The sequence below is a fragment of the Thamnophis sirtalis genome, unplaced genomic scaffold (genome assembly GCF_051295495.1).
Source record: "Thamnophis sirtalis isolate CommonGarterSnake01/CBP01778 unplaced genomic scaffold, rThaSir2_p1.2 scaffold_12, whole genome shotgun sequence".
NCBI lineage: Eukaryota > Metazoa > Chordata > Lepidosauria > Squamata > Natricidae > Thamnophis > Thamnophis sirtalis.
This window is the reverse complement of record NW_028261392.1, coordinates 29,151,173-29,439,530: the sequence shown is the minus strand read 5'-3', so window position 1 is coordinate 29,439,530 and position 288,358 is coordinate 29,151,173. Positions and strand designations below refer to the sequence as shown.

General features: G+C 38.7%; 1 protein-coding gene across 7 annotated transcripts; it reads right to left on the bottom strand.

Annotated features, from left to right (window-relative positions):
- Positions 1 to 57,358: 57,358 nt before the first annotated feature.
- Positions 57,359 to 179,075, bottom strand: SOX1 (SRY-box transcription factor 1). 7 transcript variants are annotated; one of them, XM_087726275.1, is made up of 4 exons: positions 109,177 to 113,400; positions 107,560 to 107,878; positions 101,967 to 102,092; positions 57,359 to 59,158 (listed from the first exon to the last, which is right to left on the bottom strand). In XM_087726275.1, exon 1 carries the CDS (start codon positions 112,410 to 112,412, stop codon positions 111,249 to 111,251), a length of 1,164 nt encoding a protein of 387 aa, XP_087582401.1. In that variant the 5' UTR covers positions 112,413 to 113,400; the 3' UTR covers positions 57,359 to 59,158; positions 101,967 to 102,092; positions 107,560 to 107,878; positions 109,177 to 111,248. The 7 variants fall into 7 exon arrangements, 3 of the variants coding, with proteins under 3 accessions (XP_087582401.1, XP_087582402.1, XP_087582400.1); XM_087726276.1 differs by lacking the exon at positions 57,359 to 59,158 and adding an exon at positions 84,523 to 84,725; XR_015698185.1 differs by lacking the exons at positions 57,359 to 59,158; positions 107,560 to 107,878; positions 109,177 to 113,400 and adding exons at positions 95,242 to 95,598; positions 178,829 to 178,906; positions 179,024 to 179,073.
- Positions 179,076 to 288,358: the final 109,283 nt, after the last annotated feature.

The window sequence follows — 288,358 nt, the reverse complement described above, 5'->3', positions numbered from 1 at the left end:
GTCCTTCAATATCAGTTGAAGCATCTGGATACTTTTCAAGGGTAGCCCTGTGTAGGACACATTGCAGTAGTCCAATTGGGAGATGACCAGGGCATGTGTGCATGAACAGAAGGCCTTCCTGTCCAGGAAGGAGTGTAACAGGTACACACTGTGGAGTTAAGAAAAGGCCTTTCTGGCTACAGCTTCCACCTGCACTTCAAACAGGAGTTGTGATTCCACAAGGATCTTCAAGTTACGGCCCAGATGTGTCTGGGATAGTGCAACTGCATCCAGAATCAAAGATGATAAACTCCTGGATATAGAACCATTCTATCTTACGGGGATTCAGTTAAAGCCTGTTTTTCTCCATCCAGACCCTCACAGCCTCCACATCTACTCCATCCCTCACTTTACTCAGTATGCAGATATATAGCTGGGTATAATCAGAATATTTGGGATACCAGTCCTGTGATGATGAATGATCTTGCCCAGTGGTTTCATGTAAATCAGGGGTGTCAAATTCAATTTAATTGAGGTTACATCAAGGTTATATTTGACCTCGGGGAGATGGGGGGGCATGGCTTGGGTGGCATGGCCAGCTCGATGTCAGTCATTTCAGGGGCGCTTGTGGTGGCCTGCTCTGCCAGTGAAAATGGGCTCCTGAGCTCCATATTCGGCTGCAAGGTGTGTGCATATGTGTGTATAATATATGTATGCATATATGTATGATGTATATATGAATATACTGTATATGTGTGTATGATGTATGTATGTGTGTGATGTGTGTGAATACATGTGTGTGTGCAATGTATGTATATATCTGTGTATCATGTATGTGTATGATGTACAGTATGTATGTATATATGTATGTGTATTATGTATGTATGCATGTATGTATGTATATACGATATATGTGTGTTTGTGTGTGTGTGATGTACATATGTATATATATAAGAGCCAAGGTGGCGCAGTGGTTAAATGCAGCACTGCAGGCTACTGCTAGATCAGCAGGTCAGCGGTTCAAATCTCACCGGCTCAGGGTTGACTCAGCCTTCCATCCTTCCGAGGTGGGTAAAATGAGGACCCAGATTGTTGGGGGCAATATGCTGACTCTCTGTAAACCGCTTAGAGAGGTCTGAAAGGCCTATGAAGCGGTATATAAGTCTACTGCTATTGCTATTGCAACGGCCTCCTGCAACCTTCTGTCAGTGAAAATGGAGCTCAAGAGGGCAGCCCTCCTGAGCGTTGTTTTTGTTGGCAGACGCAGAGGCTGGTCCTTTGCTGTTTCCAGGGCAGCCCTGTGGGCCAGATTTAAGCCTCCTGCGGGCCTGATCCAGCCCCTGGGCCTTGAGTTTGACATATCTGATGTAGATTTTATAAGGGAGCAGAAAGAACCCTCAGCCCTGTGGCACCCCTCAAAGTAGGGGCCATGAGCTGGACCTCTTGCTCTCTCTTCACACCAATTTGGACCAGTCTTGGAGAAGGAAGGAATGAGCACAAAACTGTGCTGCCCACCCCCAACTCCCTAAATCGCCCCAAAAAGATATCATTGTTGACTGTATTGAAAGCCACTGAGAGATCAAGAAGAACAACGATGGATACACCACCTCCATCCTGTTCCTGCCAGAGATCGTCCATGAGTGCAACCAATGCAGATTTTGTCCCATATCTGGGTCTGAAATCTGACTGAAAGGGGTCCAGATAATCCGTTTCCTCCAGGGCTAATGCTGTATTCTCAGCTTCTTACTTACAAATGCTCCAGAGCTGCCAGATTAACAGATTAACAGAATAACAGAGTTGGATGGGACTTTAGAGGTTTTCTAGTCCAACCTCCTCCCCAAGGCAGAGATCCTTATTATAGATTAATGCAAATGCAATGAATATACATAGATGACTAGCAGGATCCAACAAATCATTTGGAGCACAAAAGGAGAAAAATCAATTGTTTTTTTTAAATGTTCGTTAAAAAGAAAGGACTAAGAAAAAAGAGCTTACACTTCCCCATCATGTCTGGAAATATTTAAATTAAAATGATTCCAATAAGAAGGAATATATTCGACAATTAAAAGAAGGTCATATTTAATCCAGAAAATAATGGCATTGCCACATTCAGAAAGCTGAAAGAGAAAGAAGTGCATAAACATTGGCAGAAAACATTCATGTTGCTGTTCAAGGAGAATTTTGAAATTGCAGAGAAAAGTCTTCACATCTAAATTTACTACAGAAATGTAGCCTCACAGTGGGAAATATTCAGGAGAATGGCATTGTTTTTCTTTTAGGTACACCTTCATAGAGCATCTTTTCTGCAGAAGTAGAAATCAGCCAAAGAGCTGATTTGATTTTTTATTGTTCCCTTTTTGATTTTAAAGAAGATAAGGATTCCACACCTATCGAGCCATTACTTTTGCTACCTGTTTGCCTCTAACTTGACTATGTACCTAGATTCAAGCTCTATTCAAAGAAGATTTTACCTTGTATCTTTTTTTCAAGGAAGTGTACTGGAGAGATCCACTTTTTCTCTGCACACATTAAGATGCATACCGTACACCTTTCTTAGAAAGGGTTACTCAACTGACTTCACAACACATTGAAAGAGTATTTAATTACCCTTGATTTTGAGCTCTTTATCTACTGTATATTATCTAACTGGTAAAAATTACTTAGCAAGCTTTCCAACTTGTATGTAATCATTCTTTCATTTGAGCTTTATATCTCAATTGCCACTTGTAACAAGGACATGAATTCCACATCCAAGATCTGCAGAAGAGAGTTTTTAGAAACTGTCTCTCTCTCTTAAAATAGTTTTGGCAGTAGTTCAATTCTCCAAGTTATGGCCAAGAAACTTATAGCAAGTGCCACCAAGCTGTCCATTGGAGTTTTGTATGTTTATAATCCCTCTCTTTTGAAATCATATTAAACAGTGGCAGTAAAAAGCAAGGCATTTTGAACCTTGACGTAGGGCTGAGGACCAGAGAAGGTGCTATTCAGCAGCCAGGCAGATACAGGGACTCCATATGCTGTCATTTCATGGGTTTTTGACAAACTGAAGGGATGCAGTCTGGTACATTTATTTACTTATATAAATAATTTACATGGCCAGCTGTCTCAGAACAGTGATTCTGGATGGTACATAAAGATTAGGTAAAGGTAAAGGTTCCCCTCGCACATATGTGCTAGTCGTTCCCGATTCTAGAGGGTGGTGCTCATATCCATTTCAAAGCCGAAGAGCCAGCACTGTCCAAAGATAGCTCCGTGGTCCTGTGGCCATCATGACTAAACGCCAAAGGCACATGGAACGTTGTTACCTTCCCATCAAATGTGGTTCCTATTTTTCTACTTGCATTTTTATATGCTTTTGAACTGCTAGGTTGGCAGAAGCTGGGACAAGTAATGGGAGCTCATTCTGTTATGTGGCACCGCCAAACTGCTAAACCTTTCTGATCAACAAGCTCAGCGTCTTAGCCACTGAGCCACCGCATCCCTTTACATAAAGATTAAAACAATAAAACAATAAAACAATTAAAACAATAATCACTTTTCCTCTGTAAATTCTCTTAGTTTCTTATTTCATTTCTTAATTAAACTTTTTTGACGTTCACTATGGTTTGAGCCATTGTCTTTGAATCTCAGAACCTGGTTGGACATCAATCCCCCAACCCAAGGTATAGGATAGACACTTGAGTCTGTATTGGTTTTCTCAGGGAGGGAATTGCACCATTAAGCCAAACTGCGGTATCAAAACAAAATATTCTGGGACATTATAATGATGATAGGCAAGAGTATATAGAATCTTATGGTTGCTTCTTGCTGCTTGCAGGTCTATTCAAAGTCTGCCCACAGCAGGAATCTTGATTCCACCTAAGATAAATCTCTACCTAAACTGTGTCTTAAAACCTCCAATTATGGAGCGCCCATAACTCCCAAAGGCAGACTGTTCCATTGCTTTATAGCACTGAAGTCAGGAAATTACTCTTTATTTCAAGTTTCAATCTTCTTCACTTCTAGTATTGGAAGATTGCTATCATGTATCCCCTTACCTTTCTCTTCTTTAAGCTAAATGAACCCAGTTTTCTTTACCAATTTTTCATAGAATTTAATTTCCATGCTCTTAATATCTTTCCCATTTTCCTTGTGCTCTTTCCAGTTTCTCAGTATGCTTCTTGCATTGGATGCATTATTTCAGTAAGTTTGTAAGTCAACCCCATCCCCTAGGTAAAGAATGGAAACTGATTGTGCAGCTTCAGTGTGGAGATTATTTGCTGGTTCTTCAAGTTATGTGGTGTCAGCCCTCCTTCTCTCATTGTACTGGAAAAATTAGTCTTCCTTCCTGTGTTCCTTCTGAAATCCTTTTGTCTTCCTATAAATCAGTCCCTGTGCCAGAGTAGTAGAAGATAGCTGATGTTACCTTTAAAAAAAGGTTTCAAGGGACGATCCAGGAAATTATAAGCAAGCCAGTTTAATCTCTGTTATAGGCAAAGTGATAGAAAAACATCATTAAATAAAAAGTAAGCTCACAAAAGAACAAACAGTAGCTTGAAAAATCAGTATGGATTCTACAAAAGTAAATTCTACCTCATCCGTCTTCTAGAACTCGAAGAGGTTATTGGCTATTGTGGCAGATGCTGATTGTCAGCATTGAAACTTGGATTTTCAACAGTTGACAGCATTCCTCGCTAAAGCCTTTTGAGTAAATTTAACAGTCATAGGATAAAAGGACCCATTATTGAATCCATTACTTAATGGAGTGCTATCCAGTTAAATGCAGAAAGTAAAGTATAAGCAGAAATGGACAGTGTTTGCAATGAAGGGAATAAGAAGTGGAATCCTTCAAGGATTTGTATAGTTTACACATTTTAATTTGTTCACAGGTGACCTGGCCCAATTGAGTGGGTCTATTTTTATTTGATATAATATAATCTTTATAATTTGAACGGGAAAAAATGATGACATCTCCTTTAAATAGAGCTTGAATCTAGACACATTTATGTGGTAAGAAAACAGCTTTATATCTCCCATTGAAAGGAATTGTGGAAGCCACAACTCACCAGCAGAAAGCAAGCTGGGAAATGGAGGAAGAGAGCCTATGCTAGTATCCTCCAGGTATGTCGCTGCATTCATGAGTCAAAGAATTGGGCTTGATATTTATAGCAGGAAATATAGCATGAGACAGTCGATCAATACCTTAACAAACAATGTCTTTTGTTAACAATCTTGCCTGAATAATTCAACAAAGGCAGCAAAGGTTGTTAGTATTAGTGTTCTTCTTTATCAAAAAACCTATTTGGCAAAATATTCCTTAAATAATGAATGGGAAAATGGTAACATGCTTAGAAATGAGTGATATCTATATGTATATGCACCTTTGTCTCTCTCTGTGTGTATGTGTGTGTGTGTGTGTGTGTGTGCGCGTGCAGAGGGGCAAAGAGAATACATTTCTGAAGCTCAAAAGGACATGCTCTGTGGAGCTATCGATAGGCAATATATCCTCTTTTCAAGTCTTATCTTCAGGGGGCCAGGACTCAAATGTGCCAGATAGTTCCAATGTTCAACATAGATTTCATCTGTGCAATTTTCTCTGAGATTTATGTGTCTTCCAGTCTTTTTGTCCCATTATATTTAACAGATTTGTTAGGCTGATTCCTTACATGCTTCTGTTTTTTCTTCTTTTTTGGGAGAAACCTTATCACACACCAGTGCAAAAAAAAAAATTCACTCATCAACAAAAGGAGGCTAGCTGAATATGTTCTTCTGTCATCTTCTTGATACCCAACTTTAATGTGAATTGCTTACAACTGTTGCACTTGAAACACTAAAGCGCTTCATGTTTGCATTTATTTTCTAGATTGGGGGGGGGGCTTAAAAAAATAAGTTGTACAAAATCATTCTAGGGTCCTTTAATAAGATGGGTGGAAACACTTATAAACAACCTTGCAATTTGATTTTTCGCAATGTATTTTGAATTACCTTTGCAGAAAGGAATGAAATGTTAGCAATAAAAACACCAGGAAACTGGGAACCCCTTCAGAAATCACTGATGAAGTTAGAACAAAATAAGTTTTGTATAGAGGTAGTCCTGGACTTACAACAGCTTCTTTAGTGACCATTCAAAGTTGTAACGGCATTGAAAAATGTGACTTATGACCATTTTTCAGTTATGACCTTTGTCACATCCCCATGATCATGTGATCAAAATTCAGATGTTTGACAACTGGTTCATATTTATGGCCGTTGCTGTGTCCCAGGGTTGTGTGATCATCTTTTATGATGTTCTGATGGGCAAAGTCAAGTGGGAAGCCATATTCACTTAACAGCCAAGTTACTGACTTATCAACTGCAGTGATTCACTTGACAACTGTGGCAAGAAAGGTAATAAAATAGGACAAAGCTCACTAACAAATGTCTCACTGAACAACATAAAGTTTGGGCTCAATTTTGGTCTTAAGTCGAGGACTACTTGCAGTTTGTGCACTGTGATCCTGCCCTGCTGGTATTATTGTTACACTAACTTTGTGTTGCTGATGGAATGGTTCCTTTGTCTATCAAGATGGACCACTTATGCAATGACTTTGTTGTGGTTTTCTTCATTTTGCCTAAGCAAACCTATTAATTTATTAATTATACAAGTTCAATTAAAGAAAAACAAAGAATGAATAAAACATATAAAAGGAGAGAGTGACAAAGAAATGTGCAAGTATTATTAATTTAACACAGAAGCTTTCAAGTGAGATTAATAACATTTGTATATTACATGTTTTATATCAATTTTGAAGTTTTAGCTCAATACTAATATAAATTTAAATTTAAATCAGACTATGGTGCAATAATTTACTACTGTAATCAATTTAACTCAAAGTTTTAAAGAATTTGCAAGAATTTCTGCTTAATCTTGGAAATTTTGCAGTTTTAAGAGATTGTCTTTAAAATGAATACTATAATCTTAGATTAAGGGATAGCCAAACGTTCAGTATAGCGTGAACCTATTTATAAGATTATTATTCAAAATTATTTCATTGGTTTTGATTTATGTCTGAATCAGAACATTCAGGTAAAGATGTTAACATTAGCCAACAAATAAACTCAATGACATGCTCTTCTTTAGGGCTAGTCTAGTGGTTGAATTTTTGTCTACTATTTTTCCTATTATTCATGTTGATTGTGTTTTTTATATAACTCATTCTGAATTCATTTTATGCAGTGTAGGCAACATTGAAATTTAGACATGGATTCTTAAGAACAGAAAGGTATAAAAGGATCCTTTTCTCTTCTGCAGCTATCTATATTCTCCTGAAAAAAAATCCCAACAGCTGGAGGATGTCTCGGTACATCCTGAATAAAGTAAAATAGGAGATGTAAGAAGAGAGAGGAATTTCCAAAGTTGATTGATGGCAGTTGAAGCAACCCACCATTCTTTCAGAAGACTCTGCAGCTTTACACTATAATCCAGGGGGATTTGGATGTGGAAAGGTCAAGTGGATACACAAGGGTTTTTTGAAGCTTTTTGGCTCAAGGTATCTATGGATCCAAGCCCGAGGAAGCCAATAAATTCATGAACCAATGTAGTGGAATGTTTACAGTATTCAGCTGAGATTTGGGAAACTCAAGTTCAAGTTTCATCTTAGTTGTCAAAGCTCCAGGGCCAATTATCACCTCTCAGCCAGCCAGGGCAATAGTTGTGAAGAAAAGTTGAAGGTAGGAATGCTATGTACATCTCCTTACACTTAGGGCAGAAAGAGAGACAAATCAAGTTTTATTTACTGTTTTTAAAAAAATCTTGAAAATCTTGAAAATCACTTTGGAAGTAAAAGTATAGAAGAAATAAGCCAGTAAATAAAGGTTCCTGGTAAAATATTATTTTAACAGATATTGGCAAGAAAAAAATAATTTTAATCAAAAGATGAATTACTATTTTTTAATCTGCTTATCTAAATAATTTCGCCTTTTGAACTTAACAGGACTGAACTGAACAGCATTGAAGTAAGTTTACTTCAAACTATGACTTGGATGTTATATTCATAATTAACGAGCATGCATTAAATATATAATACATATATATTGGTTTCAGCTCTCTTATAGTCATATTTTCGTCATATCCTACAATGAAGAAAAGTGGACTAAAATAATGAGCTCAGTTAAGAAAGCAAAGTGATCAAAACAAAAAAGTCTCTACTATGCTTGTTCAAGAATTCAGTATTTGTTCTCAGAAGGGGGTGCTGTTACCTCATTTAATTTTCTGTATGTGGTATGTTAAATTATTTGGAAATCCACCATCATTTTTTTCTTTATTAGCTTTTATGCTCTGGTGTTTAACTTGAATCACTAGAACCCAACACAATTCAAATTTATTGAGAAAAAGATCCCACTGAATTCACTGATACTTGATTCTAAGTAAGTTTGCCTAAGATTGTGACAACTGTTCTTTTGTTTTTAGACTGGAGTGTATCTTTTCCTTCAGCAATTCCACCATTTAGCTGACATCTATTGATGAAAAAAAATATATTGAATTCAGAATATTTTCTAAGCAATGAGAGACATTGAAATGTAATAACAATAACAACAATAACAATAATAAATGAAGCTTATAGCTAATGAAGAAGTACTGGGTGAAGTTGAAATTAAATGAGGCATTTTCCAGGGCGATTCCCTTTCACCCCTACTTTCTATACTTTCAATGCTACCACTGACAATCATTTTGAAGAAGATGAACTATGGATACGAACTTGCAAAGAAAGGACTGAAAATTTCGCCCTTGGTGTACATGGATGATTTGAAGCTGTTTGGTAAAACAAAAGCTGAACTGAATTTATTAATTGAAAGCACAAAAGAATTTAGCCAAGACATTGGTATGCTGTTTGGAATTGACAAATGTGCAACAATGGCAACCAAAGCAAGATGATGGAATAGAACTTGACAATGAAGAAATGATAAAGGCAGTAAAACCAGAAGAAGGCTACAAGTACTTGGGGATTTTAGAGGTCTCTGACTTAATGCATAATAAAGTCAAGGAATTAACTTCAGCCAAGTACATTTGATGAATTCATAAGATATTAAAGCCCAAATTGAGTGGAGGAAACATCATAAAAGCCATAAATACCTGGGCTATTCCTGTGGTTTGATACTCTGCAGGAATAATTGACTGGACCCAGATGGAGTTGGACAATTTGGACAGAAAAACAAGGAAGCTTATGACAATGAATCATGCTTTGCACCCTAAAAGTGATGTTGACTGATTATATCTACCAAGAGCAAAGGGTGGTCGAGGACTCCTACAAGTAAAACAGACTGTGGAAGAAGAAAAACACAGCTTGAATGATTACATCCAGAAAAGTGAAGAACCAATAATTAAGGAAGTAAATAAAGGAGGCCTTTTGAAAACAACTAAATCAAAAGCTGAATATAAAAAAGAGGTAATTGAGAAGCGAGCTGAAAATTGGAAATACAAAGCTATACATAGCCAATACTTGAAAAGTATTGAAGGCAAAGCTGACCAAAAGCTAACTTGGAACTGGTTAAGATCAGGACCACTGAAAAAAGAAACAGAAGGCTTTATTTTGGCAGCTCAAGAACAAGCCTTAGCCACAAACTGCATGAAGGCAAAAATTCAACATACTACCACCAACAGCAAATGTCACCTCTATAATGAGAAAGACAAGTCAGTTGACCACTTGATCAGTGGGTGCAGCAAAATTTCACACACTGACTACCTACAACACCATGACTGCGTTGCTAAGATCATTCACTGGAATTGTGCCAAAAGTTTGGATTTGATTACAGCAAAACCACTGGGAACATCAGGTTCAGAAGGTTTTAGAGAATGAGAAAGTCAAGATCTTGTGGGATTTCAGAATTCAGACTGACAGGCACTTGGCCCACAACACACCTGACATAACAATAGTTGAAAAGAAAAAAGTATGGTTCATTGACTTTGCAATACCTGGAGATGCACGAATTGAAGATAAACAGCAAGAAAAAATCACAAAGTACCGGGACTTGCAAATTGAAGTTGAGCAACTGTGGAAAAAGAAATTGTATGTTGTCCTGATTGTAATTGGAGCCCTTGGAGCAATACCTAAAGGGCTACCTCGCTATTGGAAATTTTAAACATCAGACTTGAACATTCTGATTCTACAAAAAACCAGCCTACCTGGAACAGCTTATATCCTCCGATGTTACCTTAACAGTTCCTAAGTCCTTGGTTAAGGCTCGAGCTATTGAGCTACCAACCAGCTCCAAAGGTTGTGAATCTCACCAAAGATTAACATTATCATCATCATCATCATCGTCATCGTCATCGTCATCGTCATCGTCATCGTCATCGTCATCGTCATCGTCATCGTCATCGTCATCATCATCATCATCATCATTATCATCACAACAATATATATGACTGTATTGTAAAACTCAAATACAGTAGACCCTTCATTGTTAGTGTTTTGTCAAATTTTGTATGCCACAGTTTAAGCATTATACAAAAATACAGGTAGAAAACTTAGTCAGAAGCAGTAGATGGTATTAAAAATTGGGAACAGGGGAAACACAGAAGAAACTGCAAGTTTTTTCCTAAGATTGCTAAAAAAAAACAATAAGAAGAGAAGAACAGATTTTTCAAGGCAATTTGAAAATATATCACATTATTTCTATAAAGGGTATCTTTCAGAAATCGTATACAAAGATTTGTAGAAAGTAGCACTGAAAACAGTTTATAGTATTAAATAGCCCTGGTTGGTATCTACAGACCTTTCTCCTCTACAGGTACTTATAGTATTTTATTTAATTTTTTAATAAATGTTTATGCCACCCATCTCCCCTATAAAGTGACTCTGGATGATTTACAGATTATAAAAACATAAATAGAAAAGTAATTGACCTATTAAAATTATGTAAATTAAATAATTTAAAATTATATAAAACAGTAGGCCAGCTAAGTAGAGAGCTCCTGCTTTCATAGAATGACATTCAAAAACATTGCTGATGATAAAACTGTTTCTGTCAGAAAAACTGGGACTATCAAAATCTACCCCACAGAACCTCATAATTTTAGATTTTAGAGATATGCAAGAAGCTGTTGGAACTGGGGAGGAGAGCAAATCCACTCCACTTATGCCTGGAAGCGTCAAATGTGCACAATGTGTCTTGCAATTTCAGACTGGATTATAGTACTGACTAATTAGCATCTTCCTTTTTCTACTCTCTGTTAAATGTGCAGTAACGTGGCTTTGTTTTCTCTCGCAGACCATCTTTTCTGAAACTATGCAGATCAGTCAAACAGCTGATTTGATTTTTTTTTTAAATTTCCCTTTTGATTTTTCAAAACATAAGGAAACTGTCTATCAAGTTTGGCTATTTATATGACTTTTTATTTCAATATTATTTCTCTCCCCCCCCCCCCATTTTCCTTTCTTGCACAGCCTAGGTACTTAATGTAGTAATGGGACTCTAATCCCTGACAGATATCTTTATAACAAGTTGTTATCTGCCATTGTACAATATTGATTTGATTTATTTAAGTCTGATTATGCAACTCCCTAAAATACTGGCACCATGGAGTACTTCAAATTCATTTTTATCCAGGTTCAGGCCATACAAGAACAAGTATATAGCAATTGTCTGCAACTCTTTAAGGCAGCTGCATCTTTTCCTGGGACTATTCTGTTGGGGGAAAGTGTGGCTGCTTTACATCTTGCAATCTGATGTAAATTTTGAGGAGGACAAAACAACTTTCATGGCTCTGAAGCATCTTTTTCCAATCAAACAGTTCTTCCCAGCCATACAAAATATCCCATGAAACATAACATGAAAGGATTTGGCCTGGTACTGGAGTATAATTAATCACAAATAAAAATCTTAAACCACAGATAATTACAGTTAAGCAACTTGAAAAATATATATGAAAAATATCTGCTTTTATCCTTTGGATATCTAAAGATCTAAAGGTTTCTCTTGTATATTCATGTCCAACTCTAGGAGGTGATGCTTATCTCTTTATTAGCCCAGGGGCTTAGCGGTGTCTGAAGACACTTCTGTGGTCATGTGGCCAGCATAATTGTATGCGAAAGTGCCCAAAACACCATTACTTCCCACCAAAGTGGTACCTATGGTATTTATCTATTCGCATTTGCATGTTTTCAAACTGCTAGGTTGGCAGGAGCTGGGGCAAGTAATGAGAGCTCATACCATCGCACAGTACTGGGGTCTCAAACCCAAGCTGTCAGCTTTTTGGTTGACAAGCTTAAGGCCTTAACCACTGAGTCAGTACACTCGGATCAAACTGCAGGCAATGTTTTTAGAATAGTAGATTATGTGAAAATTGTGCCTCTATGATGGTAGTTTTTAAAAATTGACTACTACTTTGCGTAGTGTGTCAGTAGATCATATAATGAAGTATAGATCAGTGTTTATAAAGTAGATTTTTGCCATTAATTGCAAAAATTGCATTTCAAAACAGAATAAAACCAGAAAAATGGCAAAAAAGTTTAAATATGCCTGCACTTAAAATTAGTCTCCAGTCCATCAGATAGACATTTTATGCAGACATTTGTGGATATGTAATGAAACAGAGGGTGAATTTATTTTTCTAATGTCATTTGTTGCTGCTTCCAAGACTTATATTCTTATATAACAAAAAAAAATTAGGTAGAAGAAAAACGAACTCTGGCTTTTTAAAGTGTGAAAGACGACAGGTCAGAAAAGCATTTCAGAATAATTTTACACCTTTTAACCTTAAAAAAATACTTCGCTGACAATTGAGAAAAGGCCTTAAAAGAAGTGCTGATCGGCATTCTCACAGCAGGGTTGCCATGTCCCATCATATAGCAGAGAGTTTCTGCATAATGTATCCTGTAATAAGAAGTGCGCTGCTGTAAATTTCAAGACTTGAGAAGCAGCCTTGGAAAAGTAGTCCTTGGCATGAACGGTGATTAGAGATGACACTGAAAGTTTGTCTTTTAAACCTCCTTTGTGCTCTATTTACAGTTGGCTTCAGCCTTGGGAGAAAATTTTCTCTATAATCACCATTTACCTGCATGTACACCTAGTATTATTTCTCAGTTTTTCTCTGCTTGGTTTTTATGCATGAATAGTCTTTGTCAATGAACAAAGCTCAATCTAATTAAATGAATATTTTCTCTTTCTTCCGATTACTTAAAGTATTTGTTGTTTGGCAAATACATATCTTAACCGTATTCCGCATTAAGAACCCAGATCTCAACCTTCTTAAAAGAGCTACTAGAATTTAAATCACTTTCATGATAAAATCACCCTGAAATGAATAAACAGATATGAGCTCATAGAGACTGCAATAAAGCCATGATTCAACTCTGTCAAGCTAGTTGTTTTTCTATGTTGGGAAACACATTTCTACCACCAGCCTGTCCTTGTCATTGCTACCATCAGGAAGGGAGGAAAATCCAGAAGTTGGATCCCTGTTATGGGTTTTACATAAGCAGTGCTTCTCAACTTTGACTACTATAAGAGGCTTCAATTCCCAGAATTTCTTAGCCAGCTTAGGAAATAGCTGATGCAGATAGATGTCTGGTGCTAGCTTTACAAAATGTACCGAGATACACTTTAGATGTTATATTAATTGGACAATATCAGGTTTCAGCTAACAGCTTCCCTTCCCCTCTTATTTGCAGTAGAATTACCTAAATCGTACATAAATTTAGGTACATTAAACACATTAAATAAAGTCATTCTCTCTCTCTCTCTTCTCTCCAGCTTCAATCACCGAAGGCTGGTTAGAATTCTTATTCCTCTCCCACCTGTCCATTTCATACTTAGCCAATGGAGGACTGAAATCTCTTTGGCAACTAAAAAAAAATCAGTTACTACAAGCTGCATAATATGCTGGCCTCCTATCACAAAGTGTCTTGCAAGAATTAGAAGAGGTGGAGGGTTGCAACACTTGATCTGCCTAGGCTTAATGTCAGTATCTAGTGTGATGGCCCTCTTGGGAGTTTTGGGAACTAAGAAGAACAGGAAAAAATTGACCAAGTTGGCTAGCTAACACTCCTACTGTAGTTATATCTATTTTAAACAATTAGTGTTAATGCTCATACACAGAATGGTTTCTTTCTGTGTATGAGACTAAAATGGGAAGAGAATAGATATTTTAATATACTTTATGTTCTCTTGAAACACTTACTATATTACTGTTTACAACCAAAACCTGGTCATATTGTCCTGCCAAATGGTAAGTTCTCTGGAACCTGAATTGCTTTGAGAGTTCCACAAAAAGAAGTTATCACATTGTGTGGTCTTTAATTACCATGCCAGTTTGCCTTCCACAACGTAGAATTTCTGCACTTCTGGAGACCACTTGTAGGAGAAGTCCAAGCAATTTCCTGAAGGAAACCTGCAGTGCTGGATCAGCAGCAGAACTCATAGCTTCACATTGTGATTCTCGCCTTCACCCTCATCTTATCTTAGATATTTCTTTGCCAGGCCTTGCAAATGATGGGAAGAATATTTATTTGTAGGCTCCTGGAATCGAAGACCCTCATTTTGAAACCTCAACAAAATATGTCTTCTTTGTATCTGTATATGTGCTATTACAGATATAGGTGGTCACCATTACCATAATTATTACCAAATAGGTTATTATCAGACAATTGTCTCATGCCAAACATGGAAGCTAAGGAAAACCAAGTTGCTGATGGCATAACCAGACCTGTCTTGGTTTATCTGTTTGCAACCTTCCTTAAAATTGTACATTACTATGAACAGTATATAACTTCTCAAGCACAATAGAAAGAAGCTTTGCTTTAAACTTAGTTAAACTAAACTAAGATAAGCAATGAAGATAGAATGAGCAAGTCTGGAACCTTCTACCTTATGTGGTGGATGTGCCATATCACAAGGAAATACTGGTGTAAAATTCAGAAATGTTTGGAAGAAATTACGGAGCAAAAAATAGAACTAAAACCAGAAACATTCTTATTAGGACTATTAAATCAAAAAATGGCTAAACAACTTCAATACATAATAATACATATACTCACTGCAGCTAGGATGCTTTCACACAAAACTGGAAAAAATCAATACAACCGCAGATGAAACAATAATCAGAAAAGTACTCGAATGTGCAGAGATGGACAAAATGACAATATAACTAAAAGAAAGACAAGAATCGGATTTCTATAAAACTTGGAATAGAATTTATAAGTGGCTAGAAAACAGAAGCCAAAACAGAAAATAGAGAATGTAAATATAATGGTGATATAAATAATTAATATTATTATAAGTGTTACTACTGCTGTTGTTATTATAGGACAAAGTAAAAGCAATAGGAAGGCAATGCAAAATGGAGAACTAGAAAGGCTAAATATGAAAGCCAATACAAAAGGCTGTATAATTGCTTTTCGTTATTATGTATGTTTTGTGTTTTGTTTTTTCTTGTGTTTTTCTTTCTGTTTTTAAAGTTTAAAATGTTCAATAAAAAAGAAGATGGAATGAGCTGTAAGCAAGCTGACTAACAATACTCTTATTGGTAAATTTAGGGCCTCAGGTCACTAATGGCCTTACTATACTTCAAAATGTGCACAATATAACTGGTATATAACCTTTTTACATTTGTCTGCCTAGAAGGAGCCTACAGTGCAGTCAAGGTAGATAAACTGTTAAGGTCAGTAATTGGTTAAAGTTATAGAGTACCTACCTTAAGTAAGTAGTATTAAGAATGGAGAGAAACATGACATTTAACTAATACATACTAAAGGAGTAAAAAATGTGAAAACATCATTCTTCAATGTTGTCACACAGATGCTATAAGGCAGTTTTTCAGACCCTGAGCATATTTATTTGATCTAATGGAAGGGCCAAAAAAAGTTAAATAATGTTAAGATTTCAACAATTAAACATTCAGTTCTTAGAAGACTAAGGTTTTGGATAACCGCTTGACAGATTTTAATGTTCTTGTGTCATGTCTTGGAGTTCTTGCTTGAGAATCCTGAAATCTTGAAATAAACTATCATTCAAAAATATTTTTATCTTAATTTATGTTTGAAAGGTATAGACTTCATTACATGGTACGCAGTAACCCCTTTGCTAATGGCTGTGTTTTTGCTCTTGGTAAGTGAGATTAAAAACACATTACATGCAGCAATTAATTTAATCTGAAATGGTGGTCTGAGGGGAATGGCTGAAAACCTCTTCCCAAAAACATATGATTTTTTTAAAAAATGTTGATATTGATTTTTTAAAAAATTAATTAATTTTAGAGATTGCCTAACTCTACTCAGGAACTTACTTTATAGGTAATAGCCAATAATAAAAACTGAAACAGTTATTTTTTCTTTGATTCTTGATCTTTCTTGGCTTAAGATAAAAGTGACCCAAATAGATAATGGGTTGCTTTCTTCTGAAGACTTCTTTCTTTTCAACTCAAGCTTGCAATCCTGGAATTTCCCAATGGCTACAATCTGGCCTTGGCTAAGATCATATTTTTCCTTTATTCCACATTGTTCGTTAAATGTCTACCAATCATCAGTTTAAGGGTTTTGTGCTTAGTTTCAAATGTACTGTGGTTATAAATGTATATTTACAATTCTATTCTATGCTTTCAATACTTGGTCCTGTTGGAATTGCTTGGTGGAGCTGAATTGCTAATTAAACACAAGATGACCTCAATGCTTGAATTATTTGGTGGAGAAAGTTAATGAGTTCCTTCATGAAAACCATTGTAACCATTGTAACCAGTTTGCCAATCACTTCACATGCCCATTTTTCTAGTTTACTAGAAACATGCAATAAAAGGGCGTTAAGGAACAAATATAGTAGTATCTGACTAGGAAACATCCTTGAAATAAAGTTACACTTGATAACTGGTTGCTCTGTTTTTCTGACCTTCTCTTTCATTCTTCTTCCTTCCTGTTTTTTTTATTTTTAATGTCACTTTTTTTTCATCCCCTACTGTTTTTGGACAACATAAATAATCAGAATCATAAGCATTTCTAGGTTGTAGTAATGTTTAAGCTTTATGTCATAGCTTCTGTCTGCCTAGTATCATCTGCCTTGGAAGTTAGTTATAATCTAATGCAGAGATTAGATTTCAGATACAGAATTACATAGTGGTACCTTAAAATATGTACAGTTTCTGGGTCTAAGGTGATATGATAGGAAATAACAATAAATTTTATATGTGTAAACTATGCAAATCTGGTCCAAGGATCCTAAATAAACAATGATAGTAGGCCACTGTATAAACCTGTTAAAGTGTAACTGGGCAGGGAAGAATTACAGTGAAATATTAAAATGAAAATTCAGAAGTGTCCAGTCTTGTGGTAGGTTCTTCTTATAGATATTCTTCATATATCATGTTGCTAAGCGACACTTGGCAATGTGATTCTTTTTCCTCCTGCTATTCAGGTACATCTTCAATGTACTTTCCTTTTGTCTTCACAATGTGGCATTATCATTTGAAGCTTTAAAGGTGTCAGACCTGGCTGGAGGGAAATAATGGGAAATGTGTATAAGTCCTGCAGCATATAAATTGCAGGCACTGGTCAAAAAACCTTTTATGTCAAGGTTAAATTGGGGTGGAGAACGAGGACGAGAATCTGTACTACGTATTGTCATGTTGGAGTCTCCTGATTTACATGGTTTGTAATCATGACAATGCTGGTTTTAGTCTTGATGTTTTTATAAGCAGGTGGTGAGAATAGCTTAAAATATGGATAGTATTTGCTATGAAATAGCAAAATGCTATTTTTACTTTTAAGAAGCTGTCATCTTACATGGTTTCATCTCACACTGTAACAATTGTTGCTGGGGGAAAAGCACTATATACCCAGAAGGTAACTCCTTCATGTATAACTAAACACAATTTAAACTCGTATTGTTCTTTATGGAGCAAACATTTGTTATTCTTCTATATAGAGAGTAATGGAAAAACCTGAATATTTTAGAATGATTGGCTCAAAGAATTGGGCAGCACAACCTACATTTAAAGGTTCAGTCTCTTAATTGATCATGGCTAGTCAGATTTTAAAACTGTAATATTTACAAGTGGGTGGTGACCAAGTTAGTTACCTAGAAAGAGAAAGCTGTTGAGATAATGGTAAGGGATCAACTATTAAGCTTCCTAGAGGAAACAGACTTTTGAAATCTTTGCCAGTCAGGATGGACAACTAGTCGTCAAAGAGAGACATTGATCACAGTAGCAAAGTCCTCTCACCCAGATAGGATCACAGCTGATAGACTAGCTAATGTGATAAGTCCAGGAGGACTCCAAGTTGTGGAACTGCTCCTTAAAGGGAGTTTTTTTTCATCAAGTGACATCATAGGAGCATACAGAAAACCTTGATGGACAAAGATAACTCTGTCTTTCTAGGATTCAATGTAAAGCTGTCTAATATCGGAATTCTGATGGTACCAAACCTCAAATTGTTAGATAAGTTCTCCCACTAATTCCAAGTCGATATTAAGCATTAGGGAGGCGAAAACTGTGGCTCCTGTGATACCCCACAGGGAAGCATCCATTGAGTTGACTTTTTCTTTTGTCTCCCCCCAGTTGGAACCATCTAATGGGAAAGGAGTTTAACCATTGCCTGAAATACTCAACCCATGAAGATGATCCAAAATGATACCATGGTTGATGATACTGAAACCCACTGTAAAGTCTAAATGAATCATAACAGGCTCTTTCCTCCCTTTGCGATCAGTGTCTCCCTTCAGTGCCCAACTGTGCATCCTGACTGGCAAGGGTTTGGATAATCTGTTTCCTCTGGGGTGCTTAGTAGATAATTACCACTATCACAATAATCTTCTCTTTCTAGACTGTTAACCAACAATTCTGGATCCATGTGGTTCCACTTTAAAAATAGATGCACCATGGTCTGTTTGAGCTTTTCTTGCACTGAAACATTAACAATCTCCCCATATTCAGAAAATTACTCCCACCTCGGGCTACCCAAAAGAGTTGGGAGAGGCAAAGATCCTCTGTCCAAAATGATAGAGGACATCCTTCCTAAGATGTCATAGGCTGAAATGAATCCCAGAATTGCAAATGACACCCCAGTGGATACTCTAGGTCAAGCCAGTATGGAGCCAAGATACAAGCACATCTGAGCAATTTCAAATGTTGTGTTTAATGGTCGAAGTGATCTTTTCAATACAAGTTCCACCAATATTGTATGTATGTATGTGTGTGTGTGTGTGTGTGTGTGTGTGTGTGTATGTTACACATCATGTACAATGAAGTGGAGCTTACACTGCAAGGTGCAAGGTTGTTTTCATAATTTCTTCCTCTCCCTTCCCTGGCTTTTCCTGCAAATGCTTCTGTCTAGACTTTGAAAAGGGACTAAACCAGTGTTCCTCAATCTTGGTTTAGTCCATGTTAGTTGGACTTCAACTCCCAGAATTTCCTAGCCAGCTAAGCCAGGTTGCACTCACTTTAACATGCCAAGGTTAAGAAATACTGGATTAAATACACAAACATCACAAATTCTGCTATGCCATCATGTGTTTTACTTGCTTTGGGCCAACGATTTGCCTTCTTTAATCACCTTTTAGAATAGTCCACAGTATGGTCATTTCTGTTCAGCTTTTGATTGTCATTGAAATATGATCCTAAACTAAGTCTTAATTGCTGCATAGAACTCAGTATAAAAGAGTTGGTATTGCCTAAAAAATGTTCATATAGTATCTTGATCAACCTTTGGAGAGAGACAGTTTCAGAGTAAAGGAGCTACTTATATGGCATCTCTTTTTCTTCTGTTGATGTTTGATGTCAGAGAAGGAATATTATTAGATCGTGAGGGTGTACATAACAGGCATTTTATCTCGGCAGATTCAACAGTTTATCAGCATATTAGTGGTCATTATTGCACATAGGACTCCTCAGGACAGAGGGTAGGTGATCTGTACATAGCTGTATCATTATTTATATGCCATCAGAGTACCAGTGACTCTGGGTGGTGTACTCTTCTAGGTGTATGTAGAATGTTTGGTCCTCGAGGTTTGTGGAACCTTGCCTTTCATTATCTTTCACAATTGATGATATGGCAGTCTTATTAGGTATTGTACTTTTCATTTATGGCAGAACATATCAGTCTTTTATCAGACACACCAAAATATCAGTGGTGAAATTCAATTTTTTTTACTACCGGTTCTATGGGCGTGGCTTGGTGGGCGTGGCAGGGGAAGGATACTGCAAAATCTCCATTCCCACCCCACTCCTGGGGGAAGGATATTGCAAAATCTCCATTCCCATCCCACTCTGGGGCCAGCCAGAGATGCTATTTGCCGGTTCTCTTAACTACTCAAAATTTCCGCTACCGGTTCTCCAGAACCTGTCAGAACCTGCTGAATTTCACCCTTGCAAAATATGGTGTTTTTTAACCAGGACTTTTTTATGTGGATCGTATTTCTGCCTTGTTTAGATTTTTTCCCCCCAAAGAAAAGTTAATTATTCAAGCCAAATGTGTGTCAAATAAAATATATTCAAAGTAAACAAATTAGTTAATATTAGGCTGTTTGAAAAACAGATGAGTTGACAAAACAAGCAATCCCTTACTAGCAAAAACAAAACCGCAGAGCTGAAAATGTGTAAGTTCTGCTGAAAATAGCAAGTTGGGTGAAAGATTTCCCTGTTCTCCTTTTACATCTCTGCCATGCCCTAAGATCTATTGTTTTTCCCTTGTCAAGCATAAAAGAGCCAGCGAATGGACTGTTGAGGAGGTATGAGTGGGATGATGTCAGACTATTTCCAGCCAAAGAATGTCAACTGCTCTCTGGCCAGTAACAGGAGCTGCCACTTAAATGCTTTTTAACTCCGCCCCAACATTCTTCTTGTCCAGTTCCCACAGACATGGAGTGGCATTAGAGGTCAGAGTGGACGAATACAAAAGACACCCCCTGCTGCCAGACCATCGTGCTGGGCTGTCACTTTGACTAATTCATGACTTCACCTTTAATCTTGCAGATCCATTATGGGTTAAAAAGAGACCCATTTTACAGCTGACAAGATTGAAGGGTGCACAGGGCAGGGACCAAAAAAAGAGGAAAAAAAGATGGGGGTTGGGAAGGGAAAATCTTCATCAAGTGTACATAATTGCAGCCACCTGTTAAAAATAAACTTTCTTCTCTTGGGTGGTGGTTTTTCTTTGGGTGTGTTGCTTGGTGCTAGAATAAATTATGTATTGGTCATATATATATGACCAATACATAATTTAAGCCAAGGAGGAGAAAGTCTTCTGGTTCCAAATCTAATGGATATTTTGGTAAAGCAAAACATTAAAAGAATAAAGAGATGTGGGGAGGATGTCAAAGAAGAACTTTAAATTCTTCACCCTTGAGAATTTGTAGTCTTCAGCCACATCATCATTGGGAAACAACATTAAGATTAGTTCGAAGGTTAAAACACTTGTATCAAGTCAAGTGTTCGCTAATTGAATCTATATGATAAAATCAGGGCAATAAAACACTTTTAAACCCAATTTCTCTCTGTGTGTGTGCATGGGAATAAATGTAGCAATATGGCTATTTATTTTTAAAAACATTCATAATGTCAGATCTTTTCTATTCCTTTTTAAAATTCCTAATTATGCTTAATTTTTTTGTCTGCCTCAGAAATACTGAATATGTTCTAAGAAATAATTAGGCATTCTTTGTGGTGGTTGATGGACGGTGTCTTCAAATATAATTCTACCTTACAATTATTTTTTGTTAATAGGGCAATCATTTCAAATATGTATTTACTAAAGGTTTTTGTAAAACTGCTTTAAGTGAACCAAAAGATACTTTATAGTGTTAAACAGTAGAAGAAATGATATTTGTAGAAGTAAAAAAGAGCAAAAGGAAAAGAAGCAAATAATTCAGTGCAGCTGATACTTCACACACTGTACCTATTCATCTCAGGAGCTGAGCATACGTTGATCCTACACACACACACACACACACACACACACACACACACACACACACACACCCCTTTTAAATAACAAAATTATATTAGTTTTGCATAAATTATTTGTACAAACAGGATCAGAATCATACTTCTTGACTGATAACATTTACTTAATTTTAAGTAGTTAGCGATTATGAGTAAAGTCACACAACTTTTTAAAAGTCCAAGATAAGGCACTATAAAATGCCATATAGGAATTAAGTTTGTGTGCTGGGAATTAAGAACAATTTTTTAAAGATTTGGATTAGTCTCTAAGATTAAGGATTAGTCACTATTATTTTCAGTTAAATTGTCTTTCTTCCATTGTTGGAAACTAAGGACCAGCTCTCCCTTGCCTTGCCTCGCACCTTGCCTTGCTGGGTCCTGGATTTTTGACACATTCTTTAAATTACTCATTTAAGGGACCTTGGTTTAAAAATTTGTGCCCTATGATGCACCGTTTCACCCTGTTAGGGGTTATAGACACAAGATTTGTTAGTAGTATATAGAGAAACCAAGGCAGGTCTATTAAAAAAATAAGGCATCCAAGCCTAACTGCCTTCATAGGAGACAGTTGGACCTCTGGGAAGAAGGTGATCTATAAAGCCCTTCCAGATTGTTCTTCTGGGGGCAAAGGTACAAGGAAAAAGCACTATGTTTGTTGCTTTGAGCTCTTGAACAAAAATCAGAATATAAATCCAGTTTATTAATTAAATTAACATTCCCCCAAGCTTTCTCCATGATTTCCAGCCACATCAAGCTCTACTTTCTGCCTGTCTCCCAAATGGATCCATGCCATAAATAGTGTCTTAGAGTAAGGATGTACAACTTCTCTGTCTACAGGCTGGGCTTTGGATGCATGCCAAAGGCTGCATTTCAGAAGGAGGCAAGGTCATAATAGGTTTTGGGAAGGGACTTTAGGAGTTTTAAGGTTAAAATGAAATGGAAACTTTAATTAAGGCCCATAGTATTCCTCTTGTCCCCTGGCGCCATTCAAAATTTACCCATGTTTTCTACAGTCTTGTCCTGAGCTTCTAGCTATGATTCAGGTCTTCCATTTTACAACCCAGTATGGCTACTTTTTACATCAGATCAAATAACTCAATGATCATCCAGTTGGGATAAGAATCGACACAGAACTGCCTTCTGTATATATCTGCGATGCCTCTCTTTTTAGATTCAGCAAGTTCCATCCTTCTAGCCTTCTGGAAAGTGGTAAAAATCTGGCTGCCATATTGAGTAAAGATGGAGCCTGGAGATTATAACTGGACTGTTCATTGAGGTATCAGATTCTAGTTTTACTGGTGGGTTTTGGGGAGGGATTCAGTATTATTGCTGTAAACTACCTAGAATTGTAGCACATAAGATTGGCGCTGGCCATATAAAGCAAATTTGGGACAAGTCCTGTGGGATTATAAATTTGATCATATTATTCCTTATATCATAACTGGCATACTGGACCGGTAAAGCTTTGAGACAAGGGTATCCCTTACTACTGTGCTATTTCTGACATTTGTACTAAAGCTTCAATGTTGGCTTCCAGAAGGCCTTAATTCTGCTGATCTGTTTTGATCTACTGGTACCAATCTCTCAAATTGGTACATTTTAGAGGAATGTATAGTGGGAGAGTGCTTTGTTTATTAATAAGGAGTTGCGTCATATTTTGGAAAATGATATTTCAGTTTCATTCCACCTGCGTTCAACTTCTTTCCTATTTTATTGTGTCTGAAGAGTACACATTGAAGGTTACCATATTGGCCTACAAAAATTCAGACGACCATGAGATAACAAGAAATATTATTTTAATTATTTTTTTAAAAAAAATCTGGATATTAATACCTCCAATATTGTATTCATTTTGGAAACATTCTAGGGAATACAGTTTGTTCTAGTGATTAAGACATCAGATTATAAAGTGGAAGACCATGAGTTCTAGTGCTGTCTTAGCCATGAAAGCCCACTAGGTGACCTTCAGCCAATCACTCTCTTTTGGCCAACTTACTTCACAGGGTTGTTGTGGTAGTGAGAATAGGAGGGATAAGATGTGTTGGATATGATCACAGCCTTGAATTATTTGTAAAAATAATAAAGGAGAGATATAAATAAACAAAATTCAAATGAATATCTGAAGCTGTCTTTTGTTTATATATTTGTTTTCTCAAGAAACAAATAGGATGTCTTCATATTTTTCATCCATTTTTGCTTTTCTTTTTATAGATTCAGGTAAATATGATGCATTAGACTTAGTACCATAATCTACTTTAAAATGTAATTAACAAAGCCCTTTTTTCTTCATTTACTCTTGCCCAGGTACGGTAGCATATAAAATTCCATTCTACTCTATCATATGCTTTTCTGAAGATCATATTCTGTTCAAAACCATAAACCCTTTTGTCTACTTTAAATTTTCTATAGGATTAAATTCTGTAATTTAAACTGTAGCCCAGATAAACATTGATATCTGTATTTTATTATTAAATTTACTTATTATTAAATGTATTTGATGCCGATCTCACTGTGGGGCTACTTTGGGTGGCTATATCCTAGAAAGATAGATGATAGATAGATAGATAGATAGATAGATAGATAGATGATAGATAGATAGATAGATAGATAGATAGATAGATAGATAGATAGATAGATATAGCAATAGCAATAGCAGTTAGACTTATATACCGCTTCATAGGGCTTTCAGCCCTCTCTAAGCAGTTTACAGAGTCAGCATATTGCCCCACAGTCTGGGTCCTCTTTCACCCACCTTGGAAGGATGGAAGGCTGAGTCAACCTTGAGCCGGTGAGATTTGAACTGCTGAACTGCAGATAGCAGTCAGCTGAAGTGGCCTGCAGTACTGCACTCTAACCACTGCACCACCTCGGCTCTAGATAGATAGATAGATAGATAGATAGATAGATAGATAGATAGATAGATAGATAGATAGATAGATAGATAGATGATAGATGATAGATAGATAGATAGATAGATAGATAGATAGATAGATAGATAGATAGATAGATAGATAGATGTCAACTAGCCAATTAGCTTTTATGCTTTATTTTAATAAATAATACAATACTACAATAGCAGGGTTGGACGGGACCTTGGAGGTCTTCTAGTCCAACCCCCTGCCTAGGCAGGAAACCCAATACTGTTTCAGACAAATGGCTATCCAACATCTTTTTAAAGACTTCCAGTGTTGGGGCATTCACAACTTCTGTAGACAAGCTGTTCCACTGATTAATTGTTATAACTGTCAGGAAATTTCTCCTCAGTTCTCCTCATTTTGTTTAAAGTGAGTTTAAAATGATTAGAACAGTTGACAAACTTTGAATTTTTTTTTTTACAAAATACAGTAGAATATTTCAGTAATAAGGAAAACCACAACCTAGAAAGATCAGCTTTCATATTTATCAAACTTCCTTTAATATTAATACTAATAATAGTAAATTTGTACATTTCTTCAGTTGTTTATTTATCTGAATGACTATCTACAATAATGTTTACAGATATATTTCAACATATGATTCTAAGAGAAATTGATAAATTATGAGTTCCTAATATTTCATGTTAATTATCCTAGTAAGTTTTTTGCAATAGAATTCTCTCTCTTTCCCTCACTCCCCGCTCTCTCTTTTGCAGTTTTATGCCATAACTTCATAAGGAGACAGAAGTATATTTGGGAAACATTTTATTTTATTGATTGATTGATTGAAATGAATTACCGTAGCTATACCACTCTGGTGTAGTCTGGACTGAATGCATGCCTATTTTTAAATTATTTTCTTCAACCTTTTCCTCCATTAAGAATACTTTCTTTACCCAGAAATGGCCAAATTTTCTTCACCATAAATAATTGGATGTTCCTTCTAATTCAGTTCAGTTAGTACTGGGGCATATTCCATGAAAATTTCCCCTTATACATAGAAAGTACATAAAACACACACTTCCTTTTTTCTAATGAAAAATTAATCTTCAAAATTCTAATCATAGGCAATTTTATATACTTCTCTAAGCTTTACATTTTTATAGATTGGCTCCAAATTCATTTGTGATTAACAGAGTTAAACTGAAACTAATGGAACAATTAGTTATGACAATTTATTCCTATTGATTTCATTGGATTCATTCTAAGCATGCCTTGCTGTGTAGCAGCCCATTATTTTAAAAATTATTTAGACCAACCCAATTGTTCTTTTTAATATGGAAAAAAACAAACAAACAATTGAACTACAACTAGAATAAGTTGATAGCATAGAGATGCATAGTGTTTAATACTTACAATCTTTACAGAGCCTTCTAGTATAATCCCACATCTTTTTACACGATAAGAATACAAGTAATTTTTTATGATACTATTTTTAAATAATATTACATTTCTCTAGAGATTCTCAGTCGTTCAGGTCATGATTGTCCTAAAGATGCTTTCCCGCACAAAAAAGGTGCTTTTCCCATGGTTGTCCCAAAACCTTCCTTCCATTCCCCACCATCCAGTCAGAGCTGAAGAAGCTTCTTGGATGAGAAGCAGTGGTGGGTTTCAAAATTTTTTAGAACCTCTTCTGTAGGTGTGGCCTGCTTTGTGGGAGTGGCTTGCCAGCCATGTGACTGGGTGGGAGTGGCTTGCCAGCCATGTGACTGGGTGGGCACGGCCAACTTGTAAAATGTGGTGAAACTCACTTAACAACGCTCTTGCTTAGCAACCAAAATGTTGGCTCAGAAACTCTGGCATTTGAAGCATGCAAGTCTTAAAACGGTAAAGTTACAAGACTCTTGCACCTCTAACCCTTTAGAAAAAAAACCCCAGGGGTGTTCAAACTGTTTTAAGACTTGTGGACTTCAACTCCAAGAATTCCTCCTCTCGCTCTTCATCTTGATGATGTGGGGATGGGCAGGGGGAGGGAGCTGGAATCGGTTCTAAACGGAACTGTAGATTTGTGGAACCTCTTCTATAGAAGAGGTTAGAACCGGCAGGAACCCACCCTTGATGAGAAGTGAAACATTTTCAAAGAAGAAAAACCAGAAAGTCCAGCTGCCTCTTGAAAAAGCACCTTTGAGATAACAAAGTACATGTTCTTTTGTACTTGTTTTTTTTAAAGATCACTTCATGTTGTTTTGAGAATATTTTTCCTGATGATTTCCATAGTCATCCTATAATATCCTTCACAAATTGACATGCACCATTGTACAAGATTTTTAATGAAACACAATGCATGTGCCTCCAAAAGTTAAGTTATAAATGGTTGAATTCTAGAAAAGTGTGCAAAAGGTTGCACCCATAATTACTTGGGTCAATGAACAGATCCATTGTTCTGGAGATGTGCATTTCTATGAGATGTTTGTCCTCTAGATAAGTTTGCTCCTTATGTAATGTTTCATCTCCTTTAGAGTGTGTTCCTCATTGAACACACATATCTGCTGCTCTGTCAAGCAGGAATTTCCAACCCAGCATTTGGCAACAAGACATCTTCTAAAAGCAGTTGTCATCTTGGAGACCTGCTGCCAGCTTTTGTTTGTAGTTGAGTTGATGATGAGCCTTAGGTGACTTAGCAAAATGATTCTCTTTGACTGAATTTACTCCCAGGTCCCAAAGTAGGAGAGATTTGAGGAAGTGTTCTCAAAATAATCTCTTTTAACTCTTCGTGAGATTTCTCCATGTACTATATACTCTTTCCAGAGAAATAGCCGAGATCTCCTAATGCTCATACAATGTGGGCTTTGTGTTCTATGGAAGCATCCAGGATGGTTGTGCAGGGGTACCTTCAGATTTTATTTGCTTCAATAGATTAGTTTATAGCTTTATTGATTAGCCTATAGGCCATATCAAGGCACAAGATTCAAACATGTATCACCAATAATACAAACAATTTAAAACAAGAGTAGGGTAAAATACAATAATTATAGGATAAGTTACAATATAATTTAATACATAAATATGTAAAATAGAATAAAATGACATAAAATTATATTTCAATATCATCCTTACAATCTACCCCACATTTGCTTCAATAATTATGTGTTGTTTTTTAATTTTGTTTGTACAAACTTCACATCTTTGCAACACATTACGTTTTTTTACATATCTGTTGTAATTCTTTTATCTATACAAATAAATATTTTATAACTATAACTTTATATATATGTGCATTTATATTATTTCATACATTTTTTCATTCTATATATAATATTCTATATATTCTATGTATAACAGTCTTTACTACATTTAAGTTGTTTTGCATAATATTTATTTGCTACAGCCTATTTCATATTTCTATCTTTTAATCATTTTCTGGTTTTGTAGTTGTCTAGTGATTTGTTGACCTTTCTTCCTTTCTTTTTTGCTTTCTGCTCTCCCCACTTTCCTCTAGCCAATTATACAATAAATCCCATACAGAGTAATATTCAGATTCTTCTTTCTCTTTTAGGTCTTTCGTGAGCCTATCCATCTCTGCACATTCCAATATGTTTTTATTACATTTTCTTCTGTTGGTGTATAATTATTTTTCTAGTTTTGTGCAACTGTAATTCTCGCTGCCATAATTATGTGTAGAATGAGGTATCTAATATTTTTTTCATAATTTCCTTTTATAATACCTAACAAAAATAATTCAGGTTTTAGTGCAATTTGGTGTGTAGCAATCTCCTCTAGCCAATCTTTTATATTTTTTTTTCCAATATTTTTTCACAGATGACATAATGACATAAAATTATATTTCGGTATCACCCTTACCATCTACCCCACATTAGCTTCAATAATTATGTGTATTTTTCATTGATCTGTTAATTTGTATTGAACTATGTACTAAAACATTTTTTCTACCTCTGGACGCTCTTCAATGGTCAACATAATATCTCCTTTTTTTAAAAAGAAACTGTTCATGAATATAAGCTACTTCTGAGTAAAAGAGATCATAGTGCCTGGAGGTATTATAAATCACCAAATTGGTCCTTGAATAGTGTGTGTGTGTGTGTGTGTGTGTGTGTGTGTGTGTGTGAGAGAGAGAGAGAGAGAGAGAGAGAGAGAGAGAGAGAGAGAGAGAGAGAGAGAAAACGAGAGAGAGAGAGAGAGAGAGAGAGAGAGAGAGAGAGAGAGAGAGAGAGAGAGAGAGAGAGGAGAGAGAGAGAGAATGTACTGTATAACATTAAAAGCCCAGACATGCAAATATATCATACTCAGGATTGAACCAATTGCTGTATTTGTTCTAATGCTTTGTGTAATAAAAATAAACATGCAACTAACATTGTGAGGTTTCATACAGGTGAAAGTGCCTGAAAAGCTTTCACAAGCTTTTCTTTCTTTCTTTTAGGGGAAATCTAGAACATACCATTCATTAATGTTTATATCTCAGCAGTCTGCTAGTCAAACCAATACAGAGGATTCCAAACTAGAAAAAGTCCTCAGTTTTTTTCAGGAAAACAAGAGAAGTGTTTTTAGTTATTCCTATTGCAGTGCAAGGTATGCTTGAAGGATTCCAATATTAGAAAGTTTTATTTGAAGGAAGTTGTGCACAGCCTGGAGGGGGAGGGGGCAAAGAACCATTGGTGGGAAGAAAAGAAGCTCTGAATGGGAGCGATTAGGCATAAAGTAGTAAAGATGAGGACCTAGTGGGGAGGGAAGGATAAGAGGGAGGGAGGAGACAAAAGAGAGGAACAAAATTTCTCTTAAAGAAAGGAGAAATTCTGTCAATCAGTGCAATCCCTGAAATAGAGAAAGGAAATTTAGAAATAACGCGTCTCCCCACTCCCCCAAAATCAATCTTTGCTTTCCAAATTGCTATTGGCTTGAAGTCTGATAGTAACGCCTATTCTAAAATATATATCCGCCTCTGCATGTTTGTTCCAAATGTTGTTTTGTCCCGTCCCCCCCCAATTAACCAATTCTCGCTGAGACACAAAATGGAAGAAAATGTGCAGCAGATTCTTAGGGTTAAATTCATCAAGTCTGAAAGTTGTCAGCAATCTTTAAAATAATTCTTTTATTTGCCTATTCCTTATCATGATGTTTACTTTTTGACTTTGCCATAATAGAGCATGCTATCTTCCAGTCCTTAAACAGGAAGCAGCCGTCTTCTAATCCTATTATCAAAAGAAGGGTCTATGGGAGGAGTGAAAGAAGATGCTTCATTATGGCACATAATAGACTTGGGTAAATAAGTCAAAATCAGGTATACACACAGTATATAATGAAGTCCTGTGAATAACTGTTTTGTGAAAGGCCACAAAAAACTCAAATTCATTCTTGAACAAGCACATAAAAAAATCTTTTTTATAAAAGTTGTGGCAACACTGCAGGGATCACAACTAAAGTACAATATGTAGGTCTCTTAAGCCAGATGCAGGAAATAAAGAGTGGTTCTTGTCTTCCTTCAGGATATTGGCCAGAGAAGTTACTGTAAAGGAGATTCTATGTACATGTTAGAGATTGGTAGGGCTCCTGTATCTATTTATTAGGTATAATATCTGCACTAAAATATTTACAAAACAGATTTCTGACTCACAAAAGTGCTATTGTAAAACTTTGAAGCCAAAGTACATATGTTTTTGGAGTTAGGATTAGCTGTCGAAGTCTTAGCAATTTAATGTAATTAAACTTTTGCAGTACTAATGCAGTTCTTATCGGTTTCATGTTGCAATATGAACATGGATCTAATATATTCATAGTAATAATATACATACAGAGTTTATGAGAAAAATAGTTCAAATGACAACTGTAGAGTTAAACAGTATCACTGAATGTAAATATTAATATATTTTAAATTGCTAGGGGGAATAAAAGATAAAAATGCATTGATATATACTAAAGGACATGTTACCATACCCTATTTGTGGATTTCTGGCTGGAATTTGCTTTGATTCATCATAACAAATATCAGCTTACATTATCAGCTTCATAACCCATATGCTATCTCTGTGGAGTCAATGCAACAGATTATTATACGTGTTGAAAAATCAATATTGGTATAAGAATGAATACCTGCCACTCAACTGATAGCAAATAGCCTGGGTATCTGCTATAATACCATTAAGGCACAGCAGTAACCTAGCTGATTGTCATTGAATAGTAATATATGTAGTAGGATTCAAATAATTTAACAACTGGTTCTCTGCCCTAATTATTTCTTCCAACAACCAGTTCACCAAACTGCTCAGAAGGTTAACAACAGCTTTTCCCAAAATGGTGCAAACTGTCTGAATCCCACCACTGGTTTTCCTGATGGGTATTCTGTCTCTCCTCCTCTCCTAACTTCCCTGTAGGTCAGATGTGTCAAACATGCAGCTTGCGGGCCGGATGTGGCCTGCAAAAGGCCCAGAGTTGTCCCACGGGGCCATCCCGGCAAGGGACTGGCCCGTATCACCCTGGCCCTGGTCCACTCTGGCCATACCTACCCAGTCAGCCATGATGATCAGGCCCAGTAGTGGGTTTCAAAAATTTTTAGAACCTCTTCTGTAAGTGTGGCCTGCTTTGTGGAAGTGGCTTGCTGGCCATGTGACCAGGTGGGAGTGGCTTGCCAGTCATGTGACTGAGTGGGACTGGCTTGGCAGTCATGTGACTGGGTGGGTGTGGTCAACTTGTAGAATGTGGTTAAACTCACTTAACAATGGTCTTGCTTAGTGACCAAAATGTTGGCTCAGAAACTCTGGCATTTGAAGCACGCAAGTCTTAAAGCTGTCAAGTTACAAGACCCTTGCATCCCTAACCCTTTAGAAAAAAACCTCAGGGATGTTCAAACTTGACAGCTTTAAGACTTTAAGGTTTAGATAGGACTCTTAAAGGTGGGCAGGGTGATTGGTGAGCCAGCCAATCAGTGAGTGGCAGGCGGCGAAAGCGTGGTGTGGACGGGTGGTGTGAGGGAGCTGGAACCGGTTCTAAATGGCACGGTATATTTGTGGAACCTCTTCTATAGAAGAGGTTAGAACTGGCAGGAACCCACCCTTGATCGGGCCACACCCACCCCATCCCCCAAATGGCAAACAAAACCCTGATATGGCCCACAATGGGATCAAGTTTGACACCCCTGCTGTCTATAAAGTAGCATAAAGGCAGAATATTTTATAAAATTCTGTCCTTAGTGGACTGTACTTGATTTGACTAATCGTGACTTGTTCAGCTTTATCAACCCTTGCTTTATACTATATTCAACAAAATTTGGGTCAGAGCTACTTCTTATATCAAGCTGCAGCCAGCTATCATTAATCGGAAAACAATCAGAAGATTTACTCCCTTTCTTGGTGAGAAGTCTAATAGAACAACTTGCTCTGCTCTTCACTCTTCTCCCAGCCCCCACTCACTGTGGGGGCTGGGAGGCCTGATGTCACCAAAATCAACTGACTGCTCTCATTTCTCCTGTGTTTGAGTTTGAGATGATTCTTGGCTTTGTGTCTCCTGAGTCTGAAATTCCATAGGTTCTACATGAGCCTCTTTCTCAATGTCTGAGCCATCTGAGTCCTGGGCTACTACAGATATTGGTAAGTAATAGAAATCAACTGAGAGACATGAGTGATGAGACTTTGATTTTCAGCTGTGACAGCTGCATTGAGATCACCGTGGTGCATGCTCAAAAGAATGTATGCATGCTTATGTAGGTATCACTTGTGACTTTGTCTTCCCCACTGATCATGAATGGACATACGAAGGGGAGGAGAGAAAAAAATAGGGATGGTGGATATTGCAGTACCTGGAGACAGGAGAAGAGAAGAGAAAGAACTGGAGAAAAATCATAAAATACAAATACCTGCAAATAGAATTAGAAAGACTGTGGTACTACCTTGTAAGCAAAGATAATACCTATAGTAATAGGTGTCTTGGCTATAATCCCAAAGCATCTGAAGCACCTCTTGAACACCATCAGTATTGACAAAAAATCATCAGTCAATTGCAAAAGACAGATTTACTTGGAACAGCTTACAGGCTGCAAGGATGCCTTTAACACCATCAAACAACAGCATCTGCCTATCTCAGGAAGACTTGATAGGTGGATAAAAATGCCTTAACATCTGGCTGAATGTGCAACTAACTATAATAATAATGGCATAAACTGAGAGTGGTGGCCCCAATGGTTATTAGCACAATGGCTGCTATAACAAAAAAAATCTTAGATGGCACTTAGAAAATGTGCACATTGAAAAAATTTCCATTGGTTGATTACAAAAGACCACATTCTTGGATCCACACATATATTACATTTATACAGTATGATATGCTAGGTTTTTCAGAATGATGCATATGTAGGTGAACACAAGCTAATGAACTGGTACCTGCGACTCAACATTTTTGTGCATATAATAACAATTTATTAAACAGGTATAGTGCCTGATTCTCAATGACTCTGGGGAGCTCACAACAATCAAAGACATTACAATGAAATTAAGCATAATAAAGATAAAAGATGACAGGTGGAATGAAATGAGGGTTGACACAATAATAGTTTACAATGGATTACAATGTAATACATATAAAATATACTAAAAACTAAATAATTAAAACCAGTTGCAACTCAAATGCATAAAAAGTAGAATCTGATATACAATTCAATCATCAATAAATACGACTTGATATTTGAACATATTTAAGAAAAATGAGTACTTGAAATCAACTACCGTATATAAAAACTCAGGGAAAGGTAGTTGAAATAAATATTTTAAAGACTTTTTAATATCAGGATTAAGAATGTTTTACTATAAAGGGTGTTCTGTAATCTGAGAATTATTACAGAAATATCCTATCTCTAGGACAGGGGTGTCAAACTAATGGCCCACTGGCCGGATGCGTCACATACTGGCCACACCCACTTCCGCTTTAGCAAAGTGAGAAAAAGTCACAATACGTCACGTGACGGCAACATGATACCTCAAGTTTGACACCCCTGCTCTAGGATCTATTAATCAAATTAATTTTCAGTGGGATGTCACATGGTAGAGTAGTTTAATTTTTCTATAAGAGTAAATGCAGACATATAGTGCAGCAGCTTATATGTGGAAAAACCAAGCAGTAGGTTCAGTGAATTTCAATTTTCCGCAGTAATGCCTCAGTATTTATGCAATATATTGTCTTTTATACCTTTCCTAAATCCTTTGAAAGCACATGCAGAACAGAACTGAAAACTGTTCACATTTTTGAATATGCACAGCAAGTAGATTAATTAAAATAAAGGCTCAGTTAACATATTTTCTAATTTAGGCTTCTCATCCAATTGCTGTTTATCCCACTGCTATGCAATCCTTTATCCTTAACTGTCTTTAAATATGCTTGGAATTTTAACCAAACCCCCTTTTTTTAATTGATCGTGTTGCACTATACAGTCAAACTCAGGGTTCCATTGTAAAGAAAATCTCTTAAAAAGGCAAAACAGACCTTTTTGAAGTCTTGCATAATGTTCACAGGAGCAAGGGTCCATGGGATTAGGACCAATAACACTCAAGATGAATAAAACATCAGCCTCATTATATTGTTTGATGTTTGCACAGTTCTTTCTTAAAAGACTTTGGTAGCTGTCCTTGCCTCACCTGAGCGAAAATTAAATTTTTAGCTACAATGGCAAAATGGGCGCCTTTATGACTGGGGCCCCTACCGTAGATAAATGATGTGCTTTATCATCCTGATTCCAGAGTGTAATAGAAACAGCACAAACAGAACAAGGAACAGTAAATCAGCAGATGTATACATATTTGATGCACTTGTGGGCAATTCCATGTATCATGATGTTTTCAGTTTGGGATACTTAGGCATCCTTTGCTGGAATTATCCAAAAAGGTTCCTAGAAATTAAAAGTATTAAGTGAAGGAAGGTAATGAGACAAAATTGGATAACCTTTCTCAGTTCCAAGGTTACATACAATATGTGGGCTTGGACATGCATGGTCATCTTATGAATATACTGAAACACACCCCTTTCATCTTCTCCTTCCCCAATAAGTTTTAACAGGGGCATTTGTGGAAACAAAGATAAATCCATCTCCATCCAACAATCCTTGCAGATCACCAATTTTCTACTGAGAAATTGCAAGCAGGTTTACTGGAAGGAGGAAAGTATGCTTCATTTCAGAGCAAGGAAGCTTTCTCTTTCCTTCCCTTGCCTTCATGTTGAACCAATTCAGAATTTCTGATGTACCACTCAAAATTGGTGGTTTCTCACTGTCATTAGGATCTGGGAATCTCTTAGTTGCTCCCATTGGTCATCTGATAACAGTGATCAGATGGCAGCTGCTGTCCATGCATCTTAGGACCAAATCTCTAACTGCCATTGCAGGGAGGGGTTGCTACCAGTTTTACTACTGGTTTGCAACCTGCCTGCGTGCCAGATGTGCACTGTGCATGCATTGTTCAATGTAAATTGTACTTTGTGCATGCACAGTCACTAAAAACCAAAATGACGGCAGCCCAGCGAGAAACCTGGTTCAGGGGCGTGAGTCACTGCCAGTTCTGCGATCCAGACCTGAATTTCACTACTGGTTCGGCCGAACTGGGCTGAACCGGGAGCAACCTACCTCTGTGCCATTGGCTAGCTAAGACCCTAAGGTCAGAGGTGGTATTCTGCCAGTTCGGACTGGTTCACCAGAAACAGTAGCAGAAATCATGGGTGGCCCCGCCCATCTGCCCCGGTTCTATGGCATCCCCTTTAGGTCCTTGAGCTCACATTTGCGAACCAGTAGGGAAGGTAAGTGACTACCACCCCTGCCCAAGGCTTAACTGTTGCATTAACTGTGACTCATTCAATAGTTCAAAGCAAGTGCCATTGCATTCAGTTGGGTTTAGCTATATCAATATAAATAGAATCCTGTCTTTACCTTTTAATACTGGTATAGATGAATTTACCAAAGTTATTCAGCTTGTGTAAGTGTAACATTTCTTTCCAGTGACCATTTCGCCCCCACGCTACATACCACTCATACAAACAAACCATTTCTGCTTACAAGAAATAAGACCTGCAGGGATTAGGAATCACTGAGAAGGGTTGTGATAAATAATTCACATGTGAAGGAAAGATTAAGAACTTCACTCACCTTTTACTTTCTCAGTTTTCTTCTATAAATGCTTCCTGTCCATGCACAAATCTTTAGATGGCAAATGTTTTGTTAAGACAATATCTGAGAGGAAGGAAGAATATACGACAACAGTCTGTAATAGGCTGAATACACCGAGAGATGAGGAGAGATTTAATTGTACAGCTCAGCAAAGTAGGTTTCAGCCTTGTAGGGTAATCATGGTATAATTTCTGTAATTGGACAGTGTGTAGATTGCCACAATATAGCTTACTTTCATGTACACTTAATTGCCAGTCATGTGTAGAAGATGACTGCGTTTTAATGTATATTCAGGTGCTTTAATTATATAGAAAAATCACAAAATAAATCACAATTTCTAAGTGACATCATTTTGTCCTTGGATTGGCCATTTAACTGTACAGAAATGTGTAAATTTAATTTTACTACACCTAGTAATTTTGGACACCGATATATAATTACTTCAAAAACGATCATTGGTAAAATGGATATTTAATGCCCATTTTACAAATATAAGTAATCTAAATGGTTTCATATTCTCTTCTTACTGAAATTCAATCATGAGAAATGTTGGTGAGAATTGTACACTTTAGGCCCATAAATTGGACTACTGGTCCCCCCCCCCCAATGGAGTGGTGAAGGACTATTGATAGTACAAGTGGCAGGATTTGATCCTCTAGCCTAAGTTGTTAATACCTATTTAGTGCAAAATAAAACAATCTTATTGATTTCTCTTGTAAAATCCTTAATATCAGGAATTTTTGATTCCCTACTAACCTGAGGGAAGAACTGCCTCTCTTATTCTTGTTCCTTTTTTGTCACTTTTTTTGAGAACAATGCAAAAGAATTTGGAAGCTAGAAATTAGTTGGTAGACTTCCTCAAGAGGGGACAACAAGGTAAACTGCAGAGCTTCAGTCCTCAGTCTTGCCTTTCAAACTGAATCAGTGATTACTTGCTCCTTTGAGTACATCTGATTCCCTAACAATTAACTTAATTATCTGATTATCTATTCTTAGGTAGTCAAAATAACACTGTCTGTAGCAAGAGAATAATGTCAACAGGCTTGGCAAACCTACAAATATAAAATACCTGTTATGAACCCTACATGTTTCATCTGGTAATGATGGCAACAGTGATTCAAGAAGAGGATGGATAGATGACAGATAGATGATAGATGGATGGATGGATGGATGGATGGATGGATGAATAGATAGATAGATAGATAGATAGATAGATAGATAGATAGATAGATAGATAGATAGATAGATAGATAATAGACAGACAGATAGACAGAGACAGACAGAATATATAGATAGGTAGAGATGATAGATAGAGACAAATAAAACCGAATGAATTGCTAAATCTGCCATAGTGTATGTGTTTGTGTGTTATGTTTGGATTTAGATAAATATCAATTACAATTTCTAAATATTGATATATTGTTTTATAATAACTATATGAATCAGTTCTCATCATGTTTTCCATCATGATGTTCTGAAATAGAGTTGGAATAACCCTTCCGAAAAGCTAAGTAAACTGGGCCTATCATACCCAATGAATGTTATCCTGACTAACCTTGAATGAACTTTTGAGCTGAAGAAACAGCAGTAATAAAGAAAGAAAACAATTTGAGGCTTTTATAAGAACTTACATAACTAGCTTTGCTATATTGGGAACATGTTGCTGGTTTTAATTATACATATATGGGTGTATTTCTTAAGCACCGTACCACCTTCTTGCCCCCTTCCCTTCTCTTCTCAATGCGCTGATTCAGTGAACAACTGCTAGGTGTACCATTTTCATTCATTCCTCATTTTCACCCAGTTGCAAGTAGGAGACTTATTTGTTGGTTTTTGATTCACTAATTATCAACAACATGTCTGATGTTAAGGGACTTTGTGTTAAAGAGAGATTAGACTGTCAGATGTACAGTAGCTGTCAAGAATTCAATTTTTATAGTCTGGCATTGCGAAAATCTTCAATAAACAATGCAATGACCAATGCATCATGTTATTAATTATATATACTTTCTCCAAAGTGAAAGAATATGATATATCTGCTTGTAAAGGTGATCTGTAAAAGAAGCACATCATTATTTTCAAGTCCATCTAAAATATTGTAAAAGAAAGTCAAGGCAAGGGGGTTGTTGCTATGAGACCTGAGTAGGTGGTCAAGTTAAATTTAGACTTCTGCCTACACCATACACAATACTGAAGAACAGTTCATGACTTGTATTCCCCAAGAGTAGATGTATTTCATTTTTATTTATTTTAAATTTGTTTAGGATTTCTTTCTTAAGATTTCTGCATATGTTTTTACTCAACAGTCATTAAAAATGTGTTTCCCATTAGCTTCCCACAATCCTCTTGTGGCTTGCCCAGAGAGTATGTATGCCCATGGTATTTATCTATGTATTACATTTGCCCTTGTTACTGAAAAAAAGTGTTTTAAGACTGCTGACAACAAGATGCAAATCAAATGCATTACACTCTGATAATTGAGATGCTTTTTTTTCTCCTCATCATTTGTAAGTTTCTTGTTCTTAATTAGACAACTCTGTCCTAGAGTCTGTGCCTCTTAGATATGACTATATTTGTAGAAATATCATGGATTCAGAATGTCCCCCTTGTAATGCCAACATACAGTACAACTCAAGTGTTCCCTCCTTTCCATTGTTGAACTACAGATATAAGAATTCTTGGCCAACATACCCAAATTCTAGCAAATAGCATTCTGCCACAGTCAAATAGAAACGTGCAACCTTTAGCACTGTGGTGTTTGTAATTGGAAATGTCAGCTGAAACTCAGGGTCTCCATATGGCATCATAATAAAGCCACCTTCCTAACAACACTACTACTCAGTATTTTGGAGATTGAGGGAATGCCTGTAAGACTTGAGCATATGTATGCAGATGTGCCTTTGAATGATGAAATGGGTAATTCCATTAGCTCTAGATCTGATAGCTGATATTTTCCTCCCTGAAAATAATTTTCATTCTAAAGTTTTATTGCATTGTACACTTTCATTCTAAACAAGTTGTAACCTTGTCGGGGGGGGGAGGGAGGTGGGGTGTTGGGGGGGAGGGTGGGGAGAGGGGGGGATATATACTATGTGTTGGATTTCAATGTAATGTGATTTTACATGTATACTGTTTCTCTTTAATTTCTCTGTAAAAATACGACAAGTTGAGTACATTGACATATAGTAGAAATACACCAAGGGGAGGAGGAGTGGGATAGAAGAAAGATGGGTAGAGAGGGCGGGAGAGAGGATGGGAGGGAGGGTGAGAAGGAAGGGAGGGAGTGGACTGGGAGAGAGGAGTGGTTGAGGGGGAGGGGAAGTAGGGTAGAGGGGAATGATGGAGGGAAGATAGAAAGTTGGAGGGGGGCGAAAGAAAGAGGTGTATGGAGAGTGAAAGAGGTATATTGGGTTTCTATTTTTTGGGGTATTGTTGACAAGAGGAATTGCTGTGATTATTGTTCAATGTTGTATGGCCCCGGCTATGCACAGTATATATGTGACTGTATGAAAATGAAAAATGGAAAATAAAAGCATTTTAACAAAAAATAAAAAATAAACAAGTTGTAACCTTCCTGATATTTTAAAACTGGAACTCTCAGCAACTCCTGCCAGCAAGGACAATGAAGAATGGCATTGCTTGTGCACCTAAGGCTCAATTCTTGTTATCTATCTCTTGCCCAGCGCACTTGATATGCCATGTGCTTACAAAAACCAGCCAAAGCAACCTTAACAATGGAATGAAGATTTAGAGATTTTTGAGAATTGTGAAGGACTAATGTAATGAATGGTACAGGCAGATTCAGAAAGAAATGCAAATGGGTTTAATAGTGAAAGTAATCAGTAATAGGTAATGTCCAACCATGGCTTGGAAAAATGACAAATTTCTATTTTTGTTAGACAGATAAGATCCATCAGCATCCCAAGGTAGTTGTGGATTGAATACATGTCATAGTGCACAATGTTAAGTAGTGTAATTTGGTGCCAGAAAAATAAAAGTCAATAAAGAAGAAATATGCCTATTATTGATTACTGAAAGTTATAGACGAAAATACACAGAAAAGTATCAATGGTACCAGAGGGGCTGAACTGTGAGGTGTGAAAAAGTATTGGCAACTGCAATAAATACAATGACTCTTTGGAAGAAATCTGGTCATTTTTAATCTAAGAGGAGGAGACTACTCTTCTTTGAAACATCATGAGAAAAGGCTATGAAAGATATCATTAGGTTGCCTCACCATGCCTTAAAGAAGAACACTTCTATGTCTTCCCGCAGGCCAGGGCACAAACTCTCTTGCTGGAGGAGGTTATTGAATCTTCCTTCTAGCAATGAAGATTGCCAATGCCACAGCAGTGGAGCTGAAGGTAAAATGATTACTAGATATTCTGCATGGGAGAACTTTATCGGACTGAAAATGAGATGGCATGAAAAACAGCTAGTACAAAAACTGATTAAACTAAAGGTATCCCATTTTAATGGATTCATTTCTAGTATTGAGTACAGAGATTCAGGGGCTGCTTCAAAACATTTAACTGCCTAAGTATACCCTGCTTCCCTGAAAATAAGACCGCCCCAGATAATAAGCCAATTTGGCTTTTGAGCACATATGCTAAAATAAGCCTTCCCTAAAAAAATAAGCCCTCTCCTAAAATATTTAACTGCATGTGCAGCTTCTCCCTGCCCTTTTCTTGGGGGGGGGGGCGAAGGGGAACATGCCCCACAAGGCCCACATGCACCTGCCATCCATGTGGAACAGCCTTGTGGAGGCTGCTCCCGCAAACCCTAGCTACAACGTCCTTGCTCTTAGTGGCGGCTGCAAAAAGAGCAGCAGGCCCAGTGATGCTAGGGCTGGCAAAAGTGTGCCAGAAACAGAACTTCTGGTCCACTCTGGATCAGCTGATCTGTGGGCTGAGGTTAAGGGGCCTCCTCAACCTAAAAAATAGTAAGACCTCTGCAAAAATAAGCCCAAGCTCTTCTTTTGGGGGTCAAAAGAAAATAAGACCCTGTCTTATTTTCAGGGAAAGATGATAATACTGATCTGTTTTCCATCATAAGCTGCTCTAAGCACTTCCAACTGGATGATCTTCAGGATTTTTCCCCAATCTAGTGACACCCCCAGCTATAATAGGCTACAATACTTGCCATGTCTCCTCCCCTGAGTGGCCATTGGCTGCCCTGTAGAGCCATATTATCTGTAAAGCTGCTGGGTCCTTCTCTGGTTGGTAGCTGTCCTTAAAAAAAAAACCTTTTAGTTAACTCAGTAATAGCCTATTAAATCAATTTTGCTAAGCTTATTGCTTCATGCAACCCTTACAACTTTCAGTGGGCAGCTTTCAGATTCTGTCCAGGCTGAATAAGGCCTGTTCATCTTGCTTTTCCACTTGCAAAGTTTCTCTTCTTATTCTTCCATAAAAACCTTAAATTGTACAATAGGTACATAGTACCAAGGCTACAAAGTTCCAATGGATGCTGCTTTCCTTCTATGAAGCTGAACTATTGTTCTTCCTTACTACAAAGTTTATATGACCTTCAGCACAGTATAGCAATAAACTAACACTCTATACTCAGATGCTTTGAGTAGTGCAGCATTACATCAACAGTGGAAAGAACAAAAGAAAGGCTATGTGTTAGTACCGAAAGACAAAACTTGGAAACAGAATAGAAAGGCAACGTAAGAAAGGAAAAGACATAAAGTCAGGGACTAGTCAGAAGAGAACAAACTCTGAAAGGAAAAAGTGGACTTTGGTAGAGTGGCCCACAAAAGGAAGACCTTCAAGACTTGCCTTTCTGGCATGGATGGGAAGGATAAGAAGCAGGGAAATGATCAAAGCACGTACCCAGTTTCACTGCCATATAGACTGGCATTTTCAAAGTTGGCTTTGGGGACAGCTAGGAAACACACGGGAGATGAGCAGTTTGGTTGCCAGGTGGAATTGCCCTAAGCAGTCTCCTTTCTGTGCTGCTTCAGTCACCGTGTTGAAAGTCATGTTAAATTCTCAGACATCCTTTTCTGCCTCAACTAGACTCCTAAATTCTGCTGCTTGTGACATCAGGTGGCTCTTTTGTAGATTCATATTGATACCATTGCCTATGAGAGCAGTCTTTGGCTGACAGATGGGTAAATTCTCTGAGAGTCTGGCCTCATGCCTGTTTTGCTCAAGACCACTTTTATGGCTTGCAAATAAGCTTGGCTCAATGGAACTATGCGGCCTTCAGTAATGACAAGAGCTGCCGGCAATACAATTGCAATTGGCTTTAGGTTACCAGACTAGGGCAATGGCAGAGATGGATATCAAGGTTTTGCTGCAACTAGTATAGCTGTGATATGATTATACAGACTACACTTCACAAGGTTCCTGCATGTGGAATTGAACCACTGTCTCTTTTTATCATGCTTGAGTACTAACTTTTTACAATCTATAGCCTAGCTGTCTGGCAGGGGTAGGCTTCAAAATTTTTAGCAAAAGGTTCTCTGACCATGGCCATAGTGGGCATGGCCTAGTTGGCACTCCTGCACTATGGTGGGGGCATTTTTGCCCTCCCCTGGTTCCTGAGGCTTTCCTCGAGCCTCTGAGAGGGCGAAAACAGCCTCCCCAGGCTGTGGAGGCCCTCGGGAGCCCAGAAATGGGCCCATTTCCGGCCTTCCCGAATTTCCAGCAGCCCCATTTTTCACCTTCCCCGAGCCTCTGTATAATCTCTGCACTTACCTGCATCCAAAATGGGGCCACATGGGAGGGGAGGGGAAGGATAGGCAGGGCCAGCCAAGAGTGGGATTTGAGGGGGTTCTCCAAACTGCACAGAATCTTAACTGGAGGTTCTCCCGAATCCCTCAGCTTTCTTTTTCCTATAAAACTGTTTTTTGTTCTGTTATATGGCCTAGTGCTTTTTCCAGAGTAGAAACAAATAACCAAGGAAAGCATTTGCCTGAACATTTCTAGCAAATGTTATGGATAGGTGTGCCATTTTTTTTAAAAAAAATCAGTACTTAGAATTTAAATTTTATAAAAGAATATTGCAAAATAGTCTATGATTATATATGCAAAATGCTTTGAATGGGTAGAATGTTTAATTTATACTATATAAACTGGGGCATGCAGGCTGGGCTCTCCGCACAGAAATGGGTGGGGGACACAGGGAATAATATAGTGGGTTGATTCGTATCCTGAGTAGCTAATCGGTTTACTTGTGTTTCTTAAAAATTATTACAACTGACAAACTTCAAATTTTTTGCTTTGTACTATGGTTACCTTAAAGATAAATAATAAAAGCAATGCTTATCTCCAAGGCCCTCTGATGATCCCTGTTTTTCTGCCAGAAACTCCAAATTGCTGCCACACATTAGACTGCAACTATTTTCTCAATAAAGGTGAAGGGTATGTTGACTCGGTAGAAAATTTTCAAATTTCGAAACATTTGATTATTACTATAATGGCTATTGCCATTCTTTTTTTAAAAATAAAAACCCACTCGGGTTTCAAAATGTATAGGTTGGTTCATGGAAAAAAAGCAACCCCTAGAACCCCCTTTTTAAAACAGACACACACACACAAAACAAAGGTCAAAACTTTTAAAATGTCACTTCTTCTGCAGTTTTGCATAGAAAATACACCAAGTCAGTGGGAGGGCTCCTTGTCCATAGAAACAGGCTGTAAGAAAAGAATGTTATCCTGCTGTTGTAGTTTCCACTTTCACTGGCAGCTGCGGTCTGAGCAGAAAAGCACTGTGGGAGCCTATTGTTACCCCAGCTGGGTAATAGTTTTCTTATTTTACAGTCAGGAACCAAGGGGGGCTGGGGTGCCTCAGTAAAGTGCCTGAAAATATAACTCCTGGAAACAGATCGCTTTCCTTCTTCCCTATGAGAAACAAGCATCCATAAATCTTTCATTTTGGTCCTCCCAGCAAGGAAATGAAATTCTTCAGACAAAAAGAGGATTCATCTCATTATTATTTATCCTGTGAAACAAAACAAACGCTACACAAAAATGCTGCCCTTCCCCCCTTTTCCATCCCATCTGTGTAATTACCATGCTGAGAGACATTCCTTACTAGAAGTCTGAGCCATGCAAATCAATGTTTACTCTTATTTTAAAAAAAAATAAAATCAGAGCCAAACTACCTATCGTGTAGGGCTTGGCAACCAACTCTTGCTTTGAGAAAGTACTGCTTGCTTGGTATCCTATATAGGTGGGTATAAAATGGATTGTGCCGACAATTCAGAAGATTAATTAGCTGTAGGACAACAGCTTATATTTGTCACTAGTTTATCCAGTTAATGAGGCTGATTTTAGCTGCCATGGCAACCTAAGTTTTAAAGGTGAAAGGTCACTGACCCAGAGCCATAGAGCCCTACAATCTTTTTGGAGGCACTTCATAGCCTAGACTTGTGAAGCCAGTGAAGCTCCATAGGAAATTTCAGGAGATACAGGTTGACGACTGAAGGTCACAAGTCATGTTCAGAATGATATCTCTCTCTGATGGACCTTGCTGGGAGAAAATTGGACAAGTTCCATCAAACAAACAGGAAAAGAAGTAATGGTCTTCTTTAGCTGGGAAAAACAATTATATTTTTGACACAATTAAAAGAATATTAAACAAAAAGCTATTAGGCTCCTCAAATCAGTGACATTTGATATCATTTTCCATGTGATGAAAGAGCCAGTTTAACATAGTGGTTAAGGTGCTGGCCTAGAAACCAGAAGACCAGGAGTTCTAATTCTATTTTAGGCATAAAAGCCAGCTGGGAGATTTTGGGCCACTCAGTCCAAGCCACTTCATAGGGTTGTTGTGGTGGTGAAAATAGGAGGAGGAAAGAATATTATGTATGTTCATGCCTTGAGTTATTATAAAGTAATAAAGGGGGATAAAATGATGATGGTGGTGGTGGTGGTGGTGGTGGTGGTGGTGATGATGATGATGATGATGATTATGATTATGATGTACCATTAGTAATAGGTGCCTTGCTTGCAATCCCAAAACAACTGGAGCATCACTTGTACGCCATTGGCATTGACAAATTCACCATCAGTTGATTGCAAAAGGCAACTTTACTCGGAACAACTTACATTCTGTGACCATATCTGTAACAGCATCAAACATCCAGATCTGCCCATATCCCCGGTCCTTGGAAATGCAAGTAGACAAAAATGCCAAAGCTGGTCTGAACATCTGGCTGGCCGTGCAACAAATCATAATCATTTGTAAGGAAATCCTAAGTGCATTTGAGTAACTACAATGAGAAAACTGTGGTCATATTGATGAACTCCCAGCATCCTTCACTTGTGGTCATTCTGAATGGAGAAGCTAGGATAGTGTTTTTCAAATTTGGTAACTTTAAAAATTCCCCAATCAGCAAGCTTAAAGTTATCAACACTGAGATGGGACAATATCTTGAGGGCTAGGGCTCCTGATATATGTATATGCACTGCAAAGTTTTTAAGAAAGGGTCCCCAGAACAATTTACTAAAGAAGGAACTCCCCTCCTTATGCTTTTTGGGACCATTTCAAGTTTGGGATGGCTGAAGGGGAAAGGCTACATCAGCCCTTATAGTGAGATTGTGCAATAGAGGTGTATAGGCCTTTGCATTTTATTCCCAAAGGATACTTCAGAAAATATAGGGGCAGATATGAAGCCCTGGTCTGAAATTCTTTAAAGCAGCAATGTTTTGATCCAGGACTCTATGGCAATTATGGAAGGCAGCTGGGCAATCTTGGAAAGAGATGCAGCTGCTTAAAAAAGTTGCAGATAGGTGCTACATTTAGGCTCCTGCGCATTATGAAATCTTTTATATCTGAAGCTCTGCACAGCCATATCTAATATGGAGCACATAGCCCAGATAATTCCAATTGTAGCACAAGAGTTTTCCTCACCTACCAGAATATATCATCCATTAAGCATCTGTGATGAGTCATATGAACAGAAGTGACTGGTGTAATATACTGTGCTTATAGAATTCCCCATTTGATATAGCAGAGGTTGAGAGACACATGTATATTCATCAGTAACCTCCAAATCATCTCCATCTGACCAGGTTTATTATTTCAGAAAGTGAGATATCTGGGACATCCTGCCTTTAGTTTAATCTGTGTCCATCTTATATTTCCCTGTCGGTAGCAATTCTAGAACTATGCAAGCCTCAAAAGTCTTTGAAATTGGCGCTTCGGACACAGCAAAGAACCTCATGTATTGAAACAACCCATCTTCTACAGTTTTTTGCACTAGCTTGGGAAAAAGTGCAGCTGTTTTAAGAGCTGCTTTTGTAAGTCAAAGTTTTTCTAAAGTTACATGGAAGTATGAAAAAGGATGGATTACTTCAGTAAATGGAACAAAGGTTCAAGTTTAGTTATACTAATGTTTCCTCTACCAATACAATTATAAACTTTAGAGTCAGGTAAGCAGAAAGAGCACTTATAGGATTATACAGCAACACTGAGGAAGAGAAGCTATAAAATATGTTCGAGTGTAACTTTTTAGGTATCTTTGCCAGAGCTTGTCTTTTATCTTCTCCCTTCGGTTTCTTTTTCCTTATGAATTAAATCTGAAGGCATTCCACAAGAGAAGGAATAAAAAAGGTAAGATGGCAATCACAGTCATCAAAGCTGCCATCTTGACTTTAGACATCCCCATACAAACTCCCCTGGTCAGTTTGTAAAACATCTTACCACTGGTTATTCGGAATATTTTGCTATTAATTTTACCCTTCATCTAGGAAATATTTTGACTAAAGAGGCGATTTTAAAAATTAAATTAAAAAATTGAGTTATGCTCCTGGAAATTATATATTTGCATCAGACAGCAAGACATACATACCATAGTCATGCATGCTGTCATTTTAGTGTCATTCTGTGCAGGGGTGGGCTTCAAAAATTTTAGCAAGGGGTTCTCTGCCAGGTTGCTAGGTGGGCACGGCCTAGTTGGCCTCCTGTATCATGGCAGGGGGGACATTTTTGCCCTCCTTGGGCTCTGGAGGCTTTCCTCCAGCCTCCAGGAGGGCGAAAATGGCCTCCTTGGGCTCCGGATGCCCTCTGGAAGCTGGAAATGGGCCCTTTCTGAACTTCTGGTAGGCCCGTTTTTCAACCACGTCGAGCCTCTACACGTGTCCTGCACTTGCCTGCATCCAGAACAGGCTGCGTGGGGACTCCTGGGAGGGGCAGGGTGGGGTGGGTGGGGCCAGCCAGGAGTGGGATTTGGGGGTTCTCAAAACTGCACAGAATCTTAGCTAGATGTGCTCCCAAACCCCTGCAAACCCCCAGCAGCCCACCCCTGATTCTGTGGCTATTACTGACTGTATTACTGACTATACTATATACTTCCTGCACAGTACATGAATGTGCTAAATGAAATAATTAAATAAAATAATTATTTTTCCATTTACCCAATTTGTTCAAGGCATGTTGCTCAAGCATGTTGCACATTGAATCCTCCTAAGATTCTACAAAGTATCATCAATGGAAAGCAATCATGCCCTAGAAATCTCATCCAAAATAGTTTGGAAAAAAAATATTTTCTAGGGCACACAGGAAGACAGAGGTATAGTAAGCAGCTGGTGGAAGCCATATTTCCAAGCAAAAACTGATAAAACAGGTATACCTTTCCCACCTGTGGGGGGGAAAGAAAAAAATTAAAAAAGTTTAATTCAGGTGAGGAGTTTTTGATGTTTCTTTACACACAAATGCTGCCTTGCAACTACTCCTGGGATTTCTGAGACAAGGGGCTGGGACAATCATCAATTCATCATGAAAGTGCAGGACTTTCATTGCATGTAACAGAGCTGTATACCCCCTTGGACAGATAGGGAGTTGGGGTGAGTGGTATCATTGCACAACTGTTGTCAATTACAATATTCTTATCATTGAGTGGCAATGTCATAAAAAGACTACAATGTCATTGTGGCTTGTCCCAGAAGCCCATGTCTTGTTGTGTAGGAAGTGTGTGTTACATTTTCCCCTTTCCTGAAATTATTGAAATTATTACTGAAATCAGAGAAAGATAACCCTGATTCTGTCATTAGGCATGCAAATAAAGAAAAACAAGGCTGCATTTCTGCTTTTTGTCCAGTATTGCTCATAGAGAAGAAGAGCAGAAGCAGTCCCAATTTTTGGAAAAATTTAAACAGACTGGGACGTAAAATCTACCAGTTCCTAGAATGCCGAGCAGTAGAGAGAAGATTTCTCTATCTAACTGCTTTGTGGGGCATTTTTCTTGGTTGCGATGGGAGTTATGAAAGTTCTCACTCATAACTGCCTGTGGCCCTAGACAGCTACTATTACGGTCCTACAACCCCAAAACAATTCCACAATATGACCCAGGCAAGCCAAAAAATTGGACAACCATGTTCTATATGAAAGAAAGAAAAGATTTAGCTGGAGGGGAGAATAAAATGTTCAGCATTTTTTCCTGACTTGTCTCTTTCCATTCTGGTTCAGTATGGATACTGAACATGGTTAAATATGGTTCAGATTGGCCAACAGATCAAAATTTAGCCTCATTTTGCAGCATGCATGCAGAAGTAACGAACTGATCTCATTTCATAAAACAATAATATAACAATTTAGGTAAAGAATACTTATTAGAAAGTATCTGGTCAAGAGTCAACCTGGCTACCTATAGGAAAGTCATGTGTACAGAATCAAAATTTGTAAAGGTAATGCGACTCAAAAGTTAGACAGTAAAGCAATCACAAAACAAGTTCACTCTTTCCTGAGGAATTTTTAAAGATACAAACATTAAATCATCCAGGGAAACAATCTAAGATAAGGCAAGCTCTGCCAGCTTGGGAAGGAGAGCTGAGTATGTGCAAAGAATAATTGAAAATATTCAAAAGAAAGACTATTTTCCTGCCACAGAGCAAAATAGCTGTATACCATTCCAGGGCAAATGGGTGGGATGAGTAGCATGTTACAGTATCATTGCACAAGTATCACCAATTATAATATTCTTATCATTTGTGTGGTAATGTCATAAAATCTCCAATGTAATTCTGTCCTATCCCAGATGGTCTCAATGCCACATCTAGAACCTAACTTTGACAGTTTTATTGCAGAAGTTGCAATATACTGTGTATCAAAGTACACTATTTGTGAGAAATTTCCCATTTTTGAATTACATAATATAAGAATGTACTCACTTATTGCTGCTCTTATTATCCAGCAGGATAGGCTAGAATTCTGGCCCCAAGAGATCTGGAAGATTTTAGTTTCAGGATAGTTGATGAATATAAATTATTATGCAGTGATATTATAGAAAATGTGAATTATCTCATATATCATTTCCTTGTTTCCATAGACAAAATAGTAATTTTGTCCTGATCCGGCTGTTGTTCACAACCTTACACCACTGTTTGAAGTTCTCTTGGGGTAGATTTTACACATTAGTATCTTAGTCAAGTAAAGAAAGAAGCACAGTGTAGCTTCACAATTTATGTGCTAAACTCAAGGGATCACTTGCATCTCCTCTTATAGTCTGATTTATTGTGGTTCTTCCAATAAATGTCACAGGCAGTCTGGATAAGAGCCAGCGTACTTTCTTATAAAATCATACTATCATAAAAATTGATAGATGACACTTTAAAAGCCACATGTTGGAAAGCTTTCTAGATTACCAAATTTGAGAATGTATTAGTTTTAATTACTTGTGCCATAGAATTTTTAATAGGGCATAAGGGAGCAGTCTTAAAATGCAGGTAGTAAAATTAATACAGTATGCCTATGACATTGGTCATAGTGTCATGGTTGAAGTCTCATGAATTTGAATGTTTTAGGCTCAAACTTCATGTGATTGCCAGGGTAAAATCCTGAAATTATGTAATTATCAATCTTGTAATATCTTGCAATTTGAGCAACTAAACATGATTTTTTTAAAAAAAATGTAGCACTATCAAGCAAAATGATATGAAGTTACTTGGCATCAACTGCATCTATTGTAATATATGTACTTTATGAAAGTCTTTTAAAAGTAAGATTGGGAGTACAAATGTGTAGATTAGCAGAGATAGATTTATGCATGTTTTCATAGTTTCTTATGAGTGCTAACAAACTAATCACTTCTATTTTGGACTGTATTATAAAATGTAAAAGGAATTAGCATATATTTGTATATTTTGACATTGTTTTTTTAGAATAAGAAAATAGAATGTTAAGCCAAATGAATTTTCTTTTGGAAAACATAACTACCGGTAGTTTATGCATACCAAGAAAAACCATAAAGTCTGAGTTTCAAGTTTTATTTTATGCTACTCATAAAATAATATAAATATTTTTCATTAATGTTATAAATATTGCTATATTGCTAAAATAGTATCTGACAATAAACTTTGAATTAAATGTTTCTATAATGAAATTTTCACATAATGGCCAAACTTTGTTTTAAAGGTATTCTAATGACCAGAGAAGTTCTGAGTGGAAGAATCCATTCAGAGCGTCCATGAGGATGGGGAGAGGGGAACACACAAAAATAAAGGCAGTAACCACAACCATGCAATTGAAGCCCTGCATTTCTTAGCTTTATCTTAGCACACAAACTATGCAAAGCTGTTACAATCAACCCTTGCAAAATGTAATCTCCTTGCTAAAGCTATTTGGACTGTCTGGGTATTGCTGGAAGAAAATGTTTAATCTATTTATGTACTTATATACTAAGTGCATTAAATACTAAGGTATACCCTGCTTTCCTTATGGATCTGCCACTCTCCTTTATGGCTCATCCAATTCTTTTCCAGTGTTGTTAGCTACAGCCTTTAGTATAACGCACAAGAATGAATGTGACTCTGTTTTACAGTCATGCCTCTATCCCCCTCCTGATTTAGTGTATAGCAATATCTGAACTAGTCCTCTATACCTTAAGACTGTGGTCCATAAAATATGAAGTGGATTATATGATGAAGGTGAAGCAATCCCACATACAAAACATTTAATGATATAACTTTGGAATCTAATTGCTCATCTATTTACATATGTGAATACTGCTAAAACTCTCATTGCATTTATCTGTTTGTCAGTTTGTACCTTCAGTTTAGCTCAAATGATGCATTACTTTTTGCATGAATGTATCTAAAATCTGCTAACTTAAAGAATGTGTAACAACATCGAGGATACATTACTTCCATGGAAGTTATATTTCCACAATGTTCAGACCAGTTTTATTTGCAAAGTTGTGGCCATTGCAGCATCCCCAAGTCTCAAGTAATTGTGATTATCAATGTTCCCTGCCAGTTTCTCATGAGCACAATCAATGGGGACATTGTAGTAAGTCAGACATCTCTTCTGTTCTCACTGATTTTTTTTAGTCAGTGGATGGCCAGTCTCTTTCTCTCTTTAGGTAAGTAAATATTGACTTATTGATGTTTGCTTGTCAGTGCAATTATTTTTTCCCCAATTTATGTTATATACTCTTATTTCATGATCATGGGATTGTCCAGCACTAGTATAAAAACAAAGTATCAGCCTAAAATTTAATTGTCATTCCAGTCATATCACTTTTCTTTCAAAGAATGGCCCAAACAATCACAGGGTTGTCTTGAATGGTATAGAAGTTCTAATAAAGGAGAATATTTGTCTGAAATGGTATAGGGCTTCCTGCTTGAGCAGAGGGTTGGACTAGAAGGTCTCTTCCAACTCTGTTATCCTATTATTCTGTTATTTGTAGCCCAGGGTGAAATGAGGGGTCCCATTTGGTGCTTTCTGAGCTTGGTTGTTTTCTTTCATTACCCCAATTAGGTGACATCATCAGCACTAGCACTGATGATACCTTAGTTTGGGTAATGAATCGTCTTCAAGAAAGTAAGCAAGCTCAGAGAGCACCAAGAACCCCTCAGGTCTATAAGTTGTATATCTTCTTCATCTGTATGTGAACAGGCTTTAACACCAAAAAGTCTTATGGTACTTTGAAGATAGCATTAAAGGCGTATTGTACTTAGATTCAGTTGACATAAGAGATGCTCTAATCATCTGTAATCTAATTTTGCTGCTACTGATCAATGCTACCTGACATCATCACTGTTGTTTAATTCAGCTTTAATACCATACAATACAATACAATAGCAGAGTTGGAAGGGACCTTGGAGGTCTTCTAGTCCAACCCCCTGCCTAGGCAGGAAACCCTATACCGTTCCAGACAAATAGCTATCCAACATCTTCTAAAAGACTTCCAGTGTTGGGGCATTCTCAACTTCTGGAGGCAAGCTGTTCCACTGATTAATTGTTCTGTCAGAAATTTCTCCACAGTTCTAAGTTGCTTCTCTTCTTGAGTAGTTTCCACCAATTACTTCTTGTTCTACCCTCAGGTGCCTTGGAGAATACTTTGACTCCCTCTTCTTTGTGGCAACCCTTGGGATATTGGAACACTGCTATCATGTCTTCCTTGTCCTTCTTTTCATTAAACTAGACATACCCAGTTCCTGCAACCGTTCTTCATATGTTTTAGCCTCCAGCCCCCTAATCATCTTTGTTGCTCTTCTCTGTACTCTTTCTAGAGTCTCCACATCTTTTCTACATCGTGCCAGCCAAAACTAAATGCAGTATTCCAAGTGTGGCCTTACCAAAGCATTATAAAGTGGTATTGACACTTCACTTTACTTTACTGCCTGACTCCAGAATAACTCTGGACTCTGAAGCCATGACACACTGATACAGGACATGTTTTCACTACAAAAGATCCATGTTCAAATTCTGCTCTAAACAAGTTGGGGAATAATCTGCTTTCCAACATGTTGGAAAGTGTCTGCTGAAGAGGCAATTTTGAGTACATGAACTAATAGTTTAGTGCAGACTTGGGCACTGTACGGCCACACCCGGGCTGTAGGCTGTTCCAGTTGGCCTGCGGCAGCAGGCATCATCAGCAAGAAGGCAGAGCATCACCAGGGGTGGGGCATCATCACCAAGGCCAGAAGTCAGCAGTGGAGGTCAGGGCAGTGTTGGTAGAGGTGGGGTAGCATTGGTGGGAGTAGGTCAGCAGAGGTGGCAGCCCTCCACAATAGTCCGAGTTTCTCCTGCGACTCTTGGGAAAATTAATTGTCCATCCTTGGTTTAGTGCATTTATTCATTTATTTCAATCAAGTTTATAAAGCTGTTCAATTTACAGAAATTCAAAAGTTTGGTGAAAGTCTGTATTTTTTTATCTGCTTTAATTAAAGTAGCTACAGTATCACTTTTGGTGTCCAAATACTTCTAAATACATACCAAAAAAACCCACCCACATGTAATTTGTTAGGCCCAAATACACCATCCCTATAGGATTACGGATGCTGTTTGCAGTTTAAAGTTGATTATATGACAGTTTTCATTTACAGAGGAAGAGGAAAACATGCCTCCCTTAAACTGCCATTACGTTAAGAATGACAAGGTGTTTAAGATTTAATAATGTTTAAAGGTAATATCAGGTTACTGTTTTTCAAAGGCATTTTAAGAAAAAGTTTACTGTAAAATATTTTAGCACTTTAAAATCCTGGTTATCTGAATGATGCTCTCTATTCAGTCAAGCTCAGAGAGCACTACAATGCTTGGTGCTGTCCAAATTCGGTTGTTTTCTTGCAGATATTTCACTACCCAAACTTGGTAACATCATCAGTGCTAGTAGGGAGTGGGGTTTACTTTCTATTTATATTCTGGTGGCTTGCCCTGTCAGTGTTGGTGAGAGTGATCTTGATGGTTCTTTGGTTGGGCTGTTTATTGTTAACTTGTTTGGCAGTTCCTTGATTGGGGTATTGTTTATTTCTTAATTGTTGGTCTGATATTAATCTTGGTGTTAATCTCTGCCTCACCTGGGTGTTAATTGCTGGTGGGAAGGTGATTTAGTCTTTTTGTTCCCTTTTTGGCTTACTGATTGTCTTTTTGCATAGTACATGTTTATATGTCTTGTCAGAGGGTCAGTCTTCCAGGAATTCTCTAGCATTTTTGGACTTGGCTTGGACTAGGATAGTCACAGTTTCTCAGTTGAAACTATGGTTAAGTCTGTCCATATATTGTGATTCACAAATTGGCCAACATATATAAATTGAGAGCAACCCCAACTCTCTTGCTAGCACTGATTATGTTACCAAGTTTGGGTAATGAAACATCTGCAAGAAAACAACCAAACTCAGAGAGTACCAAGGACACTTTATTTCAACCCTGAGCTACAAATATTCCCCTTGATTGTTATCTCTCAATTTACACAATTGTGATACTAACTACTCAAGTTTTCATAACATGTGTCTCCTGTATATTTTCCTAATGGCTTACATGCTAAAGGTTTGGCTGGCTGGGAGTTGAGGCCCAGTGCATCTTCAGGTTAGGGGGCTGAGAAAGGCAATTTCTATCAGTTATGAAAAAGCCATCAATTTTCACATTTATTTCTCAAAAGTATTATCAGGAACTATGCAGCCTCATTTATGTAAACGTTTAAAACAAACATGCATTCTCCTAAAAGGAGAGATGAATAATGCACTGCTTCTTCGTTAAAATATATGTGCACTGTACTATTGTGTATAGCAATATAAATGTACCTCTTTTAAAAACGTTATTCTTATCCTAGCAAGTTAAATGGGCTTCTTAAAGCCAGGCATTTTTTTAAAGCTGCCTTTTCTTTTCCAGAATTGTTTGCTATAATAATTTTGTTTTAAAAAACGGTGGTGGAATCCTTGAGAAGACAAGGAGCAGAGCTGACTCACAAGCTCCTTCTCTTTTGTGAAATTCACAATGACTGGGAAGTAAATGGCTTCTTAATAAGTTTTGTATTCTACAAGGGGATGGTTAAAGGGTTAATTTAATGCTTGACCCATTAAAACCACTGAGTGCAGTGAGAACTTTACAGGCTGATCAGATGATTATTTCTGGGAGATAAGTGGTTGAAAACTGAGCTTCACTAGTTCAGGTAATCAAGGGAAATCCGCATAAAAGAGAAGATGCGGCTGAGTAAAGGCAGAACAGCTACCTGAGATTCTATTACTTGTCGTCTTTCAAGCATAATAATGAGATTATAGTAACCCTAAACTGACTGAAAACAGAAATCTGGCTGTCTGTCAAGTTCATTGTGCTGAGTTTTACATCACTACAGATCTGGTTCCCCTCTGAACCTGCAATAATTATGGCAGGAAGCACACTGAAAGAAACTTTTTTCAGATGTGAGTTATTGTCAGATTTTGGCTTATGACCAATGTACCATTGTTAATGATGTGGAAACCCTTGTTAATTCTTCTTATTTGTTCCACCAGCCCGTGTTAAGAAATATCATTCTATAAGTATATCCTGCCACACATATTTTTACATCACTTCTGTCGTAGGTAGGGAATGACTCTGCTATTGATCTAAGCATTTGGTCTTTTGCTTGTCCAAGCAAGAAGGCTTCTGATAGCCAGATATATTTATGTCTACATTTGTAAATATATAGCTATACATATGCACCAAGAGTGGTATACACTTACCTTCCCTACCGGTTCACAAATGTGAGCGCTCACGCACGCTCACTTCGCTCACATAGACCACTTCCGTGCATGTCCAGATCCTTATGCGCATGCACTTTTGGCGAAAAAAGGGCCTAAATGGGATGCCATAGAGTCGGGTACAGGTGGACAGAGCCACCCGCAATTTCCGCTATCAGTTTGGGTGATCCAGTCTGAACTGGTAGAATACCAGTTCTGATATGCACCCACCCAGAAACTGATATAACAACTCCAGTCCTGGAAGATATTTATTTGGAGGTATAGAGATGGGAAAAAACAGTTCTCCCGAAAGTCTTTAGAATCAGACAAAAGATGCAATGATAAAGCATTTGTTTAACCAAATATTAGTATTGTCATTAGCCTCTAAAAAGTCATTTTAAACATTCAAGTTCTTCTATGGTAAGACAGCATAAACGTATTGAGAAAGTGCTGTTGAGTGAAGGTATTATAACCAATTCATATCCTATAGTTAACACAGTATATAGCTGAAAATTGTAACCTTTTGAACATTATTGTTCATTATTAAACCATGGTTTTAGAAACCTCTATCATTTGGAACTTGGGCTGACATAGGGAGACCTCAAGGAACAAATGGTTGTGGTTGCAGGGAGGGCAAACATCAGTAAGAGACTGGCACAAGAGTGTTGTTTGAAAGGAAGAAAAGAGCCGGTATCATGAGCTTTTGCAGTGAATGATCAAAAGAGGCCAAATGATATCACAAACATCATTATGCAAATCATGCAGATTATGTAATCTATTTCATTTGCAAAATGGACAGACCCCACACACACTGTTTACAGTATAACATGATGGTGCACAGGATTTCATCACAGATTCTAATTGATACCTATCATCGAGGAACACTGAAGAATAGCATCAGTTTGTGGAAAGTCACCAATGGCCTCTGATAGGTAATACCAGTAATATTCTTATGTATACATCTTCCACCATGGAGCTTCAGTCTTGCATTTTCAGTAGTCAAGTAATACTTCTGGATAAGGAATAAAACTTCTTAATGGCAAATTGGAGACATTCAGTTCTTTTCCCTCTTGATAATTCTTCTCTTCCATATTCTTATAATCCTCACCTTTATCATTCTGTCATTATTTACTGTATATGCTATCTTTCAGGCTACAAATCCAACTGAGCTAGTTTATAACCAGCATTAAGTAAGAATAGAGTAAATCCTATCTTTTTTAAAGAAAATTTCATTGCCCATAGGTTGTTTGCAATGGCCCCAGGAGCCCAGGAAAATGCAGGAGGAGCAGTCCTGAGCTTATCTGTGCTTATCTCCATGTAATTCTCTCTGTAATATGTTATATGTATACAGAGGACAACATTCAGTATAGTCATCATTCTTCTTGGAAGGAAAGGGAAGATTTACATTGTATATATGTTTATCATCTTACTGTTGGTCTCCTTATTTAGCACCTTCACTAAGAGTGTATATTAACAGGCCCAGGTTCTTCTCTGCCATCTGTACTTACCGCTACTTATTCAAATCAAGAAAGGAGTATTTGGGCCTCTTTTATGACTAGAAACTCTTAAGTAAGTAAGTGAAATTTGATTTTAGATTTTTTTTATCAATGTGTCACTCGGAATATGGATGTGTTGAAGGTTTATATATATATAAATATATATATGTATTCCAATAGCGAACAAATGATTGTATTCCCGTACCAATGATTTCAAAGGTAAACTGTAAAATTATGCTGCAAAATTTATTAAACTTTTAAGTGTTCCATTTTGACATACTCTGATCTTTACTTAACAATGACAGGACGCTACACAAAAATACTGCATTTCATCTGGTTTAGGTCTTTATCTTATCTTGACAGATTATTGCTGGTTAAATTGTAGAGCTGACTTAACGGCAGGACTCTTCAAGGGAGTCAGAAATTAAGGCTTCACCAAATGGTAATAAAGCTATTAAAAATGCAAACAGCAAACAGCTACACTGTACAGGTTAGACAGCTAATCCAAACTAGCAGTTAAAAAAAAAGCAGAGCAATTACACTTTTATTTAAATGCAAGGAATATGAGCAAGAATAGAATGAAGAGCCTTGTTTAAATGCATTCTTCTGAATATTTATTAGAAATAATACATGTAGTTAAGCCACTTATCTGATTTCAGTGAATAACTAAAATGCAAAAGATCAATTTTCATAATTATACCAAAGAAGTCTGTCTTTCATAAAAATCTCATTAATAACACCATTATTACTGAAAAATATCTCAGTATTATTATTGTTATTATAATTATCACAAAATGCTACTGATAATGTTGTCATAAAATTCCTTTTTAGTATCCTATTAAGGATGAGAAACTAAATAGTGGTATAAGTTAAATCTACATCCTAAGTGGCATTATTAAAACCTTCATTGTGTACTTGGTGGAAATACATTACATGCATAATTACATAAATTGCTTCAGGTTTGGCCAATAGGTCTTTATTAATGTTAGATCTATCAACCATGTAAAAGACACACTCATTTATGCTTAGTATAACGCTGTGCCCAAGGGAACAGGTCACTCAGTTTCTGCTCTGAGATTTGCCTGCCACAGAGGAGAAATCAAGCAAATGATCTAATTTGTCACAGCTTTGTTTTAATGAATGGCAGAAAGCGTTTTTCCATATTTTAAGTAGAAAAATAACATTATTTGAATTGTATTAAAGTTCTCAGTGAAGAATTAGTTTTCTAAATTTCATCTAAATTTCCCATCACAAACATGTTGCAGGTGTTTAACACATCTCCACAATCTCAGTATTCATTCTATTAAAATAAAAGCATTTGTTTTATACTGTGTGATACCCATTTCCTTATTAATTGCTGTTACATATCCGAAAATGGAAATACGTTGTCTTTGGAAATGCTCTGTTAAAAAAATGGATTTTTCTATGACCGGGAATGGGGGAGGGGAGGCAGGTGAGGTGGGGCCTCCAAGAAATCCACCCTAGATAGCTTTTCCAGGTTTATTGTAGGTTACTCTCAGAATGTTTTCTAAATATTCTTTTGCTTTCTATTTTACATTTTTTTCTTTTGTCTGCTCCTCATCTCTTCCTCTGCTGTTCTTGGAAAAGGAGCCACTAGAACTTAACTGTTACCATTGCTGAACTGGAATTGGCTAAATAGGATTTTTTTAGGAGTACGTGAACTGCGGTCCCATTGTTTTAGAAAGAACATGTAACTCAGATGATAATCAAAACAACAAAAGCTATGTATTGTTACACACAGCTACGTCATGGGGCACCTTCCCTAAAAATTCATTTAATTCATTTAAATGTATCATATGCATTTAAAAAAGAAGAAGAAAAATAACACCCATAATGTCGTAGCTTGAACATTATTGCTTTCATTATTGCTTTATTTTTGTACCTAAGAGGCAAGGGTAAATTAACCAAACTTGTTAGAAGAAGTAATAGGAGTTTCATAGAAGCATAACTTTCACCCTACATTATCTTTGACTGACACAAAATAAGTTATACTTACCTTTGCTACATCCCTGGTGGCATTTACTGCAATGCATGAATGCAAAACCAAACAGAAACAGCTTTTATCACAGCAGCAAGTCATGATCTGCACTTTGGGCTCATTCTTGTCATCCATATGTGGTCATAGATTGATGTGTACTATAGAGCACGGCTGTGTCTCTCCTCTACTTGGAGAACGTGTTCTAAAAATATCCTAAGTACTTGGGACTTGCGGAAATTCTTTTTCTTTCATGATTCAATCTGGAAGGGATGGTGGTTGGAGGAGAGGTGAGCTTGTTTGTCTTGTCTTGTTTTTCATTATAGAAAACTGTTCAGCCCCTCTGTAGAAAAGGAGTCATCTTGAGGTGTCCTGTGTTCTCATATAGAGCAAAGATGTATTGCTAAAATATAATAAATACGATTACAATTTAAACAATAGGAAATAGGAATTCATTGTGTCGTATAAATCACAAGTTATTCACATAGCCGAGACATTGGTGATCACTTAATTATGAATAATAGTATATAAAAGTTGCTTCTCTATTTGTGCCATTTAGTTGCTTGCATCACCTTTATTCAGGTCTACTGGATTTTTAATATATATTTTAATGTATTAATTGTTTTAGGAAATACATACAAGATTGATACTATGTACATAGTTATGATTTTTTTCATTATGATATCCAGTGAAATGATCTAATACAGTGATGGCTAACCTTTCTGGCACTGAGTACCAAAAGTGCGCGCACACCCATAATGAAATGCGCATGTACCCTGCCCCCATGGATGCACGTGTGACCCCCCCGTGTGTGCCCTGCCCCCATGAATGCATGTGCGACCCCCCTGTGTATGCTCCACCCCATGCATGTGCATGCAACCCCACTTATGCACACACAACCCCCTTTGCACGACCCACCACTGTGCATGCATGCATGCCCACCAAGCATGCACCCCACCACGTGCATGCAAGCATGAATGTCTTCTGAATGTGCCCCACCTCCTGCGCATGCATGACCGAGACCCAAAAATTCACTGGCTGGCAGGACACGTGGCGAAACTGAGCTGGGGCCATGGCTTGTGTGCCCACAGAGCATGTGGCATGCGTGTCATAGGTTCACTATCATGGATCTAGTATAACTAGCAGTTTTTTTCTAGCCACATTTTTATCTTACAAATAGGTCCTCAGTCACTTTATCTTCTTCTCCGTGTTGCCTTTAAACACAACCAAAAAGGCAGTTATCAATTCACACAGTCACTCTTTTAAATAAATTGTTTAAAATTTCATGATTCATTTTTCTATGTTAAACCATATATATAATTAATCTGCACTGAACAATTAAGGGATAAACCTATTAAATCTCTTTTCTGAAGCCTTGTGGCTACTAGATGCCTTGAAATACCAACTCTCACACAAACTGGGGCTTTTTGGAATTGTACTTTGAGTCTTCAGGTTGGAATCGGGATTAAGGTTGCAATCTCCATGCTGAATATCTAAATTATTCTGTTTTGCTGGATATTTTAATTGGTAATTATTTTAATAGAAAGATAAGGCAATCTTTATTTCTTTTTAATTTTAGATAATCTAGTACTTAATCTCATAGCAGTTTTCATTGTTAATTCTGCTAACAAATACTATCAAGAACTGAGCACGTCTCCAAACCATTTAACATGAATTCATATAGCCTTGGCGTAAAGCAGATGCCTCACTTTGTCTGGTGGGCTGTGTGCCATGCTACAGGAGAAAACATGTAGAGTGGACTTTAATTCTGCTTTACTTTAGAGGGGTCATCCACCCTTTCTGCAAATATTTCGGGCCCACAGAATCTGCGGGGGGGGGGGGGCGGGGAAGCGACTTAGTTCCATCAGCAGTTTTGATTCCACTAGCAGATCATCAATATTGATTCAATCTGGTGAGACTAAGTAAAAGGGCTAAGCAAAGCATTTGAAAGAGGCTTTGCCAAATGCATTAGATTGAACGAAGCACCTCTTCTCAAAGGATAAAAGGAGCTGTGCCCTTTGTGAGACTTTTAAGGCTGCTTCAAAACCCACACAGGACTTTTTCCATGTGTGTTTGCTGCGCAACTACTTCACTTCCCTGGCAGGCTTAGGAGAAGTGTGGGCTGGGCATGCACACGAAGGCAGCTGCAAACAGACTTCAAAGCACCCGCACGAGCCTTGCAAAGGACATGAGAGCTTCAACACTTAGAAGAGAGATGCTTTGTTCACTCCTGTGCATTTGTGAAACACCTCTTTCAATTACTTTGCGCAGCCCTAATAAATAAACTTCAATCAAATTTTATATTGCTGTATAATTATTTCCCCAAGTTTATTTTTTTATGCAAATTTATAAAGACAGTTAATTCAAGTGAAATTAACCAGAAAAAAATATTGTTAGTTCTGGTCATTTGTTTTTGTATGTCAGGTCCTGGCAAATGCCTCTGGAAATCTATTAGAATAAAGTGATTTCTGTTTTTATCTCCAAAGTTTCTGAAATATCTGCCCTATGGAAATACTGTATTCTAAAACTAGACAGTAAGTAGTGAAACCTTTTCTAGGCTTAGGTACATCTTCACCTGACTCTGACTTCAAATAGCACAACTGAATTAAAGCCAAATTGATTTTGCCCACTCGGTTGCATACTACAGAGCAGATAAGTTTGTGCTCATAAGAACACACAGTTAAAAATTACTGCCTTGTATTTTAATTATGAATATGTAAGGACAAATTAAGAGATTTGAATAATATACTGAGCCAAAATACCTTTGTACTGAATATCTTTTGTCCTATGTACATATGTATTTCAGTGTGAACTCGTATTTACAAGGCCACTATCGATTTCTATGGTAGTTTTGTTTTTTAGCAACTGTTGTTGCTTTGTTCTGTTTTACACACACACACACACACACACACACACACACACACATATATATATAGTGTCACAACCCCTGGTATGCCCCAATTATGGGAGGAAGCTAACTGCTTCCATTATCTGTCAATCGGCTCGTCACAAGAGACCATCACGACAGAAACCCAATATTATTACTGTTGTCTTTGTTACATTTGTGTTTGTTACATTTCAGCACAAATATAACACAATAACATATATACATATACATATACATATACATATACATATACATATACATATACATATACATATACATATACATATACATATACATATACATATACATATACATATACATATACATATACATATACATATACATATACATATACATATACATATACATATACATATACATATACATATATAATGGAGAAAATGGTTTTTAGCAGTAATATATCTGTTATTAATGAACTAAACTATTATAAAGGCAAACAAAATATTATAAACACTCCAAAATATGTATGATTTCCCCCATCTTTCATTGGTTAAATTATTTTAGTTTTATTAGATTTATTTTATTATTTTTAAATATTTATATTGAGAGTTTAAATAATACAAAAGAACACCTAAGAACAAAGTTATGTTTTTCATTTTACCCTAGTTTTAAAAAAATATACACCTTAAAAAAACTAAGGAATACTATCTTAAAAAAAGAAATAAATAAAAAGAAAACAAATGAAGCAAACAATACTGTTTGATCTTGCCCCTAAAGTGATCAAAGCCAGTTGAAAAGCTGAGAGTTAAAAATACATTTTGTTAGGAATTACATTACTGTCTTCCTATATATTGCCTAGTAATATACTAGACCACTTCTGTAAATTTCCCATTAACTATTGCTCACAATGTCTGAAATGTGTTATTCTAGATTACTGTGGCAAAGTGAGGGATTACTATGGCTGTTTTTGTGTGTGCGTGTGTGTGTGTGAGAGAGAGAGAGCTACCATTATAATTACCTATTATATTGGTTTGGCACATCAGGGGCATTATAGCTAAATCATATGGGTGCCACATATAGAGCTACAAAAACCTTTTACTTCTGCCACCAAGTTCTTCATTTTGATAGCTAAAATCTCAACAGCTTTGGAGCTATTTGAAGCATCAGTACTGATGTGATGGCATTTCTTTTTATTTTTTAAAACTATTTATAATCTGTTTGTGTACAAAGGTAATATTTTATCTTAGTGAATCTAAAAAAAAATCTAAAATCTAAAAAATCTAAAAAAAAATAATCTGGCTGAATAAAATAATGAAATAAAATTACAATAAATGGACTAGAAAAGCAAAGGATTCAGCTTGCATTTTAATAGTGTATAAAAACTCAATACTTTGTTCCTGGCTATATGTTCTGAATAATTATGTCATGATAATTCTCAAAGGTTAGCTCTGGAACTGTGAAATAGAAATAAAACTTTACGTAAAGTGCTGTGATTTGAGTATCTTTCAGCAATAATAATATTACCTTATTTTTATGCAGGGAGAAATTTCTGTTCTACTGTTTTCCTGACTGCACAATCCAAACCAGCTCGCGAAGTAAAAGCATAGGATTCATTTTTTAAAAAGCAAAACAAACCCTTCAAAGGCAAGTTTCTGCCAGTTACAAACGTCTTCTCCTATTGTCAAAAGGTTAAAAATATCCTCTCTCAAAACCTGAGCAGATAGCTGAATAAAATTGAAACTTTATTCTTATTAAATTGCACGTCTCTGGGGACATACTGGGTATGGGTTTTCCAAGATTGTGCAACGCTAAAGTTATACACCAATGTGCTTGGCAGAGTTCAATACTGAATAGAAGTTGACTCATCTCCAGGTGCAAATTATACGATGTACCCTAAAGGTGTTTATTAGATTATTTGATGAAGTCTCTTAAGGGGTCTTGACATTTGCACTACAAATTTTAACAGCACATATCCTTTTTGATGAGGGAGGTAGTCCCAAAGGAACACTCATTCATCAAAGAAGTTACTGGCAATTACTCCCCTTCCTTTAATACCTGTGAATCAGGGTCAACTTCTGTTGATTTTATGAATAAATGTTGCATGTGCTATGCTGACCTTTACCTACCAATAAATTTATAGTTTTTCCAAGGATATTTTTAGTTCATTGATTCATATTACCTACCTAATATGTGAATGTCGGTATGCTATTCATTCTCTCAAAAGAGTAGACAATCTTTATTGGACCAGGACTGATTAATTAAATGCTCTTGCAGTCCATGCTGCCTTTAGTAACCATCTCCAAATCCATGATTTGAGGACATACCGTTCACTCTTATTTCTTTTTCTTAATATCCCTCTTTCATAGCTGTGTATTACTACTGGAAAAACCATCACTTACAATATTTATTATTTGTTCTGAGTGTCATTTTCTTATTTTTCATTATCTGATCTTAATTTCGTATTGCCTCTTTGCATAGGATTAAACTTCTTTTTACTTCTTCAGTATATTGTTCTTCTTTGTCTTTCATGAGCTGAAGAAAAAACTTTTGCTTCTCTGCCATCAATTGTAAGTTAATCAAATATTTTAAGGTTATTTATAATCTTATTTATTTATTTCACATTTCTGAACTGCCCATCTTCTTCAGAGAGGGTCTCTGGGCAGTGTACAATAAAATGTTAAAATATAAAAACAGTATATAAAAGTTAAAAGTTTACAAGGAGGCAAGGATGATTGAACTGTTAGAATTAATTAAAAGGTAAAGGGAGGACTGACCCGATTGCTGCACCCTCAAGTTATAACCATAGTTGTGCCCAAGAATTGACATTGCTAAGCAAGACAGTTAGCTGAGTTTTGTCCCATTTTACAACCTTTTTTGCCACAATTGTTAAGTGAATCACTGCAATTGTTAAGTTAGAAACATGGTTGTTAAGTGACTCTGGCTTCCCTACTGACTTTGCTTGTCAGAAAGTCACAAAAGATGATCACATGACCCTGGGATGCTGCAGCCACCATAAATATCTGCCAGTTGTCAAACATCCTAACTTTGATCACATGACCATGGGAATGCTGCTATGATAGTAATTGTTAAAAATCGTCATAAGTCATTTTTTCCAGTGCCATTGTAATTTCAGATGGCCACTAAACAAATGGTTGTAAGTTGAGAACTACTTGCACTCCCTTGAAAAAACCAACAGCAGGTTAAGGCTGTGATAACATCTTATACTGATCTCAGGTAGTAATATATCACAATTTGGTGTCACATTTATTCAGCATGTAATTGAATGAATTAGATATTTATTGAGATTAATTAGGTGGATTTTCAAATCTGATACCCTGTATTCTGCTCTGGTTTCAATAAAGAGAAATCCCCACATCACTCTTTTTAAAGATGTGTTTCCTGAATCAGAATCTATGCTTTTTCACTTCTCATTTCAAATCACTTAGTTCCAGGTTGTTGATAAATGTATGCAAATAACAAAGGAAAAACTTTTTTTTGTTTCTAATATCAAAGTTAGAAATAACTGGCTTAATAATTCCAAGATATTGATATAAAAAATGAAAAAAGTTCCTGTATTCGTGTTAATCATCTAAATACTATAATGTTGCATGAATGAGAATCCCAGAGATAATTCAATTCAGGGTTTTACATTACTAAATAAAAATAAATGAATGAAAAAGATCAGTACTAATTTCCAGCTTGAATAATACTAGGAAAGTATTTACAAACTTGAATCCTTGTTGAGAGAAGAAGAAAAAGGACGAAGGACTCAAGAGTGACTTGGGAAATGTTAAGACCTCCACAGCATTTCACATTTGTACTACTGGGAAGAGAGAGAGGGGGGGGGGAGGGAGGGGGAGAGAGAGAGAGAGGGAGGGAGGGAGAGAGAGAGAGAGAGAGAGAGAGGTACAGACATGCCTTGAAACAAAGCACAGCAAGGTTAAAAATCTCTTAACCTAAAACATTTGCTAAAAAAGAAGGTATCAAGATTAATGATCATCCATTGATGATCTACTTTGCATGGAAATCTGTTTAATGTGCCTTCGGTTGGCATGTTAAACCAGCCATCAATAAGCCATTGATGAATCAAAATATGCCATTTCAGACAGGAAGGTTTTCTGTGCTCATTAGAAGATTTCTCCTCTAACTTCATGGGCAATCTTGTGAAGGGCAGCATCAGAAGGAGCCCACTGATTGGAACTCCATCGGCTCAGCAGGGTTCCAGAAGCTCAGCGGAGGGAAAGTGTCGAGTTAAAAATACGCCTTGGTGTTTTCGGGGCTGGGAAAGAATGCCTGGCTGTGCTAATTGGAAGGGATTGAAAGATCTGGGTGGTAGCCAAACCATCCTGAATGTGGGAAAGGTGGGACTTCTGCACGGAGCATGTTGCAGCCCTGACTCTAATCTCCCGTCTGCCTTCAATTCTATGTATGTATGTGCATGGCAAATGCAATTAGATGAGAACCATTGGGGAGGGGTGCCAGCCTCCTGACTGTAAAAGAAGCCCAGATAAATAACACCAGCTCTACTCTAAGGGGATTATAAGGAAATTGCAGCAACTAATGGTGCTCCTAAAAATATCGGGTTGATATTTGTTCCTGGTGAGGCTATTGTTTACGAGAATCATAGCAAAAATCTACATTATACAACAGTAGAAAAGGAACATTGCTTTAAGCTGGAAAACTGCCTAATTATTGGATTCTTTGATTTTCAGCCATTCAGACTTTATCTCAGCTACATAAAAGTTTCCTAAAATCTGCCTGACGCTTATACAGCCAGAGGAGAGCTGGACCTTTTCCTAATGTTGTCGAACTGCAATCCCAACATCCAGACCTTGCAGGACCAATAATGAGTGAAGTTGAGAAGCTCAGCAGAATCTGGGTCTGACCTAAACATAGTACACAAAATTGTATGTTACAACCTCCTACCAGTCAACGACTACTTCAGCTTCAACAATAATACATGGGCAAACAATTGATACAAACTCAAGGTAAACTGGTCCAAATTCAATTGCAGAAAATACTATTTCAGCAACAGAGTGGTCAACACCTGGACTGCTCTACCTAACTCCGTTGTTACATCCTCGAACCCCCACAACTTCAACCTTAAACTGTCTACCGTGGACCTTACCCCATTCCTAAGAGATCCGTAAACGGGGCATGCATAAGCACACCAGTGTTCCTATCGTCCTTATTCTACTATCCCCATTTATTTGTATTCATTTCCTTTGTTCATGTCCATGTTCATACTTATACCTACTATAAGAATACTTATACCTGTTATGTTTGACAGACAAACAAACAAACAAATAAATGGCACTTGTAACCTTCCAGATACTGCTGAACTACTGTTGGCATTTACTCACTACCCTTTCCTATTCTGCCATGAATAAAGAGTGCTAGCTGTATTCTTTCTTTGCTGCACAGATTTTGCAGCCTCAACATTAACATAGTTGGGGTTGATTAATTGGTTTTTTTTAAAAAAAAACAACAACATTTCCTTCTAGTCCCCAGCTGCTTTCTCTATTGTTGTACTGGAAGATCTGGAGTTCTCAAAAACGTGCCCATAATTTTGTTTAGATTATTAAATTAAGACAAAATCACAACCATTTATTGGTATTCATTTCTTTCATTCATATCCATGTTTATATTTACACCTGCTATCTTGTATTTGTTTGACAAACCAATAAATACAAATACAATCAGATGAACATAAAGGTGAATACATTTGGAGTTCATTTTCACCACTGAAAAGAGGCTTATACAGTTAAGTTCCCACATATGTGAGTTGTGGGATCATTTGCTCATTAGAGAAGCAACTGATTCAGTAGTTAGAAAGGCCTGGTGGAAATAAATCTTCTATTACTGGCTGCTCTGGTGAAACTCAGCCTCCCTCCCTCCCACCACGCCATTCTTTGTCTTCCATTCAGCTCCCTCCTTTGAAGCCGACCCTCGGAGGGGTTTGGACATTGTGGCAAATTTTATCATAGCTCCCAATAGTTTGGGCAAATGTAGAAGACAAGAGAAGTAGCAGAAAATAAAGAACAAATATAAAAATTGTGAAACTGGGTCTCACACTTACTCATCAATACATTCAACAGCATGCTTTGTCTTTTGATAAACTTAACAACCATTTTGTAAAAATAAGCAAAGTTTATGATTAACATCATGGGTCACACATTGTGATAGAGACTTTGCTACAGCAAGAAGGAGCCCAAAGAAGTGTAATAGGAAAAAAATAAATGCTATAAAAACATTTATGTTGAGGGAGGAGGGGAAGACTCAAAGACTTCAAAGAGACATGGGATGTTTCTTTTAAGAATGCAAGAATAATGTTTGGGGTCAAACTAAAACCTCAGCTATTCCACTGATCAATCCTCCTTTCCTAGCTCAGGGGGAGTGGTGAAATTCGATTTTTTTTACTAGCGGTTCTATGGACATGGCTTGGTGGGCGTGGCAGGGAAAGGATATTGCAAAATCCCCATTCCCTCCTCACTCCTGGGGGAAGAATATTGCAAATTCTCCATTCCCACCGCACTCTGGGGCCAGCCAGAGGTGGCATTTGCCAGTTCTCCAAACTACTCAAAATTTCTGCCACCAGTTCTCCAGAACCTATCAGAACCTGCTGAATTTCACCCCTGCTCAGGGGTACGCAACTGGAGATCTCCTATGCCATTTCCTCAAATATGTAGGTGCAGCTCCTAGAAGGAGTGAGCCAGTATGGCTCCAAGAACCAGACGTATACTGGTTATGGTATTAGAGAAGGGCCATGACCAGGGCAGATTTGAAAGGTTCAAATCTACCCTGAGATTAAATCTAGCTGGGTGACTTTGAGCCAATCATTCTCTCTCAACCCTACCTACCTCACAGGGCTGTTGTTCTGAGGCTACAACAAAGTAAATTGCCTTGAGATTATTCTAATTAATAAATAAAAAAATTAAAAGTAATCTAATGAAGCAAACAAGTTTGCTGTAATGGTTAAAGCAGGGGTTGGTAACCTGAAACACTCAAAGATCTACAAAGGTTCCAACTGGAAGCCCCACTGTTCAATTCTGGAGCCGGTCAGAAATCTGGTTCCCCCACCATAGAGTCTTCTCCTAGCATGGCATCTTTTTTCCTCTACTTGTACTAACCGAAAGCCCTATCAATTGTGTAGCTGACCAGAAACCTGCCCCTTGCCATAGAAGTCTCGTCCAGGTGTGCCATGCTTCCGTCCCCCAACCAAAAGCTCCTTTCCAAATTGTGGTGCTGATCAGTGACAGAGCCACAGCAGAAGGATGAAAGAGCCATGTGTGGCTCCCGACCCATGGGTTGCTGACCCCTGGGTTAAAGTCACCAGGCTAAAAGCCAGAAGACTCTTAAATTCTAATCTCACTGAAACTGGGTGACTTTGGATCAGTCACTTTCTCTTAGCCTAAAGAAGCAGGCAATGGTAAGCCGTTTCCAAAAATATTGCCAAGAGAACTGCATGGTTTTCTCCAGGTAGACACCAGGAGTCAAAACTGACTCTAAGCCCAACCCCCAAACACAAAGAGATGAGCAAAAATATGCCCAGAATATAATCATGTTAACTGCATTTCTTTTTATTTAAAAACTAGCCGATTACCGGCATTGCCCAAGTATTTATTTATAGGGGGAAATTGTCCAGACCAAACGTAATTTCTAATGTTGGATTTTCCCTCTCCCTCTAGTAGAGGGAGTCCCCTTGTGGAGTACATTGAAGCCATTACCATGGCAACTCCACTGTGCTGCACAGTAGAAGCCATTTTACGGCACAACAGGCTGTACCTTAACAGAACACACATCCCGAGAGGTTTTGGGGGTGTCTTACCCCCACAGTATTTGTTTCCAGAGAGTAAATCATCTGTGTGCCAAGTTTGGTTGAAATTGCTCAAGGTATTCCAGAGTTATGCTAGAACATACAGACACACAGCCATTTTCATATATATAGATGAAAGTAAACCCACTCACTGCTTTCTTGCCATTCCTAAATGTGTGCAACTGCCCAGATTAGAAAAAACTGCATATATCTATCCTAGTGGGAATGATGAGTTTCTGTCAAGAAACCACCCGTCTCTTCTTCCAGGGTCTTTTCAGTGGATAGAAGCAGCCCATTTCAGTGTTCTTCAGGTTTCTACTTTAAGTCCAAAAGATGCTCCAAATTCTATGTCATTGAGCATACAAAAACCTTTGTGGGGGAGGGGAGACTTTTAGGGAAAGGGTATCCTGACTTCCTGAAGAGTGATCAAGTGACACCGGAGTGTTGGAATAAAACTATACTAGAAAACAGGCAGGATATAGGAATGGCCAGAAGCAGGGGTCTCCAACCATGGCAACTTTACGACTTGTGGACTTCAACTCCCAGAATTCCTCAGTCAGCATATTCTGGGAGTTGAAGTCCACAGGTCATAAAGTTGTCAGGGTTGGAGACCCTGGTCAGGAGGATGTCAACAAGGAAGCAGTGAAAAAGAGCACAGTCCAACTTTTTATTTCTATAACTTGCTTATTATTGCAAGTCAAAGTGATTTTTTGATAACAAATAAAGATTTGGTCCAATCCACAGTTTTTCTTTTCAAAATATTATTGATTTTGCACGACAACTACAGAGAAATGAAAGCAAAAACATCATGCAACTATAGTTAGTCCTTCATATTCTGCAGAGGGCAGCCAGTTTATAAAACCACCTAGCAATAGAAATACTGCATGTGGTTTTCGGAAATGTATGCTTGACATTTCTCAATAAGCCATGGTGGAAATCCTCATGACCCCATGATGATAAAAGTTGCTTCAGCTTAGTTAAAAACTTTTTCTGTCCGATGTATCTGTTTAGGGCTTGAGAGAGAGAATGGGGATTTGTGCTGTAGGACACAGCATTGTCATAGGATTCAGTATCTTCCATGGTTACATATGTAGTAGTGGTACACAGTTTGTACTGGATATCCACGCACTCTAATGAGATGATTCTCTCATTTATTCAATTATAAGTTGGGTGCATACTTAGTGAAATTCTTTTTGAATATCATTGCCATACAATTCTTTTGTATGATCTTATACTTTGAAGATGGTTTCTTGCAATAATCTGATTTAGAGTATCTATCTATCCAATTTAATATGCTTCATTTCACTTTGAAAATTTCATGTTTTCCTTGGTTCGTGTTTCTTACAGTCTAAGTCCCAGTTGCATATATCTTTGTGAATCCAAGAACTTCTATTTCAACATGGGCACCATCAGTGACCAGATTTATTATTTTGGCTGGATCAGGTCATAATTTCCAATATATTTGTGAAAGTTTAGTCAGGAACTCTTTTGTGACCTTGGGTACTCCAACTTGCCTAAATGTTTCAGCCATTTCATCCCAAATTTTTGTCCACAGTATGGAAGTGGTTTGTCATTACTTCTTCCAAGTTTGATTCTGTAATTCTTTGTTCATAATAAGTTGGCTGCCTGCAACCTGAAGAGCTCCACCTTCCCCCAGTCACATGTAGGTTACCTTCAACTTCATCCCTCCCATTTCAATTCATGGCACGGGCAACCCTACCACTGGTATCAATCTCAGGGCCATTGAAGTAACTGAGCACTTCCAAATGTTAGGTGTTAATCCCCTTGAAGGGATGGAATGTATTACACTTTGCCTTAACTCAGGATCTTAAAGATCTAGTAGGAGCACCCACACAACAGATAGAGAAGGAGAAAACAAATGGAGCAATGTTGTCATTCCATACTTTGCAGGAATATTGGCAAAGCACAGAAGGAATGGATCCAGGAAACTGCAGATCAATCAGCCTGACATCAATACTGAGAAGATCCTGGAAAAGATAATCAACCAACAGATTTGCAAACACCTAGAAGCAAGGAGAGTTATTACTAGACGCCAATATGGCTTTGTCAAAAACAGATCATGCCAAGCAAAACTTATTGCACTTTTTGAGAAAATGACTAAATTAGTGGACCAGTGAGATGCTGTGGACATTATATATTTCAACTTCAGTAAGGCATTTGACAAAGTAGTCTATCTTACCTACTTCTTGGTAAGATAGAAAAATGTGGGATAGAGAGTATCACCACCAGATGGATAATGCAATGTGCAGTCCTCAGTGGAACTACATCTACGTAGAAGGATGTATGTAGTGGATACTTTCTGTCTTAGGCCAAGTGGTCTTCAACGTCTTCATAAATGATTAATTAGATGAGGGGATAAAATGGTAATTCATCAAATTTGCAGATGATAGGAGGAGTAACCAGCCCTTCAGGATCTAATATTCCTAATGAACAACCACTTATGTATGAGTCAGCAATGTCCTGCAGCTGCTCAAAAGTCAATGTAGTCTTAGGCGGCATCAACAGAGGAATAGTATCAAGATCATGTGAAGTATTAGTACCACTATATACTGGTAAGACTACACTTGGAATATTGCATCCGGTTCTAGTCACCATGATGTATAAAAAGATGGTGAGATTCTACAAAGAGTGCAGAGAAGAGCAAGAGGATTAGGGGACTGGAAGTTACAACATATGATGACCAGTTGCAGGAACTGGGTATGTCTAGTCTACCAAAGGACTAGAGGTGACTGGCAGCCCTGAAGATCCAAAGAAAAAGATGGTTACTTGGTGTTACTTGGAACTCTGACAGTGACATGATAGCAGTCTTCCAATATTTCAGAGGCTATCACAAAGAACAGTAAGACAGCCTATTCTTCAAAGCACCTGAGGGCAGGACAAGAAGTGACAGAAGGAAACTTATCAAAGAATGATCCAACCTAGAACTAAAGAGAAAATATCTGACAGTCAGAACAAATCAGTGGAATGGTTTGCCCTCAGATGTTGTGGGTGCTCCAACACTGGAGATTTTTAAAGAGATTGGACAGTCATTTGTCCAGCATTGTATAGGGTCTCCTGCCCGGAGAAGGGGTTAGACTAGAAGATCTCCAGGATCCCTTCCAACTCTGTTTTTCTGTATTCTGTATTCTTTTGTGGTGCAACAGCAGCCACAAGAAGATGGTAACATAAAGTTTCAGTACATAAAACATCCTATTTACAATGTGTTGTAAATGTACTTTATTCTTCCACACCAGTGGTTCTTTCAGAATGCAAGTGCCTTGAGAGCCTTAACTTGGTTTAACCTTCACAATAGCTTTGTGAGGTATGTAACCTTTTGTAACCCTCATGATACAACAGTGAAAACAAAACAAAACCAAAAAACACACCACACACATGAATGCACACACACACCAAAAAAACAGCTGGGTCTTTGAAAGAAAAGGCAACTGTGCTGGGGGAGTTATTGGCATGAGCCAGATTCAGCTCACATTGTTTTAGGATCTTGCTCCTCCCCACCACCACCAACACACAAACACACTTTCCCCCTCCTTTCTCATGCTCACTGTAGTGCGGCAATTAAGTTTACAGAAGAAAAAACTGCTCTAATTCATGTGAATAGGACCTCTATCAAAGCTTTCCTCACATGTAGCAAGTTCCCACTAAAATCACCCTTTATGTGCTACAAACATTGTGATTAGCAAGGTAGTTTAGTTTGAGCTGGATGGCCTGGCAATTAAATGGTTATGTAGCTAGCTTGAACATTGAAGAAAAGAGCCTTCATCAGTGGTTCCTCATCAAATTAGAGGGAAGTATCAAGTGGGTGCTATGAGGCTCAGTCCTGGGCCCTGTACTCAACATTTTGATTAATATCTTACATGATGAAGTGGATGGAATGCTTAATAAAATTTCCCAATGACACAAAATGGTGTGGGATAGCTAATACTCAAGAGATCAAAATTTAGAATAGTCTGATACATTAACATAAAAAGTTTGTAAATAACAGAACGAAAATTAATATGGACAAATGCAAAGTTTTTCCCTCTAAGTAAAAGTAGTCAAATGGACAAGTCTAGAAGAGGGCACTTCCTTGGCTATGGTTTTTCTTCTTCTTGAGTCCAGACCAGGGGTGGTATTCAGCAGGTTCTGACTGAATTCTGGAGAACCGGTAGAAGAAATTTGGAGTAGTTTGGAGAACCGGTAAATACCATCTCTGACTGGCCTCACCCCCATCTATTCTCTGCATAGATGACTGCCTGAGAGACCGCCAGCTGCCAATTACCTCCCAAAGACCCATTAGATCATACAGGGCTGGCCTCCTCTGGGTTCCATCCACCAGCCAATGCCATCTGGCTACGACCCGGGGGAGGGCCTTCTCTGTTGCAGCTCCGGCCCTTTGGAACGAACTCCCCGCGCAGATTCGGACCCTCACCTCTCTCCCTGCTTTCCGAAAAGCCGTTAAAACCTGGCTGTGTCAGCAGGCCTGGGGTTGATGAGCTCCCCTCCCCTCTCGACAGGTGTGGTTGTTGGTCATTTTAATATGTGTATTTTGTACTTGTATGTTTCCCCTTCCCGTTTAAGTTGTTCGCCGCCCTGAGTCCCTTTTAGGGAATAGGGCGGCATATAAATAAAATAAAACTTAAACTTAAACTATCCCAAGTCCCAGCTGATCGGGAGGGAATGGGGATTTTGCAGTAACCTTCCCCTGGGAAAGGAATGGAGATTTTACAGCATCCTTCCCCTGCCACGCCCACCAAGCCATACCACACCCACCATGCCACGCCTACAGAACCTGTAGTAAAATTTTTGAATCCCACCACTCCAGACTAGTTCTGGGACCTGGCAACCAGAGCAAACAAACAGGGTACATTTCCTGGAAGCTTGGCATGGGGAGTTGGCCAAGAAAACCAAGACCAGTCAATCTGAGATCTGTACTGGCATGGCCTTCTTTGCACATAGCAGCAATGAATAAAGTGAGCAGACATGGTCAGACATGCCACCATTAACCAGAAGTAGGGTTTTTGCATACAAATCATGCCAGGCTATTTATACTGGCCTCCTTTACCAACAGAGTTCCTTGCCTAAAAGATCAGGCAAATGTGCTTCTTGTCAAAGCCTTCAGGATGACTCATTATATTCAACTTCAAAAAAGATAAATTTACAATTAGCTGAATTATGACATCCAAAAAAATAAGGAAAGAATAAAAAAAATTAAGACAGGCTTTAGCAGTGGGCAGAAAAGGACATAACTGTGAGAAATGTCAAGTTCTACATCTAAATAGGAAAAATGTAAGAATCAGGTACATAATGGGAGAGAATTACCATATTTTTCAGAGTATAAGACTCACTCTTTTCCCTCAAAAAAGAGGATGAAAAACTGGATGCATTTTATACACTGAATGCAGCATTTTTGGCCTCCTGAAACCCCACCCCTTTTGCAAAAATAACCGTGCATAGCCTTTAGGAGGCTTCCAGAGTGCTCCTAGTGGTTGGGAAGGGCAGAAATAAGTGAAAAATGGGCCGTTTTTTGCTTGTTTTTGCCCCACAGATCTAGGAGCACTCTATAAGCCTCATAAAGGCTATGCATGTCCTTTTTTATGAAAAACAGGGCTGTTTTTGCAAAAAACGGGCCATTTTTGGGAGGTCTGCAGAGTGCACAAACTTTTTTTAAAAATTTGCCTCTTCAAAATGTTGGTGCATCTTATACTCTGGTGCGTCTTATACTCTGAAAAATATAATTAAAAGGCAAAAGCAATTTGGGATGCGTTGAGAGGAGCATAGAGTCCAGACCATGGGATACAGGTTTCCCATACTGAAAAAGAAAATAGTATGAAAAATTAGTGATGAAATACAGTATATGTTTGTGTGGAAGTCTGTGAATAGATAGATGGACAAATGAGATCATATGTACAAGAAAAGTAAAAACATGTGTAATCTTTGATGCATTCTTCAATGGGCATAAGCAATATTTTTGCAATATTTATTATTATTTGTTATTGTTGTTGATTTTATTACTAGCATCATCATAATCTCTGGGCAAATTGCAGACAGATTGGCATTTTTCACAGAAATAGGCATAAAAGTAAGTATGCCGACTCGAACCTCCACTAGATTTTGAGCAATTATTTTCCACTACCTCCTCCATCCCCCTTCTCCAATGAAAAAAATGAAATGAGCTTTGCTGACAACACTGGGATCTCTGTCGTGTTTCATGCATCTTTTGGAAGGGAAATCAGTCAATCAATCAATATTATTTATTGCTCACTCCTGACATGGTATTAAAAATCCATAAGGTATCAGATGAAATCTTGCCGAAACTGGCAACTTGAATGTCACTCTTGTTGAAATTCAGCCTGAGCTGATTGCTCTTCATCCACCCCCTTTCTGCATCCAGGCAACTGCCTGGCACCTGCACAATGTCTCCTGATTCAGTTGGAATGAAGCGACCGCACTGAATATGATCAAGGCACTGATGACTCTGATGATGACACTGATGGCTCTCATCCAGATCGCTCGGTGTAGCTTGACCCATCAGATTCAACAAGAGGCTTTGAGAGCTCAGTCTTACCTGGAGCCGATACGGCCATACAGAGTGAAAAGGGACAGGCTTTAAGAAACGGTTCCCTGTTCATCTGCGGCAACAAGAATTGGGGAAACTGTTGTGGCTCATAAATTTATTGTAACCTAATTCTGCTGGCTAGAATCCATCTCATCAGCTGCATGAAACGAGATCCTTAGATGGCAGATAAAGTGGAGGCATGCTTTGTAAGAGAGGCAGAAAAACAAACAGTGAAGAAATTAAAGGCAAATAGTAGAAACTTTAACATGGCATGTGTACAAAAGAAGCACAACAGTAACTGAAGGTCAACATCCTTTCTAAATTAATTAACACCTGGAGAGAGATGTATATGTCTATGTACAGGTAAGAATATAGGAACTTGATTTTATTTAACTAAGAAGTTCCTTCTGACCATAGATAGGAGTGTTGAAAGATGCCAAGATGTTGCAAGGAGATCCAATGCACACCCTACCTGTGTGAAATCTCTCATGTGCTTCCTGGATCTCTGATAAAAAGAGACGAGTTAACTAACAGTTCTTAACTCTACCACAACCCTTTCATTTGTCATACACATCTTGGTCCCCTTGGAGATGCATGTGTCATAATGCAGACATGAATGTGAGCCCACAAATGCTTTTATATGGGTCTGCAAACTACTTTATACACTTTAGTTACAATAAAGAGTCAGAAAATAGTTTCTATGTGATTTTGCTATTTATTAATCCAATTTAAAATGAGTGTTTTTAGAGGCAGTATGTTTGGCAGGAAATTTGATCCTAAACATACAACAGCAGGGTAAGGCTGAGGAATATAGTCAGTTCTTGGCGGACAAAGTTGCTCGGTTTCGATCGGAACTGGACTCCACCCCCGCAGATCCAGCCGGGACACAGGGGAATAACTTGGTAGACCATCTCTGGGTTGAGTTTCAGGATGTTGCCTCTGGGGATGTGGACAAGGCTATGCGAGCTGTGAGTTCCTCCACCTGTGTACTGGACCCGTGTCCCTCTTGGCTGACTGCCAACAGCAGAGAGGTGACACGAGGCTGGATCCAGGCGATTGTTACCGCCTCTCTTCGGGAGGGACACCTCCCCACCGCGCTTAAGGCGGCGGTGGTGAGGCCCCTCCTGAAGAAACCGTCCTTGGATCCAGCAGTTCTTAACAACTATCGTCCAGTCTCCAACCTCCCCTTTGTGGGGAAGGTTGTTGAGAAGGTGGTGGCCTTACAGCTTCAGCGTACCTTGGAGGAAGCTAACTATCTTGACCCCTTCCAGTCTGGCTTCAGGCCCGGTTACAGCACTGAAACCGCTTTGGTCGCATTGACCGATGATCTCTGGAGAGCCAGAGATGGAGGCTACGCGTCCATCCTGGTTCTCCTCGACCTCTCAGCGGCTTTCGATACCATCGACCATGGTATCCTTCTGCGACGACTGCGGGAGGTGGGGGTGGGCGGCACTGTTTTACAGTGGTTCTCCTCCTACCTCTCGGACAGGTCGCAGTCGGTGTTGGTGGGGAGGGAGAGATCGTCCCCGAGGCCCCTAACCTATGGGGTGCCGCAGGGCTCGGTTCTGTCCCCCCTGCTATTTAACATATACATGAAACCGCTGGGCGAGATCATTCGGAGGCACGGGATTAAGTACCACCAATATGCGGACGATACGCAGTTGTATCTGTCCGCCCCGTGCCAACTCAATGAAGCGGTGGACGTGATGAACCGGGGCCTTGAGGCTGTTAAAGACTGGATGAGAGCTAACAAACTGGTGCTCAACCCGGAAAAGACCGAGTGGCTGTTGTGTTTTCCTCCCCAAAATTCGGCTAACGTTCCATCAATCAGGCTGGGGGGGCAAAATTTATACCCCTCAGACAGGGTCCGCAACTTGGGAGTCCTCCTGGATCCACAGCTGAGTTTTGACCACCACTTGTCGGCTGTGACCAGGGGGGCATTTGCCCAGGTTCGCCTGGTGCGCCAGTTGCGGCCCTACCTGAACCGGGAGGCTCTCACAACAGTCACTCGAGCCCTTGTGATCTCTAGGCTGGAATAATGCAATGTGCTCTACATGGGGCTGCCCTTGAAGAGCATCCGGCGACTTCAGCTAGTTCAGAACGCGGCCGCGCGAGTGATCATGGGCGCACCATGGTTCGCCCATATAACACCAATCCTCCGTGAGCTGCGCTGGCTACCTGTTGATCGTCGGGTGCACTTCAAGGTCTTACTTACCACCTATAAAGCGCTCCATGGTAGTGGATCTGACTATTTGAGAGACCGCCTCCTGCCAATTACCTCCCTGCGTCCCATCAGATCGCACAGAGTAGGCCTCCTCCGAATTCCATCCGCCAGTCAGTGCCGACTGGCGACTACGCGGAGGAGAGCCTTCTCAGTTGCAGCTCCGACACTATGGAACAACCTCCCCGTGGAGATCCGTACCCTCACCACAGTCCAGGCCTTCCGCACAGCCCTCAAGATCTGGCTATCCCGTCAGGCCTGGGGATAGGATTACTCTCACCCCGCCCGAATGTTGAGTGAATGTTGTGTTTTTATGGATAATTTTCTTTTATTCACGATTCTTTTTTCTTTTTAAGTCTTGTCTTGCACTCCCTTCCCCTCATTGTTGTAAGCCGCCCTGAGTCCCCTCAGGGAAAAGGGCGGCATATAAATCCTCAATAAAATCCTAAAAAAAAAAAAAACTACTTTTCCGCTAATATTTGTGATAGAACAATCTGCCTCTAGGTACAATGTTGTAGTTAATGAAGGGGATTGTGGCTGAAGCTTAAAATTTGAATCTACTAGATAAATCCACATATTTTAAACTGGGATCCTCCCCAAACACAAAGAAAACATGGAGACATGATTTTAAGAACAAAATCAGTCCTTGGGGTAAATTGGTGTTTCTCAACCTTTGCCAGAATTCTGGAAGTTGAAGTCTACACATCTTAAAGTGGTGAAGACTGAGAAACACTGAAATAGAGGAACAAGACTTTTCCCACAGTCTATTTCCACTTAACTTCCTGTATTTAATTAACTGTAATTAACTTTGGTGTAATGGTTAAGACATCAGGCTACAAATCTGGAGACTCTGCGTTCTAGTCCCAACTTATGCACAAAGCCAGCTTGGGTGACCTTGAGCCATTCACTTTCTCTCAGCCCCAGGAAGGATGCATTGGCAAACCATTTCTGAACAACTTTATCAAGAATACAGCAGGGACTGGTCCAGGCAAAATTCCAAATTCCAAATTTAATGAATTTATATGCCGCCCAATCCCAAAGGACTCGGCAATCGCCGAGAATCAGACACAACTGAACAGAAGAAGAAAAAATGTGAAAGAAGGACAAAGATAAGTGATAAAGATTCAATATTTGGTATTCATTTGCTTGTTGTCATAACACTCCTGTATGTTTTATACAGAAAGTCAAGATTTAAACACACAATCTACCACCCAGTAGCAGTGCAAATCTCAAATTTCCTGTCCAAAATATGAGAAACTTTTGATAAATTAAATACTAAACTGTTTTTGCCAATAGTTCTCCTCTTCCAAATGAAAAGAAATATCCCTTCCTTTATTCCTGTTTAGTTAACTTTTTCTGCAGCAATAATTTGATGCTAGAACCATTTGGATTATCCACTTAGGCCAGAGATGTTCAATTTTTAGGGTCTCTTCTTTCAGTTTTGGATGCCCTGCTGGAATCACACTCTCAAATTAGGCAAAGCTAGGCCAGAAGTCAGTTGAGTCGGGACAAAAATGAAATGTTATTCTACTCATACATGATTTTAAGATTGCTTATGTTTTTAATATTTTACAACATTTTAGGTAATCTAGGATCCACACCCATGTTTTGGGGTATTCTGCATGTGTCAGATTTCAGCCAAAAAGTGTTTTATATTTTCTGCATCATTCTGATCCTTTGGAATTGTGTTCCTCTTCAGGTTTCAAAGAAAGAAACAAAGCCTTAATGAGACGTGAATAGAAAACCTAAAGAGTTTGCTTTGCCACTGTGTAGACATTGCACAATAACTTATAGTAATTTAAATTTAATCATTATCTTGCATTTGTAGGGTACTTCAAAAGTTTAGCTGATAGTTAATTTAAGATTGCAGACTTCGATCACAATACAGTAATTAGACAGAATTAAGGTAAAAATAGAAAGAAAATGAATCACAGAATACAATGCATAGTATTTTTCCCACACAGTCCTTTGTGGCGGTGTTACAGTGTTTGTATTCTCATGAAAGAACGACATTTTGATTATAAATACCTCTGTTCAGAAAGTACTTTTGGGATATGTTGGTGAGCTTTGGCTTCCAGCTTACTGCACCCGTTGCAATGTGTTTCACTGCATTTATTGTACAAGAAGCAGAACAGTAAATCTTCCAGAGTCTTTAAGAAAATTATATTCTGGCCTTGCCTACCAGCTACTGTGCTAAGTTCCAGGTCAGAATGTTTATTTCAAATCCCTGCTTTTCACTGCATGGTTTTTTTCCTCCCAACTCTCTGAGCGTCAATTTTCCCAGTAAGCAGTGAAAATAATGACAGCCTATTTCATAACAACAAAATAAGGAAGAACCTGTTATAGGGCTGGAAGAACTTTTTACCATGACTGGATAAAAACATTGAATGGAATGATGATGTGGTAAAGGGATAAGGATAGTTTTTGAATGCTGAGGGTGGGGGAAGCAAAACAAAATGAAACAAAAGTAAAATCTATTCCCTTCAGTTGTTGAGACAAGCAGGTTTATTCATCTTCATTTACACTGTCTTTAGGGTGCGCTCGGTTCTATCTACAGACATTAAAAGTTATTCTCCAATTCTTAAAAGAAACTGTTTAAAAATGGAGCAGGAAGCAACCTTATAGCAGAGAGAGAGGGGGGGAGGGAGGGAGGTATAACTAGAAATAACTTTTACTTTCAAAGTAAATAACTCCTTTGTAATTACAGGAGTTATTATTATTGGGATTTTCCATCAAGACACCCAGGAACCATTTATCTGTTCTGTACATTTATAAACTCCTATGGAACCAAGAGAAGAAAACTACAGGAAGCAAGGAATATGGGAGGAATATATATATATATTTAAAGTCACAACCCCTGGTATGCCCAAATATGGGAGGAAGGTCACACTTCCACTCTCTGTCTTCGGCTCGTCACAAGAGACCATTCAGACAGAAACCCAATATTTTTTACTGTTGCCCTTGGCAAAGATTGTAACAGGGAATGAAAATTAGCTTCCATTTTCCAAGATTCAAGTTTAGGTTCTTTCCCCAATTGCTGAGAACTAGTGATCAAATCAGTATGGGGATATCTGCAAAGTTAGTTATTTCTAGATATTCTAGCAAAGGGTATCTGAGTGCTATAAAGTAATTTTGATTTGGTTTTTTCTTATTTATTCGCAGATTTAGCCAGAAACAAGTCACACTGAATTTTGTGAGATTTTGTTTTTCTCCTTTGATGGCACATGAAATTGCAACCCCGGCTATTTGTCAAATGGTGAGCATTTTAATAATTCATTGCTGTTGTAGGTTTGTTTTTAGTATGCACAATAGATTATGTAGCACATGAGTTTTGACACTCCTCTTTCACACATGGCACACCAAGGGTGAAATAAAGTATCTGCCCAAAGGACATACATAGAATGAGTTGTTGGGAAGTAGGGGCAAGGTTTCTGATTTTATCAGTCTTGGAAAGTAATATTCAGATACTTGCCATATGGAATCCAGGTTAGTTCCAGCAACCTGATCTCATCTGCCAGAAATGGAAAAAGATAAATAAATGGGTTGGTTGTGGTGTTGGTGGATAGATCATGGGGAAGGGTTGCATAGATCCATTCTGCAATTAGTAGAAGTAGCAGGGGAGAGGCCATTTGGTGTAGTAGTTAAGGCACCAAGCTAGAAACCTTGAGGCCTTAGGCACAAAGCCAGCTGGGTGGTCTTAGGCCAGGCCCTCTCTCTCAGCTCTAGAAAGGAGCAGGCAATGGCAAGCCACTTCTGAAAATCCTTGCCAAAAAAATTGCAGGGATTAGTTCTGGCAGTTGCCTGGAATTAAAAACTGATTTGAAGACACACACACACACACACACACACACACACACAAAAGGAACAAATCAATAGCATCCCTGTAAGATTTGTTCATTTGCTTGTTTATTAAACTTTTATACCATCCAACTCCCAGAAACTCTGGGTAGTTTACAATTTAAAAAACACAGGGAGCAATTAAACAATACAGTAACAAAAACATAATAAGCATATGAGTGATCAACACTGATTCTTACTGGAAAACTAAATCTTGATAGTATTTGGGAACATAAATTTTTGAAATTTGGAACATGGCTCACTAACTGAGTGGAATGTTCAAGTTGGCAGATAATACTTTAGAAGGATTTTAGTGGCAGATTTAAATGCTGATCACAAACATCCTGCATATTTACAAAGAATTATATTCTTTTGATGATCTTGATTAGTAATAAGTGAGATTGTTTTATATAGAAAAGAGGGCAAGTAAATCATGGAAATTTTAAACAACATTTTGAGGAAAAAAATACCATAGACAAATCAGTTATAATTCTGCCCAAAACTATGTATGCAGTTGCTTAAAGCTATCCTGCAATAGAAGACATTATTTTTGTAAATTTGTTAATATAACTCATATCTCAAAGTAATACCATTCCACCTTAACTTTAGATGTATTTGGTAGTAGTAGGCTAAACATGAATCGGAAATATTTTGTTGTATTATTTTTAAAATATAAGAAAAATCAGAGGAAAGATTTTGTATTTTAGAGTAAACTTTTATGTTTGGTTGAAATCTTTATGTTAGAAAATAGTTGAAAAGTGGAAGGAAATATATTTATTTAGAGGGTTTGATTTGAATGGTATAAGCAATCTGATCAATTGTATAACACTTGTGGTCATAGAACATTCTCTTTCTATGAATGAATTAATCAGATATATTTTTGTTCAAGAACAGTATGTGAAATTTTGATTCTGTACTAGTTAGTTTCTTTTTCTTTCTAGACGCATATATGCACACATTTTAGTATTACACATATTATAAAGCTTCTGGATAAATTACCAATCTAATTTCAGTGTAATTATCAGCGAACAGTAAACTGTAGCTCAATTAAACAATCATTTGAGCTTTTCAACTCATATCCTGTAACCCTTTATATTTATTCATGATGTATTAGAGCTGGCTGATGAACAGTAAAGTGCATAAGGTAGGCAGACATCTTGCTTAAACACAGAGATCGACAATCTGATGCATATCTTCCATAAGCCTTGGACAAAATGAACCATGATGAGGGTTTGTGAAAGATGTACTCCAAAGTGTTGATAAGGAGCCTGGTTGCTTTCCCCTATTTTCTTGGGCAATCTTGTAACCCAAATGAATGACAAAAACCACAAGACTAATAAGGCAAATAAATTTAAAGAAAATAGTTGGACAATTGTCTGTAATTGTTCCCCTCAATAAACCTTTCATCTCAGTTTTAAAGAAAATGAATGAATATTTTTAAGGAAATGCTCTTAACCTGTCTTCAGCTTCTTCTTCTTTTATTTTTATCTCTTTTTTTCCCCAAGCTCCTTCTTAGTTTGTATGGCAGGGCGAAGAGATAAAACCCTTGAAAATGTCTTATATTTAGTATTTATTCTTTCATCAAGGAAGCATGGGCCAAAAGCAATAAATAGATACTTCTGTCTGACTATTTTCCCATTTATTTTTTTGGCAACAGAGACAATTGATTTCTGCTTATATTTGCACACCCACAGTTCAAATCAGTTAAACCTGAAAATGATACATGATAGATGCCAGCCTCCCACTTTATTCTGTCTTTAAAGTAAGGATTTGAGGGAGGGGATAACCTATAATTGTAACCCACAGTCAATTACATATTCTTAAGGCTAATTAGAATAAGGCTTATAAAGATTTATAACATGATATAGGACTGTAGCAACCTAAAAACCCTTTTAAGATAATTAAAGCTACTGATAGCCCATCCTTTTTTCAACCTCCTTTTGAAGAGCCCACGCCTTTAACACTTAGTCTGAGTGATTTAAAAGATTCAAAGAATTTCTATATAAAATGTATTTTCTGTTCAAATAGTAAACACACAGAGACACATACGGACACAATCGGCTTTTAAAAATCCAGAGAAGTCAGGGCCAAGGGAAAAAAGAACTAATTCTTTAAAAACATCATTGCAGTCAACTTAGCTTAGCCCTTTGCTAAGTATTTTTATTGTAGACACTCTTTATACAATAAGTTAAACCACATGGAAATTGAAAATAGGAGAAGATATGTTCTTCTACTCTTTTTACTCATTATTAGGAGAAGAAAAAATTTGCTCAGGAGAATACCAAAATCAAATGGTCTAATTTTTGTATCTCTCCACCGTATAGATGGGCAAAATATGCAGTTCCAGAGTTTAGGTCAAAGTTTATTTATTTTTATTTATTTATTTTGTCACGCATATATTAGACTAGATATATATACACATGCAGAAACATGATTTTGGCTACACGAAATGGATATGAATAAAAAACAGGGATGGTAGGCACGTTGGTGCGCTTATGCATGCCCCTTACAGACCTCTTAGGAATGGAGTGAGTTTGACAGTAGACAGTCTAAAGTTAAAGTTTTGGGGATTTGGGGAAGAAACCACAAAGCCAGGTAGTGCATTGCAGGCATTGACCACTCTGTTACCTATTTCCTGCAGTCGGGTTTGGAGCATTTGGAGTTTGGAGTGGAGTTTGGTGTCCACTGGAATCTGGAGAAGGGAACAATAATGAGGTCATGGAGAGAGTCTGATTATCTTCAGCTCAAAATTAGGTTGTGTGCGGGATAGAGCTGCATTGCAGCCCCAGAAAACATAGCAATATAACAGATGAGATGGGCTGGAGAGGATACCATCAGGCAACTTTACATAATAACATGTACAATATAACTAAGGTAAGAGGTAATGGATGGAGAGGCCTAGAAACTCAGGCCAATCAATGCCTGTTCCATCTGTGTCAGATACCTTGTCTAATATTTGCCTAATATTTCCAGAGTTTAGATGGCCTTATTTTTGTGACTAGTTGTCTTTTGTGAAGTTGTCTTAAGCATTGCTTTGTTGGAAAGCAAGTCTTTTATAGAAGAAAATTGGCTTAAAGGAATGTATTGGCTTAAAGAGGAGGAATACATAAGAACAGAGGCATTCAACAAAGCAGAAAATGTTAGGGATAAAGGTGTTTAAACATGTTTAAGAGCCAGTTGTGCTGGGTTAAAGGATCTCATCTTTAGATATAAAACATACTTTAAAATAAGGAACTTAAATATATGCAGTGGGGAAGAATCATCCAGAAAGGAAAAGCAGGGTCATTCCGTCCAGTTTTTATACTTCAAATTTCCTACAAGAACTTTTCACTATTGCAGTTGGCAGAATTATATCCATAACAATTACTTTGCTTTAAAAAGAATATGTTACTGTTTCTTAAGGGAAACTAATATTAAAAAGGCTATGTTTCATATTCTGAATGAGATTGTGCTTCCTTTGAAATATGAGGTACAGAGGCCAGTGTTTTGCAGGAATGACTTTTTGTTCCCCTTCAAACACCCCAGAATATGGCCAATTTTGAGTTTCCTACATCACTTAGTCAGTTACTCTGGTTTGTAAGAATAGATATACTACAACTTATTCCTCTTCTTTTGTGGTCCTTTAATCATGGCTCAAGTCTTCCTATAATTTGAAACCAATTATAAAGTTTGGTTTCAAATTCTGGTTCACAGCAACTAGAAAAAGTAGTTGCTATTGGGTATGAATGTACTCTTCCCTGAGATTTGACTGGCCCTGGCACTATTAGCCTTCAGGGAGGCCTTAATGATACACTATTTCTTTCCGCATTGGGGTGAGATTTTAAAGAGGCTCATCCCTTAAGATGTGTTGTATTGTTGTTAAATTGTTATTTATAAACTTCTGTTTATAATTCTTGGAGGGACACTTTTGCTTGTTGGACAGCCATATAAATCATATGAATAAATAGTAATTTAGCTTTAGGAATGCTTCCAATGTTGACTAACATGCAATCTCAAGAAGAAGGAGAAGTATGATCCTGTGCAATATGTGAACACAGTTTTTACACTGGACCGTCTTGGAAGAAATACAAAAATAGTTTTATTGTTCAAGCTAGAGATTAATTTCACAATTGGCCTTTGAAGCAGCCAGGTTAAAGCAAAGTAGTGCCTGGAGTGAGGATAAAAACTAAAATGGATCTGATTGAAATTAAATAATCAATATTTAATGAAGAATACAGTTCACCATTTTAAGATCATTAGGGTCAACACCAAATCAAAGCAATTGGTTGTATAATCCTACATATTAAGTATTGCTCTATAGCCAAAATAAAAAGCCTTGAGGGACCATTTTCTTAAAAATCTTTTGATGTGGCCAAATCTGTACCTCTATTGAAATGTGAAGTGATGCCGGGTAGTTGCATTTCTATTTTTGCAGTCCCACATTCCAGGGATGAAGAAATCTGGAGTCAGTGCTGGACAGATGAACCCTTTCATCCCCTCCTTCCATTACCTTGAAAATCCAATTTGCACAGCAATTAAGGTTAAGAAAAAAAAGGCTCATTTATATTAATAGGACCTTTAGAAAAATCACTAATTGCCACATTGGGTGGTACTAAGGAAGGGAAGTTGCTGGTTGAAACAAGGTTCTATAGGCTGCTTTTCCTTGATGAAAGCATTGTTTCCTTATTATTGTGTATACTCACAGAGACTTGGGGGTTAAATGATGTGGTATACGAATCTCAATGCCTGGCTTAAGGCACTCTACTGTACGTTCTAGAACTGGAAGCTTGGATATGGCATGCCGTCTTATTTGTATGTAAATAAGTTGTTTTGCTTTTTACAGGTTTTAAATTCCTTTTTTTCCTATTACATGTGCAGTTGCTTTGTGCTGGGGGAAAAATCATGAAATTAAATTTTACCAACCTAAGAAATTTTAATAAGATGTTTAAATACTATATAATTCTAGTCTCAGATTGTAACCAGTGTTAAGGCAAGGTTATTTTTGTTATCTTTAAAAAAACAACGCTGTGATTAATTTGAGAACAGCAGGAAAAAGTTTTCCTGGAATGCCGAGAAAATATAGAGAATAAATGCTTACAAGAAGCAAATAGTTATTGAGAGGGAGGAAACAGTATTAGGTGCTGCTCTATCTAATGGATTTTGTGACAAGAGATTTACTAAGTACTCAGTTCAGTAACTGCCTTAGTAAATCTATCTATCTAGTGCAATACTAATTTCATTCTTCCAAAGTCTCAGCCAGATATCTATTTTTGAAGTCCTTTGTAGCCCTGACTTCAGTTAATAAGACTTGTCCTGGAAAAGAAGAACCATTTCTATCTGCAAAGCTTAGTTTTGAGAACTAAAACCGGAAGGATGATCACAAGAGCTGCCTAAAAGAAAGGAAAGCAAATTTGAGCTGTTTTTGTATTTCAGTTTAGCAGTGCAATCTTTGGCATAGAATGAATTTATTCCAAAGTATTTATAGGAATGCAATTTAAAAGTATTTATAAACTACCAAGCAAAGTATTCCTCATACCCCAGAACTCCAATTTAACCTGATTTACAATAACTTTTGTAATGCTGAACCTTCTGTCTTTTATTTCCTATCACATCTCCCCTCTGTCTTTCTCCTACTCTCTGCAAGGAAGGATACCTTTATGATTCTGATGCAAAAAACCTTAGCCTTTGAAAGGTGGAATGTTTTGTTTTGTGTGTGCCTTTGAGTCACTCTTGACTTTTGGCATCAACAATGTTTTTTATTGGCCCCTTAAAGATATTTACAATAGAATGGACTATCATCCATTTCATCAGAGCTCTAGTTCAAGAACATAGCTTACTCCTCTCTCACTGAATGATGTTCCAGTCATCCAATGACCTACACACACAAAAATATGATAATTAGTTACACTAATGCAAAATTCCTGATTGCTTTCACAAGGGATGGATTAGTAATTGGTAAGCAGTTGTTGCTAAGCACTTTGTCAGTTTCATTTTGCTACAGAACTTTCATATTGCTTAGAACTGGGTTTCAGAGTTGAAAATCCCAGGTTTAGTGGTTATTTCCCAATCTACCCTGGGTTTTCAAGGATATATTTACAGTACATGACTCTGCAAGTTAAATGCCCAATCCGGAGATACCAGCTAATGATAATGTCAGTCTAGATTAAGGCAAGATTAAGAGTGCATTTGGTGGGGGGGGGGGGAGAGAAAGAGAAGGTTCGGGAAGTAAATTTTGAAGATTACTTTAGCTTCCTATAGCAGCTTTAACTGATGGTGTGCAGGTGATTGGCTTGCTTGTTTCTGATGCTTATTATGATCCAGAGGGCTACTACCACCCTGGGCTCACCTCACTAGTCATTGTAGCTGCTGGACTGCTTGCATTGCTGACCATATAGTAGCAACCGGTGGTCTGTGCCTGCAGCATCGCTGCAGTTGCCTTGGCTTTGCACTGTGCAAGACAATGGGAACCACTGTTCTCCCCTTCTTTGCCATTCCAACCTATTTGCATAGACTGTTCTGCCTGATTGAGCAGCTTGGGCTTTCCAAGGGACACCCCACCCCCATTGTTCCCACATCATTTGGAGATGGCAGAGATGACAAGATTCAGGTGAGAGATGATGTGGGTGATTTGCTCACACATCCTGCCCAAGCCAGACACTCTAAGGAGCTGATCTGAGCAACGGGGAGCATGGCCAGGGAAAAGGAAGGGGGTGGGGGGAAGGAAAACTGTTCTGTCCTAGTTTTTTTAAATAGGAATTACTCCGGATCCAAGGTTCTGTGATCTCTATCACAAAGTCACAAATGTTTAATTCCAGCTAGATGATAGTACAGAGCACTACAAATATTTTTAATTCATAATTTCTCACCTTCTTACATGTCTCTTCTTACAACTGACCAAGAAAATATGGATGACTCAAAGAGTAGATGGAATCTTATGAAATCGTGACCGGCTATGTTCCCTTAGAGAAGAGTGTCTATTATTCAGATAATATTCCGATAATAACCCTCACCCCAAAAGCCATTCATCTTCTTGAGTCCAAGAAAGTAAAGCTTTGATTAATTCCTTACAAAGACTCTTTCTCCTGCTTGATTCTTAGGAGACTAAACTTTGAAAGATTAAGTTTAGGGGGTTAAGCACTGGAGCAGATTGAATTGGTGACCAAGGAAAAAACAGTACGGTGAGAATTTGGAGTTTTTAAAACCGTTCCATTTTCATTGATGTCTGGCTAGCTCTCAGAAGTTTGCAATGGAGGTTGCCCTACATTTTGTTAAATATTGATACTTTTTTATTTTAAAAAAATTAAAAGCAAACAAGGGAGTTCTTTATCCCCGGAAGAATCCTCCACTCTCTTCCCGTCTCCAGGGAAAATTTTGCGAGCTGGCTTGTTAGAAGAGGCAGAGGCTGGCTTAGCTCAACAGGCACTCGCCCAAGATGGAGCTGATTTGGCACTTTCTCTTTGACTTCGTAAAACGAAGACCAAGCGTTGGAGATCCGAGATTATTGTATTCCCACCCTCGCCTCTCCTGTCTGCCCCTTCCCTCCCTCCACCCGGGTCTTACGTACTTTTTGCATTTCTTTAAATGTAAGTACAGACAGACAGACATTTCCTGAAAAGAATTGGCCTAAGGCTCTAAGCAATCGGGATTATTCCGCGGCAGTTCTGGATTTCTGGCATTCGCGTCTCTTTACAGTGCAACCATCCCCTCTACTCGCCGCCTCCCCAGTCCCCCCCCTCAACATCTGCTTAGCCAGGAAGAAGGAAATAAATATGTGGCAGGACTCCAGCGATGCTGAGACCCAAAAGCCAGTGCCTTAATCCCACTGACGTCCACAATCAGCGGAAGGAAGGAAAAAGGGAAGGAAGGAGGGAGAAAGGAAGAGTTACAATTATTTATTTATAATTAAAGGCTCAATTCGGCCCACTGCTGAATCTCGGCTTCGAGGCAGAATGGCTGGAGCCATCACCTTGGCTTCCGAAGGTCTCCTGTCGGCATCTCCCGGAGATCGCCAAGGAACAATCGGATGAACCTGTTGAAGCTCGCGAAAAGCGGCGTTTAGATTCTGGCCACTGTGGTTTCCTGGACCGCCCTCCGCGTTCCTTCGGAAGTGGGCCATGTTCCCGCCAGGGGAGCAACTATAGGATCGGAAGGGAGCGGAGATCTATAGGGTCGCTATTTGAAAGATTGGTCTGGATTGCGCAATCCCGCAAAAAAACAGGCCCACTCCCTTACTTTGGGGAGTGAAGGACGATGAAAAGAAGAAAAAAATGGGCACTCTGGCTCTGAAGCTCCCTGTGGCTGGCATTCCAGACGACCACATAGCTGCTTCAGTTGAGACTACAACACCCCCCCCCCCCCAAAAAAAAGGGTCGCCTCCAGATAGCCTGGACCTGGTTGCGATAGGCCGCTTTGGAAAGGTGCGGAGTCCAACTGGTAGCATCTGCCTGGGATGGGTGCTCAGCTGGCTCTCACTTTCCAGGCTGCCGTTGGTTACACGCCCCTCCTTTCGCCCGTTCCTTGCCCTTTGGGTCTTTGGTGCTCCCTACTCCGGGGTGAAGAATACGGAGAGAACCGAACAGGCTCCAGAACGGGTTTAATCTCCTTCCCAGTGTTTACTGATCGTTCAAGAGGCGCTTATCTCGATGAATATATAACGATTAATACAACCGCAGGTTTCCAGATAAGTGATTGTGATGGAGATTGTTGGCGAGAAAATAGACAATTATCCGCTGTTAGCTTTATATAAAGATCGCATTAACTTGAATTAGTTATCAGACAAAAGAACATCCGAAAGCTGCACCTTGTCTTCCAGGCAACCGATCTTGGGGACAGATCCTGGCCAGGCGTTTCTGAGCCGGCGAGGGTGGCTGACCGAGCGGGAGGGATGCTGGGGCTGGGGGGCAAAAGGCCCTGGGGATGTGGTTCAGGGAAGGAATGGGGAACTTTTGGTTGACTCCCCGGTCGGCCCTGTAGAGCTCGGTTGCTTCCACTGCGCTGTTCCTGACGGGAAAGAATCACCCTTCCCCCCCCCCCGGTTAGGATTTAATTTATTATTTAATAGGAGCGAAAATGTCCTGTTGGGGAGGGGAGGGGAAGGACGCGCGCTCGATCCCGAGGAATTCTTAGGGCTTCCACTCACCGCCCCCCTGTTCCCCCGCCGAGAAAGAGGGGAGGACAAGCCCAGTTAGGGAGAGGCCCCCATTGGGTCGCCAAACAATTGTCCGCCCTTTCATCCCCCGCGGAGGTGAGCCGAAGTCTTGGAAGCTCGTGGGGCTTCCAGGGAGTGCGGGAGGGAATGAGGGTGCACAAGCGCTCGCGGTTCCTTCCGCGTCAAGCAATTATGTGCCCCCCCAACCTCCCTCTATTTTAAACTGCTGCCGTGGAAGTTCAAAACAGAAGGGTGGGGGGGAATCGAACCACTCCAGTGACGGGGGAGGAAAAGTGCTTTGGCGGGCGTTGCTGCTGGAGATGCGAATTGGCTGCCGCCCAGGAGCTGGCGAGAGTCAGACGCTGGGCCTTGGGCTCCTTCCCAAGAGAGGGCCCATCCGGTGCGGGAGGGGGGCGCTCCTTGCCGCTTGCCAAGAGAGCTCCCCCCGCAAACCTCTCGCTGGGCTCTCTCCCAGGGCCTCTCCGTGCGCTGCGGCGCTTTCTGGATCCCCGCTGAAAGGAGCGGCTAATGACCCCCCGTTCCCAAGGCAGGCAGGCCGGCCTCGGCTCTGTGTGGTCCAGGCCTTCCTTTTCCCAGCTCGCCCCTCTCGGCGGTCGGGCGAAGGGGCTCCCTCGGCTCGTTTGCACCTGCGTCGCTTCTGGCTCCTTCAGGAATGCGCTGAAGCTTGTAATCAGCTTTGTGAAGCCATTGAGCGCCCGGCCGAGGGAAACTTCCAAGGCTCACGGAGGACAGGCCGGTTGAATGAGAGTCAGCATGGGGCGCCTCTCCAAGGCCCGGCGCTGCCAAATTCCAACAGAGCCCCGCACAATCGCTCCACACAAGCGGGGACGCGTCCCCGCCCTGAGAAAAGAAAAGCGAAAATGCCAGTCGCAGAGGTTGGCCATTTGTTCCCAGATTAGGGGCGAAACTCGGGAGGCTGCTCGGCCGGATTAACCACCCAGCTATCTATTTCTCATCTACCCATCCAGCAAGCAGCGGAGGCTCCTCTTTGAGTGTCGACTGGGCAGAGGATTTGTGTGTGTGTGTGTGTGTGTGTGTGTGTGTGTGTGTGAGAGAGAGAGAGAGAGAGAGAGAGAGAGAGAGAGAGAGAGAGAGAGGTAGGCTGTGGTGCTTGATTAAGAAAGGTAGTCTCAATATTATAAGCAACTCTGAAGAAAAATTCCTTTAAAACGCAAAACTATTACTTGCGACCAATTTATTTTTTGCAGAATATGATTAGGATCGATGGTACTACAATATTTCAAAACTGTATGAAAATTGTAGCGGAAAGGAAGGGGGGACAGCGTGGGGGGTGGGGAGCGGAGAACAGCACCAGTTAAACCTGGATAAAACTTTTGCATCCCAACACTTTTTTCCTTTTATCTCACCGGGGCTCGGTGCAAGCGAGATGCCCCCAATCTGAGTGAGAATTGGGAGGGGGGTTCCAAGTCCTTCTTTTGTTAGAGCCGAGTTGCATGAGAAAGGCGGCCACCAAAGAGGACAAAGACTTGGGAAAGATGCAACTGTGGCAAGAGCAGGCAACGGCTGGTCATGGGGTGTTTCGTCTCTTTCATCATCAGGCCCTAGAAAGGCCTGGTGAAGTGTTGCCCCAGAGCCCCGCGAAAATCCGAGGATTTTTGTTTTGGCTCGCATTTGGTTTGTAGGAGGCCGGAGTGAAAGGGATTCGTTCGCCTTCTGTGATTTACTAACTCGCCGATTCCACAGAAAACGAGGCGGGACCGTGGTTCGTTTCGAGACAGCTTGACTTACTGGCATCCTGATTGGTTCCTAAGGGGGACATTTGCACTCAGGTTTTATGGCAAGAGTTCTTAGGTTGGGCATCCCTCTGGGAAATAATTAATTTACCTTTTAGGGAACAACACTACTAGGCCAACAAAGTTTAAGGCTGTAACACCAACTTCCCTTTCAGCGTGAATCCCTTATTTACGTGGAAAACTTAAGTCGTTCTAAAAACTTTACGGCATCCAAAAAGGGCCCGCACGGTCGCTCCTTTGGGGCGAGGTATTGCATGTAATCGGCATCCTTTGCAGGCAAAGCGGGTTGCTGGAGAGCCAGATCTTAGATCGGACATTTAAGCGCGGCTGCTGGGATTTGGGGCCCGACAGGGTGGTGGCGCGTCACGGTGCAGCTGAGTTGGGTGCCCCAAGGACATGGTAGCAGCGGCCCAACTCGCTCCCTTGGCTGGGACTAAAGAGTTAGCGCCAGCGCTTTAGCTCGGCCTTTTTCAAACGTCCTCTCTCCCCCCACCGCTTTTTCCGTGCCCACCTTTAGATGTGCGGGGACTACAGCTTTCAAAATCCTCAGCCACTCAACATAGGAATTCGGGGAGCTGAAATGCCACGCAAGTAGAATGGGCCTCGTGGACAAGGCGCCTGGCCTGGCCCTGCCACACTTCGTGAGGTCGGTCTAAAACAGTGGTTCCCAACGTGGGGCCCACGCCCCACGAGGGCAATTTGAACTTTGTTTAAATCGAGCTAATGGCCTTTTAGGTTTCCTCCGCATGAGTAGAGTTCACTTTTTGAGTAAAGTAAGAATTATGGGGGAAGGGGGATCAGGATTTTAAAGAGGCTTAGGTGGGGCATGGCCAAAGAAGGGTTGGGAACCAGTGGTCTACAAACAAGTGAGGAGACCCAGTCCGCTTTCACTGGCTTGTGTCCCCATGCTGAAGGGGCGTTAGAGTCCGCCTCTTCGATCGTGCAGGGTGGGGCCCGCTTCCTTTATGGGCGTCTCTGATTTACCGCTATTCCCTATCCTAAATTCTTTATTGTGTGTGTGTGGGGGGTCTACTTTCGCAACGTTCAAAGGAGTTCAGAATGATCTCCCCGCAATTAAAAGAAGAAAGAAAAAGCGATAAATAAAACCCCGCGTTATCTTTTCATCCTCAAAACGGTGGTGAGTCGCACCAGCCAGTTGTCCCATTTAGCGTCTGGTCGTTTAGATCTGGTCCCTGAGGCCGAACTTTTCCCGGCCGGAGAAGCAGTCGGCAGCGCCACTCAGCCCCTCGGCAAAGTTTCCTTTGTTCCTGGCTCTTAATGAGGCCGCGAGCGAAGGCGTCTTACGCACCTGACTCAGCCTCCATCCTCCGCCGCACCTGCTTCTTTCCCGGCTCCCATTGCGCTTGGCTTCCGACCGCTGGCGGGACTGAAAGACCCGTCCCGCAGCCAGCTCTGCATCCCCCCCACAATCCGTCTCAATTGTTAAAATCTGGAAGAAACCACCCCCCAGTAAGCCTTCCCGTACAGACACGTTCTGTTTAATGACTGGCGAACGAAAGGCCTGCGCTCCAAGTCTGCGACACTTTACACTTTTAATGTTGATTCCACGGGGGACGTGAGATTTAACGAGTTGGTAGTTGTGATCCAAAAGCAGCGAAGGAAATGTTACCTTGAAGTTTGAATGTAAAGAGATAAGTTTTACTTTAAAGCTAAGGAGCATTCCAACTACTTTGCCACCTGAAACTCCAGTAGCTCTCCCATTCATTCCGACCTACAAAGGAACTGTTTCTTTTTGTCTCACCCTCCTCTATACAAATAAAGTTTTCTCTCCTACTTCCACACCTACCCACCACCATCACCACCACAACCCATCTTGCCTTCCTTGGAACTTGGGTGCTCTGTTTTCTGTTGGTTTGCTTCTTCCAACTATTCTCAGTGACAAGGCAGGAGGATATGCAGTAATTCAGAAATTAGTGAAATTTTATTCTTGGTGGGCGCATTGGATTAAGAGGCTGGGAGAGTGTGAAACAAGTCAACGTGTAATTGTATGATAAGGCTCTCACGAGGAATTTATTGGCCAAGTTGCTATTTCTATTCCTTCCTAATCTCGTTTAGCACATTCATTCTCTGCAATCTGTCTCCATAATCTTCTGTGACAGCATGGCAGCCAATAGAAGCATGCATGTTTGGAGAGAAGAGAAAATATGCAGAGGCGTGATAAACTGATGCTAATTATCCATATTTAGGACACCGAGTGCAGAAGATCAAGGTTTACAAATAACAAACTAGAGCCAATGATGATGACTTCCTCGTGTGGAATATATTGTAGGGGACAAGATAAGGCCTTCACATGCAAAAGAGATTTATTGGTCAAAGGGTTCACCTTCCACTTTTCCACTTTTATATAGCAGTAAATTATTTAGGCTAAATTCACCGGAACATTACTCTTTTATTTGGCAATGTGCCATGACTTGCTCCTTCTTTGTGTCCTTTCAATGCAAATCCTTGTAGTGTAACATCAGTTGATAAGAAACAAATAATTGAAGTAATGGGGAATTCCCTTTAAATTGTGCATTTAAGATAGTACAGCAATCATAATCTAATTGGAGGGAGGGGTTGAATCTGAAGGATAGAACAGAGAGACCTGAGGATGGATAAAATAGCCAAACTTGGCTATTCAGCCAAATTGGTGCCAGCATGATCTAAAAAGAAAAAGATGTGGGTTTCGTGTGACTTTTCAGTTTTTAAAACTTAAGTGGTTTTTCTCATCCATGTAAAAGAAAACAGGTAAACATTTAAATTTGGAAGTTATTGCATCCTTCCCGCCTTCTCTTTTCACAAATCAGCTGCCTCCAAGAAATATGGAGATTCAGTTTTTCAACATTTCTATTGTATGGTTGAGGGCTTATGAGGAGTAGTGATCTTAGTACTTTGCAATAATTGTGTCATACATTTTTCTGCCAAATGCTTTGGCAACTAGAGAAGAGGGCTGATTCGGAATGGTTTATGGGATTGGATAGGGAAAAGTTACTTCTTCCCCAAATGGTAATATTTTTCCACATATTTATGTGGCATTTATTTTAATTTTTTACCTTTCTTTGCTTTTTCAAATACTTCCATCTCTATAGCTTTTGATTTTCACACCACCCCTTGTATTTGAAATTTCTGTAAAGATCTTTTAGTTTATTGCATATAAGCAATATGCCCTTGGCATATAGAAATAGATTCAATTCACACACAGGAAATTTATGTCAGTTAATTTGGAAGACAGAGAGCAGCAAGGGAGTTAAGAGGTTGGCATCATCTCCAACCATTTTGGAGTCTGCAGTTTTGGCTCTCCAAAATATTTTCTTAAGCTTAGACTGCAACCTCAGTGTTGATACGATTTAATAACATGAGCTATTTGTGTATCTTTACCCAAGGCAAGCAAGCGCGCACGCGCGCACACACACACACACACACACACACCAGCAGCCCACAGTTTTGTGGACGACACAATCTTTGTTTAAAATCTGTTCCAAATTGGGGGATTTGGAAAGTCTTCTTGAGATACATTTCAATTTAGGAAATTAAGATCTTTGAGGAATTCTCAAGAATTCTCACTGTTCAGGCTGCAATGCTGTTTAATTTTAAACTGTATGTGTTTATTTGTATTTCCATTGGTACGAAAGAAGTGGAAAAGGAATATTTGTTTCAATCAAGCCTTTATGGTTTCTGGTTTCTCCTAGAAACCATACTATTATCCTAAATTGACTATTTTTGGGGTGTTCTCAAATGCATCATAGCAATATTGGAAATCTAATTGAGAAATCACAGAAAAACTCTCATTTTTGCCCTAACGAAGAAAGAAATGATGCTCAGAACCAAACCCTTAACATTAAATAGTACTTGAGATCAAAATTAGATCAATCAAAATTTGTGTGATCAATAATTAGAAAATTATTTGAGTTCTAAATTATAATAACTAAAAGATATGATTATTAGGAAGTATTTCTCAAATGTTTTTCATTTCCTGGAGTTCTAGCCAAATGGAAGTTATGGCAGTTGAAGCCCCAAATTTCTGAAATTTAGAGAACAAAAGACCTGTAAAATTCTCCAAAAAATTTTTATGACAGTGGATCCTGGTGAATAGCTTTACTTTAGATAGACATTCAAAATAAGACTTCTGGAATCTTAGGAATAGAAAAAATGATGGTAGTATTTATTTAAAAAGTAGTGATAGCTTTTCTGCATGTGTGAGTGCAGAATGCAATGTAGTGGAAGCAGTGTTGACTTCTGATATTCTGGATTAAGCAGAAGATCAAAGAAATATCTTTTTTATTACTCAACAACCAAAGAATGAGGTAAATTTGGGTAAATACCAAAGAATTTGCAGAAGTAAGGAGGAACTGGCATTTTTCGGTATGCCTAGAGAATTTTGTTCTAAGGTATCTGTGTAAGATCTTGAGAGAGCTGGGTTTTGTTACTTCTGCTGCATTCAGCTCCTTTCATCACATTGTGCAACATGATGCCCAGAGCCATATTTGTCTCATTCATACAGCATTCTGCTCCACCTACTCTTTATGTGTGGCCACCTGTGCTCATCCTGACTACAGAAAACTATGTTCATTCACTCTCTCTGGAATCATGGAGGAGAGAATAGAGATGATACTGACATTCCTTCATTTTAAAAGATAGGAAATATCCAAGCATAATCAGAAAATCAAAGCTCACTATAAAATGATTTCTCTCACATTTCATTCATTACTGTGTTATGAAAAATGTAGTTTCTGCTCATTTTCTGACACCTGCGGTTCAGTATTTCTGGTAGCAACAGGTTGGGGAAGGCTTCCTGTTTGCCTGTTATTGGGAGGGGAAGTTCTTTAAGAGTTTCCACAAGGCTGAAAACGGGACATCCAACATAATTGAAAATGAATGAATTGCTTTCACTTGTTTGTTCAATCATTCAGTTCTGCCCTTCCTAAAAGTTGTATGTGAGGGAGGTAGTATGAATTACTTACATAGTTAGGAAATTTTAGTCTGAACAAATTAATTACAAATAAAACCCTACTAACTCTACATGTATTTCATCTCTGGTGACATCCTTGGGTCTGGAGATCACAACCTCTAGCATTCCTGGGCAGTGAGTTGAGAAAGTGGGGAGCATAATAATTTCAGCTCGGCAAATCACTTCACTACAATCCCTTTGTGTTAGAAAGGTAGAAAGTCTCACTGAATTCCATGGCACCCTAATTCTTGTTTGTGTGTACAATCTGAAAATTGCTTAATTAAAACTATTAAAGTGAGACCATATACTCACTCACCTGAGTGTAAATGCAACACAGACTTTTAAGAAGATACCTATAAAATAGCATTACTAATCTCACTGACAATTGAATAAAAGATTTATGGAAAAGTTAAAAGCACCTGATCATGAAAAAGTCTATGTGGGGAAGCACAGAGTATTAGACTATTTTGTTTACAATCATGCTGCAGAGTCTGAAAATATGGCACATAAACCACACATTGGCTCTTAGACCACCTTGTAATTTACCTACCAAGCAAATAGATCAGCAGATAATGCTGTTAATATGGCATTGCACTACATCTTTCAACATCTTGAATCTCCCAACTATTTATGCAAGGGTTCTTTTTGTAGACATCAGCTCTGCATTCAATACCATCATTCCAGACATTCTTCTCACTAAACTGACTCAGCTAGTTGTGCCTGACCACACTTGTAAAGTGGATTATAAGCTTTCTAACAGATAGGAAGCAGCAGGTGAAGCTAGGCAAAATCACATTGGATACTTGTACAATTAGCATAGGTGCCTCCCCAGGGCTGTATGCTCTCTCCATTACTCTTTTCTCTCTCTACCAACGAGTGTACCTCAAAGGCTCCCTCTGTAAAAATACTGAAGATTAAACAACAGTAATTGATTTCATTCGAGATGATGATGAATCTGCATACAGACAGGAAGTTGAACAACTGGCCCTGTTGTTTGTCCTGTAACAATCTTGAACTAAACATACTCAAAACTGTACAAATGATAGTAGATTTTAGGAGAGGATCTCCTATTCTACCTCCTCTTACAATATTAGACAACACAGTATCAACAGTAGAGACCTTCAAGATTCTGAGTTCTATAATCTCCCAAGACTTGAAATGGACACCTGAACATCAAAAACATTGTTACAAAAGCACAACAAAGAATGTTCTTTCTGCACCATCTCAGAAAACTCTGGACTGCCTAAGAAGTTGCATATAGGTCTACAAAGGAATTATTGAGTCTGTCATTGTACTTCTATGCCTGGTTTGGCACAGCAACCAACTAGGACGGACACCAATTTCAACGGGTAGTTAGGACTGCAGAAAAAACAATTGCAACCAGCTTGCCTTCTATTGAGGACCTGTGAAAATATCTACAGACCACTCACATCCTGGACATAAACTGTTTCAACTTCCTCCCCATCAACTTCTTCCCTGCATGCCAAAACAACTAGACACAAATAATTTCCCCCCATGCCATTACTCTGCTAAACAACTATGTCTTGTTTTGCATTGTCTGCAAAACAATGTCTTATCCCCTCGGTCAGGGGTGTTAAACTAGCAGCCACTCAGGCCCGATGTGTCACACACTAGCCACACTCTCTCTCACACACACCCTGGTTTAGCAAAGAGGAAAAAAGTTGAGGCATGTCATGTAAAGACAATCCCTGCCCTAGGATATCAAACCATGTAGTAGGGTTGTATTGTTATTACTCTTCTAATCTTTCCTATTACTTATTCCTTTACCATCTTATGATTATCACTTTGTTATTTATATCTTATGATTTATGTTAGTTGCTTTTGTTTAGTATCTTATGACTATCATTGAGTGTTGTATCTTATGGTTTATGATGATTGTATTATGATTATGAACATGTTTTATAATTGTGTTATGATCATGATCATGAACTATCACTTGTTGCTTGCATGTACACTGAGAGCTTATGCACCAGAGAAAAATTCCAATCACACTTGGCCAATAAAAATTATATTCTACTCTAATTTCAACAGAATTTAATGTTTCCTGCAAATGATAATCATAGTTAATTCTTGTTGACTGCTAAAATGGATTTAAAAGAAATTTTGTGTGATAAAGAGATCCAATAAGATTCATCCCACAATATCTTTCCAGTGCTTTTTCAAGAAAATTATTCATGCTTACTATAAGAATTTTATGCAATACTGATGACATTCCTTTATACATGCTGTTAATTGTTTTAATGGTTAAGTCCTAGATAGTATTTGATACAAGGATAAATTTTATGCTAAATCTTATTCATTTGTTTAGATGATGTACAGTATAGATGTTCTGAGTCACAGTTGTCATAATTACTACACTTTCTTGAAATGAAGAGCTATTGTCTTATTTAATAGACTTGTGTCTACTCTTCAAAGTCAAGTTGGTTTTTCTCAATTTTATACTAACAATACTCCTATTAGCCAGATTAGATGAATACATAGTGATTAATTGGTCCAATGAATTTCATGGTTAACTGTAGATTTGGAATTGGGGTTTTCATGTGCTAGGTTTGTAACCTAATCGCAAACTAGTATCTCAAATCAGTTTAAATTCAATTATGTCTATACTGAATACTTCAGTTAAAATATTTATAGTTTTTTTTTAAATCAAAGTATTCATATAGGCTTTTGAATTAGCTCCCAAACAATTTTAAAAAACTGATCTAAATCAATAGGACACATTCTTTTCTTTTCACCTGATGAAAAAATTATATATTTCAATTCTGGCATTTGCAGCTAGAATCAAATAATATTTTTATTTTAAACACAGAAGAACTACCCAGTCTCTACAGTGCTCAGGGGATTAATGGTCTTGAGTCAGCATGCGGCAGATTTCTGTTCTCTAATCAAGTATAACTGCATCTTCCCTTTGAACTCAGATGTACTAAATTGTGCACTCCTATCTTGTAATAAAAGGGGGCAAGTTCACAATCATTTGAAAACTATATCAGGATGATAAACATTAAGCTATCGCTGATTTAATAATGTAACTGATAGTCTCCTCCCCAGCCATTGTTAAATCTTCAGGTACTTCGAGATATGAGGTGCTGAATAATCTGAATTTGTTTTTTTTTTCATACTTTAAAAGATTTCTCAATTCAAAGGGTTATCAAGTCTTGAAATCCCATTGAAATCAATAGGGCAATTAAAGCCATCTTTGAAAGGAACAATTTTAAGCTCACACCAGAAACATAATTTTTGATATTCATGCATTTAGTGCCAATCACAAAGAACTACTTATGTTCACCATATAACTTCCATCAACTGTTTGGACTAAAAGCTGCTGTAGAGTTTGTGTTGATATAACTAATGAAGGTAAAGTTCCTTTTAAGGTGATTAGAATGTTGATGACTAATTGCACATGCAGGTTATTTTTTTGGTGCTTGAATTAAATGAGATACTGCTATAAACCCTACAGATATGTAACAACCTTACATTCTCCTTCTACCATCTCAGGTTCTAATAATAAGGCTGACTTGTTAGGAGTTTCTTTGTACACTGTATTGTACAATAATAGGATTAGCACTAACTTTCTCCTAAAAATTCCTGAGGCCTGAAGTTGGATTATAGTTTCCTCTACAGTATAATAGGGAGCAATAATTCTCAGGATAGTAGCCTTGTTAAATTGTACCACTATTTACTTTAATATTAAGACCAAATTTGGAAATACCAATTATTGCAGAAAGGACTAGTATTTGATTTTTTGAGGTTAGCAACCACCAAATCTAATCACATAACTTTTTATACTAATTATTATCTGTAATAATTCAGGGACTGATCTATGATATATCTACATACACATATTTTCTTTAAGCAGCGATTCTTAACTGACAGACTGAACATATTACTTTGTGAACAGAGAAGGTAATAAATTGATTTAATAAATAAATAAACATCAAAATGCCTCTGGACATTAAGTGATTTTAGTAACAGCTTCCAAACTGTATTTAGTAATCCTTTATATCCCTGTTTTATTTAGCCAAGTTAATGAGATATCTCTGATACAAGACAATAATTACTCACCTGTGGCTTTGGCATTATACCAACCAACCTCTTCCTCTTCTCAAGTTCTTGGGAACAACTTTGGCTGTTCATTGTTGCTCTTTGTCCCCTTTCCCAATTTTTCTCAGAAAGGGATTTATCCTGAGGCTGTGAGGATTTGGATAAGGGGAGAAAAGAGACTTAATAGTCTTGCCAGGCTGCTTTAGGAAAGTTGTTTATATGTAATTAAAGGCAACACACCTTCTTTCCCAGGCTCCCCATCCCAACTATCACTGTCCTTCACAGTTCTGTATTTTAGTTTCAGATCTATAGTGGTCAGCCCTCAATGGAACCATAGAATGTCTGTGTACTCAGTATTATGAAAATCAGAAATGCCTTAGAGCTGCTTGTTCAATTTTTGTTTCTTTTCCTGGATTTACACACACACACACACACACACACACACACACACACACACACACACACACACACCATCTTTAAATAATCATTTGATAAAAGTTTTGACATCAGTTTCCTTTACATATGTATAATGGGGTCTCTCTTAAGGAGTAAATTTCTATTTCTATTAGATGAAGAATTGCTGTGGAGCTCATATTTTGGCAAAAGGATTTTCACCTGTGAAGACACATTCACATTATATTTTAATTTTGCAAACTTCCAATATTAAATAAACATATAAGAAATAACTTCTAGTTATTTTAATGGATAATAATTTCCTTATTTGCCTCAGCAAGTATTTCTTAATAAGAGATGAGAATTAAAGAATGAGAATCAAACAGGTAATGATTGACTTAGCTAACTTCATCTCTCCTTTAATTAAAATTTCATTTTCTGGTCCCATGTGATATGTCTACACTTCTATTTCCAGAGGTTCTTTAAAATGGGAAAATTTCATTTTTCCCTTAAATTTAATTACTCTAGTAAACAAGAACTTCAAAGTACTTGGAACAAATACAATAGAGAGAGAGATTGTAATGAGCTGGCAGATTTCCTAAGGTGGAAGAATAGACTGTGCCACTTTTATATTTCAGGTGGGTGTTCTGGTGTCACACTGTTGCTGTTGTTAAATACTTGGCTATGTGAAAAACAAAAGAAAGCAAAGCAAAGCAAAGCAAAGCAAAACAAAACAACAAAAAAGAACCCTATATGTAAATAGCATAGGTGATTACAAGGTTTCTCCCCGGTGTCCCGAACTCCCCCACAGACATCTGAAGTAGTCTACTCCACTCCACTGTTACTTCTCAAGAGGCCACCATCTCATTTTGCTGCAGGAATAGGCTAGGTCTTCTTACAGTATAAGATTAGCATCTCTAATAATCTATTCCCACTTTTCTTCCATGGCAATTGTCTTTTTCTTGCAATGAAACCCGAGGATGTTATTTATATATGTAATATTTGAATAACCAACACCTTGTTATTTCCTTTCTTGAGCACAAGCCACCATGGATGGGAAAGGAGAAAGGAAGTTCCTCGGCGCATATTTTTTTCCCATAGGAAAAATTAAGAAAGATGAGGTTTTGTTATTAATATTCATATCATTGGAATTTGATCTATTCCTGATTTCTTAGTTCCACCATAAAAAAGCAGAAAATTTGAATAGTATGGGGCACATTCTGTATTTTCTTCAGATTTGCTATAGTGAAATGGTGGTTAAAAAAAAAAAAGCAACTAGTGTTGCATAAGCTTGGAAAGGGGTCACAAGAACAGCTGCCAACACCAGCCCCTATCCAGCACGGGCTACAATTGAGAGCCAGCCGACATATCCTACCTGGCTCCTACATGGCGTCAAGAACAATGATGGTGTTTGCTTGGCTTGAAAAGGGGGGGGGGGAGTGCCCAAGAGGTCTTCTTTGCACATCCTTCGGCAAAGACTTAATTGCCTCAGCAAGCCTCCACAGACTGTGCTTTTGCTGTAGATGGTGATGGCTTTTGGTACCATGTAAAAAGTTGCAGTTTCATTGTCTAATGCAGGGGTCCGCAAACTTGGCAACTTTAAGACTTGTGGACTTCAACTCCCAGAACGCTCCAGCTGGAGCATTCTGGGAGTTGAAGTCCACAAGTCTTAAAGTTGCCAAGTTTGCGGACTCCCTGGTCTCATGTGTTTACTTCTCCAATGAAATGATCTGCATTATCATGATCTATGAGTTTCTTCAGCCTAATTTCAGTTGTGGTATTTATTTTTTCTGGGGTTGTTATAAAATCCAGAGAGCTGGATGCTCCCTTTTTTTTTAGTTTTGATTTTTCCCCAGACAAGAAAACAATGCTAGTTTCCCACATACGTTCCCTTTTGTTAGTACATCAATTACTTTCCCACAGATCTATGGAGCTACTTGTGATAATCTTCCCTTTTTAAAATTAGCTATTTTAGATAAGGAGTAGGGAGAACTTGCAGAAAGCAAAGGGTGGAAAAGTTGAGTATAAGTAACTGGCCTGCAAAATGCTACCCCTCAATTATGTCAGTACCAATCATCTTAAGGTAATCATTCCCAACTTGGCACTCTGAACTACAAATGTACTGAACTACAAAGCCCACCATCCCCAGGCAGTGTGAATTAGAACAAAGGGAGTTGTAATTAAATGCCTCTGGAGGCTGCGGATCAGTAGGTGTTGCTTGTTTTGTTCCCATTTGCCAGATGCAACTTCCTACCATAGGAAGAAGGAATTGCAACTCCAGCCTCCAACTTTTACTTACTTTTGGTGACACTGGTTGAGAATGAAGGGAGTTAAGACTTCACCAGGATCTTGAGGCCACACGTTCCCCAACCATGCCCATATTTCTGGAAACATCATATGGCAGAATTTTATGAGAGATTATTTATCCCTGGACATTTTGTCAGACAAAACAGCTTCTTATATGCAAGCTTTCAGAGAGCTTCTTATATGCAAGCTTTCAGAGAGATCTGAAGATAGATTTAGGCAGGTGCAGAGAGACATGGACAGGGGATATAAGAAGGTCTCATCCAAATCCCTGACAGTTTCCCCATATTTATCATAGTGTTTGGTTCTCAAAGTTGGAAGAAGATACTGTATTAAAAAATAATTCTCTCAGAAAGTGTGATTGTTTTTTTAATGGCTCTGATGGTGTGGTTAAAGATACAAGTGGAACTACCATAAGTTCTCACTAAGCATGGGAGCCACTGAGGTGATCTTTCTCAGTTCTAGGAAGAAGATGGCCATGGCAATGGCCACTTCTGAAAACCTGCCAGAAAAACTTCCAGGCTTGTCTATGCAATCACTCAACTCAAGACTGCTCAGGCGCACACATTGGGAAAGGCCTGGAGGCAGAAAGTTTATCTGACATCCCCAATACACCCATCCTTTCTTCTCCCTTTGAAATCAATAGCCCAGTAAGTGGTAGTCTATAAAGATCTCCAAATACTGAAACCTTGGTTTCACTCTACTGCCAAGGATGTCAGTAGTGAACAACATTCGGGAAGGAGCCCGGTCCCCTTAGGGAGGAATTGTTTTGCCAAGAGTATTGGCAGTACAGGCCCGGCTCTTACCGAGGAAACCAGAATCCCGCCGCCTAAAGATTGGGCCGGGCCATGCGCCGCAACCGCCAACGATTTTCTCCCAAAATGGCCACCCGAGCTCTTTCAGCTTCCTCTCTTTCGCGCCAAAGAGAGAGCAGGCATCTTTCGGGCCCACGCCTGAGCGCCGTGACCAAAACGCCTGGCCCAGATTCGGTGTCTCCCCCCCTCCCGCCATGCCCGCGCAGCAGGGAGCTCCGGTTTCACTTCTTGCCCGGCAAGCCGCTTACAACAGTGGGAGCCATCACCAGTTTTGTCGGCCGGGTGATGGTAAATAGGTTTGACTAGCCGCTGATCCCGGGGTCAGATCTCTCCGGTTTGCTTAATCCCACGCTCTGCAAACACTCTCATTCATCCCCCCCCTCCCTCCACTTTTCGCACCGCTGCCCTGCCCTGCCCTGCCTCCAGCCCTGGAGCTCCCGCCCCCCAGTCCTGAGGCGCTCAAAAGAAGGAGCGCCGCTATCCATCCGCGGAGAGCCTCGCCACTTACCTCTGGGGAGAGCCGGTGCAGGGAAAGGAGAAGGCCTCCCGAAAAGCCATGGAAGGGGGTCCCAAGAGACGAACGGAGTGGGGAGTGGGGACCCCGGAGGGAAGTGAGCGCAGCCAGACTGCGGGGGGGGGGGTGGCCAGCCTAGGCAGGCCCAGACTGAGTTACGGGAGGGGTGGTGGAGGAAAATGTGTGGCTGGGTCGAGACTCAGCTGCGACGGCGCTGGGAAGGATTCTTTTCCATGGGATCACCGGCCCCAGCCGTTCAGTAGGCTGAGGCGACGGGAGGGTTCGGTAGCAAGAAACAGCCGCAGGGCTTAAATTGCTGCGGCGAGGTGTTCCTTCACTCCCGGGGAAGTCGAGGCCTGCCTGGGAGACTTCTGCCTGATTTCCCCCTTGGGTTCTCCTTGGCTCTATTTACTCTGCGGATTAGGGAGGGGGAGGATCAACAGCAACACCCCCGCCCGGGGCTCTCCCTAGTTACTCTCTCGGTTGGTGTGGCAGGAGGTCTCCGCAATTTGGGCAAGGGTACTAAAAAAAAGTTCTACGAAACGGATTGCAAATCAGGAGAATCTTTTAAAAATGAGCGGATAACGAGGACTGCTCTGGGGGAGAAGACGCGGTTCGGCCGGGGGGGGGGGAGAGAACCGGTGAAGTTGGAAACGCGGCCCTCAAAACTGGCGAAGGTATCGATCGGCCCTTGTCGTAGGCAGCCCCAAGGGAGGCTCTCGTTTCCCTGGCCGTCAGCCCCGCTTCGGGCAAAGCTTTTCCGCACCACTAGCCTCTTCCCACCAGGCGCTTCTGGGAAAGGAGATGGACTTAGTAACGAGGGCAGGGCAGCGCTGATTTGGCGTGGGAAAGGCGCTCTCGGAGATAGTAGAAGAAAGGCGAACGCTGAAGTTTGGGGAGATCGCAGAAGGACGGGTGCGAGGGTCAGAAAGCGAAGGGCTCCCAAGAGAACGCCGAGAAAGAGAATCTGGAAGGATTAAACCGATCAGGCACTTTGAGAGCAGAGGAAAAAGATTCGGGAGGGTTAGTCAAGCTGCAAAGGGGATAGTGGCTTGGGGCGTTAATTCAACCCACACAAGATCTACTGTATTGCGTCCTGGCGGGAAATTGTTGATGTCAGGATAAATAGAACAACTTTCAGGCGCAGAACTTTGTCACGGGAAGGGCCAGAGAGGGTTACCTAACTGCTAATTATGGAAGGCACATCGACGTTTACTGCGCGCCCGAATTCGGTTCTTCTTTTCTTCTTGGCGGTCTGCTGTGGTCGGCAAGAAAGGCTGGGAAAGGGCAGATTGGTCGCCCCTCCCTACCCCTTCCCTCCTGACCCTCCCCCGTCCCAAGCGCTCCGGCTGGGGCTTCATTGTGCGTTTTTCACGGTTCTCTAAGCAAATCTCACAGTGTTCCCACCTCCCACTTGGCTAAGATAAGATCTGAACGGGCCAGAAAGAAGGCTGTCTGATGGAGAGACAGGGCAAGGGAAGGGGCTGCTTGAAATTCGACTTGAGGTTGTCCCTGGAGCAGCATTTGCGAGTTCTCATCCGTGCCCGGAAACGCCCTTCGTCCTCCAAAACAGCAAACTCAAATCTACCTGGGAGCGCTGGATTTGTTTGCGAGCTAAGGTGCTGCGCTTTATCCTTGGCCTGAGGTTTTGACCTCCTCCTCCTCCTCCCGGATGGAGCGCGAGAGAGAAGCCAGCCGAGGTCGGTGGGGGTATTGTTCTCGTTCCCCACTACAGTCCCGAAGCATGGGTACCCGAGCTTCTCAAAGCCACCGTCCCTCACGCTTCGTTGCCTCTAAGTTGATCTGGAATAGCGTCTCGGTATCACTGAAGAAGCAGCCTTCAGTTGAAAGAAACCCACTCAGGTGGTTTTAATAGCTTTGCCAGTCAAACTGCAGGGTGAACAATTCTGCATTTCCAAAGGAAAAATATTTAAAATAGAACAATCGTTTACAATTTAGTTTAGTTGTCTCTATTCACTCAATAACAGGCAATTTCATTTTAAAAAACCCTTACTTCTAACTTTATTATTATTAGGATTTATTCTATGAGGATTAGAAAGATTTTTTAAAAAAGAAACAGACACTAATTGTTCAGACACAAACTGAAGAAATCTAATAAAGGTAGTATTTTTTCTCATATCATAACCATTAGTAATACAGGGACACTGGGCAACCAAAGCTAAGTATTTTCTAGTCCAACTAATTGTAGTTGGACAATCAACAAGCACACTTTTCCTTATTTCCCAATGGATCTTTAACATACTATACTTTGGCCCGAATTGTTTCTCTGTAATATCAGTAAAGTTAAATGTTTTAAGGGTTGTGGGTATATTTGAATTAGGAGGTTAATTGGAATATATTAATAGCGCCACAGATGTTATTACAGTATAACACCCAGAACTAATGCTCAGAACAAGAGATTTGAAATACCAAACCTGATGCCAGAATGTGGAGGTAGTACATTTGGTATTTAACCTTTCCCCATCCACCTCTTCCCTCACCCCACCTCCCCCTGTTCCCGGAGTGATTTGCATGCAAAGGGAAATGCAGATTACTTTCTCAAACGCTAAGAGGTTTATTACATTTCTCTACAAAATCAGATCTGGATCTGACAGCTGCCAATTTAACGAACTGTAGCTGAAGATCCTTCAGAGATTATTTGCACAGATTGCAAGCCTCTATACCTTGTGAACAGGAATATTGAAGTAAAGATGCAATTTTGGAATGTTTCTGTCTTTCTCCACCTTCTCAACCAACACAGTGAAATGTGACAGGGAGAGAGAAAGCGCAGATCAAGCACCAATTGATTTATCCAGAAGAAACAGCCTTTCTTTGGCAGAATCTCAGTTGGGAAATAAATCCACTGATGTCACAAAAGTACCACTTCAAAGCATTTACCTGCGGTACTGGGGGGCATCAGAGAAAAGTGTGTGTGTGTACAGGGAAGAAGTAGAATTAATCGAAGATCAAACTTGTACTGAATAAAATAAGCAAACAAAATGGAAATATATTTTATTTCCTTTTAAAAAACAAACAAAACCCCCAATCTATAAAGAAAACTAATCATTTAAATGAAGATGGCTATTGCTTAGACCGCAAAACAATATAATGTAAGCAGTTTCTAAAAGAAATCCAATCAGTCAGCTCTTGCGGTTGTTAACCACATCACTTCAAAATAAATGTCCCTGAAACCAGAGGAGCTTACTTCTAGAAAATGTGTGTGGCTTCTCATCTGTCAAAGGTTTTACTCTGGAATAAACTGGCAACTACCCAAGGATTTCATAGAGATTCAGTAGAGATTATTTCTGAGTAAGTTGTTTCAGGAACTGCAGGCAATGGACACAAATAAAATATGAAATATTTACTTTATCCAATATTTTTTCCTCTGGACTTCATTGCCATCCCCCACCCAGGCTATTAACAGGCATGATTTCTTTATATGTTTTCTTTCTTTTCTTTTTCAAGTGGAAGCAATAATTATAATCTGCAACCTAACCTTTGACTTTAGTATTCTGTCAAGTTTAATATCTAACTTCATTTTAAATTAAAATTTGAAACATTTAAAAAAACAGAAATTTCTGCAAACAAATATATTATTTGAATGTAACAGCATTTACCCTCTCTCAAAAGGTCATTTTGCTGTGGCAATATAGAAACCATTTTTAAAAGTTAGCTATCCTTCATTGTGTCGAAACTTGATCAATATTCATACAAGAAATTGCTTTTCATCTAAATACCACAAACACAGTGTGGAGTGAAAGAAATTGGGAGCTGGGGGAGACAGAGGCATTATCCAAACTTTTTTAAAAACTGGTGCTAACTAAAGAAACAGAAGTTAGACAAAAACTTATTTATGTTTACCAAGCAATTACATAATTTAACAAAATAAATGAAATACAGTCTAGAAATGATTTACTGCATTGCCTTCTTTAGCCATACTGCACAGGTATTAAAATAATATCCCAAACCTACACCACTTAAAAAAAAAAACCACTTCCCTCCCTTTGCTTTTTTTTTTTTTAATCTACCGTTAATATTTTTAAAAAATAACATGGTGGCAAATATATTTAATACTCCTTCCTCTTTCTATTTTTTCCCCACAACAACCCTGTGAAGTAAGTTGGGCTGAGAGAGAGTGACTGGCCCAAAGTAACCCAATCGGTTTGGGACTAGAACTCAGTCTCCTTTTTGTAGCCTGGCGCCTTTAAATCACTAGATCTAAACTGCTTTAAAATAAAAGCCATAAACGTCTACCCCATGTTTTTGTTCTTACCGATCTTTTCCATTTATATTTATACATACAAAGTGTCCAGTTTAAAGGCATGTCATGAATTAGTATATTTTGGATCACCTGGTTCCAATTTTATTTTGAAATTGATTTAACTCAGAATCAAACTTATCTTTAGATTTTTATTTGTTTTCTTCTTCAGCGAAAATGCTTTTTAGTAAACTATATACACATTTATGAATTCCCTTTTAATGCCTAAAATTAATTAAAATTATTCCACAATGCATTTACAAGAAAAAAAATATAAAAAGTTACCAAAAGAAAAAAGCAGACATAAGAAACATTTACAAAATTCAGAATATTGTTCTTGATCATGAAACAAAACTCTTATAAATAAACAGAACCAAAAGAACCCTGCTTTATAAGAAGCACCCCAAAAAGTTTTAAGATGGTTCTTGACTTTATTTTTTCTTTACTTAGACTTTAAAATCTTCACAAGAAGTTGCCCCAATAGAGACCAGTTAATGCTTGTATATGGCAAAGAAGTTGGCATCACCTAAACCTTTGAATTATTAATAATAATTAGCATTTTCTTCTCTCGGTTTCTCTCACGATACCCGGACTGCTTAGTAAATAAAAAAGGCTATGTGATTTGTGGGTGAATGATAAATACTGTACAAAAGGGAAAAAAATCTCAGTTAAAACACAGTTCGTCTAAAACAACAACAACAGAAGGAATAATAACAATAATAATAACCCCCCATTGGTTTCAAAACCTAGTTCTTTGGGCTGAGGGAGACACGAGAAGGAGTTAGCATTACAGCAACCTGTTACCTTTTCTCTTCATTATCCTTTGTACTATGAATGTTTGTTATAATAATAATAATTATAAGGACTTCAAAGCATCGCCCTGGTTCTGTACAAAAGGGACTGCGGGGAAGAATTGGGAAAAGGGATGGCGCAGAGGGAGCCAGCCCGCTCCAAGGACCACATCCCCTTTGGCTGCAGTGGCGGCGGCGGCGGCGGCGGCGTCCATGCTTCGGTCCGTCTCAGATGTGCGTCAAGGGCACGGTGCCGTTCACCCCTGCGCCGGTGCCCTGATAGTGCTGGGGTAAAGAGTGGAGCCGGCTTTGGGCAGCGGCGGCGGCTGCAGCGGCGGCTGCGGCGGCTGCTGGGTCCCCGCCTTCGCTGCCGGGCAAGTACATACTGATCATTTCGCGCAGATCCCCAGGACAAGGGGCCCGTGAGTGCGCTGAGGTGACGGGAGGGCTCACGCTAGGCTCGGATTTGACCAAGGACCCCAGCGCGCCCAGAGCTCCTGACGAGGCGGCCGCGGCAGCTGCGGCAGCCGCGGCGGCTGCAGCAGCCGAGTTCTGGTGTGATTGGGCGCCGTAGATACCGCCATAGGCCGACGGCGAGGCGCTCATGTAGCCCTGCGAGTTGGAGATGGGGCTGTACTGGAGGGCGCCCATGTCGTAGCGGTGCATCGGCTGGGGATTGTGCGGGTGCGGGTGATGAGCGTGGGCGTGCGGGTGGCCACCACTGCCTGGGTGCTGGCTGTAAGCGAGCTGTGCCTCTTGCATCATTGCCGCCGCTGCCGCCGCCACCGAGCCCGGGTACGCGCCGTTAGCCCAGCCGTTCATGTGCGGGTAGCCGCCGCCTGAGCCTCCGCCACCGCCACCGGCGTTCCCGCCACCCCCGGGGCCACCTCCGCCGGGACTCTCCAAGCGTTGGACGCCGGCGGGGCTCACTCCTACGCCCATGGCTACCGGAGGGCCGCCGCCGGGACCACCGGCTCCTAGCAGCCCGCCGGCCAGCGAATATTTGTCTTTCTTTAGCAAAGTCTTGGTCTTTCTCCTCGGCCGGTATTTATAATCCGGGTGCTCCTTCATGTGCAGCGCCCGTAGGCGCTTGGCCTCGTCGATGAAGGGTCTCTTCTCCGCTTCGGACATGACTTTCCACTCCGCGCCCAGGCGCTTGGAGATCTCGGAGTTGTGCATCTTGGGGTTCTCTTGGGCCATCTTCCGCCGCTGGCCTCGCGACCAAACCATGAAGGCGTTCATGGGCCTCTTGACTCGGTCTTGGTTGGCCTTGGGTCCTCCTCCGCCGCCGCCGCCTCCTCCTCCTCCCGCACCGGTTTGGCCCGAAAGGTTGGTGGTGACCTGGGCTCCACCGGGCGAGTGCATGTCCGCCTCCATCATCATGCTATACATTCACGCAGTTTGCTAGGGGCCACCAGGCTCCACAATGTCAAAACATAGAGCAAAGGAGCCGGGCGTCTGCCGAGCGGAAGGGCGAAGCGAAAGACAAGACGAAGGAGCCCGGGAGAGAAGACGAGGTGCTGAGGCGCAAGAAATGGTAGAAGAGTGCAGTACGACGATCAAAGGTAAGGAGGAGGAGGAGGAGGAGGAGGGAGCCCCCAAGAGTCTGCCTGTGGGGGCACTTCGGCTGGTCCCTGCGAGCTTGAAGAAAGAGCGGGAGCGCGCGCGCGGGAATCTCCTCAGGCGGCAGCAAAACTTTCTTCCTCCGGGGACCGCCTTGGCCCCAGGCAAACAGCGGCTGCGAAGGCGGCTCGAACAGGTGCAAGGCAGAGAGCTGGGTAAAGAACGGCCAAAGTCCCGAAGCTGCACCGCGCCGGGGAGAAGGGAGGAAATGGGAGCCCAACTCTCAACGTTTCTTTTCCTTCTCTCGCCTGGTACACGCGCGCTTCGCAGGCAGGACTCCCCTCCTTCTCGCCGCTGCCGAAGTGATCTAATGGCCCCCCCTTCTCTGCTAACTTCCACCGGCAGAGAGGCAGAGGGGAGGGAGGGAGAGCGTGGAGGGAGGGAGGGAGCGTGTGTGACTCGCATCCGCCGGTCCCAAGTGAACGGAGGGGAAGAGACAGGAAACCCCCCTCCCCCTCTATCACCTCGGCTCCCCGCAAAATTAAAAGGGGGGGGAGAAAAGAGACGTAATTAAATGATAAGCACCGAGGGAAAAGAGGAGGTGGGAGAAAGAAAGAGAGAGAGAAAGGGCGGAAAAGAAAGGAAGGAAGGAAGGATGGAAGGAAGGAAAGAGAGAATATAGGAAGAAGAGAAGGGGAGGAGAAAAGAAAGAGCCTCCAGCCAGGGAGCAGAACTTGCACAACAATTTGTTCTCGGTGGTTTCCCTCCTCGCGCCCGGAGGAACCAGGAAAGGAGGAGCAGCCGAGAGATTCGGCGAGAGACGAGCCCAGCAGCCATACAAGGCGCACCGAACTGGGATTAAATGAGTTTGCCTTGGCCAATGGGAGGGCGCCGGCGGGGGTTGATTTGCATGGCGCAATTGAGGAGTGACGTCCGGAGGTGAGAAGTACAAACTCTTCTGGAGCCTGGCAGGGAAGGGCGGGGGCGGAGAGGGTGTGAATCTCTGGGCGGGGCCAGGGAAGAGGTCAGAGCCACCATTAAAACTCTACCCAAGCAGGAGCTGCGGCGACAACAACAACAACAACAACAACAACTGAAGTAAGCGGCAATAGCCATCAATTACCACAATAGCGGCGTCAATAGCCGCATCAATTGCTATAATAACCTTTTGGAGGTCATATGCCACAAAGACCAGCGATTCTCATTGGAATCAGGATTCAGGCAGCATTTTACCCACCGCCACATCGAGCTGTTCGAAATTTGAAATGCGCGCGCGGCATATACAGTCGCGCGCACAGACACACAACACACACAGGCGGCAGTTTAGCCAACGCAGCGCGCATCTCAGCGGGGAAAGGATAGCGTTCACAAGTGGACGGGTGGAAAGTTTGCAACCTGCAAATATAATTTTGCTCCCAAACTGGAGTTTGTATCTAATCTCAGAAAGGTTCTTTTTCTCTTTTTATCCATTCCTTTCTTATGGCTGTGTGTGTGTGTCTGTGTGTGTGTGTGTGTCTGTGTCTGTGTGTGCGTGTGCGTGCGCGCGCGCACGCCGGCTACTCCTAAAAAAGGTGCTGGGAAAGATAAAGTAAACTTTTAGATTAGCCCTGTGGGACAACTTAAAGGAGCAGACCCATGTTGTATGGAAGGGCTCATTGAACCTGATTATTGGAAGTGATGAGAAGGGCACTGCCAACTAAATATGTGCTGCACAATCTTTTATGAACATTATGAATAAGAGGTGTGTAATGGTGCTATAAATAATTATCAGGTAAACTAGTTAAAACTATTTTTTTAACTCTGTTTGAAATCTGATAGTTAACTTTAAGAATAAACACAGAGAGGTCCTTTGTATGTTTTATTGGTAGTAAGTCTTGAATCATTTAATTGCCCAAATAAATTAAGTTGAAGTCCTAAATAAACTCTTTCTCTGATTCATATCTTGATTGCAGTAACGGATTTTTTCTTCCTGGATGATCATGTTAAAATTGTGTTGTTCTACTGCCTCTCTTTTGTTCATAGGGAACAGGAACCAAAGAGAGGCAGTAGAAAAAACAAGTTTATAGGAACACTTGTTCAAGAAGAAGCATTTTTAATAATAGAAAACTAGCACTCATAATCTAACTCAGTATTCAGAGATATACTCCCCAAGATAGCATGCACGTTCTTGTAACGCCTGTTATAGTTTACAGTCATTCCAATCTCTGCAGTTAATGAAATAGTTTATCAAAAATGTTATGGCTTCGAGAGACTCAGCTCTAACCCTCCAGGCCTACAATCTAAACAAGGTGTGCTATTATAAGATGGCACTATTAGGATTTTACTTCAATAGGTATGAAAGTTGTATTTGTGTGTTTGCATCTCACTGGCCATTTGCTACCTGAAAATATTTTCCATTTTTTTCTTCAATTATCGACTTTTGAGAACTTTTGGCACAGTCAGTCTAAATGAATACTAAGTAGTTATGCAATAACAAAGTATAACTATAGAGTGTCGGATAATTCCTTTTGCATTCCATTACTTTCAAAAAGTTGCTGTTTTCAACTTTTTCACCCCATTAAATTGATAACTCATCTGTTAGTATTCTGATTAAAATACAACTGGAAATTATTATGATTATGGTTGATGCAACAAGATATAAGTATATTTAACGGTTTTCAAGTGAATTTATAATTGTAACTAAATCAATAGTACCAATATATTGCTTTATATACCTAAATACATGGTTCCATCTTTGAGCAATATATGCAGTGCTAGGAATTTTCATATCGTGAAACATACATATCCCCCTAGCAGAAGGTGGCTTTCCTCAGAATCTGTCATTTCATACCCTCAGGGGTTTTCCATTCAGTGCCCAATCCATCCATTTACTTCTACAATATTTCTATGGTGCCGTTCTTTTCTTAATGTACACAGCCTCATATAATGTTTGTTACATTATTTCCACCTTGGAAGGCTGAACACAAATAGAAAATAGGATATATTTCCTGGGCAATTGTCTTTTGCACCAGATGAAAGACCTCTGAAGAACCATGAAGTTTCTCTATTTGCTGCTGTGGAAACTATCTCATTGGAAAAGAGCATTCTGTAGGGAGGCAGATTACCCTGACCTGATATCTTCCAGATTTGTACAGCTTCCAGAAGTCCAAGGTAGGATGATCATAAAATATTTAGAATAGGATCTAAAGGCAGGTTGGAACAATCATGGCAGTTAGCACTAAAACCAAACTAAATAATCTCCCCACACCTAATGTCTTTCAAATTGTCAAATTTCAACCTTTACCATTGTCAGCCAGGATGGACAGTCACCATTTCAGAAGGTCTAAGGACTAACCTAAATATTCATTCATTCTGGATCCTCACTTGATAGGTGAAAGAGCTTAGCACTCAGTGTGGAATAATTATTCCAATTATTCAGTGTGGAATATTAAAACTGAAAATATAAAAAATAAGCTGTAAAAGACACTATTTATCTTATTCTGAAGATAGGGAGGCAGGAAGAGAGAAAGAAAGAGAGGATGGTAGAGGGAAAGGAGGGAGGGAGAGAGGGAGAGAGAGAAAGAGAGAGAAAGAGAGAGAGGGGGGGAATGAATGCATTGAACTGAACCTCCAGATCTTAGACATATTACTTTGGAAATCCCAGTTTATTTAACACAAAGAGTTACTTATACTGTTCATGCGCTGAGTCTTATTGGATTGGTGTGGCTTATAAGCTCCAGTAGGTAAATAAGAAAATAAATGAACAAACAATTGAATTTCTTTCCATTTTGTAAAATGTGAAATTGCTACATGTTCTCAGTTATTAAACAATCCTAGAGGACAATATAGAGGTTTATCCTGATTCATTTAAAGAGGCAATTTTGTGAGCACTTATTTTGAAAAACTGTATGAAACCATGTAAGGTTTATTCTTGAGTGGATGTCCATAAACTTGAGCTGTGCTGTTTAGTTGTGCAATATGAAAATCCATTGCTATATCATTTTTTTGTCTTGATTGTGGAATTTATTTAACACCTCTCCAGTATGTATGGTTCAGTTTTAAGTGGGAAAACTCAGTTCAATCTTTGAAATTATTATAAATATAATGTTGTAATATTCTGAACTGATGGTGGGTGAGCATGCTTTAATGCTATGCTAAAGTGAGACTAAGCCTGTATAAACAATCTACACCTGCAGATATGTGTTGTTGCTAAGTGACAGGTGAATGACAGCTGTTCTTCTTGTCAATGGTAAGCATGGTGGTGCTTGGTGCCAAGATGCCTTCACCGGACAAAGTGGGGAAAGACATATCTTGAGGCTCCAGTATTCTCCAGTTTTTATCTCTAGCTAAGAAACAACACAACAGTTCTGGAGGGGGGAAAACACATCTGTATTACTCTGGTGCTGAGTTGATCCTATGTGGATATGTCTCAAAGTGAGATTAAGCCAGGAAGTTTAGGATCTGGCCAGGCCACAGATGTTGCTAAGTGGAAAGGTCTGTAAATCCTGTATGTTTCTTTAGAGATTTTGATGCATACAAAAAAAGTTCAGGAATTGCTTTTCTTCAGAGGGACTACCTTCTTATCCTCCCTTCAAAAAACCCTTTTGATTAGAAAAATGGTAATGAAAGGGCCTAAATGAGTGCTGAAACAAGTTACTGGTGAGTTCATAAGCTTGTGTGTTTATTCTTCTAATTATTATAAAAGGTGATAAGGAAAACAAACCCCCCATAAATTGCAGTCCCCCAAGGTACCTCAAATCCATGAAACCCTTACTGTTGCAAAATAAATATTTAAAGTAATTTTCTGTTTGTGGCTACAATAGAAACAGTGAATAACTGGCAGAAAACTACTCTTTTCAAATAGGCGGAAGGAGGAGAGAGGATATCTATCCCAGGTCCCAAAGAGAAGCAGACTCTAGGATCTGCCTCTGAGAAGCGGGAGGGGGTTGGGAATAGGGAATGCCCCCCTGAGTCATCAATTCAGCCAGGTCACCAAATTCGAGATTGTTCTCCATGGGTAACTGGATAGAGGCCTCTCTGAAACTGTTGATGAAGTAATGGGTTACAGTTTGTCACAAGACAAGCTAGAAATTGTTTTGCTGTGAAGATCCAGGGGCTGGTATTATGTCCACAAAATGAGTTGGAAAAATCAGGACACTTTCTCTCTTGCCTTGTCAGTGGGTCAAAGAACTCCACACATTTTCCTGCAGAGAGTCAGAAGGTTTTAGAAACTTCCACCTGCAGCCACACACAAGAAGTGCTGTTCAAGGAGAATCTGCTACTGTACATAACAAGGGGCAGCAAACTCTCTTTGCCCAGAAGGAAGGGGCAAAGCCACAATAAGGAACAGGTAGCATTCGAGAAAGCAAACTTGGACTCTATACTAAAACTTTTGTTCTGTGCAAACCAGAGAACAAAAGGAGTGGAATTCAGAAAGGAAGCTTCACAGCCATCCCAACAAAATTGCCTTCAACTTCACCAAATGGGGACGGCAATCCCTCCCTTCCTCCCTCCCTTCCTCTGGAACCTGTGCTGCTCCCCTACTCTACCCAACTCTTCACTGAAACACCAATGAAGCCGCTTCTGCTGATTCTGGCATATCCCCGCAAGTTTCCCACCAGGAAAAGGCGAGTCGAGGGCAAGGGAGCGGGAGACCCCCTCGGAATATCCGACCGACCCCAAGCTTCTGCCAGTGCGGTGCGTCGAGGGTCTCCCCAGCGCAGAGGGCGATCGCCGTCTGGTGGCTGCTCTTCAGTTCGGGATTCCTGGAGCCGGGAATAGCCCGAGGACATGCAATTGGGCGACCTGCTCCCGCAGCATCCCCCATCCCGGTCCTTGCCTCCCCTCTGCTGTTCTGACTTCCCCGAGTTTCCCGCGTCCTTTTCACTAGGGGACCATCTTCCCCCACTGACCCGCCCTTTCCTTTTTTGCGCGAAGACATCCCAATGTACTATCCGAAAGGAAAAGCGTTCCTCTAAAATATTTAGGGAAGGTCGGTGGATGGAGACGGGCACGGAGGACTCAGTCTGAAACCGGGCCAGCCTCGCCGCTTCTTTCATTCTCTGAATTGGGGGGGGGGCATTGGCCGATTTGGGATTTGCGAATCTATTTAGACGGCAAAAGCCGTTTTTTCCTCCTCCACCAACCCAGCCCGATTCTTCCCGCAGTTCCTCCAGAGATCCTAACCTCTACTCCACCCCGCGGCACTGTGAGTTGTCTGAGTGAATGAGTGCGCACCCGTGCATGTGTGTGTGTTGCGATTTTCAGCTCACTGGCTTGAAAGCGTTTGGAGAATCTCTGGAGCTTCCGAGTGGGGGCTCACCCCTGTGAACAGTGCTCACACATATAATTCAAATTTCACAGCTGACCTGTTCTGAAAAACCTCAATCAGCTTCTAATTGAAGGGAAAACAAAATATTGCTTCCCTACAGCAGAGCTAACGATTTAATCATTATATCAGACATTATAGCTTTTAATTAGGCTAATGCTGATACTGTATGGAAAAGAGATAATTCAACACAGTTCTTGATGAATTCTGTAATTGGGTTAACGGAACGGAGGGAGCAGTTGAGGGAAGAGACGCCAATAATATTCAAAACGCGTCTAAGAGTTACCACCAGGTTTATGAATGAAAGAGTGGGGCGGGGTAAGGGGAAGACCCGCCAGAGAAAAGAACTAAAACTTCACTCACAAAGTGCTTTCGTTCTCAACTTCTCCACCCACCCACTCCACACCACACCATCTTACGGTTTCTCCCGGCCGCTCTTTTTTTTTGGGGGGGGGCGCACACACTAAAGCAGTACAGTAAAAGAAAGAAAAGTCTGGTTTCGCTCTAACCAGTCTACTCCACAACCGGCTCAGGGCTCCTAAGGTCCCTGAAAGTTAGCCTGGTTTTTCTCCTGTTGTCCTGGGAATCCATCCAGGTTACCTGTCGAGCCCTGAAAACGTGTTACCCATCGGCCTGTTTCCTTATTCCCCCAAAAATAGTTGAGGGATTGTGTCTCGCAGCTGACTTGAGAGAGACTTTCCCAACCTGATCCACCAAAAAAGGCATCAAGGAAAACGCTTCATTTTCTTTCGTCCTTTTTTTTAAAGATGGAAAGCAAAGCGAAAAGAAAACGGCTAAGACCAACACAGAGAGGGGGTGGGGGAAGAGAATATTGTGTGTGTATATATACATACATGTATACACACACACATATCTCGAAAGAAATAAGGAATGGAAAAAGTGGGGACGGGTAAGGGAAAGAAAACGGATTAACGCTATTATAACGTACCGTCCCTACTGTTAAGTACGGGATCGGTTTTCTCTTCTTGGAGACCACGTTCTTGACACTCATCTATTTTATCAGACAAAACCAGATAAGGGGAGTGTCCATGGCTGACGGTAAACCAATTATTAAAATTATAAAGACTTGGGCTGGACTGATGCAGAATTAATGAGAGAATAGTTGTAGAGGAGCCCGCTAATCGGCTGACAGTTTTCCAGAAATAAATCCTGCTTACTCGTTGGAATACTTATTTCTCCAGCGTAATGCGTTCTGCCCTATTATACATAACATCCCCAGATGTTCCAATCGGGAGCCAAATATATGTAGGGCAGGCAAGCCTGCCGCACCTACCAGATAAAATCTATTTGCGATTCCCTTTGGACAGAGCGGCTGGCTCTCCTTGTATCTCCCTCCCCCTGCCCCCCTTTTCCCTTGGGAACACAGGCGCTCCACGGAAGCCCTGCTGAAGATGCGCTTTGGATGCGCCTATTCGAGAGGCGCATTCCTGCGCGGAGTTAAGCGCACTCGCCCTGACCCGCTCGTGGAAGCCTTAAAGGGAATTGTGGGGGCTCAGGTGGGCTTTTCTTGCAGGAATTGGTCCTGGATTCGAAGCTTCTCGTGGGCGTTGGGAAGTCGGCTCCCCTAGGAAGGCTGGAAGCTGCCCCGAGTCCTTGCTTTGTCAGGAGGAGCGTTTTTATAAACTGTTTGTTTGCATTATGCCTTAACGAGGCTCCCTGCACAATATTGTTTTGTGAAAGGAATATTCTTTATTGTGATCCATCCTTGTCTTATTTGGTCGGTAATTATAGCAGAATCAAACGGCTCATTGATAAAGTTCCATTGACACGAACCCCTGTAATTAACAGTCTGAATGCACCTTTAAAAAGGCATTACTCAAGAGTTGTAATTTTTGCGTCTTTTGTGTTGCTCAAGGAATACGCGTATAAGACGAAATCACCAGAAAGGCTGTTATTTTTTTAAACAAAAAACAAATCCACCGCGGTTCCCCAAGGCGGCTTGCTCGTTTCCCCTTCCATATTGAGCGGGTGAGGTGAATGGGTGAGGGTTGCTCAGTTCTGACCAGGAAAATGCAACGCAACTTAAAGGCATTTGGAGGCGAATAATACCCCCCCCCCCTGTAACCTCCGGGAGATTTCTCATTGCTGCGGTTTATTTCAAGAGGTGAGGTTGGAAAACACAAATACTGAAGGGATGAAATGCTGGGTTAGGTAGGTTTAGGAAGCTGAATGTAAGTATATATGCTTTGCTTTGATTAACGCAAATAGTTTACACTGGAATGAAACTGAATTAAGAGAGTCGCTTTGGAAGCCAAGGCCAGGGCAAGTGAGAGGAGTGGCGCGTGGTGTTAGAAGCAATCTAAACGCTCTTCTCTAACCTCCCAAATAAAAAGACACCCCTGAGATGAGTCAGAGGGCATTTGATAAGCGGAACATCAACAGAAGGGAAGAAGTGAGCTAACCCCCCGTTACTCTTTTTCTCCTTCAGCCCCCTGTTCGCCCGCCCGCCGCGTCCCCGCTTCAGAGCTTCCCCTGTTATTGCAAATTAGATTAACTACCCAGGCTTCAATATAGCCGTGACACGAGGTTCACGAGAGAGCGCAGGATCATCCACTCCAATCTCTCTTTTCATCGGAGCATCTCCCATAAATTACATCTTGTTTTTTCATATACTTTTCTATGAGATTAAAACATCACTTTGACACAATTTAGAGCTGGGCAGCCTCATCCTATAGCTGCTGTTGGGGAAACAGGCAACAAGGCAAGACATCTAAATAAACCTGCAGATGGAGTTTCTGCGCATTTAAGGAACGATTAACAGGCACGTTCCTTCGTTCCATCTAATGCTTTATTAATCTCTTCCTCTACAGGTGGGGTCCAGTTCCCCAAAATCTTTTTTTTTTAAAGCTGGGTGTGAATGTTCCTCTTCCTGGGCTAGGTTGGATATTTATTAGGTAAGGTATTGCTGTTAATGATATGACTATTGCCATGTCAATGGTTTTAATAAGATTGTAAGAACTTTATTTGGAACAACATTCCTAACTTCCAAGAAGGCAAACTTATGTCGTTTCATAAGTATTGGACAGCAACTCCAGCAATTCTTGATCGTTCGTTATGAAGCCATAGGAGCTGAAGTCCAAGCATTTAGTGGACACCAATGAGTTGACAAAGTTTGTCATTCATGCCATTTGGTTTCTTCCCTCCCCTCCAAATAGTTTGAAAGGGTGTGGGAGGAGGAAGGGGTCTGGGCCCAATCTGAAGTTATTTCTTTCTTCAGGCACCTTAAGGAAATGTCTCTCCAAGATTTAGGCATTGTTTCTGGACCTTTAGAATCATAGAATCCTAGTGTTGGAAGGAATCCCATAGACAACCATGTCCATTTCTCTGCTTAGCACAGGAGCCAATATCCTGTATTCCAGGAGGGAACATAAAAACTGTGGCAACAAGGCTGAGTTCAGAATCCTTTATATTTTCCATAAAATAACAGGTAAACAACTTTTAAAAGCATACAGGAAAAATTATGTAGGTAGCTACATGTCTTTCCTTACTTCTACAATCCTATTTAAGAACAGTGTAGTTTCCTCTCTGCATTTCACCACTCAGTGTGCTACCTACCTCAGGAATCACTACTTCTTCCTAAACTTATTTATAACAGGGTTAGCACCTTCTGCTTCTATACTACTTGAACCCAGGTGGCTGCCACTTTATGCCTTTAAATAAGGAATGAAATAAGATATTAATGCAATATTTAATTGGGACCTGCACAGAGGAGTCATATCCATTTATCCCTACTGGCTTCTTTTTGCAAAACTGTATTTGGAGCTTGTAAAAGGTTTCTAGGCTTTTGAAAGAAAAGGAAGTGGGAGGGCGGGAGAAATGGAGTACTTGTATTTGTGTGATTCTGTGCCTCTTCTCCCACTCCTCCTTGTTCTGTGCATATTTTCCAAGTATACTTGAGCGGGCAGAGAAATCGTCTGTCTACTCAAATTATTTCTGCTGGTTTTGTCCTGGGATTCCTTGTTCTTAACACCTGAAGTGGCTCTGTGGTCTGGATCCCAGCCACTTCACTGTTAAAAGAAGGAAAGCATTTTTAATGTGAAGCAAGGCTCCTGTCCTATCTTTCACCCAATTTTTGAGGGGGCAGATCCTAAAACATCTGAGACTGAGGTCAGACTATAGGCCCAATCCAGTTTGCCTTTCTAAGAAATTTAGACCAGAGAGTTGCAATCTACTGGAATGTTTACTTTGGTGTCCACTATCCCTATGTCCCCAAAAGTGTGCAGGCAACTGAATATATATGCACACATACACAATGTTTTATTGGTTGTTTGCTAACGTGGTGTATTGAATCGTTAACATTTTAAAGTTCAACTGTGTGAATTCCAACATGTCCTCCTTCCTTCCTTCCTTCCTTCCTTCCTTCCTTCCTTCCTTCCTTCCTTCCTTCCTTCCTTCCTTCCTTCCTTCCTTCCTCCCTCCCTCCCTCCCTCCCTCCCTCCCTCCCTTCCTTCCTCTCCCCGCCTGCCTGTTTCTTTTTCTTTCTTTTATTTTGTGAAGGACTTTATGTAGCTAGAAAGAGAAATCTTGTGGAAGAGTCAAGAGATCTGGCTTCCTTTCAACGCCACAGAAAAACGGGTTATTCTGCCCCGTTTGATACCGCTTGCTTTGTTTCGCCTTAGAGCAGACGCGTCTTAAATGGCTCTCTTCTATTTACTCCCTTTTGCAGTCTTTCCTCAACAACACAAGACCCGCCTTTTGCCCCTGAAACAAAGAGGGTTCCCGCTTTCTCCCAAGCTTTCCTGGAAACCCAGGCCCTTGTAGCGAGTTTACGAACTGGCTCGCTTCTTCTGCCCAGGGATGTGAGCCGACTTGCGTCCGGAATGGAAAGGGGGCCAGCTCCAAGCCCGGCACCTTCGCCATGCTCGAAACAGCCTTCCCGCGTCCTCTTCTCGCCGGGAAATGAGGAAGAGGAGACACGGGGGTGGGGGGAAAGAGTCAGGTCGCGTCGCCGGAGCAGTCCCAGAAAGCTGGAGCGATGCGCTCCGCTCAATTGGAAAGCTAAGCTCACCTGGCTTTAGCTCGGAGCCAGCGATTCCCTGGCTGTGATTTAGCAGGAGGGGGAGAGAGAGAACGTTGACCCTTTCTCCCCCGTGGCCAAGGCCGTCTTGTACGCCCGGGGAAACCGGCCCCCAGGCAGCCTTCCTCATCGGTCCCAGAATCTTATCAGCCCCCCCCCCGCGAAGAGGCAGGTACGGAGTTTCGGGGGCCCGGTGCTACTAGGCCGGGGCTGTCTCGGATCGAAACCGGTGGCCGTGCTAAGCGTCTTCCTCTGCGTTTCCTTGCATGGGATTTGTTTCTAGCAAAAAAAAAAAAAAAAAGTACCAGCTCCGGGGACGCTCCCGCCAACGCTGCGCATTCTTAATGGAGAAACCACAAAAAACCCTTAACCAGGAAGATGCTGGCCTCTCTGCCCCCTTCGCCTTCTTCCCTCTGCTGCGGGAGGAGAGAATGCGCGGTGGGGATGAAACAGAGGAGCGGGACTGGAGGAGCTGCCGCCCGGTTCCTCATTGTCCTGCTGAGCGGGGAAATGGGGAAGTGGCGCTGCCTTTGGGGATAAGGAGGGAGGGAGGGTCAGCCTAAAAAAAAAAGGGAAGAATACAAAGGAAAACCCTATCATAAAAAAGGGGAAGACCCCCTCCTCTCGTCTTCGTCACACTTCTCCACAGGCATCCCAATCGATGCGGCGGTCTTTAGGAAAAGGTCTTTCTTTCCACTTGTGGAAAGTTGGAAGCCCGCCTCCCTTTGCAAACTCCTTGTGGTGCCTGTCCCTCCCCCCCCACCCCCAGAGTGACCCACCCACCCGCCCTCTTCAAAAGTTCGCGGCCCACTTACAGTTCCCGTTTCCTCCGCTTCCCGCACCGCAGCCTTCCGGAGCGCAGCCTCTCCGGCAGGGCAGGCCGGCTGCCTCGGCCACCTTCCCCCTCGCCTAGCCGGGTGTACCTCTGCCCAGCCACGCTCTCCACTCGCCCAGCCAGCGGCTGGCTGCGCCACCATAGTGCCAAGAGCGAGAGTGCCCGGGCAGCGGCGCACACCCTCGTCCACACACCCTCTCCCGCTCGCTTTCTCTCTCCCCCTTTCACTTTCTCTCCCTCTCACATATTCTCGCGCTGCGGGGGGGGGGGGGGAGAAAGAGAGAGAAGCTCGGAAATGAAATTTATTATTGATTTTTTTTAAAAAGGAGAAAGACTTTCTAGACAATTTCAAGTTATTGTTTCTCTCTTGGAAAAACAACAAAACAAAGGCTACAACAGCGACTGAGCAGGGCTTCCCTCCCTCCTACTCCCCCCCTCCAATTCTGGAATATAATGAAGCGCTTTTGTATGTCACTGAACAATACCAAACAAGGAGTCTAATAAATAGCCACTTCCACTCTTGGTCTCCCCCCCCCCCCCTTCTCCTTCAGTCTCGGCGAATAGGACCGAGCAGTTGGTTGGGAAGCAGATGGGACCACGCCGCTTGAAGGAAGAAAGGGGAACTCAGCCCTATCCTCGCCCCCTCCCCCGTTTTTCCTTGGTGGGTCTCCCGTCTTTTTCTCTGGGGTACCTTCTTGGGACGCCCCCCCCCCTGTGGGATTTCCTTTACCTCCCTGGTTGCTCCTATTATATTTTGTTCGGGCTGGCAAGTTAGGATCCCTCTCTACACTCCTTTCTCCGCCTCCCCCCCCCAATACTTTGGCGTCGCCAAAGTCCTGCAGAGGGTCCCCAGCTTCCCTTCTTCGAGAAGAGGGCGTGCTCTGCCGCACTTCGCCGGCTTCTTCCTAGCATCCAGCAACTTCCTGCTGGAGGAAGGAGGGTCTGCCGGGGCTCCGTCGAACCTACGCCTATTGCGGGAAGCGTGGCCCCGGGAGGGAAGCAATAAGGAACTCTAGGGGTCTAACAGTATTCCTGGATGGGCACGAGCACGACTCCGGGAACGGCCCCTGCCTGAACCCAGAGCCTGGTGGGGCAAAGCGACCCCCCTCGGGTTATTCCGCGCTTGATGAAGGGCTACTTTGAACTGGCAACGGGGGTGGGGTAGGGTTCAATAGAAGAGGGCACGGCCGCTGTTGCGAGCCATCCCGAGCGGCGGCGCAGCAGAGGCTCCTCCATCTCCGCGGGGAGGCGGCGTCGGGGAAGTTCGGATGGGAGCTGATTTCTTCCGCCGTCGCCAGCAAAATTTCTAGTGGAAGCCGCTGCTGTTTGGCGCTCTCCCCTATAGCAAGCCTTCCGAAATCCCGAGCTACAACGTTTCCCCCGCACTCTTTTTTTTTAAACCAAGGTGGGCACTTGGGAGTAGCTGCGATCTATATATTTGTGTATATATATATACACACACAAGGAGGTGAGGGAGAAGGAATATATATATATACACACACATACACACTCCTTCTCCCTCACCTTCTCTTTTTCCTTCTCTTTCTTTTGGATCCAAAGCTGCAGTCATCTGAATAGATTTTTTTTATATGTCAAAAGCTAAAAAAAATCTCTCAAAACGAAAAAGGGAAAAAGACATTCTGATTCAAAACACTTTAAAAAAACCGTCATTAAGGCCAATTTTTGATTGCAAAAATTCGGCGCAGGAATCTTGGGGGAAGTTCTGGATTTATGGGACCGCGTGATACACCTTCACCGGCACTTCAGACGAAGGGGATTATTTAAACTCCTCTTCATCCCAGTCAAACCTACACTTGGGAAGTAGACCCCACTATCAAGATTTGGTTCCTGCTACAACCGAATTTCGGTCTGCAGCCCCATTTGCTTTGGAAATCGCCTCCAATCTTGTTTCTGTTTGCAATTCACCAAATGAATCGGGTGCCGCAATTCCAAGCCTGCCATTTACATGTTCCCACTTAAACAGGGAAATACTGAACAGGGAATCGGCGCTGGAGCGAGCTTCTCAGCTTTGCAAGTAGTTGAATGGTGTCCCTCTTCCCCACCTCCACCCCCGCGGCTGTCTCTCTTTTTGTTAAGCGGAGCACCTGTCAGTCAGCTGGCTTTGACAACCTGCCACAATTTTTGTCACTTAATAGTGGGTGTTAGGCTAAGTGCAAAACATTCTGGCAAACAGATGTCAAACCTGCATTTCACACAAACGTGGGTTGTGAAATTGAGTTTGAGCTCAGGCATTTTTTTTTTTTTAAAAGGTGCCAGTGTGTAAACTGTACACAAAAGAAGCACCCTGACCATCTCTGCTTGGCCGTGTTTGTTATTGAAAAGCTGCGTCTTTAGCAACCTAACCTCCAAATTATAGCACCTCCTTCTCACATTTCAGACAGGGAAATAAGAGAACAGTACTGGAGAGTGCGTGTGTGCTCAAAACAAAAGTCCGTAGCTTACCAGAGAAATATTCGGGGAGGGGGAGACAGGGAAAGATCGTCCAAGGGCAGCACGCATTAAAGGGGCTTCAAGATGCATGGTGTGGGCGTGGAGCGGTGGGAAGAGGAGGGTAAAAGGTCCTGGGTTCAAGACCTAGTTTTCTTACGATGATCTTACAAGAGAGAAAAAAAAATCACCGAATATCTCAGTCTGGTAAAAATTTTAAAATTGACTGCCCTCGTCCAATAAAGGCGATGCTTTCGATGGAAGCATGGCTCGTCTGCCAGTTAGGCATTTGGTAGGATTGTCCATTAGCAAGCTTTTGACTGCTCTTTTTGTTTTCGTTGTTCCTATAGGGATCAGAAGGAGAGAGTGCTCCTTGGATTTTCTGCTCACCCATGTGCCAACACCTTGAGCATTTCATTGTGCTCAAAATAATACAAGAATGATGTATGTGGGGATGCTTTGGGATAACGGTTCAAACATGACATGAAAACCAACTGCTTACAGGAGCAGCAAAAGAGGAGAAGTAGGATCAATTTAAGCAGAGGTACATGCATCTATTCTTTTGCAACTGCAAAGTTTAATACCATACGGGGCATAACTTTTTATTTCTTCTTTTATTGGGGAAGGATGAGGAAGAAAGTTAACACTAAAAATACAGGCAGAAATGGTAGGGAATTTTGTCAATTTATCACTGATCCAGAGTAATTTTTATTTCACCTGAGAACTGCTCTGGCTAAATCTGCACCCATGTTCTTTTTAAAAAACTCAGAATAATGAAAGGGTGAATAGAGAAGGCTATTACATGATTTTATTGGAATATCTACAGTAGGAACTACAAATTGAATTTAACATTAGAATTATACTGTGCATTTCTTGTTTCTTGAGATATTTGCATAGCTGTCAGGAGGAACAAACAAGAGCCACATATTTTCCCATCCCTAACTTTTTAAAAAATGGCATCAGTTTGACTTCTTAGCATTGTTTTTGCCATTCTAGCATTTTCTAGTTCCTCAGCATGGTTTTTAAATGTGTGCATTTTGAACCTCTAAGCATGTGCATACATTTGTGTATGAATTTTAAAAATGAGTCTTTTTAATCCTTGTGGTTTAGCTGGTAAACTGGTAGGAAAAGTATTGATCTAGATTAAAGGAATTCTAATATGTGCCATCCCCCTTTTTAAAAGATCAGAAAACATGATTGGAAATGCATAGTTTTGAGTCAATTATGTCCAGAATATATTGCCATGTTCAAAAGACTAGAAAACTTGGGAAATGAAATGCAACTGAAATTATTCTGAATATTATCTCTTGGTGGGGAAACTGATTTCATAAATGCCTTGCCACTTTTTAGATAAATGGTGGAAGTGGCAGGGATCTTAAGGAATTCATTGTGTATTTTTTTAAACCTCCAGAATGTAGACAACTACTTTCATTGATGAGGAAAGCAATGCCCTAATGGCAAAACATTTAACCTCCATTTAGACAGACAAGATTAACCATGACATTTCCAGAGACTGCATTCTAACATGCATGGAGTAAGTCCATTTAAAACAGTGGGGGTTACTTCCAAGGAAACACTGAATATTTCTTGAGACCCAAAAGCAGAACAAATCCTGAAAAGCAATTTAAAAATAAGCATAGAAGCAATTTTTAAGATTAAAGTAGGTTACAGTGGCCCCATCTTAATATAATATTTATTTGAGAGATATGGAGATGAATCTTTCAAGAATATTGTTGAAGGTAAATGTTCTATTTTGGTAAGACTAGAAATCCAAATCAACCTGTGTCCATATCCTCATCACACGGTAAATTCCACGTGGACTCATTCCCAGGGATCCACAATCAATCATTATCCTATTTTTGGCATACTCATATTTGCAAATATATGTTTTTCCACATTCATCTATATGATTTTAACTAATGTTTTGAACACCTGTAGGCATTGGGAACACACAGTTGATTTTACTCAATTGATATTTACTTCCAGGTGAAATGTGATGAGGAACTAAAACCATTTTCTGGCTATATCTGAGGCCATTATTTTTGGAAGGAGGATAGCAAGCTATCTACAAGCAAGTTATTACTTTCTAATTTTATACTTTCATACATATATTACATAAAGAAATACCCCCTCCCAAGAACTGAATTTGGTGAGATTACTAAATATATATTATATGCAGAAAGTGAGTGCACTAAGGCTAGTCCTTATTGAGAGGATATCTGTGGAGATATTTAAATGAGTTCTGTTGTGAGGGAAATTTTCACTGTGGATGTATGCACAGTGAATAATTTGATTTAAAATGAATGTGGCTAAGCTTTGAAATTTTGATTGGTTTTAAATAGTTAAGGAGCAAATTCCATAGCAATCTAATTTTTAAAAATGCCTGATAATATAAACTAAATTTCTTTAAATTCAGTGTCATAAAAGAATCTAAAGGAAAAATAAATAAAATGAAACTTGATCTAAATCTAATAGGAGTAATGTTGCTCTTGAACAATTTAGGGCTATAGAGAAGTGAAAATATATCTGAACATTATCTGCAAAATAAAATTGAAATTGAAAATAACTCATGGATTTGAAGATTTAGGGGTGGGGGCTTAATTTTAGTGGTAGGGCTCTCACTTTGATCATGTAATTATAGGTAACCAGGTTGCCTGGTGCTTTCAATATTTTCATGTGTTTTTTTATTTCATTAAAGAAAAACCCATGTCAAGTATACATAAAATTGTAATGACATCTGGACATGACAGCTCATAATTAGGTCTTCTTGAATTTATTCATCGGGAAATAATCCTAAAATATCAGAGTCAAAGCATGATAAATGACCTTCGACAAACTTCTATGGATACATCAAGGAAGTTTTGTTATAAATTCAATGGGGCTTAGTTCATTAGACTGAACATAGTTTTTGGTTTTAAGACAATCCAAAAGGTGAAGGGCTATAATCTATGTCCTGAAGGCAGTGTTCCCTACTGCTTATGATACTGTTAGTTTCAAAATGTTATCTTTCATGATTCCTCCGCTGTTATGGGATTATTACAGGTAGTCCCTGACTCATAATCACAGTTGGGACCAGAAGTGCCGTTGCTAAACAAGACAGTTGTTAAGTGAGTCATGCTCAATTTTATGATTTATGATCACTCATAATGCAAGATATATGTCCCCCCAGGTGCCCTTCCACATGCCCCCCACGCATATGCGTGCAACCCCCCATGTGCGCTCCACCCCCTACATGTTTGTGTGTGACTCCTGCACTCCCCACCCCTATGCATATATGCAAGTGCCCTCACCCCCGCATACGCACATGACCCCCATGCTCCCCCACCCCCCGCATGTGCAACAGAGATCCAAAAACCAGCTGCCAGTGAAGGTGCATGCACAAGGGTGGTGGAGCTGAGCTCGGGCGAAGGCTCAAATGTCTGCAGAGAGGGCTCTATGCAGACAGGTTCACCATCACGGCCCTATACCATTTCAGACAAATGGTTTCATTTTCAACCTTTTTCTAAGGGATCTCTAACAAGGCATTTTTGGTAGTTGCTTCATATTGAATCAACATTTTCACTGAACTATCAGTTATAATCTCAGTATCTTTTTTCCTGGTGAGTGACAGAACATTTCATTTCATTACTGAAAGCTAGTGTTTTTTGCACCAACGTGCATTACTTTTTCTTTTTAAATTGAACCACCTTTATCTATTTGGTTGATCATTTATTCCACTTTAATCCAATTTAAAGAGAGTCATCTGAAATGCTTCACAATAATTTCTTTCCCATACCCTCAACAATACTAAGAAAATCTATATATTTCCAGTTTGACAAGATGTTGGTAAATCCAAGAAAGAGTTGCCACTTTTTTAAAGATTATCTCTTGTTCAATGGGCAAGAGTATCTCACACAAGGAAGAAGCAGATAAATTAAAGGAAACCTTTCCAAATATAAGGTGTAAAGACATATTACAATGGCAAAGTCACTGTTACTAGTCCTACTTGTAAAATACTGAAATTGTAGAGATTATGGAGGAATCAATACAGACTATAATAAGCCAAAACCATTATTCCTTTTTATAGGAATTTAAATGAAATAGGTACTAATTAGCAATGTGAACTCTGAAATAATGCGTTGAGAGTTCCTTTTCTGCTAAATCAGTGAAGAATTGCTTTAAATAATGTGAAAAATTAAAGGAGGTTAACAAAGTGTTTTTTTCATGTATATTGGCTATGTCAGAGAATATTTAATAAGAGTTCATTGCAATCACCTCACTAGAGATGCAGATCAGGAGCTGGGAGATTAACTTACTTGACTTGAATTTACCTTGATATTCCCAGTTTGGACTGAAATCAATAGAATGTTAATATGATTGGCTGACTGGCTCAATCTCTATATGTCAAAATATATTCATTTATCCATTTATATCATCCCATTATTTAATGATTCTCAGCTGTGTATAATATTGTACATATATTATATTATGTGTCATATGTTAAAATGCATATATTCTTCTTGGCCATAGCCTTATGTTTGGAATGTCTCATGTGTTATGCATATTTTGGCATTGGATAGGCTAAAGAAATAATGCAACATTGGAAGAAGAAATCTACATTTGACATGCAGCAATGGATTTTGGTTATGTCTTGTTTGCAAACATATATTAGTCATTGTTTAAGGCAATATAATAATATTTTAAGCAAAACATTCATTTTTAAAGTTGTTCTGCTTACAATACTGTATAATTGCCTTGCTTTTTCTTTTAAAAGAAAAAGCAAGGGACATATCATTATATTTATCAATATTGTAAGTATATTTCTTCAGTTAATTTACTTAATTTTAAAAAAATGTTGAGTGCCCAAAATTCTCTTCCTCCTAAGCACCATTTCCTTTATTGTAGACCATTCTGGAATCATGTCTCAATTTGCTCCTCATTGTTCTAGGTTTCAGAAATATTAAATCAATTAATAATCTATGGCTACAAATAGCTTTGAAACCCACCAGATCAAGCTCATCTGATCATCTCCATTCTGAAATAGCTGAGGTGGCGCAGTGGTTAGAGTGCAGTACTGCAGACTACTTCAGCTGACTGCTGGCTGCAGTTTGGCAGTTCAAATCTCACCTGCTCAAGGTTGACTCAGTCTTTCATCCTTCCAAGGTGGGTAAAATGAGGACCCAGATTGTTAGGCGAAATACGCTGACTCTGTAAATTGCTTAGAGAGGGCTGTAAAAACACTATGAAGTGGTATATAAATCTAAGTGCTATTGCTATATTAATTACAGCTATATTTTGCATGCCACTGTTTAACTTACATTTTATTCTTCATTTAACATTTTATTCTACTGGATTGCTAATTCCTTTACTAATGTAATAATTTGTTGTAGTTTTGTTATTCCCCTGAGAAATAAAGTGAATATTTTGATGGCATGCTTCCTATTAAAGAGAATATGTAGCATAGTAAAGTCTCCCTCAAATCAAACTTAACTACTGGTGCTTTCATGAATACAGGTGGTTTTTTTGGCAGCAATATAGATGTTATTTGCTCGGCTTTTTCCATTTTTTAAAAAAACATTACTCAGTCTAGCCCGGAGCCCATATATTTTTGGAGGCTCTCATGCATGTATGAACCATTGGTTGGATTCAAATTTTTTTACTACCAGTTCTGTGGGTGTGGTGTGGCTTGGCGGGTGTGGCAGGGGAAGGATACTGTAAAACCTCCATTTCCATCCCACTCCAGGACAAGGATACTGTAAAATTCTCCATTTCCACCCCACTCCAAGGGAAGGATAATGCAAATTCCCAATTTCCTCCCCACCCCACTAACCTGCTTTCCAGCTCCGTTACCCTGTGTAGGGCAACAGAAGAAGACCCAGCCGATCAGCTGGGATGCTGATCAGCTGGGACTTGGGAGGCAGTGAATAGATGGGAGCATAGCCAGCCAGCGGTGATATTTACCGGTTCTCTGAACTACTCAAAATTTCCGCTACCGGTTTGCCAGAACTGGCTGAATACCACCTCCTGGTGTGAGCCAGGCCTGATCTGCTTAGCTTCCAAATAATTGACTACAATACATTAAGATACCTTTAGCTATTGCTTGTAGTTCCTTTAGTGGGTATGTATTAGGAAGTGATTTTGAGTCAGATACTTTAGCACTTTTCAAGGTAAAAAACTAGAAAAGCAAGAAGAGCCATATCAGGAATGGATAGATTTGTTAAACTTTTGTATTTTGCTTCCAACTTTGGCACTGATGGTCCCAAAGTGACAGCCTGCCTATTTATTACATGTAATGTCTATGAATTAAGGCATAAGCTTAAAGAAATGTATTTTCTATAAATTCTCTGGATAAGAAACTTCACAGAATATGGAGCTCATTACTTAAAATAACCAGTTTCAAAACTGGTTATTCCCACTTAAATTTAGCAGGATGCGAAGATCCCCCTCCCCCGCCTTAGCTGTATAAGGTAAGGTATTGTGATGATACCTCCCACCTACCAGACATCTGGAAACTAGCCCTAGTCAACAAACGAGTCCCAGCCACGAAAACTGACACCGGACCCAGAACAACACAGGATACCACCACCAATCACCCTCACCAGACTTAAACCCAAACCCATCCCACAGATGAAATGCAACCACCATCCAGAAGCCAAACCATGACAGCATCACCAACTGCTGCACCCCCTTCACACAAAGCAAACTGACACACACCATGAACACATGGCCAGACCACAAACTCGGAGCCAAACCAAAGCCCGGGATGTTACATCACAGAACTCAGGAGGTTACAACGCAAAGGCTCAGGTTACAATGCAGCCAACCTCCCAGGATGTTGCAGCACAGGACTCAGGATATCAGTACACTAGAGCTCAGGGTACCATCACACAGCCTATTACCCAGGTCGTTACAACATAAAAGACTAATGGGCACACAGTTAGTACCTCAGCCACACAGGATGTTACGAAACAGCTGACTAATCTTTATACATCAACTCTATCAACTAATCAAGATGTAACAACACAACCAACCAACCCACTTACAGCAACAAAGCCAGCCCACATCCCACCAATATTTATAGAAAGACGGCAGCTCTGATCATGCTTTGCTCGCACAAGCACGAAGCTGAAGGCACCAGCCTGAAGATGGCAAATGAGACCTCGTCAAAAAGTCGCCAAGATACTTTCAATCTTACATGGGAAAATACCCGAATACACCAAGATTTGCATACCTGTACCTGTGAAAATCTACAAATATATAATTACACACACACACATACACTGTATCTCTATCTCTATCTCTATCTCTATCTCTATCTCTATCTCTATCTCTATCTCTATCTCTATCTCTATCTCTATCTCTATCTCTATCTCTATCTCTATCTCTATCTCTATCTCTATCTCTATCTCTATCTATCTATCTATCTATCTATCTATCTATCTATCTATCTATCTATCAATCATCTATCTATCTATATCAGAGGTGGGTTGCTACTGGTTTGCACCAGTTTGGGTGAACCAGTAGTAGACATTGGGCCTGGGTCGCCAGACTAGTAGCGATGGCTGCAGGGGTGGGTTTCTCGCCCCGTTCCAACTGGTTTGGTTGGAACGGGGCCGGCAGCATCCTCGTGCATGCGCACGGCGCACGCATGCGTACTAGCATCTGTGCGATGCTCCAGCTGTTCCTGGAGGATCGCGCAGGCGCTGTATGCATCCTGCACATGCGTGGAAGCACAGAACTCGTCAAAACCGGGTAAGGAGCGCGGGCGGGCGGGTGCGCCCTTCGCAGGGACCGCTGCGAACCGGTTGAAACCCACCCCTGGATGGATGGCTGAACACACCCCTGAAGCAGTTCCCCAGTCACCCATGCTATTGCCTGCATGTTTTTTACTCATTTTATAATGTTCTGTGCATTAACCATTAACAGGCAACTGTGCATGAGCAAGCAATGTGTGGCATGTACGCGAAGCGAACCGGCAGTAATGCCAACAGCAACCCACCCCTGATATATATACACATACATCACACACACACACACACACACACACACATATGTACATCACACACACACAAATACACATATACCGTATATACATACATACATACATACAGGGCGGGGCATAACCTTTTCCTAGGGGGTCACAGCAACACTTGTAATAACAACACAAATAATTCATACACCATTCGAAAGCCCATCAAAAACTGAGTTTATTGACACGATTTAATAGTCAGTATGACCACCATTAGCCCTTCGAACAGCATTCAAACGAGGTGGATAAGAACACAACAAATCTTCAAACAGTTCCGTTCGATTTTCAGGGCGGGGCATAACCTTTTCCTAGGGGGTCACAGCAAGATCGACAGCAGTTTACAACTTCCGCGACACCTCATTTTAAAGCCCATAAAAAACTGAATTGAATGAGCTATTAAATGTTAAATTTGTTTTGGTTGAAACTTTGAGAATGAATTTGGAAACTGTGTTGAAAAATCTGGAAAATCGAATGGAACTGTTTGAAGATTTGTTGTGTTCTTATCCACCTCGTTTGAATGCTGTTCGAAGGGCTAATGGTGGTCATACTGACTATTAAATCGTGTCAATAAACTCAGTTTTTGATGGGCTTTCGAATGGTGTATGAATTATTTGTGTTGTTATTACAAGTGTTGCTGTGACCCCCTAGGAAAAGGTTATGCCCCGCCCTGTACATACATACATACATAATACACACACATATATACATACATACTGTACATCATACACATACATGATACACAGATATATACATACATTGCACACACACATGTATACACACACATCACACACATACATACATCATACACACATATACAGTATATTCATATATACATCTCATACACATATGCATACATATATTATACACACATATGCACACACATGAACATATACCCGCACCCATAAAAGTTTGAGTTAGTGTCTCCAACTTCATCTGGACAGCTGCTGTGCAATTCCTTGACAGGTTATCCCAGTTTGGTCTCAAAAAGCCAAGGGTGCAACTTCTTGGAACTGCAATCCTTATACTTTGACATGTACAAGGTTAGCGAAGGCTATTGAGAGCATATTTTTTGTCCCATTTGTTTGAAGAAGGAAAAACTAGTAGCATTACATGTTAGTTCAAGAACTCCAGATAATGTCTTTAACCCCCCCAAAACTCCCCCCCCCAGTAATTGTGAATGCTTACTGCTGTTGTACTACTGGGGAGAAACAGAACGTGATGAAGCTGCCCTTGTATGAATACAGGCTCTTATTTTATGAAGACATAAGAGTACAGTCTACACAGAAATGAAACAAGACCTCTTTTGAATAAAACAATCTGCATAAATGCTTAAAGAAAGCCTATAATTATGATAAAAATGTTGCTCAAAGTTAAAATTATGAAGCAATCAAGATTTATAAACTCATCAACTTTTAATCATACTTTCATCTTCATATATGAATTGTATATGGAACAACATATAACAATATATTTGTTGGGGTGCATTCATGTATTTATTTACCATGCAAAAGTCACTGGATTTTCCTAGGCCCTCCACGTACAAAGGAACACATGCAAATGAGTCATTTTCAGTCATTTCTCATTGCATATTTGCAGACTCTCTACTATACCAAACATTTTGAAAATATGATGCAATTATTTACTATGTTGTAATATTAAATACCTGCAAGCTAGTAATATTTCCATACCTGATCCTAAGAAAATAATAAAGTAAAGCAAGAAAATAAATCGTCAGAAGCTTTCCCTTCAAACTTTTTCAGTATGAAAAAATATATCCAGTAATATAGGCAAATATCAAAACTGTTACATTAGACTTGTACACAGGCGTGATTCACACAGGCATGATGGGGGCAGGCCATGTTTAAAGGGGTCATGTCAACAGCTGCTGCTCCTTATGGGGAGTTTTTAGAAGGGAACAAGCACTGGTACCTGCCTAAGGATATGGTTTGTGGAACTTTGCCTGATCATGCAATACTCTGTGCATCCTCAACATTGTATGAAAAGTCTTTTGAGCTGTGCTTGGAAATGACTGGATGATAACACCAGTTCATTGGAAAACAAACTGGTTAACAACATTTGACCCACTGAGCCATTTAAAACTGATGTGGACAACTGCAATGTAGCATGCCTCAAATCAGAGTCTGGATGCTTTAGATATGGTACTGTGATGATGGAACAAGCAGATGAAGCTTTTAAAATCCATGGTAAAGTTGGACTCTTCAGTTTCACAGAGATCCTTAGACTATTGTTTGCAGTGCATTACAGAAACTAAAAAGATCCCAGAACCAACTCCAGTGCCCTTTTATAGTTCTTTATCCAGTGGTAGATCGCAGTGGTACGCACCGGTACGGGTGTACTGGTGCCTGCCCGATGCACTGGGTACCGTTCCGGTATGGTGCTCTGGAGGGCCCCCCTGAGCTTCAGCGCTTCCGCACAAGCACACAGAGCGCATGGCATCTGTGGGATGCTCCACCGAGCAGTTGGAGCATCACGGAGGCGTCGCAAGAGGTAAGGATGCATATGCACATTGCGCGCGTTCATGTGGTGCACGTCGGGCCCTGTTGCAACCGTATTGGTTGCAACAGGATCCGGAACCGTACTGGTTGCAACAGGATCCGGAACCCACAACTGTCTTTGTCCCATCAGTTCCCAGATTTCCTTTTCAATTACAGTAGTTCATGTTACTCATATGAACCTATCATTTCTATCGCTCATGTCCTTGACAGATAGACACAAATAATTCTGTCATGTCTGGAGTGAGCTTTCACACTAGTATTACATATCAATATATGGCTAACTGAATCAGTGGTGGGATTCAATTTTTTTTACTACTGGTTCTGTGGGCATGGGTTTGTGGGCGTGGCAGGAGAAGAAGGATACTGCAAAATCCCCATTCCCTCCCCACTCTCAAAATTTCTGCTATCGGTACTTCAGAACCTGTCAGACCTGGCTGAATATCACCTCTGATCTGAATATCTATTTATCTTGATCCGATAAATCTCATTTAATATTAAAAAAAAACAATATGGTATAGCACTGCATTAATTTAGTAGAATCTAGACTCAGATCTCCAATCAGCTACAAAACAAGCATGATTTTGGATCATTTTCTTTCACAGTGTTGTTGAAATGATAGAATGGGTGTAGAAGATACATGCGGTTGTAAACATTTGGGATAAAATTGGTAAATGTAATTAAAGACCAAGAAATGTTTAAGTGCAATTCTGTAAAGTCCTAAGGAAACATCTGTGGACATTTGCATAAAGTTCATCCTTGCCCATTGAGGCAGATTTCATTTACTGAAGCAAAAGATGTTTTATTTCATACCATTGAATAGCAATGAGAAAGTTTAAAAATTAAAAGTACCAGCAATTTCATACCACTTCAGTTTAATTACCAGCAGGAATTCCTCAGAATACACTGTTGATTCTAAGTTTTTTTTTATCTTCATGTAAGTGATAGCACACAAAGGGATGCCCACTGCCTTTCACTCTATTTATCTGCTCTAATTTTTCCTTTTCTTTCCTCTGAACAAGGGTTTACTTGCATTTATTGGTTCACAAAGACTAAACAGTTTTAACAACACTACAGGCTGTGTGTAATAGCTTTTCCTGAAAAGCTAGGTAAAGTCAAGTCTATAGATCAAAATAATGAAACAGGCCTCATCTTCTCTGTTGCTCCCCCACTACTTTAGGATAGTATGGAATAAGATCCCTGACAAATCTTATTTGAGAGCAGAATACAAATTTGCATCTTGCTCACTTTACATCTGCACAGAAATCTATAATTATTGACAGTAGTTATTCACATGTTTAGTTCCACTTTTACTAATTGTGTGGCATAAAATTAATTCCAGGAGACACCAATGTTAAAATGAGAAGTATATCTGACCAGTTAGATGATGAGATAGGACACCTGGTGCCATTTATAATTGTGTTGGAATTGGAATGTCAGCAGTTACCATGTTACTGGTCCTATACTGCAAGCCATCAAATTATCCACTAACATAGAAGCCCAAATGCTCTAGAATATCTCTGCCAGTCCATGATAAGGATGGGCAGGATGGGGATCACATGCAGTTTTCCAATTTTCTTCTATAGCATTAGAGCTACTCTGAGATTTTGTCACAGAATCAACATTACATCCTCTCAGTTTCCACAAACCAAAACTAAACTGACTTAACCTGCCAAAAAAACAGGTGAGGGACCTTCATGCACTTGAGAGTTTGAGGCTAGCATATATCACTGAGCATCTTAAACATCAAGTGCCAGCCACTGGACAAATATTCTCAGATGCTTTTCAGCATTGGGATCAGTCTTACCAAACAGTAAGTACAGAGGCAAAAATGGAGTTGCCATTGAAAAGTCTATTTTTGTACATGTGCATCAAATATAAAACAGTAAAGAATAAATGGGAATCTACTGAGGAATTATCACTTACCAATACCTGAAAATCATTATTAGGATCATGTTAATTTTTCAGCTATAGGCACTGAGAAATAAGACTGTTACCTTTTCATAAATCAAAATTAATTCTCTAATGTTGCTAATGTTATACTTTTAAAAGCTATTTGTAGTACAGATAGCAAGAAACCGTTGCTCCGTGCTTCTGGAAATTTAATTAAATGTTCAAGTCCCTGATGGCTTTTAAAGAACAGCCTTTCAAACTGTGGTTTAAACCTCAGCAAATAAACTTGATTTTAACTTGACATTTACACTGGGACTTGAAGATTCCCCAGGAGAATGATCTATGTCGATTCCTGTTTCATGTTTCTTTTGGGGACCCTGAAGTCAATTTTGATTCTATTGACCCTTGCTCAGGTCATTTACTCCCACTTGGATGCGATTAGTGGGTATTCCTCAGGTTTCTGTGGGGTGTCTTTCAGCCTTACCGAGAAAACCTTTAAGCAGGCACGCAGGGAAGAGCCTTTCATCATTCGGATCTAAGATGTGGCAAGTCATTTAGTAAAAGTGGGCAGATTCCAAATGTCATTTTCTTTTGCTGAGATACAATCATCAGTTTTGAGCTAAAACTATATGAAGCAATGGAGCAAAGGCAGTGATCAGTGCAAAGTAAATTGCAAGATGATTACTTAGATTCTGTTAAATGATGCTGGGCGGGGGGGGGGGGGGGAACAATGTAAGCAGCTGAACATTGCTGAGATTTCTTTCCTGAGAAAGAGATATACGTATACTTCAAAATCTGTTCAACAGGTTAGGAGGTATTCTAATATTTTCCAGAATAATCTAAAGCATAAGCATTACTTGATATAACACTTAAATGTTCAAAAATATTTACATTTTCTAGATTGTAAGCCTAATGAACAAATTGGGAAAATGTAAGGTAAAAGTCTCTGAAACATGTTTATATAATAGCTTCTGTGTTTTCTACATGAGCAACATTACTATGTCATAAAGAGGACTGCAAACCGTGCAAATCATACCCTTTCTATTCTGCAGTGTATGCCTTAAAAGGTGCGAGTGTTACATTAATAGCATGTGCCGTGAATATGAGCTGAGTATTAGATGTGGTTATATTGTTTCTTGTTGTGGTACTGTAGTAAAAGTTTCAATTGGTGCAAGATAAACATATAAATGTTTTTTTTAATTTCTAAATATCAACCAATTAGTGGATAATTTAATTCAACCAATTAAAGTATTTTAAATTCACTAACCATTTAGCTTGACTTGATTAATGTACATATTTATACTTTCAAAACCAACTAACTTTTGAGATAATTAAGTGTCATATTCTTGCAATTATTATTATCACTGCTAGAAAGAAAGCTATCTTTATTTTCTTTTTCATTCCCTACCTTAAGAAGTGACATAAAGAATCAATAAATGCACATGCTCTTGTTTCATTATAATCTTTGTTAGTGAATTAGGTAACAGTTTTAGTTGATTAACTTACTGAAACTGATCTCTAGATAAACATTATACTGTATCTGCACACAAATAAGTCCATTATGATGAGTAGGCGTTACTTTCATCCAGTAACATCCACAGATTGGTGTATGAATCAAAAAATTCAGTGGTTGCAAGCATGATTATATCCTTGCCTTTTTGTACATTGAGCCAATACCAACTTCCATTTTTTAAATAAAAAATAAGAGACTGTCCTGTACTGCCCAATTGTAATTAATGTAATTATTTTGAGGGGAAAATGCATTTCCTATTGGATAACCAGTATTCACTACCTGAACTGACTGCTAGTGCAAAGCAGTCCTACAGGAATTCAAAATAATAATAATTAGATCAGACAGTTCAGATCAGATCAGAAAAGAAAAAGTGCTTAGTGCTTTAGACCAGGGGTCTCCAACCTTGGCAACGTTAAAACTTGTGGACTTCAATGCCCAGAATACTTCAGCCAGCTGTGCTTTGCTGGCTGAAGAATTCTGGGAGTTGAAGTTCACAGCTCTTAATGTTGCCATGGTTGGAGACTCCTGTTTTAGACTACATGGCAATATAGGAAGGACTTATTGGCAACTTCTCCAACCAAATGTGTATTTTCCTGTTATTACAGTGCAGCTGCAGAATACAGCTGCAAGATCCTGGAAATAGTTTTAATTTCTTTAAGAAATTGTCCAACAGGGTCATGTCCATGTCCATGACTGTTCAGAAGCACCTTTCCCCTTCCCAATCAAAGTGTAACACAACATAGTTAGAAAAGCACAAACAACTGAATTCTTCAGCTTTAGTACAAACACTCATCAGCAAGACAAGAAACATCTGGCTTCTTAATGGCTCATTTTATTTAGCACACAGTATGGCACTTGCTTACTTGGGTGCAATTGGAGCAAGAGTGCTCTAATATAAAGGTAAAATCTCCTTGAATTCAAGTCTGGTGACCTCATGGACACATTCATGTGGTTTCTTTCTCAGTAGTACAGAAGACTTTTGTCATTATGTTTTTCCAGGATGTGTTTTTTAAAAACTTTGGAAACCTTGGAATTCCTTGGCCATTTTCTTTCCAAGTATTAAACAAATATGAGCAGTGGTGGGATTCAGCCACTTCACATCACTTTGGGGGAACTGGTTGTTAACATTCTGAGCAGTTTAGTGAACTGGTTGTTGGAAGAAATCATTAGGGCAGAGAACCAGTTGTTAAATTATTTGAATCCCACCACTGAATATGACCCTGCTTAACTTCCAAACATAAACCAGGTAATCCACTGCTGCCACCAACTGAGGTCCTCCATGAGGGGATTGGACATCTGAATTTGAATTATGTGAATATCACGCAAAGGTTCAATTTTCAGTGCTACTCTACATAATTGATTATATTTATTTTTGACGTATCTAGACATAGAACCTCAGAGTTTCTGCTATAACTTACCAGCTTTTAAACAGCTTCTCATTTTGCTTTCCTATAGTCTCTTTACATGCCCAGTGCTGTGGCATGTTTCTGAACAATACACATCTTTGCATCCTTCCATTAATGTCACTGATGATTTCGGCCAAGAGGTATCCCTTAGAGAGCTGCTTTCAGGGTAGGTGTGAATACAATTCATAGATTTGTCTTAATATAAATAAATTGCATGGAGCTGTCAGTGCTACTGCTGAGGTATCGCATGAATGTCTGAAGAAAATAACTATAGTTATTATGATGAATTCTAGTCTTTGACCTTAATAGCTACGTTTTTGCAGCTAATAAAGTTGTGAAGCTTTTATGTGAAAAATATAAACCAGGCACTCTAACATTTACACATGAATAAATGAATGTTGGTGAATTCAGTATTTTTGCTTAAACCTCAACAATTCAGCACCCATACAAGCAGTTGTGGCATTGCATAATGCCAAAAAAAGTCACCATGACAGAGAAAAATCAGTCAACACTCAGTGTTTTTATAGACTGCTTGGGAGTATTTTTATTGCTCTTCAGGTTACAATGGCACTTAATGGCCTGCATGTCTGAAATTTATATTCTGTTCACATGATTACATATGTCATCTTCTATCACTGCTTTTTTTCTTTTTCTTATATAAATCTCCAGATATCACATACCATGATGTATAAAAATTATAGTGTTCAACAATATTTTAAAACACAAACACACAGTTGAAAAAACTTGAATTTCCCATGGTAGCCTTGGGGAAAGCTTTTGATATAGTTCACCATATTTTCTTTTGGAAAATTACATTTTCTTTTATGTTGGAGATGTATTTGAGGCAATATTTACATGCATTATATGGATTTGTTCTAGAACTGTTTCATTCTGATCTAATATTCAAATTACTATTAATATAATTATGGGAAGAGAGGGGAAAGTTGAAATATGTTAACGTGATGCTAAACTATATAAAAACTTTATCATGAATTTATCAATTCATGAAAAACTTTGGAGTTACTGAGCATAAGTACAAAAAGGTTAAAATTAGCGAAATTCCATTCTTTTGGCTAATTCATCACCAAATTTACTTGTCCAGAAATGCCTTTGGTCAGCCAGACAGTATCACAAGTGTCAGGAAACTATTCTAAAAAAACACCATATTAACATTGCAAAGGCTGGATTCTATTAGTGAAGGGAAGCTTCCTGTTTCTCTTCTTCCTCTACCAACACAGTCATCAATATCATTTGTCATATAGAGACATAGGCTGAAACTGGCTGTTATGAGAGATAGCAGCCCCTTCCTCCTTCCTTTTCTGGAACAGGTAGTGAAATGAAAAATGATGTCATCATGATTATTTTCTCCCCAGCTATAGGGTCTTTTAATAAAATGAAATGGGGCTGGAAAAAATTGGAATGTAATGTTTCATAATTTTTTGGGTAAAACTATATATTTTTGCATGCTTATTTTTTTTTGTTACTAGTGACAATGCCACATGGAATTATTTTGTTTTCTTCCACATTACTGCTCTCTGTCTCTTTCTCTGTCTGTCTGTCTCTGTCTCTGTCTCTGTCTCTGTCTCTGTCTCTGTCTCTGTCTCTGTCTCTCTCTCTCTCTCTCTCTCTCTCTCTCTCTGTGTAAAGAAAGAAAAAGAGATCTGTGCGTGCTATTTTAGCAACAGCTACTATAATTATTTGCAGTAATTTTGGTTTTCATTTTATTCACACTCATTTCTTATAATTTGTGTTGAACTTAAGGTAGCTTTTCTTTGAATAATCAGATGATTGGCCTGATAATATAATATTGTTATATTATAACAGTAATATAAGAGGGCAATACTGGGTTTACAGAACTGTTTCTAGTCAAAAATATCAGTTGGTAAACAGTGCTACAACGATAATGTTTAAACTGGCTATTACAGGTTATTTATCTGAAATGTATTCATGTATAATAGATTTACTTTTTATTTTGTTTCCCCAAAAGTCTTGTGTGGGCAGGGTATTATTTTCTCTATTTTTAAAACCAGAAAGTGAAAGGAAAAGGTAGAATGAATTGCTAACAGAACCCACTTTAACAATCTGGTGAGATAGGTATTTAATATCCCTGTTTTTCAGGCAAAACTTAAAATCTAGAGAGAAAATCTGAAAAAAGGCACGAATGATTATTAGCTAACCAACTTAACCATCTGAAAAACAAATGACCCTTTTCTATCTGTTCAATATATCAATGAAAGGGTGTGATGTAAATTATAAAAAAGAAATGGTAACTATTCATAACTATGTAAATATTCAAGACTGCCTGCTTAAAATTAAATTAAATGTGACAAATGACAACACATTTTTCCTTCAGATTTATAGCTTTGGCAGTTTTCCAGGTTTTGATTTCCAAGTATCTATTTTTCATTCATACTGATTTTCTTGGGGGTTGTCTAATAATATAAAGTAGGTACAAAAATGGACAAAATATAATTGTAATCAATTCAGAGCCCATTCACATCAATCTGGCAGAGTTTTAAAAAGATGAGAATATATTTTAAAAATTGTATTGGTGAAGTATTGCTGGCCATGTTATTCTTCCTTTTATCAAAGAAAATTAATTTATGAATTTAGGATATATGTATACCGTAGAATTATGCTCGTTTTATAATATATTAAGAACATGTACTCAGTATTTATACCTAGTGGGCTGATTAATAATATAGATGCTTAAGATAGATATAACTGAAGATTATATTCATATGTATAAATGCATGTATGTTATGTTTTGATGAATTTGAGAAATAATCTACAGATATATTCCAATTTTATATTGGGATAATGGTGTCTGATTAATTCTAGAATTAATATCTGTCCCTAAATACTTATTTTAACCTTTCAATGAGATTTGAATTATGCAACTGTTCTGCCATTTTCAGATTTTTAAAGAGAGTCTAGGCAAACCTTGTATTTTTGTGGACATCCTGTATTTCTGTTAATGCTTTTTCTATTTTTTCTTCTTACCAAAAAACCAAAATCCATTAAACAGAGGAAGATGACAAAGCTACAGGATATCTTTTCACTGTTATAACTCTGACCGCTCTGTCTTAGATGACTCTGCCAATACAGTATCTCTGTCATTTATTGCAACTTTTAAAAATAATTTTTATTGCTTTTTTGGATAGTGACAAAAAAAAGAAAAACAAAAGAAACAAGACGCAAAATGCATACATAGAAAATATACATATCTAGTTCTTTAAAAATGAGGGGAAAATACAACATAAAAAACAATGAAAATATATTTTTAAAAGCTATTACAATTCTATATATAATTATCTAATATAATAGTTATTCAGACACATACATTTTTCTAATACACATATAGCTATTATGTTTGTAACCTACAGTATTTTGTATAAGTGACTCCCATATTTCATTATATTTATCCATACAAAGTTTATGTCTATATACAATCTGCTCGTATAAATAAGTGTAATCAAATCTTCTATCCATTGAGTAAATGAGGGCCATAGATTTATCTTTCCAATGTTGCAGTCTGAGTCTTTTATAAGGGTAAGGGCATGGAGATTTATCTTGTCTGTCTTGCTTTCTTCTCAATTCTGGTTTTGTATGCATTTATTCTTAAGGCTTGGTCTTGTGCAACCAGAATTTGCCCCTCTATCTCTTTCTTAGACTTTCCTGCTCTTAGCCATTGCGAGATCTTGTTATTATCTGTTTTGCTTGCTATTTTTTAAATCTAATGGTCATGTAATACTTTGTGTTTTTTTCTGTTTTTCATTGGTTTTTCCTATAGGCTAGTTTTGTCTTTCTGGTACTCAGTAAGCCTTCTTGGTATGTAAGTTCAGTGCATCTTTTTCACTGTCCTTCACATGTTCTTCCAATGACCTTTTTATTTCTTCAATCACCTGATATACCTGCGATGTTTCATACCCACCTATTTTCCTTGGTAGGTAGAACCTGTCAACATCAAGCCATGATTCATTGTCATTATTTTTATGGTCCAGTCAACTATTCCAACTATGTATTTAGTGACTGGAATTACCCAGATGCTAATTGCTTTGATGGTATTTCCTCCAGAGTTTGGACTTTAAGATCTTCACTTTCTTGATGCATTCATTTCTATCTTGGCATTCATTTCTATTCTTGGCTTCTATGTGCTTGATCTTGTGAACCTGAAGGCTGCCCAGCCTGTAGTGATCATCTTCATCAAGACTCTTGATGTTATTTCCATATGGCATCTTGATTCCTTCAGTTTTCACTATTTATCCCTGTTTGATGGTGAGCATGGTACATTTGTCCAGGCTAAACTCCATTGTAATATCTTGGATGTATATACAGTTGGACAGTATTGAGCAGTGATTCTGTTTCAGATAGTGCTTTTCTATACAGCTTCAGATTGTCCATATGAAGGAGATGTTATAGCCTGGCAGGAGTTTTTTATGTCTGATAGCCACGGCCTGAGTTATTCAGTTTTATTAACAGAGGAATCAGTTCAATGACAAATAATAATGGTGATAGCAAATGTTCTTGAACTATTCCTCTCTTGATATTAACTTGTCCCAGTCTATCATCATGGACCAGCAACCGTGTCTTTCATTGTGCCATTTGATCTTTGCACAAAGCTTCTGATGTTTCTACTGACTCTTGTTATTTTGAAGCACTTGATTATTCAATCTTGTGGCAAGGAATCAAATGATTTCTTGTAATGAATCCATGCTACATTGAAGTTGGTGGTCCTTCTCTTGCAGTTTTTCAAAATCATCTTGCCAATTACCAGCTGATCTGCTGATCTGCATCAGTTACCCCATCACTTAGCAATTAGAAATGTGTTGTGAGCAGGTAATAGGCCTGTAGTTGCCTGGTGCCACACCCTTTGCAGATAGACTTTGCCAGATGTTAGCAACTCTTCAATTTCACCTCCTTGTAGTAAATTGTTAAAATGCTTGGAAACAAGTGGGGTAGACCAGTCAGATGTTTCAACCAAAACTCATACAATTCATCTTTACTGAGCAATTTTGGACTTTCCTTGTCTTACTACTTCTGCTGTTATTACAAGCTCTTTCATTTCAGCTTTTTTTAATTTATTCTTAGCCATTTCCTTTAACCAAGCTGTGTTCTTTTTGTATTTCCTTGGGTAAAGCCATACCTGTGTCCCGAACTGCATTGTTTCTTCCTTGCCTGATTCACTGTAACTGTCCATTTATGGATTGGCAGAAATGTTTCTGATTGGATTGAAATTGGTGATTCTTACGGTATAATTGGCTAGAGGAAAGAGTAAAAAAAAGTAGGAAAGCAATAAGGAAAAGAAGAAAGATAAAAAAAAAATATCAAAAAACAATTACAAAACCGGAAAATGAATAAAAGGTAGAAATACAAAACAGATAATTAATGGACATAAGATGATTTAAATGTATATAAAAGTTGTTATACATAGAAAGGATAGAAAAGATATATGAAATAAAATGTGTATGTGTGTATGTGTGTGCATACATGTGTGTGTATGTGTAGTTATAATTATATAAGATTTACATGTACAGATAAAGGAATCACAATAGATATGTAAAAGAACTGTAATGTGTTGGCAAGGATGTTATGTTTGTACAAACAAAAAAAAAGTGTTAAAAAAAGAAATTGGTGATTCTGCCTATAATTTGCAATTCAAGCTAGCATTTTCTGGGCTATAGCTTTTATTTGTTGCTTTATTATTTCCAGTGCTTCTTTGATCTTCATTATTTCTAGGTGATATTTCTTGACTTGGTATTCTTTGATTTTCTTTTTCTTCAGCTTCTTTTCTTTCATCTGTTCTATTTGGTTGCATCTGATCTAAGCTTGCTGATCTTATTTTCCAGCCTGAACTTTTCATTTTATTGGTGCATCATACACTTTTCCTCTTTGTTGATTTTGCATCCCAGATACTTAGTTATAACTGCAGTTGTGCTGTATATTAGTTGGTTTGTTTGTTGAGTGTGCTGGTGCTTATATTTGACATTACAGCATTGGCATCTTTTAATGTATGTCCCAATGGTTTCTTTGGTTCAAGTTTCAATGCAGGCAACCTTATTCTGTTATTTATATGCTGTTTTAAATACTCATTTATTCTTTGTTTCAGTTCTTCTACTTCTTTAGTTAGAGAACTTTGTTCTTTCCTAGGCAGAGGAGGGGGTGCCTAATTTCCAAATGAAAACAATTCAATAGCTATGCTGACTTGCACCAGTGCCAACTTTCTTTAGTTTGCCTCTACAGTTACTTCTAGCAAGGCTTTGCTTTCTTTCTGCATAAATCTTTGCATTCCTTCCAATTCTGTTTTTGTGAATATTTTATTTCACCTTATAAATCAATATTAATTTGTTCTGTTATTTCTTATACTGGATGCTGTTCTTTCCAAAGAACATATTTCCCCCCTTCTATTTAGGCTTGATTTGTAGTAACAGATAATCATTTCTTTGTTTTCAATCTCTGCATATTTGCAATAGGTAAATCACCTTTCCTTCCAGTAGTTCTATAGCTTCTGGCCTTGGTTGCTCAGTCAACAATCCTGAGTCATTTTTCACCAGATTCCCAGGAATCTAGTGTGCTCCTTGTTGACACGGGTGATGACTGACCTATATGTGTTTCTGTAAGTGACATTTCATCAGTAGGAGAGACACTCTCCATTTGGGTCTTCAGATCTCTTCAGTTGGGTTAAACCTCTTCTCTTCCTCAGATCACATAAATCCCACAGCCATGTCAAGATAGTGCCTCATTGGGGGTTATTATTATCGTCCCTAGATAATTTTGGAGATTTTACTGCAGTTTCTCCAATACTCTAAGAAAATAAATAGCCAATCAGATGTATGAAATGAAGATGGTTCTCAAAATCAAAAAATCTTCAGGAGCATCTTGTTTTAGAAAATAGCAAGTTTTGGATACAGCTCAGGTTAGGACTTTATTCATTATTATTCTTGATAATTGTTGTATTTTATTTTACTATTTTTGCTAATTTATATGTGCAAGATTTTTTTAAAAAATTGCCAGTACCTGAAGATATACAGATCAGAAATACAAAATAGAAGATATAAGAATTTATTACCTTGTATTCTATGTCAGACTGATAAAGTGAGTGGCTTATTCCAATGATCAACACAAATCCAGAATTTGTTAGCAGCTAAGGTATGGAAATTGTAACCTATTTTATCATTGTGCGCACTGAAATATAATATGTATAAGTTGCAGATAATGTACACAACTTTATTATTCATACTTTTGGATTGTTTCTGCCAATAGGTTAGCTTATAAATGTTAAATCCAATCCATAGTATAGGAAAAACTGGGCCAGGAGGCAAGGCTTGATTATAGTAAACATATTTCATTTGTATATGAAACATTTATGCTGATATATACACAAATATAAATGTATTAAGAACTAAATTCTTTTTCATGCCATACTGTATACAGTTAAGTATGAGAAAGGCTTTAAATGACATTAATGACATCACTGTAGCTGATTTTCTGTGAAAATAGTACTTACAAGTGTTGCACAGTAGTCACTATACATTAATTCCCTCTCCCATCACTTAATTGCATCACCCTTTAAGATAGACATATAATGTAATTAGAGATTTGAACAGTTCACAGCCAGATCACTTAAAATAACATTGTTAATGGGCTTTAGGAGTTCTCCCTTTAATATTGCCAGTGTTATAACTTCTAATTACCTTAATAATTAGGGCTATGATTGAGGTAACAGTTTCTAACACTAATGGGTATTAAAGGGCTTGAACAAGACATGTTTTGATGTTCTCATCCAGTTGCTTAGGCTAGAAAGGAGCTATTTGTCCTTAGAAACATAGTGGTTGCTATGTGGTGGCCTGGGAAGAGGCATCCTTACCAGCCACTTTAATGCTGCCAGTACCACTGCTGTTTTCATGGAACAGTGTGATTGTATAAAATGTATTCACCAAAAGCTGTTCATGAAATGCAAATGTGGTCCCTATGGCTGAAATTTGCTGAACTTAAATTGCTGCAAATAACAGTGTAAACCAAGATGTCAAGCCTGGTTGGCATTGAAAGAAATCAATAGGCAAAATCCCTTTTTATGTAGCATTACATCTTGACACGTATTAATAAAAATGTGTGGAATTTTAAGATTTAGCATAAAATTTTGCCTTAAACTTCTTTTATTGTTTTGAAACTGGAGGGGGGCATAATGAAGCAGGGACTAGCTTCAAAAGGATCGACCCATGGTTCCAAAGTGAAGTTTTATTTTCTTTGTTTTGTTTTTGAGTAGAATTCTCATTTCTCTACCTTATACAAGCTTGTGGCATAGCAATATAGATATACTTAGAAATCTGCAGATCTGAAGGGACAACATACAAATCATATTGTGATGGCATTTATCCCATGATTAATCAGCCTTTCCCCTTTGACTGTAACAAATAAAACTACATTAATTAGTCTTTCTGTTCAGTACTTGCCACGTCCGCTCTATGTCATCTACACTTACTGCCTGATTGATTCTCGGAGCTAATTCATACACATTACAGTGTAGTAATTCTCTCAAGGCAGTCAGTTTATAACATAACTCCATATATTTGCAGAATGGAGAAATAGTCTCATAAGAACTTTTGATGTGCTATTTTCTAGAGAATCAAGTATTTATTGTTAAAGAGAACCATGAAATACACAACTCTTTCTACACTGGTCTTTTTAAACACTACATGCATACCAACAAGTCAGCACTGCATAGTAAGTATGTGCAGACCAGCCAAAATCCAGTATGATCTGGACATCTGAAGAGGGCATGATGCATTTTAAACTTGCAAATTCAGATTTGAGGACAGAGTGATTCAACTTGAACCTAAGGAGAATAACAAAATAACAAACTTGAAAGAGATCTTGGAGGTCTTCTAGTCCAACCCCCTGCTTAAGCAGGAAACCCTATATCATTTCAGACAAAATTGTTGTCCAATCTCTTATTAAAAACCTCCAGTGTTGGAGCATTCACAACTTCTGGAGGCAAGTCATTCCACCAATTAATTGTTCTAACTATCAGGAAATGTCTTTTTAGTTCTAGGTTGCTTCTCTCCTTGATTAAATTCCATCCATTGCTTCTTGTCCTGCCCTCAGGTGCTTTGGAGAATAGCTTGACTCCATCTTCTTTATGGCAACCCCTGAGATATCAGAACACTTCTCTCATGTCACCCCTAGTCCTTCCTTTAGCTAAGCTAGACAGACTCAATTATTGCAATGGTTCTTTGTATGTTTTAGCCTAATCATCTTGTTTCTCTTCTCTGAGACCCAACATGTTTTTCTATTGTGATGACTAAAACTACAAGCACTATTCCAACTGTGGTCTTACCAAGACATTATATAGTGGTGCTAATATTTCATAATTCTATCCCTCTGTTAATGCAGCCTAGTACTGCATTGGCTTTTTTGGCAGCTGCAGCACAACGCTGGCACAATGTTCAAGTCTGCTGGGATCCTTTTGTATCGTGAGCCTATCCTCTGGAGTATTGGCTATTCCTGCCAGCTCAGCATCTGCAAATTTGATGAGTCCCCCTTTTATCCCCTTGTCTAAATCAATGGTCCCTAACCTTGCGTGCAAAGCTCCACTCGTTGAAGAGAAGCGAGTGGAGCTTTACGCTCAAACACAAGCACCCTACACCCATGCAAGTGGAGCTTGCCCATTTCTCCTGTGGCCTAGTTTCAAACAGGCCATGGCTTGGGAGTTGGGGACCCCTGGTTTAAATAATTTGTGAGCAGTGCTAAACAAATGAAGAAAAGTTACCCACTCCAGTGTAAATGTCAGAACTTGTAACTGTTTAAAAATTAACTCTTAACAGCTGCATTCTCCCAGTCCTTGAATCAACAGAAAAATTGCCATTATAATTTGTACTGCCTTGATGGCTGAGCTTTAATCTGCATTGGTAATAAAGCATGTGAGTGGTCCTGTTCATACAGTCTTATTGCAGAACAATTTAAGGGTAGTGATTGGTCGATTCTTCCAGCTTTTCTTCCTGTCTAACCTAAGGTCAGCCCCAGCAGGGGGGAAAAAGCCATCACCGAATACTCCCATTATATGACAGGTAAGATTTTGCAATTGTGGATACACATCATGGACCAAAGATTTGGCCACTTTCAAGCTGCCCAGGTGACAGATTAATGGTGCAGAACAGGTTTGCACCCACTTTGACTATTTCTGAAAAAAAGGTCTGCAAAATCATAGGAAGTCACCTTCTTTCTATTACAGGAGTAGACATAAACTGGCATAACTCTTGTAAATGTCATCCCAGATCCCAAACATCCCAAAAGTAGAGGATGGGGATGACTACGATATCTGCAATTAGCAGCACCCAAAAGTATTTCATGGGCAATCTTATAAATCTAATAGAAGCCAAAGAGATGTTGACCCCTGACTATGTCATCACCATATCACGAATGACTCATTATTTATTCATTCATTTATTTATATCCCACCTTTATTATTTTCACAAATAACTCAAGGCGGTGAACATATCCATCTCATCTTCCTCCTCTTATTTTCCCACAACAACCCTATGATGTGAGTTGGGCTCAGAGAAAGTTGACTGGGCCAAATACATCCAAATGCCTTTCATGAATAAGGCAGGGAACTAACAGTAGCCTGGTGTTTTACCAGGTTGGGTCTTAGTTCATTAATATGTCAAGGCTTGTGTGAGGAGAAGACAGAAATCACTACTGTAAAACTACTTAACAAAATATAGACTACCTCTATAGTGGGCTGATTATGAATAAAACTGCGACATGCATAGACATTATGATAGATATGCTCTTATTTATTTTTCTGCAAGGTGGTGTGTGTGTGCTTGTAGGGGTTTACACCTTAATACATCTATTTAAAGATTTTGTGTTCCTGAAACAGCTGATTTGTCAGTTTCCACCTTATGGAGAGGATCTCATTATTGCTGGCCAGACTTAGTTGTGTCAAAGTTGTGTCTTCTTAGTAACACTCAGGTTAATTAGCAGAGACAGCAGAGTCAGGCACATAATACCACACACATAAGCAGTAGATAAAATGTGTAGCTATGCCATCTCTGTTCTTAAAAACAGTAAACATTAGACCAATCCCTGTAAATAATAGCCTATAATAAGCCATTTGCTTATTATTATGACAATTCTGCTCAAACTGAGTTTACAAGTACGTTTTGAACTGAGAGTCTCTACTGTTTTAGCCTAAGAATGTGTGCTGAATTGTCATTGTCATCAGCAATGAGTTCTTGTTCGGAATGGGGAGCTGAATTCCCAATTTGTGCTGGTAGACTCAGTGTAGAAGTGTAACATTCATTTAAAATAAGAGAGAGCAAAATGCTTACAGCTATCTGTGCTAACGTAAAAGGTGAAAAAGATATTTTATTTTTATGTATTTTGTAATTGAGATAAAGAGCTAAAGTCTTTTGTTGGTTCAACAACTTTGAAAATTGAATATAAACACATGGAGCAGGGAGTTTGGATTGATGGACTTCAGTAGTAAAGTCAAAATGCTTAGCAATCAAGCTATGTTCTGTGATAAACAGTATGGACACAAATGAGATTATTATTTCAGATTTTAAAGGTCACTAGATCAAACCACTGAATATATATATATCAATAAATGAAGACATGTTGGTTTGTACAATTGCAATGGCAAAATCTCCAAGCTTGCCATTCTTCAGAAGCCTTGTAATTTTTATTTTTTTGGCTATCCTATCTTAGGAATTCTGGTAATTGCAATATCAATACATTTATTTGTGCCATGCTAAATACAGTTGGCAAATGTAAAAATATCAAGCCCACACTTGTATCTCTTATGGCAAAATTCATTAAAATATATTAAGTAAAATATTCAGATTAAGAATTTTCAGATGTTTTTGATTATGTTATTTTCTGTCAGGGGCATCCACATGGAGTACCCCAAAAGTCAAGATAGTGGCCCTGGCAGCATGATAGAAGTTCTACCCCTAATATAGTGTCACATATAAAAAGGGAGCAGGCTCCTATCATGTTGCCACAAGTGTCACCTTGATCTTTGTTAGCACTCCTATAGATGCCATATTAAAAAAAAAATCTACTATACCATTTTTGAACAAGAAATTTATTGTTGCTATTTTTGGAAATTACCAAATTTGGATCAGAAACTACACACAATTTATTTATAGTTTAATAAAGTTGCAGTATACTTTATTTGGGCCAGGTTAACACTTGGATGGAAACCCTTCAAAAAAATTCAGGGTTGTAGAGTAGAATTTGAAGGGGAAAAAAAAATCAGAAAAAGGTAGTGACAAATTCTACCATACTATTATCAAGTTGAATTCATACAATTACCAAGAACTGAACTCAGTTAAGGACACTTTTACACTTCTATGTCTTAGGCAGCTTAGAGGAGGTTGCCACATGTTTTGAAAGGAGGAAAGAGAAAATCCCCTGAAGGTTATACTTTTCCAAACACGCTAAAATAAACTCACAAAAGAAATGTAATATAACATTATTCAGAAAGAATAAATCTGATCAAGTCTCCAGGGCAATTCAAGGTATTAAATTGATTCAAGTGATTTCAAGGGTTTTGAAGACAATAAAAATAGTGTGGACTTTTGTTGTCCTCCGTGCAATTCCTTGAACCCTAAAATCTGTTTCAGAAAATCCCCAACCCCTTTCATGAACAGCAAGGAAAAGAAACACATTCAACTGATGAACACTATTCTTTCAACCGATTCAATTTGATTCCACTTGCTATCACTGCATGGGTGTGTGTGTGTGTGTGTTAAATTAGGGAGGGGAAGTCTCATATCTAATTTAAAGCCTGGTTTGCCAGATAATTTACAGATAAACAAGCAAAATTATACACCTTCCAATAATATAAAATAGCTAGTACTTCCGGTATTTCCACAATACTACTGGTAGCCTTAGTGTATCCAGAACAAGAAATAGGTAAAATGGAAGTTCATATAGAGATTAGAGGAAATAGATAGATCGATCGATCGACAGACAGACAGACAGACAGACAATAAGTAGCTAGGTAGGTAGGTCAGGGACATGGTGGCTCAGTGGCTAAGATGCTGAGCATGTCAATCAGAAAGGTCGGCAGTTCAGCGGTTCGAATCCCTAGCACCACATATCCGAGTGAGCTCCAGTTACTTGTCCCAGCTTCTGCCAACCTAGCCGTTCGAAAGCATGTAAAAATGCAAGTAGAAAAAACAGGAACCACCTTTGGTGGGAAGGTAACAATGTTCTGTATGCCTTTGGCGTTTAGTCATGCCAGCCACATGACCATGGAGACATCTTAGGACAGCGCTGGCTCTTCGGCTTTGAAACGTAGATGAGTCAGGAATGACTAGCAAATATGTGCGAGAGGAACCTTTACCTTTACCTAGGTAGGTAGGTAGGTAGGCAGATAGATAGATAGATAGATAGATAGATAGATAGATAGATAGATAGATAGATAATTGGCATTAGATTCCAATAAAATAGATACTAGTTATTTCAAAGTAAGCAAATATAGAATTTCAGTCAGTATAATCCAACAAAGATCCTTTGTAACCTTAGGTATCAGCTTTCTGTATTTAAGTAAGCTATTTTCTAATCTTCAAGGGACTAAATGTAATGATTCAATGCCTTTCATTTTTTAAAATTATATTGAAATAATATTAATTTGCTATAAAAGAAAGACTCTGCAAATAATGAACTGAAAGGAGTGATTAAAGGCCTATGTCTGCATGAAACAGAACTTTAATAGTTAAGAGACATTTCATTAATTTTATTCAACAAAACTGGACAGGAAGTAATAACAGATTTATCACTCATATTAAACTACCGTATATTAGACAGAAGGTAAAAACAGATGTAGAAGCTGCAATAGTAAGAAAAAAGACAACAACAATTGAATGCTTCAATAGAACATTGCCTGATAACACTAGAAGGACTAGAGCTGAAATTTTGCTTAAAAGGGGAAACAATTGAAAACACAAAAAGAACAATTTGCTAAAGATGTCATATGGATTAATAGTGAATTAATGTTAGTTGTTTAACATAGGTAAGTCCAATGAACAGGGTTTACTAGAAGTCTTGGGATGCTCTTAGAGCAGGTGGTATCAAACTCAATTTCATTGAGGGCCGCATCAAGATTGTGTTTGATCTTGGGGTGGACGTGACCAGATTAACGTCACTTGTGTCGGCGCATGTGGTGGCCTGAGCACTCTGCCAGCGAAAACGGGCCCTTGAGCTCTGTTTTTGGCTGTGACGGTCTTCTGCAACCCTCTGGCAGTGAAAACTGAGCTTGGGAGGGCTGTCAGCGGTTCTCCTGAGCTCTGTTTTCGCTGGCTGAGGCACTGCAGTCCTTTGCTGTTTCCAAGGCAGCCCTGGGTGACCACATCTAAGCATCCCGTGGGCTGGATCCAGCCCCCAGGCCTTGAGTTTGACACCTCAGGCTCAGAGTATTACAACAGAATTTTGAAAACCTGTCGTTGCCCCTCTCTACTTCAACATATACCTAACACAATCAAGGCAAAGTTGTTTTGAATTTTTCTAATGCTTTCTATTTTCTCAGAATTCAAAATATCTTTTCTATTAGGCTTAGCATTCAACTTCCCCTTCACTGGCTCAATCCAGCCAGCACTCATTCACATAAAGGATAGCAATTCTAGAAAAACATCAGACTAGGCTAAGGTAATCATTGGGTCTCATATTTTTCTCTTGCATAATTATTCATCTTCCAGTTGTAAATTACTTGAAACAAGTTTGGATTTAAAGGATTTTGTCACATTAGGGAACGGAGGTATCAAAATGAGTAAAGAATCCTACCAAGTGTTTTTCTATTGTGCAGAGAAGAGCAACAAAGATGATTAGAGGACTGGAAATTAAAACATATGAAGAACAGTTGCAGGAACTGGCAATGTCTAGTTTAATGAAAAGAAGGACTAGGGGAGACATGATAGCAGTGTTCCAATATCTCAGGGGTTGCCAAAAAGAAGAGGGAGTCAAACTATTCTCTAAAGTGCCTGAGGGCAGGGCAAGAAGCAATGGATGGAAACTAATCAAGGAGAGAAGCAACTTAGAACTGAGGAGAAATTTCCTGACAGTTAAAACAATTAATCAGTGGAACAGCTTGCCTCCAGAAGTTGGGAATGCCCCAACACTGGAAGTCTTTTAGAAAATGTTGGATGGAACATTTATCTGAAGTGGTGTAGGGTTTCCTGCCTAAGGGGTTGGACTAGAAGACCTTCAAGGTCCCTTCCAACTATTCTATTCTATTCTATTCTATTCTATTCTATTCATTAGTCTTAAGTAATATGGCATCCTTCAGATGCAAATAATAATTTTATGTTGGCAGCAAATACATTCCAAACAATACAGGATGGCAACATATTATCAATGAAAAAAAGGATAATGAAGACTACAGAATAATACATGTTTTTCTGAGAAAAGCCTAAATAACCAAATGTTTCTAAAAATATTATTATAAAATTCTGTACCCATCAGATCCTACTAGAATCTTTCCATAAGGGCATTGTTATGATTCCCGCCTACAATTAATCTTGAATTATTGATATCAAGCACATCCAGTAGACAAAAATCATTTTGCAAACTCAAGTACAGTCTTTCTCCACATGAGCATTCACAAGAACGGGAGGTAGATTTGCATTTAGTGTCATAATGCAAGTGCATTTATACATACATACATAAATGGAAGAATAAAAATAATGCAAGAATAAAAAGAGTTAATTTGCATCATAGCACCTTTTTTATTTTTTTCCCTTCTGTATCCATGCTTCCCCACCTCATTTTTGTAAAATTTTCTTATAAAATTTGACAATTGAGAGATTCTGATCTTGTTGAACAGAACATATTCATATTCCCTTCTTGACCCTTATTTATTTAAATATATATATAGCCACCTACTGGCTCACAATGACTATAGGCAGCTTACAAGCAATATCACACAGTATAAACAAAAGAATATGTTAACAAATAATAGCCCTCCCTCGGCAGTCAACAAACCATTTGATGGCCTCCATTTTATTCTGGGTTACCCAGGACCACTGGCAAAACTAAGTGTTCAGGGCCCTGCAAAAGAGTGTCAAAGTGGGGGCCAGTCTGATTTCTGAAGGGATGATACTCCAAGGTGAATGAGCTATCATTGAGAAGGCCATTCTTCTGGGTCACACCTAGAGGTGGTGTTAGGTAAGCTCCCCGTTGGGAGAGCAAGTATGTTCAGAGAAGCGTTGTGAGAGTGTTGTTGGAGAACACACAAACCAGCATACAGAGACACTGCAGTTTAAGTAGGCTTTTACTTTCGTGGAAATAGAGGTATCAGAGTCCATCAAACAGTCCAAGTCATATACGGATAAGTCAGTCAGTCATCAATGTCTTTCAGTTAAGGGATAATCCAAATAACATAGTCCAGTATCATACAAACAGTCCAGTACACAAAGTTTGCTAGCAGTTGCAAAACTTACAATAGCTCACGGCACTTTCTAACAGCCAGCTTCCAAAACACTCAGATCAGATCAGCCCAGCATCTAACAAAACAGAGAGCTAACAGTCATTCTGGCTCTCTCTTATGGCCGATTGAGGAAATCAGCAACCAATCACATTTTACAGTATGATTTAAAGAAACAGGTTAGCAGTGTTACCTGATTTATATATTGCCAACCCAACCATTAGATTATATTCTTAACATGCTGCTGGTTAGTACCAGTTTGGGTGAACCAGTAGTGGCGGCAGAGCGAGGCTCGCCCACCCGCTCACCCAGATGTCATTAAGGACCTTCTGCGCATGCACGTGCACTCCTGCTATCGAACTGGAAGTGAAGTAGTGAAAATAGAGTACCATTATTGATCTCACCAGATGTACTTTAGGGGATGGCAAGTTTGTGGCCAACTTGCTATGAGACAACTAGCTGTGGCCAACTCACTGTGGGACAAGAGTTATACTAATATCAAATAAATGGTGGAACGGTTAAAGAAAGGTTGAAAAAGGATGCAAAAGGAGGGAAAAAATGAAATGTGAATGACAAAAATTAAAATAACTTTTTATTTATTTTAAATAATTAAATTGTTTAATTGTCCTGTGGTGAGTTAGCTGTGAGTTGTCTCCTGGTGAGTTAGCTGCAGCGACTTAGCTACAGCGAATTGTCCCATTCCATTTAAAGATGACAACTAACACCATGAATTGGGCTTTGCTTCTTGCCACCTATCAATACCAAATAGTCCAAATGAGACTAGTCACAAAGGAAGAAAGTGAACCAGGACAGTACAAGCATCCCATTCCCATCCACCCCAGAAGAATACCATATTTGATTATATCGAAGGCTGCCAAGAGGTCAAGAGCAAGTAGAACAAGGATGGCTGCACTATCCTCATCCTGAGACAGGTCTTAATAGCAACTCTTACCCGTTCAATCAAATTCATCCCTTGTCTTTTCCCAGTGGCTCTCTAGACATCTTTTCATCCATTTAATTCCTCTCAGTTCTTCCATATACCATGGAGGAGTAAAAAATCTACAGGTGAGGAGAGGTCTCATGGGTGCTATCCTATCCTGAGCCTCAGTCACCTTCTTATTCCAAGCAGTGATTAAGAACTCGGCAGGACTGTGCAGCAGATTCACAGTTATAATCTGCTGTGGTCCGCCGGTGGCCTGCAGAGCTGGCAGCAGAGTTGGGCAGTGAGGAGGTTGAGAAGGAACATGGGCCAGTCCTGGAATCTGGGGAAGGTTCTGCGTTGGAGGTAGAGAGGGGGCCAGGGCCATCTGGGAGTTATGTGCTGTCTCCAGAGCCTCCAGAGTCGGACAGCAGTGAGGCAGAGGAACAGGCTCCCCCTATTCCCAGTAAGTGCATGCACTTCTGCCAGAAGGCAAGAACAGTTAAGACAGAAGGGATGACTCGGGAGTAAGGCTTGGAGGTGATTGCCCCTCCCATAGGACATAAAGGAGTAAAAGATGTGAGCCTTTGCAAGAAGCAACTTGTTTTATGTTGGTAAATTTACCTTCTGAAGCTCCATTTTGACTCTTTGCTCCCTGTGGCCTTGCCAAGCTAATTGCCAGTTAAGTCTTTGGTAGCATTTCAAGGAAGATAAAGGTGGGTGCTTATCAGCTTTATCCCGAAAGACTTTGGCAGCCTACTGTAGGAATCTTTACAACTATTTGGGATTCATTATGGGCTGTGAATGAAAATAATTCACAGCCTTTGAAATAAAAAGAGGGTTTTGGGGACTAAGCATGTGCTTTTTACTGTATCAGGAAGCCTAGGTCAGAACATAATCCCCAGATCCTTCTGGAACCCATCCAGGACCATTAGTCACCCAGGGGGAAGACCAATCTAATAGGTCCTGGCTCCTTGAAGGGGGGGGCATATAACTCTCAAGAAGCTCATTGCCACCAGACTGTGATCTAACCATGACAGAAGGACCAAAAGACAGGTCCACCAATTCCAAATCACATAGGCACTGCTCCGATAAGAACACCGATTTGGATATGTGACCATTATTCCTAGTCAGGATCTGGGTAACCTGGGACAGGAAGACATGGTTTCTATGAAATACTGGACAACTCTGACCTCCACCCCTAGGGATGGCAGGTTGAAGTCTCCCAGATCTATAAGTCTGGGGAACTCTACTGCTAGCTCTGCAGTGAGGTCCAGGGACCAGGGTAGTGGTACAGCAGCAGCAGTCCCACATGATCCCTTGAGCCCAACCTAAGAAAAAGAGGTCTCACAGCCAGGCACCTAGGGAGGCATGGACCTGAAGGCAGCAAGAGATTCTTTGATAACAGCAGCCACTCCCGCTCCTTGGCCCTGAGGTCTAGGCTAGTGCCAGACTTGATAACATGCTGGGTACATTTCTGAGAAGGGAACACCTCCCTCTAGGCCCAGCCAGGTCTCAGTGATACAAGCCAGATCAGTCTTCTCTTCAAGAATAAAATCAGCAAAAGGCAAGTCTTATTACAGATAATAGATCAGGCAATTCGATATTGGATATTGCCTGATCTGATATTTAAAAGCAGCATCCTAAAACCAGGGCCTCGTAGATCTGCTGACCAGGTAAATGAGGTGAGTACAGGGGGCAGAACGTGAAACTGGTATTAAATACTGAGGTCACGTTCCCTGTGAACGGCTTCCCCCTTGCCTCTCATATCTCCAATTTCCCGATACCACAAAATAAACTGCGCCCCCTGCCTTCCTTACGAACCATGCCCCATCTTCCACACGTCTATTGATCCAGAAGGTGAACTCCAGCTGACAAACAATCAGCAAGGTGAGCCCAATAGGCTTTATAGTACTTGCTCCCAGCACTCTCAAGCTCACAACACCCCCTTCCTCACTGCAGCAGAGGGTTCACAACCAGCACCCCCTTATCTCCCAACATGCTCACACCCTGTCCAGTTGCTTTCACCTACTAGCAGGGAGTCGTCCCCCCCCCCAGCTCTTACTCAGAGGAGAAGAATAACTTCAGGGATTAAATGTAATTGCCATACTAACTGCCATATTATTTTCATTCAAATTTTTATTTTTTCTATTTTCAGTACGCCAAACTCCCAAGTTGATAGTTTCAGCTGAGACTCTGGTATACAATGTATTATATACCAGAAACTGGTGTAATGGATAGCACTCTGCATAGTATTCTCTTAGCACTTCTGAAATTACTTTTTACTTTTGATAGTCCAATACCAATATTACTAATACCCATTTTATTATTTTAATCAAAGTCATAAAATTGGTGGATAACTTTCTAATCTTTTTTTTTTTTTTACTGCTGTGGAACTTATTTCCTATTTTTTATTGAATATAAGTATCATTTAAAGGAAGCTCCAGGGGGAAAAAGCTGTATATTTCTAATCTGCATATTTTGTTATGAAAGCTCCGAGCACAAATAGGACCAATAAAAGTCAACACATTCTTTTTTGATTGAAGGCAGCTAATATTAAATTAATAAAATAAAATATTGATACACTACTAACAAATCACACTGAAAGTAATTTATCAAGCCTTATGAATTATCTCCAGGACTTCGCTGATGGTATCAGTGAAAAGCTATAATGTGTTTTATGTACAAATATATGCTGTTAGAAAGTCACATTATAAGAGAGGAGCTGTTTAGGTATATATTATAAAAACAAAATGTGCTTCTCAGCTTGCAAATGTATTTTATTTTGTCTATGATTGTAATAAAGTTTTTAAAGCATGCATATAACAACTTTAAACTCAAATCAACATAAATATATTTAGAAAGAAACTATATAATACTGTGTTTGTATTAATATACATTTAACTTAATATTTGAATACCTAAATGTTTTAGAATTAACATGAGTGCATGTATGTGTGAACTAATAGGAATCATAGTTACATGTTACTACTTGTATTTTGTTATACTACGTGAAAAATTAGGCAGACTCTGACTCTCCACTGACAATCCACTACTAATTCTAATATATTATGTTGTTGTTGTTGTTGTTGTTGTTGTTGTTGTTATTATTATTATTATTATTATTATTATTATTATTATTATACAATTGTATCACAGCAGCCAGTTGTTTCACCGGATTTGGCATTGGTTACTAGTCGGGCCCCACCCAGGGGCCTAGGACGTAGTAACGTATTTTCGTAATATGCATGCAGATCCAAGCAGTGCGGCTTTTTGCATTTGACTGATGGTGATTTTGTCAATTTTTAACTGTTTTAAATGTAATTCCAGTGCTTTTGGAATAGCACCCAGTGTGCCAATTACCACTGGAATTACCACTGCTGGTTTGTACCATAGTACTATTATTATTATTATTATTATTATTATTATTATTATTATTATTATTATTATTATTATTATTATTATTATTATTATACAATTGTATCACAGCGGCCAGTTGTTTCGCCGGATTTGGCATTGGTTACTAGTCGGGCCCCACCCAGGGGCCTAGGACATCGTAACGTATTTTCGTAATATGCGTGCAGATCCAAGCAGTGCGGCTTTTTGCATTTGACTGATGGTGATTTTGTCAATTTTTAACTGTTTTAAATGTAATTCCAGTGCTTTTGGAATAGCACCCAGTGTGCCAATTACCACTGGAATTACCACTGCTGGTTTGTGCCATAGTCGTTGAATTTCAATTTTTAAGTCCTGGTATTTTGCGATTTTTTCATGTTCCTTCTCAGCGACCCTGCTATCACCTGGTATTGCGATGTCTATGATTGTGACCTTATTTTTCTCAACCAATGTGATGTCTGGTGTATTATGCGCCAGTATTTTGTCTGTTTATATGCGAAAATCCCACAAGATCTTGACCATCTGATTTTCGGTGACTTTTTCAGGCTGATGTTCCCACCAGTTTGTTGCTGTTTTAATATTATAATTTTTGCACAAATTCCAATGGATCATTTGTGCTACTGAATTGTGCCGCAATTTATAATCAGTCTGCGCAATTTTTTTACAGCAGCTGAGTATGTGATCAACAGTTTCATCAGCTTCTTTGCAAAGTCTGCATTTGGCATCATCAGAGGATTTTTCGATTTTGGCCTTAATGGCATTTGTGCGGATAGCTTGTTCTTGTGCAGCCAGGATTAGTGACTCTGTTTCTTTCTTTAATGTACCTGTTGTTAACCATAACCAGGTTTGTTCACTATCCACTTTATCTTTTATTTTTTCCAGAAATTGGCCATGCAGTGCTTTGTTCTGCCAACTCTCCATTCTTGATTTTATCACATCTTTTCTGTATTCTTGTTTCGTCTGTTGGGCCTTCAGTAGATTTTTGTTCTTTACTTTGATTAATAGATTAATTATTAATAGATTATTATTATTATTATTATTTATTTATTTATTTGTAATTATGGAGTGTGGCCATAATAAAAATATTATTATCATTACTAACTGATGATAAGTCCAAATAAAATTTATAGGAAAAGAAACTATTTCATGTATTCAGTTGGAGTCCTCACTACTTTAGTAGTATTATTTTATGGATCCCCTCCCCCAAAATTTTTAATCTAGTACCATCTTTATTCTACTTTTTTTTTAAAAAAAACAAACACTGTTAATTTTTCTGATCCTGTTAAGCTCCCGGCTTCCTCACAGTCTGTACAGCATCTGTAAAAAGTGGATACTACATTTTTTGCGGATAATTAAAAAATACAATTGTGTGTGTGTGTGTGTGTGTGAGAGAGAGAGAGAGAGAGAGAGGGAGAGAGAGAGAGAGAAATATCAGAATTTAAGATCCTGTCCATTGACAACATCAAACAACAACAACAAAATGCTTAATCCATGTATAATACCAGAACCCCAGCAAATTAGAGACAATTCTTGTATTTTCAAAGTAAATAACTAGCAAGTGGGAGAAAATACATGTTTCATTTCTAAGTAGTTAACTTTATTGATTAGCCCATGGGCCATATCAAAGTGCAGAGTTCCAAACACAAATTATTACCAAAATCCAATAAAAAGCAATTTAAAATGGAATTGGAATACAATTCAATTAAAATTGGAATAAAATACAATAATTTAATATATGGAAAAAAAGAATATAATAACATTATATTTAAGTGTCACCACCTACAATGTACCCCAATCAGTCTCACCACATACGCATATCTCAACCAAACCATTTTGCTCAAGTACTGCACTGTATTTTTTATAAAGTTTTTATTTTTTTACAAGCATATCAATGTGTGACCAGTGTGGTACAGTACTGTATTAAATGTTGTTTTCTAATTCAGGCCACATATAAGGTAAGGGGTTTGAGCCAAGGTGGCGCAGTGGTTAAATGCAGCACTGCAGGCTACTTCAGCTGACTGCAGTTCAGCAGTTGGGCTGTTCAAATCCCACGAGGCTCAAGGTTGACTCAGCCTTCCATCCTTCCGAGGTGGGTAAAATGAGGACCCGGATTGTTGTTGGGGGCAATATGCTGACTCTGTAAACCGCTTAGAGAGGGCTGAAAGCCCTATGAAGCGGTATATAAGTCTAACTATTGCTATTGCTATTTTGATATGGGGTTCCCAATGGTTGATTCGTTTATTATATAATCCAAGGTACCCATCTCTCGCCCTCTTATACAAGCAACAATCAAATAGGATGTGAGCCAGATCTTCTACTTCTGCCACTCCGCAAATGCAGAGATGTCCATTATAGGGTTTAGAATGGAATCTCCCACATCTGACCATTGTGTCAAGCTGTTCAAATCTCACTTGCATAAATATCTCCCTAAGATGTTTTGGCAGTTGTAACTTTAAATAGCAGTCTATTTGAAAAGTACACTTGTATTTGCTCGGCCAATTCAAGTTACCAACTTTACTAAGGATAGCTATATCATTTCGCGCTACTATATCCTTGATTCTTTGGGGAGCTCTTTTTTGTTATGTAAGAGACAGGAAGGCCACAGCTACTTACAAAATTTATCAATTTAGTGATCCAAGAGATTTGTGATTGTGATTTTATCTGCTCTAGTAAGCATAACTTGGGGAGTCTATCCGTCTCCATTTCATTGATTTTGAGTCAGTAATTATATGCTCTGATTTTGGGTAGTGCATGAATTGTATAAATTCCCAATTCAGCTTTAACTGCTGCAGCAGATGTCCTTAGATCTACACCCAAAATACATCTCAAGGGCTGGGACTGTGTTTATTCTAATACTGTGGTCAAGTATAGACCCCAAATGTCTATACCGCAAGGGGTAACCTGAGCTTTATATACTTTAATTAATGGAATATTTCTAAGTAAGCATAAATGTTTACATTTTTTCTCATTGTTCTAAATTGTTATGGCATTTTGGAAATAAATGATACTCATGTTAATAGTGCATTGGAATTGGCATATATTCATAATTTAAAAGTCTTCTATAAAAACAAGGTGGCTAGATGATTGGCAATATTCTAGGAGTTTAATGGAATCTGAATCAAATTCTTTGAGGATTCTATTATTAACTAATTTTTACCATTTAATTTTTTTTTGAAAAAGAAAACTGAAGACTGATTTTCTTTTAAGTATAGCATATCAAAATATAATTGGACCCCATACACAGAAGATATGTGTAGCTAGATTTACATTCCTTTAAGTTAAATGACAAATGTATGTTTTTATCCCCAGGAGTAGTATTTGTTCATATATGGCTGTTGCTATCCATATGAATATTTATCAGTATATGCCACTGAAAACTCCTGGATATGCAAGCAACTGGACTCAAAGCCTGCCAATGTAACCTTCTCTGCCGTACAATATACCTTCAATACTGTATTAGAAAGTTTTGCACCAAACATTGTTTCCCAAACTTTGTCCATTTGCTTTTAGCCTGAAAAAATAACTATTACTAAGGCTCCATATTTGTGTTCTGTTGGAAAATATATGGAGTTCCAATTTACTTTGGAAATGAAATATTTTGTTTGCTAGACTCTGAAATAATTAAACATTTGCACTTTTGTAACTGTTAATTAATTATACTTACAAAATATTTAGGTTTTGACACCTTGATAGAAGAATAAGGTGCTACAATTTATGAAATAAAAAGTATTCATTCATTAGAAAAGTTAGTTTTCTTTTTGATATTATACAAATAAGTTTAAACCACTGGAACTTCCAACTTTTTAAAACAATGACTGTTTCCTCAGAGTGTTCTAGATAAACAAGATAAACAGAACACAATTAAACAAATAAGTCAAAAGTATTATACTTATTCATTTATTTATTGAGAAAACAATCTGAGCTTTAAATACCACTGAACACTGAGGACAAAGTGAATTCACATTAGTTCTCTTTCAGAAGATTTAGAAATTTTCAGGCATAGAATATTTTGTCATATAAGCCACATATATTTTGAGATGAGAAATGCAAAACTAGAACATGGATGTTAGCATTTATCTTTTGACTGCTGTCATTCTGAATAACAATCCTGTTGTGACAGAGAATAGAATGGGATGATCTCACCTGAGATGGCATTATGAAAAACATATATGTTAAATGGGAGATTCTGTATTTCTTATAGAAAGGAATATGGTTTCCATGAATGAAAATTCAATATTCCCTGGGGGTTCAGAATTAAATGCAGACTGTAATAATTACTCTAATTATGTCTGTTGTGATTCTACCTTTCAGTCTACATGAAACAAACATATAACAATTAGTTACACTTTCATTTAATTAATGAGCTTTAGGAGAGCCAGCTATTATTTCAGTTGCATTCTAATTCATTTAGAATAGGCCAAAGATAAAATTGTTTGTTTTAATTTGACAATAAACATGTCATGGGCATTAGGCAACACCATATTTATTCGTTCCCCCCAGAGCATAAAGTTCTCTTTATTCATAGAATAAGAAACAGAGGATCAGCAGCAAGTGTTCGTTTTCCTAGTTTTTCTGGACTCTGAGCCTCTTTTTTCTGGACTTAAGATTTTGATTTCCTTAAGTCTTTTACATACTTAGATGGCTTCTGGAATCAACTGGCAAAAAGACTCCACATTATGTCTATTTGAAAATATATTGTATATTAAATTGGACCATTGGTCCATCTATAGTTAATATTCTACCAAAAGGTTTTTCAAATTAACCTAGTCCCTTTTCCATCCCAGTAATGTGTAACAAAAACCCATCATGTGAATAAGATCATTATGAGAACTTGAGATAAAGTCCATAGTCACATACTTAAGCAGAACGTCCCAAATTCAGTGGTTGTGTTGATATGTATGCACGGAAGGCACAGGTCCATATATTTATTCATTCATGAAGCAACTATCTTAGACCAACCTACTTAATAAGATGCAGGATATGCATCTTCTATGTACTTGGGGACTCTCTGGCAACGTTCATTATTCCTGCTCAGAGAAAGGTGAGGAAGCTTTGTTCTCCATATTTCTATTCCACAACACTGTTGGCATTCTTCCACTGAATGATAACCTTTTGACTTTTGGCAAGGAAAACAGCCTTATTCCTTCACTGGCTGCTAAGATATTAATGCAACAGATTTTTAATTTGAGAAAAATGTTTCCAACATATGGTAGTTAAAGTAGATTTATCAAAATTATAATAGATCTAGGAAGAAGAGGAAAAAGGAGAAGAAAGAAAATATTTAAGATATAAAATATTTATTTACTGCTTCTCTTTTACATGAAATACAGTGAGGCTATCATGTACAATCATATTTGGATCTGGCATGTTATTCAGTCTCTAATGTACCTACATGCATTGTACTGTATAGTTTGCCATTGCCATTTAAAAAACAGATTTTTCTCTAGAAAGCTTTCTTATTATATTTTCAATTCAAAAGGTCACCAAGTTTCAAGGCCTATTCTTGCTTACACTGAGAATTAAACTGCAGGATGATGCTAGTTTTTATTTATAAGTCATAGCTATTGCAATTTTATCAACAGCCACAAAGGAGTTTTAAGCAAGGAGATGGTTTCAGAGTCAGCTGTTATTCTCCACAATGTGCTTGTGAGTTACTTCAAAAAGATGTGCAAAATGGATACATTTGCAATACTGAAATCTGGACGAATGCTGACATTCTAAATAGAAAATATGAAATCTATCTATATCTATCTATCATCTATCTATCTATCTATCTATCTATCTATCTATCTATCTATCCATCCATCCATCCATCCATCCATCCATCCATCCATACATACATACATACATACATACATACATACATACATACATGTGTTTGTGTGTGTGTGTGTGTTCCAGCATAACTCTGGAATGCCTTGAGCAATTTCAACAAACTTGGTACACAGATGACTCTCTGGAAAAAAATACTGTGGGGGTAAAAGATACCCCTAACACGTCTCGGGGTGTGTATTCTGTTAAGATACAGTCTGTTGTGCCTTAAAATGGCTTCTGCTGTACTGCCGTAAAATGGCTTCTACTCTGCAGCGCAGTGGAGTTGCCATGGTAACCGCTTCACAGAACTCCACAAGGGTCTCCCTCTGGTAAGGGGGAAAATCCAACATTAGAAATTACGTTTGGTTGAGACATTTTCCCCCTATAAATAAATACTCAGGCAATGCTGGGTTATCAACTAGTTCCATATAAATAGTAGGTTAAGCAAATGGAGAAACACATGGATATTCCTGGGTATCCTTGTCTGAGTAATTGCATTTACTTGTTACATGTTACAATTACATGTTACATGGAACAAGCTGGCAAGCTGACTAGAAATATGGGAATGTTGAAAATCAAGCACCTGCATTATAAAAACAGTTACGTTTTGCTGCTTCTGATTATTGAACTTTTGGTAGAACATCATCACTGAATACAGTACCAGAAGACCACTTCTTATTCTTTTTTCTGTGTTTGTGCCTTCAAGTCAGTCTCATTCTGATCCTAATATATAAAATGTAACAGAAGAATCTTGTAATTTCATTTCATTTTTCTCATTTTCTTATTATTAAACATGTCCTCATTTTGTGTAATTTATAGGACTAGAAGCTAAAACTGACCTGCATATTATGAGGCAGCAACCAAAATAAATTCAGTAAGAAAGGGACATTTATTGTGGAAAGCTCTATTTTCTTTTCATCCATCCATTTCTTTTTAACAGTTTAAAACTGGGATATATAATCTTTTTGAATGCTGTCATCATGTTCTGAAAAGTCTCTGAAAATGGGTATCATGAGGGAGTTGCTCATTCAATAATTAGCAACACAAACAATAAAACAATACCTGGGCATTTCTGAAAAGGCATCCTTATAAAGTTCCTTCTTCTGACACGCCCTTATCCTCATTATTGATAAGAGCTGATCAGTGAGCACTGTGGGCTGCAGCCACCCTACAGTTTATCTTTCTTCTAAAACTATCTATATACCAAAAGGACCCATATACCATATACCAAAGCCTAATGGAGGCAGAAAATGGGGCGTTTCCATCAGCCCTTTTCTCCCCCCCCCCCGCAGCCTCCTTTTGCCAGCATGCACTCGGCAGGCAGTCACGATCTTTAGATGGGCTATTATTTTGTCAGCCCAAGTGGGGGAAGGGCTTGGAATGGTATGTAGGAAATTGCCCTGTCTCTGCAGTATCATTTGCCACTGGACAGGCAATGAGGAAGTGGCCACGTCAGCGGCAGGCAAGCAGGCAGGGCCACGAGGAAGGCGACGAGAAAGGCAGGAAGTCAGCTGGGCCACGGGCACCACGGGGAAGGCAATGGGGGAGGCAGGGAAGCAGGGGAGGCAGGCAAGCGAGCTGGGCCCCACGTGGGAGGTAAGTGGGCAAGAAATGAAGGAAGACATACCAGGCAGAGATCAGCTGGGCCATGTGGTCAAGGCAAGCGAGGGAACCAGAGAGCAGTAGCAGCTATGCCTCGGTGTGCCTTTAGGCATCACCCAAGGGGTAAGACACCATAAGGAATGAGTGGGAGGGGCAGGGCGGGACCAGCCAGTGGCGCGATTTTCTGGTTCTCTGAACTGCACAAAAATGTAACAAGCGGTTCGCTTGAACCAGTCCAAACCTGTATCCCACCCATTTTTAATCAGAAACTAGAACAAAAATTGTGGAAAATAAATCTTGCTTCCTAAAGCAAGGGGGATTCTTTCAGAATCCAGAAATATATATTTCTGACTCAGTGTAACAGTTCTTGGGGGCTTCTGACAAATAATGCTGTATATTTCTGTGTGCCTCAGATAGAAAGCCCATACAGAGAGTGATAAAGACAGCCAAGATTATAGGAAGCTTGCTTCCTGTTATTCAGGATACCTTTTATGAGTGCTATGTTCTTAGAGATTGAAACTTTGTTAGAGACCCCACGCATCCACTTCACAGTCTGTTTCTGTTGCTCCCCTCTGGGAGGAGGTTTCAAAGTATCTATAGTAGGATTACCACATTCTGTAATAGCTTTTTCCCTATGCCATCCATCTGGTAAACTCGCAACATTCATTTTTCTCGCCATATATGTGTATACATCCGAACTAGATTGTGTCATTTCTCTGTGTCATATATGTGGGTATACGCATAATTTTGTATTTATTTATTTATTTATTTATTTATTTATTTATTTATTTATTTATTTATTTATTTATTTATTTTGTCATGTTTATGTAGTATATATTAGAAGTGGTGACCCTTTGAGAAATGTATGCAATGAAATTTCATTGTAATGTATGCCAGTTAGTGTACATTTAAAGTGACAATAAAGTTATTCTAAGTTCTATGTCTGAACAGAAAAAAATAATTATTTTAAACGAGGATGCATTACTATTTCACCCTTTGGAAGTGATGCAAGAGTTATAAGCCTGGCACTGGATGCTGTTGAACTAAATAAATTGTTTCATTGTGATCATTATGTCAATTTTAGATAATTGAAATGACTACAAGTGAAGCTAAACTACTGTATTTCTTTAAGAAATGCTACCTCATATTTTAGAAATGGAAATGAGAGTTTTCTACTTATTTGTTAATTGTCACTGAAATTTATTAATCACACTGATATGATGATGATCATTGGGCCTATAAAAAGCATTTGAAATTCCAGATGCCTTCATTCATAAAATACATGTTATACTCCAATACACTCCAGAAAAGAACTATGGGCCACAAAAGCCTTATGTTTTAAAGAAGTTAAAAGTATTGAGTATGCCACATTATTTGTTCATTCTGAAATGGTCCTTCTTGCATACATATGCATACATGTAGTTTAAACATGGATTTTCCCCTGTTCTTTCATTTAATGTAAATCCCTATTTGTATTAAAATACCATCAAGCTAAGTCAATCATCTAAGGTTAAGATGACTTTAAGGCAAGTTCAACTCCTCTTAATAATTTATTTGGTATATCCAGAAGGCATTCTTAGCAATAATATATAATTGTCTCCTCATTGTCTTCTAGGAAGTTTTCTCAATTTCTCAGACTAGCTTATATGATAGATTTAATATTTACTAATAATATTCCATTATAGTGTTACCCAGGTCCAACCCTGAAGTCCTCTCCAGATTAGCCATCAATTAAGCGCTGTTACCTAGCTGGAGAACCGTAGGTCCCTCCTTAATTATTATTATTTTTTCATAAATCCAATTTAAATAAAAATATATGCCGGTTAATATTGAAGCTGGTGGACTTCAGAAGCCAACTCAAAGGAGTTGTTTCTCCCAGTGACATAATGTTTATTAGTTTCTATCAAGATTTACAATGCTAATCTTAAAAAAAAAGGATAAAATTCCTTGCTTCAAAATTATTTCCTCATTATTTCAAATTTATAAAGCAAAACTACAAAAAAAGAAGAGGCCTTTTAAGAAACTCTAATTTTTAACATTCATATGAAATAGCAAATGGAATATACCATAAACATTCAATAAATTAAACTTTTCTTGAATGTTTTTGCACAGGGACCAACACAATGAAATTTAAGCATTAAGTGCTGTATTATCCAAGGTAATGCCCCCTCCTAAGTATGGATAATAAAATAACGGGATGCAGGAGAAGGAACACTATCCTGTGCAAGGTATTAATCCCCCCCCCATTAGATCCAAGCAAAATAGCTCCTTAGGACTCTTTGATTTTCTTGTGGGGGGGGGGATATAAATAAAATCTTCTATATTCATAACAAAAATTGCAGATTATCTGCCTTAAGAGGGATAACTATTAAGAGAGAACAATCTTCAAATACGTGCAGAGCCACAACAGTTAAATCTCAAAGCCACAGAGAAATTGGATGGAGATTGTGAGCAAAAAGTGTGGTTCCAGAGTATAATCCTAGCAATACACTATGTTCTTTGCAAAAGGTTGTGAGGCCTTGGCCTAATAAGCATAATCTCATTACACTGCAAATAAAAGTTTCCTATTTATCTCCAGATTTCAAATGAATCTAATAAGGCTTATGATACAGTCACCCAATACCCTAATCATATTTCAGCCTATCTAAAAGCAATCAGTAATTGTGTTATAGCAGAACGTGCTGACAATACCTCTGACACAGAAAGGAGAATGAGAGCCCAGCTGTACTAATTAAATTAAATGCTAGGCTGATGGAATACATTTGCTGAAGCTTGGAGAGTATGGGTGCAGAATTAATAAGCATTACAGCTTAGAGCAGGAGATGATATCATAATGGATGCAAGGTTTTGATGTGGAGAGCCTCATTCAGATTCAATGTACCATAATGTACGGATGTGACAGCTGCTTAGAGAGGTGCAGAACCTTGAACAAAGTGCACAGGAACTTTCCTTCTCTTCTTTTCATTTTGTCATTTTATTTCCCAGTTAGGAACTGTATATTTTTAACTGCATGCCTACAGCTTCAGAAACTCCTAAATCAGGATAGTAGGAACCACTGTAATTGGTAACAGCCTTATTTATTAACACGGATTGCTTTCCCCACCTCTTTGACTTACATTTTAAATGCACTGATTGTACATGGCAATACTGTTGCACTCTTTTTTCTTATTGCCAGTATGGATTATTGCAAACATCATGCTCATTTCACCCTTTTCAACTGCATGAGGCATCCTTATCATGATTATGATTTTAGTGCTATGCACATTTTTGTGGGAAACAAATCCCATTTACTCAGTTATTCTTGAATGGGCTCATTTAAGATAAAGCCGCTTCCACACAAGAACTTTTCTTCAGCACCCCAAGATGCCACAAGATTCCCTAGGTGTTCTGCATCCGAACCAATTCATTTCTAGTTCAGGTGCCTTGGTAACCTACCTCCTCCCACCATTTCTGAGTTGGTTTTGTTGCTGTCCTGCACAATAGCACTTTTTTTCTTCACTGTTAAATACAGGTATGGGAAGATAAATAAGAAAGGCAAGCACTGAAGCACTGAAGCACCTTACTGGCATTGCTTCTCTGGTGAGGGAGGAGATGAAGTTCTTCAGCAGTAAATTGTAAGGACACCCATGTGATCACCTGAATATCACAGTGAAGGACTGGGGACCCAAAGCTGTGGCTAAGAGGAAATCCCCTGGGTCTACACTACTTAAAGGGCATTCTGCTCTATCTTCTTCATGTTTACTTAGAAATAGTACCAGCAAACTTGATGAGACTGTCTATCAAGTACATACAATGCAATGCATACAATTTATTGAGGAATCCAAGCAAATTAAATAAGACTGATTCCAAAACAAACACTGTATAGTCCCAATGAAATGATTTGCCCTTTTAAAAACAATGATGAGACTAAACTCTTGGAAGTCAGCATGTGACTTTATGCAAAACATCCTCTTAGCATATTCCTGCTCTATAACTTGAGACTAAAAATATTGTCATAACAGTATTGTTGTAAGAATTATGGTGAGGTTAGCAGGGCACTGAACAGTCTAAAGCATTACATAAATGCTAAGTATTAAACTAAACTAATATATGATAGAAGACATATCACATAAAAGAAATTGAATATCTTGCAGCAAAACGTACTTTATTCTTAACCATGCTTCAGATACTTTGCTGGTCAGTGTAGGTGTTTAATTATATGCTCATCATTCCTGCAGGAATTAAGCATTTCAAACTTAGATCCAACTTTGAGATAGACAATAGCAGGAAAATATATTCTAAAATCGTCATTATCAAGTTCATAAAACACTGAATAGTGCAGTCAAGCTGTTAAAAAACTGAATAGTATATTCAACTGTTAGAAAAGTATAAATAATTACAAATTTAAAACAACAGCAAATTATCCTAATTATTTTATTTTTGAGAAGAATGAAAAACAAAAAGTAAAAATATATTTTAAGACCATAGTTTTTAAAGTATAAATCTACAATGTTCTTTTAAGATAACTAATGCAGCCCCAAGTGACCAACTTTCCCAAATAATGTTAATTTTATATAGTGAAGGGAATCTTGACATTTTAATGTTGCCTATTTTAAGAAGAACTAAAAATTTTAAAAACAAAATATACATGAATCTTCCTCCTTTTCATATTTCCATTTCATATTCAAACTTTAAACAAATTAAATAGGCAATGACATGCTTCCCAACTGACCAGCTCAGCATATGCCAACACTGTGCAATTTCTTGCCCATAAATGAGCAGCTCTATCTCTTAAGCTGCAGCATCAAAGTGGCTGTGCCAGCTAAGCCAGGAAGGCCAGCCAGGGTTCATTATCATGAGAAATTTGACAGGATATTAAATTTACTAATCCTGAACTTTCTGGACTGACCCTTACCTCATGCATAACTGATACTAACGTTGCCTGGCTTGTTACAAAGCATATTCTCTCTTTATTTGTTCTTTGAATGAGTATCTTTTCTTTTTTTTCTTTCTCTTAGCCATTTTCCCTCTCTCTTAGTCATTATTTTTATTTCTTTGACCGGAAATCTTGCAAGAATTTTTAATTGTTCTTTTTTTATAACACAGTTTTAGTCTACTTATTAACACACATATATCCTAATATAAACTGCTGAAGATGTATTATTTATGTATTCTGGAAAGATATGTATTAATGTACTACATTTGCAAGCCAATTCCATGCTGGCATTCTATTCTATGCTTGCATTCAAAACACTGTTAAGTGTGACACATATGAATTATATGCTTAAAACAATTTGATAGGAACTCACAACTCCCTGTTCCAATTTCACTATATAGGACAGTGCTGCCATATTTCGGAGAAACTTGTTAGTTGGCAACACTATTAAAGATCCACTATTAAAGCCAAATAAGGTAAAAGCCACTAAGGACTAATTTTGAACTGCCCTCTCTGCAGGGGTTCTAGAAATGTGTTTACATGTTGAAGAATTTAAGTTCAAAATAATTTAGAGGAAAGGATCACATTCACTTTTCACTGTTCCTCTTCTCAAAATTATATCCTTTTGTAGTAGCTATTAATGTTTGGGAAATGGAAAAAAACAAAACATAAGCCCTTGGGAATTCTTAACATGGCCAGATGATATTTAGTAGATCTCCAAGAGCCTTTTAATGTGTGTAAAACTGCAACAGTGAGTCAAAGGGACTAATATGACTGCCTTTAAAACCTGTAAATGAGTACTGTAAAAGGACTGACATCTATCAGTACTCTTCACCACAGTCTGATAAATCTATTTCCTTAAACCCAGTCTCTCTTTTTTGAACTCTTGACAATCAGGTTATTTTCTTGTCACAGCATAAAATATGCATAGAATCGGGATAGATCTTTTTGTGGATTATTTTCAGTAGAAAGTTGATACTTTCCATGGCCCAGGGACCATATGAAATCCTAATAGATAGAGAAGAGAATCTCTGAACATGTCCAGAGTTCGTTACCTAAGAGATGACAGAGACATCATTCATGTTAGAAAATCCATTGCTGGCGAGGGGATTTAAAAGAAGAAGAAAGTCCACCTTTCCCAAATCATATTGTTTAATTAGTAGTTTCATTTTTAATGGTTATTTTAAAGGAACAATAATTCGAATGCCCTAATCTGAAAGAAGAAACGGGGGGGGGGATTACACTTTACATATTATAGGAAAAGGGTCATTATTCTGACTGCCACGTAGGATCGCAGGAGCAGTTCTTCCAGCTCGTCTTCCCATTACGAGGTTTGCCGTTAAGCTTCCTTTCACCGAGCAAAGGGGAACGATTAGCCACCCACCGTCTTCCCCGCGAAGCTTTCCAGACCGCCCCCACCTCGCCCGCGCAGCCTCCCAATTTCCATTGTGTGTATGCACCGCTTTAAATAATTCACCCTCAAAAGCTGATAGTCAGCTCCGCCACCCCCTTAACCGAGGGGAAGGGGTGGTGGTGAAATCGCCTGAAAACCCGGGGCCAATTAAGTTGCTGAAAACAACAGATTCCCTCTGGTACGATCTAGAGAAAGCTGACCATTAAATCACGATTTAACATCCCCCAGGCAGCGGCGGTTGCTGACAACCTCTAAAGCTTGTAATCTCATTTAACCCCCGTCCTGTCACGAGCGGGCCCAACCCTTCCAGCACAATGCGGGGCCGAATGAGACTCGACAGGACAAGCGAAGGCATTAAAAACCTTCTTTGGTTGAAAAGTCACACCACAGTGGGCAATCCTGACCTTCGCGTTCGCCTCAGGCCCGCTCTATTCTCCGCGGATCTCAGAGACATTTTAACGGGGGAAACCCAGAGCGAGCGGGCAAGTCTGAGAGAAAGAAAGTGTTATTTAGTCGAAAGAGTTGAAATTCCCCTGAGACAAATTACACACGTTATGTGCGCGCGTGCGTGGGGCGGGCGGGCGAGGACAGAGGATGAATACCCGCACATTTCAGCAGGGCTGCTTCCCCAACTCCCCCACCCCCTCCCGGCCTCCTTTCGTAAGAAAAGGGGACTCCCGCTTGGGGGCTTCTTCCAACTGCTTTGGTTCAGAAGCTTCGCGCGCCCGCGGGGATCGCTGTGGGAGCCCTAAATGGACGCGTCCCTTCGCTCGCTTTTCAGTTCCTGGCCTTTCCAAGCAGATGGCTGCCATTCCTCCCCAGGCTTCTTCAAAATCAGGGGGGGACTGATTTTGTTTCTTCTCCCCACACCACCCTTCCCTCGTTGCTGGATTCAGTTGCCCGGAGGAACCGAACCTCTCTCCTCAGCAAGGCATATCTCTCTCCTAAGCGGCCGCCTGCCCGCCCACCCAGTTCGGCCTTCCTTCCACGCGCTTCACTTCGAAGGGAAAAGGGACGAAAAGGGATTGCAGCTCTCCTCGGTTTTGGCGCGGCTTTGGGAAGGAACACTTCCCGCTCCCCCGCACGCGAATCGCGCTTCCTCCAGTCGAGCACACGCAGTCCGCGCTAACAAGGCCGGTCCCTTCTGCTGCCACTCGGTATCCGTCCCATTTTGCCCTTCGATTTGTACAAACTCAAGCACGTCCTTGACCAAAAAAAAGGCCGCTTCCCTCCTTCAACTGCCCAACAACTGCGGCTGTTCCTCGGCCAAACGCGCACTGCTCGAATCCAAGCCCAATCTCCACAAACCGTGGGTGGGGGTGGGTGGGTGGTTAAATTCCAACGCGCTGCGTTTTCTTTGCCGCGCGGTCAATTTTGATGCCAGGGCTCCAGCTCCAGGGTCAAGCTTGCACGAAAAGCCTCGAAAGACGAGTAACTCGCCCTCTTTCCGCATCTCCCACTTTTTGCATGCTGGCAACCTTGACGTTAGTATATAACAGGGCTCGGGAAGAGCCAAACTGTTTTAGCCAAAGATCTTTTCTGGAAAATGCAAAAGTAGAAAACGAACTGGACGAACGGACATCGGCTGACTTTTCTTTTAAGTCCGCAATTTAAAGCAAGCGCCGCTTTGCGCCGGATAAACGCGGTGTTTGGATTCCCTGGTCAAAAGAAGCAACTTTTTCCCCCCTTCAGAATTTCTAGCAGGCTGAAAGCTCGGGAAGGGCGAGAGCGAGAGAGGCGGCAAAGGAAGGCCTGGAGACGGAGAGATCAAAAGCAAAACTCGAGCTCATTACCTGCACACCGCGCAGCTTCTCGGGACTCCAGATGCGAGACTCTCGATTTTGAAGATAAACACATTTTTTCAAGTATTCCTTTTTAATTTTGCCCAAAAGAGAAAGGAAAAAAGAAAAAGAAAAAAAAAGCTTTAATGTCAGTTGATCAATATCTTTTTCCTGAGCTTAAAAAAAAACAAAAATAAAAAAACACACATAGTAAATGTTTAGTGCAACTTCTCCAGTGCCATAACTTCCCCTGCCTGCCCAAGCCTCTTTAGCAATGGAGTGGTTTATTTAATTTGCCAGTATAATAGAAGCTGCTGAATGAGAGACAGAGAATGCAGTGTGGTAAAAAAAGAAACAAAGGCTAAAAGTACCACTATTTTGATTCCCTTTTAAAAATTACTTCCAAAGTGTGGTATCTATTGTGAAGAATAATGCTGAACAAAGCACAGTGTCTTGGCAATATTCACAGGGCTCATTCATACAGCCGATTCTGTCCCTACATTCAGAGGTAGAATACACTTATAAATGATGCATTGGAAGGACTATGGTTTCCATTGTGTTCCCAGTGTAAACAAAAAGACAGACAGAAGCTGAGTGGCATATGGGCAACGAGGCTGCAGTTTATTCAGTCATTCCAAAAGTATTGTGAAGGTAAAATGTAATGCTTCTCTCCCAGCTCCAAAAATGTGGAAAACCAGTCTCCTAAATAAAAGTTTGCTTAATTTCTTTATTATTTTCAAGTTACAGAAAATCTGTACCCGCATACAATTTAGAGCAACAATCCATGGGTGGATCTTTCAAAAAGGTGGATGAATTGAAAATTACAACAGCTCTATCCTACAAGAGGAAGGGTCTCAGGAGATTGATCGTTAATGCTCTGTAATGATTGGGTCTCACGGGAATAGGTTTCTGAGAACCAATAGGCATTTGAATCCTTGTTTTATTCTAGAGCAGTGTTCTCCAATCTTGGCAACTTTAACTCCCAGAAATCCTCACACAGCCGCACTGTCCTAAATATTTTCCATGTTTAAACCCTGGAATTTTTGCTGGAAGTTAGACCTACAGTTGGATCAAACATGGATAATTGTCCCTACCTTAATCAAATGCTCAGTCATCATAGCTATCAGTATTTTGCTGGAAGCAGCTTCTCATATTTGATCCCAGAAACAACCTGTTTACTCTTGGTTGTGTCTGTGATGGAATCAAATTACATCTTTTTGGTGCCTTTTTTTTCCAGGCGACACTTGTGTTCCTTACTTTAAAAATGCTCAAAATTCAAATAATTAAAAATATCAATCCTAAATGTAAGCAAAACATGTTTTGCTGAAGAAACCCCCCAAAATACCTGTTTATACATATGAAGTCTGGCATTTAATATATAGATTGTTTAAACTTTGTTATGTTTATAAATAAAGTCTAATGTGTTGAAAATTGGACACCCAATCATCAAACACTATAAATCTCTTTTAGAATTAAACATTTGTACTTTAGTCAAGTGACTTTCGAGAAGATACAGTTGTAAAACTATCATGTTTTCCCAAAAATAAGACCAGATCTTACTTTCTTTTTGTCTTATTTTTTTCCATGTATGGGAGGCCCACTTCTTCTGCTTGCTTGCAGTGGGGCAGGAGGCCACGCGGTGCACTAGTGCCACCGTCACAAGGTGGGGAGATGTGGCTGCCCCATGCACACCACACTGGTTTACCTCGGGGCCCCCACAGCCAGGCCATCCACACCCTGACACCTGCCTCACCTTGCAGCCGTGGCACCAACACACTGATCAGCCTTCTGCTCTGTTGTGGCTGCAAGCAAGCAGAAGAAGTAGGCTGGGAGCCACATGCTGATGTTTCTTTAGTGAGTCAGATGTCAGGTTGTGGGTGGCCTGGCTATGGGGCCTTGAGGTAAGTCAGTGCGGGGCATGTGGGGCAACTCTAACAGCACCCCCCGCCTTGTGGCCGTGGCATTGTGAGCAACCAGTCGGAATGGACAGGCGGCTGGCTGTGTAAGGCTTATTTTGGGGATGGGCCTTATTTTTCGAGAAATGGTAGCTGTGTTTCTAGAGGAAAACAGAGAATTGCATTCTTCTGCGTGTCCACTCAAAAGGAAATTCTACTGAGTTAATAACAGCTGACATCCAGGAATAAACTTGTAGTCAGTCCTCTATGTAGCAAACACTGAATGACTTACTATACTGGCATGTGATTTTCAGCCTGCCAATTGAAAACTTTTTTTCCATACGTGGGTTGCTTTAAACAGTAGATGCAGGTAGGTAAACCCATAGATACACACAAATATTGCTACCATAACTGAGCTGTTACAATCTAATGACATCTCTTAGTTTCCATCTAGGGATCAACTGGATTTTTGTAGCCTGGATATGATTAAAGGTAGCAGAAAAATGTGAAACAGGAACACGAACCAATGAGATTTTCTCCACTTGAGACCTGCTGAAATGGTACATTCCGTTCATATTAGTATCGATGGAGTTTGCCTCTAAGTACTCCCCTAAAGGTACCGAATCCCTGCTAATTAGCTTGAGAAATGTATGACAATTAATAATGAGACTTGGATGATAAAGGAAATGGGATACAAAGTAGCAATGGGTCTAACTGTAACCCCAAATAACTAATAGTCATTCAAGGTTGTGATTGAAACTAGTGGAGCTTGCAAGTGAATGCAGGGACATTAAGCCATCAGGGCCAGATACTTTGGGAAAAGCTTTTTATCTGTACAGCACTTATAATTTCACATCATAGAGAACTGATCTTGCCTTTTACTATTAATGAATGATATCCAAGTGCTCCATTATTTGTTGCACTCCCTGCATTAGTCAAGGCTTAAAAACTCACATTCATTCTGTTTGTCAAAAGAATTGAGAATGACTGTATATAAAAGTGTGCTTCTGTCCACTTTCTTATATGGAAGTGAGAGTTTGGTATGTCAGGAGAAAGAAAGGCAAGCTCAATGATATGACAATGGATTACTTAAGAAGAGTATGTGTGGTAAAACAAGAGAGGATCAAGAATGGTGATGGGTGATGAATGAATATGAATACAAAAATGAATGACTCATGCAAAAAAATTGTTGAGATGGCTTAGGAAAGTCCAAATTAAGAACAAATATATGAAGAAAAAAAGAAAGAAAAAATGGATTTAAGGAAAGGGAAACCAAGAAAGTGATTAGATGGAATTGATGAATTTCTGAAAAAGACAAAAATGACAAGTTTAAAGAGCATAATGTATAAATTAATGTATGGATGTGATGAAAGCAAGAATGGCTTTCAAGGATATAAAGCTATGAACAGGAATAGTGAATAGTATTGGGATAAATTAGGTTTCATTTCCTTTTTATCCAGTTAGAAACTTGATGCTCAATTTTTATCATTATTATTGTTGTTGTTGTTATCTCTTTTATTCATTAAACATGAAATTCAGTCAAGTGAACATTTAAAAATGTGTCACAAATACCACTGACTGGTGCTAATGGTTGATACAGGTTGCTGCCAGCATCCTAGGTGTCAACCAAGTACCTTCTTAAGATGTACGATGTTCCAAGTAGCACATTTTTTTTCAGTTATGCTGGTGTTATTGTTGGAAGCTGTAATTTATTGATGTATTTTGTAAAATTCTTGGACATGGTACCAAGTGCACTAATGATAATGGGTATCATTGTTACATGTTTCAGCCATAATCACAAAGTTTGGATGGCTGGTGATATTTCGTGATTTTTTTCCAGTTGTTTTTCTTCAACACTGGCGTCTCCTGGTACAGCTATATCAATAAATTGTATGTTTCAGTTTTCTACAACTGTAATATCTGGCGTATTGTGTTCCAAATGACGATCTGTCTGTATTCAAAAGTCCCACAAGATCTTCACCTTCTCATTTCCGACAACTTTTTACACTTTATGCTCCCATGACTTTTTGGATACAGGTAAGTTGTATTTTTTACATAATGACCATGGATTAATTTAGCAACTTGGTCATATCTAGCTTTGTAATCAGTTTGTGTGATTTTGCTGCACTCGCATATTAAATGTGAAACAGTTTCAACTTTGTCATTGCAAAGTCGGCAGTTTGGATTGTCAGTGGATTTTTGTATCTTCGCTTTCATGGCATTAGTTTGTAGTACTTGTTCTTGAGCAGCGAGTATTAAATCTTCTGTTTCTTTCTTGATGGTTCCCATCTTAAGCCATGACCATGTCAAGTTGTTATCACATTTTCCTTCAATGTTTTTCAAATGCTGTCCATGTAAAGCTTTGTTTTTTTCCATCCATTTAATCTGTCATCCAGCTGTTTTTCCTTATATTCTGCCTTTGTTTCTGTTGTTGTTATACTGTTCTCTGTTTTCACAGCTTGTAGCAATTTTTCTGTACTCTGATTCCCATAGTCATTCAAACTTTGTTTTTCTTCTTCTACAGTTTGATGGATTTGCAATAGCCCTCTGCCCTCTATTCTTCTTGGCAGGTACAACTTGCCACTGTCACTTGATGGTGGTGGTGGTGGTGATGATGATGATGACAATGATGATGATGATAATTTTCAATTTGATTCACAGTCTGGGGCTGGTGTGTGTGTGTGTGTGTATATATATATATATATATATGTATGTATGTATGTGTGTGTGTGTGTGTGTGTGTGTGTGTGTGTGTGTATATATATATATATATATATATATATATATATATATATATATATATATATATATATATATATATATATATATATATATATATATATATATATATATATATATATATATATATATATAAATAATCTGTCTCTTTGAATCTGAAAGTTCCACAGGATCGTGACTTCTTCATCTTAAATCTTTAAATCTTAAAGTCCAAACTCAGTGGAGGAAATACCATAAAGCGAAACCAATATCTGGGCAATTCCAATCATTAGATACACAGCAAGAATAGTGGTCTGGACTCAAGCAGAACTAAAAGCAATGGATAGGAATACCAGAAAAATAATGACAATGAATCATGTCCTTCATCCTCACAGTGACGTTGATAGACTCTATCGAGGTGGGTATAGAATGTTGCAAGTACATCAGATAGTTGAAGAAGGAAAAAGGGCTTTGGAAGAATATCCGAAGGACAATGAAGAAGGTGTACTGAAGTTAGTATGCCAGGAAGGCTTACTGACTACTGGAAAGACTAAACTGGCTTACATGAAAGACCAAATGAAAACAGAATGGAGACATGGGAAGACAAAGCACTACATGGCCAGTACATAAAAAAAGTAGCAGGAAAAGCAGATAATAACAAGACGTGGCAATGGCTAAGAGAAGGAAAGTTGAACAAAGAGATTGAGGAAGTAATTCTGGCTGCAGAAGACCAAGCCTTAAGGACAAATATATACAAAGTCAGAATTGAGAAGAAAGCAACAGACAGTAAGTACTGCCTATACAAAGAAGCTGAAGAAACAGTAGACCACCTGGTAAGCTGCTGAAAGAAGATGTGGCAGCAGAATAGAAGAAGAGATAGAATTGGAGAAGATAACAAAATACAAAGACCTACAAATAGAAATAGAATGACTGTGGCAAAGGCAACAAGGGTAGTATTAATAGTAATAGGTACCTTGAGTGCAATCCCAAAACAACTGGAGCACCACTTGAATACCATTGGCATTGACAAGTTCACCATCAGTCAATTGCAAAAGGCGGCTTTACTGGGGACAACTTCCATCCTGCGACAATATCTGTAACACCATCAAACATCCAGATAATAAAATGGATTTGGCATTTTTGTCCATCTATCTAGTCCTTCCCAAGGATTTGGCATAGCAGATGTTATTTAATAATATTAAAGGTATTGTTGCAGGATGTATTAATATAAGTATAATTATCAAGTCTTCTGGCTTAAATCATTGACAGGATTTAGATTTTTTGATCATTCACATACAATATTAAATCTTAGATTTTTCACCTAGTATTTATAGTCACAGCTTATCTTATTTCACACATTATAGGAGGCAAGAAAGAGATAAAGGGAGAATGTTGTCCCATATATAGACTGAATATGAATTATATCCAGGCGCAATTATGTTTGTATTTTACATATGCAAAGATTTATATATAAACATGAAAATTAGTGTGATTATTTTTAAACTCTGACTGTTCACTTTTTGTCTGCTCTGGAATGTTTTTTTTAGGGTTACTGGAACTAGATCTGAGCTGTAAAAATCCAGATCACCAGTAGACAACTGCAAAGAGATATATAGGTTTGCTGCCACACTTTGGTAGCCTTTGTTTTCAGAAAGTGCACCAGCTGAAGGAGATTGCTACATCACTTTCTCATCATCATGATGATTTTTATATTGTTTGAAGCTATTTATCTCTTTAACTGGAAATAGGTCAGGTAACAGTGCATATTTCACTTTTGTTATGATTATAATAGCTGGTTGTTTTTTATGTTTAGAGTTTTTTTTAGGTTATTCATATATATGTGTGTGTGTGTGTGTGTGTGTGTGTGTTTTCTGAGGTTTTCGCAGGTGTTAGTATGTAGGTCTCTAGTTATTCGGGTTTTCTCCCGCGTAAAATTGGAGGTGTCTTGGCGATGTTTTGACGAAATCTCATTCGTCATCTTCAGGCTTGGTGCTTCCAGGAGCAATGTGAGATCTCGGCTGTTTCTTCCTTTTAACTGCCAGTGGGGGTTTGAACTGATTGGGTGGGAGCTTGGCTGTGTTCTGATTGGGTGGAGGTTTGTCCTGATTGGGTGGAGGTGTGTTCTGATTGGTTGTGGGTTTGTGTTTCATGTAAGGATAGGAGGAGTTTAAAGAACACCATCTACCAGAAGAAAACACACACTAACCGCTATCTGCACGTACTCTCACACCACCACCCAGCCCAGATCAACTCCGCAGCCAAGACACTCATCTCCAGAACAAAACGCTTAGCTGATGAACAACACCTAAAAACCGAACTACACACTCTCACTAACGTACTGACATCCAATGGATTCCAAATAAATAAGATCACCAACCTAATCCAAAAAGAAACCCCCACTAAAATCCAGGACAGAGAACAAGAAAACGGAAAAGCCCTCCTCCCATACATAAAAGGCACCACAGACAGAATCAGCAAAATCCTCCTCAAACATAACATCAAGACAGCATTCTGTACAAACTGAAAAATATCCAACATCCTAAGAAACCCCAAAGAAAAAATTGAGTTAGAAAATCAAGGAGTATATGAAATCCCATGCACCACCTGCCCCACCACATACATCGGACAAACCAACAGAAGAATAAGTGCACGCATTGAAGAACACAAAAACGCAATCAGAAAAGAGGAACCAACTTCTTCCCTGGTCCAACACCTTAAAACCACATAAAATTGATTTTAAAAATACCAGAACCATCACCAAGGCTGAACATTTTAACAACAGAATAATCAGAGAAGCCATTGAGATAGAAAAACGGCCACACAGCATGAACAGGCGGGACGATACCTCCCACCTGCCAGCCATTTGGAAGCCTGCCCTTATTGATAAACGAGTCCCTAACATGATGAATGACACCAGGCCCACGCTCACAAGAGCCACACAGGTTATCACCACCAAACACCCACAAAGAAAGCAGACAAAAACGCACATTGATGAGGAAGCACGACCAAGGACCAGAAGCCAGACTGCAAATGCACCATCAGCCTCTTTAAACCCCTCCTATCCTTACATGAAACACAAACCCCCAACCAATCAGAACACACCTCTACCCAATCAGGACACACCTCCACCCAATCAGAACACAGCCAAGCTCCCACCCAATCAGTTCAACCCCCCACTGGCAGTTAAAAGGAAGAAACAGCCGAGATCTCACATTGCTCCTGGAAGCACCAAGCCTGAAGATGACGAATGAGACTTCGTCGAAACGTCGCCAAGACACCTCCAATTTTACGCGGGAGAAAACCCGAATAACTAGAGACCTACTTATTTATTTATTTATTTATTTATTTATTTATTTATTTATTTATTTATTTATTTATTTAAGTCACAACCCCTGGTATGCCCAAATATGGGAGGAAGTTCACTGCTTCCATTCTCTGTCCATCGGCTCGTCATAAGAGACCATCCAGACAGAAACCCAGTATTTTTACTGTTGCCTTTGTTACATTTGTGTTGTATTTGTGCTGATAAATAAATAAAGGGAGACTAGTATAGATCTATTTCAAGCTATTTAGCTCTCATCAGCTAGCCATACCCTTACTGGGATTGGAACCTGTGCTGTATTGCATCTTAGGCAGATGTGTTAACCATTAAGCTTTAAATATATACCTTTCTCCCTGGCTCAGGTGATAAGGAGAGGAACTCTGTGGCTTAATGGTTAACACATCTGCCTAAGATGCAATACAGCACAGGTTCCAATCCCAGTAAGGGTATGGCTAGCTGATGAGAGCTAAATAGCTTGAAATAGATCTATACTAGTCTCCCTTTATTTATTTATCAGCACAAATACAACATATATATGTATGTATGTATGTATGTATGTATGTATGTATGTATGTATGTATGTATATGTATATGTATATGTATATGTATATGTATATGTATATGTATATGTATATGTATATGTATATGTATATGTATATATATATATATATATATATATATATATATATATATATATATATATATATATATATATATATATATATATATATATATATATATATATATATATATATATATATATATATATATACTTAAAGTCACAACCCCTGGTATGCCCAAGTATGGGAGGAAGGTCACACTTCCACTCTCTGTCATTAGGCTCGTCACAAGAGACCATCCAGACAGAAACCCAATATTTTTTACTGTTGCCTTTTTTGTTACATTTGTTATATTTATGCTGATAAATTCTCCCTTTATTTATTTATCAGCATAAATATAACATATATATATATATATATATATATATATATATATATATATATATATATATATATATATATATATATATATATATATATATATATATATATATATATATATATATTTAAAGTCACAACCCCTGGTATGCCCAAATATGGGAGAAAGGTCACACTTCCACTCTCTGTCTTCGGCTCGTCACAAGAGACCATCCAGACAGAAACCCAATATTTTTTTACTGTTGCCTTTTTTGTTACATTTGTTATATTTATGCTGATAAATAAATAAAGGGAGACTAGTATAGATCTATTTCAAGCTATTTAGCTCTCATCAGCTAGCCACACCCTTGTTGGGAATCGAACCTGTGCTCTATTGCCTCTTAGGCAGATGTGTTAACCATTGAGCTACACAGCTCGACTCCTTATCAGCCAGCCAGGGTGAGAGGTATATATTTAAAGTCACAACCCCTGGTATGCCCAAATATGGGAGAAAGGTCACACTTCCACTCTCTGTCTTCGGCTCGTCACAAGAGACCATCCAGACAGAAACCCAATATTTTTTACTGTTGCCTTTTTTGTTACATTTGTTATATTTATGCTGATAAATAAATAAAGGGAGACTAGTATAGATCTATTTCAAGCTATTTAGCTCTCATCAGCTAGCCACACCCTTGTTGGGAATCGAACCTGTGCTCTATTGCCTCTTAGGCAGATGTGTTAACCATTGAGCTACACAGCTCGACTCCTTATCAGCCAGCCAGGGTGAGAGGTATATATTTAAAGTCACAACCCCTGGTATGCCCAAATATGGGAGAAAGGTCACACTTCCACTCTCTGTCTTCGGCTCGTCACAAGCCGAAGACATATACACATATATATATGTATGTATGTATGTATGTATGTATGTATGTATGTATGTATGTATGTATATATATATATATATATATATATATATATATATATATATATATATATATATATATATATATATATATATATATATATATATATATATACATAATCTAGATATATTTCTTAAATGAATCAAAATCTGACTGCTAGAACTCTTAATAGTGAAATAAAATAATTAACCCAGATCAATTGTTTCATGATGATTTTTTGCAGGAGGCAGAAGTGATATGAACAAGTTGAGAGGAAATTTTTGGATGAAATGATCATTTGAATCCACAAAGCCTGTTTCAATTAGGGTTGAGAAGATATTAAAAAAATACACATTTAAGTAGGATAATATTTAAAAGCTACATATGATCAAGTTATCTTTTAAATGCAACTCTTAGCTGCAAATATGTTTTACTGAACATAATGTCTCATTTTATCAAGTAAGCACGACTACCATTGGGCTGCATGGCTGAAATCTATACAAAATTCATACTTATGTGGAGAAAGTTCTATGAAAAGCACAGAAATTACATGTTATTAATCATACATTCACTGTATGCATTTCATTGTACATGATCACATGAAGATCATGTGCTCCAGAAGTAATTAATGTAATGGTAGGAAAATGTCTTAATAAAAATCTGAAATAAACAAGAATTTATTCACATTGTGAGAATAATAAAATATTAGAAAACATGACTTCAAATAACATACAAGTACTCCATGACTTACGATCATTAGTTAAGTGACTGTCAAAGTTACAATAACACTGAAAAAAGTGACATGACATTTATGACCATTGCAGCATCTCCGCATTCACATGATAAAAATTTGAATGCTTGGCAACTGGCATGTATTTATGACGGTTGCAGTGTCCTGAGCTCATGTGATCACCTTTTGCAGACTTCTGACAAGCGAAGTCAAAGAGAAAGCCAGATTCACTTCACAAGCATGTTACTGATTTAACAACAGCAGTGATTCACTTAACAAATATGGCAAGAAAGGTTCTAATGTCTTAAGAACAGTTATATCAATAAAATTATAACATGGGCTCCATGCAAATTAATATCTAAAGTTTAAAGAGAATAAATTATAAAAAGTAATGAATTCTTAATTACGGTAATAAAAAGATTGAGCATGCAGTGAATACAGTATATGTAATTAAAAATTATAACTGGGCATTTAATTATTAATTTAGAACATTTGTATGGCCACCTCCTCATTCTCAGTGACTCTGGGCAGCTTAAAAATAGAATCTTTCTCTACTAGTTTTCATTCAGTCCTCACTGTGTTGGTAAAAGTCCTTGCCTTGTAAAATTGGATTCTCTAGGTTGTAGCCTCTGTCCTGCACTTGTAGTATCTTCCTAAGAGTTTATGCTCATTGCTTAAGTGCCATCATTAATATTTTAATATATCAGCTACCCCTCATTGTGGAAGATAAAAAGAACTGCCATCATAAATGTTGTTGTTTAGTCTTTGGCTGTGTTCATAGTACCATGCTAACCAAACACATTGTTCTCATGGATTGTTTGGTCTGATCCAGAATATTTGTTTATTTCTAATGTCCTAATATTCTGGACATCCTGTCTCAATTTTATAAATAACTCCCTCCCCAAATTTAAAATTTGTTTTTGATTAAACAAAACAAAACTGTCTACTGTATCTTACCTATTTTAACTTCCAATTTTTTTATTATATGTCTGTACATGGTCAGTATTGGATTTAGTTTGAATAAGAAGTGTTTAAAATATTAAAAAGAGAAATATTTCAATAAATAACTTACTGTAAATGATCCATCAGAGGAAAAATGTTGAAAAACTGGTGGTATTATTCTTTGTGTCTGTCATTGTGGCATTTAAATGTCTGTCTTGACAAGAAAATTCCTATCAGAAATATGCACCGTATTTTTGTAGAAGACATTTTGGGAACAGTGCGCTGCATTAGGGACACTTTTTTAAAATGCCCAAATGACTTTCCCCAAAACCCTGGCAGCAGAATCATCCCCTCTCCACATTTATATTCTTGAGTGTCCAATAAATTTCTTTCATGCATGAAAACAGGACTACATTGTGACCTAAGCTCAACTTTGTAAATTACTTGTTACAGGTGTAGTGGAGATATTATCTCACTGCAATACTACAGTAAGATATAATTATCAATTCTTAAGTATGGAATGAATAGTATTGCTGCAGTCAGCAAAATCTATTTAAACAGCCCAGTGTGACTGCACAGCTTTTGTTCTTGAAATAAAGGTTCATATAGCACCTTATAAATGAAGACGTTAATTGCTATATACATTTTCATAGTACAGAACTATTTACTTAGTAAATTGGGTGTGTTTATTTACATGCAGTAATGCAGCAGCATTCAGTTGCGTAGTTGATGGTTAGAATTTAAGTATGGCTGGTCTGGTTAGTAGTTAGTAGTTAGCTAGGAACATTAAACAGGGTCAGGTTTGGTTAGTGTTGAATGGAAGACAACAAGGGAATTCTAAAGTAAACTGACAACTCAAAAATGTGTCAGAAGAAGGTAATAGGAAACATTTTTTTCTGTCCAAAATATTGATTGCATGGCTATGTCTCTATAATCACTTGGAATCCAACTTGATTCAATTTTACTCTATTCAGTTTCCCAGTTCAGAGACATCATGTGTAAAGTTATCATTATACAAGGTTACTCCATGGGGCTGACAAAGTAATATCTAACTGATGAGTAATATCAGCTTATGTTGCAGGAAATGTGTTATTTCCAATTACATTTTTTTGTTGCATCAGAATAATATTCCACTCTTAAATCCATTACACAGAAACATTCCTACTGAGTTCAGTAGAGCTCAGCATGCCTATGATCCTATACTACAAAGTAGTCTAACCCTCCTCTTCTTACAACAAATGCATCATCTGCACAGATAATCTGGCATTTCAAACAACTTCATACTTAAACCCTGCCAGTTAGATCTTTCAAGGTTAATTGATTATTGTTACCACCATACTGCCTGAAAAGATCAGAGTGCTTACATATTCTCATTAATCCTTTGCTGCTTAGTGAGAAGATGTAAGGCTACATTACTTTGCATTTAACTGTTTCCAGGTCTAGTTTCCGCCTTGTCCTTATAATGATAAGGCTTTGCACTAATACCAAAACGCTTATGATTAAAAGGACTAAACTGAAATACAAGTGAACACATCAAAATCATGAAAAAGAACATGACAAAAACAACAACAACAACAACCCCAAACCGAGTCTAAATTTGAAAAGGAAAATCCAGTAATGAATCAGAATTCCAGCTCTTTCTTAAAGCTGACATTTAGCATTTTTTTCACTAAAAGCCCGTCAGCATTCAACAATGCCACTCAGGGGTGTTCTAGCAGAGATGAGCTTTATCAGCAATTGCATATTTGTTATTGACATCATTCTTTTCAGTGGCCTAGATGGCACAATAGGGGATTAACGTGCATGCAAGATAGGAAGACAACTCAGTTGAAAAACAGAACCTGGTCAAATGTCAGGGTTTGTTTTATTTGTATGTGTGTGTATTTGCTTGACAGCTGTTCTTACAGAAAAATGTATATGCTGTACTTGCTCAAAACCTATTTATTTGTATGTGATTGTCCCTGGTGATCCCCCCCCCATTAAGTTCTGTAGCAACTGATTTTTTTTCATGAAATAAAAGAAGTAATATGACTCTACTTTTTCTTCTCTATCAATCTATTGGTTCTCATGTGGAAATTTCTGTTAATTTTTTTAAAATGTCAAACTTTCCCCCCTCTTTTTTGTCTCTTATTGTTGCAATTGTAACCTGTTTTTTCTCCAAAGCATACATGCTTCAAAGTAATTTAGGCCAAAAGGAATTTGTCCAAAAGTTACCCAGTAATAGAATAATTATGAGGAACACTGGATTGTTACTGGAATGGCAATACTGTTCAAGTTGCACATTTATTCTCCATGCTGTTCAGCACAACCATGCCTCGTTGATTCTTTCTATGCTGCCAGCTCTGTACTGATTGGCTTTTCCACTCATTCACCCAGAAAGCGACCACAAAAAGAAGAATAATTATGTCCCTCTCAGAGCTTCCTAGTAGAGCAACATGTTTTCACAGCATGCTAGCCACTATACCACACTGTCAGAATTGAAAAATGTGATTAAATATTGAATCTAAGACTGAGGACAAAGCTTGTAGTCTAGCTATCCTGTATGAAATGATGTAAAAACTAACACTTTGGTGAACAGCATACTGGCTTGTATAGATACTTATCCTGCTAACAATAAATCTTGATTAAGATAACTTTGCTTAGACCAACCAGCTCCTCTAAAATAGGAGTGAATCCAAACAGCATAGAATCCAGTGTTTACAGCAGATCTTTCCCAATAGATACTCTGAAAGTGGAAGACTTCTCTGAGATCTTCTAATCCAACCTTCTAACAATGTAAAAAGTTCCCTGCTACAGTATCTCTTTCAGGGAGCCAGTTTAGTGTAGTGGTTCAGATTTCATGTTAGAAACTCAGATTGTAAATTCCAGTCCTACCTTAAGCACAAAGGGAGATGGGAGTGAGTGACTGACCTTGGCCAGTCACTCACTCTCAGCTTTAGGAAAACAATGGCAAGCCCCTCTATGGAGGAGATGAACAATTAAGAAGTTTGATATATAAAACAACCAACCAAGCCATTCTGAACAATCTTGCCAAGAAAACTGCAGAGACTAGGCTAAGCAGTCACCAGGAGTCAAAGTAACATGCAGAGAAGATGTCTTACAGGTTTCTATTTCAAAATCAATAAGATCAAAGGTTTTAAACATATGAGCAACAAAATTAAGCATTTACTCCTTCACTGATTATCTTTCTGGATCACAGATGCTAGGATTAGCCAGCAAGGTATTTCTGCACCAAATGCATAAATTTGATACCTAAAAAGGCAATTCGAAAAGGTTTTAATTTCCCAGTTCCCATTATTGCTATCCTGAAAGTGGCCATTCTCAAACAATTACCGTTCAAGTGGCAAATTATAATTTATCAAGCTATTTCATTTCTGGATTATATAAATAATGATGTTTAACTCCAAATAGATTTCTACTTATTTTAATGAAAGTGAGGTTATGTATATGTACATTCATTATTTACTAATGCGAAGTTAGGAAACCCGTGGATTATCTAAATATATCAACATTAAAATCAGCAAATTAATTTAAACACCATCATTGCAACTAATGATACTCAATATTTCCTATTGTCAACAGGTTCAGCTTGAATTGGTTCTTTCTGATGAATTTTCAGGCAAAATGGGTAGGGAGAGGAAAAGCAACGTCATATAGAAAAATTGTGGAAATCAACATTTAAAGAGATGTAAATTAAAATACATGTGACATGCCCAATTAGTATAGAAATACTTGAGAAATGTTTGCATCTTCAGGGTTTGCTTGCATCCATGTGGCAGGTATTATTGCCCTTTACACAATTATTTAAATCCTGAAGGAATTCTCAGTGTCAGGGTATGTCAATGTACTGTTATTAGACAAGTTTAATTAGGATCTACCCTGCTGCTCCTAACACGTATTTAATTAACTTCTAGGCAGGTTAATTAGCTTTTAGATTGTGGCTGATTTTCTGTCTCACCTTCTGTTGACACTTAGTCTCCAGTCTGCTTTACTGACAATGTAATGGATAGTATCTTTGGAAAGGTTAGTATCAAGCCTGATTAGTCTAATAATAACTTTTAAAAGATAAAAGACAAAATAATGACTGTCAAGTCATGGGCCGAATGTGCCACAAAAGGCCATTGCTCATGCAAGTAGGCATAAGAGCTAGGAAGAAGGAGGAAGGAAAAGAACAATTTGACCTTATGTATGTCAGGAAAACAAATAATTGGACAAGGTGGATGTATGTGTGGAGAAAGGGATAAAGGAAGTGTGAGATATATTGTTCACCATTAAACTGAACTTAGCAAATTACTGAAAGATTTTGTAGTTAGGACCATTTCATAAATATCTTGCAATTAGTCTGTTTTTGTGCTATATTAGCCAAATAAAGGGTCCCTATCCCTAAGATCTTAATTGTAAGAAACAATCTATTTTTATATCTCATCAACAAATTAAAATTTTGGGTTAAAAGAGAATACAGCATAAAAGAAAATGGGCAAAAAATATGAACTTGATCAAACTGGTTGCTATTTTAACCCTTTTAGGGCTTCAGAAAGTGTAGTGGAATTCAAAGAGTGTATCTTTTGATCTGCTGTGTTTAGTTCTTTTAGCCATTCTTGACATATCATTAAAATTAATGGCATTGCATTCAGTGACACAGTTAGGCAAAAATTTGGGACTAGGAGGTGGGAGCACTGAGGAGCTTTTGCAAAACCTTTCCCCTGTCATTAGAATAAAAGGCTTGTAATTTTCTTTCATTTTAAAAGCATGATTTTTTTTCCAATCTTAATTTTTGCAGAGAACTCCAGGTGTGTATGCCTCCTTTAGTTACAGCATTCAGCAATATTGGTCCAAAACATTAACAACCAACAAAGTATTGCTGCTTGGATTTAGCATATTGTAGGTGAACAGCTGTCTTAATCTACGACAGCAAAAAATCAGGAGGAGCCTGACAGCACCTTTTCTGACTAACACATTTTATTAAAGTCATGAGTTTTTGTGAGCTGCAGTTCCCCTCATCAGATACAATGAATTTATGGCTTTTAATAAAATGTTAGTCAGAAAAGGTGCTAGCAGACTTGTTTTAATTTTTGGATTTAGCATATTATAACTGTAAACAATGAAGGGAAACTTTCCTTGTTTCCCTTTATTTAGGATAGGATTCATATTGCTTTCCTGTCTCAAATACCACAGCAGCAATATTTCTTGAAAGTAGTACTGCTACTTAGTTTGCATATGCTGAATAAATATAGCTAGCCTCTGATGTGGTTTCAAGAATCAGCGCAAGGTATGTATACAGAATCTTTGCTCATGAATGTTTCAGTTATTAGTTGTTGGGTGACTTTATAAGCAGGTCAAACAAACACCAATTCTTCACTTTGCTGAATAAAAAGAACTCCCATCATAAATAGTGCTTTTTAGACCATGTTACTGCTAACCAAATATGTCATCTTAATAGGTTGATTGCCTATGTTTTCAGACCAGAAATGAATAGTTGTCTAAGCAATGTCATGATTAGTATATTGCATTGCCAGTCCTTCACACATGTCTAACAGACACTTTTGACCATACCCCACAACAGGTAACCTGACACTCCTGCCCCCCCAAAGGTGTGGTGACACTCTATATCTCACTTTATTGCTGTGGCAGGACTCTCTTTTCCAGGAAAAAAACAATTGACATAATTAAGGTTGTCTACATTCTATTATCTATTGTAATAACAAAAACAAATGAACCATTCTATCTGGAAAGAAGTCATTTTAATAAAATAATTGATACAACCATGTCCTCCTCCTCCTCCTCCTCCTCCTCCTCCTCCTCCTCCATCATCATCATCATCATCATCATCATCATCATCATCATCATCATCATCATCATCATCATCATCATCATCTTGACTGTTTCTTGAGTTGTATAGTCTACATCAAGCAGTACTGCTCATCTTTTGACAAATTATTTCAGAATCTGTAATACCGTGTTTCCCCGACAGGGTCTTATTTTCTTTTGACACCTCCCCCAAAATAAGCACTATTGTTTTTGAGGTGCAGGGGACGGCAAGCATGGTCATCTCATGGCTGCTGTTGTGTTGCAATATTTTACGGGAGGGCTTATTTTTGGAGGATGGCTTATTTTAGTGCCTGCACTCAAAAGCACGATTGGGCTTATTATCCGTGGAGGTCTTGTTTTTGGGGAAACGGTATTACTGAAAGCAAATCAAGAATTTTGTATGTTGATAACAAAAAGAAAATATCCTAGCTGGACATATCTGCATTACAAATACAGTACTGTGTTTTATTCCTTAATACACAGAGAGATGTCTGGAGGGAGGGGTGTGCATGCAGATATGAAGTAATGCTATTTGTCCTATAGCACCCCCTCCCTGAATCCTGAATATATCATATATGAATGGGTTACAGAATCCATAAAGAATTACTCCCTTCTTTTCTCTCTTCTTTTTATTGGCTCCCAATAAAAGCCTCTATCAAAGTTGCCTTGCTGCAGTTGGGTTGTCATAGCCGAATCAACAGCTTAAAACCTGGAACTGAAATAAGGAGTCAAAGATCCAAAGATCATACTAGAACATCTCAGAAACCAGGAAGAATAGTGTATTGCTTAATGAAACTCCTCACCAGTAAGTACAGAAAAAGACACGTGGCCACTCCTTTCATTGCTGCTGACCAGAGAGAAAGAGCAGTCAGGACTCAGAAATTGTTCCCTCCTCAATTTGACCCTCTTAATTTCTGGCCCCACAATTAAAAGGCAAATCTAACAATATAGAAAAGTAACAATGTGGTTCTCTTGCACGGCAACCAGGAAATGTTTGAGATTATTGCCTCACTCCACTTAATGGGAAATGAGCATGGCATAGGAAAGAAGAGATTGGTATTTACTATTTGGTTGCCTCTAATACATGATTCTTTTTCCAAACTTAAGGATCAGGATTCAGTCCCATCTTCATATGCATATTGATGTCACGTGTTGATTGGTATCTCTCATTCCTGTTTTTCCCTTTCTCATTAAAAGCCCTGTTAAAAGCTAACCTAATTACTAACCCCTTTGGGAATTCATATGCTTATATGGCTTTGGAATATGGCTTTTCTTCATTTATAATAGGATGTTGTGTTAGTAAACATACAGTATAGGGGGTATAACAGAAAAAGGCAGAGGCATGGCTGTAAATGGCAATGATAGATTCACATTGTTGACTTAAGCAGAGATGAATAATAGTTAGCGTGTAATTAATATTTAATTACTGACGTGCAATAGAATTTAGTATTTAGCACACCAAAAAGAAACCCACGAAGAAGAGATGCCCATAACATGAAAACACCTAAATGTTACACATCTTCAACTGAAGCCATAGAGTGGATGAATCTGAAATATTTCCAAATATTTATTTCAGCTCTATCATCCATTCAATGGAATCTATGATTACTCCTTTTCTTTCTGTAAAGTGGATTTTAACCACTCCCTGAAAGATGGTTGATTATATAGTAGAATATCACATAGCTTGCTAAAGGAAATTTAGAGATTTATAAGCAGTTTTTAAAAGTATCATGTGAAAATATCCCATATGCATGCCCATTATTCTTAATCTTTTCAGGCCTGCCAATATTTAAATCTTCAAATACTTCTGGAACTATTCATGGAATTAAAGGGCTCTCCGCCAGTTTTGCAATTTTAGTTAGCAAAGCAAATACTCCTGCAAATGTGAGGGTCAGAGGCATTCTCCTATAGAGGTAGTCATCACCTTTTCTGACAAGGATTCTGGTTGCCAACTGGCTCAGAAGTTTGGCAGATGAAATTGTCCTAACAAGTCACCTTGCTGAACTCCTCGCCATTTGTTCTGAATCTGGAATGCTGTTCTGCTACAAAGTATTCTTCTTAATCCGGAAGAGGGAAAACTGGCAAGAAAATGACTACAACTGCCAAAATTTATAGGCATTAACAGCTAGCAGACAGCAGAAAGCTATTCTCAGAGGAATCACTAACAATAAAAGAAAATTGGCCGTCTCTCTAGGCTTATCACAACACAAAATATTTTCAAACCTGTATCAAAAATTTGATGGGGCACACAAAAGCTTAAACTTGGGTGGGAGAAAGTTAGGCAATTTGAGTTTAACTCTTAAGCACAACTCTAAACTAAAATAAGGCCATCAATGCTTGCACAGAAAGCAAAGGATGTAGACTAACATGAAAACTTCAAGCATTCCTGATAAACATTCTGGTAACCAGTTATTTTAAAATCAATAATCTTTTTGATCTTAAATCGTACATTTTAAAGATATTTATCCCTATATTTATTTTATTTTACTTCCACATTTTTGTTCCATGCAAATGAATATTACGGGTATGTTTACATTAATATTCATTCTAAACTACCTTGATTCTTAGGAGAGAAAGAAACCTGGATTTATTTGTTGAACACTACTCAGAAGACCCACTAAATATATCCACAGTTGTATCACAAACTGTGGATATATTTAGTGGTGTGTGTCTCTCTGTGTGTGCTTTCAGATAAAATAAACTGCTGCAAATGAAAATGATGCTTAACTTTAAAACAGACATGTTTTCTACTGAAGAAACTCTGTAAGTTAACTTAAAAATGGAATATTGATTTTCAAATCAATATAGGAAGAGCAATAGCACTTATATACTGTTCCATAGTGATTTACAGCACTCAATGAGCGGTTTCCAATGTCAGCACATTGCCCCCAACAAATTGGGTTCTCCTTTTGCCAATTGCAGAAGGGTTGAAGGTTGTTTCAACTTTCAGCTGGTCAGGATCGAACTCCTGCCTCTGGGCATAGTTATCCTACAATACTCCATTCTAACCATTCTGCCACCATGGCTCCTAGCAAAGCAATATTAATTGTGATTTTCGGAAATCACTTTCTCAACTTGGTTTGAGGAAACCTAAGGTTCTGTAAGAGCTTGCTGATTGGGGAAAAATCATTTTTTTTAAACTTTGCACACTGTGCACCATGCAATATTGTAATGGTGGGGATTCTTGGTACCCCAACTGTTCTTGTTGCAAATGTAGGTCAGAAGTAAATTATAATGTGAACAGTTTATATTTTTTGGTCTTTTACATGTTTTTAAGATGGTAAGTCCCAAGAGTCCAGGCAGTTAATAGCAGTTCCCTCCCTCCCTTTCTCTCTCTCTCTCTCCCTCAAAGAAACACACACACACACACACACACACACACACACACACACACACACACACACACATGTATGGGTACTAGCCCACTTTTTAGCAGCCTGTGCAGTCAATAAAGTTTCCTATAAGTTTTGGAGTTATCAAGCCACCATGTTCAATCAAACCTTTATTGTCAATGGACAACATGTGTACTATGAAATTGAATGAGACTCCCTTGGTGCAACCCACCCAAGAACACAGAATACATCTCAATAAATCAATAAGTAAAAAGAAATCCCTAAACCCAATAAGTAATAAATGAACACACACATGTATATGTATATGCTATTATATTACACTGGAATATACATGTTGCACATTACTCTGCCACTGCAAGTATTATCACATTAGCCTGATTGCATTTAAAAGTCTGACAGCCCATGGATACAAGCTATTTTTCATTTGTTCGGCTGGCTTTGCTTCTATATCTCCTGCCCAATGGTAGGAGAATAAAGAAATGCTGTCTAGGGTGTGAATCATCCCTGAGGATTTTTGTCACTCTGCTGAGACAGCGGGACCTGGCGATTTCATCCAGTGGGGTTCTTCGCTTGCCTCTTATTATTCCACTAACTATTTCTAGCATCATTGACTTATCTATGCAAGCATGACATAGCCAAAGTAAATCAGACGTTGTGATCATGATTTTGGCTTCTAGTGGGGTATCTGGTTTTATACCATCCAGACTAGGAAAAATAGCGCCCTGTAACTTTACCAAATAGTATTATTTATATGCAAATATATATATGAATATATTTTAAAAGGTGTTGCTTTTTAAAAAAAAAACTCTTCAGAGATTAGGAAGAAGTTTCTTGATGGCATGATAAGAACTGGTTATCAAATCTGCACATTCATTTTCTGTTAAAAATGTTATATAAATATTTTAGAGCCAGCATATCTTCATGGATTGAATATAGTATAATCTTTCTAAATAACCTTGTGCTCTGAAAAAGTGATACGGTCTGTATGCAAAGTATATCAGATTATTTTCTGATTTTATATAAAATATACTTTATTTTCATTTTATTATAATTATGTGTTCATTTGATTTTGTTTTATTACAGTTTATATGTGCATTGTGGACCATGACCTGAATACATTATGAGGAAAGCATCAATGTACAGATATGCCATATTAATAAAAAGAATATATATTCTCAGCCAAAGTCCTAGTGCATACTTTCAATTTCACACAAAAAATGTAATTGGAACTGGGTGGCTCCATACGCTTAGCATGCATTTAGCACATCACAGAAATTCAGAGCATATCAAATTCATACTGTCTGAAAGGAACTAGCATTGTTCCTAGTGTATGTGGCACTCCAGATACCTTTCTATGGAGAGGGAGCAGTAGTACCTCAGATGGTAAAAAGTATAGTTAATTTTACTTTAATTTGCTATTTGGTGATGACCTTGAACATATTAGAAAACTGTAAAGAAATGGTGTTCAGAATATTCTCTCTTGAACATCTTTACAAAATATTTTGCTCAAGGATTCTGCAATTCAATAGATACTGAGTTGGAGATAGCATTGTATGGCCGCATGATGAGTTGTCCTTATATAATCTCTCTCTCTCTCTCTCTCTCTCTCTCTCTCTCTCTCTCTCTCTCTCTCTCTCTCTCTCTCTCTCTCTCTCTCTCTCTCTCTCTCTCTCTCCCTCTCCCGCCCTCCCTCCCTCCCTCCCTCCCGCCCTCTCTCTCCTTCTCCCTGCACGTGTGAAACTGCAGGTGTTCATTCCCAAAAGATGAAACCTGCAGATGATACGTACAGTTTCTCTGTGATGGATATTGCAGCCCATGGAAAATTAAACCACAATCAGATGGCTATATTTCTATAAGCAGGCATTTTAAATCTTGCATCACAAATTAATGTATTCTGAATCAATAAAAGAACCTGATTTTGTGCTTAGAAACTAGTCTTTTGCCTTCTGTTTGCTACACAATGCCATCTGACTCCTTTAAAAAAATTGCTATTCCTTCCCCCCCCTCTCAGCTGCACCTGCTCTGCTTCAGAAATATTACTGAGTGTAAATCTTGGACTTGTTCTATCTACTCTGATGTGAATGCTGCCTTTGGCTGACAAGAGCAAAGAAATATAGGGTAATATTGGATGAAAAGAAAAAAAAGCTCATTTAAAAACTAGTTAAAATATATAATTTTACAGCAGGAGGAAATCTGAATAGAGGCTCCCACTACCACAAATATTTAGAGATGAAGCAAACATTTTGGGGCATGGAGGTGGGCAGAAATCATATTTTACTCCTTCAAAGATTTCTTGTGAAGGGAATATGAGAGAGAACAAACATATGGAATAAGAACAGGGCGTTGTTATTATTCTCAACTATCTGCATTCACTCCCATTGACCTGATCAATGGTAAGCCTTCCCTCAACTATATCTCCATTTCTAGTGATTACATGGGCACATTAATATAGTTTTCTTTTGTAACAATACCAAAGTTTGGAGTGGGGCAGTGCCTAAATCAAATAAATTGTATTAATTGCTTTCTCCTCGGATACTGCTCCTTTGGCCTTGAATTTCTGCTATTTCCTCTCCTTGTAGGACTGGCTCAAGGCAAAGACTGAGTAGGCACTGGCCTAGAGCCATCAAATTTTAGGAGGCACCAAAATCAAAAAGACTTCTGAAAAATGCAATAAAAGAAAGCAAAAAGCAATAACAATGTGTACTGTGACCCGGGGCATCCATTCAAGGGTTAAATGTAATTACACAGTGTAAGGTAAAGGGTAAAAACCTTGAAAAAAATCAACAAGAGGATGCCTTTCTGAAATTCCTAATAAAATTAAAAGATAAGCCATACCACTGGAGGCACTAGAATATGACTTTGCCTAAGGTGTCAAAATCTAGAGCTGTGTCCTGGTCTGATTCCCCCCCTCCCCCCAAAGGCCCGATAAGATTGCTAGATGTTATCAGCAACTGTGACTCTTGACTATAGAATATTATAACATTTGTGTATTGGCTAACTCAAACCCTAATTAGCTTAGAAGGTAACTGGGCTCATCCCCAGCATACACCTCTCACCACTTCCTAAGTACAGAAACAGTGGTTATCTCAGCCATTGCAATACATTGCATTGTATTGGCTAACTCAAACCCTAATTAGCTTAGAAGGTAACCGGACATAGTTGGAACAGTGACTATGAACAACTAGGAAGGCCAAGAAAAATTATGGGAAAGTTTTTGGTACAGACATTCTATTTTTTTACATTTGTAGCTTTACAAATAAATCAGAGGGCATGTACTGAATGCATATAACTGAAGAATCTCTCAGGATATTTACCAATGATGTTATGGTAAGATATTACACTACCTGAGACTTCTCAGGAATTAAAAACTGCTGAATGAAAAACAACTGAATGAAAAATTGCTGGTGACCTTCTACCGCTTCACTATAGAGATTATCTTAACTTACTGCAATTGTGTATGGTTTGCTAATTGTACAGTGACAGATAAGACAGAGCTCCAGAGGGTTAACATCATTGCCCAGAGGATCATTGTTTGCCCTTTCACCTCTTTGGAAGAGCTTTATAGCTTTGAGAAAGTTTAAACCATTCTTAAAGATCCATCTCATTCTTGGCACCCGTTTTTTGAACTATTGCCATCTGGCAGACGGTACAGGACAATAAAAACAAGGACAAATAGGCTGAAAAACAGCTTCTATCCCAAAGCAGTAACTATGTTGAATTCTACTGAATAGTGCAATATTAATGCATATCAGGGGTTTTCAATTCAATTGTGTAGAATGTGAAGGATGTATGTTTTTGTTTTATTTATTTTTATAGTTTTCTTATGTATGATGTACACTGAAGATGGCATTTACTTTCATTGTATGAGGTGCAATGACAATAAAGTAAACTTTAAACTTTAAGTGAATGGCTAGGTAATAACATCTAGTCATCTGGATATAACCTATGGAAAATCTTGGGTCATAGGTTATATGCCTATGGATATCATCTCTATATGAAAAAGAAATTAATGTATTTTTCCAAATTTACTTATATAATCAGGTTTGTGGATTAGCATGTCCCTTACATTCTGTATTTTTAAGAGCATTGTGGAACATGCATAGTTTAATGGAATTTCATATATTTCCCAGGCTACTTGAATATCATGCACAGAATATGCAAAATGAAGTTGAAACATTAAGATGACTTAGAAACTGCTGGAGTGCATGTTATGCTGTAACATAGAAAATATTTCTGGACTGTTATTTATGACCTATAAGTAGTAATGGAGCTACGACAAACTGAGTAGAGAATAGTTAACCTAGAAAAGAATCAGAGCAGATATAGAGCAATGCTACACTTCCTGCTTGGCTCATCCCCAGCATACACCTCTCACCACTTCCTAAGTACAGAAACAGTGGTTATCTCAGCCATTGCAATACATTGCATTGTATTGGCTAACTCAAACCCTAATTAGCTTAGAAGGTAACCGGGCTCATCCCCAGCATACACTTCTCACCACTTCCTAAGTACAGAAACAGTGGTTATCTCAGCCATTGCAAATGTACTCTGTGCCTATGGTTTTTTTTAGCTTTGATTCAAAAGTGCTGTTGTCTGATCTGAGCTATCTTAAGACATTCAAAGTAGATGGACTCCAGTACTATGTTCCATTCTAAGAGCAGGCCCACCTCTGATCAGCCGGTTGCTAGGTGGATGTGGCCATAGGGTGTAGCCTAGTTGGCCTCCTGCACCATGGCGGGGTATGTGTGTGTGTTTGTGTGTGTGTTTGTGTGTGTTTGCCCTTCCTGGGCTCAGGAGGGTTTTTTCGAGCCTCCGGGAGGGCGAAAACTGCTTCTGGAGGCTCTGGAGGCTGGAAACAGGCCAATTTCTCGCCTTCCTGAACTTCCAGTAGGCCCATTTTTCGCCTTTCCTGAGCCTCCATGTGTGCCCTGCACTTACTTGCATCCAAAATGGGCTGTGTGGGGACTCCTGGGAGGGGTGATGTGGGGGTGATTGGGGATTCTCCAAACTGCACAGAAACTTAGCTAGAGGTTCTCCTGAACCCCTTCAAACCCCCAGCAGCCATCCTTGGTGCTATGTATTCTGCTGATTGGCCATTCTTGTTTGTTAATAACCTTCTAATTGAATTAATGATGGCCATTAAGTCCTCAACCCTTAGAAGTTCATGCTACTACATCCAATCATTACATCTTCCTGTGTGACCGTTTTAGCTTCTGCTCAGGGTAGGTGAAGCATACTGCAAGCTTCCACACAACCTGTCCATGGCAGTTCCCTTCCCTTTTCCTCCCCTCCCCTCCACCCCTTAATGTCTTCCTTACTACTGAGCTTCCATACTCCCACATGCAGGAAGTAGGAATGGAAGAAGAAAGTTTTGTTTACTGTAGCATCAGACCTACAATAGCACCATAATGGGGGCAGTTGGGTGAAAAGGGGGCTGCATTTGAGGAAGCAGCATCTGAAAGTGTCCATGTATATAACTATCTGGGAAAGCAAAGGCAAGGCACAAAGACTAATGAGGAGGGAACGATCCCTAAAAGAAAAAGGCAGGCATTGATACATTGGACTGGCCTACACAGAGCCAGCTAGTGAGGCTTTCCCCCCCTGCAGAGATGAGAAGTGAAAGAAGCAGGGAAATGACCAATCAGGCCATGCGGTGGCCATAGCCTGGGCTGAGCACTAGCCTGGCTCATTGCCAACCCACTGCAATCCAGACTAGAATTTCTTTAAGTTGGCTTTGTAAACAGCAGAGAGCAGCACAGGAGACCAGCAATTTAGGCTATAGTGTGGAATTGCCCATTAAAGTTCATATCTTTAATGTTGCCAGTCCCCACTCCAGCAGGCAGGCTTTGCACTGAAGCTCTTTGTTATACAGTAGTGGCACTTCTTTGAAGCACAACTGCTGCTCAGTGCAGGATAAGATTTGCTGCATTTAAAACATGAGCATTGGAGAAGTAGGAGAACTCATTTTTTACAAGCTGTATAGCACTTTATCTGCAGGCTCAAATTGCTGGTAGCTTTGTTTTTGCAAAAAGCATATGAGTATTTTCAATAAGTATATCTGTACAGGGAAAAAATCCCTTGTGCATAACTGCATTAATTTTTGAAAAAAATATTATTCATTTCCTGTCTATTGGTTGCTTGACTCAGGACAGTCCTAAGCAAAACACTTGGTTTCTTCTCGTAAAAGTTCAGTTTTATATTACTGTAACTACATATGGTTACAGAAATTGGCCCTCCTCAAACATTTTCTCCAACTTAAATGGTGATACAAATGCTCTCGGGCACTCCCCACATTTATTCTCCTTTGTATTCCTGATTGTATTGAATGTGGTCTGGAAACAAACATACAGGATAGTAGGAATTACTTTCGAAGGCTTTCTAGGCATTTCATTCATTCATTCGCTCTTTCATTTAAATTAAATTAAATGTAGACATTAGAGACAAAGTGTGCCTCCACCAAACCAAAATGAAGAATGAAAAGTCCCCAGTCACCCAGATTTGTTAGGAATGAGTTTCAGTCTGTTTCTTCCCTATTCATAATTTCTTAAGATATGAGTGAGAGGGATAAAACACTCAAACAGATTAATGTCACTTTGATCTCTCATTCATCATTTGCAATGGGATCTCTTTAATATTTCCTTCTTCCAGTTAAAGCGTTAATTCTCCCCCCCCCACTTTCACTTTAGCTCTTGAGAAGAACCAATGGAAAAATATGAACTGAAAAATGAGCAAAGGTTTACCAGAGAGAGAGCCATATTTTTGGAGAATAGCAGATATTCCAAAATTTAAACACGATGGGAGGTTTTCTATAAAATGCATACTTTAGAGAAAATCTTCCTAAGTTGTGGCGTGGAAGACACTCTGACAGATATGCAGATCTATTTGCATATGATCACATGATCTATTTGGGACTATCTATTGACTGGGACACAACAATGTAAGAATATAGCAATTATAGAAAGAAAATGATTTTTAACCACATTGTATGCCTCTGTCAGAGGCATTCATCTGCTTTTCATGAGATTTGCCAGATTTAATTGGTGATCAGCATAGATAAATATAGGGGGAGGGAATAATCAGTTTAACAGACTCTGTCCTTAAAGTATGTACTCAATTCATGTGGTTCAAAAGTGAACTGTCAGGGAGGAGGAGCTAACGCCGCAACGACACGACATGCAACCTTGGAGCTCCAAGTTCGCAGTTGATACTTTTGCTGCTGGACGGTCCTTTAGGACCTAAACCGTCCCGAAGAGATGGTGACAGGGAAGAGTAACGTCCTGCTGATCTCAGGGACACTGCAAAGTCCCTGATTGATCCAGAGCATCTCTTTTTGCCAGTGACAGAAGTGCAGCCATTGAAGCTGCTGAAGTTGGGAAATCTCCTGAACAGGAGGAAAATGGAAAGAGAAAGTGTGTTTATCTGGTGAGGAAATTGTATTATTATAAAAGAGACTACCCCACAAAAAATTAAAGCTAAATTAAATTTGAAAACAGAAGGGAACAAGCGGCGAAATTAAACTACATGAGACAGTGTGTTATCCTTTTTTTAAAAAAATATTCTTTTACGGATGGAACTTTTGCAAATGTTTCCTATTCTTTAAATTGAACGGATTAGTTTTTCTTTTATTTTTTTATATTCTTTTTTATATCTATGGATTAAAATATTTTCCTTATTTTTATAATGCTGGATTGGATGTTTATTGCTTCATTTAAGACTTTTGTTTTCTTTAAGCCTGTAATATAAAGAAAATATAAAAGGAATACAAAGAGGGCTGTAATAACAGAGGAAAAGGAAGTAACACTGCCACTTGGAGGCTTGGAAGGCTTGGAAATATTGTTTTTTCTTTTTGATCATTTGACTTTGCATTTCAAGTTTCTTGAGCTTGTTTACAGAGAGTGATAGTGAGAGCATGGGTTGTTTATACAGGTGCACTTTGGGAGCTTTATTGGCAGCTGGAGTGGAGTGAAAACAAAGCCTTGACTTGAAAGATTATAAATGAACTTGCTTTAAATTTAATAAAAAGTTTTGAATGCCAGAGTGGCAGTGTTTACAAATTGGAAGAATGGTGCAACAGGAAAAAGAAACCTTAACATTGCAAAAGATTATGTTTGAAATTCAAAAATTATTAGAAGTAAAAGAGAAAATTGAGAAGAGATTGGAGAACATAGATTGTAGAACAGTAAAATTTGATAGAAAAATTCAGGATGTTCATCAAATGAAGAAAGTGGAGATCAGAGTTCTAAAAACTGAAAGAAAAAATTAAAAGACAAGAAAATTGTTGATACTGACAGTAAACTGAACGTGGTTGGAAATGGAAAAAGTGGAATATGGAAAGGGGAGATAGATGGACTGGAGCTCTACCCCAGATTTCAAGGTATAGAAGAAAAAAATAGAGAAGAATTGATGGGACTAAGGAGAGAAATCTTGTCAGAACCACTAGTGATAACCAAAGATAAGCTGATTGAAGAAGCAGATGGAGGGTTTTGAGTTTATACAAGATATGCAATAAGCAATAAGTTGTGAAGAGAAGTCCATACAAAACTTACTAAGGAGATAACCAGAATACTAATGCCACAAATGGCAAGAGACATAAGACTGCACTATTACTGGAAAGACACAGGTTGATGTAATGAAAGCTTATAATAAAAAATTAAATCAAATTTAGTTAAATTTAGAGCATTATGTATAAAATGAAGTGATAATGGATATAGTTAAATAATTGATTGATAATGATAATAATGCATATATAAATTTGATATAAATTGCAAATGATGAGGTTTAGAAACTCTGTTATTAAATATAACCAATTTCTATTTATTTAATATTTTATTTTATTTATTAAATATAACCAATTTTAACATGTTATAAAGATGTAATGTTACTGGATGATATTGGGAAAAACCTAATGGAATGCCATTATGTGGTTTTGCTTTAAATCTGGAATATTTTATATAAAAGGACGTAAAAACAATTATAGTCAAATGAAGGTTGAGGTATGATGATAGTAATATATATAAATATATTTGATTTAAAATATATGATTTGATATGAATTGTAGGTGATGACTGTGGAAGGGATGCATGGAAGTTTTTGTAACCAATTGACACACTTTCTACAACTTGTAATGAAAGATGGTTTTGTGTGTTTTGTCTGTTTGTGTTTATTCAAAAATAATATATATATATATATAAAAGAAAGTGAACTGTCAGTTTATTCCTTTCCTATTTTAGTAAAGCCTAATTCTTTTCTACATGTGCATTTATATAATGAAATAATATTTCTGGTATTTATTGTTTAGACATCATGGGCTTTGTTTTCATTGATGGGGCTGCATGGCTCAAACCAAACTCTATGCATCTTTGTGCATTTTTTATTTTTATAGTGATACATATGGAGAACTGAGCAAAATGTTGTAGCCCAAGTTCTGTATCCTTCTTGTGCTACAACAGCTTTTCTCATGGTTGCAGTTCAAAAAGTAAAAGTCTTTTCAATTCTTAAATTTATTTCACTCAAGAATAACAGATGAAGTGAAGCAAAGGTGGGTGTCACCCCGCACAGACCTATTCGTCACACTTGATAAAACTGGAAATGCTCAGTGAGCAATTATTTTGGATCTTCCTGGCATATAACAGCCCATAGTTCACATCTGAACTCATCAGAGCATTACTACAATTACATTTAACCAGTACTATCACAACAACTTGGAAGTATGAAATCACTTGAGAGACTGCCTGCTGCCAATTACCTCCCAAAGACCCATTAGATCACACAGGGCAGGCCTTCTCCGGGTTCCGTCCACCAGCCAATGTCATCTGGCTACTACCCGGGGGAGGGCCTTCTCTGTGGCAGCTCCGGCCCTTTGGAACAAACTCCCCGCAGAGATTCGGACCATCACCTCTCTCCAGGCCTTCCGAAAAGCCGTTAAAACCTGGCTGTGTCGGCAGGCCTGGGGTTGATGAGTTCCCTTCCCCTCTCGAATCGTATGGCTGTTGGTTGTTTTTTAATGCCTTGTATTTGTGTTTTTGTGTTTCCCTTTCCCTTGGGTTTGTGCGCTGCCCTGAGTGCCACAGGGAATAGGGCGGCATATAAATAAAATGAAACTCAAACTCAAACACATCTAATTACAGACTTAGCGCAAATAAAAATAATCAGATAAATAAAATGAGTAATGACTTATTTACAACTTGAAATGATGTCCCATTTTCTTATCAGAATTCCGAGCAAAGCTTTTATTTTTCCTTGCTCTAATACCATATCCGAGGTATATGTTTCTTATTTCAGGACATTCAGTCTTGAAATCATAGCCTGTCTTGGCACATAGCACACAAAGCACAGTTGAAAATCCTTTCCAACCCTCTCAAACATACATAGTGACTAGACCTTTCTACTCAGTTATTACATTTCCTTTTATTTTGCTTCTTGAATACCTCCGCTGGCTCATGTATAGGAAAACAAATGTGGAAGTTCTGGAATTGGGTGCAATGGGTTTATGGAAGCATTAAAGAGTGGTGTATACAGGGATGGGATTGAAAATGTTTATCAATTGGCTCTCTGCCCGGTTGCTGGGTGTGTGTGGCCATGGGGAGGCGTGGCCTCCCCAGCCGCATCACGGTGGTGTGTGTGTGTGTGTTTCATCCTCCCCAGGCTCTGAAGGCTTTATGTGAGCCTCCGGGAGGGCAAAACGATCTCCCCCCAGACTCTGGAGGCCGTCCGGAAGCCAGAAATGGGCCCATTTCTGGACTTCCGGAATTTCCGGTAGGCCCATTTTTTACCTACCCAGAGCCTGTGTGTGAGCCCTGGACTTACCTCACATGATGAATGGGCCGCATGGAGACTCTGGGGACGGGTGGGTGGGGCCAGCCAGTCCTTGCAACAACCGGTTTGGTGAATCGGATACAAAATTAGCATCTGGTTTGCCCGAACCAGTCCAAACTGGCTAAATCCCACCCCTGGGTGAACACTAATCCACCAACCCACACTGATTTATGTTCCTTCTCTCAGAAGCTATATTTAGTTATTGCTGTAGCTGCCATAAACTGAAACTAGAAATTAGGTTTCTCCAGGTTTGGTTCCAAGACTGAATCTGGGAGTTTTTTAAAACCAAATTCAAAATAGAAGTGGCTCCAATAAACTTACCAGTTTCTTCTGACAAGGGTAAAATTTCAGCTGAAAGAGAAATTAATTACTTGGCTATCCTGTGCTTTTTCCTGGCATTTTGCAGTAACCTTTTCTGAAAGCAACTTTTCAAAACATACTTATCACTTCCAAAAGGACTGAAAAATTTGAAGATCCTCGGTCCATTTTTACTCCAACACTATCCTAATACAGACATGGAGAAAAGGACATATTTCAACTACAAATATGGGCAAGCTAGATGTTGCTCCAATTGCTACATTTAGAAAGTCACCATGGCAAGATAAAGTAAGGGTAACAAATTTGTTTTTATTATTTTTGAGTAGTGGAGCAAAGATAGGTTAATAATGGAGGTGAAGAATAAGAGCAGATCTATTCATAGAGGTTGTTTCAATTTTGTGGAAAATCTAGTGAAAATAAGATTCTGTTTTTAAGAGTGAAAATTTCCTATTCAAACATAGGTATTATATGTCTAAAACTATATTTTTATGAGCTCAAGCATTTTGTTAAGTCATCAAAGTACAGAGGATAGGTCTAGCAAGAATGACATGTATTTTAGGAATTATTTTCTTGAGCATATCTAAACTCTTTTCAAAGACATTGCAAACATTATTTCTTTTCTTCTTTTCTATTCAGATTTTGCAACAATTTAATTTTAAAGCGGACAAAATTTATATAAGAAAAAAAAATTCTGCCTTTTGGTGGAAATGCCTAGGCTGCAATTTTAGGCATGGTCAGGATTACGTTACATTGGGCAGAGTCCATTTTGAGGTCAAATGGGCAGAAGATGGACTTCTTTCCAATCTAAAATAGTGTGACTTTTTAATTCTTTAAGCTGCATTGCATTCCAGCCTATGATTTTATTATCTTAACTGTGGGCAACATATTATTTCCTATTTCTTTTGCCCCCTTTCTAGTCATCATCTATGAATCACTTGTGAACAGCCCTATTTATTTTATTCCTTTGTGAAATGTCTGGTATATTTTAGGTGATATCAGTATAGTAATATTGAACAACCTCATTACAGACCCAGGATCTGGTAATGCTAGACAAATGGAAATGATTGCTCTGGGGTGAAACCTGGAAGTTTTGCTCTTTCACCAAGGAGAAAATTGCTTATCAGTTTACTGCTTTTCTCACAAAATGCATGGGGAGGACAGAGCCAGTCTTCTGTTGATTTGTTCCTCTCACAGCTGTACACTTTGATTCTTGCAGCAAGATTTTCTCTCTTCACAGCCTCAGTTTCAACAGGTTCCAGTATCTAAACTAGTCAAAATACAAAGATGCATTCATTCATTCACTCACCCATTTACCACTATCATAGCCATAACTATCAAACTGTTGCAAAGCCACTTTCCCAGGTCAATTTGTGGCATAAATACCCTATCAGGGGCACAATGATTTATTCATGCTTCACAAAAATGAGTATCATGTGGTAGAGATTATAGTATGATTGATTTCACCTTATTTGAATGATTGGGTTGCTGATGATGGATGCAAAAAGGAGCCTCTATGCTGTAGAAAATACACATAACACCGTTGGGGTTTTTTTGTCCACATAAAATGTACAGTATCTGCATATTTATGGGTTTGTGTATGCATGTATATTAACAGGAGTTAGCAATGATATAATTAAAGGTTGTGATCATAAACATAATAAGTTGCAAATCAACAGAATTACATAATTTTTCTTCCTGCTCAATAGATGCCTGTTTTAATGAAGTGATTCTAGCCCCGTGATGGTGAATCTTTGGCACGTGTGCCAGAAGTGGCATGCAGAGCCCTCTCTGCTGGCACACCTGCCATCTCCCCAGGTCAGATCTCCATGGCATTTCTTTCATGAGCTTCTGTTTCCCTGCAAAGGCTGAAACAGAAGCTCATAAAAAAAAAACTTACCTCTTACTGCGCTGCCATTGTTGGAATGCCCTGCCTCCTACCATCCAGTTGGTCTTCGGGTCTGCTGCACATGCGCATGCATGTTTTTCAGCTTGGCCATGCGTACCCACACAGTTTGGGCACTCGGTGTCTAAAAGGTTCACCATCACTGTTCTAGCTCATACATGAATTCCTTCTTGCGTTCATGAATAGTATAATAAAAACGTATTTGAGTTGAGCTCCACTGCTAATGATTACATGGATGCAATGTATTAATGTCACATCTCTTATTCAAGAAAATAATTCCCTTTTTGCAATTTGAAGAGACTGCAAAGACTGAGATAGAGTGAATGTTGCCAGTGCTAGACTGCTGTTTTGAAGTTAATTATTTGGGCATGAAACTTGCTGATCTTAATAGAACTTAATGATAACTTTTTGTTGAACTTCATTCCTGGTGGCTTCACTGATACAACTATGTAATTTTCTTGGGAACAATATGAAAGTGGTTTGCATTGGCTTTTTCCAATGATTATTTTTTATTTTCCCATCTATATTATATCCCTGATATTCATGGGTACTCTGCTTTCCAAATACTAAGTAGACCGAGCTCTGTTCAGAATTCATGAACAGACAAGACAAGGCAGGTGCTGCCACCTGCTGAGGCAGCAGGTATAACAATTTATCAAGTTTTCAGTCGAATATGCGTTGGGCTGTCATCAAAATATTAACCAGGTCCATGATTTGCTTGTTCAAAGTCAGCCAAGGTTGTCTGGGGTGTTTCTACATTCAGTAATACTAAATGTTAATAGTTAGCTTATTGTGTAGCAACCATGTGCCAAGTTCTACAGTTGAAATTTCCACCCATTCAGATATTTAGCCTGAACAAGTCATATATCCAGCATCACTAAGTATAAGTAACTATAAGTATAATCTTTATTGTCATTGTACTTAAATACAACAAAATTGGTTTTAACCTCACTGGTGCAAAATTATAGCAGAAATGAAAAAAGAAAGAAAAAGAAAAAAAACTAGTGTGTGCATGGAGTGATTGTGTTTGTATTTAAAAGTCTGACACCCCAAGGATAGAAGCTATCTTTAAACCTGTTTGTTCGGCTGGCTATACTTTGATGTCTTTTGCCCGATGGTAGAAGTGCAAAGAGACACTAACCAGGGTGTGAATCATCTCTGAGTATCTTCCTTACTCTGCTAAAGCAGCGAGATCTGGCGATGTCATTCAGTGGTGTCAGAGGGCAACCAATGGTTTCTTGTGCCGAATTGATCAGTCTCTGTAGTGTCTTCCTGTCCGTAGATGTTAAACTAGAATACCATACTGTAATGCAATACGTGAGGATACTTTCTTTTTTCCCCCCAGCTGTAAATGTTTTTTTTCTTTGTATATTTTATTTTCATTTTCATACACTCACATGTATACCCCATACAGTATTAAACAGTAATTGCATCAATTCCGCTTGTCGACAATGCCCCAGAAAATAAAAGCCCAATATACCTCTTCCATCCTCCATACACCTCTTTCTTCCACCACCCTCCAACTTTCTATCTTCCCTCCATCATATCCCTCTACCCTACTTCCCCTCACCCTCTACCACTCCTCTCTCCAGATCCGCTCCCCCCCTTCCCTTTCGACTCCCCCCCCACCCTCTCTCCCATCCCTCTCTACCCATCTTTCTTCTTTCCTACTCCTCCTCCCCTCGGTGTATTTCCACTATATGTTAATGTATTTGGCTTATCCTATTTTTAAAGAAAAATTAGAGAAAAACAGTATACATGTAAAGTCACATTGCATTGAGAACTAACACTTCGTGTCTAGCCTAATGTATATCCCTCCCTCCCTCCCCCCTCCCCCCTGACCCCCCTCCTCCCCCCCCGACTTCCCAGAACCCGTACACGGTCTAGATTTTTAACAAACACAGTCTAAGATCTATTGAGAAAAAAGAAATAAAGAAATTAATAACATCTCTACATTGATCTTAGCTTCTTCTTGTTAAGCTAACTTTAAACAATTTAAATCATTCCTGATCTTAAGCATAGACTAACTGGAATTTCTTGGTCCCAGATTTATTTTGTATATAGTCAATCCATTTTTTCCAGTCTCGTTTATATCTCTCATGAGATATCTCATATCTCTCATCGTGAGGATACTTTCTATGATGGACCAATAGTAAGAGGTCATCAGCCATTGTTCTACTTAATTTTTTCATAGGACTCTAATGAAATGATGTACATTACTATGTACATTGTTTCCAATTTGGTCACATTGAGGGAAATATTTGAGTATGTTTTTGTTTCAATTGCTTGCGAACCAGGTAGAAATCTTATGCCACCAAGACCTTTGTTTTACTAGAAATGTCCATTGCAGGTTAGCATTGGTATTCCCACGGCAAACTAAAAGTGCATTTCCCACTATTTGGAGTGATACTTCTTTCTAGAGATGACATCTAACATTAAATAGCACTATTATGGAATATATATTCTCAGGCAACTTGATAACCTTCAGATGTCTTAGACTGCAATTTCCCAGAATTTTAGATTGCAGCTTTTGGAGATATAATTTAACAAAATAACGACATCTTTAACTCTTAGCAACCTTTGAAACATCTGGTTCACCATAGCCGTAACAACAAATAATACAGAATTACAAATGGGGGCATATTTCTAATTAATGATCATTTGGGGCATCCCTTGATGCAGTTTGCATTACCTATCTGGCTATACTTGTAAATAAAGGCAATGCTGAATATGTTACTTTGCTTTGCAGCACACTGGATTCCCATTCATTCTTTTGTTCTAAAGTCAACTGGTCTTTAAAAGGTAAGTCAGTTAGGGCAGGGAGATTAACAGGTGTTTAGAGGTACAAGTAGTTATTGATTTATAACCATTTATTTAGTGACTTAAATTACAACAGCATGGAAAAAAATGACTTACGAGTAGTCATCACACGACCATTGCAGCATCCCCACAGTTAAATGATCAAAATTCAGTTCTTGGCAACTGGCAAGGACTTATGATAGGTGCAGCATCCCAAGATCATGTGATCACCATTTGGGAACTTCCTAGCCAACTTCCAACAAGCAAAGTCAATGGGGGAAACTAGATTTGCTGAGACTGCATGATTCACCTAACAACTTCAGGGATTAGCCTAAAATTGCAAAAGAGGTTGAGAAATTGTGTGTGACTCCTTAACAACTACTTTGCTCAGCAATGGAAATGTTGGCCATCATTGTGGTTGTTAGTTGAGGACTACCTGTATGTCCATGGCACAGAAGTAGTATGATATCTCAGGTTGCTATTGCTGCCTTAGTAAAGAGTCTAATTACTCATAATTAGAAAATATCTCTATTATCAAAAGCACAACCAAGACACATGTTTAATTCCCACTGTCACAACTATTCCATAAGCATTGATATACTTGGAGTACTGTGGCCTCAAATACTAAGAATTTATAGTAACATATGGGCTAGAGCTCATTCTTTATCCAGCGTTCAAAGATTTTTTTCCTTAGTTGGTATGTACACCCACATTCACACACAGAGAAAAAATGGTGGCAAAGGATAATAAAGTACAAAATGCAGTTATGCCAATTCTGTGAAGGGTATGAGATAAGCAATATGATCATTTACAACAGCAGTAATCACTGATAACACAATCATCCCAATTTTGCTGTGTTAATTAACAACTCTACTATAATAGGAAATGACTGTCTTTATATTCAAGCCTAAATGGATAGAATCAAATTTTCTCATTATTTCTAGTATATTAGATTCATGCTGAAATCTTCTAAAAATTTCACTGCTGAAGAATAGAATTATTCAGGTCAACAGTTAAGTGTCCTTGGAGACTTAAAAGTTCTGTATTTTAACAAAATGCTACTGAAAACCATAGTTATGATTTTAAAATAAAAAACAGAAAACAAATAACAATAAAGTATCAAAAATATTTAGAGCATTCTTGATTTGTAGCTAAAACTCATTGTTGGATTCTGGTTCCAGCATGGTCTAAATACAGCTCCATCTATTTCATAGTAGGAATAGCAAGTATTAAATCCCCCCATTGTGCCCCCCTGTGCATGTGCGTGTGACCCCCTGCTTCCCCGGTACATGCGCGCATGGCTTTCTTGGATCCTGGGGAGAGCAAAAACAGCCTCCCACAACCACCAGGCCCTCTGGAGGCAGGAAACAACATGCCCTTTAGGTCCATTTTTAACCCTGCCCAGGCTTCAGGAGGCTTTTCTGAAGTCTGGGGAGGGCAAAAAATGACCCAATGGGCTCACTGGAAGTTCATTTCTGAACTTCCGGTGGGGCTGTTGGGCCCATTTTTTGCCATCCAGAGGCTTCAAGAGGCTTTCCTGAAGCCTAGGAGGGGGCAAAAACGGCCTCCCCACACCCTCCGGAAGGCCGAAAATCAGCTGGCCAGCACACACATGCGTGTTGGAGCTGACATAGGGCAACACATCATGTGCCCTCAGATATGGCTCTGCATGCCACCTCTGGCACATGTGCTATAGGTTCACCATCACAGCTCTAAACCATGAATAATATGCTCCAAATATCCTTGTCTCTTATAATTCCAAACACTGAGACTATTTGCATTATCATCCCTTTAATCTATCGCACATGCTTTAGTGAGAAGTTGCAGGATCTGAGGACCACAATTTTAGCACCTAAAATTCTTTTAGAAAATGATTCTTTCAGTTAGAATCTGAATATCCTCAAATATTTATATTGGACAAACTAAGAACTGAATCATTAGTGCAAAAGTTAACTCCCCAGGAGATTTTACTCTTCAGCAAAACTAAAGCCAGACTGAACTAAAGATTAAGACTGTTAAAAATAAAAGAAGGGAATATAAAGTAGGTTTAGTTGACCATGGTTAAAATAAGACTTTTTTTTTTTTGCAGCATTCTGGCAACTCTTTATGGACTAAATTTTGCTGACACCAAGATGGAAGAATTGTATGAATTTGCTTATAGATATGAGATGGGATATGGGATGAAGTGATATCTGTTTAACATTGCAGAGAATAGAGTTATTAAATTTGTTTATATTTATTGTGATGAAAGTTAAAAGTATTTTTTTCTTTTCTTTTTCTTATTATATTCTTTGTTTTTTTAATTTCTTTTTCTCTTTTCCTGCACTTTCCATTTTTCTCTTTATTCTATTTTCTTTCACTAAGTTTACTTTGGATTAGTCTTTACTATTGTAATTAGTAATGCAATTAGTAGTAATTCTTAATACAATTCTATTAAATAAAATTAAAAGGAAGATGTGGCCCGATCTAGAATCTGAAAGCATTCTTCCACATGCTGAGCACCTATTTTGCAGAATGAGGCATAGTTTTACATCCACAGCTGCTGAAGTTTCACTTAATTGCAGATCCATTTTAGCTCTGGGACTAACTTTAAACTGGTTGACATAATACCTGGAAGAATGTCCTGCAATGATAACATGGTAGACTCTCAAGCCTCGAGATGTCAAATACACAGCAGCCATTTGTTATCATTTCCCCTCAAATGAAGATAATTGCTTAGGTATAACAGGAAAATGGTTTCTTGCTTGAGGTGCTAATTGCCATCTCTGGATCAATCTTAATGTGAGAATGATCTTAATTCCATTTTTCAACCCTGATGCAGCCACTACTCTTTTATAAAGTGCAGGAAAAATAGAAAAACTGAAGATAGTATATTAAGTATTATTACAAGATTTTCTATCACACATTTTTCTTTTACAACTAAATATGGTGACCTTATCAACACGCTCATATTTTCCCCACAAAAACCATTCTGTTAGGTGAGGTGAGTTGAGAGAGAGTGATTAGCCCAAAATTATCCAGAAAGTTCTTCATGTGTAAGGTGGGACTAGAAAACAGTCTCTTATTTTCTTGTTAATCACTACACCATTTTCTTTTAAACAACATTTTATATGTATAAAGGAAAACTGGATTCAAGTTGATTTTTTTAATAAAAAGTTTTTTATTTTTATTCTCTTACATACAGTTACAGGTATACATTCACATAGTTATTATTCTTATTTATCTTCATTTATTTAACGTTTTTATTTTTCCATATAAAAGGTTAAAATATACATTCGGGATTGCTTTGCTTACCACCCCATACACTTATTTTATGTTATCACCACCCTATTTTTCCTTTTTTTCGCCTTCCCTCCCTTCTCTACTTTCTTCCTTCCTCCTCTCCTTTCCCTTTCCTTCTTCCCTTGCCTCTCTCCCCAAGCTGATTTTTGAGGTAGCAATAGCAATAGCAATAGCAGTAGACTTATATACATACCGCTTCATAGGCCTTTCAGGCCTCTCTAAGCGGTTTACAGAGAGTCAGCATATTGCCCCCAACAATCTGGGTCCTCATTTTACCCACCTCGGAAGGATGGAAGGCTGAGTCAACCCTGAGCCGGTGAGATTTGAACCGCTGACCTGCTGATCTAGCAGTAGCCTGCAGTGCTGCATTTAACCACTGTGCCACCTTGGCTCTTGGCAATTCCAAGATTAATACTGTACCTAGTTTCAGGGTGAAAGAAAAAGCCCTACATGCTTTTAAGCAGCAAACAGTAAAATTTCCCCAAAAGCAGAATTTTTTAAAAATACACCACTTTTTTGACTAGACAGAAAAAGTGTCTATTTTTAATGTAATAAACATCAATTGATAATTAAAATTGCAATCCACTTTGAAAACTTACCAAATCCAGAAAATGCAGAAAAGAAAATGCAGTATATGATATAAAATATGTGATAAAAAGACTTGTAATTGTGCTTAGTCCATTTTGTTGTCAATTTTGCACATTTTACAGTCTACATATACACACTTTGTGACAACAAGCATTACCTTGGAATCTTTCTATTAAAAGAAACCGTAGATAAAAATTATTCTGGATATTGAGTAGGAAAAGGTCGTTGTGTTATAAGTCATTACAAATGTCTAGATAAAAGTCACAATAAAACAGATCATGATCTCCTGATTCAGTTTTCTATTTTCCAAGAGCAAAGACTTTCAACATAGGGAATTGTGCAGATTACTTCTTTACTACTGCTAATGGTCCTACATAATTTCATTTATTAGGCAGATTAAAATAGAGTAAATAAATCTTGAAGTTTAGTTTAGAAGAATCTATATACTACTAAACTCTAAGTGTTTGTTTTAATCTTCAATGAGCCAAAACAGTGCATCATAGCGCAACAATTTTTGAGTCAAGATACTTTAATTCCCCCAATATAATAAAATGGAATGTGCAGATGACCTTAAGGAATGAGAGCAAAAGATGCTGCCTAGGAAACAATCAGATAAGAGAGGCAGGAGCCTTAGTAGACTAATACAGGAATTCTCAATGCCCAGGTCTAGTATTGGGCTGTGGCCCATTTGGAATTGGGCTGTGGAAGCAGTGTGCAAATGTGTGCACACAGCTCCACTTTTGTGAGCGGCAGATGAGCGCATGCATGCAGCTCCATTTGTGTGAGTGGCAGATGCGGGTCTATAAAGCTGGAAATGTTGAGTACCACTGGTCTAATAGATAAAAAACTTAGGAAGGCTCCATTTTTATTATTTTATTATTTATTTTTATTTATTTATTTCTTCAACCATGTATTAGACAACATATATATATATGTGTAAACATGATTTTGGATACATGAAATGGATACGAATAAAAAGAAAGATTAGGACAGGGATGGTAGGCACATTGGTGCGCTTCTGCATGCCCCTTACAGATCTCTTAGGAATGATGTGAGATCGACAGTAGACACTCTAAAGTTAAAGCTATGGGGGTTTGGGGAAGAAATCACAGAGTCAGGTAGTGGATTCCAGGCATTGACCACTCTGTTGCAGAAGTCATATTTTCTGCAGTCAAGTGGAATGCTTTACCTTAAGTTTGTATCTATTGTGTGGTTTGCAGTTGAAGTAGACATTGTTTGGTTGCAGTTGAAGTAGATATTGACAAGTAGGACATTGTAGCGAATAATTTTATGTACTATCCTTAGGTCAGATCGAAGGCGGCGTAGTTCTAAGTTGTCTAAGCCCAAAATTATAAGTCTGGTGGCATAAGGCATTCTGTTGCAAGCAGAGGACTCTTATCGTGAAGTATCTCTGGACTCATTCACTTGTATTAATGTCCAATATGCAGTGCGGATTCCAGACAGATGAGATGTATTTGAGAATTGGTCTAGCAAATGTTTTGTATGCTCTGATTAGTAGTACTATATTACCAGAAAAGAAGCTATGTAAGATTAGGTTAACAATTCTTATTGCCTTTTTGGCAATGTTATTGCAGTGGGTTCTGGCACTTAGATCATTAGATATGAGTACTCCAAGGTCCTTGACAGAGTGAAGGTCGTCTACAAGGTTGTGTATCTATTCTATTCTAATCCATTTTAATAGATCAAATAATAAAAAAGTGGTGTTGGAAAGTTTATACATTCAGACTTGCAAGATTTTATTAATATAGTCCTACAGTAAAGTACAATTAATTCATCTTACCATGTTTCCTATCTGATTTACCTGGGAGGACTGGCACTTAAAACTGCATACAAGGCCCAGGACCCAATTATATCCCCGGAATTGAAATTTCAAGGATTTTGCTTGTTGCAGCACTTCCACAGTCAGCTATGGTCACATGATTGTGATTTTTTTTTTACCATCCTTGCCAACTTCCCACAAGCAAAGTCAATGGAGAAACTGGCAAGAAGTTGGAAATTGCTCCTGCTCCCCCCTCCAATCTTTTGCCCACCCATGGTGATTCTGTTTTTATCTTTGGTAAATAAATGTTGGTTTATTATTGAAGTTCATTTGACGCTACAGTTTTTCACCCATCAAACAGCACTACTTTTCTCTCAAAGAATGACCCAATGGATCATCTATTGTCTAGTCTTATTTAATATTAGGAGGTAGCTATGTATAATAAGCTGGCTGGTAGTTTGTTCCACATTTGTTTCCAGTTGGTCAATGTTTTCCTACATGCTACACATTTTCATGGGCCCTTTCTATATAAACCTTTGCTTGGTAAAGCAGAAGTCATTTTTTCACTCAAATGTATATGTATGCCCTATTGATGTGTTTTGCCTCATAGGCCACCCAGTCATATTGCTGTGGCATTATCTCTTCGATCTTGAACCATTTATTACAGCTCCAAAGAACCCTGATATTAAACTGCTCTTTGAGTCTTATCCAGGCATAATGTACTGTTCTGCTGAAAGGCTGGCACTGTGAAGAAGATGCAGAGGGTGTAATCACAGCCATTACAGAGAGCCATCAGTGTAGCCAAACCTACATTTTCCACAGTCAGCAGCAGGCAGCTCGATGAAAAGGAACTATTAGAAACCAAACCTTGCACTCAATGTGTAATAAACAGCAAAGAGAAAATCTATTAAAGAGCAGTTTCCGCTCAAGAAATAATACCAAAAAAAAAAAAAAAAAGCTTCAGTGTTAGTTTAAAAGGTCAACTTTCTCAGGATAAACTCTCAGTGCCTGAATTGGAAAGCTGTCATTCGGTGTGGCTTCATCTCTTTTGGGCAACCCCATCATAACAAGGGGTAGTCATTCTCTTTTTTTCTTTCTCTCCTTTTCTTTCTTCCTACTGCATAATCTCCAGACCCTCTGTAATTAATCATGGAACTAAAATCTTAAATGCCTCAGGGCACATTAGTGCTTATTTTGTTTCATATAACATCGAGTGTACTTACTGTTGCAAAGTCTTGTAAAAATGCTTATTAACAATTATTTCCTAACAGATCCTAAAGTTCATTTAAGTGCCAACAGCATGGAGGGGGGGGGGGAGAATTTTTCATCTTTTTCATCTATTTTTTCGTTTGTCCGTCCATCCATCCATCCATCCATCCATCCAATAAGCCAATATATAAGAACCCCAAAGAGAAACAATATTGCTAAGTCAAGCACTCTACTTCAAGTTTTAGGAATAGATTAATGATATTTGAAAATATATTGGACAACCCAGTATCAGCAATAAAGTCCTTCAGGTTTTGGGGTTCTATAATCTCTCAGGACTTGAAATGGACACCTAATATTAGAACCATCATTAAAAAGGCACAGCAAAGAATGTTCTTCCTGCGTCAACTCAGAAAGTTCAGACTGCCTCAGGAGTTGTTGGTACAGCTTTACAAAGGAATTATTGAGTCTCTCATTTGTAGTTCTATAACTGTCTGGTTTGGTACAACCACCAACCAGGACAGGTACAGACTCCAACGGGTAGTTAGGACTGCAGAAAGAGCAACTGAACTCAGCCTGCCTTCCATAGAAGACCTGTACATTGTGTGGGTCAGAAGTAGGGCTAAGAAAACATCTATCGGCCCCTTACATCCTGGGCATAAACTGTTTCAACTCTTCCCCTCAGGACACCACTTTAGGGCATTGCATACCAAAACAACAGGGGTAGTTTTTCCCCTTGTGCCATCACTCTGATAAACACCTAATTCTCACAGTACTATCTAATGTCTATATATTTATATTTGTAAAACATGGCAAAATTGAAATAAACAACTAGGATCAACTCAAGATTTTGTTTGGATGTTGTTTGTTTTTATGTTTGCCTGAAGGAATATTTGCAGAAAAGATGATATGTTACCAAATAAAAACACCTTAGAAGCAATTTCTTCTTTTACTATTTTACTAGTCCAATATTTTCATTCATTCATTCATTCATTCATTCATTCATTCATTCATTCATTCATTCATTCATTCTTTATTTATTTATTTATTTATTTATGTATTTGTTTCATGCCTTTTTAAAATAAATACCTCAAAGTGACAGTAGCATTATAATATAATAGTATATAATAAATCAATTTGTTTTCCTTCTATGGCACCTAAAATCAGCTTCCTGAGAGTTACATGCCTTCCCCTGACTAATGTAGGATGTAAGTTTACATATGACCTTTGAATCTTTTTACTGTAGGTTTTTTATGGTTAAAGCTATTGTCAGAGGATATAAGCCGCTCCAAGTAAAGCTGCCTTTTGCAATTGATTGATGATGATTTTATAATGCTAGTGGCATTCAAGTGGTGCTCCAGATGTTTTGGGTTTGCATCCAACATGCTTATTACTATTGATACTGTGTTTGCTTTCTTTTGGAACAGTCATTCTATTTCTATTTGCAGGTTCTTGTATTTTGTTCTTTCTCTTCTATTCTGCTGTATGCCATGTCAACTTTTGTATTTCTTATTGACAATTTTGTAAATCTGGGATGTTAGGTGGCAAGTTTTTCTCTGTTTAAATTCTAAGGTCCCAGAGCGCTTTAGCTTCGTCATTTTCTATGCTCCCCCTTTTTGCCCCCCTGGTTCTTGCTCGAGGAGAAACAGTTATTTTTACAGATATTCCAATAGCACCACTGTTGCTACTTTGTCATGCTGTTGTTTGTAGTCAACCTGTGCGAACTTCTCACAGCAGCTAAGTATATGGTCCACTGTTTCTTCAACTTCTTTGCAAAGGCAGCAATTGCCGTCAGTTGCTGTCTTTTCAATTCTGGCTTTGTTTGCATTTCTTCTTAAGCCTGAGTCTTGTACAACAAGAATTTTCCTGCTCTTAGTCATTACCAGATCTTGTTATCTGCTTGGTCTGCCTTTTTTCTTTTTTAATGTACTGGCCACATAATACTTGTTGCATTCTTGTTGCAGTTCTTTGGGCTGTCACATAGCTATGTCCAGAACTGCTGTTTCTTCTTTATCAGAAGTTGACTGGTTCATTGCAATCTTTCCATTGACGGCTTGGTAAAAATGTTTCTGATTTGACTGAAATTGTAGATTTTACGTACAGTATGGAATCGCTGGATTGATCTGGAATGACAATGAAGATATGGCAAGCACAAGTTGATGATCTCATTTAAATGTTGGTTTACCATTATGTATTTATGAAAGTATTAAGATGATCAAAACTCGCATATAGTGCTAAACTGCTGGGCTGGAGGATCTTTTTGTAATTGAATTCCTTGGCTTAGATCTGTAGAGGAGTATTTGCTTTTACTAATTAGGGTTGATTTATATAGTGGCTGCAAAGTGAATAGAGAGTGCTGAGATGCAATACAGAAATATTTCTGTCTGGAACTCAAAACTAATCTGGCCTCATTAAGTCTGATAGTCTCTATGTGATGGTTCATTATCCACTGAAAATGTTTGAATTTGGTATTTGATCTGTGCCACCCAAGCTCTTGAACTCCTTTCAGGATGTGATGGTAGATAGAGTGGTTCAACATTACGAGGCGGAACAGATTGGAAGGATCAGTCATTCCCAAATGGAGATGATAAACAACCTTTCACAACAATTATCTAGTTAAAACACCATTAACAATTAATGACATACATCACCAAACTTATTGAACCCATTAAAGACTAATTTACTGGCTATAAAAATATGGCATTAAGAATTTATGGATCATTAGTTTTTATTCCAGAATGAAATATAGCTGACTGAAACTCACAGAAACTGCTGGAAACAATCATTCATTAAAAAAAACCCATTAAGTATCAATGCTAGAAGTAAAAGAAATGGGAGCATGTTTGTAAATGTTTGCACACAAAATGCAAACGTTGTATGCTATTGAATGGCTGAAGATTGCTTTTTCAGACAAGATTGAAATCTATAATTAAATAATTGAAACAATGTTAATGTACAATTAAAAAAAAACCTCCTTTCTAATGGAAAATTGACTGATCAAAATTCTGATCATGGTCTATTAATCAGAGCTAGTTATTTTGAAACACTGTTAAGGAAATTAGAACAATGTAAAAGTTAGCTAATGAATTTCTTTATGCATTTTTGATAAGTTCATGTTGAGCAGTGTTTCCAGTCTTATATATTAATTTTAAGATTCTGCCCCAAATTTAGCTATTTGATTAAATTTAAAACTACATTTATATCATTATAACACAGTATAATTGATCCAAAGTAAGAATTTAAGCAGATTCAGGTATAGTATGGTTAGTGACTATTAGTAAAATCCAAGACTGTAAATTAGATTGGAAATTTGACAAAATCCCTGGAAGAAAGGCATGACAAGCTCCTCCCATATGGTTGCCAAGAAAATTATGTAACCAGTCCCTTTTGTGTGTTTCAGCTACATACAATTACACAGAAGACTGAAACCTAATATGGCAGTTTTTATACCTTGAGCCTAAATATCTGCCAAAAACAATCTTACAACAAGGTGTACTATTAAAATTATATGGCATTTTTTCCAGCTTTCATCTGACAATATGCTCCAATTGTAATTATTTCTTTAGCTAGACAAAAATGTATGGGTCCATCTGTTAGTACAAAGTCCCAATTTTTTCACAAAATTAAATTATTTCTTCTTTTTCACATAAGTTTTTGGTGACTTTTTGACTCTTAAGATTGATGACTTTAGTGATATACTTTGTAAAATATTTAAACCTCCATCTTTGACCTTTAAGAAAATTGGTTTTGGCCCTCCACACAGTTTCCTCTTGCCAACACTCATTCTCATCTAGATCTTAATCCAAAAGTGCCATTTTGAAAAATGAATTTTCTTATTTTTCATGGTCATATTTTGTACCCATGAACTCTCCTAAAAACAAAGATTGTCAACATAAAGCTCATGGGTGACATGTGATTCTTAGTAAAATGTCATAATTGAGCCTTTCTAAAAATGCTGTTTGTCTAACAATCAATTTAATCCACCCTTCTCTTGATAGCTCATTAAATAAGAAGGAAGAAGGACTGGAGAAGGTGAAGAGAACCTTTGAGATAATATGCCAGGAATGGCTCTCAAGAAAAAAAAGGAGTTTCAATCATCACTAGTATTCAAGTCTATCTACTGAAGGTTCTGCTAAAACATTTTTCCTCTTGACTTCCAGTGGAAACTGGGAAAAATACAGATAAAAATTATCTTTAAAATAAGACTTAGAAGCCAAAAAGAATGAGAAAGGCAGAGAGAAAGGTACAAGCCAAGCTAGTATACTAAATGGTCCTTGTCTGAAAGCAATCAATGGTTAATCCAGCTGCTTTAGCAGTGCACTATCTTGTCAGCAATATTTTCAAAGCTACTGTAGGTTCCTCATTTTCTGAATCTTGTCTATCACTCACAAGAGGCATCATTCTCCTGTTCCATGACAGAGAAAACATAATCTGATTAAACCCATAGAAAATATGGGTGGTTATAATGTTCATTTTTAAGGAACAGATTGATTCCCAAGACTTCTGCTGCAGATGACATCAGTGGAAAAGACTACACAGTAGGTACCTCCCAACTTACAACAGTTTGCTTAGTGTTCAAATTTACAACGGCACTGAAAAATGTGACTTCTGACCATTTTCATGTTCTGACAGTTATGGCCTTTGCAGCATCTCCATGATTATGTGATCAAATTTCAGATGCTTGGCAACTGGTTCATATTTATGACCGTTGCTTTGTCTCAAGGCCAGGTGATCACCTTTTGTGACCTTCTGATAAGCAAAGTCAATGGGGAAGCCAGATTCACTTAACAACTGGGTTACTGGCTTAATAACTGCAGTGATTCACTTAACAGTTGTGGCAAGAAAGGTCAAAAAATGGGGCAAAGCTCACTTAACAAATGTCTCATTTAACAATAGAAATTTGGGGTTCAATTGTCTTCATAAGTTGAGGACTACCTTTATTCTGCCTCTCTCTCACACACACAAACATTTATTTTTACATTTAGGCACCATTCATGTACATGTCTCAATTGCTAATAAAAGATGCAAGCAATTGGTCAAGGGCCAGAGCCAGCACTCATTTTTTCATGTCCCCCCCGCCTTTGAAGAAATGAGGCTTCAGGAGGTGAAATTTCAGCAATTCTGAGCATCTTCCAGGCAGGCATCATAAATATCTATAATTAATTTGAAGATGGCCTAAATAGCTCTGCCCTCACAAGTTCTAGACAGATGCTGCATTTGTACTCCCAAAGGACTACTTCCACATTGAGTCTAAAGCATTGCATAATATGCCTTATGCATTTATGCCACATGTGAATTGTATTGAAACCCCAATTCTATCTCCCCAAAGTGGGGGGGGGGGAAATCAACTATTTTATGAAATGCAATAAATAAATAAACCCAATTGTCTGTGCAGCACTGTTGGCTTCCACCCAAGAAGACAGGAAGTTGGATGTCTGCCACAGTTCAATGATATACAAGCTTAGAACTTTGAGAAGAAAAGAATCATTTCCTAATATGAAACGCATTTGAATATAAGTAGCTCGGGTTGGTAGTTGGGCTGTTGGTCTGAGCTCTGAGCTTGGTAATTTGGTTGCAAACGTTTCATCACCATTCGCGGAGACATCGTCAGTGTGCCTTGAATTGATTCAAATCAAAGCATGCTGATGATGTCACCTTGAAAGGTGATGAAATGTTTGCAACCAAATTGCCAAGCTCAGAGCTCAGACCAACAGCCCAATTTTCTAATATTGTAAGATGGCAATTGAAAACATAGTCATAGGCTTGGCATAGGTAGAAACCAGGAATCCAATGAACAAGCTATAAATCTAGGGCAAAACAAGATACACAGTGAGACAGAGTCCAGAATTCTAAGCAAGGCATTGCAAGTAGATATTACAAAGCTCTTCTCATGTCTGCTCCCAGACAGTGAGGCCAATAAATCAGCCATGCTGATTTTCCATCTAGTACACAGTGCATCAGTTTACTCCTTAGCATTGATTCTTGTTTCTTGGGAAATCTCTCAGATTTTTGGAGTTATGTTCTCTGCTGTTGAGTCCTTATTTCATGCTTTGGCTTTGAATGGGGTGGTTGAGAGAGTTTAGTGGGTTCAGGTAGGGTGTCCGACATAGAGGTGTCCCACCAAAGCCCCGGCGTGGTGACATAGAGGTGTCCGCCAAAGCCCTGGCGCGGCTTTCCGAAAGCCCCGCCAAAGCCCCTGTGCTGTGTCTGACATAGAGGCATCCCACAGGATGCCTCTATGTCAGACACAGCACAGGGGTTTTCGGAAGGGCTCTACCACACCAAGGGGGAACCTATCTTTCTCCCCTCTCCTACAAAACAGCATCAGAAGGAGAAAGGGGCAGATTATATTAATGAAAACACCCCACACTTAAAGTGGTTCCTCTTAGACAGGAAATGGAAAATGATTATAAACATGCCTGCTGAATGGTCAGCCTCCTTGCTTTAACAGTTTTGGGTTGCCGAAACATTAAAAAAAAAAAGCACCAGCAGAGGCGGGTAAAGCACACACACACACACACACACACACACACACACACACACACTACTTACAATAATACAATTACTTACACATTACATTAATTTTGAATTCCTCCCCCTCCCTCCGACCCACATACCTTTTCCAGCTGTTTCACAGAGGATTTCAACTCTGCTGTTGTCTGCCATGATGAAAATGAAAAAATGTAAAAGGAAAAATGCAAGAGCTGCTGAGGTCAGGCTGGGTTAGCTGCTGCCAGAGTCTCCAATGGATGACTCTGCTTAACTGTTTAAAAAAGCCTCTAAAAAAAGTGCCCTCTACAGGAGGAGGCGAGAGAACCACGTGCCTCATCTACATAAGGAATTTTTCAGCTTTTAACCCTTTAACTCTGCTCGAGTGATCATAAAGATAGACTAAATGAGGCACGTGGTTCTCCCGCCTCCTCCTGTAGAGGGCACTTTTTTTAGAGGCTTTTTTAAACAGTTAAGCACTAAGCAGAGTCATCCACTGTGACTCTGACAGCAACTACCTCAGCCTTTTTCCCTTTACATTTTTTTTTCTTTCCATGATGACAGTGGTGAGGCTCTGCCTCCCCTGCCTCCCCTGACTGCACGTCCCTGACCTGAATGATTAGCTTAAGAGCTACAGGGCTTTAAGGCTAACGTATGGAAGATACTGAAAAAAAACTCAGATTCAAATCACAAGTTTAATGTTGTAGGGGGGAAATTCCCAATGGAAACTGGGGACATTAATCAATTAATTCATTTTGATTGCCATTTCAAAATTTCAAAACAAAGTTAACTAGAAACCTCCTGAAGTATTGAAGACCTAATATTTCTGGTTGTTCTGAATCTCTTTCAACTTGTAGAATTCTCTCGATAATTTGTGAAAAGCATGATGAGATATTTCTTTTAATAAACCTATTTGATTACTTGACTAGTTCCAGATTTCTTTAAGATTTAATTCCTTGCGGTGAAATATAAAGAACCTCACAATGAATGGCCAAGATTTGTCAACTGTATGAAAATAAAATGCTGAAATGCAAATTGTCCTCACAACATGCCGAGACAATAATCCTCATGCAAAGCCAATCTTTTCTGAATTATAGATTATATGAAGTGAAGTCATCTTTTTCCTAAATTTCAATCATACTCTAATTCAGGGGTGAAATCTACTTACCTTCGCTACCAGTTTGCAAATGTGAACATGAGTGTGTACTTTCCCTACATGCACAGAGCATCAAAAATGGACGTGTTGATGTCCTGGCGGGTGGGCGGAGTTTGCTACCGAGTGTTCCTGCAAAGGTAAGTAGAACAGCGAGGGGAGGAATCTACTGTGCTACGTGATTTAGATTAGCTAGAAAGGAGGAAATCCTGCTTTCTAGCTAATATAAATTGTGTGTCACAATAGTCGGAAATACAGGCTTGTCCAAACCGGTAGCATTTGTTAACTACCGCTTTGAGGGAACCTGTCTGAACCGGTAGCATTTCACCTCTGCTCTAATTATAAGTGACATTTTGAGGATACTATTTTGTCCTGAACTAGGTCCAATAGATCAATTATAAATAGGTTCACTGATTTACAACTATGATATTCCATTTTCATCTGGCTCCAATCTGTTACTGATAATTTAACAGTATGTTCAATAGCATTTATCAATCAATCATGTTGTATGTTTCACACTTTCAGAAAAGCCATATCCTCTTTCTTCTAGAAAAAATAGCCATCACATCCTTATTAAAATTGTTATGTTACTGGAGAAAGATAACTGAAGGACTTTCTTGCACATCATTCAAACAAACAGCACATCAGTCCTGTCCCATACCAGTATTTGTTTCCAAAAATAGCAATTGACAAGAAGCAATGGATGGAAACTAATCAAGGAGGGAACCAACCTAGAACTAAGGAGAAATTTCCTAACAGTTAGAACAATTAATCATGGAATGACTTGTCTCCAGAGGCTGTGGGTGCTCCAACACTGGAGGTTTTAAAGAAGTGATTGGACAACCATTTGTCTGAAGTGGTATAGGGTTTCCTGACTCAGCAGAGGGTTGGACTAGAAGATCTTCAAGGTCTCTTTCAACTCTGTTATTGTTATTAAATAGTTATGGATATGAAAATATTGTTGAAAATATTGATATACATCTTTCTATAGGGTCATTGGCTCATCAGCAGTGATGGGATTCAACCAGTTCACACCACTTCGGGAGAATTGATTGATAAACTTTCTGAGCAGTTTGGTGGCATTAGGGCAGAGAACTTGTTGTTAAATTATTTGAATCCCACCACTGATCGTCAGTATTAGAAATCCAGTCTATGAGCTGGACAGAACGATTTTAAAAAAATCTGATATTAAAAACATTATTAAAAATATTTAAAGTGATTATGGGCTTTGTGAGATTTGGCACATTTCTTTTTTTAGGTCCGTACTTCTTGCCAATTTCCCCAGAAACACAAATTGTTAATAGTTTAAAAGCATGAGATTCCTTTATTTCTTTTGATGTCAGGAGTTCTATTAATTTCACAGGTCTGTGATTCATTGTTTATGATGGAGATACACTTAACTGGATACATAACAATAAAAAAAATCAGTTAATCAGTCCTTAAGAGAGTGTTCCAGCTGTTTTCAATAGAAGTAGGATCATGCCTTTTTATCTAATATTTGAAAAATGCTACCCTTACACACTCAGTATTTTAATCACAGCATTTTATGCTTTTTGAAGCCCCAGATGATAGTCTTGGAGCAGATATATTTTCTGAAGACTTACAGATTAATCACTTTTATGACCTTTTAGCTAGATATATAATTATCATCTTGACATCACTCCAGGAAATCCCTGTTTGGTAAGAGACAACAGCAAGACAACTCCTATAGAACAGCTTCTGAATTCGTTTCAAACATTATTTGCTTCTGTCCTGATTTCTAAGACAGGACACCAGTTCCTTACTTTTGATCACTACTACATATAGAACAGCTTCAAACGTAGCATGTTTCATTGTAAATGATCAAAATACATACACAATTCAGACATACTTTTTGGGAAGGGAACAGTGGTGAGCAGCAAAACACATATTTTGCTTCAGAAGTTTCTATCTAGCCTTAGTTCCCTAGTATCTGGGGGTCTCCCACTAATCAGCTCTGAGAATATTGAGTTAGATTGTGACTAGAAAACTTAGAATCCTTCCAATGCTCCCAAGAACAGTCTGCCTCTTCCTAGAAAGTTTAACATGAGGAAGAAAATAGAAAGCCTGTGATCTAGGATTTTATTTTGGTGCAACTGTTGGTATCTTTATATTCTCACAGTCCCATGACTTTGCCTTCTTTTTGTTCTCAGTTCACAGATGTAACAGCCTTAAATCATGATTAGCAGTATTAATGTGAAAATAGTATCTTTCTTTTAAGCCGATAGCAACCAGCAGCCATTTCAGGCTGTGTAAATCTGTCACACTCCATCCATGCTGGTGGGAGCAACATCAGGTGACTAATAGGCCACTACTCAAACCCACTATTCATTGGTCACTTCAGACTGGGGAATGCGTATATCTACTTCTATTTTTGCCCCTGTTCTCAAAACAGGAAAAACCACATGGTTCAATTTCTCCACCAAATGATTGATTGTAGCTATGGGAATCCATAATATTTTTTTAAATTCATTTGAGACCTGAGTGAATCAATATAAGATTGCTTCCCATGTAAATACTGAAAATCCAAAATGGTCTTTTTTATATATCTAAAGCTACAACTTTTAGAGTTGCCTAGGCATCATTTTTTTAATCAGGATGAAAAGAACTGAAATCATACTTCTGTTCACCAAATAGCCAGCATTTTTATAATGTTGCTTTATAATTATAACATTTTAAATCCTAAATTATCCAGAGTTTAATGTTTAATTTTATTGATTTAATTAAATTAAATTTAAAACTACTGTCCACAGGAGATGGGTAGTTAAGAAGTATGAAATATAAACAAGCAAGCAAGCACATTCTATTCTATATTGCTGTTCACATCGAGCAATTCCCACCAGTGTGTTAAAGAAAAGGTGGGGGTAAAGTGTGTGTGAACCTTATTTGAGAAGAAGAGGATTAATCCCCTTATTTCTTTGCTTTAAAACACTAATGCACCTCATTTTTTTTACATTTCTTTGAAGCCCAGGAGAAATGCTAAGGGTCTCCCCACCCCCCACCCCACGTCCTCCTGCTTCGGTGTTTCATAATCATGCATCTATGGATCTAGGAATGCACTAAGAAATGGTGCTTTCGAAACTCTGTTTCCTTGATAAGGAACCACATATAGGAGAGGGGAAACTTTCTTTCTTTGCATCAATCTCATTATTTTGCAACTCCTTCCTGCAGTGGAATGCACTGTTCAAATTTCCTGCATTATTGTTTGTAATCTTACAACGTGACTTTATGAATGTAAGATGAAGGATACTATTCTTGCAAACAGAATTATATTTATTACAGCTGTTAAGAGATAAGAAAATTGGACGGAGCTGTCATAGAAACGCCAAGTCACAATTTACATATACTTAGCATGGTGTTACAGTGAGGCTTTTAAAGAAATATATAATGAAAAAAATGGCATACATGACACATGAATTCTGATTGGAATACAGGAGATTTTCTGTGTCCATGATGTTGATGTATGCATATTCACTGATCAAGCTTTGTTAACATATAATGTACTGGAAGACTTGCTTTATGTACTCCAGGTGGTAACGTCAAGTCTAGAATGCTCTGACTGAGCAGTATAGAAATTATTGAAATAAACCAACAAACTACAGAATGAACTAGCCATTTACCCAGGTTGCCTCTGCAACCATAATGGAAACCACATTTTTAGATGTGTAAGCATTGTTCCTTCAAGAACAATGTGTTCCTTTAAATACGATGACACTTGTTGAAATGGCTTCCAGGTAATGCTGTGTGAGGCAACAAATATGTGCTGATAAAAGATTAGCACAAATCCACTTTCTCACACAGCGTACTTGGGTCATTTCATTAAGATATGGCAGTTGTGATAATCTACATTCTATGATTCTTTATGCCCATTCTTCTGTGTCAGTTAAATATTCAGTTTTCAATTCATTCCATTTGACCTTTTGGTGTCAAGCAAAGGATATTTTAGTCCCAATGTCTCACCCAGTATTACACTGTATCAGGTCAATATGTTTCTGTATTGGAAATAGGAGCAAATTGATATTCCCTTTCCTAAAGCCCTTTATTATTAAACACAATTTATATAACCTTCTGATTAAAACAGCAACAGATTATTTTTTGTGGCTAAGGACTACCAAAAAAAACTATTATTTTTTTTAAATTGTCCCAGGTTGCAAGGGGGAGAGGTATGGGTTTTTCACTTCTTTTTGCTTTTGATATGAAGATTAATAAGTCCCTTAAGTGTATCTCAGACTTAATATACTTATTTGTTGAGACTTTCCTATGAAAAAGAACATGAACTATTTCTTTAAACTTAATTTGCCATAACTTCTGGAGGTTTGAAAGGGGCTGCAAAAAATGGAGCTTAATTCCTGAGTATATTTGAAATAGAAATGACATTCAAATACAGAAGAGTCTGCTTAAAGTAGGACACAGAGCACACACCTATCTGGCTTTTAGTGTTATTGTTGGGCAACTTGTTACATCTTCAGGAACAGGATTGACATAATATTCTGTAGCTCCAGTGAGATGCTCTTGAGCAGATGGAAACTTCTTCACAGAATGAGCAGAGTGGTTGAATCCCTAGATTAAGATTAACACATCATCATTGGTAGTGGAAACAAGTGTAGTTGATAAACAATAATATTGATACTGGTCGGTAGCTCAGGAGTCAACTGTCAGCAAGAATTATTATTAAGTTAAAAGTAAATATGAAAGAAATGGCTCCTTAATCATTGCAACAATCTTAAAAAGGAAAATAAGCCAAAGAATTCAAGATTCACTTTTTTTAAAAAAAATCATTTAAAAAAATGGTGCCTTTGAGTCAATGTTGATTCCTAGTCTCTGCCTGGACATATCGCTGCCGTTTATTTGTTTGTTTAATAATTTTTTATGATGCCCATCTCACTGTTACAGTGACTAGGTAGCTTTTCTTGACAAGATTTCAGAATTTGTTTAGCATTGCTTTCTTCCTAGGGCTGAGAGATAGAAAGATTGGTTAAAGGTCACCCAGTTGGCTTTGTACTTAAGACTGGACTAGAACTCACGCTGTTTGGGTTTCTGTCTTGATGCCTTAACCACTATACCAAAACCTGCTATTCATTGAATCTACCATGTAAAGCTGAAAGTTTGGAGACGGTTTCAGTTTTCATGGCAAATGGTATCTCTCACAAAGAAACAAAAATTCATAATGTAAAAGTAATGCATTGAACCACTTAGTCAAGATGCAGTACAGTATCCTTGAAGTGCCATTAGCTAATACTAATGTGTGTTACTGCTCAAAACAATGTCTTTCTTCTAAGTCATCTTAAAAAGAAAATCCAACCTTTGTGGAAAGGATGTAGTTTCTAAGCAAGGGAGTCTATCTATCCGGATTTACAGTATATTGCACCTCTCTTCATTTTCAGTCTAAACATTGAGCACAATTTGTTTAGAACCTATCAGAGAGGATTATAAATCAGAGGTAAGTGAAAAGCATTAAACAATTAATTCATCTTCCTGGCCTTGGAATGATTTGATAGGTAAACCCACGAGGATACCAAAATTTTATTAAAGTTCTTTCCAATTCCATTCCTTCACTTTCCTTTCACTTTGTCTCCTTTTTCCCTTTTCATACTAATCTGGTTGTCTTGAGGAAAAAGGAAAAACTAGATGTGTGATCCAGGTGTTATAGGCAGTAGTTGCAGTTAATGACATTTTAAGGAGATGGGATATTCTAATAGAAGCATAAAAAAGGTACTTTTAAAAGGAATGTACTTGTAATTCATGAAGTAAGGCATGGACTAAGGGGGTATGGGGATTAGTGTTGGAATAGGTCATGAGAAAATGAATACAAGAATACAATAAAAATAATTGAAACAATACTGTCTTTCTTTTAATATAAATAAAAGGGAAAGGGAAATTTCCAGTAAAGCAGTTATTCTATAACTGTTTTCCAAATCTGTATTTTAATGTTTTGAATCAATTGACCCTGAACATGTCTAAATATAATCCTCCATATGTAAACAAGAATTTACAGATATAATTCAACATACTTTAGTGGTTGTTTTTTCAATTTTACAGTTTTCATTGAAAAAGCTAGCTTTCCTTTCCTTCCTCCCTCCCTCCCTCCCTTCCTTCCCTCCCTCCTCCCTCCTCCCTTCCCCTAAAAGAACAAAATAAAAATTTAAATAGTACTTATGTTCCAGATATTTTTCCTGTAATTATTTTGAATTCTATACTATTTTCTACATGCTCAGTGCTTACAATCGTGTTACACTGCTTGGATCTATAGTCCTTAATAGTGTTGCAATGGTACACTCTTAAAATGTGAATTAGTGTAGATGTGGAAGTAGCTCAATGATTTATAACAAAGTGAGAATTTTGAGGTGGTAGTTAGCAATAGCAATAGCAGTTAGACTTATATACCGCTTCATAGGGCTTTCAGTCCTCTCTAAGTGGTTTACAGAGTCAGCATATCTCCCCCACAGTCTGGGTCCTCATTTCACCCATCTCGGAAGGATGGAAGGCTGAGTCAACCTTGAGCCGGTGAGATTAGAACCGCTGAACTGCAGATAACAGTCAGCTGAAGTGGTCTGCAGTACTGCACCATAACCACTGCGCCACCTCGGCTCTTATAGTTCATTTGCTCACTACTTTATTTTATAGTTATATTATCTACATTATAATCAATGCTGCTGTTTTTTTTTACTTTAGCATATCTTTTTAAAATGTTCAATTTAGAATTGTTTTCTTGTTTGAAGATTATGCTAATTTCACATGAAAGAGATAAAAAAAGACACTGCAGTGAAAAATAACTTCACAAACTGGGTATTGCATCTGGCTATATCCAAAACAATGTCCCTAAAGGCCACCAGAAATTCCAGAATAATTGCCATAATGCCATCTTATCCTGGAGTTGCAGTGGTCCTGTACATGAAACCCAGAAAGGCCCATGTCACAGAGTGGAACCCTATCATGATGCCCAACTAAGTTGGCTGATAAGTCGGCTGTAAAGTGTGAAAGAGCAGATCCATATGTGAAGGTTCAATTAAACTCATAAATTACTAAAAGCCTACACACAGGAATCTGATAAGGGTCAATGGCATTTGGGCAGGGGGGAGTGGACTTAATTATCTTGTGGCTATGTAGGGATTCTAGGCTGTTTTCCCTTTTCACTCTGCCCCAGGTTCTGCCATCTCTTTTCCTACAACAGCCCGCTTTTGAGGTGAACTTTATTACTGGCCGAACTTGCATTAAGTATTAACAAATGGTGCTTCAAAAGCTCTAGGGATCAGATCTTGAGATCTTGAGGGGGCTGGTATTGAACATCAACACTGTCTCCCCTGATAGTGGTCTACCCTTTTTTCCCTGTCAGCCCTTTAAGCTAGATTAGATCAGGAAGCAGAGTTCATAGGAAGAGTAGAACTGAGATAGGCTGTAAAAACAGAACCTTCCAACTCTGCCAATGCCTTTTCCTCCCACCTGTATCCCAGAACAGTGATGGCTAACATGTGCCAAAAGCATGTACACATGTGAGACAGCACCCATGTGTGTGCCCACACTCATAATGCAATGCTCACGTGACCTCCATGTGCTTACCCCCACCCCACACATGCGTGCATGTGTGACCCCCATCCCCTCTTTAGAAGACATATACTTCTGCTGTATCTCTTCATGCTTATCACCACCCTAATGCTTTCTCCTGTCTTCTGCCTCGTTTCAGCATTTATCCCCCTGGGCCTCTTCCCCAAGGTCAAGGTCAACCATCACTATAATTTCATTTAGGTGCCCCTCCCCCATTAATAAATGGCAGAGGCATTGGCTACCGGTCTACTTCCAGGTGCAATTTAAGGTGGTAATCACCTTTAAAGTCTTGCATGGAATGGGTCCAGACCAGAGGTAGGTTCCTACCAGTTCAGCCAAACCGGTAGTAACTTGGTGGTCTGGGTCACTGGAATCAGCAGCCACCCAGGCCTGCCACACCCCGAACTGATTCTCCTAAGGTGGCACCATCTTGATTTTTAGTACTGCGCATGCTCAAAACAATTTAACTTCAGAAATGTAATTTTTTCCCTTTTCTAACATTTTGCACATGCACAGACCTTTTAAGTTGCAAATGTGCATGCGTGCCAAACCAGTAGTAATGCCGGCAGCAACCCACCCCTGGTCCAGGCTACTTAAGGATTGTCTCAACCCACTGGGGTTGGCCTGCCCCACCCATGCCAGCCGAGAAGGCATGCTGCAGGTCCAGCAGCCTGTTTATTCTTGCTGGTGGGGTCCAGGTGAAGTGCCTTCATTGCTGTGGCACCTGCCCTCTAGAATATCTTAGCCAGGGGTTATGCTATAGGTTCGCCCAAGTTCGGGAAAACTCGTAGCTAACATTATGGCTGATTTGCAGAACCCCCAAATCCCACTCCAGCTGCCCCTGCCCCCCCATCCTTTACAGGAGTCTCCATGTGTCCCATTTTGGATGTGAGGTAAGTGCAGGGCCCACAAAGAGGCTTTGGGGGGGGACAGGCCTCCCAGAAGTTCCGAAAGACCAGAAATGGGCCCATTTCTAGCCTCCAGAGTGCCTCTAGAGCCTAGAGGAAGCAGTTTTTGCCCTCCCAAAGGCTCGAGGAAAGCCTCCGGAGCCTGGGGAAGATAAAAATGCCTCCCTTTGCTGTGGTGCAGGAAGCCGACTAGGCCATGTCTACCATGGCCATGTCCACCCAGCAACTGGGCAGAGAACCTGTTACTGAAATTTTTGAAGGCCATCCCTGATCTTAGCTCCTGGAGTGAGGTTGGCTCCAACCTTCCTGATCTCTATAAAAAATCCTGACCCTCAGTGTGATCATTCCTTGTAACAAGTAGTTTGTTGCCTGTTTCCAATTGTGGTTATTATATGCTTGGTGTCATTAGTTTATGTTCCATCTTTCATGGCTGAAACCTAAGGCAGTTTATAATCAACCTAAATAATCTGGAAGCACAATGATAATGTTTCTTTGCAGAGCCTCCCACTCTCAATAGATTTGATAATGTCTCTACTCTAGAAGTAGGCTTCTGGCTGGTTTCTTCTTACTTTGTTACTCTTCAGTGATCCATCCCATCAAGAATTGGTATTATTGGCCTTTAGGGAAGGAGGAAGATTCCATTTGAACAGATTTCCTTCCTTTTTTCTATCACCCTTCAGGAATCCTTCCCACAAGGAATTTGTTGGAGAAAAGAGACCAGCTTAACAGGCCTTGGTGATGGTTGTTAACTACTTTCTCTCCACTAATGGTAATGGACCTGTGAAGAAATAAGTGGCCAGGTCAGTGGTGGATTCTGGATCCCAGTGCAACGGGGCCAGGCATCCACCACATGAACGCATGCAGCACGTGCACATACGCGCATGCATCCTTACCTCCTGCAATGCTCTGCGATACCTCCATGATGCTCCAGCTGCTTGGCAGAGTGTCGCACAGGTGCCATACACTCCATGCACATGCACGGAAGTGCTGAAGAGCTCAAATACAGGTAAGGATGGCGTGTGGGCGGGCCCTCTGGAGCACCATACCAGAACTGTACCCCGTACTCCCGGCAGGCACCAGTACACCCGTACCAGTGTGTTCCGCCTGCAACCCACCACTGGACCAGGTGGAGCAGGCTGCTGTGGAGGTTTCTCTTCCTTTCTTTTGACTCCCTTCAGAGACCTCTCCTACAGTATTGACACTACACCTTTGGGTCAGTCATATAGCATGCATATGAAATTCTCAATCCCCAAAAGCTTTCTTTTAAGGAAAAGGAAAACTCTGTGAATGCCAGACTATCTTTTTTGTTAAAGTAGATAGATACAACCGACCACCCAGTGGAGCCAAATCTTCATCTATTTGGAATTTATATGAGAATCCAAATATGAAAACAAATAATCTGTGGAAAAAAATCAGACACAGAAGTGACTTTTTAAACAAAAGGTATAAACGGCATCTTAGCAGATAGAATTATTTCATGAAGTTGAAGCAGTACCATCCCCCTCTTCCTCTATAATTGGTGAAACTGTAAAGGATATGAATTCTCATTATTTGAATTTAGCACACAGATGGCACACAAAGGAATGCATTCTCGGGCTTCGAGGGGAGGGGCTGCCGCCGTCGGGAGCTCAATAAAGCTCCTGCCAGGACTCTGGTTCGTATATCTTAATTAAGATCTATAGATATCTCCCCTTTCTGGCAGAAAGGGGCAGGGAGAAGGTCAGTCGTTAGGATCTCTTTGTAATTCATAGCTTTTTTTTTGCTGTGAATGGAGAAGAGGTTCAACATTAGCTGAGCCTTTACTCCGGCCAGTTTTCCGCGCTGCTTTTTTTTTGCAGCCTAGGCAGATTGCCTCCCCCCCCAGGACAAAGCTAAGCTATTTAAAAGCCAATCCGGGCGGGGAACATTCCCGAGGAACTTTCTCTATTACTATCTAAAATACCAGCTTCAATTTCGCAAAAGGCTCCCTTTCTTTTTTAACTGCGTCACAAGATGGCGATCTCGTAGCTTTTGTGTTTGATCTGACGCAGCTAGCTGACTCTACCCTCCTGAAGGCTTCTCCGTACTAATTGCTAAAAGATTATCTGAGGGTAGCACAGACTTTGATTTTTGGCTCGCTGGATTGCTTGTCTTTTAATTTTATTCTGGAATGGCTCCCAAACCTAAACAGAAGCGCCTTCTTAATAAGCCGCTACCCTTGTCTCCTACACCCTCCACGGGAGAATTGCTAACACAAGAATTCCTTCTCAAAACGCTTAATGATTTCAGACAGGAGATTAATCAACTGATTTCGGATTTATCTGATCAATTTGATGCCAAAATTGCTCAGGCAAAGCAGGATATGATCGGAGTAATGACAGTCATGACAGATTATATTGCTGAAACGGAGGACAAATTGGAACTTTTGGAAGAAACTAACCTTAATTTGATATCAAAAATTCAATCGTTAGAACAGGAAATTGAATCTGCACAAAAAGAACTTGTCAAATTAAATTATAACAAGACTGCCTTTGCCATACGTGTTAGAGGATTGCGTGAAAACCAACAGGAGAATTTGAAACAGACATTCTTTGAGGCTTTCAGCCGCTTGGTGGGAAGTCCGGGACTCAACTTTGATTGGCAGATTCAAAGAATTTACCGCCAGAATTCCTGGGTAGCAAAACAGCGACAGCTTCCGAGGGACATAATAATATACTTTACTACAAGGGAATCTAGAAATGAGATAACACAGAGGCTCTACGGAAAGAGGTTGAGAATTGACGGGGACGACTTGGTTGTTTTTAAGGAGATACCATTTCAAATGTTAAGAACAAGGAGACAGTATGCTTTCTTAACCGAAGAACTCAGAAACTCTCAGATTTCATATAGATGGGAAGTCCCAGCTGGTATTACAGTTACATTTGGCAACCAAAAACACCGCATTAACTCTGTCTGTGAAGCCCGAAAATTTTACTACGAGACCCTGAAGGCGGGACTTCCTGATTCATCCGGATCTGGGGAGAGACAGGGAGAAGGAGAAGACAAACAGTGAGACACGTGGCTACAAGGTGGAGCGTGTTGCTTTTCTCTTCCGGAAGGGCAGAAGACTAAAGAATAAAGACTAAGCGATGTTTTTAAAGCTTTATGATTTCCGTCTGGGATAAAATGGAAAAGTGGCATATTGATGATGAGACATGGAGACTGAAAGAAGCGTTGATGATTGGGGACATATATTGTACAGAAATTTTGTCTGAACTCTAACTTTAATTGCGCATGAACTATTCTTTCAGGCGAAGAGAGCGGATATTGTGATCTTTTTGAGTTGCGGTTTGGGACAAACGGAGTTGGGAGGTGCGTGGGAGAGGGAAGGGCAGCGAAAGTTTAATTAGATTACATGGGGCTAGAACGTAAGCTGATGTTTGTTTGAGTTGCTATATCAATATAAGGTTAAGAAAGTTTGGTCGGAGAATCTTCAGGAAAGTGGAGTAAATATAGGAGGAGCAATGAATGTGGATAAAATATATATGTGGATATGGATAAAGGCAGGGTGGAAGGTAAAAAATTTATATGTGGAGGTGGGTAAGGATAGAAAGGGAGGTGTTGGAAATGAAAAATGAAAGAAGTATTTGAGTTAATGGTGTTATAGAAAGGTTTGGATACTTGGATAAAAAAGAGATAAATTAAAGGTTTGAATAGATAGACAAAGCAAGGAGATTTTTAGTTGGGGAATTCTAATTGATCAACTTACCTGGCTCTAATACAGTTTGAAACCCTGCAAGTAGCAAAATAATCGAAATTTGGAATGAGTCACATTGATTAAGATTTATAGATAATGGGAAGCTGTGGTAACGTAGTGGGTTTATGACCCTTTTTGTTTCTTTCTCTTTTTTTTTGTGTGTGAGTGTGGGTGTTTTTTTTTTTATTTTTTATTTTTTTTTTTTTATTATTATTTTTCCTTTTTCTTTTTGGCTTTACTTTTATCTTACTTTCTTTTAAATTTTAAAGTTAGCTGGCCTTATTATACTTAAATGCTTGTTAAAGAATTATGCCGGGCATGGGACCTGCGAAGCCGTAAGGGGGTTAGGGAGGGGGGATTATAGGGGGGAGGGGGGAGGGTGGAATTACAGTTTCAATCCTTAGAACAATAAGAATTCACTTGTGTACTGTCGTTTTTTTTTTCTTTTTCTTTTTTTTCTTTTTCTACACCAAAGTGGGGAGAAGAGGGAAAGAGAAGGGAGAAGTAAAGAGGGAGTGAGAGGGAATGTAAGGAGGGTAAATGGAGGGAGGGGGAGATGTCTGAGGGGGAAGGGAAGTAGAAGAGGGGAATGTTGGAGGGGTGAAAGGAAAGTTGGAGGGGGAGAAGAGAGGGTGTATGGGGGAATGAAGTGTTATGTTGGGGGTTTTTTTTTTTTTCTTTTTTCTTTGCACAGTATATAAGTGATTGTATAAAATGAAAATGAAAATGAAATAAAAATATTTAGACATTGAAAAAAAAAAAAAAAAAATAAGAAAAGGAATGCATTCTCAGCTGACCTCACCATGATTCTACAATATAGAGCAAGTCATTTCACCCCCTTTGTAAATTGCAATCAGCAGTTCAAATGATGGAAACATTATGACTCAGCGAAGAAATAAAGTCCATCCTATTCATAGCAACTCTGATGCAGTGAGAAAAATTGATATGTAGAATCAGAAACATTTGCAATATGACTTTCTAGGTCTTCAAATTTGAAAGCAACAAGGTGATTTGGAGTACAGGGGCAAACATCTGCCACTCCTTAATCTAAATGTCTCTTTCCCCGGGACTGAATGACAGTTGTAGAGACAGCAGAAGTATTGGGAAAATATATATTTGCTTTATGAATTTGCAAACAAGTGTGATGTGAATGACCTTGTATACAATAAAACATGTTCTGCCCTCAAATCAGAAATGTTCCACAACCACTGCTTAGAATGCAGACATCTAGAAACCAGGGGTGAAATCTACTTACCGTCACTACCGGTTCACAAATGTGAGCTCATGTGCCACCTATGCACATGCGTAGGACCTTCAGCGCATGCGCAGAGCATCAAAAATGGGCATGATGAAGTCCAGGTGGGTGGGAGGAGCCTGCTACTGAGCGCGCCTCAAAGGTAAGTAGAAGGACTTCCTGTTTTCTAGCTAATATAAATTGTGTGGCACAGCGAGAGGGGGGGGAATCCTCTGTGCCACATTATTTAGATTAGCTAGAAAGCAGGAAATCCTGCTTTTTAGCTAATATAAATCACGCGTCACAGCTGATCATCAGAAATACTGGTTCGCCTGAACCAGTAGCATTTTTTTTACTACTGGCTCGGGCGAAACAGTAGCTTTTTTTCACTACCGGTTCATTTGTTTTTTTAAAAAGCGAACAGGTCTGAACAGGTAGCATTTCATCCCTGCTAGAAACCCTGTACACTCTGGGATCACAAATTGTTGGATCAAAACTAGTGTCTTTAATTTAATTTAGATTTGTTCCCAAATGCCCCCAACCTATTCTTTACATCCAAGCAATTTAAAAATGAACAATATTTTTGATCAATATATCAAAGGATTCTTTCCATGTATTTAGTGACTAAATTTCAAATAAGTGCAGAACTATTGATCTTACACATTACTGCATGGAAGAAGTCCATGAAATATACCATTCTGCAACCTCCATGGAGCTCTGTGCCAACTTTGACATTATAACAGTTTGACAGGACCTTCACCTCCAAACACCTTCGGAAATTCAACTATACCTTTCAAAAAACATTTTTCAATTACTGAATAATTTTACCAAATGTCATGACACTTGTAGGAGTTACAAGCAACATATCTACATTTATCCAAGTTTATTTTTACATGAGTAAAAGTTTTCATTAGTGAAAGATACAAGGCCTGACTCATTTTGTGTCTTTAATATTTGAAATGATAGTGGCAGCGAAACATTGCCCTCTGTGATGCTTACACGCACCTGTGGAGGCAAACTTAAATTTACACTCATGAAGCCTGTTGCATAGGTAATAGATGTAGCAACAACAAAAATGCCTGATAATAATAAAAGGATGATTGAAAATGCCTGCTGATAAAGCTATAACAATTTATAAAACATGACAATAGTTACATTAAAGTAATATCATTTAACATTTCAGTATATATCAAACAGTTCCACATATTTGCTGATCTTCCTTCCACAAAAAATAAAACCCTTATAACTTTATTAAAAGAATAAATGCTATTCACAATTAAAATATATAATATGGCAAAATATCATTGTTTAAAGCAGTGATTTAACCTGTGGACCACTAATGGGACACAGAACTCTACTAGAAGATCAGTAATAATCTCCCCACATTCACAGGACAGATCCCATTTACCACCTCATCACCATCTCCCCATGTGTTGACAATCAACTGCCAAGATCAAAGTCCATATCAGTCTCTGGTTCCTCATAGTCTTTGACCATCAAAATGATTCACTGTTGTGTATGGGTGATAAAACGAATAGCAACATGAGTACTGAAATTTAGAAAAGAGACAGGAGTAAACAGCCTCAAATATAGTTATTGGCTTTACATTTGCCTATGTCATGCTAACTGGAACTGTTATCTTGCACAAGCAACCCAGAAGAAAAGTTTGCATAAGAAATATGATGTTGGCATTCTAAAAATGAGATTGCATTTGACTGGAGATCTATTCTCTCTAAGCCCTTAATATTAGTATTCCAAGACTGTGTTGAAAAACATTCTTCACATTCTCACCCCTTGTCCTGGATTATAAATCCTTTTTCTTCCAACCACGATAATCAAAGGCCATGTAGAAAATTATGAGGCAAAATATTTAGAGTGATACTAGATTACTTGCTGTAGTGTTAAGTGAAACCTGCTGCTAATTTTAAATGAAATAATATAACTAGATAAGATTAAGGAATGAATCTCTAAATAAGAGCGGTATTAATAAGATACAAAAACATCTTGTAAAATCTCAAATTATGTGGAATCCCTTGTGTGTAAATAGATATATCTTTCAGATGTAAACAGTGTATTTTTACAAAAAAACAACAGCTACTTTCAAGTTTACACAAGAATTGCAAATCTCACCTGATATATTATTTTGTCTGATTTTGAAATGATAATTGCATTATCCCAGGGCTTTAAGAAGATTTCCTTATGTCATCATTAATTAATTCCAATATATATGAAGTTATCTTTTAAAACTCCCACACTAAAAACCAGTTTAGTTATATACGAAGTCAGTTATAGATATTTAGTTATATAGGAAGTCAGTTATAGTTATTAGGGCAGAAAGTCAATAATTATTAAATCACCATGGAAATAAGAAGCAGATAAAAAATATATCATATAAGGGTAGAAGAAAATGACAGAGAGTTAAACTATGGAGCTTACATATCCATATACTGTAGCTAGATTCTCACATTCTGAAACAGCTGATCATGTTATAACAGCAGCTTTTACATCTGCAACATAAAAACTTTGCAAACTTATGAAAGTACAGTTGTATTCCTAAATAAAGATTTACTGCTATGTCTGTGGTGAAGCTCTGTATCCGTATTGGGTTACAGGTTGCTCACTCCTATCTTAAAATCAGAAAATCCTACAATTTATTTCCCCATGAGCCCTTTGCCCGCAATGCATAGATCATAGATCCAACTGTTCTGTGGGTCAACAGTAGGAACCTTTTGCCATAGTTGCTGCGGTGTAACCACCAGAAATATGAACCAGTTGGAGAACTGCAATGATGAAAGTCATTATGTTGAAAGCAAATCCAAAAGTGTCTGGGAAACAAAATGCTGTGAATGTGAGAACAATATGAAGTCCAGAAAAAAGTGACTATTTGAATTTATTACTGATTTCTTTAGTGTCCCAAACCTACTATGGTTTTAAAAGTCTCTGAAAATTGTTACCCTTAGTAAGGGAACAAATCCAAGGTATATTTGACATAGGGGGCAAGAAAATATTTTCTTCATTTTATACACTAAAACTGACCCGTGGGGTCCTTGGTGCTCTCTGAGCTTGGTTATTTTCCTCCAAACATTTTATTACCCAACTAGGTAATAGTTGTCTCATCTGTGCTAAGGACCAAGGGCCCCATAGTTCATGGGTGTCAAACTCGATCACATTGCATGATGTATCGCAATGTATCACAGCATTTTTTGCCTTTGCGGAGCCAGGATGGGTGTGGCCTGCGTGTGACGCATCCGGCCCACGGGCACCCAGTTTGACACCCCTGCCATAGTTCAACCCTGAACTACAAGCATTCTCTTCTGTCAGTAGAGCTGACATAATTGGCAACTGAAATTCAACTTAATACTTTTCCTTCCCTTGACTGCAGCAGGCTAATTTTTAAGAAATGGCAGGTTGTGCATTATCTTCCCAGACAATGCAGCCACTTCTTTTCCCTGCTAAATAATTCCCTTGTGAGACAATTGCTTTGCTCCAGTAATATGGCCAGCCATGACCTGACTAAATGTAGGTTTCCCCTCACAGCTCATTTGATAAATGTTATCTATTGCTTAAAGAGTAAAGAAACCTATACTTAGAGCATTTTGATATCAGAAATGTGAACTGTTTTACACATAGATATTATTGTAGTCTAATATAGTAGACAAGACAACTATTGTCATCCCCTCAGTAATTTGATGACCCACATGCCATCACAATTATAATTACTGAATGAATAAATGAATAAATAAAGCTTAGCCAACACTTCATAGGAAGAAACTATGTTTAAAAACATCTTCCCTTCTCTTTGATAAACATGGTGCCTACTAATATATATTGAGAAAATTAGTGTTTTCATGCAATGTTTTATGGTACATTACCTAAATTCAATACAAAACTTAAACTATGTGTTTCATTGCTAGCAGTGGTTTCCAATGTTTCACAACCAACTATGGGTGTCACTGCAATAATTTGACAGGCAATAAAAAGAGAATAAAGCACTTTGGTGCATTTTTTGTTGTTGTCTGTTCTCTACAATTCCATTCGCTGAAGTGGAAGGAATGAAGATGCACTGCCTAACCAGTATGTTTACATGTATCTAACTAGAGTCTTTCCCCCTTAAAGATTAATTGAATTACTTATATAAATGCAAATATTTTGGTTGCAGTAACTAGGCGGAATGAATTTTTTGAAATGCTGCCATGTTGTGTGCATAAAATAGATTGTGTATTTTAATGTTCAGTTTAATGTTTTGTTTAAAAACAAAAATGTATTTCCAGAATATATCATGGGCGTCTTTTGCTATAATTTCCATTTTAAAATATAATATCTACGTTCACCATTTTTTTAAAAAAAAATGCTTTATGCAAACTACTTTGATAGGGCCATTTGGAACAATGCACAATGAAATAGCCTTAACTTTTCTGTGCAGGCAGATGTTCCAGTCGTTGAAAGTATCACAATATGTTTATGCAGATACTTCATTCATTTCTTTTATGATGCCCTTGGGAACAGCATGCTCCCTGAGATTTGGATGGCCAAATTCTGTTGGCCTTCGGTAAGGCCTTGAAAATCTGTTTACATATAATTAGTCATCCTGTAGTAGTTTTGCAACTGGAGTATATTTAGGACTTGGTCCTGGTTATGCTGCGTTATGGTGTATTTTTTTAATTAGTAGTGGCTTTTTTCTTTATGTTTTTAACCTGATGTAAACTGCTCAAAATCATCATTTGGAAGTTGGGTAGTGATATACATAATATAAAGCAATTAAAATACAATTGAAAGCCATGAAAGGAAGCCTGAATGTGTAGCATAATATCTACAAATGTTATTAAATCTGAATACTAATTAATAATAGTATAATATTAAGTATTAATTAGTTAGCAATTGAAATAATTAAAAATATTTATATATATAATGGAGTACATCAAAAATGTATATAAAGTGGAAATATGAAAAAGGATATTTGGTGGAATGATATAGATGAAGTTCTGACTCAGCAGGATGTTTTTCCTCTGCGGACAACACACTTCCCAGTTATAAATGGGAGCTACTAGGAATGACTCAAGATGACTCTTGGATGACCATGACCTACCTGAAAAAAGGACCTAGAAAGTAACAATGCAGAGGTTCTGACCAGTTCTGGAGAACTGGTAGCGGAAATTTTGAGTAGTTTGAAGAACCGGTAATACCACCTCTGACTGCCTCCACCCCCATCTATTCTCTGCCTCCCACGTCCCAGCTGATCGGGAGGGAAGGGGGATTTTGCAGTAACCTTCCCCTGGAGTGGGGAGGGAATGGAGATTTTACAATATCCTTACCCTGCCACGCCCACCAAGCCACACCCACCAAGCCATGTCATGCCCACCAAACCACACCCACAGAACTGGTAGAAATTTTTTTTGAATCCCACCACTGTAACAATGCTAGGTGGGGTGGTTGGAGAAAAGAATCTCCATCTTTTCCTTTCCTCTGTCTACTTTTGAAGAACACATACATTTTAATTGTACTTTTTCTTTTTTCCTTTTTTTTATTTATACTTTCAAATGTTAAACTACTGGTTGAATGCTGATTTAATTTAACACCCTGCTGGATCTTAAAGTGGCTTCTTTTTATGTTCTTTTTATTGTTTTATTAGCTGCTGTAAAACCAATTCTGTCTTTTCTGCATGGAAGCCAACTTTGTGTAATGAAAGAAATCTGTTTTGATTTAAGTCATTATCGTATTTTCACTACAGTGATGTTGTACTTTATACATTTAGTAAGGTCAGCAGTTCAGCAGTTTGAATCCCTACTGCTGTGTGACAGAGTGAGCTCCCAGCTTCTGCCAACCTACCAGTTCAAAAGCATGTAAAAATAGAAAAATAGGGACTATCTTTGGTGGGAAGGTAACAATGCTCCATGCGCCTTCGGTGTATAGTCATGCCGGCCACATGACCACAGAGACATCTTTGGATAGTGCTGGCTCTTCGGCTTTGAAATGGAGATGAGCACCGTTCCCTAGTATCAGGAACAACTAGCACATATATGTGAGAGGAACCAAGAATTCTTAATATGGTCTTAATTTTTCTTACTTTCTGATAATAAATTCTGCTTTTCTGATGAAAGTTCTTCTCATTGATTTGGAACTTAATTTTTTCCTGTCTTTGAGCGGACCTGTTTTATAATTGGCTGTAAAGGTTTCAGCTGTAAAAGTTTTGCTGCTGAAGTATTTTGGACTATATCAAAATATAGTCAAAAAGCATGCAATATATCAAGACAAATTTATTGGGAAAGCTGGGCAGAAAGAATATTTTCCAACTGACAAATTCAGTTTGAAAATGTGGATAAAAGGCTTGATAAAGTAATGATGATTTTAAAATATTGTAATCAGATACAAGTCACAGCACTAAACAAGATTTACAACCAGATGGGTTGAAATGTAAATCGTTGCTTGGCATCCCCAAAAGATTAGGCTGCCTGGGAAAATACAAATTGGTTAGAGGACTCCAAGAAAGGTATGGATTCTAAAGACTCAAAGTTGACAGAACTGATCAGTGATAAACTCAAATTTTCTAAGAAAATTGAGGGGAATTTGGGAATGGATTTATTATATCCAATTGGAAAACACAGTAAGAGATGTTATCTTGCAATTTATAGGAGACTTTTTTGTGCAAAAACTGCTGAGGAGATATGCACAATAGAGACTTGTGATTTGGGTGTGGGGGGTGGGGATAACATCCAATTATTAGAAAAGATCCTGTTTAATGTTTTAAGGGGAAGACTTATTATTAAGAATCAATTGAGGCTATTGAACCTGGACAAACCAGAGACAATGATTGTTTTCACTTATGGTAGACTGGAAGCCTCTGTGGACTTTCTATGAATGAAATACAATATATCATTAACAGACGGTTTAGAAGTTTAATTTGCTGTTAGTTTTACCTGTTTACTATGTTTTCATATACTAGAGAGATTTCAGGTTAAGTGGGTTGGGTAAATAGTGTATAAATTTATAAATTGTGTGCCCGTGTCGCAAGGGAGGAGTTTTTATCTTTGAAATATATTTATTGGTATTCAACTGGGGGAGGGGGGATTATCAATCTGATTGTGATGACATCAGTGCCTCACCAGCCATAAACCTCACCGCACGTCACTGGATTTATGTATATGTCTATTTTGTTTTGTTTATGCACTTTTTTGTATAGTCTTGTTTAGCTATGTTTTGTTTTTGTATTTTTTTCTCTTTTGGAGTTTGTATTTTAATGTTATGAATAAAATAAAAAATATTTTAAAAATGTATATGAAGTGGAAATGTGACAAAGGGTGTTTGGTGGAATAATAAAGTGAAAGAGACTGAGATGAGAAAGATATATGTAGGAGAACCATTCCTACTTACAATGAGGAGAAAAAACAGAAAGATATATATAGAGAAAATTATAGGGGCAAACAATGTAATAAAGGACAGCAAAATGACTAAATAAAAATGCAAAATGATTTCAATAAAAATAACAATTATTCTGGAAGTTGATGAAATGGGCTAAACAAGGAGCTTCAGTAGAGTATAGGTAGTCCTTGACTTACAACAGCTCTTACTTGCCACAGTTCCTGCCAACTTAGCAGTTCAAAAGCATGCAAATGCAAGTAGATAAATAGGTATCACTTTGGTGGGAAGCTAACAGCATTTCGTGCTCCTTGACATATAGTCATGCCAGCCACATGACCACAGAAGCGTCTTTAGACAATGCTGGCTCTCTTGGCTGTGGAACAGATGAGTACCACCTTCTAGAGTCGGAATCAACTGGACGGGGAAAACTTTCCCCTTTGCCTTACCTCTGATATAATTCAAAGTGATGATATGGATCAACAGAACTATGGTTTGGCATCTAGCCAAGTGAAGTGCATCTACTTCAAATTGATTCTATCCATCTAATACATTCATCCTGGGTGGGCATGTAGTTCCCTCCCCATGACAGATTTGGAGAGGTAGAAAAATGAATGTGATAGTGAAGCCCCATCGATTGGAACAGCTTTCCACCAGAGATCCAGACAATACCTCATTCTTGAGCTTCAGAAAGGCTTTGAAAACAATTATACAGAAAGGCATTTGGATGTTAATATCTGCTAGTGGCCTATTTATATTATTTTAGCATTGAAAAAAACAACCAACTTATTTAATGCCCACCAGCCCTCTTCATACACCACGTACAGTATGATATTTGGTAGAGAAAAGCCAAGTCCTATATTTTCATTAATTCAAATGATCAAATAAGATTGTGAAATAAAGCTTATAACTTCACCTAGAACCGTGTTGGCAAATAATGGCATGTGTGTCACAGGTGGCACGCAAAGCCCTCTCTGCGGAAACACCAGCCATCATCCCAGCTCAGTTCTACCACACATGTGCGCATGCCTCCCACTGGCCAGCTGGTCTTCTGGTCTCTGCCACACATGCATGGGGGATGGGAGGTGCTCACATTGCATTTTTGGACCTTGCGCAGCATCTCTGTGCCCTGTTTTGGCTTTGAGGTAGGTGTAGGAGGCCTTCTAGGCCCAAAACAGGAAAGGGGGGGTCGCACGTGCATTGCATTAAGGGTGTGGTTGCGCATGTGTCCTGTTGTGTGCTTTCAGCACGTGACAACACAAAGATTAGCCATCACTGACCTAGAAAATAGAGTGTTTAGAGTGTTTAGAGTGTTTATTATAATTTATAGGCCGCCCTTTTCCCTGAGGGGACTCAGGGCGGCTTACAAAACACGGGGAGGGGGGTACAAGACAAAAAACATAAGGCAATACATAATATTAAAAATAGAGCACAACATTCATTCACCATTCGGGAGGGGACAAACTAAGATTTTTATCCCTAGGCCTGACGGGATAGCCAGATCTTAAGGGCCGTGCGGAAGGCCTGGGCGGTGGTGAGGGTGCGGATCTCCACGGGGAGATTGTTCCATAGCGTTGGAGCTGCGACTGAGAAGGCTCTCCTCCACGTAGTCGCCAGTCGGCACTGACTGGCGGATGGAATTCGGAGGAGGCCTACCCTGTGCGATCTGATGGGACGCAGGGAGGTAATTGGCAGAAGGCGGTCTCTCAAATAGCCAGATCCACTACCATGGAGCGCTTTGTGAGTGGTAAGTAGGACCTTGAAGTGCACCCGGAGATCAACAGGTAGCCAGCGCAGCTCACAAAGGATCGGTGTTATGTGGGCAAACCGTGGTGCGCCCACGATCACTCACGCGGCCGCATTCTGAACTAGCTGAAGTCGCCGGATGCTCTTCAAGGGCAGCCCCATGTAGAGCACATTGCAGTATTCCAGCCTAGAGATCACAAGGGCTCGAGTGACTGTTGTGAGGGCCTCCCGGTTCAGGTAGGGCCGCAACTGGCGCATCAGGCGAACCTGGGCAAATGCCCCCCTGGTCACAGCTGACAAATGATGGTCAAAACTCAGCTGTGGGTCCAGGAGGACTCCCAAGTTGCGGACCCTGTCTGAGGGGTATAAATTTTGTCCCCCCAGCCTGATTGATGGAACATCAGCCAGATTATTGGGAGGAAAACACAACAGCCACTCGGTCTTTTCCGGGTTGAGCACCAGTTTGTTAGCTCTCATCCAGTCTTTAACAGCCTCAAGGCCCCGGTTCATCACTTCCACCGCTTCATTGAGTTGGCACGGGGCGGACAGATACAACTGTGTATCGTCCGCATATTGATGGTATTTTATCCCGTGCCTCCGAATGATCTCGCCCAGCGGTTTCATGTATATGTTAAATAGTAGGGGGGATAAAACCGAGCCCTGCGGCACCCCATAAGTAAGGGGCCTCGGGGACAATCTCTGCCCCCCCACCAACACCGACTGCGACCTGTCCGAGAGGTAGGAGGAGAACCACTGCAAAACAGTGCCGCCCACCTCCACCTCCCGCAGTCGTCGCAGAAGGATACCATGGTCGATGGTATCAAAAGCCGCTGAGAGGTCAAGGAGAACCAGGATGGACGCATGGCCTCCATCTCTGGCTCTCCAGAGATCATCGGTCAATGCGACCAAAGCGGTTTCTGTGCTGTAACCGGGCCTGAAGCCAGACTGGAAGGGGTCAAGATAGTTAGCTTCCTCCAAGGTACGCTGAAGCTGGAAGGCCACCACCTTCTCAACAACCTTCCCCACAAAGGGGAGGTTGGAGACTGGACGGTAGTTATTAAGAACTGCTGGATCCAGAGACGGTTTCTTCAGGAGGGGTCTCACCACCGCCGCCTTCAGCGCGGTGGGGAGATGCCCCTCCCGAAGAGAGGCAGTAACAACCGCCTGGATCCAGCCTCGTGTCACCTCACTGCTGTTGGCAACCAGCCAGGAGGGACACGGGTCCAGTATACAGGTGGAGGCACTCACAGCTCGCATAGCCTTGTCCACATCCCCGGAGGCAACATCCTGAAACTCAACCCAGAGATGGTCTGCCAAATCATTCCCTTGTGTCTCAATAGGTAAAATGATCTAAAGTTAAACTGCATTTTCTTTCTTCTTACATTTTAAGTGCTCATCAAGATGAAGCACAACAACATTTAGGCTTTCTGTAATGTTACAATTTAGCATTTGTCACTTTGCTCTGTTTTCATTTTCAGAACAAGTGAAAGCTTCCCTTCTCCCAAAAAAGAACACATTTGCAATTTGTGGCCATTTTACAGGGTCATTGTAGGAAAATAAAAGGGGATGCAATTATGTATGCTCCTTCAAACCGGACAAAATAAAGATGGCTATAAATCTCATAAATAAATGAATAAGTACATTCATAAAGTTAACTCAGTCTGTAAGCCAAATGTAGAGATACAATTTATATTGAAGAAATAGGCACATCTTTCAGTGACCCCAATGCCAGGATGTTGTTTAGACCTGCTTAATAAATGTTTTATCTGCAATTTTGTATTTATTTCAAAATAGGTAATAAAATAATAAAAAGCTAGGCGGTATTGCCTACCCTGTCAGTTTTGGATGCCTCTTATAGAGTGTGTAGCCACATTAGCCTTTGATGATAAAAATACAAATCTGCAAAAGTTTGGAAACTGGCTTTTATAGAAATAGATTGTTCAATCAATTTTGTTTCAATTGGGATTTGTGAATGACCACAGTCAAGCTTTATTGTCTCTCAACATAGTCAATTTTTCCCTCGCCATCATTCATCCAACTTCACCAGGTCCAGGATCCCAAGGAGGTTTGTGCACCATTGAACTTGTTAACTAACAATTGACTAGGTACTGTTCCATATTCCTATGAATCGACTCCTGTAGATATCTGCTGGCCTTGCTTATGACCCTTGCTTCTGTTATTGATTTATGAATTGTGTTTCAATCACAAAGATCCGAGCCAGATTCAGAATTCAGCCACAGAGGTAAAAGCCTCATGCAGTTATGTGGAATATTAATCCCACAAATCTCTCTTTTTAGTACTCCCCCCTCCCGCCATGTATGTCAGAGAGAGAGTGTGTGTGTATACAGACCGCACACATCCCGCCTCTCTTCCTCCACCCTTGCCTTGAGTTCTTCATCTCAAATAATTATGCTGCACATGAATCATTTTTTAATGTTTGGTTTAATACACACAGATTCTTTAAACAATAAAAAAAATCAGCAAACATCATCACGATCTGGAAATCTCTTTTTTAACATAGAAAATGGTTTCCTTAATGGCACAGGGAGAGAACACGACAGCAAGCTTGACAACATAATTAGAAGATTGTTATGGGGAAAGGGGAAAGCATTCTTTATACAGCTCTTACTACTTTCAATAAGATTATTCTCCCTGAATAGCTAATCAGCTTTTTGAGCTTCCCAAATCCATGTGCTTTAAGCTGCTCTCGCAGTTCATCTTAGTTACTAAATGGCAAACAGTGACACCTCCAAAAGAGAAATTTAAAGTGTTAACCAAATGTGAGCAAACAGCATGATGGAGACAGCAGATAAAAGAGATTTTTTGGCAGATTAGCAGCAATTTAAGAAGATCACACTGTTACACCTGGGTTGACAAGAGCTGACAGGGTTTGCTGATCTCCGCTCCTACTTCCAATTTGAATGTCATGTTTCAAATAAAAATGAGAGGAATACAAATAAATAAATAAATAGATAGATAAATTTTTAAAAGGGAGATCCTTTCAATATAACATTGGCTTTATAGCAAGTGTTCACAGCAGCTGAAACAAAAAGGAGCTAAAGAAGGAGATGAAAGGGTTTAAACAAAAATGTGTTTGCCATTGTTTTCCTAATGCACTATGTTCTTATTTGCACTGGATAGGCCCACTCCATTCACTCTCTTCTCCTTTTCACTTAGACAGGGAAAAAAGCATCACAATAGAAAGGGTAGAAACAGATGGGGAAAACCAAGAGTACATGGATTTTGCATTACTATTTGTGCAGCAATTCACTGGAAGACAAGAGCAAGACTCTTCTACACCTTTTAGAAAGGGGTTCTGATTTGTATATTTGCTTTCATTTTGTATGTCACCAAAAACTGCTTGCTCATTCCTCCCTAGTAAGCACAAAACATCTCAGCTTTCTCTTAACTTAAATCTCCCAAGCTGCTCAAATGATACTTATGCTGCAACCAAATGAATATGATTGTCTATCCTTCAACTGAACTTCTGATCAGGTGCTAAAAATATGGAGAACTCTAGTTTTTGTGAAAGAAAAACTAATGGGCTACTTTTTAATCTTGGGAAATTTTGTAATATATTTTTGTAATATTCCGGACAAGTAAAAGTTCATGTTTAACACTTATATTAAGAGAAAATCTACCAGTATGGAAGTGATTTTAAGTTGCAGCAAATCATGGTAATGTGGGAGAGAAGGATGAATTCAAAATTAATTTGCACAACACAACTCAATGTAAAAGTTAAGAAGACACCGATACATCAAAGGAAGTATATCATTCTTATGAGCATTATTCAAATACCAAATGCTTTTTAAAGGTATAAATTAATGAGATTAACAAACATTAGTAGGAAGTTTATGGAATACAATTATTATACTGATCAAATCAGGGATGAAATGCTACCCACCCGAACCGGTAGTAAAAATGGTACCCATTCGCCTGAACCGGTAGTACCAGTTTGGGAGAACTAGTTTTTCCGACGATCAACTTTGACATGCAATTTATTTTAGCTAGAAAAGCAGGATTTCCTGTTTTCTAGCTAATCTAAATCACGTGGCATAGCAGATTTCCCCCCCCCCCTTCGCTTACCTTTGCAGATGCACACTGTCCATGCACAGAAGGTCCTGCGCATGTGCGGAGGTGGCACGTGTGAGTAAAGTGAGAACACCCGCAAATGTGTACTCGCAAGCATGCGAGTGCTCACATTGCTACCAAACCAATAGCAAAGGTAAGTGGATTTCATTCCTGGACCAAATGTCCCTTATTGGTTGCCCCCAACTTCAGTTGCTTGTGATAAGGGGGCTTGAACCACTGATTTAAAAGATAAAGGTACAAGAGGAACTCTTTCTCCTTTCTCTTTCCCTCCTTCACTGTTGCTCTTGTACTAATGAAAGATATTTTATCAAATGTTTAGCTACTATAAATCTCTTGATAGTGCAAAAATGTAGGCAGACTGAATAGAAGGCCACTGCTTGTTCACCCAAACACCGGAGCAATGTGAAATCATATGAAGCATGGTAAAAGATGTCAGGAGAGCACTTTTGGTACTGAAGAGCAGCAATAATTTCTTTGGTGACTATTATAGGGAGAAACAAAGTGAACAAAGTTGGTTTTTCTAATGTCCCTCCCCCCCAGTTGCATGCAATTTCATAAAACTTTGGATCAGAGAACTGTCAAGAGATCAGTCCATGAGCTTCTGTAATTCTTAATGACTTGACTAGGAATTCTGGGTTTAGAATTCAGCCAGTCCTCCCTTCACTTACTGTTATCTGATACCAAGCCAAATCCTTCTGTGTCTTAGAAGGTATGGCAGCAAAAGATTTTGCTGGGATTTTTCCCCCCCTTCCTTGTTCTTTTAGCATCTCAGTAAATCCAGCAGAGACATTACTGTTCCTCATGATGCGAGCATACAATACAAAATGTAGTCATGCAGTTTAAATGGGGAATTAATCAGCATTCAGAGCCATAGGAGATTGACAGGGAGCTGGCTCTGTCAGTCATCTGCAGCAGGACTCTAAGGCCTAATTTCCCTAAGTGAAAATGTGCTTTCAAAATTGCAATGCAATTTTCAAAAATGGGAGCTGAATATTTAAATACTCATTCTTTCAGCATGACTGTTTGCTGTCCAGCTGCTGCTTATCTCTATCTTTGTGTCTATTGGGACATGGGAATAAAAAAAAGGGGGGAGCATTCTGCATTGCAGTTGTCGTATTAGTGACCCCCAAGGCAAAACACAAGTTGGTTGAGTTGCAAGTGTTCTGAATCTTGAGATGCTCGTTCAAGAATTTTCTAATCAGGGTTTTTAAAATTAATAATATCTTCCTTTTGCTCTCTTCCATATAAATAAGTGCATCTGATGGACAAAAAAATGTGATGGAAGAGGGCGAGGGGAAGTAGGGTAGAGGGGGATGATGGAGGGAAGATAGAAAGTTGGAGGGTGGTGGAAGAAAGAGATGTATGGAGGATGGAAGAGGTATATTGGGCTTTTATTTTCTGGGGCATTGTCGACAAGAGGAATTGATGCAATTGCTGTTTAATACTGTATGGGGTATACATGTGAGTGTATGAAAATGAAAATGAAAATAAAATATACTAAAAGTCAAAAAAATGTGATGGAAGCTAATCTACCTTCCTTTTCAGAAACCCATGATCCCCTATCGGCAGTGATCTTGCATACTATGTCTTTAAGGTTAATATATCGTTTCAGAACTTCATACAATATGCCAATCCTCTATTTTTCCTGCTCATTATAGTGACAAGTGTTTCAGTTTTACTAATAAAATAGTGGACAATGACTTTTTTTTTAAAAGAACGTGGACGAGAGGGGGGGGGCTGCATGAAGAATAATATAACAAGGCATTTGACACCCTGGCAACAAAGATGTACATAAAACATTTCATGATCGGGCACTGACTTCCTATTCTTGCTTGTCCAAGTTCACCTCTGGCAGCCTGACCACCCTAATTCCAGTAGTTTGCACTATACCATGTGGCATGACAGAGATATGTCTATTTTTCACGGCAGCTGGCATGATACCAAGTGTCCAAGCTATGTCTCAACTTTTCACCAACTTGAAAAAGCAATCAGGGTCTTCTCAAAATATTTCTCATGTATTTCTCATTTGCCTGTTTCTTTTTTCTCAGACCGAAAAGAACTTCAGAGACTGCACTGAAAACACAATTAATCTGAATTGGGGTGGGATATCTTTCAACACTAACATTCAGTAAATCAGCAAATAAACTAAAATGAAAACAAACAAAACAACAATTCAGATTTTCTATTAAAACCTAGATCTAAGTGCAGCTACAGATTCAATAGGTTTGAGTCTCACAATCATGCTGTCTGGTTTAAATCAGAAAAGGGACAGGGCTTTATACTTCAGATGCTAAATTTCAAATCAAACGATGGACTGATTTTTTTTAATTCAGTTATTTCGACATAAGGAAACTAGAAGAGCATTCTTCTAGCATTCATATGTTGCTTTCTCTCTGTGAAATAAACTGTTCTATTTTTTTTAAAGCTTCAGTTGTGTGAAGCTCAGACTACTGGAGATGCGGAATATAGAGTTATTAACTCAATGCAAAGCACTGTTTTTACCCCTCTCTTAAAAGATTAATCTATCTATTTCAGGGATGCTGTCTCAGAATTTATTCAACCATATCCAAAACAGTTAGGAAACACAGGCTCAACAGGTACTTCAAATCTTCACAGCTAAAAATAGATTTCATGCCTTTCGGGGAGCTCTCTCATTCCATGATATACAAATGGAAACCGCCTTTTCTTATCTTACCTGTATTTGTTTATCGTTTATTCCATGCAATAAACTTCACCAAGAGCAAATTAGAGACACAGCAAAAACATTACCATGACAGGTCCTTAGCTAAACAAAGAATGTTTTCAGTAGAGGTAGAGTAACCACTGGAGCTGCATTTTAATTTGTATTGTAATTTTTATTTCCATTTATGAAATGCACTATTGAAGTTTGTAATAAAAATATTTGAACAAACTCATGGCATTATATGACCTTGCACAATTATGTCAGTCAAACACCTGAAGAGTTATTATTAGATATTGCTCTTATTAGTATAATTATATTGCTGACTTAAATTCACTGGAAATGGAGGAAAATGTTTTTGGAAGAGAGGTATAGAACATAGGTATAATTTGCTGATATATTTCTTTTATTATAGCATTATGAGATGCAAAGCAGAAATGTAGGAAAGGGGTTGTTCCTCAGTAATAGAATTCAGAAGAACCCAGATTTCAACACCCAAGATGAGGCTGGAAAAACTGCCTGAAATCCTGGAAGAGTACTGTCGGAAAATCTATATTAGTCCTGAAGTGTATTGTGTTTAATAGCAGGTCTGGGTAAAGCTTTGAATGAATGATTCAATTCAAAAGACGTTAGATTGACTCATCCCTTTGAATCAAATCTCTGTACTGAATCTTCAGATTGATTCAAGGCATCAAATTGAGCCAGTTACCTTCGAATTGCTTCAGAAATTCAAAAGTGATCTACAGAGTCAACTGGCATTCTGATACTTCCTGGTTTTGCAGAGTCTTAAACACTGCTATAAATTATGAGCCAGCAGTAAGCGGCAACAGCCACAAAAAGCGAATACAATCCTTTGTTGCATAAACAGAGGCATGGAATCTAAATAAGTGCACCAGCGTGCCTACCCTCCCTGTCGTACTGTCCCCATTTATTTGCTCCCATTTGCTGTGTTCATATTTATGTTTATACTTATACCTGTTATCTTTTAAACGTTTGACAAACTAAAATAAATAAATAAAATAAAAATCACGTGAAGTATTAGTACTGCTTCATAAATCCTTAGTAAGACCACATATGGAATACTGCATCCAGTTTTGATCACCATATTACAAAAAGATGTTGAGAGTTTGGAAAAAGTTCAAAGAAGAGCAACAGTTTTTTTTTTTTTGAGTATTTTATTAATACTTATAGGCCGCCCTTTTCCCTGAGGGGACTCAGGGCGGCTTACATAAAATGAGGGGAGGGGATATACAAACAATAGCACATACAATACATAAAGTAAAATAATAAGCAACATTCATTCATCATTCGGGTGGGGGCAATTATCTTTGTCCCCAGGCCTGACGGGCTAGCCAGGTCTTGAGGGCTGCGCGGAAGGCCTGGACGGTGGTGAGTGATGATTAAACAGTGATGATTAAAGGTCTGGAGACAAAAACGTATGAAGAACGGTTGCAGGAACTGGGTATGTCTAGTTTAATGAAAAGAAGGACTAAGGGAGACATGAAGAGTCGAGGTGGCACAGTGGTTAAATGCAGCACTGAAGGCTACTTCAGCTGACTGCAGTTCTGCAGTTCGGCTGTTCAAATCTCACCGGCTCAGGGTTGACTCAGCCTTCCATCCTTCCGAAGTGGGTAAAATGAGGACCTGGATTGTTGTTGGGGGCAATATGCTGACTCTGTAAACCGCTTAGAGAGGGCTGAAAGCCCTATGAAGCGGTATATAAGTCTAACTGCTATTGCTATAGCAGTGTTCCAATATCTCAGGGGTTGCCACAAAGATCAAGTTATTTTCCAAAGCCCCAGAAGTTCAAGACAAGAAACAATGGATAGAAACTAATCAAGGAGAGAAACAACCTGCAATTAAGGAGAAACTTCCTAACAGTGAGGACAATTAACCAGTGGAAGAGCTTGCCTTCAGAAGTTGTAGGTGCTTCATCATTTGAGGTTTTTAAGACTGGACAGTCACCTGTCTGAAATGGTATAAGGTCGTGATGACGAATCTATGTCATATGTGCCACAGGTGGCACATGTAGCACTCATGCGGGCACGCAAGCCATCACCTAGCTCAGATCCATGCGTGTGCCTCCCACCAGCCAGCTGATTTTTGGGTCTCTGCTGCACATGCGGGAGACGTGCGTGCATGTGTTGTGGGAAGGGGGTTGCACGTGGCCTGTTTTCGTCCCAGAAGGCTTCAGAGAGGTCTGCTAGGCCCAAAATAGGGGTGTTGTATGCATGCATGGGGGGTGCATTGCATTATAGGTATGGCCATGCATGATTTTGGCACGTGAGGAGAAAAAGGTTAGCCATCACTGGTATAGGATCTCCTACTTGAACAGGGTGTTGGATTAGAAGACCTCCAAGGTCTCTTCCAGCTCTGTCCTGATTTATTAGTGTTTGTTTTTGTATATAAACAAAATTGAAAAATAGTAGAATAGGGTGGTGGGCTCTCTGATATTGATATGAGAAAGTCACCTTTTCAGGAGGATCATGCAAATTGATTTAGTTTAGCTTTGATTTTTCTCCATGGAGATGACTTACCAGAGTGAGGAGGTATTCCAATTTGCCTGGATGAAGATATGTAGGTGGCCATTGCTGATGATGAAGATTCCTTCATTCTTCTCTAGAAGTAGCTGAAATACTACCACAATGGGCAAGATATGGGCTAAAACATGTATCTTGACTGACAGTCCCTCAACATGTGGTACTATAGAGAGAAGAACATCCAACACAGTGCAAACAATCCCTTAGCATTTGACAAACTCCCTTCACCTAGAAAACTCTCAGTGGATGTGAAAGGAACTCCAATTGAGCCAATGTTTGATGCCCTAGGGATTTGCTGAACTAGAAGCACTTTGGCCAGTACGATAGAGAAATGTTATTTGAAATCCTTTCAATAGTATGAGTTTTGTGAGAAAAGACAAGAAAAGTTCCTGAGGGCCCTTTGAGGTATGCCAGTCAGAAAACTGTTACAGGAATGTTACTTGATTGTTATAGGAATAATAACAGAGCCCGCCAGAGTTTCTTTCTCCCTGTTCTTATACCAAACAAACTCAAAGAAGGTTATCTTGAATGCCATTCTCATGCCTCCTCCTTTCCCAGGATTGAGTTGTTGCTCATTTTCATTAACCATTCCTGCATAACTTCTTTAAAATTATCTGTGCATTCCCGTAGAGTACAGTGAAGGCAAGCTACAGAGTCACTACATGCCATTCTTAACATCAAGAGTTCCTTTTCAGAGCACTAGATATAGTCTTTGACTTACAACCAGACATTTAACATAAAGCACTTCTAGCTGTTGTAAAATATTGTGACACCTCACCCCACAATCCTGGGATCACATGGCCACATTCTGCAAAGGTTTAGGACAGTTTCTGACACTGTATGCCAGTTTCTGGCAAAAAACCCCCACCCATTTGGAAGAATGGATTTGCACTTACAAGTGAAGCACGTGCTTAACAACCATGGTTATTTGCTTAAAAACTGCCATGAAAAAAGTGAAATCATGTGGGTTTGGTCATGTGGGTCCCTCAACTTACAACCATAATGATTTATAACCAGAAATCTAATCATAAGTTGTAGACAACCTGTATTCCACAAATGCTATCTTGGGATGCCTACCCTACAGTTTGTGGTTCAGTACAATAATACAATACAATAGCAGAGATGGAAGGGACCTTGGAGATCTTCTAGTCCAACCCACTGCCTAGGCAGGAAACCCTATACCGTTTCAGATATGTGGCTATCCAACATCTTCTTAAAGACTTTCAGTGTTGGGGCATTCACAACTTCTGGAGGCAAGCTGTTCCACTGATTAATTGTTCTAACTGTCAGGAAATTTCTCCTCAGTTCTAAGTTGCTTCTCTCCTTGATTAGTTTCTACCCATTGCTTCTTGTCCTACTCTCAGGTGCTTTGGAGAATAGCTTGACTCCCTCTTCTTTGTGGCAGCCCCTGAGATATTGGAACACTGCTATCATGTCTCCCCTAGTCCTTTTAATTAAACTAGACATACCCAGTTCCTGCAACCATTCTTCATATGTTTTAGTTTCCAGTCCTCTAATCATCTTTGTTGTTCTTCTCTGTACTCTTTCTACAGTCTCCACATCTTTTCTACATTGTGGCGACCAAAACTGAATGCAGTATTCTAAGTATGGCCTTACCAAGGCATTATAAAGTGGTTTTAACACTTCACGTTATCTTGATTCTATCCCTCTGTTTATGTAACCTAGAACTGTGTTGGTTTTTTTGGCAGCTGCTGCACACTGCTGGCTCATATTTAAATGGTTGTCCATTAGGACTCCAAGATCCCTCTCACAGTTGCTACTATTGTGCAAGGTACCACCTATATTGTTCCTGTGCATTTCATTTTTTCGGCCTAAATGTAGAACCTTACTCTTTTCACCATTGTATTTCATTTTATTAGATAGTGCCCAATGTTCAAGTTTGTCAAGATCCTTCTGTATCTTAAGCCTGTCTTCTGGAGTGTTGGCTATTCCTGCCAGCTTGGTGTCATCTGCAAATTTGATGAGTTCCCCATTTATTCTCTCATCCAGATCATTGATGAAGATGTTGAAGAGTACTGGGCCTAAAACAGAGCCTTCGGGTGCATACTTCCCTCCATGTAGATGCAGTTCCATTGAGGATTACATGTTGAGTGCAGTTGGTCAGCCAGTTAGGAATCCATCTGGTGGTGATACTATCTAACCCACATTATTCTACTTTATCTAGTAGTAGGTTATGGTCCACCTTATCAAATGCTTTACTGAAGTCCAAGTAAACTGTATTGACGGCATTCCTCCAGTCCACTAATTTTGTCGCTTTGTCAAAGAATGCAATAAGATTAGTCTGGCATGATCTGTTTTTGACAAACCCATGTTGGTGTTTGGCTATTACTTTGTTTACTTCTAGGTGTTCACTAATTCATTGCTTGATTATTTTTTCAAGAATCTTTCCTGGTATTGAGGTCAGGCTGATAGGTCTATAATTTCCTGGATCTATTTTTTTTCCTTTTTTGAAGATGGGAAGATGGGAATCACATCAGCTCTTTTCCAGGCTTAGGTTACAATTTAGTTGTAATCTGGCACGGGATTAAGTACCACCAATATGCGGACAATACGCAGTTGTATCTGTCCGCCCCGTGCCAACTCAGCGAAGCAGTAGAAATGATGTGCCAGTGCCTGGAGGCTGTTAGGGTCTTACTTGTTAGAGTAAACAAGTTGGCACTCAATCCAGACAAGACCGAGTGGCTACTGATGTTCCCTCCCAAAGATTGGCCAAATATTCCATCTCTCAGGCTGGGGGGTGAAATTATATGCCCCTCAGAGAGGGTTCGCAATTTGGGAGTCCTCCTGGATCCCCAGCTGACTTTAGAACACCATTTGTCAGCTGTGACCAGGGGGACCTTTGCCCAGGTTCGCCTGGTGCACCAATTGCGACCCTACCTGGATCGGGAGGCCCTTCAGATAGTCACTCACGCCCTTGTGACCTCAAGACTGGATTACTGTAACACGCTCTACATGGGGCTGCCCTTGAAGAGTGTTCGAAGACTCCAGCTGGTCCAGAACGCAGCCGTGCGAGCAATTGTGGGTGCGCCTAGGTACACCCACGTCACACCTATCCTCCGCAAACTGAACTGGCTACCCATTAGTCTCCGGATCCGCTTCAAGGTGCTGATCGTTACCTATAAAGCCCTTCATGGCATCAGACCTGGGTACCTGAGAGACCGCCTCCTGCCGATCACCTCCCATAGACCGATTAGATCTCACAGATTAGGTCTTCTCCGGATTCCATCTGCCAGCCAATGTCGGCTGGCGACTCCCTTGGGGAGAGCCTTCTCTGTCGCAGCTCCAGCCCTTTGGAACGATCTCCCCGTGGAGATCCAGACCCTTACTACCCACCCGGCCTTCCGCAAAGCCGTTAAGTCCTGGCTGCTCCAGCAGGCCAGGGGGCTTTTGAAATATCCAGCCCCTCGGAAATTGTGACTTTTGTGTATTTTAACATGTTGTTTTGTGTATTATCCCCTTCCCTTGTTTATTGTAAGCCGCCCAGAGTCCTTCGGGAGTGGGCGGCATACAAGATCAATAAAACTAAACTAAACTAAACAAACTAGTTAGGCAGTTTATTTGGAGAGAGGGAGAGAGAAGGAAAACAAAATTTATTATGTTCTCTTTTGTCATCTGGATTATTTTGTGTGCAGTCTTTTATCACTAAAACCACATTCAATCCAGTGATGGGTTCCTACTGGTGTTCCTACCGGTTCGCTGAGCACACACGCACACACTTGAAGTTCCAAGAGCTGGTCATTAGCTTTGAAGCCCTACACAGAGCAGTACCACAATATATCAGACAGTGTCTTCCCAGATCAGTTTAGTGCAGATATCTAGAGAGAGTCTATTTAGAGTTCTCCCTTCTTGGAAATTTCAAGATGAAGTTACAAGAAGAGAATTTTGGCAGGTCTCCTATGTAGTTCCCCAGAAATACATATGGCCCCAACCTCCTTACATTACCTCACCATGTGAAAGGAATACTATACCATTTCATTAAACAATCAGTAAAAATATTATCACATAAGTTTATATTTTAAGTGCTGGTTGTTGCACATTACTTTTCTTGGCATTAACTGATTGTATAAAATGGTAGGAATTTGCTTGCACAGATGGTTATATAATGTACGCAGTTCTCTTATTCAGCCAGTTTGTGTTGCTTGTGGAAGAAAAATAATGGCTTACAAACTATTGTAAACTAAGCAAGGTGTTCAGAAGAAAAAAGAAAGCCATATATCACATGTTGCTGTTATGCAACATCATTTTTATAACTAGATTTTGATCTAGATATGAGGATGGATGAGTTCCAACATCAGCAAATGAGAGAGATATTTTTTAAAAGATGGATTTGCCCTAACATCTAGATAAGCATCATAGCTTCTGCTGCGAGCTAGAAGTAGTATGTTCAGATAAAAAACATTTTGTTTTTTAATATTTTAACACAGAAATCAATAGAAAGAAAGGCAAAATGACAAAATGATTCTGTTATAATGGGCTCAAAGGAATACAAGTGCTTTATTCAATTAAGCATAGAGAAATGCAAAGTAATGAGATCAGGGAACCTAAACAAGGAAAGGATTTCTTTCCTAAATACAGTAAAAACAGCAAGCAAAAGGGAGAGTGTAGGGAAAGATCAAATAGAAACCTATACAGTGGCTACAGAAATAATATAAATGGCAGCATTGATTCACAGGGGGAAACTATATTATGTTATTCTTGCCAAATAGAAGACATTTATGAATGTGGCCTGTCTTAGCTAACGGTGAGGAGCTTTGCACATTTTATTATAGAAGGGCAAAAGAAAAAAAAATAAGGGGGGAAATTGGAACTTAATTATTCATAAATGTCAGAGAACAGAAGGGAATGATCTGGACTCTTTTGAAAAAAGGAGAATAAGAGACCTCCACTCAATGAAGAATTCAAAATCCTGAAACATCTGAAGACAAATGTTGCCATTGCGAGCTGTAATTCTTCATGCAGTGAAAGTACAAAAAATCATACAAGTGCCATTGAAGACCCAGGACTAGCTGGATATGAGGGGAAGAATACAGTCCTCTCTCCATTCTCCAGTACATTATTGATTATCATATTTCCTCCCTCAAACCCTTATTTAAAATGTTATTTTTCAAATCACAAACCTGAGAGCCAGCATGGTATAATGGTTAAAATTTTCAACCAAAGTTCAAGCCACCGTTAGAATGGAAATCATGAGGTGATTTTGGGACAGTTGCTATCTCTTAGATCAATAGATCTTGTTCTTTTAAGTCTGTAGTTAACAACCCTAACAGTTTCTAAACATAAATTATTTTTATATTACAGCTCTTAATCCTATGTATTCCTTGTAAATTGCTTACTGATTAGGGGGAAAATATTGTTTTGAATTGAATTGGAAGAGCAATTGCTTCATATGCTGCCTTGAAAGTTAACAAATAATAAAATAATTAATAAATCTGGTCTGTTACTTGTGCTTTTCTGAAACTGATTAATGTAAGCTGACAAACTGGTCCAAGTTATCATTTAAGCTCCAAACTATCAGTCTATGTAAGTAGCGGTATCTGCAAAACAGTTTTTCGATTTCTGCAGCTATACGTGCCTCAGAATTTATAGCTCAGCACTAATAGCATATTAATGCTATCAATAATATTGGTTCAGGGTAGGTGAAGTTGTGAAATTCAACTTCCATTGTCATCTGCAGGAGGAAAAGGTAGGCAAATATAATCTACATCAGGACATCATCATACAAATAACACAAATTAGGCAATTCATTTGTGTGATGACATGAGTTCATTATAGCTTCTTCAAGATGCCAGTAACAGCTTCACCTTCCTCAGCAGTGGACTGACCATATTTCAACTGATTTTCTTGGAATTTTATACATTCCGAACATTCATATAGCACTCACCTGTGCAATAATAATGACTTTTCTATGATAAGATGTGAGTGCAGAAACATGTTTCCAATATGCAATTGAGACTACATAAATTGGACAATTATTCTTTAATTTCCTTTCAGGACAGAATTGCATATTGAAAGATTCAAGATTTAGGGAAGCAGGGATTTTGGAATGAAAGAGCATAATATAAATGTTAAATAATATTTTATATATCCGTGAATTGTATATTATATGATTGTCATTACATCCAATGCCTCATTACATTCAAGTGAACAATAACTTAATTTATCAAACTTTCAAATGGGAGAGAAAATGTATTTAAAAAGTTTTATTCAAACAGAAAACAAAGTTTTAGATCATGTTTTTTCTGAAATCACCACTAAAGATTTTGAAATGGTAGATGATTGCCAAACCTAATGTAAATCCTCACCAAGTTCTGTTCTCTTCCTTGGTGGATGTTTTATGGTTGTAATAGATTGTAATAGAAGTTCCCAGGTCTTTCGTTGTGATTTTATTCCCAGGTCTTATATTCTGATTTGTTTGTATTTCATTTTGCATTCAGTTGGGTTATGGGGAAGTAATGAAAAATATATAGAATGAATCTATAAGGATAGATAAGTAGATGATAGATAGATAGATAGATAGATAGATAGATAGATAGATAGATAGATAGATAGATAGATAGATATCAGACAGACAGACAGACAAGTCAGTGAAGGAAACCAGCCTTTTAATGATTGGCACATTCAGAAATCAGGACAATATAATTTAATAACACAGAATAGACCATAGAGGAAGTATAGAAATTGGCATAGAGCTGTGATGACTAACCTTTTTCTAAAGGTGTGCAAAAAGTGTGTGTGCATGCACGACCACCACATACACACACTTGTGCATGTGTGCACAGACCTCATGTATGCACACGCCCGCCCCCCGTGGGGGAGAATTTTAGCCTTCCCCAGGCTCTGGAAGCTTTCCTGAAGCCTGGAGAGGGCAAAAAATGGCCCAACAGCCCATGTTCAGGAACAAAATTCCGGTTTGCCTGTTGGGCCATTTTTCACCCTCCCCAGGCTTCAGGAAAGCCTCCGGAGTCTGGGAAGAATGAAAAACAGCCCAATAGCCCAACTGGAAGTTCGGGAATGAACTGTTTTTCGCCCTCCCCAGGCTCCAGAGGCTTTCCTGAAGAGGGCGAAAACGGTCTTCCGTGGCCCTCTGGAAGGCCAAAAATCAGCTGGCCAGCGGACGATGCCGGCAATTATGGCTCCACGTGCCACCTGTGTCATAGGCTCAGCATCATGGGTATAGAGCTTATGGCAACATTGTTTTATTCTGAACCAAAGAAAAGCAGATAGCAGAAAATCTAGATGGAAACATGCAGTAATGAAGGTGGCATCTTCACGCAGATTAGCCAAATTTGCAAGCATCTCTTTAAAAAGCATATTTCGTATTCATTGAAATGAGTATATTCATATTCACCTCTCTGTGCATTATTATTGTACATTTTATGACTATCTTCTGGATTTTTAAATTGTTTTCAGTAAAAATTATAAGAACATGACTCCAGGTACAGCGTGACCCGTCAAAAGCGCGGAGGACAAAATCACGCTCGACGAAAGCGCACATGTGACGTCATCACAGTGCGACGAAAAAAATTAAAAATTGAAATAAAATTAAAATTAAAGCAAGCCGATTCACATAAAGGTAAGGGTTAGGTTAAGGGTTAGGGTTAGGGTTAGGTTAAGGGTTAGGGTCAGGTTTAGAGCGTTAGCGTTAGGTTTAGCGTTAGGTTAAGGGTTAGCGTTAGGTTTTTCGTTACGTTAACGGTTAGGTTTAGGGTTAGATTTAGGGTTAGGTTAAGGGTTAGGTTTAGGGTTAGGTTTAGGGTTAGGTTTGGGGGGGTTAGGGGAAGGTTTTAGCTTTATTTTTACATTTTTCGATCACAGCGCGATGTTTTCGTCGCGCTGTGATGACGTCAAATGCGCGCTTTCGTCGAGCGCGATTTTGTCCTCCGCGATTTTGTGGTGGAACCCAGGTACAGTATCCTGTTTTATAGACGAGTAGGTAGGCTAGCATGTTCAATCATTCCATTATGTTTTAGTATTGTACCAACATGCCACAGCATCTTCTCTCTACCGTTGCAACATCAGGTAGCCATAGTTTTTCCCTACCAGCCACACCAACCTTCTATTCCTAAATAATAGAGTGACAGATGATTTAGAGACAAGTGAATGAAAATTAGCCCTGTGAATTACCTGTGTGATGGGTCATTTCTTCATACAAATTATCATGTATTTTGAAGACTAGGGCAAATACATGCACCCTACAGAAAGCTTGGTTCTACACGTAAAAAGCACATGGGTTAAGACATCACCTCTAATCGAATTTCACATATATGTTTACCATGGCATTGAAAAATGAGTGGGCATTTGCAGTAAATGCCCCTTATTTGGAGTTATGTTCTTGAACCTTGTGATCAAGAACGGGCTACCTTATTTGAGCTGAAAAAGTGCAGACTGCAACCAAAAGATGTATAAATCTCTAAATCTATGTGGCCATCTCAAGGTTATTTGGAGTTCTTAAACCCAGTTATAGTAGCCCTGATTAAACAGTTTTTAACTGTATTATTTTCTTTCTGAGTGTGAATGAGAAAGTGTAAGTGAGAAACACTTAAGTCCATACTTTGTGACTGTTTAATAGGAAACCTTGTAAACTTGCCATTACCACTCCCCCTCCCCGCCTTTCTTACACATCATTTTTCAGAATTTCCATTTCTCTGGGTTTTTTTAAATGCTTCCAATATGAGTGTTTTAGAGCATCTGTTTATTTTTCACAGCCAAAGAAGAAACATATGGTTTCTATCTGTTTTTTAAAAAAATGTGTTTTGATACAGCAGGTGCTGAATATATTTTAACATCACTATATTGCCATCTTAACTTTGCACTTCTTAAGTTTTGACACATCAATACAAACATTAAAACAGCATCTTGGAAAAAAATAATTTAGTGGTTTCTTGTGTTGCAACAAAACAGCTTGTACTAAATTATTTAAAGAAAAAAGAAATTACATCCTATTTCCTTTATCTTATACGCTTTACTCCATAATACTGGCCCATTTTAAAGGTAATACAATATTAGTTCCAATCCAATTACAAGTTACCATTGTGAAATATGTCTCATAGAAAGCAACTTGTTTGATTGGTTTCACAAGGTCGTCTTAGGGCTTATTAGAGTTCAAATCTGACAGGCCTCTCTTGCAGCAAAAACTCATCATGTTCCCAAATAATCTATATATCACTGCTGCATAATTTTATAGACTTACTCATGAATAACCTTGTTAGAATTAGGGTGTATATTTTTATGAATAATGTGGTATATTAATAAGTTATAAAATATTTCATAAAACTAACAGTTTGCTAAATAGTGAATGGAACTTGCCTAGATAATGGTACTATTGACAAGTTATGAAGTTAATTCAAGCACCAAAGGGTCCAGAAAAATGATATACTGTTTAATTTAATATTTAATTTAATATTTAATGCAAGATATAAATAATAGAAAGAGGTGATTTATTTTTTAACCTATTGTTACCTGTATCCACAAATGCCAAAGGAACTGAAACAAATTTTGGTGCATCACAGGATCAGAAGTTTGTCTAGTTCTTCTGTATACATTTAATATATGGACAGTTTAATGTTCAGTACAAGTGGCAGAGTAACAAGCTTCCAAAATGGTATTTAACCTACAATAAACACCACAGTGCCATTATTTTATCTGTATTTAATATAAACAACTGATATAGGAGTAGTCTAAACTCATGTTTGTTTATTTATGAATTTAGCAAATTAATTATCATAGTAAAGCTGCTTTTGATTTTTTTTTAAATTAATTTTCAGAATTGTAGTATACTTCATTTCCTGTTCCTAGTGATATTGGCAAATATAAAATGGAAACATGATCAAATGTCACTTGTACCAAACAAATGTGATAGATATACTATAAATCTCTCTCTCTCTTTTTGTGTCTATGTGTACTAACTGAATAGTTTAACAAGCTAATAAGATAAAATATTTCCTATTGCTTGGGGTTAGGGTTGAGAGAGGTTGAAAGCAAGAGCTAAATGCAGTACCTCCTAACTCCAACTCACATTCAATGCTTCCATGATCAAATATAATACACTTATATGTTTAATCAATATTTCTCAATCCCTAAAGCCAAGGCAACTCAACTCACTATAATAAATTATTAAATAGTGAGTGATTATTAGTACATGTTGATTAATTTTGATATGCTTAGAATTTCAAGAAGACTATATGTAAAGAAAGAAACAGCTAATCCCCCTATAGATATCATTTTCTTCTTTTACATTTTCAGACCATTATAAAAATACGGCTAATAAAAATGGTATTTGGAAACAAGTAAATTCATGCTAATCCAACATAGTGACATCAGACTGAAGCTTTAAAATTATATTAGTTGAAGTTTTTTTTTTTAAAAATCTTGTAATTATAACAGAATAGGCTGCTCAGAGACTCCAGAAATCTAGTCTTAATTATCGAAGTAAAATGTAATAAAAAATAAACAAGTGTTCTACTAATAAATTAATAAATTAAAAAAATGAAATGAATATATGTTAATCCCACCATTTGCTATTTGCAGGAGAGCTTCCCCTATCATAAAAGTGAACAGAGAAGCCTCAGGGGTTTCTGGAATACTATGGTACAATAAATATTTGCTTTTGTTAGTCGTTTTCCCCCCCAAGAAATCTTCTTTGGGATAGTGGGCATATTTGTTTTCTGTAAAAATAATATCTTACAATAGATTTCAGCTGTGCAAATCACTCCAATTTCTAATGCAGATATACTTTTTATATCATAGCAATGAGGTTTCAGTGGGGGGAAAAAACCTTCTGTTATCCTTAATTTGAATTCTGCTGCCTGTCATTTGCTCATTTAAAAGAAGGTGTTGATTGACATGTGGATATAGTGAAAAAAACATATTTGGAGATGGAACAACTATAGCAGAATACCCATGGTGGAAGAAATATTATTCTTAGGAAGACAGCACTTACAGAACAATGTCAAAGAAGTGAGAGGCATAAAACTAAACAGTATTCTAAAACTGTATCAGCAAAGCAAGGAAGGGGGAGAAATCAAACTTTGTCTGAATCATTTAACTTTAAAAATCGATCTAGAATACAGGTAGTCCTCAACTTATGACCAAAATTGAGCCCAAAATTTATGTTGCTAAGTGAGACATTTGTTAAGTGAATTTTGTTCTGACCTAGGCTTCCCAGGAGCATGAAGCAAACTCCTTGACCCGACAAAAACTCCTTTTATTAATTTACTGTGAATTCTGCTCATTCACATCCAACAAAGTCTTTCAAGGGAGGATTTACAGTCACAGACCTTATCTGGCTTGGAGAGCTGACAGGCCGATGTCTGCCAAAACTTGGCAAGGAGTTTCAGAGAGTCACAAACCAATTAAGCAAACTAATTATCTCCTGCAAACTCCACTCCCCTTTAGCTCCTCTTTTATTTCCTCTGGGAGGGGCCATTCATCATCCACCTGTGGCCTTAATCCCAAGTCGACCCCTGTTCTTTAGCAGTTCCCTTCATCTGGCAACTTTGCGCATGTGCACACTCGAAACAGGCTCCAGCTGTTCATCTGCCTCACTGATGCCTGACTCTGAAGGCAGCTGATAACTGGCATATGGCTCTGGCCCCCTCTCTGCCTTTGACACAGAGCCCTCATCAGAGCCTTCCCCAGACTCCAGGACTGGCCCATGTTCCCCCCCAACCTTCTCACTGTCCGAACCTGCTTCCATGACCCTAGAACACTGTAACGGTCATAAATATGAATCAGTTGCCAAGTCTCTGAATTTAGATCATGTGACCATGGGGATGCTTCAAAAGTTGTATGAAAATAGGTAATAGGTGACATTTTTCAATGCCATTGTAACTTTGGTCATTAAATGAACTGTTGTAAGTCGAGGCCGACCTGTAGTATTTAAGATCAGTGTTTTAAAGAGACATGCCATATTATCTAAAAGAAGCAGCTGCCTTTGGAAAGAGAAGCACACTGATTTTAAGTATATTTGGTGGCAAATCCAACAGATTTCAATCAAAAAATGACACGAAGCTACAGCAGGTTTTATTGAAATTTTTGGCAGTGCTAATTTGATTCCTTTCCCCATGTTTGGCACATTGTGGAAACTGTTGCTTATTTGCCTATTTGTTTCATTTTCTGTGATCTAAATCTCAGCAGCATTTTTGTGCCCCAGCGGCAGCATTATTTTCTCAAATCTGATTGATGATGAAGTGCTGTGATATCATTTTTTGAGACCTGCAATCAATTAAGTAGGAAGGGGTAAGACAGAACTACACACAAAGCTTAATAGTAGTGTGAGCTGTAATCCAAAAATCCCATGCATATAGTATTTACTGATAGTTGAGCCAACTCCCTTTCCTTCAGTTATAATAAGATTGCAGTCTAGCCTTATGGGATATTTTATTGAAGCACTTTCTTTAAAAAAAATGGTAAATTTAATGTTGCCTTATTGAATCACTACTTGATAACATGGATCCAAAAAGGGATATATTAAAATCAGAGTAACCTTTCTAACCTAATAACTCAGATATTATGTTGCAGTGTAATCATCTAGATGCATGGTCAAAACTAATATTTTACAGCACGGATGTCAAACTCGCCATGTCATGTTGCCGTCACGTGACATTTTGTGACATTTTCCCCCTTCGCAAAGCTGGGGTGGGCGTAGCCTGTGCATGATGCATCCGGCCCGTGGGTCACCAGTTTGACACCCCTGTTTTACAGTATTACACTACACTTGGAATTGAGGCTTTCTTGGGAATAAAATTGTGCTGTGAGTGTATCTATAATATAATCTAACCATATGATAATGGTTAGAGATATAATAATTCTCACATCATGCATATAAATAGATGATAGCCTATTTTTATAGGCTATATTTTTCATCTCTTTTCTAGCCCTGAAATGATTAATACAAACGTAATCAATATTTACCAGCTGGGGTGTTCACACTTCACATGTAGGAAGCACAAATGCTTTCAACCATCAAGTAATTTAATAGTTAACATGCAGATTAAACAGCTCTTTCGGAGGCTAAGTTTAAAATATTTAAATATTTAAATTAATTTTTAGGTCAGTATGATAATCCACAATGACTACTGTTATGAAAAATCCATAACCTATGTAAAAAAGAAACTGAAAAAAGTCAGTTAATACTAATAGTCATAGGCTCATGTTATACCATCGCATCAGAGTATAGTATAAAATCCATTGTGACGTCATATTGTTCTAGGAATGTACTGTTAGAAACTCTTGACGTAAAGAACCAGAAATGATGGAATGCATTCCCAATTCTTCCATTAAAGGTTCATTGCCTTGCCTCTTTAAGATGTCACCTAGGGCAAATGCTAAACTGTCTCAAAACAATTTTGTGCCTCTTTGGGATGATATAAAAAAGGATTTACTAAGATGGGATAAATTGCAGCTATCACTATTGGGTAGAATCTCTGTGATTAAGATAAATGTTTTTACCAAAGATGCTTTTTTGTTTCAGACTTTATCAATACGTGTAATGGAAACTCCATTTAAACAATGGCAAATGGATATTTTAAGTTTATATAGCAAGGGAAAAAAAAACAATAATTAGATACAAATCATTGCAAGATGCTAAGGAAAGAGGAGGTCTAGATTTATCAGATTTGAAATTGTATTTCAGTGCTTGTTGTTTGGTCTGGTAAAAAGAGTGGGTGAATCTACAAATTAGAAGTTACTTGAACAGGTGGCACGCGGAGCCATTTGTCAGGGCATACGAGGCATTGCCCTGTTGGCTGGCCAGCATGCATACGTGCGCTGGCCAGCATGCATACGTGCGCTGGCCAGCTGGCTTTGTCATTTTGAGGCCATTTTTTACCCTCCGAAGGCTTCCTTGAAGCCTCTGGAGTGTGAAAAACCGGCCCTATGGGCAAACTGGAAATTCACGAACATACATCTGGTTTTCTTGTAGGGCCTGTTTTAGCTCTCCATAGACTTCAGGGAAGCCTCTTGAAGGCCCCTGAAGGCTCCAGAGGACTAAAACCAGCCCTACGAGCAAAACGGAAGTCTATTCCTGAACTTCCGGTTTGCCCGTAGGACCAGTTTTTCACGGTCTGGAGGCTTTAGGGAAGCTCCTGAAGCCTCTGGAAGGCCTCCGGTTGGTGGGGGAGGCTGTTTTTGCCCTCCCCAGGCTCCTATAAAGCCTCTGGAGCCTGGGTAGGGCAAAAAAACATGCCAAAAATGGGGGAGCGCTGATCATCAGAGCATGCACGCTGGGGTCGTGCACATAGCACTATGGGTGTGGCACACCCGTACATGACCCTCCTGCACTCCCCCCCCCCCCGCTTTTGGCACGCGAGCCAAAAAAGGTTCGCCATCACTGAACTAGAGGATCATGAATTAAGATTTGGGTGGCAGGGCTATTTATGGTATGACAAGGTTAAAATAAATGTTGACTTTAATAATCATTTTGTTAGACATGCCATCCTAAGAGTTTGGAATAAATATTTTTTACACTATAAGATGCTCCAGACCATAAGATGCACCTAGCTTTGAGGGAGGAAAACAAGAAAAAAATTCTGCCTCTGCTTCCCAGCATCCATCGGTATATATCTGGCTTTCATCCTTGTAGCAAACAGCAAACAGCCTGGTCAACTTTAGCATGTTATCACAGGCTGATTCAGCATGAGCAGCTGATTGGTGGTTAGATCGACCTCCTGGAATACCACCGATCAGCTGTACCAGACTGTGGAGATTACTGCTGCCCATTGCTGCCGTTGCCGCTGCTGCCTATCACCATCTCACATGTCCTGTTTTTGGCCTCTGTGTGCCTCATTTTTGGGCTCCACACATCCCATTTTCGGCCTCTGCATGCCCTGTTTTCAGTACCTGCACATACCATTTCTGGCCCATTCTAGGCAGCGGGGATTGCTGCTGCTGCCGCCTATCACTGCCAGATTGGAATAGGATTCACATCGTACTACAGAAGATTCTTAAAGTGAATATAAATATAAAACCAGAGACTTTTCTTTTGGGTTTAATCAAAAAAGATTTGGAAAAAAAATTGGGACTTTGATATTATATATGTGGATGGCAGCAAGATTACTTGCTGGAAGGACACTTTGATTCTTACAATGGATGAATGGCTGCAAAAGTTGATGGTGTTAGCAGAGATGGTCCAATTGACCTCTCTGATTACAGAAAAGAACACAATTTTGTTTCTACTTGGAAACTACTTTTGGACTTTGTGCTTGAGTGGAAAAAAGTGAAGCGTTGATTCTGCGTTTTGCTGATTAAGTAGGTTTGTGGTTATAGAAATGGCTAGTTTGTATTATTATATAAAATTAAAAAGTTCAGGTTTGATGCTCAAGAGAACGACCCCATATTTGGTGGAATTCTTTATTCCAGAGCTCTAGCTTAGTTCTACTGCCTAATTTGCTATTCAGCAATTCCTCTCCATTGGTCAGTGAATGTGAGATGTTTACATTACATCACTGAGCAGAAGTTGAAGTATGATCGTTTTTCCTCAATAGAGGGTCATTCTCTTTATACTGCTGAGTCATCAGAAGGTTAGGCACTTCTATGTCATTAGCATTCTTCCTTAACCTAGTTCCATGATGGCAAACCTATGGCATGCGTGCCACAGGTGGCAGGGGGCGGGGCACATGGCGGGAGGTATTGTGCATGCATTGCATTATTGGTGCGGGAACGAGAAGTTAGAATTAATTGATTGAACTCATGAGAAGGTTTTTTTTTACGGTACAACTTGTTTCCCTGAACACAACGGCAAGAAACGTGATGGAACTGGAAGTCAGGTAAGACACGTGTCTCACTTCTCCCCTGCCCCACCCCTCCCTACCTGCCACCCCCACCTGCCACTCCTCCTCGCCGGCTGAGATTAGCAGGCCAGATACGGTGAGCTGAATGTGCCGCCATCGCCTGGGAGGAGAAGAACATGAGAAATGGGCTCTCTCGCAATGCCTACTTTCTCTCTTTTCCTCCCGAGCAGCACCGGTGAGTCTGGCTCACCGAATCCAGCCTACAGATCTCAGCCAGCAGCGGCTCTGACCTGATCCTGGCTGGCAATGCTGTGTGCAAGAACCGGCCACACCGATCCTGCTTCATGACTGTGCAGACAGAGCCTGAACCGGCCTTGGAGCTCCGGGGCCAGTCCTCCTCCCTCCAGTCCCAGGTCAACAAGGCTAGGGGTGTGAGGAGTGTGACATGCAAGGTGTGTTGCTGGGCCTGCTGTTCTTTTTGTGGCTGCCACTAAGAGAAGGGACACCGTAGCTAGGGCTTACGGGAGAGGCCTCCATGAGGCTGTTCTGTGTGAATGGCAGGTGCATGTGGGTGTGTGGGGCATGTTCCTCCTTCCTTTCCCCTCTGCCTTGCTTCCTCACCTCATGCTATTTGTATGGGAAGCAACGAGGAGGCCCAGCAACGTATAGGGCATGTCTCTGGACCTCCTGCTGCTTTTGCAGCTGCAAAAGTGGCCACGGTTGCTGGAGGCGGTGGCCTGAGCAGCACTGGCAAAGCAACTGCTTTGTGAGCATTGGGATGGCCTGCTGCGACCATCACACCATTACTGGTAGGTAAGGAGGGGAGGGTGCAAAGTGCATTGCTGAGCCTGCTGCTCTTTTTGTTTCTGCCACTTAAAGAAGGGACATGGTAGCTAGGGTTTGAGGGAGTGGCCTCTGCAAGGCCGTTTTGTGTGAATGGCAGGTGCATGTGGGGCACCTGGGGCATGTCCCCCCTCTTCCCCCCTAAGGAAATGGTGGGTACTGGCTGCGCAGGTGCTTCAAAGGCCTTATTTTAGGGGAAGGCTTATTTTAGTGCATGCACTCAAAAGCCCAATTGGGCTTATTATCCGGAGAGGTCTTAGTTTCTGGGAAACACGGTAGACATTTCCCTGCCTCTCCACATTTAAGCCACTATGTTTTTGGATGAAAGGCTACAGAACTTTTGCCAAGCTGAGATTTTTCTCCTCTAGTTTAAGACCAATGCCAAATGGAAAAAGGAAAACTTAGATCACATTCCAGTGTGTGGATATATAGTAGGAAAGGTTAACAACTAAAGGCTTGTGTGCTGACTGTCAAGAAACTAGCTGAAAGTGAGAAACCTGGCAGTCAAGAATATTGGGTTATTTCAGAACAACTCAGAGTGGAATATAAAAATAAAACATGGTTTAATTTGCAATGCAATGGTTTCAAAATTAATGCTGACTTTGAGTTGGATTTGTGTACTAATGATGAGCATCTTGTTGCTAGGGTGATAAGATTCACTGAAAATGAACATGGAAGATGAATATGTCAAAGTCTGTATTATTAAATGGGTAAAATTTTTGTATATAATATAATGCTTGATCAATGGAAGAATAAGGGTTATAGTAAAATATGGACATTTACATTAAATTCTGGTTTGAAAGACAATTTTTATAAGATAATGTACCATTAGTATTTAACAACTCAGAAATTGCTAGAGATGTATAAGAAAGTGCCAAATATGTTTTGGAAATGTAACTAATGCGAAGGTACTTTCTATCATCTTAGTACACGTGTAAGAAAGCTAGGAAATATTGAGATCAGGTATGCATTTTAATTCAAAGAATTCTTAAATGTTCAATTGAAACCAAAGGTTTCCCTTTTAGATTTGAACAAATAGATTGAAGGAAAATGTGTGACTTCCTTTACTTGACAAGAGCAGCAAGACTTTTGTTCACAGAGATATGGAATGCTTACAAATTCTAACAATGGAAGAATGGTGAATTGGCTAAAATGGCAAAACTGAATACTCTGATTAAAGAAAAGACTTTTCCTAACTTTGTTTCTACTTAGTAATCACTGGTTGGATTTAATTTTGGGATTTGACTATTAAAAAGGTTTATGATTATAGAAATACGGTATATTATTGATGTTACAGTATGAGGCCAATATATTTTACATGTCTTCTGAAGAAAATTGGAAGTTACTCTTTTCTCCCTTTTCCTTTTCTTTTCCTTTCTTTTTGCACTCCTGTTTTAGTTTTTTCTTTAACTTTTATTTTCCTACCCCCACCTTTTTTGCTTTTTGTATTTCATCTTATGCTGAAACTCAGCATTATATTAAAAGTTATATTAACAAATCAGAGTTTCTTCAGGACTATTTTGTGATCAAGGAAGGAAAATGTAGCCAGTTTTATGTGAAAAATTGCTTCAAATAAATTTAAGAACAAATCCAAAAAGTTTATATTAACTTGCATAATTCATTGCCGATTAGTTATTTGGAGTAATTACCATATTTTTCAGGGTATAAGACACACCAGAGTATAAGATGCACCAAGATTTTGAAGAGACAAATTTTAAAAAAAGTTTTTGTACTCTGCAGACCTCCCCAAAACAGTCCGTTTTTTTGTGAAAACTGGCCCATTTTTTTCAAAAAGTGCACGAACAGCCTTTAGGAGGCTTTTAGAGTATCCTGGGGGGTAGGGGGCAAAACTAGCAAAACCAGCCCGTTTTTCACAAAAATAGGCCCATTTTTGTCAAAAAAAGGCATGCATAGCCTTTAGGAGGCTTATAGAATGCTCCTGGGGGCTGCCCCCCCCAAATTGAGCAAAAAATGGCCCATTTTCCACTCATTTCTGCCCTCTCCAGCCCCTAGGAGCACTCTGGAAGCCTTCTAAAGGCTATGCACGACCATTTTGGTGAAGGGACAGGGTTTAGGGAGGCAAAAAATGCTGTATTCAGTGTATAAGATGCACCCAGATTTTCAGGCTCTTTTTTGAGGGGAAAAGGTGTGTCTTATACTCTGAAAATACAGTATTCATCCTCATATATTACTTGATTTCTCTTTATTTATTTTTAAGACTGTTCAGTAGTTCAGATTTAAAGGATAATGTCCTTCTAATCATGTGTAGTATGTTTGCAGCATTGGTTGCCAACTCAACCCCAGACAGACAGGATAAGACATCAAGTATGTCTTAGCCTGCCTGCCTGCCTGCCTGCCTGCCTGCCTGCCTGCCTGCCTGCCTGCCTGCCTGCCTGCCTGCCTGCCTGCCTGCCTGCCTGCCTGCCTGCCTGCCTGCCTGCCTGCCTACCTACCTACCTACCTACCTACCTACCTACCTACCTACCTACCTACCTACCTACCTATCTATCTATCTATCTATCTATCTATCTATCTATCTATCTATCTATCTATCTATCATTTCCCACCTTTATTATTTTAACAAATAACTCAAGATGGCAAACATGTAATACACCATCCTTCTATTTTTCCAACAACAACAATCCTTTGAGGTGAGTTGGGCTGATGGAGAGTGACTGGGCCAAGATCACCCAGCTGCCTTCTATGGCTAAGTTGGACTTGAACTTGCAGTCTCTTGCTTTCTAACCTGGTACCTTAACCAATAGACCAAACTGGCTCTCACTAAATATCACAAAATCTTCAAAGGTATTATGCAGGACTATGTCATTCTAGTTGATTAATTCATTTAAACAGCATATGACTGCTTAGATCTCTTATCCCGAAATTACCACATATTCAAGAATGCCTTTTTAAGTCAGTTTCTTTTAATGATGCAAAATTATTGAGGTTTAAATGTTAAAATCTTTCTAACAGAATGAGATGGAATGATAAATATGCACCAGGCTAGCTTTACAGAAGAAGCAATGAAAGACTAGAGCAAGTCTCTGCAATTCTCCTTCTTTCACATTCTTTCCAGCTATAATCAAGCATATAGTACTCTGCATTTTCATCAATCAGCTATTTTATTATTCCTTAATGGCAATGCATACCTAGAATTGGCAGACCAGCATGATTCATGTAACCATTGAATGACTATTTTGATACCAAGTCTGTGTAGTTATGGACAGAGGTACAGTTACAGGAACTAAAAACTATTATGAATGTAGAGTAATATGAAGTTACACCTTGTTTAAACTGGGCACCTTCCACGTGCATGGACTTCAACTCACAGAATTCTGAACTGTTTCCATATTGGCTGGGGATTCTAGAAATGGAAGCCCACATTTGAAGGCACTCAAACTGGATAAGGCTGATAGAGAAGAACCTAATATAAGTGTATCTTGGAAGAAGACAAATACAGCTGGTTACTATGGCATTTGTTTCTACCACTTTGTCCATACCTTTAAATTGTTGCCAGCATTCTGCTAGTTTTACATTCACTGCATAACACTTACATGCATTGGCACAGCAAAAAAGGAGGAACAAGGAAGGAAATTGCATAAGAGTTCTGGCTCAAATTGAGGCATTTATTTGAGAAAATAGTATAAATAACAGCATCTAAACTAGTGATGGGGTTTCTAGGTTGTTTAAAATCCAGTTATATCTCTCCAATTGCCTTCTTATTTAGTATGGTTCCTACTGTATTCTTAACTAGTCACTATGATCACATTACTTAATAACATTTTGTAGGGCTGTGCAAAAACCTGGACTTGAGAGCAAAGGTGATTCAGAGTGCATACTTGTAGCAGCTTCAGAGAGCAATAGTGTGATCTCAAGGAAAGCCGCATGTCAGGGTTCCAAATGGCATCCAAAAGTAAATCAGAGTCCAAGGTAAAGTATTGCTCAAAGTTCCAATTTATTAAGAGAGCCATGTTGGGACATCTGGGAAACCCGAATTTGAAAGCTTCCCGGTTTTCCCACCTAGTTGAAAGTTCAAGATCTTGCATCCACACTCACAAGTCCATCACATGGTTCAATCTTCCACTGCCATGCTGGCAGTTTCACCCATCCAGTTCCAGTCAGGTGCAGAAGTGCAAAGACAAAAGATGGCCTTGGCTTTCTAGAAAGAATTTTGTTATGGCTACATCGCATCTCACTCCTACAATCTCCCCTTCCATTTTCCCACAATAGAAAATGCATATTAGAATAATTGAAAGTGTGGCAGGCCATAGATCCAAAAGAAAAAATGGCTGCAGGCCTGACACTGCAGTGGTTTCAAGTGTTTCCAAGATTCACGTCCACATATGTAGTAGATCATATTTTGCTCTTCAATATAAAAATCTCTAACTCTAATATTTTCACTGGCAATAATTTCTCTTCTTAGAAGACTACATAGAATGTTGGCGTGCAACTTTACTTTCATGTTTACCAGTTGAGTTTACTTTACCAATTTGTGACAAACTCTACCTCACATTTTTCCCGAAGAGCTCCTGGATTCTAGAGGCCCGTGATTGGCTTGGAGAGGGAAATATAGTAGAAAACATTTGATGTAAGGTGCACTTTTTCAATGAATGGTAAGGAATGTCAGAACGGTTTTTCTTCCAGCTCCCACAACAATGACCAGATTAATTAGCAACTCCTTGGATCATGTTTTGAATGGTACATAACATTATGGGTATGAAAGCACCATAATCTGCACTGGGGTGTGTGAATTGACCTTTGGACCCAGGCCTTCAGAAAACAAAGCGCGGTCAATCCCTTTCCAAATCACACCACAATGCAGTGGATGTTAGACCAAAGATCTGCTTTCATATGAAAGAGGAATCAACACTGTAATTCAGTCAACAAATGTTTTATTTTGAAGCCAGCCATATAGTCATAAGATACAAATCACTGTAATCCCAAATACACAGGATTTTTGGTAATTCAAAGTATTACCTAAGCATTTCCTTCCCAGATACATTATACTTGACCTTAAAGGCTAGAGTGAAATGAAAACAGAACTTCTCTGTCACAGCTTCTTCAGATTTTGATCTGCAAGTATATCTGTGTGGATATTTTGCTTTGATAAGTATGGATTTTTTGCATGGATTTTTCTCATTCTCTGATACGTGAGTACAACAGTTCCTAAACTTTGCTCATTTCCAGTTATATAATTTTTTCCTGGTTTGATAATGAGAGTGAGATAGGCAGTACATACATTTGATAAATAAGAAAATAAATAAATGAATAAATAAATAAATAAAATATAAAGAAGCCATTGCTTTGCAATTCTATTCACTGAATTATTCAATCAAGTACACTTATGTGATATTTTCATTTTCAGAGGATCTAAATGGAAGATTTTAAAATGCATCTATAACTGTAGCTCCTTTAAAAATCCCAGTTTAATACTTATTTAATTTCAGCAGTGGAGCACTGCCAAATATAACTTGTAACTGTAATCAACTACATGTATAACACAAATGCTGACTTATTGTTATCTTTCAAGAACATCTTTGTTATTTGTTTCAAAAGAAAGAAAAAGTAGGAAAGTGATATTAAGCAGATGTTAGATGGGAGTTGTCAATCTTGTCTAAGGATGCAGGTGCTAATGTGTTATAATTATCCCTCTGGCAGTTGATATTTAGGATTTTAGAGCCCACCTAGTCAATCACAGTTATAATTGTTAAGCTTCTTACATCGCTAATATGAAGGATAATAACGGGATGAAGATTTAATATTTGACTCTTCTATCAGTTATAATTTCTTCTGATATACATTTCTAACACAGAGATTCCTAGAGGTTAGGCACTTCACATGATTTGCAGTATAATACATTTTAAAAAGTGCAAACTCAGACACTTTTTTAAAAATCAAAGAAATTTTTTTCTTTGTTATGGTAGTATGGTAGCACATAATTTTTTTAAAAAAAAAAACAGCATCAAGTCAAACTTGTCTCTAGTATTTGCATCCATACAATTTTTCTAGCAATGTTAATGGAATAGTGTTACCATTGAAATTGCCTTTCTCCATGATGTTTTCTCAGACCACTCCTTTCTAGGTTACAGCCCTAGGATTTGTAGGCAATCCCCATGTACACTAACAAGTGTCAACTCTGCTCAACTTCTGAGATCAGACAAGGGTCAGCTAGGTGCTGCCACCTGCTGAGGCATAGCAATATATCTTTATGTTTATTTAAGATAATAAGCTACAATCCTATTTTCATACCATTTTTTAACTGCAGAATTTCATGGCATTTGAAATACTATAACAAATAAAACTCTTCTATAAAACTCATATCTTGCCAGATAAGGTACATTCCACTATACAATGTTACTTACGTAGCATATAGAAAGCAATTGTATACAAAATTAGTATATGAATGAAGGCAAATATACATGTCCTGGGATAATTGGGTCAGTCACCTGCACTAGAGGTTTACTCTTCCAAGATTCAGAATCATGCTGGAGCCCATCCTGAGGGAACTTCACTCTACCAGAATGTAGATACACCTGCCATATATCAAAAACATTCAGAAGTAGTAGAATGCAACTTTCAAGATCTGCAAGTGAGCATCACCCACCACTCTGAGGCTACCATATAAGGAGAACTCATGCATTGCAAAGATTTTTTGGAAGTGGGAGATATTTCTAATGTAATCTACCAGATTTCCTGCATGGATTGCCCCGAGACTATGTCAGACAGATGGGAAGGAAACTAACTACCAGATTGCAAGAACACAAGTGAACAGTAACACGAGGAGACCCAAACTCATTGGTAGCCTCACATTGCAATGAGCAAGTACATATATTCAGTTTCACAATTATCTAAAATTATTGGCCGAGCAGGTACAAAGATAGCCAGGGAAATGATAGAAGCCCATTGTCAGAGAATAGGAATGCTGATTTACCATCAGCTGATCAAGTACTTAGGAACCAAAATCTTGGCAGCACAAGGAAACAACAGCCAATGACTTAATAGCTGGCCATCAATACCCCACAACCAATAAAAGGCCTCACCCAGTCAGGCACCATATAAATACAGCATATACAATAACCCAAAACACACATTCCAGTAGAGAGAGGTTCCCTGAGGATGGACTCCAACAAGAATTTGGAAGACTAAATTTCTGGTCCCAGATACTGACTCAGATTGGATCCTACAAATTAATGTAACTGATTATAGCATAATGATTAGCATTAATTATTATCAATACTGCCTGGCAGTAGTCTCCTGAATGGAAGGCCAGAGTTATTTTTATCCTGTCTTGAGATACTAACAACTGAACCTGGCCCTTCAGCATTTTACTGCTGAAATATTTTGTTGTGCTAAGCTAAGCAATAACTAAATCAAAATTATTATATATCATTAAAGTGAAAAATTATAAGTTAATGTGTTTTTGCAGGCAACATTTTTACTTGCCAACTTGCCAGTTTTTAGATTTCACTCAAGTTAGGCACATTTGGTGATGACATCACCAAATATGTTATCCTATCCTACTTAAGCAGCGAGAATATGAGAGAAACAACCCACGGGTGTTTTATCCTATTAAATACTAGGGGTTGTTGATCTAAGAAAGCAAGCCAGGAACTCTGTCTTATCATTTCCGGACTGTCTTCCCTGATATAAAAGCTGATAGGCCATTTTTCTTACCTTCAGTAATTGTTGAAGTGAAATCAAGAGCATAATGGTTGGATGACTGTAGGAAATGCTATAAGTCACTAGGAAAATGACTTTAGATAGTCCCTCTCAGCCTATTTCTTACAGGAATTATATTTTCTTCGCTCTCTCTTTCACTATGAAAACAACATGCTCAGAGCATTAAACTTTCTGAATAAACTTATATTGTTCTGTTAAAGAGTCTTATGAATCTGTCTTGAGAACTGTTTTTTAATTAGCTTAGTTCTGTTCATACACATATGTTCTGCGAAAACCAGATCCAGTTGCTCTCATCCTTTCTCCTATAGATAATCTTTACTCACTCACTGGCTAGGTTTCACATGGTAAAAGTCATGAGGTCCTGATGTGATAACATTGTTTGGCCAGAGTCCAAAGAGGCACTTTACAGTGGTGGGATTCAAATAATTTTACTACTGGTTCTGTGGGTGTGGCTTTGTGGGCATGGCACGGCTTTGTGGGTGTGGCTTTGTGGGCGTGGCATGGCTTTGTGGGTGTGGCTTTGTGGGCGAGGCAGGGGAAGGATACTGCAAAATCTCCATTCTCTCCCCACTCCTGGGGGAAGCTTACAGCAAAATTGCCATTCCCTCCCCACCCCACTAACCTGCTTTCAAGCTCCATTCTCCTGTTGAGGGCAACCAAAGAAGATCAGCTGGGAGGAAGGCGAGGATGGGGCCAGCCTATTTGCCAGTTCTCCGAACTACTCAACATTTCCACTACCGGTTCTCCAGAACCTGTTAGAACTGGCTAAATACCACCTCCAGTACTTTAGCTTTCTTGGTCATATCACTAAGATACTTCTCTCTCCTTTAGCATGCTTGTTGAAGTCATGTCCTAGCATAAACTACTTTTTAAATGCTCTGACTGGACCCCCTTTAAAATAATATGGGGAGAAATACAGCTGTGTAGACATGACATTTATGTCAATAGAAATTTGGCAAGAGACGTTTTTAAATAATTGTACCCACAAGATTTTACGTTTCTTGTTTTACTTGTATATTTATCCCATCTTTCTGTCATAGAACTCGACCTCACATTCATGGCCTATGATTAAGCTGATCTAACTTGAGTAATTCTATGTAGTAAACTATAGATATGTCACTGTAAAAGAAGGAAATTCTCATTTCAACAGGAAGCATTCATATGTGACAATGTAAAAGATAATAGAATAAGGATTTGGAAGATAAAAGAAGTTAAGTGGACAGTTTTGTTATATAAAGGTAGTCGTGCCTTAAGTTGTTCATATAGTATACAGAAGCTTCAGTACCAATATAGAAACTAGTTTGTACTAAGTAGAAAAAAAGGCAATTTAACCAAATCATCTTCTTTTCAGGCAAACTGGCAAGACTACAAATAAGATTGGAAAATGTTTCTTCTGTGAAAATCACACTTACAATCTTCAAAACAATGTTACATGTTAAGTAATCCCTGACGCTTCCAGCAGACAGCATTCTTGTTTCAAGGCGATCCTGCTCCAGTATTTCAATGGAAATGCCAGAAACATTGACCACGTGGAATATTAAGGACTGGAAGTAAAACAAATGGGACTGGCCTATGTCATTTTGCAATAAAACACCAAATCATGTAATAGGCTCTTTTAAGATACTTGCAAGTTTCAAGTTTTCAGATGAAATGCTTTTACCGCAGACAGTAAACAGACTAATCCATTATTTGCCTCATAATAAAAACTGAGAAGCTTTGCTGTTGAAACACAAATTATATTAATATGCAGTTAATCCTCTCCCAGTATTATACCAGCTTTTTCTAATAAATACTAATATCAATGAGAAAACTATATACATAGGAAACAATAGAAGATACAGGGCAAATTGGAGGATACATCATCAGGTGCACAAATAGAATAGAATAGAATCACAAATAGAATAACAGAAGTGGAAGGGGTGTTGGAGGTCTTCAAGTCAAACTCCCTCCTTAGGCAGGAAACCGTATACCACAGGTGTCAAACTCCATTGAATCACATGACATCACATCACCAAAGACAAATTCCTTGAGTATCTAATCACACTTGGCCAATAAAGATTTCTATTCTATTCTATTCTATTCTATTCTAGTCTAGTCTAGTCTAGTCTAGTCTAGTCTAGTCTAGTCTAGTCTAGTCTATACATGATGTGATGTATTGCAACGTTTTTAGCCTTTGCAGAGCTGGGGTGGGTGTGGCCTGCATGTGACACATCTGGCCCGTGGGCCGCAGGTTTGACACCCTTGTCCTATACTATTTCAGATACAAGTGACAATTTCTGTTAATTTATAATATGCATGCACACACGCGTGCGAGACACACACACACAGAGAGAGAGAGAGAGAGTCAAGAGATTCAATGCAGGATTTTATTATTCAGAGTGAGGATGTGGAAGGGGTCTTGGTTGGTTCAGTTCAGAGACATAATATCAGTATACTCTGCCCACAGCTCAAGGCTGATTCAGCCTTCAATCCCATGGTTGGTAAAATGAAGACCCAGATTGTTGGGGGCAATATGCTGACAT

Bases quoted from the DNA above. Each gene is read 5' to 3' on its own strand.
- SOX1 (XM_087726275.1), bottom strand. From the start codon at position 112,412: ATGTATAGCATGATGATGGAGGCGGACATGCACTCGCCCGGTGGAGCC.